The sequence below is a fragment of the Anastrepha obliqua genome, chromosome 3, assembly GCF_027943255.1.
Source record: "Anastrepha obliqua isolate idAnaObli1 chromosome 3, idAnaObli1_1.0, whole genome shotgun sequence".
NCBI lineage: Eukaryota > Metazoa > Arthropoda > Insecta > Diptera > Tephritidae > Anastrepha > Anastrepha obliqua.
The window spans coordinates 63,771,301-64,059,658 of NC_072894.1; the positions used below are offsets into that span (position 1 = coordinate 63,771,301).

Here is a 288,358-nt window from a genome sequence, read left to right on the forward strand (position 1 = left end):
TATAACACAATCCAACATATTTGCGGTTGAAAATAGTCCGGAAAAAAATTAGAAGGAATTGTCGTTATTTTGGATACAGAGAATGAAGAAAACACAAGAGGAAAATGGAATAGCAATGAAAGGAAGGTGGAATTGCAGAACAGAAAAAAAGTTGGAATGTAAAAATGAAAATTTCACCAAACGATTAGAGTGGGAGTAAAGGAAAGACACGACACAATTCGGAAAGATAGAATAAAGGGAAGCCAGAGTATTTGCAAATAGGTCATTTTAGTTATGACAAAATTTCCCAAATCATCTATTTATTATGAATATAACTTACTATTCTAAAAAAGTGTGGAAAAGATATGTACTAAGTTGTTCATTAAGTTTTGCGGCTCGATAAGAAAAACACCATTTTACGGTTTGAAATTCACTTTACTTTTCAGTATAGTCTCCCTGAACATCTTTACTTTTGTTCCAACGAGCTTCCACTTTGTGAATTCAATCAGGAACAGCTGCAAAATACGCTTCATCAGTTGTTATGACCAAGTTTGCAAGTAATCCACAATTAAATTCTTTTTGAGACCCAAACGAACTGATGCTAACAAGTTCTTGACCGATTTCTGAACATGAACTCCTTTCGGAGCCGAAGAACCAGGTTCTCACCACACTTTGACCTCTTGTTTCGATTTAGCATCATGGTGATAGTTTGGCGGTTACTGTATTGTACAAGTATGTATGTATGTATATGTATATACAGTTATATGCACCCTGCAGTCAAACGAACTAATTCTGAACTATGTGCTTTTTCTCCAATTTGCTTTGAAGCTGAAGTTGTTTGGTATTCTATATATTTTTTAATGCAGGTGATAAACTGCGGAAATTCAATAGTCAGCCAATATACATTCGCATCATACGAACATACATCCTTAACGTTTAAAACATTCACATTTATAGTAATAGAAGAATATTTGTTTTGCATATAAGTCTAGTTGGTAATTCTGCAACTGGTAGAATTCTAGTCACTTTCGAATTAGTATGACTTCTGCCATCAAATATCAGTTCATAAAGTAGAACACTTTCTGTTAGCTTGGCTGTTCACTACAAGGTATTTGTTTAGGCACGTATGTAATGTGGTATACTTGTATGCATTAATGTTATTTGACAAAACATTAAGGATATTCGAATGCGTTGGTGCCTGACAACCATTCGGTAGTCCGCTGAGGATACGAAAAAATAAAATAGCAGAAAATGTGTTTCTAATACGTCCACCACTCGACAAGCAGTAGTAAGTCTCCGAGCGTCTGCCAAGAAAACGCTATTCGTAATAAAAAATTAGCCTTTCGGAGGCGGCATAAAATTGTAGGTTCTTCCATTTGGGGAACAACATCAAGACACACGCCACAAATAGGAGGAGGAGCTCGGCCAATTATAGAAATAAATCCATTTATTTAGATTCGATTTAGTCCTGTCTGTCTATCCGCCTATGGACATACGCGATAACTCTGATGAAAGTTGAGCACTTGAAAACTGCACTTTATGCACTAAGCCCAGAATAAGTTGATAAAAAACTTGATAAATAGGGTACTAATCAGCCCATTTTTCATGCAGTGGAATTTTCAAAAAGGTGAGATATGCGATATTTCAGTGAATAGTAAAGAAAATATGTTTTATACAGGACAATATCAGATAAATTAATGAGCTGACTTGCAGATAGGAGGGGTACCGCCTACTTTCTAGGTTCTAGAATATAGTATAACAACATACATACATACAAGTGCACCTATAAAAATTCTTTACTAAACTCTACCACATTTGGTGCTCACATTGATTTCGAAAAGTATTAAAACTTCCCACTAATTCAAACTAAGTACACATAAAACATGTTATCTTACATAATTATATTACATAATATCTGAATAAATATTTGTAACTAAATGTAATATTTGTCAATGCATATCTTAATACGAAAAAAAAAAACAAAGCGGTTTATTTGAAACTAAAATGTTCGCACAAATATTTGTAAAAATGTAAGTATGTAGATACGTTGACATAAAAAAGAGAGTTGTACAGATAAAATATGAATATTTGAAGTATATATTATGATTATTATAATCCCTCTTTAAACAGGCATTTCACGTGAAACGTGATTTAGTACTATGCCTGAGTCTATACAATTAGTTGCTCCAATGGTTTCATATAACAGCTTAGAAATTTCATTAGAAATAAAAAGCCTCTTTTTCTCGCCAAGCGTTAGCAAATGGTGAAAAGATGACTCCACTAAAGGGTTTTCCAATAAGATGTGTTATTTTGATATAAGATCAATGTTTTCGTTGTTTGTCTTAAAACTGCTTGTGAGTAGCTGGTGTGAATTATTGGGCATTATTAGAAATCCTCTAAGGAAGGTGCTCTAGTTTTGGCCCATACTGTATGAATTGACAATACACATGAAGGGTGATCCTACAATATGCACCATTTACTCAGAATCAGTCTTCTCAATGTTGCTTACATATAAGGTCCCATCGTTCATATTTTGCGAAAGATTAAAGTGGTGTGACTGATAAGCATTTGTCGGCCAGTTATTCACAAACATATAAATCTGGAAACGACCTGAGAAAAAGAAAAGACACAGACAATTTGGAAACTACTTTCTCCCTTCCTTACTTTCTTGATTATTTCTTAATAGAGAAGGAAAAGATAGGTACTATAGATTTCATGCTTTTAAGTGACTTGTTTGATTTATTGATATTTAGATATTTAAAGTTGATACAGTAACCAACCACCCTGGTTGTTATTTCGGAGAAAATTTAAAAAAATTTCAGGAATTAAAAAAAAACACAATATTTAAAAAGAGTTTACCATTAACAAACAACCGGCTTAGTCGTTTTTACATTCCTCTTACAGCTATAAAACATTTACCTCTGCACGCCAATTACTTTGCGAAAAGAATAAAATAAAAAACGCTCTAAAATTAAGGAAATAATTACAAGCCAAAGTATTTTTTAATATGATTTAAGACAAAGCTTTTTATATTATTTCTAAATGGAATTTTATTTGTGTTTCTATATTATTGGTAATTATTCTCACATTTTTTTTTAATTTAATTTACCAGCTGTAATGCAATAATGTTAAGAAAATTTATAAATGGTTTTGTGAAGATTTTTTTTATTGGCTACGCACCTCATACAGCTAGATCCCAAAGTTTAAAATAATATTTTCCATTTTAATACACAACTCTAAGTTGCTAAAAGTGTGTCATAATCGAAAAAAAATGTCAACAGGAATGACCACAAACTTTTCTTTTAAGTTATAAGTCGTATAAGAAATGCATTAATGCTATTAAATCAATTAAAAATACTTTATTTAATGAAAATATGTTTTTACGTTAACGGTAAGGAGGCATAGTACATTGAAAACTTTGAAGACATTTTTCGTGATGATTTGGTTTTTCGATTATGACACTCTTTCATAAATGAGCGATATGTGTGGAAAAAAATTGAAATTGTAAAAAATTAAAAGTTTTGCATTGAAGTTAATACCAGCTAAGAAAATTATTTGATATTAGAGGTATTGTAGGTTTTATTGTAAAAATTAGTTAGCATCAAACACAATTTTTAATGTAAAATTTACTTGGCACTTAAATATTATAAATTGTTTGTATATGACATGAAATTTCTTTACATAAACACAAAACAAAAAGTAATGGCTATAGAAATAATATGGGTGTATAATAAAATAAAGTAATGCATAATATACATTAGTTGCGACTTTTATAAATAGTATATGCCTGCTCGATGTAAATGCATACTATTTAAATATGTATATAAATAAAAATGTAAATATGTTTTGTAATAATTCAAAATTCAATAAATTTAGTTCGTTAAGCAAAAAAGTGTAGATGAACTTTTTTAAATAATATTTCTTATAATGATTAATTAGTAAAGGTTGTTAATCGCTGTTGCGCGCATTTTGATAATTTTCTGATATCAGACCTGATGAGTGGGACTGTAACTAGTAGGGATCAAAGTTCTCAAATTTTTTGGAAATTGTAAAAGGATTAAAGTTTGACAAAAGTTTTGAGAAATTAGAAAGAGCAAACTTGGAAGGGTACAAAAAGCAGCGTCCATGCTTATCACAGAAGCATGCCTTCTACCCTCATTAAAGCTCTTGGTACTCTATTTTTCTTCTTCTATAGGTATCAATGAAAATTCCGGGCTAATTCGGGCAATCAGATTTAATGCATGCATACCCTGGAAGGGTATCAAAATATCTAGGAACTCTTCCGAGAACGTAAAGGGAAGAATCCCAGATCTTCATCCAGCATAAGTGGATATATTCATTAACGACTTAAGACCGAATAATACAGACTGCAGTGGCATCCACTCCGAAGTGCTGCAGTTGAACCCAAGCTGATTATTGCAGTGTCTTTCAAGCTGAGTTATTAGCTATAAAAGAGGTCGCTTTTGAATGAGAGAGTCGTCCGTTGCATCACAACTGATCACTATCTACATTGTTAGTCAGGTTGCCATGAAATCTCTAAAGTTTAATAATATTTCCTCCCAAGTTACAATTGAATGTAGAGCTAGTCTAAATGCGCTAGATAAGTGGTGCGTTGTCTGGGTTCCTGGACACAGAGACATTCTAGGAATTTGCATTGCGGAGAAGCTGGCAATGAGGGGCTGCTCTGAAAACAATCAGTCCTGCCTAGTATGTGAGCATCAAGTTATCCTCGATCAAGTTCCGTATTAAGTCGGTAAACATTGCACAGGCCAACAGTACCTGAGGACCCCACTTGTGAGGTAAATGGATAGGTATGGCCTGAAAGGAATGAACACAGTATTAGGTCCCTTATCGGTCTAGACCGGCCTACTGTAGAGTGGATGTCATCATCACACGGCACTGCAGCAGAAATTTTTCTCTGTCACTTTCCGGATCTTGCTAGAAGGTGGCATCGCTGTCTGAACTTTTACTCCTTTGGATGTTTGGCTGTAATGGAATCCGCAATGTTTCATCAATTTTCAGAGTGATAAAGTGGTTTTATCACATTGGGAGTTCGAGAAGCAGGTTTGAGCCCAATGAAGCGGTATGACAATAGGCATCTAGGCCTAAGTAGACTTCTCTAGATGCCCATGGGCAGTGTCCACCACCATTACCTATGGCAGACTAATCTACCAGAGTTTAAATTTTGGATTTTCATCAAGAAATTCGGATACCGCTAGCACTTTTTTGATCTCACGGAATGAAATGAAAAAGCAAACGGGAGCGCGCCGAAAGGGCATGAGAGAAGACTTGCAGTCAAGTCTAGTCATACCTACAAGTGCTGTTGAGCTAAAGCAGTTTCTAATAGTAGGAGGCCTACTCTATAGAGGAAAGTCATAAAATTTATTAAGGCTCTAGTAGAAATACCTTTGAGCACTAGACTAGTAAGGCGGTCAGTTTCGGAGCTTATTATACTGACTTATATTGGAGCTATCGAGATGAGAAATAGATACATTCCACTCAGTCCTTCCTGTGTCTCGTTATTTGAAGAATACTCCTCGACACTCTTCTTGACTTAAAAAACAATAGAGGTCTAAGGCCCATCTGCCCACCCATTCTTGCTAGTAGTATAAAAACATATATATTTATATACTTATAATTGGCACCCTCTGATCTCCAACAAATGGTAAATGCACTGCACAGTTATTGCTCGCAATGGGCATTAAAGTTAATCTTGCCAAGTCAAAAGTAGTCGTGGGTGGTAGAGTCTCAAACAACTTTAACTGGAAATATTGAAATACTTCAATAGAAAATTAGCTATGGTTAAATATATTATAAATCAAAGGATAAATACCTCAAAGGAACTGAAAAAAAATACTGCAAAGAAAAAAAGTTCTATCATGTCACGGAAACCAAGTTTGAGGGGTTGAAAGATTTGAGAAAATTGAGAAGTTTTTACTCTTTTTTATTAAGAAAGTAATATTTTTGGCGTCTAACATCCTAAACTTCATGACACACCGCGGATAAATCGGATTATTACCGGAATTTTTATATACCCTCCACCAACGCATATGATTTATCGCGCGGTGCTTAAGCCTACCAACACCAAGGCTTCCATGTGTCCTTGCTGAAGAAACGCTCAAATTAAGTACTTACTGAGTAAAAAAATGGAAGGAGCTAGCAAGTAGAATTTTCTTCTACTAAATAAACTGATTGAAAATGAATTTGTTTTGTACACTCAAAGACCTTCTGTTATAGTACAATCTCATACGAACTTCCGAATGGTCACGCATCACCCCATTCGACTGCAGCGATCGCCAATGCGGATTAATATATATTTATATTAGGTTGGGGAATAAGTTCGTAGCGTTTTCACGAAAGACTTTTATTTAAAAAAAAAAAAACAATAATTATATCAACAGGTTAATCAGTTTTAGACTCGCCGTTGTTGTTTACAACCTCTTCCCATCTCTAGACTAATTTTTTGATGCCGTTTCGCCAAAAATCGCCAGGTCGTGTGGCAAAGAAGTTGTCTAGTCAGTTTTTAAGTACCTCTTTGTTATCGAAGGTAACACCCTTCATATGGTGTGACAGCGAGCGCAAAAGATGGTAATCGATCGGTGCAAGGTCCGAAAAATACGGCGGATGCTAAAGGACTCCCATTTGAGCTCTTGAAGTGCGGCTTTAACGACTTGCGCAACTTGGGGCCTGGTGTTATTGTGATGAAGTATGGTTTGACCATGTCGATCAGGTTTTTTCAGTCAAATAGTCTTATTCACGGGGTGTAGCTGGGCAATGTAGAGCTCCTTGTTGAACGTGGCATTCTTTTCAAGCATTCCCAGTGCACCATGCTCTACCAGTTCCACCAAACACATATCACGATCTTCTTTGGATAAAGATCCGCCTGGACTCTCGGCTTTGGTGCATCTCCTGGAGCCACCCCTCCTCTCTTTGCTTCATATTGATGTATAAACACCATTTCTCAACGCACGTGACGATTCGGTACAAAAAGCACCGTTTCTGACCGCGTGTTGCTTGCAGACGGCCGAGAGCTGAGAAGCAATTTGAAGGCGACTTTTTTTGTTTTTTTTTCGTTGAGAAGGCCTTCCGCTGAGGGACGTGTCATCGACATCAAGGCGCCATCTTTGAACTTTGCAAACCATCTCCGTACTGTAGATTCGCCTATGACACCTTCTCCATATTCGCCACAAATGTGTCGGGCTGCTTCGATAGCTTTTTTACCTCGTTGAAAAAAAGCTAAGAAGAGGAGGTGTTGCAAAAGTTGACATTTGCCTCCTGGGTATTCCATTTCTAAGGTTCAAAACTAATAGAAAATGAAATAACTCAAAAAGACAATCAAATAGTTTTGTAGAGCAGAAAGAACTCTATCGAATGAATACTTACCATTTGCCAAACAGCAAACAAATCATTGTAAAATAAAGAAAAATATAAAAACGCTATAAACTTATTCCGCATCCGAATAGTTAAACTACTCACCGGGTCGATTTCTAGCTAATTTTTTCTATTGGAAGTTAACCATAATGTTCTCTCGCCACTATCAAGGTACTTCAGATTTCTTTTATTTAAACCATTTAAAACCTTTTGAAATCCCATACCAAGATTGTAGCTCACATTCAGCACATTTGATATGTCGGACTCTCTTTTCACGATACTATCCCCCTCCAGTAAATTATTGACGATTGACGACTGTAATTTTTATTCAACTAATGAATTTTTTGTTGAGTGATTCACAAAGTATTTATCATCTAATGGTGATTGGGATTTTCATCACTTAAGTACAATATATTAATCATTATTATTACCAGTGGCGTGTTTCGGATAGTCATCGGAGTCGTTGGAGTCGAATAACGTGAATTTTGGCTTGCTTCTAAATACGTTTTTAATATTTTGAAATATTAAAATAAATATTTCTCTTAATCGAGATCAATAAAGTATTAAGAAAATAATTGAAATATTTCATCTCTACCTAAATAAACGATAGAATAATTTCAGTTCAAAATTTCACCCTTGTGTGTATGTATTAGTATTTATACGATAGTAGAAGTACATTTTCGATGTATTGGCCTTACTATAATATGGATTCGGTTTTATAAAATTATCGCAGCAAATAATTAAAAGTAATGCTAAAATTGCTAATTTCATACATATTTTTAACTAAAAGCTTTGTCGTAAAATCTTTAAAAACATTCGTTCAAAACTTAATAGAATGAGGGATATATAGCGTTCAGAAAACAAAATAGCCCAACAATTTAAATTTCAGCAGTTAGTAATCATCAACAACAATCGTCCAAAAGATGAATGCAAATCCATACAATCAAAGCACTCATTCTTAGGCACGACTGCTGCCAACAAGCAGGCAGTGGTCGTTGAGGTTTCCGGCTAAAATTGGATAGTTTCTAGAATATAAACATATTTCCTTGCTAGCGCAAGATTTAAACAGTTTGTTCAAAATCTCGAACGTATGTAAACATAGGCGAGAAAAATATATTCTATTATGTGTATGTAAATAGAATTATTCGATTGCGTAAATGTCTCGTGTATTTTGCTGAACTTCAAGCAATGTTTATCATCAGTCCACACACTTTTCGCTATACTGTAACATTAACTGTTATAATAATTTAAAAAATCTTTATAAATATTTTCTTTTTATTATTTTTAAATTTTATTCAATTGTTGTTTTTGTTCAACTTAAATTAAGGAGCATCTGAAATATTATGTATTAAGATAATATAAAAATCACACTCCTCTTTTGCTTTATCTTCGTTTAAAGTATTGAACAAAAAAAAATTACAGCGAATAACAACAAAATAAATACATATTTTTTTCATATGGCTTCGGCAAACGAAACTGTGTGAATTTCACGCACTTTTCTTAAATTTTGCATTTTTTTAATTTTTTATAGTTTTTCATATAAAAAACATAGACCTAAAATCATAAATTAGTTTAACTTAAATAAGAAAAGAAAGTTTTAGAAGACACATTTTTGCTTGGTTGGAGTCGAAAATAGTTGACCCATATTCAACCCATATTCAAAGTTTGACGCTTGCGCGATCAGTCCCAAACAATGTAGTACGCATGTAAATGCAAGTGAAAGTGAGTATGTAGTGAAAAATTAGCAACCTAGGTTGTAGGAATTTCGTGGGCGGGTTGCATGCGAATGCGCATGTGCACCCTGTGGCGTGCAGGGCGTGCTCATTGGGCATATATTGGAGTGCTTTAAAGCTCTAACTGGCATCCGATCTGAAGAGGAAGCGACGTTTGCGTGGATCTAACTTAGCTTTTGTCAAACTGCGCGATCTCAACGCGCGATTTGATTTGGCACTATCTTCAGCTTCGCTTGTTTCAGTTTTAGCTGGCACATCGGACTCCGCAATCTCAACGGTGGCTGAACTGTCAGGTTCCCGGATATCAGTCACAGGTGCGGATTTTGTCTCAGTCTCAGTGTTTGCTGCTGTCTTGGCTACATTCGCACCAAGTTCTTCGTCATCTGTCTGCACAGCCTGGTCGATGGACTCAACTACTGGGGCGACTGCGGTCTGCACGGTTTCCGCTTGAAGCGGTAACGTTTTAAGGTCTGTCACTATGGCGTTTGACTCGTCTACAGCTACGGTTTCTTGCGCTTGGATATTGCTGCTCTCAGGCTCGGACACTCTATGATAAATGGGAAAAATGATATCCTCGGCAGGTGTTTGGTCAGCTGATTCTTCTTGCGGCGCAGACCCTTTTTGCAAACTAAATTTCAACTCCACGGGTTTGTCAGCGTTGTCTGGTTCCATAACCAATTCCATGGGTGCTCCTTTCTCATTGGCTGGTATTTGATCTAAACGTTCCTTTACAAGTTCAACAATGTCATCGATACTGATGGGTCTGAAGGCCATAGGAGCTGCGGGTTGCTCAATTTCAGGCTGACTTTCCACAGCCTCTGAAAGGTCGGGATGTGCAGCTTCCGGCTGGTTTTCTACAGCTTCCGTTTCTGCAACCTGTGCAATAGGTTCAGATTGGGCTTCCGCTGTGGAGGGATCCTCCACCTTTTGCTCCTCTGTAATTTCACTTTGAGCTAACGCAGTCTCTTCTGGAAGGAATTTCGTTTCCTCTTGCTTTTCTTCTTGAGCTGGCGCTTGTTCTTCGACCGGTGTTATTTCAGCGGATTTAATATTTTGTACTTCTTCGTATGGCGTCTGAATAACCGTTACTGGAATATGATACATATCGGAAGGGAAACTATTGGATATTGGGAACTTAAGCAATGGCGAAATGTTTGATTCTTTTTCTACAACTGGCTCATTTTCTGCCACAATTGGCTCATTTTCAGTCACAATGGGTTCATTTTCTGACACAACTGGCTCATTTTCTGACACAACTGGCTTATTTTCTGACACAGCTGGCTCATTTTCGGTCACAATTGGCTCATTTTCTGACACAACTGGCTCATTTTCTGGTTCAACTGCTGCAGGTTGCTCGGCAGCTATGGTTTTCAGGGAACTTGTATCAGCTTCGACAGCAACTTGTGTTTCTTCGTGATTAGATTGTGATTCTTCATTTTTCTCATCAGTCTGTTGCAATTCCTCAGTCTCAACTTTGACATCTTCGCTTTCGGCAGAAGTTGTGGGTGCTTCTTCTTCTATCGGTACTGGCAGACTAGGTTTGATATTAGGATGATCACTCTTAAGTGTGTTGATGAAGTCTGAGATAAGAGCTTCAGCTTCTGCGGCCAACTCGGGATCTACAGGTTTGAAACCACCCACCGTCTGCAAATGATCACCTTTTTCCTCGAATGCTTGTTGCACAATGGGGTCTTGCTGTTCCATTTCTTGTGTAGCCGGCATAGTTTCGATGGCATCAACGGGCTTTTGTGCCTCCATCTCCTCTAGTGATGGTAAAGCAGGCAATAATTCATCATTATTTTCAATGGGAGCAATCACCTCAGGTGCGGCATCCAAAGCAACAGGCTCCGATGCATAGCCTAGTTGGTCAACAATTTCCGCAGGCTCCCCGAGCAAAGATTGCTCTTCGGTTTGTGCTGGCATCTCGACACTGATTTGTGGCTTGATAATTTCTTGAAGCTTTTCCTCTTCTGGTGCACTTTCCAGAGGTTCTGAGCTTAAGGCTGGAACCTCTTCAACTACCTCAATTGGCTTGGCGGATTGTTCTTCTTTTTGTGTCTCCACAATGTGCGCTTTCTCTGCCTCCACTGGCTCCTCGATTTTTGTTACTTCTTCTGCTACAGGTTCTTCAACTTTTGAAATTTCTTCAGCAGCGAGTTCGTCATTCTTAACTGTTTCATCCAGAATTGGCGCAACATTTTCAGCCTCTTCCACTATGACTGGTACCGCTACCTCAATTGGTGCAGCGATATCATCTTTTGCATTACTTGTATCGTCTCGGTTTACAATTTGTGGTTCAACAATTGCCTTCAATGTATTTTCTGGTTCAACGATATGCTCCTCAATTTCGGAAGCTTGTGGTTCTGCATCTACTGGATCTTGAACTGGTTCCACAATGACTGGTAGTTCTTCGGCTGTCTGCGCTACAGGTTCATTGATTGCCACAGGCAGCGGAGCGGAGCCCGAGTTAGACTCCAATTTTACAGCTGGAACAACAGGTTCTACCGACACAGTTACGGGTACGGACTCGATGACAGGCACGTCCTCAGGCACTTTGTTGACTACCACATTATTTTTGTGTGCAAATGTGGGGCGTTTGCGCTTAAGCGATTCGGGATTGCTTAAGGTGTGCACCACCTCAACCTTGAATGGCGGTGCGGGCACTTCTACAACTTCCTTCTCAGTGCTATACGTCACAGCGGGACGCTTCTTATACCGGGGTGGTACTGATTTTACCTCATCTTTAATTTCATGGACGGATACTACTTCAGCTGGTATATTAACTGGTGCAATCGGACCAACATTAGGCATCTTGCGAAGGGGCATAATTGACGGCAGTTTATTTGTAGGATGAATTCCTTGGTATTGTTGCGGCTTTGGTTGTGGCTTTCTACGGTTAGGTTTCTGCACCTGCGCAGGCTTCACTTTCATAGGCTTTGCTGCTTGAGCAGGAGCTGCAGCAGTTTGTGGCTCTTCTTGAGGTGCAGCAGCTTGTTGGACTTCTTGCTGGGTGGGTTTAACTGGTTCGGGCTGTTGTGCTTCCGCTTGCTCTTCAGTGTCTGGCATGTTATTGGAATTGGCACTCTGCTCTTCGGTATTGCCAAAATTTCGGTTTAGTTCGTAATAATTAACAGAATCTTCACATGTTATGGCCATATCCTCACGACGCATGCAGGTAAATGAATCCTTCGAAACGCAAATGAATTTGTGGTTAATAACTAAATTAATAACCAAGTTATAGCAAAATGGCTTACCTGACTGAACACCGTCTCCTCGGGGCAGATAAAACTCCAACGGAATGTGTTCTCTTTGCCATCCGCGTACGTTACCGGCAAACAGACGTGGAATATCTGGCAGTCATTCTCCACGTCCGCGTAATAACCATATACTTTGTCATCGCATGAAAAGTTGTCAGTAATGTCTGTACGTATCGATGTAGCATTGCTGGGCAAGGTCAGTGTCGATGGCATTTCGGGGTACTCGGGTGCAAGAGGCTCAGGTGCCGGACGTTCCGCTTCAACTTCTTCCTCCTGCAGCACAATAGGCACATTTCGCTAAAATATAAAATAAGATAAATTGCAATGTAAATTGTTTGCTTTAACAAAATTTCAAGGGGAAAAAATGTCACCACCAATTGAACTGAACTCAACGTAGTTGCCTTTCGTCGTGAAACACTTAGACTAGACCAGATCGATCCATCAGTTTCTCCTCATTACTTCGTTAAGTATTATGCGTGAGCGCGAAATTTATGTAACCGTTGCATTGCATTACAAGTAGGCAATAAATGCTACCACGAGCGATATGGCGGAGTCAAATACGAGCATAAAGACGGACGTGACCACGGGCGCCAATCGCGCGTGTTCGAGTAATGATACTCCATCGATGTGCGATGGCCAATATCTTTGTTGTTGGTTGAAATGTACGGAATTTGAAAATTAATCAACGCTTTAACCAAATCGTCAATTTTGGTTGCAAAATGGCGCAATTGCAGTTGAAATACTTGGTATTGGTTTGGGCCAGCGGCAAAACAAGCGATAAGCGAAATTTCACCTGCTGTTCTAGTTTTCCTACGCTAGGTGCGAAGTGAAACTATATACCTTTGGATTTCATGCATTTGCTAGTGAATAGTGAATGGTTTTGAAATGTACGTTCGCCGCTAAGTAGGGTGTACACATTTGGTAGATGTTGCGCCTGGGCGTGCGCAACCGCACAGGGCTGTTTGCTTCGCATTTTGCGTGGACGGCAGTTGCACCTGTACGCTGATGAAAAACTTTCGTTCACTAACTGATCGCTTAGCTAATGCGTTTTCTTGCGACATCGCTGTTTTTTTATTTCTATTTTTATTTTTTCATTTTTTATTAATAGTATTGAATACTTTTTGGTCTCCATTTTAATCATTAATTTCTTTTTATCGCGCGCTTTCCGATATGCATAAAAGTTACAGTGATTTGTTGCATTTTAATGAGTCTCTTTAATGGCTAGCTGCGATGGTTGTAAATGATTTGGTAGGCGATGGGATTCACTCATGATTTATTATGTACTGTCGCTGGCATATTTTTTCTGGTTTATCATTGCAGGTTAGTGTAGGTATGCCGACCAACTTCACATAAGAATAATGAGTGATTATGAATAAATTACAAACAAAGGATTGTATTCTAAATACTTGCAGTTTTTAAGGAATCGAAAATGATGGGGAAACAGCACTTAGATGAATACCATTGCCGATGGTGTTACTTATCTGTGAACTTATTTGAAATATTATGAATTACAAGTTTCTTATTAAGATGGCCAAATTTATAGCTTAAAGGTCTTTCTAGCTTTGAAGTTTAAAAAATAGGAAGTTAATATACGTAAATTTATCTTCAAGTAGTTAAGCCCCAAATGGTTCCATGCCATGCAGAGAGAACTTAGGTTCCAATCTCAGTGAAAGACCAAAATAAAGAAAAAGTTTTTTCTAATAACGGTCGCCCCTTGGCAGACACTGGTAAGCCTCCAAGTGTATTTCTATTATAAAAAGCTCCTCATAAAAAAATATCCGCCGTTCGGAGTCGGCTTGAAACTGCCCCTCCATTTGGTAAACAACATCAGAACGCATACCACAAATAGGAGGACGAGCTCCTCCTCCTAGAAAGGGTGTATGAGTCAATTATATTATACATATATATATATATATATATATATATATATTTATATATATATACATATATATATATTGTATATATATACATATATATCGCTTATGGCCCAAAACCATATCGAAAGTACATTAGTGTAGTTCAATTGCAACTTTTTTGATTAAAACTAATGGAAAATTTAAATTGACCGGTTTTAAAGATAGCATATAAAGTTTCTAGCGTAATAACATAGCTTTGTTTTATGTTTGCCATAAATCGACTGTGAATCGAGATGCTTAAACTCTCCGTCAAGGACTGTTATAATATAATGTTCTGACAGAGAGTTGGCCTCGACATACGGAACATGTGTCCAATATGATATAAACTCCTCTGTGAAATCATCTAACCACTCTTTCGCTGTGGGTCGTCAACGCCGAAACAGCGTTTCCTTTCCGTATCTACCCTTAGATATCTTTATTGGAGCATCGATAGTATGACTGCTAGAATAGCGACTGAACAAATTTTAGTGCTGCATATCTATAATATAAAAATGATTCGCAAAATGTGTTGGTAAGCGCATAACTCAACAACGCATGGACCAATCCCAACAATTTTTTTTTTAAATGTTCCTTGAAGTCCAAGGATGGTTTGTACGGCGAGAAAAATTCGAATAATTTCCGGGAAACCCCTAAAACAGCGCTCTTCTTTTTCACTGAAAATACTTTTGTACGTTTTATTTCATTATTCTTTATTATATCGGTTATTAACCCTATGTTGATAATAATAAAAATAAATAATTATCTCTATGTTTTGTCATTAAAGCACCCAGTTTATAAATATTTGTCACCTTTAGGTTCCCACTATCCCTTTAGATTATTTTTCAATCAGGTTTGAACCTTAAGTTCCCTTCTTAACATCCCTGTCGGGGTTTTTAGTGGGCCCCAAAAGGGCCAAAGTTCATGGAAGCGAAGATATTTAGGTCACCCGAGCTGACCCTTTTCTTTAATTCTCCTGAACAGAACCGTCACCTCGATGACAGGGCGGTGTGTGAGGGTCAGCAGAGAAAAAACGTCTTAAGGTCGAAATGTAAACTGCCACATTCAAAATCTATTTTACAGAACGAAGTCTGTCGGGTCCGCTAGTTTCGAATAAAATAAAGACGGATTAATGCGCTAGAATGGGATTCAGTAACTGGAAAAGGGAGAAAAGTAACGAACCGTCCTGATGTATATTACATTCCGCTCAACTGACCTTTAAACCACTTTAATCACGAATTTTCTTCCATCATAAGTTTACAGTGCATGTGAGAGTCAGGTTTAAAGCTTCATATAACGGTGTGATTAAGATTAGTGGAGGTGTATCAGGAGCATAAACCTTTCACGACTTCCTATTTCAATAACTATGTAACAAGAATTTATAAGTTGCGTCAAAAACTTTGTTGAATTATATACTAAGATAAGAAGACTAAGACTAGAGAAATATTCCATGTCTTTTTTTCTGAGCATCGCACAGCAAGCCCGTTTTCAACAATTTTTATTTAATCTAGCCTTCTCGTGAGATTGCAAAAATTTAGCTGTATACGATGTGCGCCCCACCCAATCTTAAATATGACTAATCGACAATCTTAAACACGAGCGAGAATCAGTTTTTGTTTTAACACTGTTTTCTTTCTGCAATCCATAATTTTCAACCATTTATAGAACAAGTGCCCATTTTCAGCCCTAAAATGTTTGCTAAAGAGTGCTCTGCCGTAGGCCACATAAAGGAAACCCAAAAGTGGATCGGGTTACCATTTGTGTAATTCGCGCAGTCATTTTGCAACGCACTCTATTTCATATATTTATTTGTTCTTTTTGTATTCTTAAAGATTTTGGTTTGGTTTACTGTTGGCCAAATCTAGTAGCCCAATGAGTCCGGGCGAACGAAGTAAAAGAAGTAATTTAAGTGGGCAAAGTAAAACCAAAAACAAAATGGACAAAGAGCACACAACTAAGAATGAGTGTTGCACTTGACGCTCCAAAGGAAACAGAAGCAGAATCAATGGTGTGTTTGTTTGTAATGTTGGTGGTAACTTTTTTCGAATGAAATATCGAGACGTCTGGAATTTCAATGAACTCAGGCCTACATTCATTCAACCAGTAGCCGGTGCTGAGATTGGAGTGTGCAGGGCTACTCGCGTTTCTTGGCTGTATTGCGTCTCCATATATTTTGTACTTCTGATTATTACTTCCGTTTGTCATCTAGCAAATGGCACAGCACCTAACGGAAGTGCATATAAATGAGCAGAAAGCAACAAACATGCACTTATACATGCATATGTATATGCCTATAGTAGCATATGTTAATTCTTTTTCCTTCATGCGCACAAGCACATAAGGTGTTTGCTGTTTTCAATATGTTGCTTATGTGTTGCTCCTAATCATCTCGACTTTCATTTTATCCTCTCTACATACTAACATACTTGCTTACCACATTCACTCAAACCATTGTTTCATTGATTAAAACGCTTTACGATTTTCGCAAAAAATGTAATTTGATTAAACGCACCTTGACTCCATGAAGTGGTCCGGCCAAACAGCAGCCACTGAGGCACACTAACAGCAATGCGAGTTTCCACATTATTCCCACGCGCATGCGCCAACCGTTTTTCTCACCAAATAACTACCACAAAATTTTAGAATTTTTTCCTTGAAAACTGGTTGTCGACACTTTTCACACTTTTAATTTTTCGTACTACTCTAATTTTTGTTTAATTTTTTTGGTTTTAACTAGTTCGTTATACTCCAAAAGTTTTGTTGCGCTGTTTGAAAATTCACATTAATCCTTTATGGTGATTTCGTTCTGCCTGAATTTCCGCTACTCATACTATTATTGCTGGCTGGGCTATGTATGTAATTAATTTGTTTGTCTGTTTGATGCTTAAAATTTCTATTAAAGGTGCTTCAGACCAAAGCTCGCGCTCGTTTCCACTGTGAGGCACCGTTGGCTGAAAGTTACTAACTGCGACGGTTTCGGGTGCGTTACTCGCCATTTATATTCTTCACTTTGATTTATTAAGAATTCAATGAAGAGCCACCACTGACACCAATACTAACTCGAAGAAACCTATGTGTAGCACATACACAAATGCAAATGCTGGCACTTGAGTTGACATTATGCCTGGCCGCAACACCGTTTAAGTGGGCATAACCATCAACTCGGCAACTCTACGGTAATGGCATTGACAGTGAGGCAGTGTGGCAGCGAGCACACAAACTATTACAATTGCCACCGTAGTTAACAAGAACAACAATGACTGTTACCACTACAGTAGCATAAGAAATATTTATTCCGTTGAATTATTTCGCCAAGTTGTGGGTGTTCACGTTTGCGCGCATTTTCGTTTTGCGTTGCGCCTGCACTTTTGAATGGCCTCTCGGGCTCGCATGTAAGTAAGTGCTTAAGTTTAAGAGAGTGAGAGTTATGGCGCTCAAAAAATCAAGTGGTCTTTATATTATCATTTGGCGATTTTCATAAAAGAGGAATTTGTATAATCGTCGCTTAGTGAATATTTTTGTGTTGGAACTTGGTCGTGCAGTTGAAATTTTCCGAATGTGGTTCAAATATCCCTTTCTTGTTCACTCTAGAACTGAAATGACATAAAAGTGCTCTAATGAGATTTGGTTACTTCATCCTTCTCTGCCACCGAGACGTGACCGCAAATGAGCGTAATGTTGTAGTAGTTCGCTTGTAGGAAGATAGGTGCGAGTCGTGTGTCCACTGGGGTGCATAAACATCTAACAAATCCACATCGAATTTACACCTCTTCACATGCCATCTGAGGTAAACGGTGCCAAGGGATCGACAAGATTCCATGAGTTTCTTAACTTAATCCGATTATCGTATTTCTTAGATGAGTGGAAGTCAAACTTTGTTATTAATAAATCATTATTTCGCTCATATAGTGAAACGCTTACGCATAACGGCGCTTACTGGTGGCTTACACATGCTGCTGGCCCCAGTCAAAGCTATAGTAAAGTAGAAAACATAGGTGCCACCTCAGCAATATTTCCCTTCTCACTTTGTCTGAAGCTAGAAATATGCATATAACAACTTTTGATTACTTATAAGGAAGTGGATGTCAAACATTTTCCTAACCAAACCCTAGTTCTTTGCAATAGGATGTAGTGGTAACAAATGTCGCCTATACACCAATTTCTATACGGATGGTCGATAGACAAGTACTTTAAGCATAGATTAGAATACGATAAAATGCACAGGTTGAGTTTGGAAGTTATAAGAAGAAAAGGTCCCTCTGAATTAAGAGCGCAGATGGCGCTGTACTGTGTATTCACATAGGAAATTAGTATTCCTGGCATTAGTATTCCTATTCGTTTTGCTAAACTTAAGTAACTCGTCCAATTACTACTGAAGTGGTTGCAATATTTTGCAAATCTCAGCAGTCGAACTTTTTCTTTGAATGGTAAGTACATACGGCTTTCTAATAGGGAAAGATTCATATTAAAAGGTTATGTTGTTTTCTTGGAAGATCTGTGTTTTTAGGTACTGCTGCCAAACCATCATGGCAAGTTAGACGACTGAAAACCATTTAAGGGCCTGATTAACTCTCGCGAGGAAGACGCGAATCTAAAGGCCAGCCGCACTGTGGTTCTTGACTAGATTGTGTCGATAAAGCGAGATTTTGTTGTTAAAATATAGCGGTCATTACACATTTGTAAATTCAGTTGATGTTTTAAAAATTCTATTAATTTCATGGAAGTGTCCGATGCAAAATTTACATTGAAATCTCCAGTTGGGGAGGTTTCAGATCGTAGCGTTGAGGAAGAAGTTTACCACCATCACGAGTGTATCTTAATAACAAACCATGTAAAAATGCAATAATGTCATTGCTATGTGAATTCGGAGTTATGTAGACACCCACAATTACTATGTTTTGTCCATTTATCGCACAGCACACAGAAATACAAATATTACCGACATCTTCTGCTATAGCTGCATTTGATGTTGACTGTACAGCGGTAAATCGTAAGTGTGGTGTGAGGACATTCACGGTATCATTTTTGTTGTGGTAGATAGCGACTCCTCCGGTTCGAATATTACTTCTTTTACACTGGATGATGCAGTTGAAATTCGGTAAACTGATTTTCTCGTCTTCACGCAACCAAGTCTCATGAAAAACTACCACATTGTATTTTTCCATAACTGGATTCAATACGTCAGTAGCATGAGCACGTAGACTTTGACAATTGAAAGAGTATATCGACAATCCTTCTCTTTGTTGTCTAAATGGAATCATTTGTTGATCCAGAGTTTCCAAACAATTCATCGACAGTCTTCGAAACTCTGCTTGCAATGATGTCATTGTTGTTGATGGTCTCCGGCCATGGTGGAGTCTCACATCATCATTGCGTGTAATTATAAACAATGCATCAATGGAAGTAACACGTGACAGTGCGACATACAATAGCGATTGTGACTGTTTTTTATCGTATCCATAGACTATTTCAGAATATGTACCGCCCTGAGATTTGCGTGTGGCACTGGCACATGCACAAACTACAGGAAAATGTTTACGTTTTGCATTTATAGTTTTATTGTGATTTAATGGTATTGTAGCTGATCGTCTAGCTATCGGTACTGCTGTTTTACTAATATTGTTAGCTATCATATGTGCACTGCATTTCTTTCGCTGTATTAGGAAAGTCAAGCCATACAAAACTCACTTCTCCAGCGTTGTCAAAACCTATATGCTCTAGTTTACCAACGGCGCCATTTGCTAAGCCATCGGCTAGATCAATGTTCGACTACAAAGCACCGCACAAAGCGGAGAAATAGAATAGCTTGTATGCCATAGGCTTAAACGGTGACGGTTTTTCGTAACGCTAGCTCGTGTGTCGCGGCCTTGAAATAATACTCTGACGCGCGTAAAGAAGTTTGACTTCAAAAACAGTGACTAATATCACTAATAAGTCAAACGATTCGTAGAACCATTGAAAGACAACAGAATGAAAACCGAGCGTGGCTAATTTACTTCATAGAATTGTGTGAAAAACTCTATTAAATGCTTTAGAAAAGTCCGTGTAAAGACAGTTGACTTGAAATCCGTCAAAAAAGACTGAAAAACAATGAAACATGACAAATCCATGCAGATTCAGCAGAATTAAACTTTTAGTAGCGGAGTATATCTTTTCTTTTATGATTCCTTCGAGAAATTTTAATATAGAAAGCTTCGATTTCAGTCCATAATTGCACAAATCATTCTTTTCGCCACTTTTGAAATTTGAGGTAATAGTTGTGATTTCCCAATCTTCGATAGAAACTCCAGAAGTTAAAGATTTATTTGTATAAAATATTGGCTTGAGAGAAAACACAAAGGTCGGATAATTTTTGAAGAGAAATTCGTAAAGCCCATCCTTATCGGTCTGCGTAGAAGTTCCCATTGTCGTTGTCCAGAAAGGCAAGGAGGAGGAACTCTGTGAAACAATTAACAGAAGTGTACGTAAAGTGTATATACATACATAGTATGCAAATTTTTGATAGCGAAAAGTAAATGGGGTAAAAGAGAAATAAAAAAATTGTTTAGTTAATTTCTGTATCAAAATTTGTTATACGATAAAGTTTTTATTGCTCAAATATGTATTTTATTTATATTTTTTTAATAATACAATAATAAAAAAACAAGTAATGGTTTATAATATTATATATTCACCACTGTTTATTCTACAATTCGTTGGAAATTAAATTTTGGAACTATTATCCTGAATCATTTTTTCTAAAATTTAACCCGGAAATTAAAAATAAATAAAAGTTCTAAATAAATAATTATAAAAATATTATTTAGTTTTATTATAAATAAAATATTAAACTTGTTTTTCGTGTACTATTTTTTTGGTATGATTGGAGGCATAATTCACACAAATGTTTAATTATTTTTATGAAAACTAAGCTATACCTTTTGAAGAACATTATCTAGAAAAGGGCATGTTGACTTTTTATAACTCTTATTTATACACAATTTAACAGCAAAATAATTTGTTTGCAAAAATCAAGCCACCATTCACGCCTTACGACCAAAATTGCACTGATTGATTGAACGAGTCGACCCCGTTAGTCTAGCGTAAGCCTGCCATCCCAGAGGTTGTGGGTTCGAATATCATGTAAAACACAGTCCTCGCACTTTTCCAAATTTACCTACTTTCCTTCAGTTCCATTCCTCAACCCCAAAAGTCTTATCCGTTCCATCCTTACTCCAGCACAATAGTCTGCACATTATTTGCATTGTGGCTGCTAAAACAAAGAAAAGCACACAGTTACACATTGCATCAGTGGCGCCAGCAAGAGGAAGCGGGCGACCGCGGTAATAGCGCAGACACAAGAAATTTTGCGAAGTCCTCAACCATCTGAGCGACTCTTCTGCCAGAAAAATGTGAGACACAGATGGCGCTCCAACCATTAAGAAGGCGTTGTTCCTAAGCAACGACAGGTGGGAATTCCCACTACCTAGGACTAGTAGCGGTAGGCTAATCACATACCCTGTTAGAAATAAAAACAGATTAACGAAACCAACGTAAGACTGAGTCTTGTTGAGGCCCTATGCTCCCGAGACGAGTGAACAAGGGGAAAAAATTATTTATCAGGTTATAATAAAAAATACATGCCAAGAATATTTTAGTTTTGTTTTATCATTTTAAGTTCCCAAGCTCTTAAAAAATTGAAAACTGTTATCGAATTGAGTGGTGGCATTGCTCGGAAATTTTACAACCCTTTTTTTCAAGCCTACTTAGTTTTTTACCTTGAAAGTAATCCTCCTCCGAGAAAATACAAATAGTGTCAAGGCTTCTTATTTTCAATGGGCCAAAAAGGATTTCATCGGATGAGCCTCTTTGACAAATAGCCGGAAGTCCTTCGAAGCTAAGTTTTATGTAAAGTGGTCGCAAACAAGCAGAACAACGCCAAGCTGCGTTTAATCCTTGTGCAAAAAACAGTATCTGTCTCGCTTGTGAGCCTTGCATGCATTTCTCAGTGATTGTGAGATGTGAATTTTGAAATGAATAAAAATATATACATATTTTCTAAGAAACCAACACGCAACCTTTGATTTTTAGTCATAATTGCCTACTTTTACAGGCAGAAACATTTTACTCTTTTTATGTCGAGTCTACTCGTCTTCGCTGGAAAATAATTAAGAAGCCAGAAAAAAGTTTTTCGAAACAAAATTAAGCACTTAAAGGGTTAAGAATGCCATTTTTCTGAGAAAATATGGATTTTTTGTTTTGTTTTTGTTTTCAGTGAATTTTATGTTTTAAAATCAATAAAATAGTTTCACGAAAGGGTAGAAGCACCAATAGTCGGATCTAAAAAAATTACCAGCCACCTACACACATTTTCCGAATAGCCTGGATATATATAGCCCGATAATATTATAACGGTAGCACCGACCTAAAAAATATATTTTTCCTGTTCGATATTGAAAGATTTACTAACTACTGTATACAATTACCTACAATTACATTCATAAAGTCACATTGTAAAACGTTAGAGGCGCCTCATAATCAGCCATCCCATTATAACCATCAACAAATCCACCATTCAGCGAACGTTATGACCTTAAGAGTAATTTCAAATTTCATAACTATGAGTATATTTTTGTGTTCATTCATCATCTTACTAATAATCAGTAACACAAAAACCCCATCGAGTGTACCTTTTCACGCGCAATATTAGAAGGAACTTCTGAGGACAGATTAAAAAAAACGGAAACGATCTACTAATAAAATAGATAAAAATATGTGAGAAACGTATCAGTTGCCAACATAAATACTTTTAACAATGTGGCTTATTTTTTTTTGTATATACTCGGTCATTTACACAAAAACATGTATGTTTACAATTTCATTTGTTTTTGCTTTCACGCATATAATAACAATAAGAAGCATCAGAAGCACACTTTTATGGGAGTAGATTGAATGAGGATGACTTGACTGAAAAATGTCTGTGAGGCATACGCAACCTGATCCCTATTAACTGATTGGGTTGCAAGCTGTAAAAACGTGATTTTGAAATTGTCACCGCTAAAACAACACCAACAACGTTTAATACTCAGAACAATGACGCTAAAGATGTTCTGCGAAAATGATATGTATATAAATTCTCACACACTTAAACACATAAATATGCCTTTAACAATCAAATAGCAAAGACCATTGAGGCAGCTTAATTCTCCAGTAGCAATCAAAGAAAGTTAAATAAATAAATTTGTGGCAGGTGAAGAAGTTCAAGTGGCTGGAAATCAAAACATTTCAATTTTTCTCATTGTTCGTAAAGTTCATTGCCACAAGCACAAAAGGATTATGCAATGTTGAAGCGATATGCGATGACAAATGACAAATCACACTTGGCAATTGTAAAATGATACTCGTGTGTGTGTGTGTGTGCAAGTTGTTAACAACAATAGTATTTCGAGCGCGTCCACCCGAAATAGAAAGCCTAAATTCATAAATTAAAACTTCTTCGGCTTCCAACAAACCGTTTGCGACAATTGTCTAGCTTCTGTTTTGGTCTAGCGTAATATGAGTAGTATGTAGTAGTACATTCTAACATGGGTGCGCATGCGCTTATAATTCTTAGCTGTAATGTCGTGTCTAGCTGGCGTTGTTAAACATTTTTATGCCTTGTTTAATTGCAATTGCTTTGCTTACCCAGTAAACAAAAAATCCACAAGAATGTCAATCTCAAACTCCGACACCTCATCGACCGACTAATTCCATACACGAATAAAGGATGGTCAAAAGACACGATTAGATGTTGCTTCAAAATAAAACATGTAAAAATTTAGACTTTTTCTGTTTTCATAATTTAATCAAACTTCAACTCTTATAAAGGGTGGTTAAATTTCAAGGGCCGATGTTGAATATGAACCACACCTAAACGTCAACGACACCGTTGGACTTCTTTCTTTAGGGTTATTTCAAGAGCTAAAGGATGGCACATTAACGGCATAGAACCTCAATTATGCCTCAGCCTCATCGAAAATTTGGCCAATATTTTTTTTTATACGCAATTGAGCCGTACTTATATTATCACAATAAAGATAAATGATAATAATTTCCTAAAAAAATTGTATTTTATTCAAAACCAACACCGGCCCTTGAAACTTAACCACCCTTTATGTAAAAAATTAAATCATTTAAATCCAGCATGAGCGCGTCTACAAGTAAAGCCCGCCAAACAGTCGGCTCATGAAGGCTTCGTTGTTAATAACGTCGAGATATCGATGTTCAGCAACACTTTGGCTACAGCAGCAATATCTTAATGGGTTAAATGATTAAAAAAAAAATGTATGTTATTTTAATGTACAGGGTAGGCCATATAGCATTTGCTTTTTGAACCACCTATTTTTTTGAGAATGGTAACACAAACAACATGTCAAATGTGTTCATAATGTACTTAAAGGTTTGACATTTACGAAATGGAACGCTATACGCTTGAACAAAATTGGGAAATATTGAAAACCTATTTCCAAAGTGTTGAGTCTTCTTCTTCTTCCGCGGTTATGGCGAGCGTTACCGTGACATGCTCAACGAGTTTTTGTTTCCAAAAATTGAAGAGGATGACATGGACGACATTTGGTTTCAACAGGACGGTGCAACTTGTCACACTGCCAAAGTTACACTCGAACTTTTGGCTACCGTTTTTGAAAACCGAATAATCAGCCGAAATTCCGATATCAATTGGCCGCCTCGGAGCAGTGATTTAAACCCGTTGGACTATTTTTTGTGGGGAGCCGTTAAGGACAAATGCTATGCGAACCATCCAGAGACGATTGATGCTTTAAAACACGAAATCGAAGTTGCCATTCATGAAATTGGAGCCCAAACAAGCGAAAATGTGCTTAAAAATTAGGTCGATCGAATGGCCTACTGTAAAGCAAGTCATGGCAGTCATTTTAACGATATTTTTTTCAATCATAAATGACAATGTTCAATCTTCAAAATAAAAAAAAAATTAAAAAAGTATTGGTTAATTTTTTTTATAGCCTATTCAAAAAGCAAATTTTACATGGCCCACCCTATATAAATAAACTGTACTGACTTCTTCATTTTAAATAATTTTAATTATAATCAGGGAAAATATGGCCGTTTACAGGTATCTGCCCCCTTAACAGAACGTCCAGTTTTTGGTCTCGCACTATTTTTTCCATCCTTGACAGAATGACTCATTGGGATAATTATTTTTGCCAAAGAAATCATGAATGTCGCAACAAATGTCAAAGATGGCATGAAAAAGGCGCCGGCTAGGCATTACTCACTACTGACGTCACTTTTGAAATACCCTTTATTTTATAGTTGTAGTATCACCCTCTTGTTCATTACACTGTGCCAGTGAAAATTTGATCAAAGCTTTTATTAGGTAATTATATTTGTTATTATTACAGCTTCTTTCATTATATTTTGTTTTTGGAAGTTTAAATTTATGGTTTTTTTAGACCGCAACTCGTCAGCCATGGATAATGCGTAGTCACTTATTCATGATTCCATGGTTATCTTTGCAAGCAGGGAGGCTATGCGATGGTTGACAAAAGCTCCTTATGAGAACTTAAGCTTATAGTCGAATCAGTACAAACTAGGAATGTTACAACAGGACCTATGTCGACGCTAAATGACGACGGAATTCTTAGAGATTTGCTTGAGGTAGCCGCAAACTGTAGTCGCTCCTGGATTTTGTTCACCATGCATGGTCCACATGTATAATACGGCAGTGTTGATTCGATTACGCCATTGAAGAAAATGGGTCCTACGTCCCAGTATGCGTCTAATGTGTAAGTAGTACATGCGTCTTAATTCGCGAGTTTTTCTTTTGCTCGCTTAACAGGCATATATAAGTACAGTTATAGCCTGCTTAGAGCGATATCAGACGAGCTCCTTGTATATGAAAAGTGACATTGGTTAAGAATACCAACTCCGTGCCGCTCAGGGAATGTGGCTTTGGGTGTTTGGCCGACCTCCTCCTTCTATTTGTCGTGTACGTCTTGATGTTGTTCCACAAATGGAGGGATCTACAGTTTCAAGCCGACTCCGAACGGCAGATATTTTTTTATGAGGAGCTCTCTCATGGCAGAAATGCACTCCGAGGTTTGCCATTGCCTGCCGAGGGTCGACCGCTATTAGAAAAATGTTTTTCTTAATTTTGGTGTTTCACCGAGATTCGAACCAATGTTTTCTCTGTGAATTCCGAATGGTAGTCACGTACCAACCCATTCGGCTACGGCGGTCAACCAGCTTTATACTGCTCGTGAAAATTTCTATATTAGTATTGGCAATGTTGACCCCAAATCTGGGAAGCGGATAGACCATATATTTATTATGAAAACTTCGGCATGTATGATATTTGTCCATCAACAATTTTCATATACTTTTCCGAGATCATAAGAGTAGGGTTTTTGTATTAGGGACCAATCGATGTTAACTGGCTATGACACAACATGGGTCTGGAAATATTTCTCAAAGTTATTGTTTACTATTCACAGATTCAATCAACTTCGGAAGTCCACCGATCCTAAAGTAAAGTAAAAGAAAACGGCTTTTTTTTAACAGCTAACGTTCTTCGGCAGGCAATGGTAATCCTCCGAGTGTATTTCTGTATTGGAAAAGTTTGCAGTCGTCTTAAAACTGTAGGTTCCTCCATTTGTACAACAGTAAGACGCGTGCTAAAAATAGGAGGAAAAGTAATGGTTGTAAATGCCAATTATATATACTTGTGTATTCAGTCACAGGTGCTAATCCACCATGGTAATCGATAAAGCAGTGCACTTAAATTATACAACTTTATTGTGAATAAGAAGCACCGAAGCCATTCCTCAAGTTCAGCTACATCTACGCACAGACATTGTCAACTGGAACTGCCAGGCTCGTTCCACCATTGCAAACCACGATGATTACTTGAACGTTATCATATTCCATAGGCCTTTAAAAAATTATTTCTTTAATACTGTGCCCTGTTCTAAACAGGGTCCAACCAATGCCAATACTCGAAGTAAAGATATTTATGTCAACATTCCCCGGAGAGATTTTATTAAAGCAGACGTATCAATAAAATGTTCCTCTATATGTTATTAATGCAGATATAAATTTATATATTTTTAATTTAATTTTATTTAAGTTCCAGCAGAAATGATGGAAATGTGTGCGCTGGGATTTTCTTGCATGAACATTTAATATTCTATCCCACTAAACCAATAGTTTAGAATGGCTGATGTTGAATCATAACCAGCTTGGCATTTTTAACTTATAATTATGTTGTAGATGTGTATCGGGTGATTTTTAAGAGCTTGAGCACTTAAAATGAAAATAAAATACAGAAATACTGTTGGAATGATTTTTTTTATTATAATCTGTTAGATAATTTCATGGCATTTATTTTCTGAATATGATATTCGGCATATGTCCACCGTCAGTCAGTCCAATTTTCGCTATATGGCATCATTGATGGCTTCTGTAATAAATCGATTGCTAAGCTGTGTGGTAAGTTGCGTTGCCTTGTTGGAGCCAAATATCATCGATGTTTAGGGGATTAAGTTTTGGAATCAAAAATGCAGTCAGCATGGCTCGATAGCAGTCGCCATTCAAGGTAACGGCATCTCCTATCTCATTTTGAATGGCATAAGGACAAATGATGTTGCCAATGCTCTGTGAACTTCGCGAACAGATTTATTTATTTATTTATTTTTTTTTTCAAAGTAAAATTCCATAATTTACTAGCGTCGGTCTTACCTTAAACGATTCATGACGACTTGCCAAACCTTACTGAACAGAAATGTCAACACAGTTTGCCAGTCTCAGCTGTCAAACTATAGTTATCGATACCGATAGTTCTCATGCAGCTAAAAAAAATACCCTATATTGAGGCCAGTATGTGCTCGTGTGTGAGTAATGGGTGCCTAGACGATGACAATTCATAATTTCGAACTTTTTATCACCTATTGTCGTTTTGTCGAGTTTTTCGAATACGTTTGAGTTAAGTAAGCAAATCGTTGGTAGCGCCCAATTTTTCCACTATAAATTATTTATGTACGCCTTTTGTATAACATTGTGCCACTAACTACTACTCGTACGTACATGAAATTTTTTTCCTGTGGTATTTTGTTGTAATTAAAAACTCACGTAGTTCACAAAAGCGAAAGCTTAAATGTCATTGGCATCGGAAATTGGTAAAAATATGGATTAACTATTACAACACAACCATTTCTTTGCTTTCAAGCGGCAAGAAACATTAAAAAAGCATTTAATTGTCTTTATGGCGCTAGTTGACTTATTTTACTCCCTTCATCGACAAGCAGCTAAACACATACTAGTTAAGTATTTATGATATATTCGTTTTTATGAGTAATTTGGCTTTTATTTTTGGTTGCCATTGTTACTCATAACCGACAAATCTTTTGGTAAGCCTTCATGAAAATATATGCATTGCTTTAGCACTACTCAAAGGTGTGCGCGTGTGGAGTGTGTAACTATGTTTGCAATATTTTTATATACGCACATTTACATGCAGCTATGTATGCGCATATGTATGTACTTGCGTGTAAACACTTTTCTTTATCACCAACAGTACCTTTGCACAGCCATGATCTTTGCTGTCATCAATGACGCTGCACGTGCCTGATGGACTCACCATGGCTTCCTTGTTGTCCCTTTTTGTGGCTTGCTTGTATACGCTTTTAGTGCGGCAAATCAAAGCGCAATTCATTGCCAGGAGTATCTTTTTCACAAAATCGCAGATGCATATTTTTAACATAATCGCTTTTGAATATTAATAATGCATCACAAGCACACACGCAACCAAATTTACTTACAAGTACATTACGGAATTGTTTTATTTTTCATTTTTTGGAATATTAACTATTTAAATGTAAAAGGGGTACGGTGTAATACAAACATTATTCTATTTTTTTTTCTCAAATTATGTTGAATTTCTGCTCCTTAAAATTGTTATTGCCCTTAGATGGCATAGGTTATACAGGGTCCGCCATTTAACTTTACGGAATTAAAAATGCTATAAAGAAGAAACTACTCAATATTTTTCCAAACTGTTTTTTTTATTTTGAAGTACAATCCTTCCGGTTCATTCATATGGCTGCCTCGACTAGCCATGCACCATCCCATACGATCGGTCCAATTTTTCAACACATTTTCGATTGTGTGCGGCTGTATTTCAGCTATGACATCGCGAATCTAGGTCTTCAGTGCAGCAGCAATATTTTCCGGTGCACGCACGGTTTTTGGTCAGTCACGCGTTGGTTTGTCAATAAGCAACCCAGTTTCTCTTACTTTTTTTGCAAAATAACGCACATACGCTTCATTCGGTGCTTTTCTTCTTCCCATTGCCGTAGGTAATTTTCGTACACATTCTGCATCATGGTAATGATTTTCAAAGTAATGTCGCAATATTTCCCAGCGTTATTTGAGCGTATACACAACCATTTTCGTTCAGTGGAAGAATAAAACTAATTTTCTGTCAAATTCTGTCAAATTCTGTGTCTGTTAGCTGGGGTACTTGCAGCTTAAAACTTTTGATCAAAATTCATGCTTATATAGCTGTTTTAACGATGACTTATCATCTGTACCGCTTGGGCCTCGAAAATTGGTTAACCACCCTGATCAAAAAGCTACCGGTATTTATTCAGAAGATTCAAAATACAAGTTTATGGTTTTCAAAAGTGTTACTATCACCTCTAAAGTACTCGCCCTCTCGAAACATTTTTGGAACTCTATTTCCGGTATATCCATCAGAGGCGTCTTCGATTTTTCCATTACTTCCTATGGCCGTTAAATCGCGTTCCGCGTAGTGATTTTTGACTCGATCAAAGAGAACAAAATCACAGGGAGCCATATCAGATGACTTCGATTGCTGTTGAATGGTAATCGTTTCGTTCCTGGTCAAAAAATTTCGGATAATGATAGCACTGTGCGATTTTACGTTATCATGGTATAAAATCCACGAGCTGTTCTCCCGAAATCTTTTCTTTTTCGGTGAACTGTTTCATATAACCGTCTAAAAACGGCCAAATGATAGTCCTTATTAACTATCTGATCATCTGGCAAATATTCGTGGGGTACACAATACCGCTGTAATTCATAAAAACCATGAGCATGGCTTCCTTTTTTGACTAAAATGGCGTGGTTTTCTTGGTATTGGTTCATTCGGAGCGAATTGTGAATTATTGACAAACTTTTTCACTTTTTCCGTAATTCGACCATCCGTAAATAATCCGTTGAATGACTTCCTGTAGGACTTCGGTCGGTATATCATAAATAACTTTAGTAATGTTGGCTGTAGCCGAATGGGTTGGTGCGTGACTACCATTCGGAATGCAGAGGGAGAACGTCGGTTCGAATCTCGGTAAGGATAAAAATTAACAAAAAGTTTTTTCTAATAGCGGTCGCCCCTCGGCAGGCAATGACAAACCTCCGAGTGTATTTCTGCCATGAAAAAGCTCCTCATAATAATTGGGAATCGCCTTAAAGCTGTAGGTCCCTCCATTTGTGGAACAACAAGACGCACACCACAAATAGAAGGAGGAGCTCGGTTGATTGTAAGCGCCAATTATATGTACAATGATTGTTTTGGCCCTAAGTCAGTAGTAAAATAATAAATAAATATGTACATACATAAAAAAATAAAAATAAATAAAACAGAATTTCTTATCTACTTACTTTTGGTCGTCCCTCAATATAGCACATATTTCTTCAAGTGGCTCAGTCGAACTCGTACGGAAAATTCTCTAGCAACAGTATGAAAATTTATTCAATCATGCAACATGAATTTGTAAATATATTTTAAAATTTAGTTATTTATTGGTTTTGCATTCGCTTTTTTGCATTTTGGTGGCGCCAACATCCAATGCCAGGTAGTTTATCAAATGAAATCAATGTCAATAGCCGTTCATTGAATACTACAAAGGCACAGAAAATAATCGCACAGGCACCCACAGTTTATGCACGTTCACAATGGATGGCAATTAGGTGGAGAACGGACAGATATCAAACCAAGCACTTGTTGGCCAGTGTGCATAGCCACGATTTATGTAGTTGCAAGTACGTGAGTTGCCATTATGTGGAGCAAAAAAGTCTATTTTCGGAACAAAAGAAAGTTAGAATAAAAAGTAAGAACAAATAATCGCAAATTCAAGGAGCAGTTAATTTTTATTAAATTCATATTTTTTAAATTTACTAAATGAAGAAATACTCCTACGCGCTAAAAGAACCAAAAAGAAGAGCTGAGTCGACGCACAGTATTGCAATTGCATGCAGAATAGAAAAAACTGATTTTTGGATTTGAATAGAACAAATTATGATATTCTTAAATTCTAAATTTGTGTATTCCGAAATATATCTATGATTTTGTAATAATTGTATGCATTTAAAAGTGTTCAAATTGGGCGATTTAAAACACCGTGGTACAAAATTGAAACTAAATGGAACAGGTCAAATATACCTAATAGAAATAAAAAAAATAAAAAATAAAAATGTATCTGTATGTATCTGAATTACTACATTCCACTCGAGCCTCCAATTTTAATGAATGTTGTTAATCCAGCAATGTCTATGCTACATATCTCGAAGGGCGTGTCTGAATGGGAGGTTCGTTAATTAATTAATTAATACCTTTTTGTAAATTCAAGCATCCAAACTTATAATGTAGTATAAAGAAGAACTCAGTTCGGTCAGTCAATAGCTTGGCATAATTCTACTATGGGTTCCAGACCACAAGAACATCGAGGGTAATGAACAAGCAGATGAGTTTTCTAGTCTATGAACACGCCTACCAACCTGTGAAATGTCCAAGAAGACATGGCCTGACAGAAGGAAACCTCCTTTTCACAATCAATTTTTACAATTGTCCGGCTCAGTCAAGAGAAAGAGTAAAAACCTTTCAGGATTCAAATTTCTAGACACAACGAAGTGGCAGTGGGTTGTGTATTAACACGGCGACACACGCAAACTTTTTGATAAGAATTCTGATCAGTTTCGATTTTTCTTACTGCCCAATTATTATAAGTAAAAAATTCTCCAGCAAGTTAACTCGTACGTGAACACAACTTTTATTAGAAGCGCATAATGTACTTGTAAACAATTTTTTGATCTGTTAAAAATGCATAGATCGAGCGCCGATGAGTTTTTAGTAATATATTATAAAGGGTGATCAGATTGGAGGTACTTTTCCCAAAGAGTTTTAGGATAGATCGCGCGTGTCTACTATCAAATTAAATATATTACATAATTTGTTCAGTATTCATTCACATTTCACCATAGAAAAACTTAGTCATCAACAAAGTGAAAAGTATTTATGGTAGTGTTTTGTAGCGAGTTCTTTCAAATGTTTTGTTCAGCGATGAGCCCCAGTTTTGGCTTGACGGGCATGCTCATAAGCAAAATTGCCATATTTAGGCGGAAGAGCAACTCGAAGCAATTCAAGAACAGAGATTATATCCATTAAAAGCAATCGTTTGGTGCGGCCTATGGGCTGGAGAAACCATCGGCCCATATTTCTTTGAAGATGAGGCTGGCGCCAATGTAACAGTGAATGGCGAACGCTATCGCGTCATGATAAACGATTTTGTGAAAATTGAAGCTCGCAATAACCCAATATTTGGTTCCAAAAAGACGGAGTTACTTATCAAACAGCCAGTCAAACAATTGTGTGACATCACGCTTTTGGACTTTTATTTGTGAAGGTATGTAAATTCTAAATACTTTGTGGATAAACCAGCTTGAATTGAAGCACTAAAGTTATTCACGAGATACCGACCGAAGTCCTCCAGCGAGTCATTGAAAACGTCATGTCGAGAGTTGGGAAAAAGCAAAAAAAAAACAGACCCTATGTTTAATATTAAAAGCATTACTTGGATTCCTCAATGTCCTTAGATAAATGACACATTTTCAGAGTAAAACAATAGTGCATTATCCTTGCTTGCGTTGCATAGAATCTCGTTGGAAAGAGGAAATGTGTTGAATTCAGAACCAATTTTTTTTTTTGAAGTCTAGATAAAATGAAATCAAATTGTGCGTTCCAAAAACAAACGAATATATCTTCTTCTTCTTAGCCTCACAGTCCGTGGTGGACCATAGCTTCATCAACAATTTTTCTCCACTTTATTCTATCCATGGCTACATCTCTCCAGTTGTGTACGTTCATTTGCTTAAGATCTGATTCGACGTCATCTAACCATCGCTTTCGTGGGCGTCCTCTTTTTCTTCCTCCAATTGGTGTTAAAATAAAAGCTTTCCTAGCATTTCGCTCTTTCGGCATGCGCAGTACGTGCCCAATCCATCTAATTCGTTGGGCTTTGATAAAACGTATTATATTTTGTCCTTGAACGATTTCTTCGATTTCATTATTGTAGCGAATGCGGTAGCTGCCATCTATTGTTGCAACCGGACCATATATTTTCCTTATGATACGTCTTTCGAAGCACATCAGCTGATGAATATCATTTGTTAATACAAGTAATAATACAAGTAAGGAGGAACAAGTAGTACATACGGCCGAAATCTATGTTGAAGAACCTAGCTTTGACGAAGTACTATTGGCTATAAGAAAACTTAAAAACCATAAAAGCTGTGGTGAAGATGGAATACCCGCAGAACTTCTGAAATATGGCGGACATGAACTACATAAACAAATATTTACCTTAGTAAGCCAAATATGGCATTCAAATGAAATACCCACTGGATGGGCATCAAGCATAATAGTACCTATACACAAAAAAGGACATAAAACTGAATGCCAAAATTACAGAGGCATATCTTTACTTAATACAGGTTATAAAGTATTTACAAACATTCTATTTGAAAGGCTGAATATCTATGCTGAGAACATCCTAGACGATTACCAATGTGGTTTTAGAAACAACCGCTCAACGATTGATCAAGGTTTTACTGTCCACCAGATATTCGAAAAGTTTTACGAATATAAAATTGATATATTTTGCCTCTTTGTTGACTTCAAACAGGCATTTGACAGTATAAATAGAAAACGGATAAAATACTGCTTTCAGAAAATTGGAATACCTCTGAAGTTAATTAATTTGATTCTCTGTACATTGTCGAACACAACAAGTAAAGTACTGGTGCAAGGAAGCCTGTCAGACCCATTCGAAATCATATCCGGAGTAAAACAAGGAGACGCATTGTCATGTTTAGTATTCAATTTAATGCTACACACGACTGTTAAAGAAATAAACACGAATGGAACATTATTTAATAATGATTTTCAGATATGTGCCTACGCAGATGATATTCTTATTATGGCTAAAGATAGAAACACTCTTATACGCGTCTTTAAATGTATTGATAAAGATGCAAAAGCTCTGGGACTACACGTAAATACCGAGAAAACCAAATACATGATTCGGTCAGTCAACAACACGACACGCGATGACCTAAGTATTAACAACTTTGCTTTCGAAAATATCACTGAATTTAAATACTTGGGTTTTAAACTATCAGCAGATAAAGATTCGGCGATAGCTATTAACGACAGAATCCAAGCTGCAAATAACGCCTACTACGTTAACATAAAACTATTTAAATCAAAAGATTTGTCCAGAGCACAGAAAATAAGAATGTACAAACGAATATATCTATAACTGGAATTTCATCCAAAATAAAAATTTTCCCTGCCCTACAGTTACAGTTGAACGTTTTTGCAACACTCTACAAAGAGTAAAGACTTGATTAAGAGCGAAATCTTGTCTTGTGGTAAATAAAATCTCTTTTAAAGATAATACTGAGTGCCTCCGCAAAGTTGGTTGTTGCAAGTAATTATTATTTATTATTTATTATTTTATTATTTTTAACTTCTTCTTAATTGGCGCGATAACCGCTTACGCGATTTTGGCCGAGTTTAACAAAGCGCACCAGTCGTTTCTTTCTCGTGCTAACCGGCTCCAATTGGACACACCAAGTGAAGCCAATTTCTTCTCCACCTGATCTTTCCAGCGCAGAGGAGGCCTTCCTCTTCCTCTCCTACCACCAGCTGGTACCGCATCGAATACTTTCAAAGCCGGAGCGTTTGTATCCATTCGGACGACTTGACCCAGCCAACGTAGCCCCTAGATCTTTATTCGCTGCGCTATGTCTATGTCGTTATAAAGCTCATACAGCTGATCGTTCCATCGTCTGCGATATTCGCCGTTGCCAACGTGCAAAGGTCCAAAAATCTTACGCAGAATCTTTCTCTCGAACACTCCAAGCGTCGCTTCATCGGATGTTGTCATCGTCCAAGTTTCTGCGCCATACGTTAAGACGGGCATGATGAGAGTATTGTAGAGTGTTAGTTTTGTTCGTCGAGAGAGGACTTTACTGCTCAGTTGCCTACTTAGTCCAAAATAGCACTTGTTGGCAAGAGAGATTCTACGTTGGATTTCAAGGCTGACATTGTTATCGGTGTTAATGCTGGTTCCTAAATAAATGAAGGGGCTTTTTAAGTGGCAGGTCCCAAGCCCAGCGCACAACCAGCTATACTGGAATGCTTTGCCTTCTCACGTTAGCTCACTCCCCAACGGGTGTTCGGAAGCTACCCAGAGGGTACGTGGGCTAATCCCGGACGTTGTGAGCTGCTTGAACCATATGCAGAAGAATCGTCCTGGCCACTCCCAAGTGAATGTCGATCAGTAACTTTCCCCACTTGCGTGGACTTCTACACACGGAACCATCCTCCTCTGTTTATTTCTAACGCTGGAATTAAATTGAAATTTTGAGAAAAATGTTGGCTTCCTCTTTGTGTTTAGCTGACTAAGTCCGTAGGCATCTCATTTCGTTCCTCAGGGAAATCGTTCCAAGAATATTTTTACCGTACACTTTAAACTCTTCCCATTTTGTCGGACCGTATGTTAAACATTCCTCAGACCTCTTCTACCCACAATCAGACTCCATATTTTTCAGTAAGGCAGTGCAAGGTTTATGATAAACACGGAGGTAAATATGTGCCTACGAAAATGATAGAAACCGACTCTTGCATTTTCTTCATTAAAAATTCGGTTGATGTGGTTAATGTCATTATGCAATTCTCTGATGTTTTTTTGTTTTTTCCCGTTAATATTATACTTATATAAGTACATAGCCCGCCTACATGAAAAGTTTCCTACCACTTAACTACATGCAAACTTTGTGTGAAATATTAAAGCGGAATTGGGGCTATAGGAAAAATACCCAAATTCGATCGATTTATGCAAAAGAAGAACTTCATATTCGTTTGACCAAAGGTATTTTATGTATTTTCTATAGCTGATTGCTCACACAACACGCTGATTGCATTTAGACGTGCGAGTATAGAGAATTTCCAATCACTTCCCAACTTTCCACGCTCTGCCAATACAGCCCGTCTTCGCCATACGCATAATACATAAATACCCCTCTACTCTCGATTGCTGCTTTTACTCTGGCGAAAGACCCTAAAAGTTAAACTAATACTCAAAGGCGTGAATGAAAAATTAATTAAATTTAACGTTGTAACTTTGTTAATAATTGACAGAAATTCCGTTTGCGTCCATTGGCCACTGAATGTACGCCGAAGTCTGGCTCCTTTGCACTGCTCTTTCCCCATATTGATACCAATTGGAGTTTAATTAAATTCCCTTTTCATTTCTTTTGTTATTAATGCCCAGAGCAGGTGCAGATCCACAGCTGTATTGTGGCAAAAAGTCGAAAGAGTCGGCCAATGTGCAATGGATATTTAATTTCTCGATTTATTTTATTACTACTCATTTAAACAAGGTCAATATCAATGCGTTGAACGTGCAAGAATTCATGAATGTTCGCAAAACAATAACAACAACCACATTAAGTGTTTTTATATTTGGACACAATCATTGTAGGTATTAAATATATTGAGCGTGAAAGAAAGTCTTTCTTGTTAACAATTCACCACCTACCAATGGATTAACCAAATTAAGTCGTTTCTTTCGCCAATTGCATAGATGTTTGGGCGTGTCGGACATCTAAACGAAAATGTCACTTTTCTACTGGTGAGTGACACGTGTCGCCGCCATGCCAAGGTATCATCATACGTCGATGGACGATACAGTAGCCCATTGCATGTCAAGTTTGTCAGTACTGTAGTGTTGTTGTTTCTAACTATAGTAATGCAATGACAGTGATTTGAAAGGAAAGTGAGGTGTTCATTTAAAACACAAAACAGCTGTTTATTGTTGACCAGGCGTGCATACTCATAAATGCAATTCATATAATATTTTTATACTCAGTTTTGTACAATAGACGGTGATTTAAATCAGAAGAAGGCATAAGTGAAGGGGAACTCTAACGAAATGGGAAAAGTGGAAAATAGAGTCTATTGGCTTAAAGATACATTCAATATCGCTAATAATTCACATACTCAGGGAAGGTTAGAGTGTTCCGGCATAACTAATCTGCTCCGGAATTGGCTGCATCTCATTTGGAGAAAATCTTCCAGTAAAAGTATCCAGTGTAACACAAGAACAAAGAATTATAGTTCAGATTGAAGTTTTTTGAAATATTTTTTTTCTTTTTCATTTTACTTGTTTCATCATTTTAACTTCTTTGAAAGTTTCTTTTTAGGTCAAAGGTACACGAAGTTGTCTTTCGACTTCTGTGTTTGCCTAAGATTCATGGGAAACCAGTGGGGCATCAATGTTTATACAAGGCGAGAATTAATCATCCTATCGGAAGATATATACTTTTCAAATCACCAATTAATCATATTTGACATTTGTGAACCAGACAGATGCAATATACAAACAGATAAGCATCGGAGCGCGTAAAAATCAAAATAGTGATTTCCATCTCTCAAAATATTATACGAGTATTGGTTTTTAAGCCTGGTACTAATTTCACAGCCGTGAAATTTCCCCAGCAACATTTATTGTCACATGAAAAGAATAGTCAACTTTATGATGATCGCCCCAGAAGCAATTGGCAAATTTTGGCAGGAAACAATTTTATACACAAATTAATACACATACAGTGCGGTTCATTTGATTAGAGGCAGTAACTTTTATGGAATAAAATGGGATTCTTATAATAATAGAAAATGTGGACAAGCAATGGCAAACCTCCGAGGGTACTGTCATGAAAAAGCTCCTCATAAAAACTATTTGCCGTTCGGAGTACGTAACTACAGTTTTACGTGGAACAACATCAAGACGCGCACCGCAAATAGGTGGAGGAGGTCGGCCAAACACCTAGACGGCAATTATTTAATATTTTATGGAAATAGCAAATAAAGTACTCGAAGTCTCCTTTTAAATGATTTTCTCTTAGCAGCTCAAGGATAGCTGGATTGCAAGATTGTAAGCGGGGAAAGTCTCTGATCGCCACTTAACTGGGAGTGGTCTGGGCGGTTCTTCTGCTTACAGTTCAAGCTTACAACTACCGGAACTCACCCACATAACCTCTGGGTAGCTTCAGAGCAAATACAAGAAGGCGAAACAGCTCAGGATGTCTGGCTGTGCGCTGGGTTTGGAATCCGCCACGTAAAAAAATGCAAATGAGAATAGCACCGTCCCTTAGAATGTTTGAGGGAAATATTCTCCGAAAAATTTTTGGACCTTTGGACGTTGGCGACGGCAAGTATCGCGGCGATGTAACCATAAGCTGTATGAACTTTGAGAACAACATAGGTGTACGAGTAGTGCAGCGAATAAAGATCCAGCGGCGTCGTTGACTGGGTCATATCGTCCGAATGGAAACATCAGGTGCAGAAGAACTTGGCTTTACTTGGTGTGCCCAACTGGCGCCGGTTTGTGCGAAAACTCGGTGCCTTGCTAAACTCGGCGTAAATGGCTTAGGCGCCTACCGCGCCAATCAAGTAGAGAAGAACGGAATTAGACTTAAAGGCTTAGTACATTGGAGATATTAAATATTAAACAATATAAATAAATTAATAATTGGCGCGTACACTTCTGTTAAGTGTTTGGCCCAGCTCCTCCTCTCATGTTATTTCACAAATGGAGGGACCTACAGTTTTTTAAGCCGATTCTGAATGGCAAATTTTTTTTGTGAGGAGGTTTTTCATGGCAGAAATACACTCAGTGGCTTACCATTGCCTGCGAGGGGCGACCGCTATTACAAAAAAAGTTTTCAATTATTTGATGTAAATGCATGGAGATTCGATCCTATGTACTCTAGAATGGTAATCACGCACCAACCCATTCGGTTACGGTGGTCGATAAATATTAAATATTTAGTGACTAAAAAATTTAATTAAATTTACCGCGGATTTTAGGAGTCAAAGTTTTGATTTCGAAGATGGCCTTTCAATACGAATGGCTTCTAGAAACGATTGGGATGGGGATGAAATTCTAGATAGGGTAATCTATGAGTCTATGTACAGTAAGCTCTATGGAGGCAATATAGGAAGTGCGGTACACTCGCAAGAGCTCTCACCCTACCTCAGTTTTCACCTGCCCTTGCACTGCAGCATTTTTCAAGCTGAATTATTGGCATAAAATAACTCTGATGGAACGAATCGGGCTCAACCTGCAATCATGGAATACTTATTTTTATATTCTGGCTGCTATTGAATTACTCCACTACGGTAAAGCTTTATCGATATGCCATTAGATATGACCCTTACATATGTTAAATAAATATATGGATGCGAGCACTCCAGGCGACAGGGCAGTAGAGAAATTTGCAAGGAAAGAAACATCCACTCCCAATATCAATAACAGCCGAAATGCTTTAGTTAGTATTAGTATTACTATTAAATGCACAAACTGGCCGACCTTCAAACTGTTCAGATCCCCGGTACTCATATGTGCTCCCTTTATTTCTTCTCTAAATGCCTTGTTTAAACAGAGTTTGCGTGTAGGTAGAAAATAAATTGAGGAGTAAATGGTTGGTTAGGTAAAAGTTTTGTAGGTATTGCGCATTGTCGAAACTACCATTAAGGGGAAAGTGGTGTGGTGAAGACAATCACTGTAGCAAACTGCCTTTAACCGCGGCTTATAACACGGAGATATGCACTCCAGAGGAATGTGAAGTGCATTTCTCCTCAGATTCATTTTGAAGCCGGTAATTCAGAAATAGTTGCGAACCAAGGCTTAGGTTATTCTTCCTGCTTCTAGATGACGCCAGATTTCTGCTATTCCTAAATCGCTTTTTTACTGTACTGTACTGGTTCGAAGCACTACATATCTTACTGATCACCATTACCTTCTGTCATTTAGAAACTATCTACTCATCTTTTATTCATTATATGTATTTGTCTGACAGTTCACAAACTTTCTATTGCAAAAATTAGCACGAAAGTAAATTGAGACATATTCGCAAATTTGCAAAACTGCGAGTTACACTTTTTTTTGGCAAACAGCTCTAAGCCTTTGCACAGACCACAATGCTTTTGAACCAATTTCTATTCTAACCACTTGTTTTTTGTTTCTCCTCATTTTGATTTTTTTCTATAATTATACCGCCCGTTCCATAGCATAGCCACACTGGGCCGTCAGCAAATCGCCCATAGTGAACAGGGGAAGGTGTCAAATTAGAAAGTGGGCTAAATATATTTCAGGCACGTAATTCGTTCAATAGAAGTGTACTCCTGGGCTCATCACTTTTACTATTGACTAACTCAAAAAGATTAGAGTTCAAAAAAAATATATATGTATATATATACTTATATATACTTATACATATTTCGAAAATAATTGAAATAAATGTATCAATGCAAAAGGCTTTTACTAGTGTTTAATAAATGCTCTACTACTCGTAATTAAGTGAGCAAAAAGAAATGTGAACGTTTTGTGTTGGTATGCGTTTTCGTGTATGCACAACGCGTGATTTTCTTGCTCGATATTTCTTAAGTGTCATTTTTATGTAGAAAGTTTTAACAGCCGTTGCTTAGTGGCGATTAATTGCATTTTAATTTAAATCAATTTGTATTGGAATAAAAGTAAGCGTAGCGGCTGTTAAATGCAAATAAAGGCAAGTTATTGAATTTGGTGGTTTCTCACGTGCAAATTAAATGAAACTTTTTACGCAAAAATTTTGTAATATTTTATAGAGTAAAAAGCATTTTCTGTATGTACATATTTACGACAATTTTGCTTGCATAAATACAGAGTTCATTATTTTAAGAGTAATAAATAATAAGAAATTAATATATTTGTGGAGAAATGTGTGCCTACGCTGAATATCAGCTGGTACCAGATATTTAAGCTGCTGCTGTGCGTGAGTTGTAATTTGAAAAGCCGTCCGTCTGCAATGCCACGCCCAGCAGCACAACAGTGAGTAGTTATTTTCAATTCCACTATTACAATTTCTGCGGTATTCGCATTTTTACAATTTGCTTCTGTTTTAAATATGCATAATGAAAGAAATATTTGGCAGTATTTTGTGTGAAATTATATGCGAACATTTACTTGTACACTTTACATATGTACACTTACATATATTAACAATCAAAGACGGAGCTAGGGAGGGAGTTTGAATGAGTCGCTCAACCTCTACACGTTCACCTCTGCGCATATACTGAGCTCCTCCTCCTATTTATGTTGCGTGTCTTGATGTTGTTCCATAAGTGGGAAGCCCTACAGTTTTTAAGCCGACACCCAAAAGCCAATTGTTTTTTATGAGGAGCTTTTTCTTGACAGAAATCTACTTGGCGGTTTGCCATCGTCCGTGCGACCGCGTCTGGCAAAAACATCTTTCTATCATTGGGTGTTTCAAGTCTCGCGTTTTGTACCCAGGCTCTGCCGAATGGTTGCCACGCACCAACCTATTCGGCTGCAGTAGCCGCCTTGCGATCTTGCATACCATAAAGTAGGTACCCCTTCCAATGCATTTACGTGGTCCAAAGGCTTGTCGCCGAAAAGATCAGTCATTGCATTCTGCAGAAAGTTTAGGTAAGCAGCGGCTTATTGTACCTCGATTGTACCTATGTAAATGTTGAATGAAGAAGGCCATATTTTCAAAACTTTTGCAGATCCTTGCTTATTAAGATTTTTTACTTCTTTTAGTCCATACTATGTATTACCTCCTTCATATTATGCATTCTTTTTTTGGACATCTTGTGTGTATTTGACATAATCTGATTTTTAATAAGTTGTAGCTCTTGAATTTGGTTTTTTCAACTTTTTGTAGGGATATGGCAGCGGGATTCAAGAATCTCAAAAAAAAAAAACAAATTAAACTAGAATGTGATTTTTTCACTTGCATACTTACACTGCGTTATAAAACTATAGCCAGGACTTATTGACAAGTTTTGACAATATTTTTTGTTTTTCATTTAATGGGAATAATTTTTCTTATGAAAATATAGTTCATTCATTCATACATACAAATCGGCGCTATAAAATTACTTAGTAGTAAATCTTCTCGTATTGCAGCAATTCAGGCCTTAATAGTCACCAAACACAAACCATGACTCAGATATCTTGGATGTTTGGATTCACCATTCCATACTTCGGGTTGCAGAAGCGGATAAATTTTCAATTTGCTGTCACGACCCGACTTTTCAAGCTTGGCAACCAAAATTTGAGTACCCGAGATATGCGAGATGCTTTCAAAGTACAATAAATATTTACCCACTGTTGTGTACTCCACTACTATTTGTTCTAAGTAAACACTATTGCGATACAATTTTTGTTTTAATAGAGAGAATTGACAAAAAATTTCATAATGCCGCAGCAGCTCTTACAAGTTTTACAAAATTTGTTTCCGAAAATTATTCTGAGTATAAAATGTTCATAAAAGGCCCTATCCTGAAAAATTTCCTCAACTGAAGCTACATTAATCCACAGATAAGTCATCAGCGGAGGATTGAAAGTGTATTACTTAAGCTTCTGGGTGAGCTCGACGCTATTTATTTCAGCTCGATAGCTCATAAGATTTGTTAGTGCACACCAGTGCTCTTTTAATAAATTTATTGAACCTTGTAGCTCAGAGGACTGATGGAACGTGTATTTCTATTGGGAATATCTTATTGATGCGCCACGATGATGCATGCCTGTAGTTTGCAGATAGTGGTGCGTGATTTAAAATTCACCATTTCATAAGTCCTTTGATGGACATTCGTGCAGGAAATCAGCATAAATCTCTTAAACAACCAATAAAAAGCCATACTGAACGATATATAAATTTTTTTCAACACTTTTTTTAAGAGTATTTTGGAATCAACTTTTATATTTATTGAGAGAAGTGTTTGATTTTATACCATATTATTTCTCATCATTCCTGATATACCACTTTAAATGCCCGCAAAACAATTTGTGTCTACTTTTGGTGGTTCAGGGTGAGCCTTCCTTTGAAAGCAATACACTTTCTGAGACTCCTTCCAGCCAAAAGTTTCAAATCAATGTTGAGACACTGATAAGAAAAATTTGTAATATACCCTAAGATCCAAAAGTACCGGAAAGATGATGTTGACTGTTTTCTTCCATTGCGAAGATGTAGAGCACCATGAGTACCTTCCATCGGGCCAGGCAGTCAATCAAAAATATTATTTAACCATTTTGAAGCGTTTGAGAGATGCGGTACGTCGCAAACGGCCGGAAATGTGGGCAAATAATTCTTGGATTTTGCATTATGATAACGCGCCATCGCACCGAGGCCAAATTGTGTTGGATTATTTGACCAAGCACCAAGTCAATACCATCGTATTCACCTGATATGGCCCCGTACAACTTCTTTTTGTTTTCCAAGTTGAAGTTACCATTTTGTGGAAGGAGATTTCAGTCGATAGAGGAGATCAAAGAGAATGCGACGAAGAGCTGAAGGCCTTCCAGGGGTCGGCCTTCCAGGGGTGCATGGAAGATTGGGTTACACGTTGTGTCATATTTTGAAGGAAATAAAATAAATTTGCCTGAAATTTAACTCTGTTTTGTTTTATTTACTTTCTAGTCATAGGGTAGTACCCCGTGTGGACAGGTCAAGACAGCTGACGAGAGTTTAAAACAATTAATAGTTGTTAATCCAAAATGAATCTATGTCTCTTTGTCTAAATCTTTTTAACTAAAAGGAAAATTGTCTTTATTCTTAGCAGTTAAAGTTCTAGTATACCTAATAAGTAAGGAAAGCTAAATTCGGTCCGATGCAAATTTAAATACCCGCGCGCATTTTAGTAAAATTAATTTGGGAATTAAAGACTTATTATATGTATATATATAATTGGCGCGTACACCATTTTTTTCGGTGTTTGGCCAAGCTCCTCCTCCTATTTGTGGTGTGCGTCTTGATGTTGTTCCACATATGGACCTACAGTTTCAAGCCGACTCCGAACGGCAGATATTTTTATGAGGAGCTTTTTCATGGCAGAAATGCACTCGGAGGTTTGCCATTGCCTGCCAAGGGGCGACCGCTATTAGAAAAATGTTTTTCTTAATTTTGGTGTTTCACCGAGATTCGAACCAACGTAGTTACGCACCAACCCATTCGGCTACGGCGGCCGCTTCTAATTATAGACTAATAAATAATAATAAAGGGTATTTTACAAGACACGCCTATATGTTGTTTTAAAATAAAATATATATAAATGTAGACTCTTTCAGATTTCACTATTTTTATTCAAAATACGGCACGTAATAATTATATGTGACAAATTTAAGTTTCTAGAGGTAAAATCCGCCAAAAAGTCAATCCATAAATGCCTAATTTTTGAGAACGCCGAGATATCGAAGCCACCAGTATTTGAATTGTCGACTCATTCGGACGATTATTTCCACCAAAATATCACGAGTTTTGCGATATTTTGCTCTTAAAAATCGACTATTGTTATAATAAGTTTCAATAATTTTGATGCGTTGTTCCATCGTGTAAAATTGTAAATCTGTCATGGACATATGAGAAAGATGGCATACAAGTAGAAAGGTACCGTCTACGAAATACGACTGACATCTAGGCGTCACTTTTGAAGGACATGATTTACATAAGTCGAATATAAATGACGTGTGGAGCAATATGTATATTAAGTGTGGGCGTCTTATATTAAGCGTTATGGGGCCCACAAGTAGACGTAATATTGCCCATTGTTCAACATTTATACTTCATCACATTTCTTGTTTTAGGTTCATCAATTGTACCAAATATGAGTACTTTTGTTTTATTCATAGCAGAGTCTAACGTTTTTTTTTTTTGGAAATTAGCTCTATGTGGGAAGTGGGCGCGGTTATGGAACGATTGCGCCCATTTCCAATACCAAACTTCCTTGGATAAGAGGTGATATGAATACCCAGATCCATTAGAATATATTATTTTTTGCTCAAGTTATCCAGCACACGGTCAGATGGACATAGCTATATAGACTCCACTCACTACTCTAAGCCTTTGAGTGTATATATGTCAATATCTATCTAGACTTCTTAGTGATGTTACATACAACTGTTTTGTAGGCAAAATTATAATAAAATAAAAAAGAAAATGAAATTCCTTGTACATAAGTGCGCGCCGTTATAAAGCGTGATGCCAATAATGTTGCTCCAAGAGAGAGATTAATGATGAATGCGTAGTAAATCATTGACTTATCTTATTTTTGAGTAATATTTTTACGGAATAAAAGCTTATTTATAAAAACTTTTGAAAAAAATTAGGCTTGACACCTTGACTAACAACTACGGGATAACTCGTAGTATGATTTCCCTTCCAGGAAGCCAACTACGAGTTATCTCGTACTACCTAAAACTACCACTTTTTGTGTAGCTACGAGTAAAACCGTATTATAATAGTGTTAGTATCGATAAATGGCTTCTGGGAAAAGAAAAAATTTTGGGTTTGGCTTCAATATAATGCAAAAATTCATTCAATATAATGGAAAAATTAACTCAAATACAAGAAATAAAGTAATACATTATTGTTTGTGGAAGTTTTTAAAACAATTTTCCACACAAAGGGCTGGCTTCTCTGGACAGGCTGGACAAAAGTAACGCGTTTCTCGGCGTTTTTTTTTCTTGGGTACATACACGACATGAATTATAAAAATTATCCATCTAAAGCGCGTATCCTTTATCGAGATAGTCCTCAAGTAAATGTAAAACAACATCAGCAGTGTGACCTACACTATGGGTAGTTTCCTCAGATTTTCCGCTGTAAATTTTTTTCTTTATAACAAGACCGTCGGACTCACATAGTCCATATAGTTTGACACCATATTTGTGTTTTTTATTTTTTATGTATTGGCGGAAAAGCAATCTTCCCCGCCATAGCATCATGGATTCGTCAATACAAATATTTTTACTTGGTACATAGTTTTCACGCATAACATCGTTGAAATGATTTAGGATTGGTCTCACCTTGTATAATCTGTCGGTAGATGGTTGTGAGTTATCAACCAAATGAAAATAACGAAGTATCAACTGGAATCGATTGCGGCTCATATGTGTGCGCCAAAAGTTTTCAATATATAGCTTGTTTGTGTTCCAGTAATGTTCTATTGTTGGAAAAGTACAAGGTCCCATTTGCAATAAAAATGCAATAAAAACTTTCATCTCTGTAGCACTTACGTCTTGCCAATTTGATATCCTTTTAGATTTTTTTATAGCATTTTGATTCCCATTTTCCAATGTTGCAATTTCTTGCGCAGCATATAAATTAGTTTGTTCTACCAGTAATGCAAGAAACTCATCCGAAAAAAATAAATCCACCAGCGTCTGTACTGTAAAATTTGATGTATCTAATTTCACACCAACATTTTCTTCGAAAAGAAATAATTCAGGATTGTGTTGAACTTCTGTCCACAAATCATCATTCTCATTTGACGTTGTTGCTTGAAAATTATCGTCATTATTATCAGATTCGGAGACGTCTTCAGGTTCGGAGATGACTTGATCTTCACTATCACTTGTATTCTCAGAAGGCTCATAAATGTCGTTACTACCATCGCTGAAATCATCTTCTGAATCACTTAGATTTGCGTTGTACTCAATTTCATTTTGATTCAGTGACCTTTTCTTATCCATATTGGGTTCTTGATACTTATAACAGTAATTTTAGAGAATGTTTATAAATCTAGAAAGAAAGAAAATAATAATAATACGTCCTCTTAAAAAGTAATATTTCCTCAACTCAGTTTAGCTAATGTAAATCACTAAAAAAATGGCAAAAAATCAAAAATTCAACTTTAAATTACGTAATAAATTTAGAACAGTGAAGAAGTTTACGTTTTGCGACTTTTTTCATTATCCCTAAATGTCCCTTCTGTATTAAATTAATGATATGAAAATTTTTTAGTCAGACCCCATCTACCGAGTTTCTGAATACGTCAGTGCTCACAAATATTGTATATAAGAGTACAACATTTATGAATTGCAGCGCCAGCAACAAACCACCTCAAATTCTCCACTAGAAATTATACGCAAGGCACAAACATGCATACATACAAATTTGCTTAACTCGCCTACACAGTATTTACCGCCAGCCACCGAATTTGCGAATTCAAGTCACGTGCCAAAGCCAGAGCCACACAAAAGTCCATCAACACGTTGCAACATAAATACATAATGAAACAGAAGAAATTCTTCAACTTGTTGACGTTGGCCCAGACGCTTATCTATCTCTTGCCTGTTCTGCATGGCCATCTGCTGCCGGTCGAAGTGCATTTGGGCCCTGCTCAACAGGTGATTGTTGTCAAGTAATGTAAGTGTTTAAGTATGTAGATAGAAGGCATGCCAGACTGTACGGCAGTGACGCGCATATGTATTTGTTGTTGTTGTGCAGAAATACTACTTACATTATATTGCGAATGCGCAATCAAACTTCCTGCCCATTAAATATTATTTAAATATGCATTTTTATAACTGCCATACTATTGTGTTTTACTGTACCTTTGATAAGTAGCAGTGAATGAAATTTCATTCAATGTTTCTTACTATTTTGCAATTTAAGATATTATATAAGTATAGTATATTTCGGGTTTGAGAACACGTCCCATTTTTCACATGAAAAATTCAGACACATGGAATATGTATGTGAAATTATTACTCAGACCTTTAATCGTAATATAAATGCAGATGGGCTAAAAGCATTGAAAACATGGCCTATTGAGTAGATAGTACCACTGAGAAATCAAAGTTATATGCTATTTTTATAATTAATTTCCATAAAAAAAAATGTTTAATTTCTTTCCGTCAGTTCACCTCTTTTTTAAAAGCAAATATATTTGAAGTTAATTTGAAAATTTTTTTGAAAATGGAAGGAACTAAATATCGCGCAGTGATAAAATTCCTAGTTTTCAAAGATTTATCAGCATCAGAAAATTTTTTATGATTTTCTTAGAGTTAAAAAACTGTGATTCTTCATTCCCAACTACGCGTCGATGGTTTTTAGAGTTTGAATGTGGTCATATAAGCGTTGAAATCACCTTCGTTTCAGACGTCCAAGAAATACAACAACAGCACAAATCATTGTGCAAATGTAGCGTCAATGTAGGTGTCAATTCCGCATCGATTCAACTGTAGATTGAGGACTTCATGTGGTCTACCCACAGAGGTCGTTGGTCTGAGTTGAACTCGTGCAGAGTAGCCAAGTGCTTTGTGAAAGAACCAAACAGGAAAACAGCGACCTTTCTCCTAAAACTCAGCAGGAAGGACCTGAGAGTACTGGTGGGTGTAATCACAGGGTACAACGTCTATGGTCAGCATATGACTGCCATGGGGATCGTATATAGCCCGATATGCCTATCCTGTCTTGAGAATGACGACACTGCAGAGCATTTTCTCTGTAACTGTCCGGAGTTTTCCAGAATCAGACTTAGGATATTGGGTTGCGATACACCGAGTATGGATAAAGTTCATACTCTTCCTCTTCCGGATCTCTTAAAATTCATCAATGAATCCAAGAGATTTGTGGAAGAGTGACCTCAAACTAATTTATCCGTTTTCACTATCCACCTTTTATCTTTCCTATCTCTATTCTTTCTACTGTTATCTATACGGGTGCAGTACAATAGTTTACTGACTGAGTGCTTGGACTGGTCCAGCCCCCCACAAATCTAATCTGATCATATAATCTAAATGTAGTGTATTCGATATTCCTAGTTTGTGAAGATCGAAATTTGATCAAGCGTGAATGAAAAATTTGATTATGTCAAATGAATGAGCACAATAAATTTTGCATCAAGAATTACATATTGAATGCTCGAAAAGTTAGTTCACTATGCAACAAAAAGCTGTGAAAAAAGAGTGAAATTCTGAAAATCAGAACAGAGATGGTATCTATAATAATATGTCGAAGATCATGCGAATAAGATTAATTTTGCTTGCAAATTAATATTCCTTTTTTTCTTACTCTTATTCATATTCTGAATTCTCAACCAACCTTTACAACAAATTAGTGTTCACAAAGAATAACCGCCTAAATGTTATAAAGTTAATGACAAAAACATACCCGTTTTGGCTCCATCTGTTAGGCATATTTTTGCTTATACCCTCCAGAAAATTTATAATTTCGTGTGGCAATGGGAGTGGAGGGCGTAAATTTCTTTTTAGTAAAAACTTTATTCAAAAACAAAATTGTATGATTGATTATGCGCCGCTTAAAAGTTATAGTGAAAAGTTGAATAAATTGTGAACGATCATATATTAAGCTAATTATGTTTTTATGTGAGGTAATCATGGTCGTCAATCGATAGCGCCCATTTCTTATAGCAAGTTCTTAGTGTTAAAATTTGTATCCAGGAGCTACAAATTTATTTTAAGAACTTCACAGAAAGCTACTTACAACTCGGGGAATGAAACCGGTCCACCGCATGCCTCGTTATAGTGAACCTCTGAAAATTTAATGATAACTCTGAGACAAGTGTAAGAAAAGAGAAATCTGATATGGACAGGAGACACCGAATGATGTAATTAATGGATAAACGGATACTACTTCAACCTCTCAACTCAGCGAGTGCTGGGCAAGTACACAAACTTGTAAGACCGCGAAATCTTTCTGGCCACATGTGGATCGAAGGTTCTCGAGGGGCCTTATGAGTGCATTGTCGGCGAGGTACGGCATAACTTTCTTTTCTTTTTGCATCAACTGCAAAAAGGGTTAAGTGGAAGCATCTCAGCGCCTTCTCTTTGCTGTCCTGCTTTCGTAGGGCTAAAATTTAAGCATCTTGGCTTTCAGTTCTTTGCTACGTCTGCTGATATGGCAAGCCTGTAATATTGTAATATCATAAAGACCTGACGAATTTCATTAACAGTATCGTCGTCACCGAAATACACAGCCCCTGTATTTGCAAGATGTTGTATTTCCCACTCCCTACTTAGGAAGAGTAGGTCGACCTGCCGAGGAAATATCCATGCTGGTGATGAGATATATGTGATCAAGTAATTTCATTTGTATTAAGAGCCCGGCAAACACTGTTTTCGCATTTTTATGGATGGGTCCAGAACCGCTCATGGATCCGGCTCTGGGGTCTACGTGGAATCCAGCGGGACAAAACTGCACTTTGCTCTTGGAATGCATGCATCTGTGTTTCAAGCGGAGGTGTATGCAGTTCACGAAGCGATGAACTTTGTTGTGGAAAAGCGATGGAGAGGCAGATGTGTCTGCAGCGACAGTCAAGCTGCGCTTATGGCCTTAGACAGCCCTCCAACCACATCAGGGGTAGTCAAGTCCTGTAAATCCAGCAATCGAGCAAAGTTTCCATGAAACGATGAAAGTTCGACTATTTAAATATTATACATTTTGAAAATCGATAACAAAGGAGATTCGACTGCGTTCGAACGCAAATTGTTCAAGAAGAATAGTTGTGCGATATTCAGCAGTAATGTAACAGCCAATACCGTCCGATTAAAAGGCCTTAGGACTATTTTCTGTAGGGTCACCGCAAATATAGAGTTTATGTATACAAACTAGATACAATTGAAATTGCCGGGAAAAGCCACAATTATTCCTAAATGTTAACGAAAATTTCATCTGAGGTGACAAAAATTTCAATATAAATAATCTGTAGGGAAGCAGGAAGAAAACATTTGCATAGTATAATTCATCACACAAAAACCTTATACCCCATGCTACATAATTGCCATTCAAAATATGTGTTTAAGTATAATTTGAAAAGGAAACTTCTACTTAGAGATCATTTGTGCTACAAACAGAAAAGGTTAAATTCTCATAATTTTTACCACATGCATTGCCTATAGAAATATAATTCAAGTCCACAATTATTTCCTAAACTCTTCACACTGTGCGTAAGTACCACAGTGGCCAAATTCCAAAAAGATAAAATAATCAAAAAATACACAAATAAAAGTGTTTAATGGTATTTCGAATACACCCTCGGACAAATTGGCCTGTTTTCTATACTTGTCGATGATTTTGTTTTAACGTCTCATTTTTTTAGCTTTCCCCTAGAATCCCTAACAATTTCACAAACGGCATAAGCAAGTTGTGAAATGGACTATAACAACAAATAGATAACAATACAAGAAAATATTTGTGAATACCTTTTACTATGAAATTGATTGCAAATACACGCGAATAACATTCAAATTTCGAAACACCGCTGGAATATAAAAAACCAAAGAAGCACAAATAAACCACAAAACTTATTCGCGAAACGAGTCGGAAAAGGAGAACAGACAATTAAGTGCCTGCACACAGGCAAATTATGTACGCAAAGTGTATTCACCTCACAAACTATGCAAACTTGCATGCATACCTAATTATTTGCATAATAGATGTATGTAGTAGTGAGCTTCCGCTTGGGTTTGTGAATTAAAGAATTTGACAATTTCTTTTTACGGGCAGAACTGAGTTAGCAGGGGAGCTAACGGAACATCAGGAACCAAACGCTGCGTTTACACTTATTTGGTATTTTATGAATGTACTGCGCTTAAAATTGGGCCAATAGAATGTGGAATAGCTGAATAAAAATAAAAAAAATTCAGCAACAGAAAAATATTTTAATTTAGGAATGCTAGTAATATGTTTTATAATTCACTGGAGGCCATAAAACAATTACTTAAAATGTGTAAAAATACTAGGTTGTTCAATGAGATTTGCGGTTCGATAAGAAAAACACAAGTTTATGATTTGAAAACACTTAATTATTTAGTATAGTATCTATGAACACCAATACACTTGTTCCAAGGAGATTCGAATTTGTGAATTCTATCCCGGAAGTGAGAATCTGCAAGAGCTACAAAATACGCCTCAATAACTATTATGACCTCTTCTTTTGGTGAAAAACGTTCTCCACGCGTGAATTTTTTTTGGGTTGGAAACAAATGGAAATTTCTAGGGACCAAATCTGGAAAATACGATTGATGCTCCAAAAACTCGAAATTTTATCCATGAATTTTAGCCATTATCAAATGATCTTGTGACAAAGTGCATTGTTCTGATAAAAAGGAATTTTTATCTTTTGCAAATCGTATATTTTTTCTTTCAGCTGGTCAAAAGGTTACAATAATACTCAGAATTTATTGTTTCACCAGTTTGGAAGGAATTCACAAACGAGTTCCCTTCGCATCCCAAAAAACTGATACTTCACCTTCTTGGCCCTTTTTTGGACACGAACTCGTTTCGGAGTCGAAGAACTAGATTCAACCACTCTTTACCCTCTTGTTTTGATGTAAGATCATGGTGATATACCCAAGTCTCATTCATAGTGATGAATCGACGCATGGATTCATCCTTTCGAAAACGCTCTAAATGTTGCTGAGAAAGTCTAACTCGAATGCCTTTTTGCTCCATTGTAAGCGATTGTGCCACCAATTGTGCACACAGCTTTCTGAAATCCAATACTTAAGTATTTAAATTAATATTGCCGGTACTTTTTCTACGATTTCTGGAGTTCTTGTTGTTTTTGGACGTCCTGGATGCGGATAGCCTTCACGGCTTGTACGACCTCGTTTAAATTCAACAACCCATCTCTCTACCATACTAACCGAATGCGAAAAGTTCTTACACATTTTCAACATTCGATCACAAACCTTCTAAAAATAAACCTTCAATCACTGCTCGATACTTGATTTCTTTCATTGTAGAAAATACTGTGACACGTCGATACTAAATGATTTGTTAACAAAGAATGAATTGATAGATTGAAGTAAAACTTCGCATACGCTCATAAGAAGAGTGTACCAAAATAACAAAAAAAAATGTTGGCTAGTAGCAACGCCTACTTTTATCGAACCACAAAACTTATTGAACAGCCTAGTATATATCTATGCGCCTATGAACAGCTGTGAACAAGTAGAAAGGTGGCTTTCACATTGTATTGTAATGGATATGATTTTTTCTTGAAACTTTTCGTTCGAAGTATTTTTCAGTATAGATGAAATGCATTTATTTCGATTTTATTTGATATAACTCAATTTATTGGGTCAATGTGCGTAGCTAATTTCATTAAGATGGTCATAATTTCCAGTAAAGCATATTTTAACTCTTTACCTACATTTCCCATGACATTTTAAAGAATTCCTTGGGTTATCCGTTAATTTCCTAGCGAATATTGCTTTTCAGAGAGTCAAGTATTTGAGGTTTATTTTATTTATTTATTTATATGCAAGAATAATAGTTATAAATAACCAATACACTAAAATTTAACATGAGCCCTGGCTACTAAGGCCTTCGGCTCTAGATATATGTATACTCATAAGGCTGTTTAGAGATGATTTACATTAAGTATGAACAGCTTAGTGATATTAAGGGATGAAAGGTAACAATAAATTTATATATTTAGCTTAGTTATGATTTGAAATTTTAAGATAGTCTTAATATTATCTGAGTTTGCTAATTTAAGAGTGTTTGCTGTTACCAGAAACTGTTGTTCGTATCTGGCTTAGTCCAATGCATTGATAAATCTAGTCTATTTGCTGTTTGGGCATAGCGGCTTCGAGCGTGGCTTCATTTAGTAAATGCATGGAATTAAATGTTCAATTCTTAAACACACAAAGATTCTGATACATCTACAAGGAGAATCGGATGGGATAATGAATCGAAGTTTATTAGTGCTCACCTTTACCTTTAAGTAGCCCTACAGGAAAAGCTCCGGTAGCTCTCAAGTCGGGCGAGAGAAGAGGGCAGTAAAAATCGCTATTTTTTGAGTTGTCGAGCCAAGATTGTCTTAAGTGAATTTACCATCTGCCGCTTCATATAGCATGTGACGCCATTCTGCTGAAATCAGCAATCCTCCAAACGATTTTCTTCAATGAATGCTTTATCGGCCTATGACAGCTACCAATGACATTTACGTTACGGCCTACGTTACGTCGTTTATGTACGCTTCGAGAAGTTTCAGTGCCCCAGAACCAATAATTTTCTTTATTTACCTCTGCGTGAAATTTACCTCACGCTAAGTTAAGTTATTCGAAGAGTTATTTTCCAAATAAAATTTCACGGTTTCTGCACACTCTGCGGCTGTATCGTTTGCAAGTTAAAATTTTATTGTGCAAACATTTCTAAAACTCTATAGAAGAAGAAGCAACTGTCAAAGTTGTTAAAAGTTCTCATGCGTCAAGTATAGATGGAACTTCCGGTATTAAAGGGTTCCCCAAAAAACAAGCCGAGATGTTGTTTCAAAATAAAGCATGTAAAGATTTAGATTCTTTCTGGTTTCACTATTTTTATTCAAAATATGGTTCTTAACAATTATTTGCGGAAAATGACATCATTTAACTATGAGTACGTCCACAAGTAAAATCCGACAAACAGTCGATGAGAACGCCGAGATATCGATGTTGTTAGTTGTAGATTGTTCAGCAACACTTTGTACTATAGTAGCAATATTCTCAACAGAACTTCCAGAACGTCTGTCAGTCCTTTTTATATTTTTGACGGTACCAGTTTCTTGAAATTTTTTCACCAACCTTTGAATTTTCGACCCATTCGGACGGTTATTTCCATCAAAAAAGTCTTGAGTTTTGCGATATGTTGTTCTTAGAGATCGAACTTTTCCAAAATAAGTTTCAATACATTTAAAGCATTGTTCTATCTTCTCTATATGCCATAAAATGCTGGTAGCGCTAAACAAGATAGATAATTGGTGCGGATTGCATGGTCTTTAGGTGAATCCTATAAAAAGTATCTTGGTACCTTTCACTGGGGAACGCAGTATGGAAGGCCTGTTACTACCCATCTTCAAAGGAGTAACACTTCAAATGTCTTCTGAGGACAAATACTTAGAGATTGTCCCAGATTGTAAGATTACCTGGAAGACGCAGGTCGAGCAGAAAGTCTCTTGATCACTAAAAGCCTTCTGGCAGCGAAAGAGAACCTTCAACAAGACATGAGGTGTAAACCCTCTAACCAGACTATAGAAAAGTGTGTGCTTGGGTATAACAGACGCCCTCAATACCATCTTAAATTTGCAACTTTTAAATCTTCAAATCCGAAAGGAAGCCATAAAGGCGGCGTGCAGACTCAAGTCAGAGGGAGTCTAGAGAAACGAAGAAAATACTGTCAGATTTTCTCCCAGTTGTCGGAGCGGTGCACACCAACGGAAAAGCAGAGATAGAGATCAATAGTTAAGTCCTGAGAACCTATTAATGCAATTTCAGCACTCTTTCTACACCGATGGTAGCGAATCTGGATGGTACTTAGACGAAGGCACTAAGTACTCATACGCTACAGGACAGATGGCTACGGTATTCTTAACGGACGTTTATGACATCTTAAATGGAGCATACTAGCTAATTGAGAAAAAGTGGCGGGGTAGTAATAGTATTGGAATTTGTATTGACAGTCAAGCTGCACTGAGAGCCCTTCCTAACCCCCGCTGCTCTTCGAAATTAAGCGGATGTAAGACAAAACTGAATAATGTTGCAAAACACAACAAATTGTGTCTTATTTGTGTGCCTGGACACTGCGGTATTGTGTTGACTGAACTAGTTGGCTGATAAACTATCTAATGAAGGCTCTGCAAGCATACCACTGGGACTGAACGATTCCTAGGGATCAATTCTGCATCGGTTTAACTATGGATTGACTATTTCATGAGCTCTACCCACAAAGACGTTGTTCTGAGTTGGGCTACTGTAGAGTAACTAAGAGCTTTGTGAAAGAATCAAGTAGAAAATAATCGACCTTTCTCCTAAAAATTTGTAGAAGAAAGAGCCTGAGCGTACTGAAAAGTGTAATCAAAGGGGGCAACACCTGTGGTCAGCATATGGCTACCAAGGGAGTCATTGACGACCCAATATGCCTATCTTGTCGTGGAAATGACGGCACTGCAGAGCATTTACTCTGCAGCTGTCCGGCGTTCTCTAGATTCAGACTTAGGCTGTTGAGATGCGATGTTCTGAGCATGGATAAAGTTCATACTCTTCGTCTTCCGGGTCTCTTAAGATTCATCAATGAATCTGACAGATTCGCGGGAGAGTGACCTCCAACCAATTTATCCGTCTTACGGTCCATACTGTATCTAACATGTCTCTCTATTCCTTCTACTGTAATTTATCCGGGCGTAGTACAATGGTCTTCCTCACATAGTGCTTGTTCAACCCCCTACAAATCTAATCTAATCTATCTGCTCATAAAAACCATCTGTCATTTGGAAACAGTAAACCGACGATTTGTAGAAATAAATTAAGAGAAGAAATTCGTTATGAGACCTTCTCTGGGTTGGTAAGCAAAGTAGTGAAAAACTCTGATATACCAACTGACGTCAGGGCAAAAGGAAATTAATTATATGAATTGTTGATCTCAGCAAGACAAAAAATATTTTTTTTAGATTCTGTAAATAATGTACCTTTTGTCGCTTGTGTAAATTCAACAAGTTTAGAGCACAGTTATTAATAAATATTAGATTCATAAAGAGATATTTACGGAAATAACGTTTTTTTGCATATATTGTATAAATAAATATAATTTGTTGAAAGAAAATTTTAATTTTGAAAACTATGTTGGATATACAATTTTGTTCCTTTGCTGTACACAAATGCTCTTGAAAATTCGTCGTTTTTTATTCATCGAAAAATATACATAAATATGAAATGAATAAAACAAAGTTCATACAGATGAAAAGTTGACATATTTTGTAGGATAATATCTCATAATTTAATATGGAAACAAGTAATAAATAAGCTTACATAAATGGGTCGGTACACTATCATGCATCGCTTCAAGCATTTTAGGAGCAAACTCATTCGTGATGAAGAATCATACAAATCATAAATATTTTCTTAGTCCTCTTTCAATTCGCTGCGAGCACACTAAAGGTTAAAACGCGTCAATTCATTATGTACAGACCCCTTAACAAATAAATATTAAATGTAAGAATAAATACTTATAAGTATGTATAATTTTCAAACTACAATTCTAATAGCCATAAAAATAAATAAATTTTGCACTTCAAGTAAGCCGAGCTTAATAATTTTGACTAAATTTTTTAAAGCTAAATTTCCAATCTTTTTCTAAACAACTAATTTTATGATAAGTTTACAAATTCTGGCATCATTCAATTGTTTGCATTTTTGTTATCTCCTTTTTTGTTCATTGAACGTAAAATATTTTAAACAATTTACTTGTACGGTATTTCTTAAACCAATTGTTTTGGAAAATTTAGACATTTTTTACAACAAAACATTACTCAACAATCAATTATTTTACATTATGCTACAAAATATTTATTAAAATATAACTATGTCAATATAAATTAATAGCCCTTTAAGTAATAGCTGCGTTTCGCTCCGCTCATTGCCATTGTCTACGGTAGGCCATAAAGTGTGGATCTTGATTTTGCGGCACAGGCTGATAGCTATCCGTCGCAGCCTCTTCCAATGATGGATCAGTTTGTAGTGAACGCTTCCAGTAGCTGCCACCCGATTCGCCACCCCAGTCTTCGTTATGCTCATCGTAGTGGTGCTGATGGTGTGCATGTTCAACATAGACAACCTGGTATTAGAGAGATTTTTTTGTTTTGAAGTGAGAAACACCAAGGAAATACCAAAGATACCCAAAGGATTGTTGGTGTGTGTGACTGTGAGTGTGTGTCTGATATTAGTGTGAGTGTATGCATGGGTTTGTGTACGAGTATTTTTGCTTTTGCTGCCTTTTGTCTGCTTGCATGTTTTGTTATGTTGGTGTATGCAGGAACTTTTTAGCATGCGACTATTAGGCGCATACGCATTTCGTATAAAATAACAGATTTTATCTTGCAAATTTGATTTTCCTCTCTCATAATATTTAGTTTGTTAAAAAAATCGGCTATTAAATATGTATGTATAAGTATAATAGCCCTGGTTGAAAGTCTATGTCAACGTTTCATGGAATACGCCTGTTAATATTTTTGATAAAATTCATGCAACCATTAAAAATTTAGTTAGACTAAAACAAAAACAAAAAAATTGGGTGTATTTTTATCAACTTAGCTTGTATTTAGAAACATTTATTCTCAGTTTATGTCGCTTTACTAAACTAATGAAGGCAAGAAGGTGGAATACTTTGGTTAATAATACCAACTCCATGACTTTTAATAATTCTGAGCTATCTATATGAGCCGCTGAGAGTAGTCCTCAACAATATTCTACAGCACACACTGTTGCTATACAGCCCGAAATATTAAAGTGCGTTTCGCACAAAATCTTATTTACATCTTTTGCTTCCTTTTTGTTTAATTTAAATTATTGTTTTTAGCAATAATTACTGCATGATTAAAAAAAAAGGTTTATTTCAGCAAGAAATCTATAGTTATTAGTTAAAAGTTGTATTCTTTTATTTGGCACGTTCATTTGTTTACTTCTAAATAAAGAACCCCGCAACTCTGCCAAAAATGTCTTTTAGTTACCTAATGGCACTGGTAACAACTACCATTAAACATATTAAAGGGTGATCAGATAGGAGGTACTATTTCCAAGAAATCACGTGTGACTACTGTGAAACGAAATAGAGAATTTGTTTCAGTATTCTTTTGGATTTCATCATGGAAAGTCTTGCGCCTCAACAGCTTTGAGAAGAGAGTTTTGCCAAAGACCCAGAAGAATTGATTCGGTACCGACCTCAACAACTCGGTCTATCTTATGGCACTACTTGGGCGATTTTACGCAACGATCTTGGTTTGAAAGTGGTTTGGGCTGGAGAAATCATCAGTACATATTTCTTCAAAGACGAAGCTGTCGCCAATGTAACAGCGAATGGCGAATGATTTTTGATGCCGGAAATTGAAGCTCGTAATCTCCATAACATTTGTAAAGAATACAGCTGTCCATACTGGCACATCCATAGTATAAGTAGAACAGGTGATTTGCTTATCTTCCTATGAGCTGCTAGTTTGAATATCAAAGTGATTTTTTAAAATCCGAATAAAATTGTGGCTTCAAACTATCAAATTTCGAAAAAAAGCTACAAGAAAAATAAAATACACAGTCTGTCTAATAAAGGAGTAACTGCCACTTAGAAAATATTTGCCCAATTCCATTCTAACCAACTGTCTTGTATGGGCATGCAAGACATATGTTCATATGTTCCCTCACTAGGAGGCAGTACTCTGATGCTTTCTGACAAGGTGAGGTACCTAGGTATTATCCTTGACAGCAAGGCAATTGGCAAAAGATGGGGCCTTTCGCCTAGAGTTGTTTTTGGCTATATAATACTATTGTATGTACTTTCTTGTTGTATAGTGTCCTAGTGTGGTGGAACACACTAGAAAGGACGACATTGGTGAAGAAGCTGGAGAGAGTTCAGAGGTGGGCTCTCATTGGAATCAGTGGGGCGCTTCGAACGACTCGTACTCTGGCGCTCAACGTAATATTAAATGGGGTACCCGTAGACATCGCAGGCAGAATTGCCGCTACACGTCCGTAATCAGACTGCGGGACTCGGGCTATAAGCTCAACCTCACTTATGGGCACTCAAGCATCCTTAGAAACTTCGAGTTCATCCCCCTGTCAACGGATCAGTGTATGCCCTTGCTTAGTCCGACCGGAACCTTCTCCACTCATATATGTTCAATAAAATTTGTAGAGACGACCAATGTTGGCTTCACATCTACGAGTCATATTTGGTGTTAATTTTTGCGCGGACAAATTATTTGCTTTGATTCCTGTTTGCACGTCCATATTTGTTTTCCTATGAGTTACTTAACTTTTGCCCAACATTTAAATAGGGTTGGCATCAGGCGTTTGTAAAGGTCAACCGATATTTCAATCGAATTTTGTTGTTTCCACTCTGCACACCTTCGGTGTATCAAATCAGTATTTTCCTTTGGTGCAAATTTTTCAAATACGCCCTATTATCAACCTATTTCAAGGAAATATGGTAATTTATGTATTTATACCGGAATCTATTTCAATAAATTTGAATTGTGGTACAAAAAAAAATGAAATATCTTAATATTAGAATATATTTTTTGCTTGCAAATTTCCTTGTTTCAACCTCTTTTTATAAACAGTAAATATAACTACCATTGGGCTTTGATTGATTGCTATGCTTTATATTAGCAAGCTTAATATCTCTTTTGTTTTACAAAAAATAAGTTCCATTTGGTGGCCGCCGTAGCCGAATGGCTTGGTGCGTGATTACCATTCGGTTTTCTAATAGCGGTCGCCCCTCGGCAGGCAATGGCAAACCTCCGAGTGTATTTCTGCCATGAAAAAGCTCCTCATAAAAATATCTGCCGTTTAGAGTCGGCTTGAAACTGTAGGTCCCTCCATTTGTGGAACAACATCAAGACGCACACCACAAATAGGAGGAGGAGCTCGGCCAAACACCCTAAAAGGGTGTACGCGCCAATTATATATATATATTTGACTTCCCATTTTTGTGTTACATTTTTGAATAAATTATTCAAAATTATAAATTATTTATTTGATGTATTTTTAGATTTATATTTTGAATAATTTTTTCACAGAAAAAATTTAAAAATTTAAAATTTTCCAAGAACTTCCCCTTTCATTTCATACATTATAATGCGTCCTGAACTCTCCAGCAGAAACCAATTCTAACGTATCATACTAGAACATACATCTAAGAGCATAATCTTTTAAGAAGCAGCGTTATAATTTTAAATATCTAAACAATATTAAATTCATTTGAGACAAAAAAAATACTCTCCTGCGATTGAAAATAGTAGGAAATCAAATAGTTATAGAGAGTAGACAACATGCCTTAAATTACAAAAACGAGCACTGAGCTCAAACTAGCTTTTTATTGCTATAAAACTCGAAACTCTATATATTTACAGGAGTGATCAAATGCAATCAACAAACTCTAACGTCTATCGAAGCATTTACATACGTATATGGCAAGCACTGTCATTTCACACACATATGCCAACACACACATTTGTACACATACACATTCCTTGAGCTTTAAAAATTATGCATGCTCGATAGATATTGACTGTGAGAAGAAAATAATGAACAATAAATTGAAATATGTATCAATAGTGTGAGTCTAATAAAAAACATAACTTGTGCATAAGCAAGACAAACGTATTGAACAGCAAACAAAAACAAACACGCGCATTCTAAAAGCATGTTGGGGATGCAGAAATCTTCCTTCAGCTCTTTTTGCTTCTTTCAATAACGAAATACCAACCTTTTGTGGCGTACCACCACGTTTTACATCAATCCAAAATCGTGCAATATTTATCAGCAGACCAATGAGTGCAATTGCGAAGAATTTGATTTGTAAGTGGGCGCCTAAAATTTTCAGTAGCAGCTCGATTTTCGCTTTGAGAAATGACCCCAACAACACCAGTTTGGCAAGTGCCTTCTTCTTCTTCTTCTTCTTGCCACGTGTCACTATGTGAAATGAGAGAAGTGAAAAAAGAAAGAAAAAACGACGCGACACAATATTGCCTGTTAGTTTGATTCAGCCAATCGACGCAAGTGGGCCTATAACTAGATAAATTAATGAATGAATAAATAAAAAAACGGTTGGGAGGGTGGGTGTTTGTTAGTATGAAGTGCATTCGGTTGTGCATTAGATAGTTAGGGAGAAGCGTAAGCAATTATTTTAGACGACTTAATTAGACTGTACATGAATGTTTATTTATTTTACTCTTAACGAGGAAATGCAAAACTGATGAGTTTGTGTCTTAAGTCTTTCGTATATGCAAAGATAATTCATAATGAGGCATTGCCTGAAAGCGATTTTCTTATGAAATACTAAATTTTTGATATCATATTTGTTTCCGCTTCAAATGAAAACTAAATACAGAATCAAGAATTGAAAATTGAAATTTTACACAAAAAAAAATAGTTCAAAATAAATGACATAAAAAATCAATATATTTGTTTCCGCTTAAAAAGAAAATGAAATGCAGAATCAAGATTTTTTCACAAAAGTAAATAGAAAAAAAACATTACATAAAAAAACAGCCAACTTCGAATTTTGACAAGATATGCATACTATTTTATCAATGAGGGTGTAAGCCCTGCCAGCAAGTATTATTTTTCCTACAAATTAGTTTTACAATTGTACATTAAAAGTTTTGGCCAGTATCAGTAATTCTTAAAAATGTTTGATATTTTTGTGAAAAAATTACCTAAATATTGTACACCTTAGCATTAGCATTCAACCTAGGAACAGTTTTTTTAAGATATATTTCGTTTACAAGAGTTATTTATATATTTCGTCTATTGCTCTGGAAAACGTGCAATGCACGCCTGCTGAACTAACTTTAAAAAAGCAAGACAAATTCCAAATTCCAAGAAATATTCATTTTCTAAACTTCGGCTCGACATTGTGGAAGAAATTCTATAAAATGTTAATATTCCGAATACCCATCACGCGGAAGGACTTCACAAGGACAAGAAAAATTCCTCCTGCACAAAGTAAACAAAAGACTCAACGAAGATGTCAGGTATGCGCGAAACAGAATAAACGCAGTGAAAGAGCAAAATGTCTTGTTACACTGCACATTCGAGATTGTTTTGAAATATATCACACTGCATAAAATTAATATATTAATAAAATTCTTTTAAGTATTATTAATTAAAATCATCAATAAAATTATTTCAAATATTATTAATTTTGTTAATGTTCATTTAAATATTTTGCCTATATGCATTTGCTAAAAACACACTGCTAAAAGCTTTAAGGGGGTCTTCTAGTCTCGAGGCCCTGAAATGAAGGGTTTTTTGGGCATTGATTGTGACAAATCCTGTGAATATTTAAAAAAAAATTTTTTTTTATTTTAAAGGTACATGTCTTGGCTTTTAAAAAATGGTTTTGACTTTGAAAAAAATTAACACCCGCGACCTTGAAATGGCGCTGAAGACGTCCACCTCCAAACGAAACAGGTCTCCATTTTGGTCACGGTTTTTCCACCTGGGTAATCAGAAAGCAAAAATTAGATATGCGTTGTCTTCAGAGTTGCCCTGGTTAAGTTTTCCCGTGACAGATTTTGTTTTTTAAATTTTTTTCAAAAGTTATGCAACAATTTGCAAAAAAAATTTTTTTTTGCTCATTTTTTGAACTTTAAAAGGTTATAAAAATGAATGAAAAAAAATTTCAAAAGTCGTACACGGGGAAACTTAGCGGTAAGTTTTCCGAACCTTTTAAGACCAAAACTATTGAAATCGGAGTATAACTACTATGAAAAGTGTGACCAAAATGCTTAAAAAACACGATTTTCGGGGAAACGCGTTTAAAGATAAAGTTTATGATAAAACGGCCGGAAGAGGGTACACTTCGGTGCCCAGAAAAATGTGAAAAAATGCGATTTTCAAAAAATCCTTTCTGTGGCGTATTCTCGCATACACATACAACAAAATTATGCAAAAAAAAAAATCGATTTTTTTTTCGCTGGAGACCAGAAGACCCCCTTAACAGAAAATACTGCAAGCAAGAGCTGGTTATAAATTAGTTTACCGACTTTTTAAAATTAATTTCTAGCGCAGGAGCCTAATAGCGGAAATCATAGGAATGAAGAAAGTAGGATTTCGAAAAAATTCTATGTAGAACCAAATTTCAGATGTATCTCAGTAGCTACAGTATAGCTAAATGAAAACTAAAGTGGCTGTAAAAAATCGAGTTAATTTAACAAACAGTTGGATTTATTACTACGTGGGTCTAATATTATACGATTCTCCAAATACTAATATAAAATGATTTGCCCGCGGTTGCCTTTCAATTGTCAAATAGTGCAAGAAAAACTCAATATTTCAAATTAAGCAAAGAATTTGGCATTAACGGAATAAGGCTATTAAATAATTATAATTATTTATTGTAATTTTAATTAAGGTTCTTTTTAAATTAAATATGATAAGTCCGTATAAGAATAAGGTTGATCGCCCACAACTTCTAAAAACTTACAAAGACTGGATTATTTGCTATCTGTGCATATTTTGAAAGATGAAATACACATAAATATGTATGTATGTAAGCATATACTAATCTGAATATTTAGTGGCACTATTAGTGGCATATTAATATGAAAAAAAATTATGTAATAATTATATGATTTATCAGTTTTGCATTTCCGTTTTTAACAGACTAATTTGTACAATGTTATATGATTAATTTTTCGTAAGTAATATATCTAAAGATTTTGCAAAATGCACACAAAACATGAAATAAAATTATATTGATAAACAAAATCGTGAACTTGTTTTATTTGTTTTTAAATCCGGCATATGTACATATATGTATGTATGTACGTACATTTTTAAGTAAGTAATTCGCTCTAGAAGACTCAATAGCAAATTTTCAAAAGTTTTTATCTTCTTATTCTTCATACACCAAAAATATGTTTGTGTGCATTTTGCCCAAACTTACACTTATAAACTAATAAAAACCGGAACAAATCCTATATTACCAACACATAAAAAGTTTTATCTGATAACATCACCATTTATAACAGATTCGTACACTGCGTTGCCGACTTTCATACCTCCGTCGTGGTTTGTGTATGCGCTTGCTTAAGCTTTTGGGTTTATGTATTTGCTAAATAACGACTCTGGCAATGCAGGTGGCAACGCTTGCTTCACAAAATACGAAGCAGTTACTGAGAACCAGAAATACCCTACACCCAAATTATTTGTGGGTAAATATGTATTTATAAATTACTAAATTTCTTAATATTTTTAGTTATTGAATATAGAATTATTTCACTTGTTAGTTGTTGCGGGTGATTTTGATGGTAATCAAGAATTTTACAAGCAAATAGTTAATGATTGTTGCAGCTGCTTTGTCAAAAACTCTTTGCCAAGAAAATACGTTTTATAAATAGCTACTGGTTAAAACATATTTTAAAACTAAAAGCAAATAAGAAGCTATGTAGGGTAGTATTGCTGTGTAGGGCGATAGGAAATATTGAGGTGAATTCAGGAATATTTGTATTATAAATCTCGTTTTGTTGTTTCACCCGAAAAAAGGTCTTCTATTAAAAAATTGATGGGTTATTAACCCTCCGTTGGACATCTTTTTTAAGACCTTTGGCTTGGCATCTGGATCTGGCCTTTTTTCGTCCTGTTCGAGGATTATTTTCAATAGGCAATAGCGATAAATCAGTAGAAAATTAAATGTAAGGAAGCTATCTAGAACCTTAAGTCGTTAAATTAACATCCAAAGCAAAAAATGTCTGACCAGACCCGGATGCCCAACGAAGGGTTAAAAGTCAATAGAAACAATATAACAAATGCTTGATTTCGTAAGTTCTTGGCTCATAAAATATTTTACCTTTGTAATTACGCGCTAAAATATCGCACTTTAATTCACTTATTGGACATACAAATATTTCGAAATGTCTATAATTTACACATTTAACTCAATACCAAATTATAGACAGTGCTTATGCTTCTCATTAAGGGTACAGGCAATTATATTGAACATTTTAGTTAGGCCATCCGAAAAAACCCAGATTATAGGAATTGGTCTTGGTACACTACATTGTGAAGAAAAGCGCATGGGAATATTTATCAGTAGCTTAAAAATGAATTAGTAACAACATTATTATGGTTTAATCATGAGGTATCTAGGTTTCGATTGGTTCAGTTGGGATTTAGAGTACCCAGGAATTTCTGGATGTAGGGTATTTCTGCAAATTATTATCGAATCGTAGTGATAGCGGAAAATAAATTTGAAAAAGCTTCTAGAGCTCTAGAATAAGCATATACTATTACGCCAACCGACACCAGCTACTCATACATTCATATAATATTTACATATCCATGGTGACATATAAACTAAGATATAGGGAGAGAGAGAGACAGCTACTTATATCAGAAAAAAGATGAGAGGAATGCTTGTGTTAGGAAAGGGTGCGATCAGATTAATAAATCACACGCAAACACACACCTCCAACGCTTCTACCATATTTATGTGGTTTCTTATGTTTGCGCTTGTGTCCTTCATCCAAATCCACTACATCGACCGCATCCGCCAACTCCTCCAGCAGGCCCAAACCCAAATGGTCTGAAGGCTCTTGCTCGACCACAACAGATACGCTGTCGTCCGCATGCTGGTGCTTCTTCTTTTTCTTGCGCTTTTGTTTCTTTGATGGCTTACTGTGACCCTGCGTTACAGGCACCCACTCCACAACTTCATCATGTTGACCACCATGGCCATGTACATCCCAACCATGATGACCACCATGGCCATGCAATTCCAGTTCTGCCGGTTGTACTACTAACAGCGTTTCAGGTTTTTTCTTTTTCTTATTTTTTCGCTTCTTTTTACTACCACCGCCTGGTTTCTTCAACTGACCCGTTGGCGCATTCTCATTTTCTTCGATTTCGATAAATTCTACACCAGCGGATGCATCATGATTGGCTTCAGCCGGTGCTGTGCCAATTAAGAGTGGCACTTCACTGTGATGCAGTTGGCCATTCACAGCAGCAGGTCGACCCTGGAAGCTGGCTATGTGTTGGCTGGCAACCTCATCACGATCCGTGTAATCTTCCTCTCCCTGCTGCACAGTTTCTGACTCTGCATCAGTTTCATTACCTTCTTCATCATCATCCTCCTCATATTCTGTGTCACTGTCCTCCTCTTCCTCATTATTATCATCATCATCTTCATCTGTGGTGACAAAATTTTGCTTTGGATCCGTCTGCACATAGTCATATTCACGTCCAAGAAAACTAGTTTAGTGAAATGGGGGAAAGTGAATTTTTAATGGATATGTTGCGAAAATAATAATACCAGATATCACTCACCCATCCATAGTTTCAGCTAAATATTTCTTCATATAACTGGTACCGATTTCGATCTTCTTTAATATCGTGGACGGTTTTTCTCTGGTGAGTACCTCAGATGCACTATAGCCACGCTTCTCAATGGTTGCATTCAATTGACGATCGGCTTCCACTGCAGGAAAAGGAATTTGATATAAGAAATTAAAAGAGAATTTTAATAAAACAAAAGGTGTGCCTAATATGCGTATATCCGTAATCGTAGTATTCCTATATTTATTTATATGTAAAAAGTTGGTTGGTACATCACTCGATAGATATTTTAATTTCATTTCATTTATTTCAGTTTATGGCAGAAACAATATTACAGACTAGATAATATATTAAATGGTAAGTTAAATAGCGTTGAAATCGCAATATTAATTATATTAGAGATTTCATTGAACTCATTGAGAGTTCTAAACATCGGTACAAGAGCCAAACAGTTGCTTTAATTGAATGGACATGGAAAGGATGATGAAAACGCTGGACTGTGTTGGAAAGAGTGAAACAAATTTTTGTATATGTAATGGCTGCCGTAGCCAATGTGTTGGTGCATGACTACGACGAAAATGCACAGGTTCGAAACACCAATAATTGAACGTTTTTCTAATAGCGCTTGCTTCACAGCAGACAATGGCAAATTGTCGAGTGTATTCCTGCCAATAAAAAGCCCCACATAAGAAACAATTGGCCGTTCAGAGGCGGCACAAAACTGTTGGTCCCTCCATTTATGGAACAATACCAAGGCACACACCACAAATCGGAGGAGGAGCTCGCCCAAGCACCCAAGCAGCATGTAAACCCTATAGTCCGGGAGCCAGGATCATTTTGACGTCATCATTTCATGCCAACTGATTTTAATACTGAAGGCAGACGCCATCGAATGGATGACGAAACCAACCATTCTTACTTCGGCTGACGGTCTTCACACCGCTATAAACGCAGCTGACCATCATTATTATATTTTCATATCTGTCCAAAATTATGTAAAAAATTTCAATCGGCATAAAGTAGTTTTACTTTTTAATTTTTTTTACAAGTTCACCTGTTCAGCTGACGTGTTTTCCCGCCTCTACCGCGCAGCTGACTATTTTTTTCTATTCTACTAAATGTCAACAATGCATGAAAAAAATCTCAGCTGGTATTAACTGAGTTGTTAAAAATTTTTTTTCAACACGTTTCGTACCCTCCCACAATCACACCCACCGCGGGTGCGCCAGCTGACGTTCACTTTCGTTATTCATGAACGCTAAATCACAAGTATAGTCAAGAACTTAACGGTACAAAAACGCAGTCCAAAATCGACCCCTGGCTCCCCCTATACGAGGTGGGTTCAATAAGTACCTGTGTCAGACATTACTCAAAAATTTTTTTATTTTTCAACATAGTTTCCCAACGCTCCAGCCATTTTTAACCCCTCCAAAAAGTAGAATTTGTCCAACGCCTCTGTCTCAGCGATGACTTCCTCGTTTGAACTAAATTTTTTTTCTGCGAGCCATTTCTTCATACGAGTATTAGGGAACAAGAAAAAGTCAAAGGGAGCCAGATCGGAGGATGCGGCAGCAATTCATTATGCAATCCATGAAGTTTGGCGACGACAAACAGCACCTTCCTTTTCGCTAAATGCGACCGTTTCTCCTTAAATTTTCTGTGAAAACGCTCCAATAACTCACTCTAGTATTGTCCAGTTATCGTTCTTCTTTTTTCTAAAAAATACATGATTATGACTTTGTTCGCAACCCAAAAAATCGTCGCCATAACCCTTCCGGCCAATGGGACTATCATCCCCTTGTTTGGAGTAGATTCACCGGAAGAAATCCATTGTTTTGATTGTTGCTTAGTTTGTTGGTGTGTAATAATGAATCCAGTTTTTATCAACGGTGACAACTCGACGCAAAAAATTCTTCGGATCTCGTAATCTTTCGATCTTATTATGGGAACTATAAATTGGGTTCCATATCAAGTTATGAATGAATCGGAAAGTTATACATATTATATTTTCCTAGTATAAGGATTCTTAAAATATATGTCCCTTCGGAATAAAATAACAAATAGGATTACAATAGTGAACTGAAAACCAAACACAACAACAAAATTGACGAAATCTTGTACTGTAGTATATGAATAGGATTCGAAGTTTTAGAAAAAGACATAGGTGGACATATGGGGCATTTATTATTATTTATTGATAAATTATTTCTACAACTCAACATTAAGTGATATTGCAAGGCAAGTGTGTCAGATGCAGATAGTTTTAGGGACTCGAAATCAAAGAAATTATTTGGAGGGAAGCAGGCAGATGGATGAAGAGCTTCAACGTCAATAAAAAAATTAAATTTTGCAGTAATATTCAAAATAGTCAGTATGTGACAGAATTTTTCTTGTTACAGCGCATTGGGGTTTTCTTTCAACCCTAATTCACATCTTATTAAGTATATTTTATAAAGAAACTTTTCCAGAACATTATGCTTTTCAAATGTTCTTTTCAAGGCACATAACTTATATAATTTGTAGTATTTGTTTTTTATTTATTAATACTTTCAGATTTTTTGGCTGAGCCTGAATCGCCGAATATTAGTTGTGCACACATCCACTCGGCTACGGCACGTGAGTACATTTAAAATAATAAGATGGTAAATCCTGCTCGGTCAGTTGGTCATTATGAAGAAGTTACGCCGACCTACATACCATATACACATGTCCATACCCGCTACATACATTATATATACATACATATACCACAACGTAGTTGTGTGAATATAGGTCCCATTTGCGGAAATATTTTATTATTGACATAAATAAAGTAAATAAAAAATTTTACCCTTTTCACTCTTAAAAACTTACTACACCTCAGCCGATATGACACACATATGCATCTACACTATTAATACATATAATAAATATACATACATACGTATGCATGTGAGCACACATAAATGAATAGACCTGTTGCCAAGTTAATTAACTAGTAACTCCGGTTTGCCTTATCAAGCAATGAAAAACAAAATATAATATCTACTCACAATCGACTAGTTTTGAAGCTGTGTAATTATGATAAATAGGTTTGAAAGTATTATGTAACATATATTCGATTGCATTTCGAAGAGAAAAGTTAATCATTTAACTGATAAACATTTATTTAATATATATTCACCGGTGACGAAGAGAAGACGAACTTTCATCCCGTTGCTTGTGATGCCTCTTCCCAGGAATCGATGAAAAAAGCTTTCGCTTGGGTTATCGAAAATATAAGTGATGTGGATATATTGGTGAACAATGCAGGTATTTATACTGCCAGACAAATTACCACTTTGTATGAAGGGACAATGCAACAAGTATATATTGCAAACCAATTTGCTCGGTGTGATCTGCAGTACACAACAAGCCTATCAATCAATGAAAGATCTTAGCGTTGCAGGTCTTGTGATGGTCGTTAACAATGCCTTGGATCATTATCTTCCAAATAATGATGCGAAAATGTAATAGGTGGTGTATTATCAGAATCATTGAAGAATTTGAGCAGATTATATCTACTACAGCCAGAAGTGGTAGGCCAATTCTACAGCCAGAAGATGCTTCAAGCTGTGTAGTCTTCACACTTTCCATTTGCTACACCAGCACGTATCGAAGTGGAAGAGATGCTGGGCAAGTAAAATTTGCTGTAAGAAAAAACATCCTAACTGATAAAATAATTCTTTAACTTATTTACGAACATATTTATTAACATGTTTCAGTTAGTTTTTGACCTAATTTTAAGTAATTTTTTTTTATTACCATGAATATTTCATGTAATGTGAATAAGAAATATAAAATATAAATCTTATATATTATATTGGTGGAGCAACATCAAATGCACATCACACATTGGAGGAGGTGCTAGGCGAAAGACCCAGGAAAGGGTGACCCAATTGTATAAAGTTCATCATTACTGACATTAAATATCAAAGTAAGCGGCTACTACTAAGGACTGTACCGTGAATAGAAAGTGACTGTAGAAAGTGAGCACACTCTTTACTTTATTCAATTTATATTTTTATTATTTTGCCAAGTTTTTCCCATTCCCATTAAAATAATCAAACCAAAATTCCTCCATTTTTATTAAAATGGATTAAAACAAAATTTGTTTCTCAATTTTGACAAACTTTTCGTGCTTCTTCTTCACTAAATTCCGCACCTCCTGTGCTTATACCGTATGGCTCACTGTTAACCAGTCTTTATACGACTTAATCATAACCGGCAATTATGTATTTCTTTACATTTATTTAGCTATAACCATTCAATTTCATTCAGTCGGATTTGTTTGATTCGTTTATTTTCCTCCAATGCATAATTTAATTTTTTTAGGAAATCCAAAATGCATAGTAAGGCAAAAATATGATTGAAATAATTTGCTTTTTTATAGAAGGCATACATAATGGGTGATTTTTTCGCTATTATCTTTTTAAACAGTTGGTTCAAAGAACTGACGCACGTTTCGTGTTTCGTTTCACTGTAAAACATCTTCAGTTTGGTCTATAATTTAACCATGAATCGTCTTACAAAGGAGCTTAATTTCATACAAAAACGGATCCGCGTTGACAACCCCAAAGATTGATTGATGATTTCCAAGAATGAATCCAACCCAACATTCGTCATACACATCATTACTGGGTTTATGAGTACGACACGCAAAGCAGACGCAAGGTGAATGAGTGAAAATATCCGAAAGAATCAAGACCAAAAATATATGTATCTCGTTTTAATTCAAAAAAGAAAACGATGCCTACAGTTTCTATGGCTATTGTCCACCACAAATTTTTGCCAGAAAGTCAGAGAGTTAATAAGTAGACCCATGTCAGATGTTTTGGTGAAACAATCCGCCAAAAAACGAAAAGATTTGTCAAAAACAACTCATGGTTTTCGCTCCATGATATCGTAACGTCCCACAATGCCATTATTATCCGTGAATTTTTGATCAAGAATGAAACGAATACCATCCAACAGCCATCGAATTCATCTGATATGGTTTGCTGCGCTTTTTTCTGTCTGACCGAGTCAAAAACCACTACCGGGAACGTATTTTAACGACCGAAAGGAATTAATAGAAAAATCGAAGAAGGCTCTTATTGGGAGGACTTTGAAGGCGATAATATATCTTTTGGGGAGTAAACTTGTGTTTAGAATTTTCTGAATATATTCCGGAAAATTTTTTATTAAGGTGGTAAATGCTTAGTTTTGGTGTAAGAACAGTTACTGTACCCTGAAATCCATATACATCAAATGTACACTGGTCTTACTTTAGCTTCCAGGTCATGTTGAACATTTATTCAGCAGCTTGAATAAGCTTCACTTTATTGAATAAAAAAGAACTGTGCAAATAAACCCCATTTACCATTCGTTGATCTCTCCACGTAATTTAGTTATTTTTCTTCGAAATTTGACTCATTGCTTATGGTCATGGTAGCGTGAAAAATTCACCAACAAATAATAGTTGCGATGAAGGGAGATGTGTGCATTAAAACGATTTATTTATAAACTGATCTACTTGGCGCAACTGCTCTCTCTTCGTTATGCATTCAAAGTATTGGCTTTTCACTTGTTCATATTGGCTGAAAATTTGAATTCGGCTATACACACAGTCAGAATCCGTTAAGTTTTAATTACCCACTTGCTCTTAAATAATATTTTGTATAGAATAGTGGCTTTGTGTGTCTGCTATTGACAAAATTTTTGGATGTATTTAACTATAATTGGAGTTTCTACAATTTTACAACATTATCTTGATGGGTTTCAGTTATTTTTACACAGTGCGCCGCGAAATCGGTCCCATTTTAATAATTTGTTGATTTTTTATTTAATATCTCTCAAAATAGATGCCATTGAAGTGACAGCTGAAAAAATATTTCAATACCTTTTAATTTCTGCCACTGCATTTGCAAGTCATTATCCCACAAATCCAAAATCCGTGCTGATTTTTGCCGCGCACAACCCCATGGCTGTTCTCTCATTGGGCATAGCACCAAATCTATATATGGCGAGACTTCTGTAAATAGAAAAGTGAAGAAATATAAATTAAACATTTGTTTTAGATTAACTGATTTATTTTTATCGTTTCTGTTTTAATTAGTTGGAATAAAATTTTTCATATTGTAATTTTTTATAACAAAAAACGAAAAAAAACCTGTTGGTTTTTATATAAAAATATAATAATAATAATAATTGGTGCATACATTTCTGGTAGGTATTTGGCCGAGCTCCTCCTGCAATTTTGGTGTACGTCTTGGGTTTTTATATAAGAAGTAGTTTTATAATTTTAAATCACACTTTTTTGAATTATTGGTCATAAAATTATTAATGTTGAAAATGAACCCTCTTATAATATAGGGAAATTATAGATAAAAAGTTTTTATTATATATAATATTATATAACGAACGGTCAACCACTCTTACACCTACTTCTCCACTTAAAACCAGTTTGCTTTAATTTAGTCTGATTATATTTTAAGTCTAAATTAGTGGGAACACCTATTTTAACGGTTGACAAAACTTTTCCTTTCTTCTGTTGCTATTGTCACAAAGTGAAATGATACCAGCAATAAAAAATGAGCGAGTAAGTGTTAACCTCAATCTTTGTAAGTGGTGGTAAAAACATAATTTTTCAGTTATTTACTTTATTACAAACTACTTCTACCATGTGCAGCTCTGCCAGCAGATATGGTGTAGACCGGGTGCTGGTGAATTGAATTCGTTCAATGCTAGCCCAAAGAATCCTCACGGTGCGGGCGGAGGAGGATCTGCTGGTGTCATCCGGTGTTAATAGAGGCTGCCCCCAAGGTGGTGTGCTGTCTCCATTGCTCTGGTTCATGGTGATTGATCCTCTACTCACCCCCTTAAATGGTGCTGGAGTCTACACACAGGCATATGCGGACGATGTTGCCTGTTTGATAAGAGGCCTTGAAGGCCATCTGCATACTGAAATACAATGGGAACTGGTACGGCCCTTGTCTGGCAATGGAAAACAGAGAAGGCATGGACTTCGATCCAAGATTCTCTCCATGCCCCTTGACTCTATGCTATCAAGAGTCGTACTTGAAAAGAGATACAGTGTAGTGCTGCCAGAGGCTCAGTCGTGGTCAAACTCTGGAAATGATTCCGACAAAAACTGTTTTCGGGGGGTATACGTGGAATCCAGCAGGACAAAACTGCACTTTGCTCTTGTAATGCATGCATCTGTGTTTCAAGCGGAGGTGTATGCAGTTCAAGAAGTGATGAACTTTGTGAAAAACCGATGGAGAGGCACATCTGGTTGGACTGATGACGGGCCACTTTTTGTGGACGAAGCACATGGAAAGGGTGGGCATCTTACACAGTGTACTCTGCCCAGCTTGTGAAGAGGAGCATATTACTTCTTGTGCGTCTGCCCCGCCTTCGCTCGAATCAGGTTTGAGGTCTTTGACACAGATTTCATCGGAGATCGGGCAGATTTATTAATGTACTACAATGTTCTTAAATAAAAAAAAAATATGTTTCGTTAACAAAAAAGAAGAACTCGCGCATTTAAGGGTTGAGTTAGATTCTAGCCTCCTCAATGAGGCAAGAAAACCACATTCATTAAAAATGCCAGTTCTCTACGGGAATCAATCGGTATTAGTGATTTTGGAATCGAATGAAAGTAGCCAGCAACGTTGCACAAGCAAACCTAGCAGATGTTTATCAATTTTGCTACTGAACATCCCTGACAGCACCAATGGGAACGGGAAGTTTAATTCACAATTTGCCACAAATTATTTTATTTTAACCAAATTTAAAAAATGCGATCGAAAGTTATTTTTTACTATTATAAACGCTTTTGGAAAATATCTTTATCTACTTTTTATCTATTCGTCTAACTTTTTATCGATTTTCGTGTTTCATGCCAAGAATTCAAAATCAAATTTATTACGCGGGCTGTATTTTATATTTTGCGCCTTGGCAATACTGCGTGTGGCGAGCTGCAGTTTTATAGAAAAGTTTGGTATTTATTGCATAAATCCAAAAAATAAAATTTTCACTAATGAGCTTTATTTGTTGCTTCTTCAGTGAGTTGAAAAATTCATCCGGCCCAAAAAATGGAATTAATTCGTGAATATTTTTTCGGCGATTTATTGCGATTTTCGACGTGGATTATTGAGACAGGCGTACATTGACCAACTTACTTCGGCTCTTGGCGTTGAAGCAACAACTTTAGCCTATATCAAACGCTCGTGGAAGCCATACAAAAATGGTTGGTGTGCCAGAAACAATCTATGTTGTGCTTCAACTGATAACGCATGATTGCCGTATAGCATTTTGCGAGATAGAGGCATCCTTGGGCATAGATTCAATATTTCTGGAACATTTGGTAGTCAAGAAGATGTGTTCTCGTTGGATGCCGCGTAATTTGAGAATTGCACACATTAGAATAGAGCCATAAGCTGATTAAAAAAAATTTACGGAAATCGTGATCCAAACTACCTTTAATCACACCAATTAATAAATATTTATGTTCCAATTGTTTTCCATCTTCATACACTTTTTCTTTCATTCCCACAGGTTGTTAAGGGAAGAGTTGCTAGAATAGTTTATAATGGATTTCATATTGCAATTTTTTTTATACTATTGCTTTACAAATTAGTTTTTGGGTCTTCCTTTAAATTGCATATATTGCAAATAATTTGCTATCGAATTTTTAATTCCACCTGAACTTCCTCAAAATCTCCTTCTAAGTCATCACAATAAAATTTATGCATGTTCTTAGTTTTGTATATCATTATTGTCAAGATTCTAAGCACTATCGGGAAGTTGAGTTTGAAAGCCAAATAATAAGTATATATTTTTATTTTAAAAATCTGTTTTTAAAATTGCGAATAAACAAATTGAAAAATATTAGGTACTCTCTGATGCGATAATGAGCTTCAACGCTTAAAATAAATAAATAATTGGCGCGTACACTTCTGTTAGGTGTTTGGCCGAGCTCCTCCTCCTATTTGTGGTGTGCGTCTTGGTGTTGTTCCACAAATGGAGGGACCTACAGTTTCAAGCCGACTCCGAACGGCAGATATTTTTATGAGGAGCTTTTTCATGGCAGAAATACACTCGGAGGTTTGCCATTGCCTGCCGAGGGGCGACCGCTATTAGAAAAATGTTTTTATTAATTATGCTTTTACCGAGATTCGAACCAACGACTTCTCAGTGAATTCCGAATGGTGATCACGCACCAACCCATTCGGCTACGGCGGCCGCCGAGCTTCAACGCTTAGTGTTTCAGAAATCGTAAACATGGGTTTCTTTTTTTTTTTCAAATAAAGTTAGAATTTCAGCATGCTTTCCAGCATTATTGTTTAATTTTTGAAATTCAATTTGAAGCCTAAACCTCCCGCTTCCCCCTTCGTTGCGCGCTTGATGGAAGCGAAACATAAAATAATTTTCACTCTGATTAACTAACTTTAGCTATGCTAATTATTCCATTACCCATAAACTGTGTGAAACTGTGCTAAGTGTTTGGCCAAATTGGGCAGGCAACATGATTAACTACTTTTCACGGAATGTTACAACAAATTGTTGCAAGCCATGTAATGGAAGCTAATAAATTGTGTATATGTACATATGTATACCTTTATTGTGGGTAGCGGTAGAAATGCAGAATGTTTTTGTGTACCCAGCAAGAAAATTCAATGTCGTTCTAGTAAATTGGAAAGCACAACTAGATCGCATTCGTGCTCCTCTAAAAATGCATGTATGCGACTTTTATGACCTTCTTATGGCGATATTCCATAATGTATCAATTCTCAGTTTGTTTTATTTCTTTTTTTGAAATCTGGTACCACTTCCTTCAAATTATACCAAGTGCAGTAAGTTCGCATCATTTTAATTTCAATAGTTTGGGACTAGTGTTAAATTCTACCCATGAAATATTTATATAGTGAATTTTCAATAGTTCTGAGTCAACTGAGAAGATCTTTGTGGCTCTGCATTTCGTTTTAAATCATTTTTTACCAGCGTGATTGAATACGTCTGCTAACAGTTTCCTCCCACAAATATGTACGAGTATGTAGCTTCTCAGGCACAGGAAATTATAATATTTTGTACCTAAACTTTTCACATTTATTTTTATTTTTATTTTTTTAATATTATTACAAATTTTTATGTACTATTTTGTTTGAAAAGGTCCGAAATCAATACGGTTGTTTAATTTTGATTACTTTTAAACTGGTAACAATGTAACCACTGAGAGGTTACTGAAACCACTGAAATGTGGTTCGTTGATTCGGGCTATGCCCATATTAGCGCGATTTATTAGTATGTGCGTGTGTATGTGTGCGGTGGTATGGGTTGTGCCATCTGTTTAACTTAATCCATCCGAAAATGGTCAACAGTGGATGTCTATAAAAAGCAAATAGCGATATTCAAACAAAAAATAAATAAAAATTCAAAACAATAAATAAAAGGCGCAATGAGTGAAAGCCGAATAGATATGTATGTATGCACATATATCGGCTTAAAGCTTGAGTCAAGCAGAAATTTCTGTCGTGATGCTTTTCGTTTATTTATTTGTTGTTTACTGTTCAAAATAAAGAAGTTTGACTAGGAAGACGACTGAAGAGAAACAGAAGCCAGGTTCAGTGCATGCGCTGTACACAGATATCTGTAGCTTATACAATCACAGTGCTAACTCGATAATCCACACAGCTAAAATCCCAATGTCGGACCGAATACTGGATTATAGGTGATGAATGTTAGTATGAAAATTAATAACTTAGTTTAGAGAATTCAAATTTATTGAAGAAATTTAGTTTTTTACTGGTTTGAGCATTTCAAGCACATCTCATCTGCAACGCATCTTATTGAACTGCCTCTAATATTTTACTTTCTTCTTTGCATTGTTTGTGCTTTGTGACTCATTTTCCCTTTAAAGGGGACTATATTTCAAAAAGGAAAGAATATTATAACAAAATATTGGCAGAAGATTAAAAAGTCGCATTCAGCAAATTCAGCAAATACAGAGTCTTTGTAAATAGTGAGAAACCAAGAATGACAGAACTCAAAATCTCTTTAAATTTCCGAAATGCATGCGCTCAAAGAGCATTCACGACATAATTAGTCCTGAAAGCCATTCAGGGTTTAAGCTCTTAAGCATCGAAGAATAAACTGCGGAATTACTTTTTGGACACTTAAATGTCGTCTACAGTCAGCTGAAAATACCATATCTAAATAAATGCAATACAAGTATTGTCTAGTTCAGAGCACATAAAATATTAAAATAGCAGTTTTAGGGTATAAGGATCTGAGAAGTTCAACGCGATGTGGCACACAAAGCTTAAAAGTGAATACGACTTAGTCAAAAATAACAGTCGGTAGACTGAAGTGTTTTGTTCACAATAAAGTCGAGGAGGTATTTCAGACAGAAAATTTCAAAGAAATAGTACATCACTTTTCTATATTGAAAGAAAGTTGAGAATTCTGACGCCAAAGACACAACGAGTCAAAGTCTACTTGAAGCTGCTTACTTAATACGGAAAACTATTTTAAATCACAGCATAAAATGACAACTAGCACAATAATAAAATATTACTAGGAATGAATATGAACAGTCCGCATTACGGAGATACCACTGTACTAAATACGGGCGTATGCACAGCGTTGAGTATGCAATTTTACACATAGTGCAATATGTGTATGAAATGTGAGAATAGCGTGAAAATTATCGGACGGTTTGCAGTAATAAATTTTCTATCGTCATCATGACACCGGAATTAACAGGGCGATACGAATGTTACCTATTAATTTTCCTTGTATACCTTCGCGTTCTAATGTACACCATATTGTAATGATATTGTTATTTGTGTTACAAATAAATCGTCTCTGTATAATTCCTCTAAATTCGGCCACTGTCTTGCTAAATAAAAGTCGGAAACTAATAGCAACACAAATTGCTTGGCATATTAAATTCAATGCTTACTCAATTTACTTTACGTTTACGTTCCTGGAACAATCAAACACAGTATTACTGGTGACGAAACGATCCACACTTGAGACATAAGACGAGTGAGTTGAGATGTCCGAAATAACCAAGACCAAAAAAACCACGAGCTTTTCCGCCGAAAAAGAAAGCAAATTTCATGGTTTTTATGGAAAAGCGCGTGGTTTTTTTGGTCTTGGTATCTTTTTGGTTAACGGTATTGTAAACCACAAACTTTTGCTACAAGGTCAGACTAAGGACTATAATTTGGCATAACGAGACGCTCACGTGAAGCAATTCTCCTAAAAGGAAAGGATTTGTGAGGAAACAACTCGTTGATTTCGCACTATGAAAGCGGCCGCCGTAGCCGAATGGGTTGGTGCGTGATCACCATTCGGAATTCACTGAGAGGTCGTTGGTTCGAATCTCGGTGAAAGCAAAATTAATAAAAACATTTTTCTAATAGCGGTCGCCCCTCGTCAGGCAATGACAAACCTCCGAGTGTATTTCTGCCATGAAAAAGCTCCTCATAAAAATACACTGTACAACATTTTTGAAGTCATCGAATGTGCACTCCGTTTTGACTTCAGTTTCTGAGAGTACTTGTCACAACTAACAAAATTGCGCTTGGGTTTTTTTGTATTAGCTCGGATTCCAATTTTATAGTGTTTTGAATATATTTTATCTAAAACTTTATTTTGAGCACTTTCTTCAATGAAAATGTAATTTTTCTCACTTCTATATCGCTTAAACCGATTGCAATTTTATTTTCCTTTCTTCAACATAAATGTAGGTAGAGACTACAAAAAAATCTGTTAAAAAAACTACATCAAATGCCTTAAAAATGAAAACGTAGAGAGAAGTTAATGTCTATATAATAGTCTAAGCAATCAAAATTTTCTTTTTTCTTTTAAATATTGTAAAAATGATTTGTATCAACAAAAATTAGTGTATTTAAACAGTGTTAATGTGTATCCAGACTACTATTTTAGTGTGAATACTTTTAAAGAATTTCGAATTAAAAACAATATTTAAGGAATTTAGTCAAATTAAACATTTTTGACGATAGATGTTATCAAATTTTTCATTCGGTTTTACTATTACTATTACTATTAATATACTACTCAACGCTCTTTAATCATCAACAAATATTTACTCTTTAATTTTAAGGTTTATTATTTCATCTTATAATAAAAAGTTTCCATTTATTTTACTACTATTTTATATTTAAAATTTAAGATGTTACTTTGTGAAAAACACAATGTTAGTCAGCGTCCATTGAAAGCGAAGTGGACCTTCTCGATTTTTTCACTGGTCGTTCACATTGATGGTCTGAATCTGCTTCTTCATCTAAAGTTGATAAAACATTTAAGGGCATATTTCTTTCATCATGTCCTTCAAATCTAGTGTCTTCGGTACCTTTATCTTCATATTGAGATACCTTATGACTCCACCAACACACTTCAGCAAGTAATGCATCCAGTCTTTTTCCTTTGTAGCGTTTTTCCATTGGCATGGTAACTTGATGAAAACGTTCTCCTTGTTCGTCTGATTCAGTAGGCAACTGTTTTAATTTCAATGTCATGGATGCTTTGATTTCATGAAAATAATGGAGCATTGTTTTCACCAATTCCTGTGCCTTGTCTTGCTGTACACGATTTTTTCCTAAAACTTCCTCGATTACAGCTTTCAGTGCGTTCCAAGCTTTTCGGAAATTGTCTTCGATGAATTTCTTAGCAATTCCCAATTTTATATGGAGTGGTGGCAATAGTATATCTAAATTTGGTAACCAATCGGGGTCTTGAAAATTTGATGCATTTGTTAAACTGTTTGTTGTCTTCCAAGCAGACAAAGTATCCAGACTTGGAGCTTTAGGGGGTTCGAAATCAGCAGACAGTGACACTGGAAGGGAAGCAGTGAGAGCAGCAATATATTTTTTGTTTCTTAACTTTTTTTTATTATTCCCAGCAGAGAAATTGATACACGCATAGCATCTGGATTCTTCATGCCCGTTTGAGTCTTTTACCCAGATTACGGGCTTGGAAAACTGCAACTTTGCTCTTCGTCCATGTAACCAATGTTAAAGATTGCTATAGCAAACATTACATACTGTATTTGGCGTAAAATCTTCACCACTTGTATCAAATTCATCGAAATATTTCGTATAGGCCAATTTAAATTCTTGAGAAAACAAATTTTTTCGTTCTTTTCCTTCAATTTTAGGCACTATATGACCACACACATAACAGAATTCATTTATTTTCGGGCACTTGTTATTTTCCATTTTCACAATAGAATTTCTTAATAATACTAAGTACTAATACAAGTGCACTAAGTACAGAAAAAAGATGTTAAAAAAAAGACGAAAAAAATATCTTAGTCGATGAGTTGCAAATTTTTTCTCTCTTTTCACTAGAGCAGTAAACAAACCGTTCCGAAAAGCTCTTTTCGTACGTGATGAACACTGTACGTACTGTACTTTATGTAGCAACTACTTATAATAACGAACTCAACTGCTTGGTAACAAAAGCACGGGAAACATTAATGACAAAAGGTTCGAAAATTGTTAATTTCTCGATATTTGTTCAATTTTAAAGCATTAGATAAAGCTTCAGCAAACAACTTGTTCGACACTTTGCCTCTTCAAAGAGAAAACATTGTGATGGTGTCAATTTTTGATTTTCCAAAAATAGTTTGAATCAAATCCTTCTTATCTAAAAATGAAGTGTACGAAGTTTTAAGCAAATTTGTGTGTGTGTGTGTGTTTGTGTGTGACACTTTTTACTAAACCAAATATTTAGAAAACGATTTCAATGAAATTTTGTCAGAGTTATTGCCCTCAAAAAAATCTAGAAACGAAAACAGGAATTTTAAGAAATACTAAATCAACAAATTGTGAGCAGATTTTTGTCGCAAAAATAATTTTTGTCTTAAAAATAAGTTTTCTATAAATTCTTTATTTATTCTAAAAGAAATTTTAATTAGTAAGTCAAAAAATTAAATTCCTTGAATAGAAACGAATCGATTGACTTATATAAAGTGTATATTTTACCAAGAACTGTGAGAAGAATTACGTTTTCTTTAAAAGAAAGACTGCTCAAAATCAAGTTTCAGAGGAAATATTCATGACGCAATAAAATTAGAATCCGAGCTAATCTAGAAAAACCCAAATGAGATTTTGCTAGTTTCGATAAGTACTTTCAGAAACTGAAGTCAAAATGGAGTGCACATTTTATGTGTTGCACTGTGATATCTGCCGTTCGGAGTCGGCTTGAAACTGTAGGTCCCTCCATTTGTGGAACAACACCAAGACGCACACCACAAATAGGAGGAGGAGCTCGGCCAAACACCTAACAGAAGTGTACGCGCCAATTATTTATTTATTTTTTTAAACGAAAAGAATACCATTCAACAGTCATCGAATTCACCTGATATGGCTCCTTGAGATTTTTTCCGTTTGTTCGAGTCAAAAAACCATATGGTGAAGGCGTTTAACAGCCAAAAGGAAGTGATGGAAAAATTAAAGACGACTCTTAAGGCTATACTGAAAACAGAGTTCCAGAAATGCTTCGAGAGTTGGATTAAACGCTGGCATGTGTGCGTTGCCATCAACTGCAACTGAGAGCACTTTGAAAGCGACAATATCACTTTTGAGGAATAAACTTGTATTTTGATTTTTCTGAATATATTTCGGAAACGTTTTATGCTTAAAAACTATAGTAATTTTTAGATGTTCCTACTCATATTTGCTAGCAACTTCTGTCTTGTTACCTGACATTCATGTCTTTGTTTTAGTATGTCATTCGCTCGGTACTCGTATTATTCCCAGTCATTTCGCCGGGTTGCAATGGCATTCGTTTTCAGTTCGCAGCAGTTTTACAGTAATTTTTTTTTTTAAATTCTGGATAATTCTTCAAAAAATATTTAATATATGAATATGGATATATTTTAGAAATTTAAAGTTAAAAATTTTAAGCTGAAAGCACAAGATCACCGTTTTATTCATTTTGTTGTTTCATGCACGGGGATTCGAGCCTACGTACTAGGAATGGTAGTCACGCACCAAACCATTCGGCTACGGCGGCGTCTCAATTAATACAAAATAAAAGTTTAAGGACACTTCATAAAAAATGTGTTTCTTTTATTGTAATATTAAGTTTTTCAGATGTTTAGTCATTAACACAAGAATGTGTGTCTATTTGTATGGTCTTCTTCCTTTTTTATATTTAAATAAAGTATTACGAGACAACCTATAAATATTTACCTATTTTATATGGTTGAACTCAGCCTTGCGAATCACTTTTACGTTCTCCAAGATAAAATTGCTGGATTATACAAAACTATATGAGTTATCTTAAGCTTTTTGAAGTTTTTGTTTTTCGAGAAATTTGTAAATATAACATGGATTGCAAGTGCTACATGCTATTGTTTGCAATGTTTTACTATTTTTTAAATAATATACAATAACTCAGAGTCGTCTTGGCAAAACTGTCGACTTCAAATATATTGCCAGCTTCAACGTTAACAAATTTATTTAATGCCCAACATAAATTACCGCCTCAACCAGCTTGATGCCATTTGCATCTACTTATACAAGTTCGTATGTGCATATGTATATACATAAACACTTAAATATTTAAACATATATACAAACAAGCGTATATATTTCAGTTGTTCATTGCAAATAACCAGGGGGAAAAGCTGCTCTTCCCAGCTTCCTAAGTGGTTGCAGAGTCGTGAATTGTGTGACCTCAAAGCATGGCTTGAAGCCTTAGCTTGACAATGACAGTGAGTACTGATCTTAATCGGAGATTTGGTGACATCTCGTCTACACTAACACTTTCATAATAAACAGTTAGTTGGCTGAAGGAATCAGCTGCACAATAAACAGTTTACAAGCATCTTTTATGTGGGAGCCTAAACATTTCAAAGACTATTGGTACTCATAACGGTTAGGTTTATTTTTACTATCGTTTTTGGTTCAGCTTAGTTACTAATTTGGCCTCATGATAAGAAAAAATAAATACAAAAATATGTTATTTTAAAATAAGTCAATGCCTTCGAGCTCAGCATATCTATAGCTTGCTATTTGGTTATGTCATGTTAAATAAATTAAAATAAAGAAATTTACACAAGTATAAGTAAATAACTGGCGCTTATACCTGTTTTGTGTGCTTGGCCGAGCTTCTTCTCCTATTCATGGCGTGCGTCTTGATGTTTTTCCACAAATGGAGGGCCCTACAGTTTTATATCGCCTCTGAACGATTCATGGTTTTTTTAAGAGAAGCTTTCTCATGACAGAAATATACTTGGAGCTTTGCCATTGCCTGCCGAGAAGCAACCGCTATTAGTAAAACTTTTTCTATCGTCATTGGGTGTTTCCTGCCGGGGGTTTCAATCTGTGCACTTTTGAATGCTGGTCACACACCAACCGATTCGGCTACAGAGGCTGCTCAAGATAATTTGGTAACCGAATTTTTTCTTAAAAGTGCAAGCTTTTGATATATAATATTTCATAGAACAAAATTAAATACGAAAGAAATAAATTAGCGATAAATTTATGTGCTATAGTTATGAAACGGACTATTGAATAACTTGGACCACCAATAAGTTACTAACATTTCCGACGGACGTTGAAAATTTGCAGTACAATTTCGCCTTTTGTTTTATGCGATATTATGCATACTCCTGCCACAAATTCAGAAATGTTAATCCTTTACAACGCATTAAAATTATGCTATAAAATGTTGAAAATTTGGCAAGACGGTTCGAAAAACTCGACCATTTTGGGGTTATTGTCAAGCACCTTGTCTGCACCAAGCACCAATACAGAAATTGGTGAAAAAATTCGAGCTGTTGGGACAAGTTAGTGATGTGAAGAATAAAACCCGTGCACGTCGTTCAAAAACAGCCGAAAATAGTGCTTTTGTAGCCGAAAGTGTTGAAGAAAACCAAGGTTTGTCCATTTCTCGTCGTTCTTTGGAATTAGGCATTCCACAAACGTCATTACACCGTATTTTGCATAAAGATTTGGGTCTTAAGGCTCCAGTCAACACAAGAACTCAAGCCGGCCAATCATCAACAACGTCGTATCTTTGCTGATTGGGTCGTTGAAATGCATGAAAATGATCCGGAATTCCATCGAAAAATCATCTTGAGCGATGAGGCCAATTTTCACCTCGGTAGCTTCGTCAACAAGCAAAATTGTCTGATCTGGAGCTCAGAAAATCCAAGAGTTATTGTTGAAAAGCCTCTCTATCCTCAACGTGTGACTGTTTGGTGCGGTTTATGGTCCGGCGGAGTCATTGGACTTTACTTTTTCGAAACTGAAGCTGGAGCAACAGTTACGGTGAATGAATTGCGCCATCGAGAGATGATTAACGATTTTTATGGCCGGAATTGGATGGTATTGATCTGGACAGCGTTCATTTTCAACAAGCAAGACGGCGCTGCGTGCCAGACAAGTAACGAGACCATTGATCTTTTACGGGAATAACCCTCTTATTGAAAAACCATTTATAAGCTGGCGCAAAATTCTATGAATTTTGATTTTGAATAACAATTTTACTAAATAAAAAAATGATTTTAGTGACGGAAATCTAAATACCCTCCATTGCTTGTCTGTTTGTGTACTGTAGCTGTCTAGTTCACAAATGTCAAATATTATTGACGTACCACGCCATTTGCAAAAATTCTAAATTTTCCAATGGGGTGATTAATTTTGTGTCATCTTATATAAATTTTATATATTTATTTAATGATTCAATGTCAAACCTTATAGTTACCATATTAGTGCTGGTCACAATAGTTTACAATATTCGAGATAAAATTTACGGTCTTGCGGTATTTTTATTGAATTTTCAATTGTTCATAAAATTGGTTATAATAATGCGATTTAAGTCAAATATGCGTGGTTTTGTTCGATGACGAGTTCCCAACGAGATGCCAACTTCATAATGCCCCTCTTATAGAAGCTCGTTTCCCTATTGTCAAAAAACTCGGAGAGCCAATTTTCACAGGACTCTCTTGAGGACAACTTCCGACTACCAAGCTAGTTCGCCATGGACAGAAATAGGTGGTAATCACTTGGTGCGAGATCCGGACTATACGGTGGATGCAAAAGAACCTCCCATCCGAGCTTCTGGCGCGTCACCAAAGATGTGTGTGGCCTGGCGTTGTCCTGATGGAAAACAACTCGGCCTCTGTTGATCAAAGATGGCCTCTTCTGCATGAGTGCTGCCTTCAAGCGGTCCAGTTGTTGGCAGTACAGGTCCGAATTGAGCGTTTGGCCATAGGGGAGCAGCTCATAGTGGATGATTCCCTGCCAATCCCACCAAACACACAGAAGAACCTTCCTGGCCATCAATCCAGGCTTGGCCACCGTCTGGGCAGCTTCACCGCTTTTCGACCACGACCGTTTGCGCTTCACGTTGTCGTAAGTGTCCCACTTTTCATCACCAGTCACCATCCGCTTCAAAAACGGGTCGATTTTGTTGCGATTCAGAAGCGATTCGCTTGCATCCATACGGGCAAAAATGTTGTTTTGCGTCAAGTCGTGTGGCACCCATACATCGAGCTTCGTTTTGAATCCCAGCTTCTTCAAATGGTTTATAACGGTTTGATGACTCATGCCCAGCTCTTGGCCGATGCTACGGCTGCTACTATGCCGGCCTCTTTCGATCAATTCAGCGATTTTATCGCAATTTTCGACGACAGGCCTTCCGGACCGTGGCGCATCTTCGATCACCTCTGCACCAGAACGAAAACGTTGAAGCCATCGTTGTGCGGTGGAAATGGAAACTGTATCGGGTCCATAAACTGCACAAATTTTATTGGCAGCATGAGATGCATTTTTGCCTTTATCGTAGTAGTACTGTAAAATATGCCGTGTTTTCTCTTTATTTTGCTTCATGTTTGCGACGCTATTACTCACGAACGACTAAAAGCAAACAACAATTAATCAAACACGTGTTAGCACGTGAAAAGAGCTTTCCAAAAAGCTCTAGCGTGAACCGATGCAACGAATACAACTAGAACTACGCGCTTGCAAAGACAAGCTTGCGGAATTACCGCAAGACTTTTTTGACAACCTTATATTTTAAGTTACAAAGAAAGGCAAAACAAGTTAACATTTAAAGAAATGAGAAAAGGAGTTCGAATCCATTGTGCTTATTCAGTATTTATGTAACTTAACCATTAAGACTGTACTGAAAACAAAAATTATTTATTATGAGAAAATAATTTTTTTTTTTACTTAAAGATGAATGCTTACCTATGTTTAGTAAGAAATAAGGTACAAATGGATAATTTTTTTTTTCATTTTCTGTCATTTTAATGAAATTTTTAATCACACTTAGCTTGGACTTTTGCGTCTTATTTTGTCGGATAGGCGTTACACTCTGCTTTTGTCACTTTCCATGCCCAGTAAAGTTAAAGAGGTCAGTAACAGTTTAGATGTAATGGTAGTTCATAATTCATATTTTTACAAAACTACGGTTAATCTCATCACTACAAGAAATCATTAAATTGTAAGCAAATGAAGAAATAAGTAAATATATATGTGGAAGATTCCAAGGGCATAACTTTTCCTTTAATTGAAAGCTTGCAATCTCTTTATGCTGCTGAGACGCATGGTACAGTAAGGCCGTAAATTGTTGAAGTCAAAAACTATCTAAATATTATGAAAGTTTTGCGCAGGCAATGATGAGTGGCTTCATGGGTTTCACACGAAAGTAAATAAACTATTATATAGGACTTAATTATAATTCGTTATCTTGAAGATACTCAGTAGATGATTAAAAATGTACCCCATTTTAATATTTCATCTTTAAGATAATTTGGCGCCGAAGATGAGTGCCGTAACTAATTGAGCAAGCGTATAATATTGTTTGCGAAGACTCAAGATTGACTAAGCATGAAATTCGCTGTGGAAATAGAATACATGAAGAATTTCAAATGGAGTAGTAGCAGACTTTCCGCAAAATGGTGAAAACAGTGATGGTATAAATGATTGGAGCATCATTGGGAGAAGTATATTGAAACTGATCATTTTCGTATTCGAAATTCGTATTTTATCTTTATTTAATTATTTTCTTTATTTTTTCTTACTTTTCACCCAATCTCCGTATAGCTGTCTCAGATTTTGATGCATGAGAGTTTGAGGGTTAAAGACAAACTATTTAACAAAATGAGTTTTAGTCTGAAATCTATATTTACAAGTACTAGACGTCAAAGATGAATTTCAATATAAAGTCAAACTTCTTCAAATTATTATTCAACTTACAATTAACTGCCTGCCCCTATTTTATACAACGAAGATATGTAGGTAAAAAAAATGCCAAAAAACCACTAAACTCTATTAGTACAAAGGATTGAGTTTAAATTTCCACTTGAGACCACACAAATGCCTGTCACATAATTACTATCCAATTCAAATTATAGATATATAACATTTATTACAGAAAATTATACACATTTGTCAGCGCGTGGCAAGCAAGTGAAAGAAGTGAATGTGTTTTAAAGTTTTGTTTTTATTTGCATTTCCAATATCGCTGCAAATAATGACATAAAATTGTTTTACGTGTCATTTGATAACCCAGTTGCGGACAGACCGAATCCACCTACCGAACTTTAAAGCATGCACATACACATATATACATATTCAAAAAACCACTGCACTTCTCTTGATACTATGAAGCACCTGCATTGGCTAGAAGCGATTTTAGTACGCCTCGAAGTAAGGCCATGCAACATGTACTAGTAATCAACTGAGGCGGACAATGCAGCAACAAAAAAAAACAAAAACAAGTAAAATATTATTCACTGCTGCATTACTTCCACTTGGCAACATTGGCCTCACTGCTATTATGATCAATACAATAAATAATCTGCAAAATTTAATGCCGCTCAATCAAAAAGCGGTGCGCGTGTGGCATGCAAATGAAGTGAAGCAGCTGGCTGCACCAATGTTTGTCAGGTGAGTAAACAGTAGGCAAGCCAGCGAAATGGACAGAAATGGGGCAACAAATGGTACTTGGCACTAAGCAACGACGTCGGACGTTGGGCATCGAACAATAAGTAGTGGGAAGTGAGTTATATATACATACATACGCTAGTACATACGTACAAGGCTTGGTGTGTAGGTGTGCGCAAGTAAGTTAGTAAATCATTTAAATACAACCTGCGTTGACTTTCGCTATTGTTGCTGTGAAAGTTTAATTAAAAATGTACCGAGGGCGAAATTTGGCGTTTGTTGATTGACCGCATAATAAAAAATGTATACTTGCTATGTCCACCCACGCCAAAAGGGACTTAAAATTAGTATTAATAAATATTTTCTATATCCATATATAAAAATAATATTATTGTAAAAGTTATCCAGTAAAAATATACAGTGCTTGTGCTGTAATTAAGAGAAAATTATATTAAATAAAAAAACAAAAAATCAAAAAAAAAAGAAACTTTAACAGTGGTAGCCTTTGAGAAAGCAAATATTGCATATTTGCAAGTTTTTATTATGCTGTTGATGGCGTGATAAAACTGTGGACAACACTTCCTTTATAGGACAACATCAAGGCGGTCACCACATTTGCAGAATAAGCGAAAAATATGTATATATGTACAGCGTCTTCAGCCATTCGGAAGCTCCGATCGCTAAATTGTAGATATGAACCTCATCTAAATCTATTAATAAAGAGACTAACTTAATGTACAGCGCAAAATATGTTTCTTTTTCAGATATTTAGCACTTTTTGAGGGCTGATCTTCGGAAACTATATTAGTTTCCTATTAGCGAAGAAATAATTTTGCCAAAAATTAACCCAACAACATGAAAAATTTCTACGTGCCGGAAAAGAGTGATTGAAAAGGATCCTTGGGTCCAAATTTTACAGGTTCGAGCTTTCGTATAACAAAGAGACAACTTTTTAGTATAGGGTTTAATAAAAGCAATGTCGAAGAGGAGTTTTAATAGTAAGACCTATACTTGACCTCTTATTAAAATATAATAGAAAAGTATTTATATAAGGGCTGTAGTTAAAAGAGAAGGGATGTAATCCTAGAGATCAGTTGATTTCAAACTCAGACTAAAGCATCCAATATCTAATAAAACACTATCTACTACTCTCCGTGGAAAAATGCCCATAATGCGATAATGATAAAAATAAATAAGCCAAACGAAGTATATAATAATTACTGTGCGTTCAAATGTTTTAGACTTCATTGTTATTGGGTTGGAGAATAAGTTTGTTGCATTTTTGCAGAAGTCTTTTATTTAAACAAAAAACAATAATTATATCAATAAGTAAATCAATTATATATTCGCCGTTGCTATTTACAACCTCTTCCCACCTCTACCAATTTGTTAATGCCGCTCCTCCGAAAATCGCCTGGTCTGGTGCCAGGCCTACGTCGATCACGCCATTTCAGTCGAATAGCCTCACTCAGGGTAACTGGTCAATGTAGATCACCTTGTTGATCGTGGCATTCTTTTCGAGCATTTCCTAGTGCGCCATGCCCTCCCACTCCCACCAAACTCATATCATGATCTTCCCTGGATGATGATCCGGATTAACGCTCGGCTTTGGCGTGTCTACTGGAGCCACCCATTCCTCTCTTTGCTTCATATTGGAGTATAGGCAACATTTCTCTTCTTCCGTGAAGATTCGGTAGAAAAAAGCGATGTTTATGATCGCGTGTTGCTCGATGGCGGGCGAGATGCTGCCAAGCAATTTGAAGGCGATTTTCTTTATTTCTTTCGTTGAGCTCGTGAGCTACTCAAGCTCCCAATTTTTCGGTAAATCCCATTGAATGAAGGTGATTGAGAATCATTTTATGATCGTAGTTCGTTTTTCTGCCAATTCACGACCAACGATGGTACGGCGACCGTTCTCCTTCAAAAGTGATTTGAAGGCCTTCCTGAATTGGTAGCATAAGGCGGCGATACAGAATCTGTTACAAAACGCAAAAAACGAAACACGTTCTGATACTGTACGGTCTGCAGAATATATTCAACAAGTACAAACGATCATTGACGAGGACCCTTCAAAACCAGTGAGGATCCTTACGAGGGACCTAATGTTTCTGATAGCCTTATCGGTCGAGTTGCCCATGAACTTCTACGGTATAAATCCTGCATTATGCGAAGAAGACAGTTTATGTCGAAGCAAGCGCGAGAACAGCGAGTTATCCGCTCAAAACGCTTTTTAAACAAAATTAAACACCCTGAAGCACCTAAGATTGTTTGGTTTCTCTGGCAGATGACTGTATTCCAATCTTACAGATGTTCTCTTGTTACCACGGTCCCAGGGTGGAATTCAGCCGATAAGGAGGGCTGTTATAGTGTTAGTCGGAGCATGCCCCATGCGACGGCACCTTTGATGATGTTTCTGACATTTTGATTTTAACCTCCTTAAAAAAGAAAAACAAAAAAGATATTCTGTTTTTATTACATGCGAAGTTTCCATCCACTGTTATGGTTTAAGGTATTGTGAGCAACAAAGGACACGTTATGACACCACACTTCTTTGCTCAAAGATATCGAATGAATTCTGCTGTATATATCGAAGTTCTAGAAACAGTAGTGATACCGTGTATTGATAGTGTACGCCATATATCGTCCATATATCTATCAGGTAGACTCAGCTCCTTCATATAAAGGGATGATGAAACAAAAATGGACGGCTGAAAATGGCCATGACAACACCGAACTTATGGTCGCCAAACTCTCCAGACCTTAATCGCCTGGATTAGAACGTATGGTGCGAAGTTGACCGCGAAAGTATCCTCCACAATTTCTTCTCTGAGGGCTGCAATTAATACTGTTATGCTCAATATGGGTAACGGCATTTGTTTCGTATCGAAGAAGTTATGACAACTAATGGAAATTTTATGGAATAATCGAATAACTATATAATATGTTAATGTTACGAAAAAAATTCGTGAAGTTTTATTAAATTTTGTTCCACATAAAAGTTAATTATTTTTACTCTGAAGTTGTCTTCGAATACCGTACGAACCGCACGCGTATTAAAAATGTTGAAAATAACTGATGTAGCCTTTGTTTGAAGTTTTGTAGCCCCAAAAGGGGAACTAGAGACGTGAAAAACTTCCCGAACGATAATTTTAATTCGAGCCTAGTATAATTTTTATTTAACCCTATGTTACTAACTTCTCAATAAGGAAAATACAATGTTTTTATTTTTTGGTTTGTCTTCATGGTACTTTGTCTGTTTACAACAAGCATAAATCTTCCAACGAATTATTTCTAATATAAATTTTTGTCCCTTCTTTCGAGTCTAAATAATGAAGCTTGCCCTTGCGCATCTGCAGGCAAGCTACCGAACGACACTCATACGTGAATGCTTAAATATCATGAGAAAAATTTTGGCAGAAGATTCCGGCAAGCATACATACCAATGCATACGCCAACCACAGGTACCAAAATTATATTGTTTGTCCTCAACGGTTGCGTTTACTCGATTCACGATCAATTTAAGCAGCAACGTTCGAAAAGTCAGCGGCAATTGCCGCGATTTAGATCGCATGACTTTTGATACGAATCACAAACACGTACGACGGGCACACATTAACTTTCACTTGAGTTTTTTAATCGTTGAGTCAGCGGGTGCGCGTGCAAAAAATTTCATCACAACAGAAATTAAATAAAAATACTTGTACAATAAGAAAAAAGAAGAAATTATAGAAAAAAATCCATCGCCAAAAAATGTATCCATATGGGAGAGAAAATCTATGAAATTTTATCATAAGGAAAAGTTAAATTATTTTCTAAAATCAATGAAATGAAAACAAATTTCGCGGTCAATGCCAAACAAGGCTGGCAATTGTAATGCAAACAACTGGCAATGGATGCCAGTAGAATGCAGCTGGAAATCGAAAATGAAATCATATTATGCGCACAATGCTGCTACAGTTACGCTGGATTCAAAGACAACAACAAAATTTCTGTCCGATTTGTTTCGCGCCTAAACTGAAATGCTACCAAACCCGATGGACTGCTGACATTGCGGCTCCATGGCGAGCATTTACGAGTTTCAGACACACTTTGCTCATACTGACTTTTAATTGTTGTGCCACTGTTGTTGTTGCTGTAGTGGTTGCTATTACATTTAAAAGTATGTAAACAAGTTTTCGGCGCATCTCCGCATACGCGTCATACCATAATCAAATGCATTTCACTGCCGTTTTATCGTCTTGTGGCTTTATCGTATTTTTTCGCTGTTCGCTTATTAATTTCCACTGAACAAAATTTCACTACTTGAGTGTTGTTTTTTTCTTTCACATTATTCGAAAACCTTTTAACATACATATATGGGATATATATGTGCATACATATGTATATGTGTAGGAATGGAAACGTTTAATATTTCGTCACATTCAGTTTTGGTTTTTTTTTGTGTGTTTATTGTTTACCTGTTTGTCAGCTTTGTTTTTACGTTGAAAGCTTAACATTTGCATTTTATTCATTCACTTGTTTACTCTATTAAACAATTCTTACACTCAAACAATTCACTACTTATGTGCTTCAAACACTTATAGAGACGGAATCACGAGTGTTATTGTTGTTGTTGTTCTTGTGTTAATGTTAACAACCTAATTATTGTTAGGTTTAGCTTCCAACCAGTTTTAGTGACCGCCTTTGACTTACTCACTTACGCCTGCTTTATAAATGGGGATACCAAAACACCACGCGACCTCAAAATGTGCCCAATAAACCATGACTAAGTAAAAGAGTCTGTAAATTAATTATGAAGAAGGAAGGACTGAACTTCATATACCTGCGCAGATTTTACAATAATAAAATTTCGGAATTCACAGAGAGAACGTTGATTCGAATCTCGGTGAAACACCAAAATTAAGAAAAACATTTTTCTAAATAAAAAAGCTAATAGGCGTTGAGAGTTATAGCTGCGGTGACCATAAATTTGAATCGAAAATGCAGGACAGTTTTTGAAATAATATAGCACATGAGCTGAAAAGTCCGGGCCTAACGAAGAAAACACGTATTTTTTTTGTTCAAAAGTAACTTTGTTCATCAATGTAATTTCGATAAAGAACAACGCTCCAGCCGAACTCTAATATTTTAATACCACTTTTGTAGAAAGAGTTATCTTCTGCCTCAAAATAGACCTCAGTTTCTGCAATAACCTCTTTCTCCGAGCTAAGTTTCTTACTGGCGAGGATTTTTTAGGTCTGCGAACAGCCAGTAGTCGCTGGGAGCCAAATCTGGTGAATACGGTGGATATGGGAGCAATTTTAAGTTCAATTCATGTAATTTTGCCAGTGCCAAAGCGGCACCTACTTTAAATAGAGCTTTCTCGTAATCACATACTCATGCAATATAAAACCAACACGTTTTTTTGATATCTTTACGACGTCAGCTAATTCACGTAAATTCACTTTTCGATTTTTCGAAACGATTTTGTGGGTTTTTTGCAGTTTTCTGGTGTTATTACCTTACTTGGACGGCAGCGGACGTGCATCATTGGTGTCTCTACGACCACGTTTGAAGTCAGCAAACCATCGTTTTCGAGCGGAGTCCCATAACACTTTTCAAGCCATTGCTTGAATTGCATTGAATTTTTTCCCACCAAGAAGTAGTGTAAAATTAAAAGACGAATTTTTTTTTATCCATTGTTTTGAAAATAACAAAAGTCGCGTCACTCTTAGCAAAATAACTCACGAACTAATAGAATATCTTGAAACTTGACTGACTGATTTTTTTTAAGGTTAGTACTAACTGAAAAGGAGGTGAATGCAATAAAACCAGTGCCATCTATGTGTTAGGCCCAAACAGCAATAAAAGCAATAAGCTCACATTGTGTTAAGGCCAAAAATGTTCTATGGCCTCCCATGGAAAGACCAGCCGCAAGCAGTAGGCTGCATATATATTGAGATAGCAAAACGTGCTGTTAGACTACCATTTGAACAAAAGAACAACATACCAAAACCGCTAAATACAATATACAACGAAATGGGCGACTACATGAAAAGGCGAGTGGATTCTAAGTGGAATAATCTGACTGCATGCAAAACAACAAAAGTCATGTGTAGAACTAACGACAAAAACTGACTCAATTCGTACTTACGCTCTCGCGAAAAGACTGCAGAACTATCATGAGTATGCTAACAGGTCATAATCTATTGGCAGCACATGCGTACAAGATAATACGGACAAATGCAGAGAGGATGTTGAGGAAACTTTAGAGCCCCTTCTGTGCATTTACTCGGCCTTATTTAAACGCGCTTAAAATGCCTGGAAGCCTCACTGTTTCAGGGTCTGGAGGACGTCTCAAAAGTGGATCTCCCAACTCTGCCTAGATTCGCTAAAAGCATTGAAATCCTACAATATTCATAGGGGTCGGTCTCCATCTGGTACCGCTACAGACCAAACGGTCTATGCGTGATTTAATGCCTACCAGGCTAACCTATCCTAACCTAACCTATGTGTTAGGCCCGGTACTTTTTAACATATATACTGATTGTTAATAAAATAGATGCACGATATTTTGATCAGTTTTCTGTTATTTAGCTTTTATTTATAAAAATTATTTTATTGTATGGCAAAAACTATGTAAATATGTTTTTCAAACTTTGTCCAAAAATTATGAAAATCCTACAAATTTTCTACGAAGTGTCAAACTTTTTAATCAGAATTTTTAGAATCATGTTTAGTACGTAGTTTTTTAGCTAATTAATTGTTAGCAATGTATAACGTGAGTTGCAAATTACTTCAAAATACCGTTGATGTAAAAAATAAAAATTGCTGACTGTCGTCCACACAAAGTACGTTCGATAATTTTTTGTACCTATACTCTGTGAGTTTTAGGAAGAAGAGTAAGCTTACACAAATGATTGGGACGCCATTCGATCATAACCGTTGGCCTCTACATCGTCTATATCTGTGTGACTAACAAACGCTTTTGCAAAACGTAATATATCTATAGTTGGATTCAACACATGAAACAAATACTTCATTTCGCATTCATGTGAAAACGTTTAATTCATTTGGAGTTAACGAATATCTACTGTGGAGCTACAGAAAGGCCGGCCGGAAAAATTGTTGCTATTTAACGCTCAATTTCCTGTTTTACAGCATTTTTAAATCATCCGTTGACTGCTACTTTACTAGCTTTCATTCAAGTTCGGTGCGTTGTACACTCGAATGTGCGTATTAGGCCGGGGCGATTTTGTAATTCATACCGCGAACCAGAAATTGTGATTGCTCTTATCGTTACGAATAAAAAATTAATCGTAAAAGGTAAAAAATGAGTTCTGGAGTTTAAAATTTTTACTTTTACGGAACAGCCTTGGTTTATACACGTATACAATTTTGAAGGCACAATAGATGATAAAAAATAATTGCAATAATTGATTCACAAATTGCATGCAAAAGTTTACGCTTAATACAAAGATGAGATGAGAATATAAATAAAAAAGCAGAATCATTTTTGATATGCGACCAAATTTTGAAATTTGAAACAAGTGCACTCATCCAAAGGGTGGTTAAATTTTAAGGGCCGATGTTGAATGTGAACCTCACCTAAAGGTCAACGACACCATTGGACTTCTTTCTTTGGGGTTATTTGAAAGAAAAGGTGTACGTCGATAAGCCAGCAACAATTCAAGAGCTAAAGGATGAGATAATTCGGCACATTAACGGCACAGAATCTCAATTATGCCTCAGCGTCATCAAAAATTTGGACCATCGGATGGAGGTGTGCCGCCATTTGGCCAATATTTTACTCCATACATAATTGAGCTACACTAGTATTATCATAATAAAGAGAAGCGACAATAATTTCTTAAAAGAATTGTATTATATTTAAAATCAACACCGGCCCTTGAAACTTAATCACCCTTTACATTTAACTGTTAGTAATCTCAAATTTGTTAGCTAATCTCAAATTTCATTTCATGTTACTAAAGCCAGCTGACTTCCCTATAATCTATGTTGGCAACATTCTACAATCGGATTGTTGGTTTAGGAGCTATTCATGAAATTATCGACAATTTTGAATAATTTTTATCAAAATTTATTGAAATTTGTGTTAATTAAAATTTTGTTTTCTTGGCTATTTTTCTTGAGCATTAAAGTTTTTTAATATATATTTTATATTGCTAAAACCTGCTACCTATATTGCACCTTACTTACCTGAAACATTCGAGTTCAAAGGTGGAAAAATCAGAAAGGTAACCATACATGAAATTCTGACAAAAATTAAGAATATAAACAATAAAAAATCTCTGATAAAATGCTCTGATGTACTACGTGGAAACAGGTGTTCCACAAGGAAGCGTTTTGGGGCCACTCTTATACATTATCTATACACATGATATACCCTGCCCAAATGATGATAGCATGATTGCAACTTTTGCTGACACCGTTTTAATGCCATCTAACAAAAACATAAATTTGCCACAAATAAACTACAAGAGCTACTTAACCCAACGCTGGCCTGGTTCAATACATGGGGAATCTAAATTAACACTCATAAAACTATCCAAGTAATATACACAAACAGAAAGTATGATCCACAAATATTGACTATAAATAATAAAGTCATTAAATATGATACAAAAGGCAAATATTTAGGCATAATAATTAATGCAAAACTGACCTGGAAGAAGCATATACTTCAGAAGAAAAACGAAGTTAAAAACAGATTCAGACAACTCTACTACTACTAAATTGTTACTCTACAAAACTCTTATAACTCCGATCTGGAAATATGGCATCGAACTATGGGGAATAGCAAGCAAATCAAACATTAAAATAATGCAACGACTACAATCAAAAATCCTAAGGACTATCACAAACACACATACACAGGGACCTCAAAATTAAATTTAAGGAAGACGTCACGAGAATGTAGCACAAAGCATATTCACAGACTACTAACACACACAAACGAAGATGTGCTGAAAATTCCACATTCAGAACTGCAAAAACGAAGACTAAAACGAATCCGACAGCCCTAGCAGATACAGGGTGGCTGATGAATTTTGCTACATTAAGAAACTCAAATAACTTTTTTTTTAGTGTATGGAATTCATTTATTTTTTTTTTTCAAGTTGAAGGTCATTAAATTTTATTAAATATAGCTTAACTATTATAGTTTTAAAAATAATTGAATTGAAATGCCCCCCATGCTCGTTGACACAAGTGCGGCATCTTAGTAAAAAGTTGTTCATTGCTGCTTTGAGAGTTGCGACAGGAATAGCCGCAATTGTTGCCCGAATGGATTGTTTTAGTTCATCCAAATTTGTTGGCTTTGTTTTATAAACTTCTTGTTTACATAAACCCCACAAGAAAAAGTCAGGTGCAGTAAGGTCAGGCGACCTGGGGGGCCAACGAAATTCGGAGTTTCTTGAAGTTAGTTTATTGGGAAATTTTCGTCGCAACTCTGTCATAACAGTCTGGGCTATGTGAGACGTTGCCCCATCTTGTTGAAACCACACAGAGTTGAAAGGAATTCTCTTTCGGCGTAGTTCTGGATAGAAAAATTCTTTCAACATTTTCAAATAACGGTCTCCAGTAACCGTAACGGTGTGACCATTTTCTTCAAAAAAATAAGGCCCGACAATACAGCGTGAAGAAACCGCACACCACACTGTCACGCGAAGAGGATGCAATTCCGTCTCGTGGAGTATCTGTGGGTTAGAAGTACTCCATATTCGACAATTTTGTTTGTTCACATTGCCGTTTAAATCGAAATGGGCCTCATCAGACATGAAAAGGCAGTTTAACATGTTTTGGTCTTCTTCCACCATTTGCAGGATCTTCTGCCGAAATTCAAAGCGAATCGGCAAGTCTGCTGCATTCAGTTTGTTAACCATTTTAATTTTGTAGGGAAATAATTCTAAATCTTTGTGCATTATTGTTTGCAAAGACTGTCGGCTGACACCAAGTTGAGCAGATAAGCTTCTTGTTGAAACCCTTGGATTGCTTTGTATAGCTGCAGCTACAGCAGCGATCGTTTCCTCCGTCCGAACTGGTGGGTTTCGATGATAAGGCCTTCTTGCGACTGTTCCTTGCTCAGCAAAATTATTCACCAGTCTCATTATGGTCCATCTGCTCGGGGATCGCCGCCAAACATCCGCCTGTACTCTCTCTGTACCAAAACTACGGACTCCAGTGCGTGATAGCGGCGGACTATCAAAATTCTTGTTTGCGTGTCCCAGTTATCCATTTTAATAAATTTTAAAGATCAATCTGCAAATTAAAACAAAAATGGAACAGATAACTTAAAACGAAAAAAAGTTATTCAATTTTTTTTTTTGGTAGCTGTGGCTTTCATCAGCCACCCTGTACTTCATCACTAAAATAAACATCAACCTGTTCTACGTTTTATGTCATATAATTCTTATTTGCATTATCCCTGGGCGGCCGCCGTAGCCGAATGGGTTGGTGCGTGATCACCATTCGGAATTCACTGAGAGGTCGTTGGTTCGAATCTCGGTGAAAGCAAAATTAATAAAAAAAAACATTTTTCTAATAGCGGTCGCCCCTCGGCAGGCAATGGCAAACCTCCGAGTGTATTTCTGCCATGAAAAAGCTCCTCATAAAAAAAAATATCTGCCGTTCGGAGTCGGCTTGAAACTGTAGGTCCCTCCATTTGTGGAACAACACCAAGACGCACACCACAAATAGGAGGAGGAGCTCGGCCAAACACCTAACAGAAGTGTACGCGCCAATTATTTATTTTTTTTTTTATTATCCCTCTTATGTTGTAAAAAAAAATGTACTTTAAATATTAATTTAATGTTACGTTTATATTTCCATAATTGTTATAAAAATTACTAAGTGTCAAAAGGTGGCAGATGTAATAAATTTAAAAAAAAATATTGAATAATAAATGTAGTAATTGTAAGCACTAAAGAAAAAATACCTACAAAAAGTGTCCGTACAATTTGGTCATATCTCAAAAGCGATTCTACTTTTTTTATATTCTGACTTCATATTTGGATTCAGTGTAAAATTTTATAACAAACTGATGTACCAAATGTGACTATTTTTTTATTTTTGTCCTATTATGTGTGAACTAATCATGTTCCATAAAAAACAAATTTGGAACCTCAAAATTATATACATTGTAGACCTATGTATGTCGTAGAAATTTTTTTTATGTATACAGGGTAGGCCATATTCGACGGACCCATCAGTCCAAGCAGATTTTTACCATGGAACAGTACACGCCGCGCGAGCGCTCCCAAATTATTGAAATTTACATTCAACAAAAGAAGTCAAAAGAAGAAGAACAAAATGATCATGTCCAATGAGGCTCACTTCTTATTGAATGGGACGGTAAACAAGCAAAATTGCCATATTTACGCCACTGAAACTCCTCACGAAATCCAAGAGGTACCTCTTTACGACGAAAAAGTCACTGTTTGGTGCGGCGTTAGTGGGAACACGATTATTGGGCCGTTTTTCTTCGAAAATGAAGATGGCCAAGCTGTTACCGTCAATCAGGAGCGTTATCGCGAAATGATAACCACTTTTGTGATGCCAATTACTCGTCGAAAGCGTATGAGGCAGTTCTGGTTTCAACAAGACGGCGCTCCACCACACACAGCTCGCACCGCAATCGATTTTTTGAAGAAATTGTTTCCTCGTCGTTTGATGTCGAAAAATAGCGATTTTGACTGGCCACCGCGTTCGCCCGATTTAACACCACCTTACGTCTTCTTGTGGGGATATTTAAAATCAAAGGTTTATATTAATAAGCCAAAGACCATAGAAGAGCTCAAGAACAACATCCGTGAGGAAATAGCCGCTATTCCAGCCGAAATGTTAGCTAAAACTATGGAAAATGCTACAAAATGGGCACAATACGCCGTACAGGCTCAAGGCGGCCATTTGAGAGATATCATACTCAGTGATGTCAACAAATCTACTTGAATCAAATAAAATGATTATTATCGTCAACATCAAAAAAATTGTGTTTTTCTTTGATTTCAAAAAAACACATGGGTCCGTCGAATATGGGCAACCCTGTATTCGCAATAAGAAGAGGAATGTGCGAATACAAATCGTCCCGGTCTAAGTGTTCGCATGCATGTCCACGCATGGGCTGTGTCTACTTTACACAAATATATGAATAAATGCGATGCACCTACTTAGCAACAGGTTATTTCAATAAATTTGCCCCATTTAAATTTATGCATACACTACATATGTAGGTACACTTAAACAAATGTGTGTGAGTGCATGCACTGAGTATTTAAACGTACAAAGTGGAAGTGATTTCTGGCATACAGACATACATAAGTACATATATGCATATGTATGTATTTAGAACAAGAATATTAAGCTTCAAGAAGAAATATGACAATGACAACAATTATTTGTTTTTATAACCGATCAAATATAAAAACAGTGTACTGTAGAGTAACCTGTAATTTACGGTTACCTGCCCACAGTGAAACGTTAAAAAATTATACATATCTTTGCACCTCTACAAATGAAACACTTCAGCGGTGGCACCAAGATGCGCATGCAACTTTTCACTACCATGAAATCAAGTGCTTATACGCTAATGTAATTTGTGCGATTTTATTTTTGTGGCACATGATTCAGTTGCCGTAAAACAGTTGCTTTTGTTGCAAACACTTGACAATGGCAATCTTCATAGCCTACATACTCGTCGGCATCCGTAATTGCCATTAAGCATTAATGTGGCAATTGCTGCTGCACTTCTTTACAATGGTGCAACATGCTTGCTGCAGTACTTTTATTTTTGTTTGCATGCGAAATGGGTAAAGTTAATGTAATGGGAATTATCGCGGCAGCGTGATGTGTTTGGCACTCCATACGCTGATGAAATTTGATTCTTTTGGCAGAACTGAGAGAGAATGTGCAAGTCATCTAATTGGAACGAGTACGAGTATTTGTAAATTTTGTGAGTATAGTAGATTTTAAGTTAAGTCGTTTGAATGGGAAAAATATTATATAAATAATAAATATGGAAGCGATCGAACATATGACTCGAATATAAATGCATTTGTATGCTTTCTCTAATCTAATCCAGTAACCTGATCCAAAGATCGTGTGGTGGTATCTTAATAAGTGTGGAGGAATTTATTAATAGTCAAAGCATGCATGCATTCTAGAAGAACGGATCGATGCATACAACCGCTTTGTTGATTTCAATTGTAGTTCCGTCACGGACGGATCTACTTACGACAAGATGATGCCGCAAAATCTGTCTTTTTAGATTAAGCTCAAAAATTTACAAACAGTTTTAGACAAAACAATCCGACATTTAACAACACTTTTTTATTTGATGCAACTTTTAAGTGGAGTGGAAAATCCGGAAAACCGAGAATACTTTTTCTAAGCGTGTTCGTATAATGCCCACATCACAGCTCACGTTTCGAGTTATGAATATAATAAATATATTCCAGTATTAGTATTATATGAAATACAAATAAACCAGAACATGATAACAAGGTACAGGGACAGATCCCTCACCGATGTAGGGGCAGGTATATACGGACCGGGAAAATATGGTATACTCGAAAAAGTAAGTCTATAAGTCTATGCAATAAAAAAATGTGCTCACTTTAATCTTGAACGCCACTATAGCAACAGAAGCTCAGCTGTCGTTACAGATAGTGAGGTAGGTACGTATTCTATGGGCTCAAGAGCGAATAGTAATTACTGAGATCAAAATGGCATAAAAATTTGTCCAGAAAGTGGCGTCCTCCCCATTTACAGGCCTAGAAACATTTTTTGGCCTAGAAAAGTTTAACTTCCATTTTTTGAGAAGTAGAAGAGCAGAGGAAGATTGAACTGGAACAGTCTACCGGGATTATGACAATTAAAGTGATAGGCAGCTTTGATAGGCACAATTTTAGAACCAGCACAGAAATTCTAAAAGGGTATTGTAAATTTAATTATCACCTTACTAATCTGGGAATATACACCATTGGAACTCCTAGGTTCTGTAGGGAGAAGATGACACGCACAAGCGGCACAAACACCTGGTTAAACATATTTTGTCAGAGTAGAAAATAAAACTGGATAAAGCAGCAAAGCGAATGGGTCTGGTAGTGGACAAAACGCAGTACCTCCTATTATCCAGCAAACAGTCGGCGAACTTACGTATCGGCACCCAGGTCACTGTTGACAGTTATGATTTCGATGTTGTTAGAGACTTCGTTTATTAAGGAACCAGCGTTAACACCCATAACAATGTCAGCCTTGAAATTCGAGGTAGAATCTCCCTTGTCAACGAGTGCTACTTTGGATTAAGTAGGCGATTGGGTAGTAAAATCCTCTCTCGACGAACAAAGCTAACACTTTATAAGGCTCTCACAATTTAAGTCTTAACGTATGGTGCAGAAGCTTAGATGATGGCAATATCCGATGAGGTATCACTTGGAGTGTTTGAGAGAAAGATTCTGCGGAAGATTTTTGACTTTTCCACGTTGGTTACATTATTGTTAATGCAGATTAGAGTTTAGCAAATAGTTAAAAGTCACACTACCGTCAAACCAGATAGCCGGTTTACAACTGGGGTAGCTTGGCTAGACTAAAAACCGCTTGACAGACCATGTGGAATGAGATGGTGCATTGTCTTGGCTAAAGCCACTAGCGATATTTTTACAAAAGCAAGAAGTAGAAGTTGAAAGAAGAATTCACAACGGGCAGTCACTATCATTTGGCGTGTTGTTTAAAAAACGCATATTGTGCATCTCGAGCAGCCCAAGCAACCCGCCAACACAATTTTTTGGCGAATATCCAAATTATTGGTATGAGTTTTATATTTTATTTTATTTTACAAAATTTACTTAAAAGATAGAATTATTATACAAACTAAAGTGCGCAGGGCTAGCAGTATGGGCTGTCAACTTTGATGAATTTACTGCTCAGCGGAATTTGGAAAAGAAATAAGTATGTGGATGCTCCACAACTTAATATAAGATGTCAATGGGGACAATTAAAATTAATTTAAATGCCAGAAAACGAATATTGCTCTCTGTTTAACTTAAGCAAAATGGTGAAAATAGTTTAGGTCACTAAGCCTGTAATTACATACAAAATTTCTTTACCTTCATTTCATAGAAACCTCAATTTAGCCATATGAATCAAAACAAAGAATCAACTTTGTAATAAGAGGATTGAATACTTTTCTCCGGCAAACAAAACTCACTTTTTTATTTTTTTGGAAGGAAAGTGTTAGCTTACACCTCATTCGTTTTGGCATGACGTATTCAACATCTGTTTAGAAATATTGTAACAAGCAAACCTCTTTCGAAATTTCCAGTCTCAAGCACTATCATTGTCGTTAATCATACTTGTTCGCTTTTGACTAGAATGATAAATGTAAATGCTTACACTAACAAACAAAACTTGTATATAGGTATTTATGTAGTCTATGCAATTTTCACTTTCCGATAGCCGGTGTTATTTTCTAGCTTATTAATAGCTCCATTTATTTCAATTTTGCACTTTTCAAACGACTTACCATTTGTGATCTGTGCTCTTGCTGTGCTGGCACCGGTATTTCCAGCTCCTATTGCACCAGCACCAGCGCCCGCGCCAACAACATTTGCTTGACCACCAGCGCCACCCAATGTTGTTGTACTCCAACAGTGTACGAACGGTAAGAGAGTCAGCAATGCTAACGCATAACTACTCCGTGGCCAATCCATCGGGGATTTATGTCAAGCCAATAATTTTCTACAGGTACAACTGCTTTTGCTGTTGTCAATGCTCGATGACAATCGACAAAACAATCAATTTAACGTAGATTTGGACCTTTTACCCAGGCGCTTGATAACAGTATTTCGAATGGGCGCGTATTATTATTTGAATGTTTACAAGTTATTTATACACCGCACAACCTCCGTTAGTTTGAAAGAAAAGAAATCACAATTTTTCCAGTATCTTTGTGCATATTAATGAAAATACGCATAAAAGAAAGATAAATACGGCATATTTTACAATTTTATATCAAATCTGTAAGCATTTATGCCTATAAATATATATATTTGTATATCCATGTGAGTATGCATGCATATGAATTGGGTCACTTTAGCGGTATTGCTAGACTGTTTGATGTCTTGATCGCCTTGCTTGCGACCAGCGCTGCTCACTCGCCAGGCATACTCGATGCGCAGGCGCACACAAAACACACTCACACGCACGTCTTTAATTACACTTTAGCTGCTGCTGTCTTACTCGTAAAAGCATTGGCGCGCACACATGTCCAGTTATGAAATTGCTCAAAAGAAATAAGGCATCCGAAAATAAAAAAAAAACGGTAAAAATACTATAACGACTTTAATTTCACCGGCGAATACAATGATGGCTCTGTAGTATGAATATCTCGATTTTACTGGTTTTTACTTTTCAATGTTTGTATGCAATAATAAAAAATCATAACAACCGCGCATCTGTCTATAGTATTGAGCTGGGATGTCCGCTGTATCTCGTCGAAAAGATTCGTTGCAAACACGACCAAGTTCAAGGTAAGATTAAGCCATGACTGGCATACGTAAGAAGCTTTATACCACAGCCGCTGTGTCCAATGAATAAATGGCCAACGTTTTCGTTGTATTACCAGAGCGAGAGATATAGCGATAGGGAGAGAATGTAACTTCATATTTGCGAGCGCATTGAAAAGATAGAGGGTGCAGCAGGTGAAACAGAGAGTGAGAATGCCACAGTGATGTTACAGTGGTGAGAGCGTATTTCGAGTCTCGCGCTTTCTTGAGCCATGCTGGTAGCTTTAGCAATAACTTTGAAGGTGGTACCTGTAGTCGCGTTAATCGGTGCTCATATTGTATTCGCTGTCAATCATTTTTTATAGACGACTGTGGTAAAGGAATTGCCATTACAGATAAGGTTCGCTTGCCTTGAGGGAAAATTATTATTATTATTAGTTAAGAGATAAATATACAGTAGACCTTCGCCTAAGGGACTTACAAATATTATTTGCATGATTGCAATAATTGCAGTCATTTAAAAATATTTTGTAAAAGTGGTATTATCCCTAGTATTTACTGGGTATTAATGGGTTAGTTAAAATTTTCTAAAATTAAACCATCTATAAGCATCCGTAATAGCTATTTGACAAAGTTTACAATTTTATTATCAAACTTATGTCATTGTTGAGATTAGAAAATTAGCTGCTCAATTTGTGCAAACAATAATTTAATTTAATTTTTTTCAATCAGTGATGAAGCGCTTAGAACTCCCATCTACGAATTGACAGCGCTCCGATAGCAAACCTGGACATTCAACCTCAAAGAGGATTCAATTTATGGCTGATGTCAGACAATCGATAGACTGCATCTTTCCCATGCATTTCAAGTCTAGTTAGAGACGAATTTGAATTTTCTTATTTTTTTCCGAGTGTCTGCTCACGGGAAAGCCATTGCGTGCAAAATATGTTGATGAAGTATTAAACAAATTAATATTTTGCGATTTTGCGCTAGAAAATTAATACAAATTTATCTATTTATGTATATATACATATGTATCTGTATAATACTTATATTATACATATAATTGGCGCTTACACTTTGAGTGTCTGGCCGAGCTCCTTCTACTAGTTATGGGGTGCGCGATGTTTTTCCACAAATACCAAAACCTAAAGTTTTAAGCCGACGCCGAACGGTAGATAGTTTTTTATGAGGAGCTTTTGCATAGCAGAAATACACTCGGAGGATTGCCATTGCCTGCCGAGAGGCAATCGCCTTTAGAAAAAACTTTTTCTATCATTAGGTGTTTCATGCACGGAGATTCGAACCTGCGCACTTCCAAATGGTAATCACTGACCAACCCATTCAGCTAAGACAGTGGTCATCTATTTATTTACATCTTCTCCAATATTTGGGTCATCGGATAGCTTTTTATCCGGGATAATACCTTTACTACATCTGGAAGTAAGGTTGAAAACTGCCAAACGGAGAGAGTTATAGAAATTTTCGCACCAAATGAATGAGTTAAATCTTGCTAGTATTTAAATCCAGAGCATTTAGTTGTCCCAGAAAACTTAATATCCAAGCTTTAATAAATTTGCGTCAAGTCTCATATGATTCTCCAGCCGACAAGCAATGCCATTATCGGATATATGGTTTGGAAGCAGACTGATAGGAGCCTCAGGATGACTACATATGGCTGGTTTAAATAGTTTTGCACTTAAGCTTATAGTGAGTTAGCTTTTTAAATCAAAAAGTAACTTCCAGCCTCTATTGTCAGGTCAGGTACCTTCTACAACAAATAAGAAGAGAAGCTTAGTATAAACCTTGTGAGGATTTACGACCAATATTACTTGTTGTGCATAAGCTCACTTATTTTTAGCTAACTAAATTGTAATTTTATATATATATTTAGATTCATTTTATAATATATTCTATATACTTATACATACTTCAGAAGCGTTGTATCACATTTGAAGCTTAAAACAGGCAAAGTTTTTTATGACGTAATTCACATGCTGACGGATATACATATAAGACATATTGATATTTAGGAAGAAGGGAGACTATACCGAATAATAAAGTGTATTTCAAACCATAAAATTGTGTGTTTATTATCGAACCGCAAAACTTATTCAACAACCTAGTATGTGTGACTGCTGTTGGGAAGGTAATCCGCCTTCTTTTATAAATGTAGATTCTTTTTGTATTTTTTATGAATACTAGCAAACTTCTTTACAGTGGGCGTAAGATTCAAATTTTGATCTCGATCTATTTGGAACAATGCTCTAGCATATATAATATAATTTTAAAGGCGAAAGCATTCTCGATATTAAGGGGAAATGCAGGTGTGACACTTGGTCTTTCTGATGAAGTTAAATATCTAGGAGTAATCTTGGATAAGAAGCTAACTTGGGAGAAACACGTTTCACTGAAGGTGAATCGTGCATTGAAGATGCCGTAGAGCCTTTGGTAAAACCTGGGATCTGAAACCTGCTGTGGTCCTATGGATATACACAGCACTTATCAAACCAATCATCACTTACGCTTCTGTGGTCTGGTGGCGACGGAGCATGGTTGAGTCCACAATCCAGGAACTATACAGGCTGCAAAGAAGTGTATGTTTATGCATCACGGGTGCCATGATGCTCCCCCTGGATCTTAAAATACAATAGGAAGCAATAAAGGCAATGTGTAAACTCCATAAATATGGTTTCTGGCACGAAGGTGGAACTTCGGGACACAGAGAAATCTTTAAGTTGCTATCGGAGCAGTATCCATTGTTTTTGGCGCCTAAAGATAACCTAATACCCACAGTTTCCCTTAAGGTAGTAGTAGTCTGGTCAAATACTCATTTTTTATAGATATGTTTTAAGTAATTTTTTTTTTAAGAAAATAAAATGCGATCGTTTTGATTTTATAGTATGTTATTATAAACATCAAATAGTATACAAAAACGGTTTTTTTTACATATTTTTTGTAGTAGTGTGGCACCAAAGTAAGCGTTGAAAAGAAAAATATATAGGTGGCTTGTCAGTTGTAGGATTCTCATTTCTGGCAGGTGCTACAATGGGAAAACTACAATCTGATTTTCAACCGAAAAACATACCTTTTTTTCAAAAGTCCACCATTTTGTTATTTTTCAAAAGAATTTAAGCATAAAATCAAATCTTCAAATTGTATACAAAATTGGAAATACTCATACAAATTTTCATCTATATTTTAAACATTTTATACACATTTTAGAAAAATTTCGGGTACACAGTAACATTGCTCATGAAAGGTTAAAAAAAATGGAAGTTTTAAGCGGACGAAAAATTGCGTTAATTTTAATAACAATTTTTTACTGACGGGTTTATGCACTTTAGCCCATATGCAAATGTATTTCTTGTGGATGAAAATCCATAAGACCGTTGGCAAAAACAAATTAATACAAATCAACGCCAGTTTTTATTAAATGCACGTGTTATATATAAGCGCCGTCTGCGAAAAAAATTACTAAAAATCAGCACGCTTTTTTAGACGTCTAAAAATTTCACTTCTTTCTAGTACAATTTCATGAGCAATATTATTGTACCATATATCCTAAAAATTTCGGTCGCCGTTGCCGAAAGAGTAGGCGTATGACTACCATTCGGTACTGCTCAGGTTCGAAAACTCCGGCATAGAACACCAAATTATAACAAAAATTGTTCAATAGCAACGACAAGCAATGGTTTTGGCAATGACGAGTATAATACTACCATTACTACCATGAAAAGCTTCTCATTAAAAAAGCTCCACATAAAACCGTCGGTTCCTGCATTTGTGGAAAAATATAATATAAGGGCGCATACCACAAATAGTAGAAGGTGTAAGAACCCATTATATATTGTATGTAGACAGAACACAATGAAGCTTCAATTTAAAATTACTCAAATCAATCGACTAACTGGCTCTATGAAGAATTTTGCATAAAAATCGTAGCCTTAGCCAGCACGAGATGGAATTAAGTCAAAAATTTAAGTTTGTTAATCATTTAAAGTACCCAACGATTACATCCTTCAACAATTCCGCTATATTTCTGTTTAAAAGTACTCACAAATAGTAACGACCTCATGTACTTAGGAAAGATCGAGCAGAGAAGTGTTGGCCTTTGCCCCCCATTTTTCAGCTGGTGTCAGAAACGCTAAGTGCGATATTTTCCCAAATGGCTCTTCTCTCTAACCACATATGTGCTGTGCATCTTTTGATATTTACAACTGATATCTATGGAATTCGTGATATGCTAGTGTTGTTTGATCTTCAGCCCATAAGGGAAAACGCTAAATAATTGAGTAGACAATTTCCACTGCAGATAAATATTGCATAGCTTCAAACAAAAGAGGTTTCTATGCCTCTCATCCGCTAACACATATCTCACGGCTCATAACCACAAATTTAATTGGCGAGATGAACATCTTCATTTAATCGAAGATAACTACTAATGGGCAGATCAAAATACCACTAATCCCATTGGCATAAAAACCAGTACTAGTAAAAAGGGAGGGAAGGCAAGAGAATGACGGAAAATTGGAAAATAAAGAAACTCATTTCCATTCATAATTTATGTATGTATAAGTAATGACACGTGTATGGTATTGGCAAGCACGCCGTTCAGTGCGCGCAGTTAAATACAATGGTTTACGGTGGCACAAAACTTTGTTGGTTGTATTAATGATATATTGTCAACACTGCAGTCGAGCTGGTGTCCAATTACAGCGTCTCCATGGACCAGTATGCACTTAAGTTGCAGACTGTCGAAGTAATAGTTGACAAGCAATTGCCACTGGCTGATGGTTCGAAATCTCGGTTGTCAAAAGGCCAGCTGATTCTCAAAAGAGTGTTTGTATTAATAGGAGCCAGTGGCGGGGGAAGTAGTGGATGTATTGTACGGCGTTTAGTTGGACTACGGCGTTTTAGTTTGACTATTGTGGTTATGCTCTAAGTTTTATTTATTTTGACACCAAACAAGAAGTGAAACTGTGTGCCCACTTCCAGTTTATATTTTTCAATATTACTATTTGTGCAACGTTTTTTTTCGATAACTTCAGAAATCCAATAGCTGCCCGGCATACGAGTGCAAGCTGGTGGAGCTATGTGTTTTGTTGGTGGGCACATTCTTTTTTCAAATCAGTTTGGTTAGGAAGCGCGTGGTTAAGGAGAAAAACATTTGCACATTTCACTTGCGGTTGTGCCTGTTACATACATGCCCACACATACACACAGGCACACTTTGGTTGTCAAACACTTGTTATCTGCGAATTAATTGGCATACATATTTAGTGATGCCACCTGCCAAACAATCGGCATTCATTGCCTAAAGTGATTTTTTCTCGTTTTGTATTTACTGCAACACCAGTTGAAGAGCTTTTGCAATAATCTGCTTTGTCATACCTTTACCGCAATCTGCCATGTGGTCAACTTTCCATCAAAAATCGATGCGCTTGGCCATTTAAGTGAATTGCCAGATTTAAATGGTGTCGCTTTAGCGAAAATACCTATAACAGTAATTTCCAATATGTAATTTGCTCGTTTACAGGCAAGTTGTTTGCAAACATTAATTTTTAATTGCACTCCTTATCTCTTGTTTTTTTTTTTACTTCATATGGTTGATAAGCGCCACACCTAATTGACATACTTATTCATATTTAATTGATTTTGCACGTTTGGTATAGTGCATATGGAATACGGCATAGAAAACATATTAATTGAATTCATTATGGAAGAAATTATCTCTTGAATTGTAATATTTAAGTTTAGAAAATATTTGACTAATTGAGGTTAACGATATCGCACGCATGCTGAACATTTAGGTTATGTTTAGGGAAGTAAACAAATTGAAGCAACATAGGAACATAAACATCGACAGTAGCTTGTGATTTTTAAACTAATATGCGGGAGTAAACTTATAGAAATATTATCAAGTAGATATCTATATATGAAGTTATGTATGAATGTTGCGAGTTACTCAGAATTTGTCGCTGACAAAATGAATAATTCAGAATTTACAAAAATGGTGCAAACATTAGTGTTAACCAATCATCTGTTGAGTTCCTCTAAATACCACTTTTTCTGGCGCGGGACTCTACCCAAGTCAGTACCCAAGTCATTAAATTGGATTTTTTTATATAAAGTGGTGGATATAACAACGAGTCTTAAAGGCTTTAAATGCTGTCTTATGTATTCTGCCTTTAAGGCACCTTTCTATGTAATCTAGAAATTCAAAAAATCCATTTTTTTCATGTTATGATAGTTTATATTTTCACAAATATACTTGCAAATTTTTATATTGAAATTCATTTTAGTTTAAACTTTACAGTCCTTTATTTAAAACGAGACCAGTTTGGAGTACGACGCCCAGGTGTAAGCGCGTTAACCGTGTTTTTCTCCAAACTATTTTTTCCCAGTTGGCGTTGGTAATTTCTCAAAAGTAGGTACTGAACCGATTGATTTGAATTTTTAATATGTTATTGAGTAGACTTGAGGCTCTTGCGGGTAGCAGAATTATAATTTTATAATCAATTTTTCTATTTTTTTAAGAGCGAGAACGTGAAAAAATCCTTCTTCTTTTTTGTTATTCCAATAAACGGATAAAATATCTAGAAAAAAATTTTTTTTTTTTGTAAATCTGCTACCCACCATAGCGATATATCTCCTGATGAATAATCGACCGAATTTTTTTTTCAGACGCAGCTGAGCAGCCCAATTAATTACGCCAGTGGCATGTGTTACGTCAGGGGAAGCAATTTTTTTATTATTGTTATTGAAATAATATATATATATTTTTTTTGTAAATAAAGAATTCATCTAATGAATAAAAACTATTTTCAATTGATACCGATTATTTCCATTTTAATTTTCAACGCATTCAATTTTCACGCCTCTAGTCCAGAAAGATTCCTTAAAGGGTCAGCAGTGGTTGTCTGCCTGGAATAAGGCATAGATCTCAACTTCCTCACTAAAGTGCTAAATCTTTTAGCACAATTTAAATAAGCAGTGGTTTTAGATTTACGTCTAATGTCAGCCTTACAAGACTTAAATTGGTATAGCTTTCGCTAAGGTATGTTTTAGAGTGACATCCCATTGGTTTTCTGAAACCCTGAGACACTCTTGCATACTAAAAATTGTAAGCTTTTTGCTGAACACATCATATTGTTTTGCCCTTCTTATGATTTCTGAAACTAAGGTTATCAGGAGAATTCCAAACAAGAAAGGGAAGGAGTGCATTCATTTTAATAGTTCACACAAGGCTTGATGGACTTTTGTGACGCCCACGCCTAGATATGACTTTTCAGTTGTCAGATCACTGAGGTTTTAGCAATAATGGAGTCTTGTGGGAAATTCTAAAAAAAGATATCTTCAGATTTATTGAGAGTCAGTCTTTTAGTTATTAAAATGCGCTGTAGTGTCACTGAAATATACCGAAAGTTATTAAACAGAGCAGATTTCAAATCTGTTGGGCACATTTCAGGATAATAAGTAGTATGGGCCATGAGGGTTAAAGTGCTATCACCATATTTCTTGTGAAAATGAAGACAGCTGCCCTTTGCCACTTGCTAACTATATCTGGGTTTATACCTTATCGTCAAACGTAGCTGAAATAGGTTAGAAAACAATCGAAGCATCTTAGAGAAGGAAATGCAAATCTACTGACGTTGGAGCTTTAACCAGACAATCCCATCACAACTAAAAAGAAGATGCAATCCTTCTTCTCCCACATAACTAGGTTCACCTAAATGAAATTGCTGATATGTTAGAATTCTTGATGAGACTCATAAGTGGCACGAATACGACAAGCACGAACTTAAAATTTGGTATTAACCGTCCGTTGTGTGAAAGTTGTATATTCTTTCGTTGTTTAAAATGGCCTGGCCAGGCCACCTATGAGAACACGTGCTTTATTTATAGGCTGGTACGAAAATTATGTCTGTAATCAATTTAAGTGTAATACCGATTAATAAAAAAACAGATTGATTAGTGTTAAAAGAAAATTTATTTATCAAGGTTCATCCTTCTTACTGTTTTTTAATAATTATTTGAAAAATTCAATTTATAAATAAATAAATAAAAATATAAAATTTTAAAAGTTGCTTATGAAGTTGACGTAGTTACTGCAGCTAGACATATGCTGCAAGTGTAGGTTTTGGTTTCTAAACCGTGAGTTAAGTACATTGCATCTTTGCAAATGTGGCAAGTAAATCGGGTTTTTCTTTTAAACTTATCCAGTTTGGTACATAGCTTGCACAATGGCCGGTACTGTGAGCTTACGGGCTTTGATGCAGTTTTTTGGGCTGGGGCCGTCGAAATTTATGGTGGATCCGATACATTATTTAAATTAATTATATATTTCAGTACGAATTCGGATGTTTGTATAAATACTTACATAAAATACATTGAACTTTTGCATTGCTATTTTAATTCCTGGTCTACCATATACCCTGGGATTTGCTTGCGTGTAATGTTGTGTCGACAATACTAGCACATATTTGTCTACTTTGGCAACGTATGATAACATAGATACATTTTCATCCAGGAAAGCAAACAAAGTCTGATATAGAGGTCGAAACTTTTTATACGGCCTTGTCTTTTTGTTCAGCGGAAAGCATAGAGGAACAAATTTTCTATTTGGGCGCACTGTGCCTACGACAGGTAATCCCTTCTGCATAAGAGACTTGGCCAATTCGAGTGATGTGAAAAAGTTATCGCAATACACCGTTCGGCCGGAATTACGATACCTCTCTACCAAATCCAGTACCACTCTTTCACCTTGGTTAATTTCTCGTTCTTCATTTGGTCGTTTTCCTGTGTAAATCTGTCTTTTGAGAGGGTAGTTTGCCGGCTTAGACCGAATATACTGCGTAAACCTAGTTCGCCCACGGTATGGAAATAGTTGCTCATCTACTGTTATTGCTGCATTTGGAGTATATGCTTCGTGCAGATTGTGATTCATCATAGTCCAAATGTCGTCGATTGGTGCAGATTTACTCAACAGCATACGTTCAGAACGAGTATTAGCTCCATCAAAACGAACAACCCGAAGCAATATTTTGAATCAATCTAACGACATTGTTGCATTATAAATATCAAAATGCCGAGAATGCTATAGATCCTTTGCTTGCATATTATTACAGTGGAACACACCGGAAAATAATAGCAATCCAAACCAAGCATACATTTCCATTTCGTCTGTGGGCTTCCACTCTTTTGGTTTACATGTTGGATTAGCCTCGTTCCAGGCCTTGATCATTTCTCCTGCTTTCCGATTCGTCTGACGAACAATTATATCGACTATTTCAGGTGACATTATGTCACGAAAAATAGACACTGGATTTGGCAGAAATCGATGAGCAGGTCCCACTGGTCAACTTCTGAGTGAGAGAGAACCGTATTCACTATTTCTTGTTCTCTAATTAGTCAGAAGACCAAGTACGGTGCATGACCATACTAAAATTGCAGTGGTGGCCTGTGCAGGCCATTTACCCTAACATATGAAGTTTTTGTGTAAAATGTATTTTTTTTTTCATAATCACTTCGCTGGAAATGGTTATAAAATTTTCAGAAGATTCATCTAACAGACTTGTATGGTATATTTTCGCTGTTTTTTGAAAACCTAACGAAACAAATATATATACCCCTCTAAAATTCGGAATGGCCTGCGTAGGCCACATCACACAACGGACGGTTAAAGTAGACATATCCCTATCTGATAAGTAAAATCAAAATTCCTAGCTCAAATGCATAATGATTTCATTATTTCTTTATTATTTTGAGCCCACATATATGTAATATATATAATTTACGCGTACACCCTTTTCGGGTGTTTGGCCGAGCTCCTCCTCTTATTTGTGGCGCGCGTCTTGATGTTGCTCCACAAATGGAGGGATTTTCAGTTTTAAACCCAACTCTGAACGGCAGATATTTTCTATGAGGAGCTTTTTCATGGCAGAAATACACTTGGAGGTTTGTCATTGACTGCCAACATCTGTAGTACAAAGCTTTACATATTCCAAGCTAATAAAATTGTAAACATTGTGCTCATATGTTTGCAGTTACTAAAAGTGAAATTTACTCAATACTCCATTTAAAACTCATACACGCGCCGTTTTGCGGCGCATTTCTCTTCCGCACCACGCAGTGAAACCAAACGTGTCTTCCATAGGTAAACACAGTAACAGTAGCGAACGGAATCGAATAAAAATAATCAGTACAATGACAAATGTAGTGGTACAAAGAGAGTAAACAATACAATATTTGTTATAATTATTTTTATTTTTTTGAATAAAAATAATCAGTACAATGACAAATGTAGTGGTACAAAGAGAGTAAACAATACAATATTTGTTATAATTATTTTTATTTTTTTGTTTTAATAACCAAAGTAGCACTTGTGGCATGCGCAAGTTTTTCTAATCAACCTTTTTCGATTATGGTAACACTTGCTCTATCAAGCAACGAAAGCAAAAACAAAACCCACCAAAAAATATAAAAACTTCTACAAGAAAAAATTGTTGCTGGAACGTTCATGCTTTCCTTATAAGTAACTGTATATGTATGAGTACATGAAATTGCTGAAGTGGGTGAAAAATATTAATTGAATAAAAATTTCTCCAACTTTAAAGTGCATATACTTGTATAACTTCTTTGGTAGCTACACAACAAAAAGTATAGAAAATAATACTCACAATACATATCCTACTTGGATTTCTTTATAAAGCTAAAGTACGCGTCAATTTAAAAGATTTTTTATATAAAATTGTCATATTTGGGTAATAGGAAATCCATAGCATCCACAAAGATTTTACTTTGCTTTGGTATTACAGTTTTGAGGAAAAGTGGTGTTAATATTAAAGACACTTTGCGGGGATGTTTACGAGCAGAAGATCTCACATTCTGGAGCACATTGAAAAAGGGGCTTTAATGTGAATTCAGAACGGAATAGGACGAACCTAAAATTCATGGGTGAAACTTCTTTTTGGACGAATAGTTGCATACGTCAGTCCTGGTTTTCTGCTGATAATCGACAAACTCAACGAACTGTTGAGCATTCATTTAAAGCTCATTTTTTGGACTGCTTTTCCGAAAGAATATTTAGCCGTTTATTTGTGCTTACCACCAATTTTGATGAATAAAATTTACCAATGATGGCAATGCTGGTTTACCATCAGCTGTAAAGATATTTGGAAGAGCTAACCAATTTTGGCAACACGACAAAGAGCAAAAGCATCGAAGCCGAAGGAATGTAGCGTGAAAAGTACAAAATGTGATTAAAATGTTGGATTAGCCTCCGCAGTCATCTGATGCTAAGCCCACTAAAAAAGTTTGGCCAAAAATTAAGAAAAAACTCAAAGCAAAAGAAATATGAACGCTCAAAGATTTATAAAGAAAGCACTATCAATAAACCGTGCGGTGTGCCACACAGCCACAGAACCAACAATTAATTTATTGCAACCGAAATCCCCGGGCGAATAATTTCAGTATATTTTGGGACAAGTAGGCCAAGATCACACGATTTAACACTTGTTGACTATTTTTGCGGGGAATATACGTACGTTGTGCTACCATTATATATATATATAATTGGCGCGTACACCCTTTTTGGGTGTTTGGCCGAGCTCCTCCTCCTATTTGTGGTGTGCGTCTTCATGTTGCTCCACAAATGGGTCCCTCCATTGGGCAGAAATACACTTGGAGGCTTACCGTTGCCTGCCAAGGGGCAACCGCGATTAGAAAAACCTTTCTTAATTTTGGTGTTTCGCCGAGATTTGAACCTACGTTCTCTCTGAATTCCGAATGGTACTCTCGCACCAATCCATTCGGCTACGGCGACCGACCATTAGGATATGGATAAAATATAATCGGTGACTTTTTAAGAATTGCTGAAAGGAGCTAGTGTCATGGTAATGAGGAAGTTCCAGATGCGGCCGATAACGATAACTTATCGGGTTAAGGCAAGTAGTTGGAGTCCGAATGTCTAAATACTTGTCTAAGCCTAGCAGGAGCACAACATCTTAACAGCAAATACTGAGACAGTTTCACTTTATCATTCTCCATACAGCTTTCGTATATGTAAGTGGCTTGAAGCTACTTTAAGTCTCTGTGACTGCTCCACTTTTGCTTAAACATAAACTCTTACTACTTTGAACGTCCGGCAAACTTAAAATCTGAAATCATTCATAATTTTGTTTCGTTTATTAGATAGACTAAATGGTTTCACTATAAAAGGTATTACAGGGAGAAACTTATTCCCAAACAAACAGATGGTACAGGAATGTACCTTCAAGCCTCCTTCAGAATGCCAACGGACAGTGTAGGGTTAAGCATCTCGCCACCAACGACAGATATAACCCTCGAACTTTTTCCAGAATCATTAGACCAGAAGGCCTTAACAACTCTCCATGTCCAATTTTTCACCCAGTTACAATCTGTTAACGCCCACCTTTTAAGGAGCAATTCAAAGGTACGTAGTCATGGAGCCCTATCTTCGTTATGCACGAAAAACTATCTCAAGGGTGCCCGAGTGCCAGATGGTTTAATGTCTCAATGAATGTGATCAAAAGGGGAAACATGGAGCTCTAAATAAGTAAATACGACAAAGAAAATTTTACAAAAAGAAGCGCCATTTGTAAACGAGTAAACTTTGGAAAATAACATTCATCATTCATAAACTGTAAATTAAAGTTGATAATGGAATAAGTAAACTTGACAAACACACCTTTCTTTTTCTACAAAATATCTACCGATACCAGAAAGAAGTTTACTTAAAAATTAAGCGACTAATCTTTACCAGAAATTAAACACTTTCGATGATCTGTTTAGTTAGCACTAACTGAACTGTCTCTTTTCTTTTCAATTCACACCACTTCGCAAAGAAGCGTCAAATTGTGTAACATACGAGAATACAAATTTACATGCGCGCTTTTACTTGAACTTTTATAAGCCTAAAATTAGCTTGTCACGCTTTTTCAGCTGCTACGTGTATGTATGTTCGTGCATTGCTGCAATAACTTTCCTTTTCACTACCTCGCAATTCCAATAAAAAAGTGTTAATTGTAAAATGGTTTTCAATGACATGCACTAAAATTTGCAGCACCAATGTATATTTTTATATGTACAGATTTTCGTATATATTTGTTAAATGTAATTTTTATGCATCTACACCTTCGTGTGGCGCTTAATTCTCCGTGGTAATATCGTTTACGCACCTTTATTAAAATTACGCAATCGTCTACTGCACCAAGCTCCTTAACGGGCTGTATATTAATGCGCAGCAATGCAATTGCAACGATAGACTTAAGAAACAAACTCGGCGGGTGGAGAAGTCATAAAAAGTGCATAATACTTTATTTTGGGCAAAGTCGGTTAGCACTTCATTTACTCATGGTAGAGACCATTAGGCACTGGAAGCAAAATGGAAATCTAATGTTAACATATTTTATAACTGTACTTGGAGATAAACAATGATAATTTTTGGCGACCATTAGTGCTTTTGATAATTTGCTTGAATTTTTACTTTTTTAGTAATGAATATAAAAAATTTGCATTAAACATTTGCTATCTAAGTAAGTGCATACAAAATTTTAACTGGGAATATAATTAAGTTTTTACGTGCTTTGCGCTTACTACGATTAATGTAAATTTTTTCTTGACCGATTTTGCTACTTCTATGAAATTTTTAAAAACTAAAATTATTCATGCTTGTGAAAACGGTCCTAAACTCTGCAATACAATATTCTTTTGTGTAAATATTCTGGAAAACTGTGAAACAAATTCGAAATAGCCTAAATACATTTGGGCAATAAATCTGTATTTTCACAAATCTTTAAAGACAAAATTTTGTAAAATTAAACTAAAACTCTGTATACAAATTTAATTTGGTTTCAATGCGAAATAAAATAAATTGTCAATTCAATAATATTATTATTATTTGGGGAAAAATAGATTCATTAATTTCTCGGTACATGATGTAGTGAGCGATATCTCGTAAAGTATCGACAGTATTAGTGTGACATTTTACACTAAAAAATATGTATTTGCTGATTTCTGTTTTTTTTTCATTCAGTTGTGAGGTGCAGGGTGTTAACAATAGAAGTTAACAGAGGAAAAACTCGGCACTTTTGACAGCATTTCTTTGATAAAGGCGAAAATGCATGTGAGCCGGCAGAAATCGTGAATGTTGCTTATGGTGCTGATAGTATAATAGCTAATTACGTGCAATTTTGGTTTCGTCCATTCCATTCAGGCATTTATGATGTGAAATAAAATGTCTATAATGTCGAAAATATCGATAACATCACAGAAATAAACAAAGTTGACTAGCATTTTAGTAGTCGTAGCATAACCCTGGAGCTAAAGATCAACCATAAGCAATTTTTAAATCATTTGCGTAAAAAGTTTGGTCAAAAATAATAGATATCTTTTTCCCCAAACTAATAACTTAACTATAAAACATTTACTTCACCGAATCACTATTAATTCAAATCCCTACGATTTCTTCTCATGCATACCTTGCTGCAAAATTGTAAGCACACCACTATTTTGTTTATAAGAGTATATTTCACACCACAACAAAAACCATATAAACGAAAATTTCAAAGTTTGTACAAAATGTACAAAAAATCTCATCAAAACTTTAACACTTTAAACAGAATTGTTCCAAAACATATTTTTATGTGTAAGAAAAAGTCTGGCACCATCAACAAAAAACAAAAACGTGTGAAAAAATTAATTGTAGCTCCTTGAAATTAACACTTCAAACAGCATACCAAAAAAAATTCTACAAATACTGATTAAAACGTTGAAAGTTTGATAACATTTTGAACAATTTTGTACAAAGTTTGAGCAGAAATCGTAACTGGCATAGGATGCAACATAACTAAAAGAAGCATATCATCAAAATTTATTACCCAATTTTGTTTTTGAACAAATTTTTTACTAAATAAAAAAATGATTTGGATTTCCATCACATTCTCATTTTCACCTTTACGCACTCCAATGTGTGTCAGTTTCTGTACTGTAACTGTCTAGTTCTCAATGACATACGACGTCATCTGCAAAAAACATAAATCTTCTTCTTACATGCCCCCTTCTATACATCCTCTGCATGCTTTCATCGTTAAAAGTTTAAATATTCTCATACGTCTAAGCACTGTCACATATTTTGCTTTAAATTTACGCTATGCTAAGTATGACTATCGAGGCTGATGAGGGGTACCAACATTTGATTCGAATAAAGAAATATGGCATAGGAAGCAAGAGAAGTTAATATGCAATGTAATTCTTATCGATTTGAACCACTTCTGATCTGTGCGGATAATGAGAAGAAGTGCGCTTTTCGTATGATTCTGAGTATTCTAGTACAGAATTTTTAAATACATTGCTTCGCAAAATAACATTTTATTAAGTAGAATTTTCCAAACCTGAATTTTAACAGCCATAATTTTGAATACCACGAAATTGCTGTACCCAACCCCATGCGTGTTTAAGATATTTCAACTCAATGCTAAGTACTTACATAGCAAGGGCACATTGAATGTTTTCAGAGCCGGAGGTTTAATATCCATTCTGTCATATAAAAGTGGTTCACTGTAAAGCTATTAGGAGTGTTTGTGATTAGCACTCATTTATTTCAACTTCCCGCACATCTCGATGGGTGGCTTTTGGCATTTTTCGTAGCATCTGTGTTTTTTTTTTTTGGATTTCCAGTGATCCAACTTGGCCGATGGCGGTTTACAGAGATCGAATGTGATCAAATCAAATCAATGCCGGCGGAAAACTCTGCAATCTGTGCAACGCACTTGCGCTCTCAGAGTGGCTTCGTCATACAGAACAGTATCTGAAGCAGCGGTGTTAATTATCAGCGGAACCATCTCTATACATATTCCAGCACAAGAGCGCAACTGGCGATGGGAGGCAAAAAACACAGGAATCCCAGTACCACGCTTCTCCGATATTAGAGTTCAAAGGCTCACACTCTGGCAGGCAAGATAGAACTCTGAACGGTTTGGTACATGGACAGGGAGACTAATACCCGATCTAAAAAAGTGGGTAGAAAGAAAGCACGGTGAGGTTAATTATTACCTCACACAGTTTTTGTCCGGACACGGGTCCTTTCGCAAGTATCTGTGGCGAATGGGAAAAGTGAGCCAACCAAACTGCATTTATGGAGATACTGAGTATGATGATGCGGAGCACACCTTCTTTAAATGCGAGAGGTGGAACGTAGAGAGAACAGGTCTGCAACGAGCTATTGGTGGATTTACACCTGAAGAAATTATCGAGAAAATGGAATGCCGTGGCAAACTTTGCGAAGGATATTGTCCGAAAAAAGAAGCACGAAATGGAAAGTTATGCCGAAGAGCATTGAGCATAGGTTTCTCAAAACAGGCGACCCTGGACGCAGGATGAGTAAGTAAGTGTTCTTCTTAGGACGCCATCTTGGTCCTCTACCTCGAAGCAATGCGGAAGCAGTCCCGGGGTGGAGGGAAAAATCCAAGAGAAGAAGAGGGATGTTTTTACTGGAATCACCACACACGTAGTAGCGACGGTTACTCTATGGTGCGAAGGCATTTTTAACCCAACCTCACCGCCGAACAAAAATAAAATATGATCAAATCTAACCGGCAAGCAGTGATGCCAAAGGCAAGGAATTTTTCACTTTGTGATAATTTCTAATAAGAACTACCTAAACGGGAAATATAATTTTATATATCAAGTATTTTTAAGCTGCATGAGAACTATCGATATCGATAACTTTGCTTTGACAACTGATAATAGCAAACTATGTTGAAGTTTCTATTCAATAAGGTTTGGCAAGTCATTATGAAACGCTTAACGCTTAAAAAAAAATACAATCTCGCTGTCAAACAAATATCTCTTGAATACATGTAAAAGTTTTCCGTTGATAAATTTTTGACTTTTAATTTTACAATTTAAAACCTTTAATTATGAGTATGAATTTCCACATTAAAAAAGATATCCGCTTACATAAACTCTACCTCAGACACCTTTAGTAGACGTTTAACGTAAGAAAAGTCAAAGTAGTAAAAATAAGAGTCTCTGTTGCTTCGAAAAATATGAATTTTATTCATCTTGCGGTAACGAAATATCATTTCGAACTACAAAGAAAAAAGACTAAATACCAGTTGATGTAATTAAAAAAGTTTATATTCATTCAAGCTATAAATAAATATATATGTATGTACATAAACTGCATACATTTTTCTTGCTTTTGTTTTATAGGTGTGTTAAAATGTGGTAAAAAAACAACGGATTCTCTTGAAAAAAAATGGAAAAAATAAAAATTAGTATTTTTCGAGGTATTTTTTTATTTATTACATGGATTTGCTACGCGCGGGTTTTTTATTGGGCCATTATTGAGAGCTGGAATGAAAATTAAGAGGTAAATCTGCCGACTGCGCCTGCAGTTTTTCTCTGTGCTGGTAGATGCATATTTTTTATAGCGCAGAGGCAATTTTAAATTTTCATCTGCTATCAAAATACGAATGGATATTAAGTTAAAGGACCGTGCGTTAGTCTAAAGCAAAAGAACCGTGCCTTCCCTATATCACAACATGCTCGTAATAGATTTAATTTTCCAACAAGTAGCTTTATAAATTCAGTGGCTTTATTAAATAGTAAAAAACTTAGTAATCTATCATCCCTGATTTTTATGCAGCGGGTGCCAAGCCGGAGCGCATTGGCGAGCCGCTTGCTCAAAGATAAGACTAAAGTTTGCAATTGAACTTATTGGTGGACAAACACTATATACCTTAAGCTAAATACATATGTATATTGGGATGGCCTTCTTACTTTTGCCCGCGCGACTTATATTTTTTAAAATATATAATAGTTCTTTATTTTTACACAGAAGTTTTGTTTTTAACAAAAATGGTTCTTTACTATTACATAGGCAACCTTGTGGTTGTGATGAAATCTTAAGACTAAAAACTTATTTCATATTATACTCGTACTCTAAAGTTCGAATTAAATTGGTTGACCATAAAGCACAAATATGAACTAAGCAGATTTTGCCTTTGGGTGTCCAACCAAACCTGAGACCGTCTGACATGTAGAAGTGTAAACAAAGCGATACTGCTACTGCATAGGACGTCTTAATTTCCTATTTTATTTTTATAGGTGTGTTTTTTATTGTTTTATGGGATCGGGACCGTTTCCCTCAGTCATGGCTGAGATTTGGAAAGGTCACTGGCTGTACTCAGTCGCTGGACTGTCCCTTCCGGCCTCCAAGTCAACTCTGACAAAACGGAGCTGGTGCTATTCGCCAGAAAATATAAATCTCCACTCTTTCGACTTCCCAAATTAAACAACCACGTTCTCCCGCTCTCATCGGAAGTTAGGTATGTTGGAGTGATACTTGACTGTGAACTCCATTGGAAGCTACACATTGAAAATCGAGTAAATAAGGACAGTATAGCCTTCTACTCCTGCAAATCTATGTTCGGTAAAAAGTAGGGACTCACGCCACACAATTTTAACGTATGGTTGCCTAGTTTGGTGGGAAGCTCTTCAGAAGGGCTATAATACCACTAAACTGGGAAGAGTGCAAAGGACTGCATGCATTGGTATCACTGGAGCATGTAAAACTTGCCATAATGCTGCCCAGAATGTACTTCTGCATTTACTTCCCATCGAATTTTCCGTTATTTCCATCACAGCTCAAAGTGCAATCAGGTTAAAGGAGATTAGCCTCTGGAGGCAATCGCTCAAGGGACATGGTAGTATTTTCGGGCAGTTAACACCGTATTTCTCCGAACTTCGAACAGATATCTCTATACGCAAACTAGAGTTTGAGGGTCGTACTAAGGCAAGTTTCCAGATAGGCAGGATTGGATCGAGGGGAAAATCTGCACCGAAGCTTGCATCTCGGTCTTCACTGACGGAGCAGCGGTTTTCTCTAAATCATGCCGAATACTGCCTTTAAACTGCCGAATACTGCTAGTGTATTTCAGGCAGAAGTCTTGGCATCCAGATTGTTTAGGGAACGTGGGAGCGAGGGAGATATTAACACCCGATCCGATAGTGATCGGAGGATTTGACGGCGCCACGGTGAAGAACGAAATTAGTAAACTCCTGTAAAGAGGAGATCAAATCTCTTGGGTGTGCAGGTAACATTTCACTGAATAGGGTTCCATGATATATAAACATAGCAATGAAATTACTGATGAGCTTTCCAGTAAGGGGACTGAATTGATTTCAGGGCCCTCTTACCCGGTCACCGAAATACCCCCGACAGTTGTTAAAAGGAAACTGCACAAATAAAGCGCAGAAAAGAGGGAGCTCCATTTCTTCATGTGCTATTTCGAAAACCCATTGGCCCCAATACGATATACGAAGGACTAGAAAAATCCTTTGGACTCCTCGCCATTCAATGTCCAAACTCGTAGCTGTGTTTACCGGTGATTGGACGATCGGCACACACGCGGAAAAGCTAGGGTTACCTTTTAACCCCCATTGTAGAAGCTGTGGGGACCTTTCAGAGAAGGAGACTGTAGAGCACTTTCTCTGTAAATGTCCGGGTTTGGCAGCTAGACGACTAAGGTCACGGGGCGATCCTTTCTTCGACAGTCTGGGGCAGTGCGTCAACCTAAATCCAACCAATCTCCTCCATTATATCAATAGCTCTGGCTGGCTGTAGATATCTGCCTATTGGTAGTCTCATAATGGTATCAAAACGGGCTTTAGTGCTATTTGAGAAGTGCAAGACCGGCACTTAACCATTTCACCTACCATCCATCTACCTTGGTAAAAAGCAGCGAAGCCTTTCCCCCAAAAATATCACTCTTTATTTCTTTTTGACTTTTTTTGTACTGATTTATATCTATTCTCCGTATTTAAAGAGAATTAATAAAAAAAAACTTCTAATACTGTGGAAAAACAACAACTAAAGCAATAAAACAAACAACGTTCTATTTCGACACTGTTAATAAATTGCTTTTACAAACTTTATTCCTTCATTATTGCAGTTTTTAATGCAGCTGCATTCTTTGGATGTCTTTTATGGACTCTTTTCTTCAAAAAGGCTCATAAATTTTCAATCACGTTCATGTCGGAACTCTGGGCTGGTGTATTTATAACTGTACCGCAATTGTAGAGAAGCCACATCTGCACATTATGCTTTGGATAGTTGTCGTTATTAAAATTTGGTTTGTGCTCAGTGCTAAGATTTTTTTTTCAATATACAAGGTGTGCTATCTTTTATGTCGGTATGATAACATTGAATAACTTTGAAAAAAAAAAAAACAATTAATATATTAAATATTAAAATTAAAACTATTTTTTGAATACAATATCAATCAAGTGGCCACCTTTATTAGCAATCACAAAGTGAGATCTTTTTTCTGCGTTTGTCATCACCTTGTCAAACGTTTGAATGTGTCCCTTAAGCTGGTCGAAAGTCTGCGGCTTGTTCGCGTAAACCTTTTTCAGATACTCTACAAAAAGAAGTCCGAAGGGTTAAGTCAGGTGATCTGGGGGGCCAGTCGATGTCGCCTCTTTTTGACACTAGACGTCCCGCGAATTTTCGTTGCAGAAATTCAATTTTTGCAAATTTAAATTATTCTTTAAAATGCGCCGCATTGTGATTTCACTGACGCCAAAATGTTCAGCTTCAGCGCGTTGTTTCGGTGTAAAGCGATCCATGGTTAAAATTGTACTGAATTTACGCGTCGAAAACATGTTCTTATGTTGAAGTCGATCTGTTGGTAAATGACAAAGTTATTCAGCGTTTACATACCGACATAAAAGATGGCGTACCCTGTATTTAAAAATGCATTGGCGTCCATTGTACCGTAATAAGCACCACGCCTCTTACTTTTCATGGTTTAACCGTGGCAATTATATTTCGATTTTGTAAGGCTGTTAAGGACCTGCGTCATACTCTAATCGGCCAATCGTTGTAATACAGCTTTGTCTCTATCTCTTCGCAAAATATAACGTCGACCCAATAATATCCTGGTTCGGAAATGTGGTTAAAAGCGAAAGACCGAAATCGTTTCTTGCGTGCTGATCTCGATGAGATGCACTGCTTCATTAGAGACAACAATACCACACTGCTCGTTCAGTTCCTTTGCAAGTGATTTCAAGAAGAGTTTCAGGTTTTGATCCAAGTTTCGGATCATCAAGCATTCTGCACGTCCTGTAATTTTAGTTTTAGACCCACCTGCATACTTTTGCTCTAATCTACCCTCTTTTTCCGCTCGATTTATAACATTATAAACTGTCTGACGTGTTGACGTTTCAGACAATTCCTAAACGCTTTTACCCAAGTGGTAATTATAATATAATAATTGCGTAATATCAAAAGATAATTTTTTGCCAGGCATTCTAAAAGCACAGTGTTTTAATTTAAAGTCCGAATAAAAAAAAAAGCTTTCTTTGAATTGTAAAAAGAAAGCATCAAAATGATCATTGCAAAGCAGAGTTGATCGCGAAACATATTCACACATCAAACACACAAAGAAATTGAAGAATCAAAATGTAAAAGCAATTTTTTGACAGTGTCGAAATAGAATCTTATTTGCTTTTGTGGCTTTAGTTTTGTTTTTGAAAATAATTTGAAGTGTTTAATTAATTCCCTTTAAATGCTGTGAATAAATATGAGTCAGTATAAAAAGACGTCAAAGAAATGTAAACAAAAAGTGCTTTTTTTTGCTAATGAAGTCAAAAAATTCAAATTTTTTTTTTTTTTTGGAGTTTACTCCTTAAGAAACGATATGAAAAAATATGGGTAGTAAAATCATGTGAATCACTGGCGTACGCTGACGGAAGTGACGCATTGCCCTCTTTCTATATTCTAGTGAGAAAAAGCACTGCCTACCTTGTGGCGCTACTTTGTTGGTGCAAACTTGTAAGAAATATATATTTCCTTCTGGTTGCTAATTTCCAGTGAGAAATAGCACTGCCTGCCATGTGGCGCTTGGTTGTCGGTGCAAACTTTTAGGAAATATATTTTCCTTGTGGGTGCTGATTTCTGGTGAGAAAAAGCACTGCATACCTTGTGGCGCTGGTTTGTTGGTGCAAACTTCTAGGAAATAAATTTTCCTTGTGGGTGCGGATTTCTCGTGAGAAAAAACACTGCATATCTTGTGGCGCTTGGTCCTGGGTGCAAACTTGTAGGAAATAGATATTTCCTAGTGTAGAAAAAAAATTGAAGGATTGTGAGAAGCTTTCTTTCGTCAATTATAAACCAATTATATTCACACTACCAGATATATCCAGTGAAAAAGATTTAAGTACGGATCAAAAATAACTACATTTGTATTTGATATTTGTAGTGCTATTATAAGTGGACATTGCAACGACAGCTTAAAAAAGAAAAACCCCAAAAAAATTGTTCATTCCAGGTGGCTTACTATAGCGAATAGAATAAATAAATTTATATTTTTCCAGTAATATAGAAAAGGTCTTCATTTACTCCTTTTGCATATTAAATATATTTTTAAATATCACGGTAATCGTTCTTAAGGAGTAAACTCCAGTCGCGTGTCGGAGCTGACACACACACCTCTTTTTTCAAAAGTCATTCTTTACTAACTGTAACTGTAAGAATAGAAGTGCTTTTGGAAATTTCAATAAATATTTTGTGAATTGTGCATATGCTGAGAAAAAATCTTATTCAGTTCGTCTACGCTGCATGATGCTGAGGTAATTGAATTGGCATAGAATTTACGAATGATTGAAATCTATAAAAGTAAAAATTGTGAACAAATTCACCGGTATTTAGGGATATGTGAGCGATATATGCCTTCATAATTGAGTGAATAGAGATAAGCGATGTATAAAACATTGCCTACTTTTTGGCGACTAGTTTAAACAGTTGTGCTTTACTTGTGGATAGGAGTTCCAACCATATAACCAAAATGATGAGTGTACTTAGGCTTCTTTAGCTGGAGGCTTATCATAAGCCGTGTTCAGCATCACTGCTCAACAAATATCAAATCAACATTTAGTGGGGTAAATTACGAACTGAAAAATACAAGTCGTGAGAAAAGTGTTTAATTAATAGAAAAATGTGTAATGATACATATCCACATCTCAAATGTTTTCAGAATTCTCAAAATGTGTTGCACAAAAAGTTGTCTACTCTGTTATCATTTCGTTTAATCGTTTCATGTTTACGGTCGATAAAGCGGATTGCAAAAATCCGATAAAACTATAAAACGGAATTTGGAAGAACCGATGTCATCCGCATTTAAGCACAGAAGCATAGGCGAGTAAAAAAAGAATACAGCTATAAAAGTTCGTATTGTTGGAGAATAGCCTTAACGGGTGAGACACTTTTTTAAAATTTTTCCTAATTTTTTTGCGCTTACATATATACAAAAAGTCACAGAAATATTTTTAACTGAATTGTAAAACCACTGCAGGGCTATCTCCGAACACATCTATATTTCGACGGTGCCACACAATTCCACATATTTTACAATTTCCTCTATAATGTGAAGACGAATTCGATAAACGAACGGCTGCATAATTGCGCATTTAATACGCATTAGAATTTGTACGTGACAGACAATAATTTTGTGCTAAACATCAGGTTGCTAAACATTAGATTTATTTGCATTCCTTGCTGCTTTACTGTACTGCTTTAACGTCTTTGTTTAGGTTGGGTAAACATGCGGCATACAATTAGGCGCAAAACAAAATCTTGGTTAAACTGTAAGAGTCTATTTATGTAATAAAATTATCGTGAAAAGCTATAAAATAGAGAGGTGTTACTAAATTCGAATTGGCAAATTACTTATTAATAAAAATACATTTTAATTTCGTGCGTTTACAGTAAAGTCCTCATTCATAGTAACATTTTATCAAGGATGTTAGATTGCAAGCATGGTGAAAAGATGTTTACAGGTGCGTATATTGCGAATATCAGACCGTTAACCGGCTCTCAGGGAATTTGCCAAAATAAGCAGAGGGATTGTCGTAACTGGAGTTATGTATCGGTAAATCTATCATCCTTGGATTATCAAGTTTGGTCTACAGTCACGTCACCGGGGACGGTGACAGAATGCTGCCAGAACATTTTTCACCCACTCAAAAGTAACATTAGTAAATTTGTGTTTTATATTTTCGTATATGACCAGCACAATTTCAGTTTTTTCGTAAATAAACCACTATCATGAGCCCGGATACGTCAGCCAATCTTCTTTCAAATTCGCTAAGAGGTAATTAATAGTCTGATATTGGCAACATATTCTGATTTTTTCACATTGACATTTGGCATATTTATTATTCTGGCAGTAATCATAATAGGCGGGCCAGAAATTATAACCAAATATGAGTAATACACATGCACCAATTTGAAAAACAAAATTTGTAAATTAGCTAATTTTGTTTATTTTATTTTTTTTTATAAAATTTTAATTTTCTTCAATAAATGTATATCATCAAAAATACCTTTTACCGTTTAATACCACGTTCCACTAAGCAATTTGAAGATTTATCAGACTACTAAAATTTAAGGCTGCAACATTTCAATGCGATAATCAAATGTTGGAGAGGCCAAAGCAACAAAATTTTTTACCGACATTTACATCTCAAAAACGTCAAATTATTTGCCTTTATTGAATGCAAAAGTATTAACGAAATTTGTGCTTTAGGAAAAAATACCGCAATTAACTAAGGCAATAATAAATCGTTTTAAATTTGATCCAGACTTTGAAAGTTTGTGCAGAATTTGGTGACAACCTAAGACATTCCAAAAAACTCAATTTGAAAAGTGAGCAAGGATCCGAAAAACTTATCATCTAAACATGCTGCTATTAAAGCCGAAAGCACTGACAAAATTATGCATCCCAGGACTGTTCGTAGAGCGTTCATCTAAGGAGAGCTTAAGCAAAACAAATATATTTTGAAAGATGTCATGCCTTGTCTTCGACGATGGCAAATTCAGTTTGGCGACAAAGACATCTGCCCTGCAAGCAAAAAGTATTCAAACAGCAATTTAGCATGAAGAGACTGGAGTCATAAAGGATCCACTAGTCGCTTGTGGGTGGTTGGCCGGTCGTTGTTTTTTAGGTAGTAGTCTGGTAACTTACACGTTTTTTGAGGCCATGTTTGGGACATTTTTTGGAAGGGAAAATAAAATTCAATCGGTTGTATGATATGTTATTAAAGGTATCAGAAGGTGTACAAAAAACAATTTTTTTTTTTTTTTGATGTTTTGATACTATTTTTAGGCATTACTTAGGCAGCAAGCGGCAAAAAAAAGGTACAGTGGCTGGCCGGCGTGATTTCGTCACTTGTGGTCATCTGAAACAGAAAAAACAAATTGCTTATTAATGAGTGTGCTTGTCGTTCTGACGGGTAGTAAGATCAAATGATTTTGACAAAAAATAACAAAATGGCGGACTTCGTAAGAAAATTGCCTTTTTTTTAAGTGGAAATCGGACTAAAAAATGGAAAGTTAGGGACGAAATAAATTAAATCTACTACCCGCCAGAACTATTGATGTGTAGAAAAACATATCTAAATTTCAGCTCAATCCGTTAGATAGAAAATTTGTTTTCACGACGGCCATCCGGAAAAACGTTGTTTTGAGAAAAACGCGTTTAAAGTTTTAGCGGCTTAGCGCGCGCAAGTACGAGCCGCTCTCATAATTTCGTCAATATTTCGAATTTCGGTCTAAAATTTGTACAGTATATTACCAATATATCGCACTTTCAAAATACGTAAAAAACCTAAATTCGAAATTTTCAAAATAAGTTACCAGACTACTACCATGTGTGGCGACACGCTTGGTATTGCTCTGGGTTAACTCAGCCACAGTTGCCTTGCTAAATGGAAATTATTATGGTGGAGGCATACACATGGCCCTTAAAGTCTGCGTACATTTTACAAATTTTTTTAAATTGTTTAAAACTCAATATATATTTATAATTGAAAGCATATGTAATATATTTATTTTTCATTACATTCTTAAGTTACAACAGCAAACTGCTTACATAACGGTAAATATAGGCAACCAAAAAGTCTGTCATTTTTATATCAAACAAATTCCATTTCGCTTTAAATCATTTTTTGATATTTTTTTTGTAACAAAACTTCTTGACCCTTGTGAGATTTGTACCTACAAAATTTTCTCAAGGTCAAAATTACACCTGAGTCATAGGACGGTGTCTGGTTTCATTAAACTGCAGTGTCGGTTCAGTTTTTATTTTTGTTTTTGCAGGAAATGGTCGCACTATAGCGACCACAACTACGCAAAAAGGAAAATCCTTGCAATGTTTGCGGCTTCAGCATCCCTCAGATTTCATACAAAATAAGGAGGCGCCTCCTCATATAATAAACAAGATTAAAAAATATATGAATAATACAATAATGAATACCCCCCAGATATAAAAAAAATATTTTGAAGAGATTAATACACCTGGAAAACATTACTCGATTAACAAAATTTTAAACGATATATTTTTGTGATTTTCCTGTATTGTGAAAAAACATCTATTCCTCACATTCCTCAAATCATTCATACTTAACAGATCATTAGCAGCGTGCTTAAATATATTTGTAGTTAGAAAATATTTCAGTTCTCTCGTTTTTATGCTTTCTATGATGAAATTACTCAATGAAAAGATGCACTGAAAATTTCATGACTTGCATTTTCCTCAAAGTGCCACCAAGTGAATTTGCGAATAACTCTTTTCTGATTATCAAAATTAAATAGAAGAAAGGTGGGCGTATGAATTGGAGAAATGTGTTTATCACTATTTCTAAAAAAGGCGTGCGCTACATCTGAAGCTAATTGTTTACTCATGATACAAATTGTAACAACAACCTGAGTTCGCGTTTTTATTTTTCATTTCTCATTTTTTAACGCTTTTATATAATATCTGCTTTAGGCACTTTCGTGATATTACAAGATTTATAAGATAGGTAGATAACTGATTAGTATATATGTATATTGAATTTCGAATTTAAATATAATTATACATTTGTTTTTTGAATTATGTTTGGCATTTGGAAAACAAGTTTGTGTCTTAAGTCTTTAGTATACTCACTCACAGTTCTGTTTCGTCGATGGGGATAAAACACAAATCACTTAAATATTCCAATTTGTACTTTATTTAAACACTTTCTGGCTGATCTATAATTAAATAATTACATTTTCAACTACAATTACTAAAATTACGACGTTTTAAAACTATTTACAAATGAATTGCTTTAATAAATTTAATATTATTTAGAGATATTAGAAATAAATTAATAAAGCTAATTCTTAATAAAGAGAAAAACCTGACTCAGTGACTATTGTCTTATGCTCGTATCCAACTTTCAACTAGTAGAGCTGATTTGTGGGATATCTGGATGGTAACATGGGACCCCTATTGTTAAGTTCGTTATCTGCTTCACTCTCGTGCGTAGGTGCATATGTACCATAAGGATCACTGCGACTCTCCCAGCCATGTCCACCACTCACACTACCTTGCCCACCAGCACCATAACCCTGTACTTGTCCACCATGTATGTGCAAGTGTATTTCTTTTGTTGGCTGATGTTCCTGCGCATGTGAATATGTAGCCGCTGGCGCTGAGGCAGCCCACCCACCTGATGCATGTGGCGTCCAAGACTGATAGTTCCATGTGGGTGCGGAGTGTTCATGACTTACAAAGTTTGATTTCAACGTGATGAATTTCGCAAGTATGGCAGCAGCATTCATCAGTACAAGCAATTTGACCAGAAATAGTGTTTTCATGCCGAGCATTATGAGGAAAGCAACCATGGCGGTGAGTACACCAAATTTGAAAATTAATGGAATAAGAGCCATTTGTAGGCGCCGAATTTTTCCAAAAGTACGACTCTCTGAAAAGAAAAAAAGATTATCAATGTATTTGTTTGTAAATGCATGATGCAGAAATAGAAATTTTTAAAACAAGAAATTTTACAAATTTAAAAATCTAGGCTTTTTCATGGGAAAAACAAAAAACCAAATATACCTTTAGATATTTACGTATCGTTCACTTCAAACAAATTTGTGGTTTTAGGATGTCTAGATATCATATTGCGTTATACAATCTTAAGGATTTTAATACAGCAGCATTTCTACCGATCTGATGTTGCGCCATGTGATTACTGGTTGGTTGTTCAACTAGATATATGATTTCAAAACAATTTGATGCCTTGTAATTAAATATGATTTGATGGTAATTGGTATCACGTGATGTTATATGGTGTCACATGATGTGCTGAGATAATCATAAGACTTGACTTCACCCGAGATCCTTCGTTAATGTCAAGTTAATTGTTGTACAACTAATATACATCATAATTGTTCATTTTTATGTGATATGATTATATATCATATGATGTGTTTAAATTATCACATGACATTATTTAAAGTGGTACATATTCTTATATGAATGTTTATAATAATATTAAATTATTAGCAAGTTCCTTGCTATAACTTTTTTCTTTAAAGTTATAAAAATTACTTATATATTTAGGGAGCTGGCGAGTTGGAAAATATCTGCTGTACATGAAAAAAATATAATACGTACGTATGGAATTAATTGAAGCAGTCATAAGCTAAAGAGAAACACTAATCTATATGTTCCTCATGAGCGGAGCTATTGCTGTTGAGACGCAACTATTTCGGAGTCACAACAAAAGCAAAACTGGTAATAATTATATTTTATAAGAACGCCAAGGGTTAAGTCGACATGATTGCCAGAATATTGTCGCAATATTCCACAAAAAGTGTAAAATTTCGTTTACATTTGGTAATTTTCATGAATGGGGTGCTATGTTGCAAAACTTCAAATACCGCTATTCGCCGATGATCTCGGTGAGCAACTTTCTCTTCCATAAACATTGATGATAAAATGGAAATAGAATCCATTTATCATTCAATTAGTAGGAAAGTCAGTATTCGAAAATCAAGACGATAATAAATTTGAGCTACACGAAGTCGAAAGCAGCCTTGAGGATTAACATTGCAAAAACAAAGATGATGCTCATAAACGCCACTGAACCGTGAATCTTTCAGATAGACGCCATTAACATCGAAGAAATGGACGAATTCTGTTATCTTGGAAGCATCATCAATAGAACTTCGGGTCAGCAGCTGACATACATACCTATAGCATACAACCGAATAGCGAAAGGTGTGTTAGACAAAGTTTGAAGAAGTAGAGGATATTTGAGTCAATCGTGAAGTCTGTCGTTCTGTATTGATGCGTGATATGGAACACGATAATGTGCAAGATACAAAGTCTGCAAGCACTCATCCATGGCTATCTCCGCAACGTTGTGTGCTTTTTCTAGCTTAACACCATTTCCAACACTGGTCTCTAGAGTAAGGCGAACCAAGTTCTGGTTCATATAGAAATTCGGTAATGAAATTGGGAATGTATTGGGCATACACTTCGCAAGCTTCATGGGGATATGGCAAAAGCAGGAGTCGCAGGAGACCATCTAACACGTGGTGGTGATCAGTTGGAGCAAAAATACTACAAGTAGACCGTTCATGGAGACAAATAAAATATTTTGCCTTGAATAAACCCAACTTTAACTTGTTTATTGAAGCCCTTTGTTTCTCACAGGGACCACGAGAAATACGCTTATACATATATACTATACATAAACGAATTCCAGGAATGAGATTCAACTTAAAGGATTAAAATAAAGAACGAGTACACGATAAGTCTCCATAAAATCTATGTGCAAAATTAATCATCCTAGTGGAAGATTTATAATTTTTGCAAATGGCAACATTCGCCAATCATTTGACGTCATTTGTCATTTGCGAACTAGACAGCTCCAGCATACAAACAGATAGGTAATGAAACAGGCATTACTCCAATTTGTTCGCTTTATTTTATAAAAAATGTGTTCAAAAAGAAAACTGGATAATTAATTTTGCGCCAACATGCACGTGTATTGTCTGGATTATGTATTTTTCTGAGGCAGAATAGGAAATCTAACTAGCGATGAGTAGGTGTTCGAAGAGTATTTGAATATTTGAACTTCTAGAAATGCTTAAAATTGAAGAAGAATACTAAATGGTTTTCCAATGAGACGTCTTATTTTGATATTCAAAGAAAAATTATATTTTTTTTAAATAAATGATCAGATGTTTATTTCATTATAAAGAGGAAGGTATGCCGTTAATAGTGGAAAATAATATCAGGCAAATGGCCACCACGACCACGCTTACAGGACAAAATCCTTTTCATGAAATTTTCCATAACCGAACTGCAAAGTGGCTGCCCTATGTTCTCCATAGCCTCACGAATGCCATCTTTAAGGTCTTGCATCGACCATGGACTGTTGCCGTAGACTTTCTCTTTCACGTGGCCCCAAAGAAAAAAGTCACAAGGTGTTAAATCACAAGATATCGGTGGCCAATTCTGATCACCTCTTCGAGAGATAACATCGTCCGGAAACTTTTCCCGTAAAAGATCAATGATTTCGTTGCTTGTGTGGCACGCATCGCCGTCTTGTTGAAAATAAACGTTGTCCAGATCAATACCATCCAATTCCGACCATAAAAAATCCGTAATCATCTCTCGGTAGCGCAATCCATTCACCAATAACACCTGTTATTGGAAAATCCTTTATATTAGCGGTTTGATATATATTGTTGAAATAAATTTTGTGCACCATTTCCTTGATGTACACTTGTGTTCACAATAATAGTAGTGCAACGTATTGCAAAAATTTTACTATTAGATTATCTTTTTTTATTGTTTTTATGAAAATATATACATATATATTAGTTTCATATAACTTAAAGTTTCAAAGTATGTACAAAGTTTCAAAAAATTCAATAAATTTTCATCAAAATTTTAAATCTCTCTAATTCTATTTTTTAGAAAATTTCAAGTATGCAGTTTTATAGCCTATTGCATTTTTGTACAAGTTTGAAGTATTAAAAACTTGCATTGAGTTTCGTTTTTTTTGCTGGCGGACTTATGCATTTTCTCCATATAAAATACATTTCGCGAATTCGTTGTATGTCAGAAAATGGATGAAACCGTGAATGCATAAGACCAAATCAAAGCAAAGTGCTAAAGTAACCTACTATTAAATAATATTTAAAGACAAAGTATATACATTTATTAATTCATCAAAAGTAATCAACTATACTTCATCACCATATAACTGTGGTATGTGTGTATGTGTATGTACTTGCAATTGGCTTTCCATTTTATTAATTTTTACTATAAAACTTCTTCGATAGGCGTCTGTAATAAAAGCAAAAATGTTTGCTAATTCACTTTCAGCACTTTGTGCATCTTCTTTGCGCATATACAGTAAACCAGATAAAATTAAGCTTTGAATATTTTTGCATCCATGCGAAAGCTAGTAATTGCTGCGTACAAAATCGGATGAATCAGAGCTGAACATAATCGGTCGCTGGAGATTTTCGCAAAACAAACAAAATCAATTTTGTTTCTCTTAATAAACATTTCTTCACCACATTGCACTCAGAGGTTTGTCATAGCCTGCCGTGAGGTGATTGATTGCTGTTATAAAAACTTTTTCTATTATTTTAATATTTCATGACCATAGAAAATTTTACATACAAATATAATAAATGTAATAATAACAACTGACCCGTGTGATAATAAAAATGAAATCGATAACTGAAAATGAACCTCTAGAAATGAAAGTACGATGCAAGTCGTAAGTTGGATATGCCTGTACATTTCTATACCCGAGTTTAGCACGCAAAAAAATTTTTGTATATTGAAAATTGGGTGCATATAACGGTTGTGTGGAAAAATTTAAAGGAATCGAGATAGATATGGACATAAGTACACTAAAATTTTTAGAATGATAAGAGGAGGCGATTCCCCATCCGTCCGTTCGTCGAGCAAAAAATGTGTAAATTTAAATGAAACTTCGCACACATATTTCTTTTCTTATCTAGGGTAGTTTGGTGTTGAAAATTGGAAAAATCGGTCAGTAATCACACCGATAATCATATCATCTGATTGCAAAGAGAAAAATCGTGGTATAATAATATTAATTGGCGCTTACACCTTTTGTTGAGTGTTTGACTGAGTTTCCTCCTATTTGTGGGGCGCCTTGATGGAGAGGCCTACTAATGTATGCCGCCTTCGAAGATCAGATGGTTTTTTATGAGGAGTTTTTCCACGGCGAAAATATACTCCGTGATTTGTCATTTCTGTCGCTGGGCAACACCATAAGAAAAAACTTTTTATCATCCGATGTTTCGTGCATGGAGACTCGAACCCGGTCACTACCAAATGGTTGACATGCACCAAACCATTCGACTACAACGGCCGTGATATATTTGTCATATATTAACAAAATTTCCAAAATGTAATAAAACTCGATACACTTTGTCCATGTGCTACTTCCCAGCTCATTTAGAACTGACAAAAATATTACTAATATCCGGAAGAACCATGGGGGCGTTTTGTATGTAATAACCAAATTTCCGTCCGTCCGTTCATCTAATCTTACAAGCTAAACTCGAGAAAAAGTTTAGATATGTATGCGAAACTCAATAAAGACACAAAGTAAGTTTATGTGGGTGAAATCGGACAATAAACACGTGCATCTCCCATAAAAGGTTAATTTTGAAAAATTAACCTGATGTTTCATTTTTAAAGGAAAGAAATATTATTATATATGATGTTGTCTATGCCATCAGTGATTATCCAAATCTACTGAAACGAATAAGTTTCAGTATTTTTCAAAGGTTTAGCGATTTCACTTTCCCTTGCATATTCATATTTTTAAATCAAACCATTTAAATTATATGATTATTATCAGGTCTCTTAGTGAAATTAATGGAACTTTTAATAATCTCGATCTAAATTTGACCATTCCTAGATTTCTATTTTTATCGAATAGTGGAACGCACGGTGTCCACACTACTGTGTACTGTTGCCGGTCTCACATCGCTCGCGGCCCAGATGGCGGATAGGGGAACGCTCGGCAGATATGGAGGATACCAAGAGAGGTGTAGGCAGTTTTCATCAATCACCAAGCGCGCCTATCGCTAGCAACCTAATTTAAGTTAGATTAGATTTGTGGGGGATTGGACAAGTCCAAGCACTCAATCAGGAGACCATTGTACTACACCCGGAAAGAATTCAGTAGAAAGAATAGATATAGTGGGTAGTAAGACGGATAAATTAGTTTGAAGTCACTCTTCCACAAATCTCTTGGATTCATTGATGAATCTTAAGAGATCCGGAAAAAGAAGAGTATGAACTTTATCCATACTCAATATATAGCAACCCAATATCCTAAGTCGGATTCTCTGCTATGCAAAGTCGTCATTCTCAAGACAGGATAGGCATATCGGGCTGCCTACGACCCCCATGGCAGCCATACGCTGACCTCAGACATTGTGCCCTGTGATTACACCCACCAGTACACTCAGGTCCTTTCTGCTGAGTTTTAGGAGAAAGGTCGCTATTTTCCTGTTTGGTTCTTTCACAAAGCACTTGACTACTCTTCACGAGTTCAACCCAGACCAACGACCTCTGTGGTAGATGCAGAATCGACACCTCGAAAAGGTTCAGGGCCTAATGGCATACTTGCAAAGTCTTCATTAGCCAATTTATCAGCTAACTCGTTCCTTGTAATACCACAATATCCAGGCAGCCAAATAAGACTAACTGAGTTGTGTTTTGCAACACTGTTCACTTTTATCTTACTTTCACCGACTAACTTCGAAGAGCAGCATGGGTTAGCAAGGGCTTTCAGTGCAGCTTGACTGTTACTACAAATTCCAATACTGCTACCCCGCCACTTTTTTTCAATGAGCCAGTATGCCACATTGAAGATGGCAAGCAACCTACTTATTCGAATCTAAATTGCTAACAAATCGCCATTTTTATCTAAGTTAAGCCAAATTACTTTTAAATCTTATGTTTAAATATTATTTTTAAGCCATTTTGAACCCCTAGTTTGCAAGGTTTTGAAAGAGTAGACTTAATAAATGAAACGAAACAAAATGGAAATAATTTTCGGTTAATATCACTGATGCTGAAACTATAACACTCATGGTCTATAAGTTTCTTTGATTCCAAAAATTAACAGGCGGACAAATTTTAATTCTACTAAAACATGCTTGTCCTACATGCACTCGCATATTTGGTATAAATAAATTATATACCTGTAGCACTAGGACTTGTTTTGACAATTTATTTTTTCTTATTTAATTTTAAGAATTTTTGTTGGTCATTCTTCTTCAAAAACCATTTAAATCGAAGTTTGAAACTTTGTGCAAATTTAAAATAATTGAAAAAATGTTTACCAAAATGTCTTACCTTTTAATTCGAAATGAAAAAAATTCGAGTCTATAGCTTTGTGACCCATTGAATTTTATGGAAGTTTCAAGTAGTTCAATTTGTTGATTTTTGACTAATTTTTTCGTTGGCGTTTTTTGAATGCGCTATTGCTATTTAACCCAGTGTATAAACATATGGCATAGTTGCATAAACATAAATGCATGTATGTGTGAATGTAAGTGGATCTTCAGTGCTACGCAGATAATATTAACACTTTTATATTACACATCCGCCAAAGTGTGAATTAAAAAGAAAGTTACAAATTCACTTAACATTGGCGATAAGAGAAGTCTTGACTTCACTTGTTGATATGTACTGCTTAAAAAACAATGAAGGGAAGCCTTCAGTTCACTTGCACTTTAAATTGACAAAAGGTGGCGTTTGTGAAGAAGTCTTTTGTGCCCACCTTTGTATGTCTGGGCGCACTTTTGCACTTTCATACGTTTTTTATATACCGGCAGATATATGTAGACAGAAAGAAGAATGAGCAACTGCCCTTCGGCTTCGAAATACTGAATAGTAATATAATTATAAATAAATTCCTATGATCATTAATGTCAAAGTCAACAGTTTAATTGTAATGCGATTTTTCCACAAAAATTATTAAAAGTTGTATTTATTTTACTTTCTATATACAGAATGCCAACTGTTGTGCTGTTATGTTATTTTACTAGAAAACCAATTATTTCTTACTTATTTTGTTTAGTTTAACAAAAATTATTAGTAGAACTTGAAATATGTTTTTTTTCCTTTTGTTCCAATAAAAAGAGAAACTCATAGTTAATTTCGGACTTTTTATACAGAATTGTTTCATATATTGTATTATTATTATAGTACGAAAACTTTCGTGCAAACTTTATTATTAAAATGAAGCTTTTCCTTCCAAAATCAGTGCTCAGTAAGATATTCTCGCAGATTGTTTCATCCAATTTTAGTGGTTAAAGGTGAGGCTCATTTCTTGGGCAGTTAAATAAATTGTTGTAATTTTTAGATTTATTTATAAATTATTTCAGCAGTTATTAGAATCAAAGGTAACTACTATATAAATAATTCAGCAAAACTGGAGAATAATTATTACTTTCCATATAAACCTAACAATACGTAAAAACTCTGAATATTACAAAAAAGTATTTTACTGGTAGTGGTGTGGCTCTGCTATTTGCTTCATCATTATTTCATACATTATTTTTGAAAAAGGCCTTTATGCATATTGGCAAAGGTTCTATCAGCTTTCGATGAATTGTGGTAAATATTTTCCCCCATTGCTTAAACAATACAACATTAGGTCACATTTTCTCTCACTTTAACATCGGGATAGGTTAAAAGTTGTTCTACAGGGTTTATGTGAGTACTTTGAGGAGGTGCTTGCAAATGCTTTGTGTTGAAAAGTATGAATAATTTTACTGTATGTTAAAACTGCATGTTTGGCGTCGTTATCGCACTGAAATAAAAACTCCTTCCTCGACATACTCATTTTTTCGGCACTGGAATGTAAATTTTCCTTGAGAATGAACAAACAAAGATGCTTATCTATCGTGCCATCTATACAAACAAGGCTTCCGACTCACTGAGCTGACAAATAACCCCAAATCATGGCGGAACCTCCGCCGTGCTTAGCAGTGAATTTAAAGGCTTGCAGCTTCGTGCTTGTCTTACGCCATAACGTTCGGCGATCATCCAATCCGAAAACGTTACATTTGCTTTCGGTTTTCCAAAACTCAAAATTATAAAATATCGGCAATTGAAAGTCGGGTTTCTTTATTTATATTTTGATAACCGAATTTGAAATTATGCTAAGCCTCCGCGTATTTACTTACTCCTGAGGACTCAAGGTAGCAAAGGAAGATGAAGGAAGATAGAACGATCAGGTGGAGAAGGGCTTGGCTCCAATTGGTGTATCCAACTGGCGCCGGTTAGCATGAGAAAGAAACAACTGGTGTGCTTTGTTAAGCCCAAAATATGCTTAAGCGGTTATCGCGGCAATCAAGAAGAAGAGTACTCTATATGCTGCCTTATCTGTTACTTGTGGGTGAAGTGCAGGTTTTTTAATTTTTCATTAGTTTTTGTGGCTGAAATAAAGAGGTTTTCGCGATTTTCTCTTAATATTTGGAGTTCTTCTGGGACAATCAACACTTTTGGTCGATAACCACGTCTAATATTTTCTATATTACTGCATTCTTCACATGGTTTTATTACGATTTCTACCATTTAGTGAAATCAACTATACATGTAATATATATAAATTGTAAATTTCCCTTCGTTGTGAAAATATACAATAACTTTTGTTCAGCTTTAGTTAATTCATTACCCATTATAATATTCGGTGCCATGTCCTGTGCCACAAAGTACTACAGAATGTCAGTTACACTCATGTTTTTTTGTTATATTTACCAGGTAGTAAATATGGTCTATTAAAAATTTGCTACTTGGCACATGGCTATCTGATTTCTTTATGAATTGTACAACAATTGGAATACGCATTTGAATAAGTCAATTCGTCTACTTAATATCCAAAAAAAAAATTAAATTTTTATATACTATACAAAATACTACTGTCAGTCACTGTAAAATTTTTAAAGCTTATGGAATTTTGGACATTAAGAAAACATTTTTGAGCACTGAAGTCTAATAAAATATTTTGTGTTGTTCATCGGATCAGTTTCATATATCCTTATCCAAGTCTATAGGTTTTTTCTTTATCCAATTTAAAAGAGTTAAATTGAAGCTATGTCCAGTGAGCCAAGTATTTAAGACCATGTTCAAAATACTTGGTTCACTTCACATGGAATCGCTTCAATTTAACTCTTCAACCACTTCAGGGATTTTCCAGTTTGTGAAAAGGGAATAAAACAAATCAGTTTGTCTTCATTAAAATAAACTTTACAATATATTTTTTAACTAAGTTCATTTAACTGTAATAAGAAAAACTAAGCTGCATAATTAAATACAGAAGTTTTCACTTTTAAAGAAAAATTTAAATTTTTACACAAACCTTAAAAAGTAAATAAAAAAACAGCATTAACAGCGGCACGAGATGCATACACTGATAAGTGTAAATGTGCATCAAATACATACATTTCATGACAGATAAACAGTTAAAAAATCAACCAACAAGTATATGGGTTTATTTGAATTGTGCAGCAAACAACTTCCATTAGGTGACTGAAAACACTTACACTCGGAAAATGTGTAAGAAGTGTGTGAATAACCGCCGAAATGAATGAAAGTGAATATGGAATAGAAAAGTAGCCACTGCTTGTGGTTACGTCAGCGGATGGTGTTTGTTTTTATGCAATCAGTTAAATCATTTAATTGAAGGTCCAAACGAAATGTTTATGTTTATGTTTATGTTTATTTACATTACACACTTTGTTTGTCATCAGCTTAAACTCAAAAACGCAACCGAGATTGGTCACTTGAGCGTAGTATGTGAGTGACAACATTATTCCATTTGAATGCCTAACATATTAGTACCGGAAGCAAACACTAAAGGCTCACGCACATACATACATGCGACGAACGCTCAAACGCTTTTCTCAAATGCACCGCAAACTACTTATGACGCCTAAAACCGAAACCGCCGCAAATAATTAGTTGGCTGCTTGCGTTGTTATTTAGACCATCCCAATTACAAAAGCAAAGGAAGGCAAAGTGTTTTGGAATGTAAATGCATGCTAACAGCACACGTCAACTCGAAAGCATTTTCTTCTCACATTTTAAGCTTCTTTGCTTACCACTTTTACTTGTTCACTTAATTGCGCACTCACCTACTGCCGCCTTTGCTGCATCGGAGACATCGCGCACTTGCCGTACCAATGCTTTTGTCGCAGCTGCTGCCTCAGCATTCTCATCACCAAAGAGGCTTTCACTCAAATCGTCTTTTATCCAATTCCATACATTTCGCACCATTCCCCAAACGCTGAACGTTGAGGTTGTGTCGTCATCTTTCTCAGCTGGCGTTAACGCTGTTGCACTTTTCGAAGGCTTAGAAGCATCCACCTGCTCATCTGCATCATCGTCATTGTCATCATCATCGTCATCGTCATCATCATCATCGTCATCATCCTCCGTGTCCTTTGTAGCTGTTGCATCCTTATTATCTACATTGTCACTGCTATCGACTTCTGTGTCAATTTCATGGGCCGACTTTGCCTCAGCTATTGCACCAGCTGGCAATACAACAACTGTTGATGGCACTGTTGGCTTTTCAGTAGCACTGATTGGTTCCGCAATACTCGAATTTGTGTGATTCATGCTTATGTTGGCTGCCTTTGTTGTTGTTATTTTAGCGGCATCCGCTTGGCCGTGTAAGCAGAGCGCAAATGCAGTTAGCAGCAGCACTAATGGGACACTCTTCGGAAAATCTAAGCGACACTGAAAATAAAAAAGGCGAAAAATTTATAAAAAAGTGTAAAACTGTTAAAAATTTAATAATTGTAAACAAAATAAGTTCCGTTTCTTTAGCCTAACCAGTCGTGTAGCAAATTCTCAACAAAACAAAAGACTTAAGCAACAAACTTGTTACTGTTACTCGCTGTCGCGTAATTAATCTGAGTACTTTCGCACAACTGGCTATTTTACGTTCACATGGCGAACTGTGAGTTTAAAAAACATAATTGTACATGTCTAATGGCTATGGTAACATTCATACCTATACATATGCACGCATGTATGTTTGCATGTTAAATGTTTATGTTTATGTTTATTCCAGTATCGTTTAATTTTTCTCATTTCTTACTGGCACGTAAAGTCATAAATTATGTCATATGGCGGCGAAATGACTGGTAAGTTAAATCATTTAATTAAACGTTTATTCATTTGTTTATATTTACATAATAACTTGAAAAAGAGTCCACGATTACAAGTCGTAAAATGAGTAATAATGTCGTTTTCCAATATTGTAATAAAATTTAAGAAAACGTAAAAATTTGTAACCCCGTTTTCTCTCCAATCCCAAAACACGCTCCAATATTACTTATTTACGAGCATTTTATTTATCAAATATTGTGTTTGAGAACCTTAGGGGGTAATTGCGGATACCTTCCTCGATGTTTCACAGAGGTTACAAATTAGTCTAAGTGCGAAGTGAATTATTTTTTAAATTGCTTTCAGCAGACCTACAGAAATTTGTTTTCTATTCCTGAAATAAAGGTGCAAAGTACTTATATAATATTTTTGCCTCATCGTATGATAAGAAGTGCAAATGACACCATTAATTTTTGAAAACGTATTAAATTCAACCTTTGCATTTTCACTTCACAAAATTATGTAAGTCCATGTATGCATACATGTATAAATACACTAGCATCCACTTCTGCTTGTTGTGTTTCGATTGACCTTACATAAAGTGTTTTCTTGAGCCTCTAAGGTACCTTATAACGCTAATGTATTTGATGACATCAAATGACTTTCATGAACTTTTGCAATTATTAACTTTTATAAAGGCGGCAATTCATTGCAATGCCATCAAAAAAATACAAAAATGCCCATATATGTACTATCTTCTTCTTCTGCTTGATTGGCGCGGTAAATGCCTAAGCGGTTTTGGCCGAGTTCAACAAAACACGCCATTTGTTTCTTTCACGTGCTAACCAACGCCAGTTAAAATACTAAGTGAAAACAAATTCAAAAAATATTTTTTTTTTTATTTTTAGTAAATGGCTTAAACTGTTTTATGGTCGATCTTTAGCTCCTGGGGGATTCTATTACTACTACGATGACTAAATGCCGGTGAAATTGAATTATCTTTTCACTCAAATTGGGGGCCTACAGTTCTATGCCGAGTCCGAACGGCAGAATGTTTTAATACAAGAAATCATTTGTAGGTTTACCATTTTTTACGAAGAGCGAACGCTATTAAAAAAAATTTGTTTTTTCTTTCATTTTGTGTTTCGTACCTGGGCACTTTTGCTTGGTAGTCACGCATCGACCCATTCAGCTATGGTGGCTCCTGATTAAACGAAAAAATTTTTACCGAAATTCGGATCAAAAATAATTTATCGTTTTTTCTTTCGATTGTTGTACAAGTACATATTATATATGGCAACTTACATCAGTGGAATATTTTTTGTTTTTTGGTTTTAAATTGTGTTGTCAAAATTATATAAGCCTTTTAAGCCATTTGAAAACCTAAATTTTCTACTTTATGCGGTTAATTTGAAGTTTTTCAGGATTCATCTTATGCAATAGGACTTAAGTATTCTTGCCGATTGGAGTATATTAGATTATTAGCAAATGTTTCCATATGTCTATTTCTAGATCTATTGAGGGCAGAAATTCGTGACACACTGTCTTTCATCACCGATTCGTTCTTTAAATGATTATGTTGATCTTCGATAAACGTTCTACGTTCAAAAACCATATACGTTAGGTCCCACCCAATGTTTACAGTAATCTAGCATTTTTGTACTTAAAGGATTACAAAGATACGTATACCAGTACGACTCTCTACAACTCTTTATATATATACCTATAATTGGCGCGTACCCTTTTTGGGTGTTTGGCCGAGCTCCCCCTCTTATTTGTGGTGTGCGTCTTGATGTTGTTCCACAAATGGAGGGACCTACAGTTTCAAGCCGACTCGATATTTTTATGAGGAGCTTTTTCATGGCAACTCTTTAGTTCATTTAAATCTCGAGTATGCCTCCATCTAGAATCTTTTGCCTTTTATATTTCACTTTGTAGGTTAATTAGTTTAGAGTCGTTTAAAAGCAGACAATAAACCAAGTTCTTATGTTTGTTTATGACGTAATCAGTGGTTCCATTGACTGTTCTGAACTTCTTAGTTTTAATATACCGAGCAAAGTTCTTCGTATTGAAAATCCATTTTATCTCCATGTGCCAATAGCTCACTAACTTTACTATGCACCTATAAATAGAGTATAACAAATACTTAAAAATAAATACTAATTTTTCATATCCGAGGTCTGCTGTACCATTAGTTAGTTTTATTACGTGTTCATGGGAGAGGTTATTTACATATGTATATATTAGTTTTAAGAAAAACTGTGCACCTTCTAATCTGTAAGTCATGTTTTTAGAATGAGTGAATTATTTGAATTGTATGCATTTAATTCTTGTCTGTAAGTATTATCTTAATTTTATAACTCTAATCTGTAATCGGCCGCCGTAGCCGAATGGGTTGGTGCGCGACTACCATTTGGAATTCACAGAGAGAACGTCGGTTCGAATCTCGGTGGAAGCACCAAAATTAAAAAAACGATTTTTCTAATAGCGGTCGCCCCTCGGCAGGCAATGGCAGTGTATTATATATACATATATATAATCTGTAAGGCGGCCGCCGTAGCCGAATGGGTTGGTGCGTGATCACCATTCGGAATTCACTGAGAGGTCGTTGGTTCGAATCTCGGTGAAAGCAAAATTAATAAAAACATTTTTCTAATAGCGGTTGCCCCTCGGCAAGCAATGGCAAACCTCCGAGTGTATTTCTGCCATGAAAAAGCTCCTCATAAAAATATCTGCCGTTCGGAGTCGGCTTGAAACTGTAGGTCCCTCCATTTGTGGAACAACACCAAGACGCACACCACAAATAGGAGGAGGAGGTCGGCCAAACACCTAACAGAAGTGTACGCGCCAATTATTTATTTATTTTTATAATCTATAAGGTTCTGTAACCATAGATTTAAATAAATAAATGAAATGAAACTACTTCTCAGAACAGCTATAAAACTGATTATTTAGAAACCAACAAAAAGTTGAAAACAAAGTTAGAAGTCTAAATAATAATTACTTTCTATTATATATATTGTAATATATTATATTACCTTTTACACTCATAAATTGAAATTTTTGCCAAAGAAAAATTCTCAAACAAAATTATTTTCTCCGCCTCCTGAATACACGGAACAATTAGTGTGGAATTACCGCCTTATATAAAAATCCAAGTATGTCACTACTGAGCTCATGAGATAAGCCGTATCCAAATCTTAATGATATGAGAAGTAGTTTAGTGAATTTACATTATTTTTCCAATTATTATTGGGGCCATAATGCACTACGACCTCCAATGTGGTATGTATATTGTGCTCGACCACAAGTCTGTAATGGAGGCTTCTGATGAATTCGAGTGTCTCCTGAAATTTTTTGCTCCATTATTACTAATAGACTTAGAGCTGCATCACTCTCTTCACCTTTTGAGAGTTGCACACTCGCAGAGAATGTGATTTAATTATCCAGTTCACAAAAACGGCAGACGCTTTTTCTACTAAATCTATTTTCCTCAAATGATAACAAAGCCAGCAAGTGTCGTATTGTTTCCAGTGCGAGTTTGTAAACACTTTCTATCCATGTTTTGGATTAGCGTATTTGATGATTTTTTGTAGGAAGGGATAAACTATTTACCTTAACTCTGTCCTATGCTCGCCATCTAGTGTCGTGTGAAATTCCTGCTTTCAAGTCAGTCATCATTTTCTTTAATATGAATTTAGTTTTTGTATGGTAAGTCTGAACGATCCTAGTTTGGGAGCGTGCCCGAATTAAGAAACAAACAAAATTCAGACCAAAACTTCACAGCCAAAAATGTATATATCTTTGTGGCTTCTACACAGTGAAAGCAGAGCAAAACAGAATAACAGAAGTCTCTTTATATACATATATAATACATTCGAATACTATGAAATTGCTTTATATGCGAAAATGCGATATTGCATCTCGGTATACAACTTAAATGATAGTGAAATCAATTAGGTATCTGATTAACGCCTTTCAACATAGGTGCGTATAAAAATATTCAAGAGTTAAAAAAGTAAAGCAGCTCAATACGGAAGATGACTCAGATAATATACATATTTGGGTGTCCACTAGAGAATGAAATATTTATGCAAGCCTTTTGCGCAATTTCGAAGGCGTGAAATAAGGTGCAGTCACAGATGTTACAAAACGAAACAAATTGGAATAAGTAAAACAAATATCTCTGAATATTTGGTTCACTGACTACTCTAAATATGGCATTTCCTTGCTCAAATACGGACTTTCAATTGAGGAGAAATTCCAACGAAATTGGATCCAAAAAGAAAGAAATTGTTGCGATATTTGTTATGAAAATTAAGTGTGAGTATTTACGAATATCTGCATGTATTTGCATATGCTCGACATACGTACATATATATGTGTATATATCAGATTGAAAGAAAGTGAAACAGCACAACAATCGACACAGCGAATGAAAAGAGCGCCGACTTATATAATAATACAAAGTGGCTATAAATTTGCACTAACTTTAGTAATCGTCGAAAATAGACAAAACCGCAAGCAAACAAGAAAAAATATTCGCAATTTTGTGTAAAGAGTTGTTTCCGTGTCAACTCCTTGGTTATTCAAATAAGGCCAACAGAAAGTTGTGCGTCAATTGCAAAGTAGCAAAAATACAAATTTTAGTTTCATTTCGTTTGTTATAGCTTTTCTTTTTTACTTACAATGAGAAATTAATTTGATAGAAGTATGTCAGTAGTAATATCTCATTTCGATGACTGCAAGAGTATTCCCATTCATTTCATTTGCTTAATTGCCGCTCCAAAGGCTGCTGGTCATTTGTTTAGGCGCAAACGAGCAGTTATTTGTTTCGCAAAGTATTTATTTCATTGAATTGCTGTTTGTCACAAGCTTCTTACTTGCAGCTAAGAAAATAACCAATTGTGATTGTGCAAATTTATAGCACAAACTCACTATCCATTGCAAAAGTTCCCAAAAATACAATAAAATTTGTACATTTTTGGTTAGAAGTGCAAATGAAAGAAACTGTAAAAATTCTCCATAAAGACTTTGAACGCTTTCTCTTTGTTATGTATTCAACGCAGGCACCACTTAATTTCGTCCCCATATAGGCACGTCTCATTTCACCTGTCTGCTGATGTAAAGCGTCAATGGGCAGTTGCTTAAATTGGTCAACGAAAAGTGAGGGGAAGGTGAATAAGTGGTTCAAAACAAATATCACTGGTACACTGATAGTTCTCGTATGTACTCATGGTAGTAAAAGATATTCATTTCCAATACAATCTCTTATATTTAGTGTCACAATAAAGCCTAGCAAACGCACTATTTATATCACAAAATTTCGAAAATTAACTAGTAATGAAGAGTATAAAGAATCAAGAGATTCTCCATTGGATTTCAAGGCTGACATTATTATTGGCTTAAAACTGATTCCTGAATAAACAAAGTCTCTTACACTACAAGATAATCACTATCCACAGTGGCGTGTGCCGATACGCGAGTGTTTGTTTAATGACAGAAGGTACTTTGTCTTGTCCTCATTCACCATCATACCCATTGGCTTCGCCTCTTTATCCAGCTCAGAAAAGGCAGAAGAATTTAGAGCGCGATCAACTAAGAATTAAGGCCGAAGATGTCAATATCACTGTCATACGCTCGTATAATCAATTACGCCAGGATCATTAAGTTCTGCAGCTTGCACAATCTTTTCTGGCATAATTTTAAAGAAATCACACGGCAGCGACTTACTTTTTTTGAAATCTCGTTTGGTATCAAATGGCTCAGAGAGTTACTTACTAATTCTGATATTTTCCAAGATTTGGTCTATTGTGAATATTTGGTCAATTGTAGATTTTTCAGGTCTAAAGTATAAAGTCAATCAGTTGGTTGACGGTGGTCTTCATTCTACCACACAATAGAACCTTAGGCGCGATACTTAAAAGAATAAGTCCGCGCAGCTGTTAAAATTGCCAACAGGTCAGTATATGTATATATTAAAGCATAAAGCCTCAACGAAACTAATTGAAATACTGATACACAAAGAATATACCATTCAGGCTAAATAAGGACAGAACCTTGCGGTATACCGGAGCCAACAAAACCAAACGTGGAGAAGCCAACTTTGAACATTTTCCGTTACGTTCTTCCTGTGAGATAACTGATCATAAAAAATCCAAAAAAATGCTTAAGCTTTTTGCATCAAAGGTTATGATTGAAATAGAAATCCCGAAGTTAAATAAGAGATAGGCCGCCGTTGTCAAACTGTACTATAACATATTCGTAAAGCAGTTGTGCTTAAATCTAAACCCAGAATACAGCAGGAACAATGCATTATTTTTCCGAAAAAGTGCCAACTGTGACTCCCTCTGAACTTTTTTTTAATGGCAGTAGCTTTATTTCTTGCATTCTTGTATTGTGACTGCGTCAGTCAGTGTTGGTTCCATTCCTTTTTGGGTAAAATTTGTTTCGAGTTTTGAAAGTTTAACGGGTAGTCAAGTTTTTCATCTACAGTATTATATTAGGCAATAGGTATTCCAGTAACCATTTCCCAGATAAGCAACATATGATTAGCTTTTACAGACTTCAGATCACAATACATAAAAGCAACACTATCTGCAGGGCGATTTCGACACGAAACATCTAATGCACAAAATATCCGATCAGAGTCGTAAATAAAAAAACTTGTGTACAAATTTGAGAATATAGTCGAGACTTGACGTAATAAAGAGTTCTAGTAAGCTACGATTCGAATTGTTGGCGTATCTTGGCAGAAAATAATAAGCAATTTGATAAAACAACAGCCGAAAAAAAAGAAAAATTACCTGAAACGTAGGAAAATAAATAAACAAGAAAATAGGCATGAAGAAAAAGAGGAAAGCTTAAATTATATATAAGCTGGCGTAATAAATCATAAGCATAAAATGCATATACATAATTATTTTTGCGTTCTAGTGCTAATAAGAATATTGACCTCGGCTTCGGTCCTCACTAGTTTGGGCTTCCCATCTGGTATTAGTCGCAAAAAGTTTTCCCACGAATACGGAATGACACTCGAGAGTGAATGCCACGCAGCATTTTCCGTAGACTACAATTGAAAAAATTTGATTCGTAACCCGGCCACCCAATAATAGAGAAGGTAAGCGATCTCATTTTGGATTTGCAGCAAACAACAATCGATTTTAAGAGCTGATTGCGATCATGTGCAGTGAAAGGCTTAACAACAATCAGGCAATTACCGCTGTTTTATTCCCCATCGCCTTGCTCACTTTGCAGCCGAAAAGAGTCACAGAACGACACAGGTTTCTGGTGAGCTGCACAAAAAACCATATCGAAGAGTTCAAGCAAACACTCATCGACTGCTGGAGGGACTCCGTTTAATATTATATCTGTTGAAACTGTCTTGTTTGAAGATTACTGCGTGCTGACCCTGAACCGATATCAGTTCACTACGAAGAGCGAGAATTTCAGCGCACCTGTCCTCAACAGCAGTCACTCTTTCTTCAATAGCAGTTTTAAGTTTGCCGTTTCAGCAGCCAACTCGCTAATCTTCTGCCATTACCCATGGAATTTTAAGAACATAAATAAAAAAACCTTTTACTCGGCTGACAAAAGCATACAATGAATCCTTGTATTAAGAAATCCCTTTTAATGCATATAAAAAGGCAGACTGATTCCTCAAGTCAATCATTATCAAAAGGTTTCTGTTTACATAAAACTAAACTAAATACATAATTTTATTTTTTCAGTATTCATTCATTGATATTTCAACATGGAAAGATTTACGTCTCAAAAACGTTTACAAATTGTAAAATTGTATCGACCCTCTACGAAACGGTTTCTTCGTGCGCTCCGGCCAACTTATGGTGTTCAACCATAGGGCCCATTTTTGGCTTGATAGCTACATCAATAAGCATCCATTGAAAACAACCTATGGGCTGGAGGAATCTTCGGTGCAGTTGCGACCAACATTTGAAAAGAATTATCTTTAAGAAATAATTATCGATCGATTTGAATTTTTATGGTTTTGTTTCAGTTTAAAATCTGATACTTCTAAATTGATCACCCTTTATTTTCACACTATGGCATTTGTTGTAATTAACTTGATGCAGAACCAGAACAGTGCCCCATGACCCTCCCGTTGTTTCTATGTTTTTGTTATTTACGCAAATACTATTCTTCTTACTTCATTAAAATATTCCTTTCTTTTCACTTTGACTTTTCAATTTTCTTTTCAGTATATTTGCATATAATTAATGAATAGTTTTCTATACATTCTACACCATTTCTTTTTCGTATTGTTGTTTTAGCGGAAGATATTTTTGCACATTTTGGAATGTATTGTAAATTTACTAGTTTTTAGCAGTTTTAACTGTAGTTAGAAGTTTAACATAGTTAAAACTGAATGACTCAAAAACACTCTCCGCAATAACAATACTTGAAATCGGTGTCAGTTTATTGTTTTGTCTACGATTAGGCTAGTCATTTATTGTATTGCAGCCACAAATTTTGTTCAACAAAGCCAAGCAGATTTCTTTAATGACATTAACGAGCTGCTAACAGCTGTTAACAGCGCCTTAAATGAGCTTCAAGCGTGATAAAAATCCAAATTGGCTGCTGCTGAAATGCTTTCAAAACCACGATCTAGAAAGTAGTCAATAGTTAAAGCATCTTCTATCGTTATTCTATGTTGGTTGTAATTTTAACGAGTAACAAATGCTACATTCCTTGATTGTTTTAGGTTGCAGACGACGTGCTCTTGAGCTATTCAAAACACCCATGGCTTGGAAGAATTCGGTCAATATTTATGGCTTGTTTCCGTATTGTAAATTATAGTTGATGCCAATTATAACTCATTTGCATAAATAAGATGTTAAAACTTGGTGAAACGATCACAAGAGATAGCTATTGAGCACTGCGAATACGCTTGAGTCGAGTATTGAAGAAAATAAAATTCTGTTGTTAGAAACCAAAGACCTACTGCCATGTTTCATGTGTACAGACTTAAATGAATTTATGCCTTTAATAGTCCAACTTCGAGTTCTCTGAGAGAAATTAATGAGTTTATAGGCATTGATCTCTCACTACCAGAAGTAAAGTCATCAAAAATTTTCCCTTATATATTCCGTGATTCCATCCATGAATTTTTATGAAAACATAGTCATTCATAGTTATAAATCAAATTTTGAAACTTTGTAGGAAATCTATCTTTCTTTTCCTTTCATCAAAATATGAAACATTTTCATCAGAATCTTAAAAAAAATTGGTATAATAAATTTTGGTAAAATCGAACCAAATTGGAAGTGGCTCAAAATTTCAGTACATTTTTGCTAATTTTTTTGCCTGCAATGTTGCGTTTTTCTCCATATAAAACAACGAAATACATGTCACTAGGCGAAGAAGAACAAAACAAGTTCTTTTCCAGCACGACAACGTCCGGTCACATATCTGGTTGTAAAGGTTCACTCAACATAAATGAATCCTAATCGCCGTATTCGGCATACATTTCTTCTTCTGAATCATATTAATTGCATCACTTCTTATGAAAAAGGCCTAAAATTGGTCGATTATTGGGTCGCCTCGAAAGGCGTGAAATTTTTCAACGCAAAATCTATATGGTACTACGAGATACACTCAATAAGTCCTTGATAAAAGAATATTATTTTAGGTACTTATTTTCTTTCCACCATAATTTCCATTTAACTCTATACTATTGTACTTTTCATACATTTCTAGGATATTTCGGACCGCTTAATAAAAATCAGGTCTCGCAACGTCCTTTGTGCGAGTTTTTAAGTAAAAAAATGTCACTGGTAGTGAAATGAATATAGTAGAAGTAACTCACCAGACACAGAGTATTTATGAAGAACATTAAGAATAATCGGAATATCAGCTGCCAATAATACTAAGATTATCTTGCTGACATGGATCGCTAATAAAAGTTTAATACGAGTAAACAACATCTTGTATTCTATAAAAGAGGACAGAATTGTTGAGTATGGAATACCGATTTTTACACGGTGATATTCCAACTCCTCTATGGAGGAACCTATTTTATGGTATCTTCCAACATCGAATGCTTTTCGGGAGAAGCTCTCCATACTTTAAATATACGTATGTACCTAAAGTTCTTTCATTGACACCCGAACGGCTACCTTTATTGTAGAAAAAACTTTGTCAATAGGTTTTTGTTTTTATCCACTATGAACAACTTTGCTTGCGAACTTGACGTTACAGTATATTGTATAGCTGTTCCAAAGCAAAATACATATATAGGGTAAAGGCTTATTGAGCTAAAGGAAAATTTAACAGTGACATTTAAGAATCCGGGACGAGAAAATCGTGGCGGGCTACGAAGAAAGTTCTGCAGATAGTTAATATCCAACCCTAACAGCTTCAAAATATAGCAGTATTGCATATGTATATCTGAGAATAAACCTTACAAGAGGATACTTGGGGTTTTAAACAGATCTAGACACCTATCGTAGTAAGGAGTTGCAGTTCCGTAGAGGCTGGGAGGGATTTCTATTGGATAACGTTTGGTTAAGAAATCCACTATTATTGCCACTTATTTCAAATACTTTAAGACTAAGCTAGGCGCTCGAGGGAACTTCTAATGCTAACAAAGCTGCACTTCTCGAATTTGGTGGGTATCCCTCCGGATACTGTCCATTAGGTGTCCATGCGGGGAGACGTAGGTTTGCCTCAAGTCCTTTCTACAGAAGCTGTCTGGAGAACGAGGTGGGCTCACCTCAACACTTTATTCTCAGCTGCTCGTCTCTCGTCGGACAATGATTTAGACACCCGAGCTCTCACTTTTTTTCTACACCTGCGGATATTGCAGGTTTAAATATCACACATCTGGTGGAATTCATCAGTAGCTTGAAAAGGTTATACGAACGTAATTAGCCGCTGTCAGTCGTCAACCTTTAATCCAAAGTCCCTTCTTCCTTTTTCCACTTGTTTCGTTCTTTTCCATCTGTTTCTCCACCTGGCATGGTATCACAAGGAACGAGTTTTGATTATTTGTCCAAGTATGTCCTTCACAAGGGCAGCCATTTATCCTAACCTAGGTGCTGAATATTTGAAATAGGGCACAAAAACAATGGCAAAATTAGTGGGCGTGTGGCGCAAGATACAAAAATTACCTATCGCGGAGCCCAAAACAATCATTAAATATTTGTGCTCATTATACTTCGTGAAAATTGTTTCAACCAGTGGCGGATCCAGGATTTCATAAAGGGGGGGGTCCGGGGTATTTTAGAAGGGTGTTTTTATTAAAAATCAATTTCGTGAATAAAATATGGCATTATTCGCGCTGCATGTCGTGACTAGCCGATGAAAAAACTAATAGCTCTAGATATCTTGTAAAAAAAATTCTAAAAATAGTAAAGGACTTTGATTCAAAATTGCAAGAATAATTGGCGGTTTTTATACATCGTGGGACACCTTCATAAATAATTACGCCTATTTAAGATACAATATATTATAACATGTGTTGGAGCCAACTTGCAATTCAACCATGTATAGTTTAAGTACGAAAAAAATATCAACCCTGTTTGTAACTTCTTTACTTCTTCTTCTTGTATTAATGCTTACTGTGACTCAATTCACTCCAATAAAGTTCTTCAAACGAAACGGTCGTGTTTATATATAATATTATATATTTAATTGCGCTTTTCTCTAACAACGTGTGTTGCTATATAACGGCAAGAAAGTTACCATGAAAGAGCCGTTGCAGCTTTTCCTTATCGTAACGGCGACACCCTGTGTACTGTTAACTCGAAATTTTAAATAGCGCGCAAACGAAATCGCGATGACGGCTTCGAGTGATTTTTCCCTAAGTTTTTTTGGTGAATAACTAGGCTATCTTTAAACATGCATGAACATGCTTCTATTCTTTTGTTTCTTTCAACGAGCAGAATACATTGTGTTTCAAGCGAATTACATTAAATTTTCGAAAGATCGTCCGCCATATTGGATCAGCCATTTTTAATTTTAAAAAACTAACATCAGATTCGTAATCAGCGACACCAATGTCGAACATACATAGTTTTTTAAGCATCTGTTGCGCCATTAAAGAGGGCGTTAAGAAAATGAATTTGCATGTCTAAAAGTCTTAAATTCAAAATAGTATAACTTTTTTTTCATTCATCATAGAAGTCTTTTAAAAAATGGATTTTAAAGCTACAGAGTATTACTTTGCGATTCCGTTGTGGAAAATAAAAAAAAAAATTTACCTTACTCAAAAAAAATTCATAAAGATGTCCAAAATCGGCATTTCTTGACTATTTAACCACAAATTGTCAAAAGTCCTGACGTGCTGGAGCATTTTCAAGATCAAATTCGTTTTCAGCACAAAAAAAACTTCAAGAGACACTCGTAGCCGTTTTAGAAATTGGACAAAAATGAAATTACGCAGGCCTGTGTAATTATTCAAAATTTTGAATTGCGTCCGTCGTATTATAATTGTTTTTATTATAAAATAAATTAAAACTGGAAGAAAAATCTAATAAACTGCTAATGCATATAAAAAAATATTGTTTTTTTTTAACTTGACTCATACAGAATTGAAACATAAAATTGTAGAGCATGATTCCAATGGGGGGGGGGGGGGGGGTCCGGACCCGAAAACCCCCTCCGTGGATCCGCCACTGGTTTCAACCAACCGAGGTTTACCTACTTTCACAAAATCCATCTTTCAACACAAATTCCATCATCTAAATCAAAATCAATCGTTGCATAAAAACTTACCTAACGAAAACAATTCAACGAACACCAATTTAATAAAAAATAGTATCCATATTGAAAAGCTTCTTTGCAATTAAATTTGTGTCGAATGTTTCCGCAAGGCAAATATCCATATTCTTACTCGCAGATAAATAAATAGCCGGCATGTCTGTGTTTGTATGCCAAGAGCATTCAATTTCTATACTTTTACTTTGGCAATAATGTTGCATGCAAGCAGTAAATTTGAAACTGGGTAAATGTGACACAAACGTGCATTGCACGCAAAGTAAACAAAAGTTTTATTTCATTTTTGAAGTTGCACGTTGTTCTTGATTTATGACGTTCACCTTATATACTCACCATTTTTCTAAGTCCTTTCAATGCGTGAAAGTGTACTCTTTGATTGCTCACTATCTTGAATAATTTGTACTTTAAACCAATTTCCTTTCCAATTTTCTGCTATTTTTTTAATTTTTTGTTTTTAATTTTTTTTTTTTTTTGTAATTTTCGTACTCTACTTTATTTTCCAACTTCGAATTCATACAACGTGCATACGTTAGACTTTCTCGCACGCTTCACAAATCTCTATCAACACGGCAACGGCATGTGCTCGTAAAAGTTGAATTTAAGTTCTTCCTCAAAAATTACGAAAATAAGAAAAACAAAACTGGGTAATCGCCACCAACGCCACTACTCGATGCCAAACCACGTTCCGTTTCAGTCAAGTCACACTCGAAGACTGGTTCACTCATCTGCACCAAGCCACCAAGCCAGGTTGGTAGCGCAACGCTTCGCAGCTCTTGACTATTGGTGACGGTATATATCTCCAACTCCATCTCTCCAAGCGCAGCGCACATTTCTTTTTGGAATTTCTTTCGCACTTTTCTACCAAATTCATTCACTTGTGCGCACAAACACATTCATACGAGTAGGTACGTGCATGTGTGTTGGAAATACATACATGCAAAGCTAAACATATTTGCGTATTTCCATTTATTCCGCTTTTGTTTACCAACAGAGATCGGGCAAAGTTAAGACAAGCACTGATACAGCTTGCTCTGCACAAAGCTAATATCAGGTACAACAACAATGAGATCAGTGCAACCAATGACAACACTGTTTAGCGTTTTTTTTTCGATCACTTTCTTCCCGCTGGTTTTGTTAACGTTTAGCGAGATCGTTTTCAGCCAGACAGTAACAGAAGTGTAAGCTTGCGGCCAGCTCAGCAGTGTCTGATTAATTGTATGCTAAGCTCTTCATATATATGTACATATGTTTGTTTGTGCATCTACTGCATGTCACGAGCTTTCCGGTAGACTACTTGTAGCCTCACCTTACTATGATTGTTCGTGTGGAATACAAAGGTGCACAACATAAGAGATACGTACATGGCAGTGTATAAGTGTAATTTCATGTACGTATATTTTCTTAATACGTCACTAGCGCTTTTATTTGCTTTGATGATTTTCGGAGCGTTAGTCACTAGGGAATTTAGCCGGTTGTTTAAATGGCAATAGTTGCACTTATTATCACAGTGTGGTTGATTGTGATATAATAAAACCGATATGGTCGTGCACGCTCATGAGCCCTATATCAGATAAATAAAGATGGATTGGATGGATAAAATTCTTGGAATGCATGAAAAAGGCTTCTTTCTAAAGAATGGAAGCTGCTTCCATAGGGGTATTTCGTTCTGATTTTTGTGCCGCATTTTTTACACTCGTTCAGCTTTGCACTCGTTAGAAGCTCACGCTTGAAGTGGGTATATATGTTATCTAACCTCTTTGAAGTCGGACAGGGAGTGAGGAAGCGAAGCAAGTTACTTAATTCACCTTTCCTATACAATCGATTTGACGTTACCGATACTACCCGGATTTAAGTCTGACCAAGGGTTGTATATTCAAGAGCATTCCGCAACAGTATTTTGGGAATATTTATGCGGTTACAGCAGCAACAACAACACCTTCTCGCTCCATGTATCGACGGAAAAGGACTACGGCGAGGAGCATTAGTAGATTTTGCCAACATACTATTAGTAGAATGCTAGTAGAATGCTCTTTAGTGAAGACTTCAATCCAAAAACGATTGAAACCCCATTCTATCAAATTGCAAACCGCAAAAAATTAGTTGCCTATAACATGGAATCCCCGTTAATGGTATGTCTGATAGATTTCAATAAAATCATTAAGAAAATAATGGAGCTTATATGAATTGGAGAGACTATGGATGCTCTAATATTTTAGAACAATTAATTTTTTGGCTGAAGAATAGTTAAGAGTTTAAAAATATTCTGTTAGACCTGTAGAAAAATATGACGGCCGACGTACCCGAATGGACTGATGCGTGACTACCAGCCAAGATTCGGAGTACGTAGGTTCGAATCTTCGTGCAACACCAGAATGAAGAAGAAGTTGTTTCTAATAGCGGTCACCTCTTGGCAGGCAATGGCAAGCCGCCGAGTGTATTTCTGCCATGGAAAAGCTCCTCGTAAAGAAATATCTGCTGTTTGGAGTCGGCTTGAGACTGTAGGTCCCTCCATTTGTGGAACAACATCAAGACGCGCACCACAAATAGGAGGAGGAGCTCGGCCAAACACCTAACAGATGTGTACGCGCCAATTATATATATATTTTTTTTATTTTTTCCATACTCTTAACATAAAACGTCAAATTAAGGCCTGGTTTGGCGCTATGTTACTCTTTTGGCTGCACTGTTACCCTTTAAAGAGATTGATGGATTTATTTACCAAAGCTTTTTACAGATGGGTCAATATCAACCCAGATGAGACCCAGATTTCATGTGCTGTTGTGATAGAGTATGGCGAAGTTATCAATTACTGTATATTGTTTAACTTTGTCGATTCCCTCAGCAAAGGACGAAATGGAGAAACTTTTTAATTTGTTCTGATAGCACGTCGTCTTTCCAAGCAATAAAGAGATGCAACCAAACATACCACGTATTTTAAATATATTTATTTCCCACCTTCACAAATTCAAACATATGCGTACTCCTGATCTCTTAGATATACGGAACAAAACGGTTGCTGACTAAACGGCCAATGATATGGTTGTTACACCTAACATGTCTTATAACGTTCTTTTTAAAAAGAACATCTATTGTCTTATTACATATACATGAAAGGAAAATAAACTACTCTCGGAGGGATGCAGGTATAGGCATCGTTATTGCTCAGTTAATTCTACTCGAACAAAACCCTGCTTCACTGCCTTCATGCCGACAAACTACCTATGCCATATACACGCCTTTACCTTGACGTCACTATTATCACAAACTATCATACTCTTACAGCTACTTGTGCCCGTTTTGCGATTTTGTATTCAGCATTAATCATCTCCTGATACGCTGCCCGAAACTTGAAGTCCAAAGACAACATTACTTCAACGATATCAATCATTTCGAATTGTTAAAGAACTCGACGGCAACAATATCAGTAAAATATACATTAACTAAAAACTTTGACCTTCTTTGGCCCATTGGATGCCGCTCTAATCAACATGCCAGCTGAAATCCTCCGAAGCTGCTTTAATTTTAGTTTATATAATAATTTTATTAATAATAAAATAAAATATTTACCAAAACATGTGGGACTTACTTAAATTTCTCATCGAAAACAATGACAGCCTTAAAAACTAGGCAAAATAATCTTTCATCGTTATCTTGCCACATAGCGCAGAAGTCTTTAAAATATTCGACATGCCTTTAAAATAATAAAATAAAATTCGCTGGAAGATTTGTACACCAGCCGCATGCTAGCGATTGCCTAGTGTGTAGAGGGATAGCTTAATTTAGAGATAATTATTATGTATATTCAACTCAACGGTTGAATAAGTAATCCTTTATAATTTATCGAAATGGTTATGGCCGTTTTCATTGTCCGAAAGTTACAGCATCTAACGGTTTCCAAACAATTCATTCGTACATAACATAACTGCAATATCAGAAGCATTCTCAATTAACATGCATGCGTTTATGCATTTGTTATCAAATATTTCTCCATATACGCATTAAGAAACAGTTAGAATATTCTTAGAGAAATTTCTTTTAAGTATCAAATTGAATTTGTTCTCTAAACCCAATGCTTTTTTATTACATTAACCGTTACTATGCTCCACAAGAACTGCCCCATAAATATCTGTGCATTTATGAAAACTTTAAATTGCTGTTATAAAATACAACATAAATTTCACACATTTACATTGACCATGACACAACGCTTCTAATGCTTGAGGTCAACGTCGAAGTCCATTCATAAAATGTCTGCCAACTACACTATGGAGACAAACAAACAAAGAGCGTATAATATACGTACGTGGATTTATGTAAATGAGGAACTTAATGTGGCCTGTAGGAAATATATGTACATAGGAATAGAGTGTATGAAAAATTACATTCTCAAAATAAGTCCAATTTCGCTAACTTCGTATTGGTTCTTATTATCGACTAATTTTTAACCAAGTGAAATTAGAACCAGATGGGTATTTCCACGACAGAGCCCGGATTTCTATCCACTAAAGGACTACCACTTCAGAGAGTTACAAAGTTATTGGAACTTTAAGCCGTGTTTTTTTGATAAATTGTATTCAAACTCTTTTGAAACTCTCGGATCAAGTTGCACTACCGAACTATCAAAAAAGCGATGTAGAAAGTACAATTGATTCTTTCGGCATTGGACATTGCCGTATACAATTTACCAGTTCCAATTATTTAGGTGCAGTTCGGATGCTTTAAATATCTGTTCAAAATTGTTACCAATCGTCATAACTACAACGAAAACAGAGCGACAGGATACTAACAAGAGGGTAGCAAATGAATTTTTCTGTATTAGGGAATGCAATAACATTTACTATAATTCACACAATTTCACTTAATATTTTTATTTTTGTTTAATCTAAGAGATAATAAAATTTAGTATATCAAGACGTTGAGTCAATTATTCTGAAAAAATGGAAATTTTTAATTTAAAATACTTTTGCTCTTCAATTCGGAAAATACTTTTATTTCGTAGACGGACAGTGCTGAGTAAAAATGTATGTCATTATAGTTGCGTATGTGCTTTGTGAAGGAGAAAAATTAAATTTATTGGTTTTAACAATAGCTGGTTTTGTTGAGCATACAAGGTATATAAATTTCGTTCGCGCAATGAAATTTCTGCTGCCAAAACACTGAGAATATTGCAGAAGGCCCTTCAGTGACTGGGTAAATTTTTACTGGTGGTAAAAACAGTTCGAAAGATCATAGGGATTGACTATCCACTGCAATTAAAAAGCAATGCATCAAGGAAATCAACGATATGGGGTTCAAAAATTGTTGCTGTACAATATTTTGGCCAAAAATAATTTCGAACCAACAGTTTTACCGCTTCACAAACTGAAGCCGAAAATGGAACTAGTTTGGCCATGTCTTAAGAAAAGCACAAGGTGACATTGCTCGAATGGGCTTTGAATGGAATCCACAAGGTACTCGGAGAAGAGGCAGACCTGCCGTAACTTGAAACGAATTTTCAAAGCAGATTATCAGCTTTTACTTGCACGTTTTTCTTCTGCTCACCTACTCTTCTGCTCACATTTTTCTCTCAGTTTTTCTCTTACCCTCTTTCTAAAAGTTCTTGCCGAAAAGATTAATGATCAAACTTAGTATGAATTAGCTGGAATACAATTCATTAATCATGTCATGTTATCATTAACAAAAGAAATCAAATTAAGAATAAGTACCGGCAATTAAATTGGCTAATCGGACGAGCATCAAACCTATCACTTTATAATAAGGTGGCTATATATAGAGCAATTATTACTCCTATCTGGAAATACGGAATAAAAATATGGGGAACGGCAAAAAACGTAAATCGTCAGCTCATTCAGCGAACACAATCCAAAATATTACGAAATATAACAAATGCTGGTTGGTTTATTTCCAATGAAGCCTTACATGGTGACTTAAACATAGATACAATCCAAGAAACAATCACAAAATGTAGCACTAAGCATATACAGCGACTGTCAGCGCACCAAAACGAACAAATACGTAAAATAGTACCGGCAGAAAATATCAGACGAAGATTAAAGCGACTCACACCGACTGATCTAACTATAAGATTTATAGTGTAATTCCAAAAACAAAACAAAATAATAATAATAATACAGGGTGGGCCATATAGCGTTTGCTTTTTGAACCACCTATTTTTTTGAGAATGACACAAATGCCATGTCAAATGTGTTCATAATGTACTTAAAGGTTTGACATTTACGAAATGGGACGCTATACGCTTGAACAAAATTGGGAAATATTGAAAACCTATTTCCAAAGTGGTGAGTCTTCTTCTTCTTCCGCGGTTACAGTAAATGGCGAGCGTTACCGTGACATGCTCAACGAGTTTTTGTTTCCAAAAATTGAAGAGGAGGACATGGACGACATTTGGTTTCAGCAGGACGATGCAACTTGTCACACTGCCAAAGTTACACTCGAACTTTTGGCTACCGTTTTTGAAAACCGAATAATCAGCCGAAATTCCGATATCAATTGGCCGCCTCGGAGCTGTGGTTTAAGCCCGTTGGACTATTTTTTGTGGGGAGCCGTTAAGGACAAATGCTATGCGAACCATCTAGAGACAATTGATGCTTTAAAACACGAAATCGAAGTTGCCATTCATGAAATTGGAGCCCAAACAATCGAAAATGTGCTTAAAAATTGGGTTGATCGAATGGCCTATTGTAAAGCCAGTCGTGGCAGTCATTTGAACGATATTACTTTTTATTCATAAATGATATGCCGATTCAAAAAGCAAATTTTATATGGCCCACCCTATACTAATAATAATAAAAACATTTCCAATTGTGGAACAACATCAAGACGCACACCCGAAATAGGAGGAGGTGCTCGGCCAAGCAGCCAAAAAGGGTGTACGCGCCAATTATATATTATATATAATAATAATAACAGATTCTTCTTACATTGGTAAAAAAACATAATATATCCTAATTGTACAAAAAAGACATATTGTTAATATATAACAGACTGTAATAAAAAAGGATATAAAAAAAATGATGTAAATTTTTCCTAGAGGGTTTTTAAATAAATTACATTGTTGTAAACCGTTGCCACATAAGAGTTCAGTGCCCAAACAATTATTTTGTGTATCCAAATTGCCAAGCTTTCTAAGCCAATACTTATGTTGTATTTACGGTATTTTTGGTTGTCGCATATGAGTTAACTTTACGTTGGCGATTGTTGCGTAAATTCTTATGAAGACCTTTTGTACTAATTACAACTGCTGTAAAGTTGATTACAACTGCTTAAAAGTTGCTCCTGTCCATTTTTCTCGTATTAGATAACTTTCATACACTTATACATATGTGCGTACTCTTATTCCCGGGTATTATAACTTTCTGCACATAACGGATGCATGTAACAGCCTAATCAAATGGAGGCGTAACGATAAATGAAAACCCGATTTAGCCATACTCACCTGTTCATGTGTACTGGCACATGATAACTAGCGTCACTATTGGCAAAGGGCCAGTTGGTGTTGAATGTAGAGAAAATAAGAAAAGCAGTAATTTTCGAAAATGTGAAAGATGTAAAGTTTCTCTAACTATTAAAGTTTGATATAAAGGATATATAATATGAGTTAAGAAAATGTGAATGCTGCAAAATTCCAGCACACGGAAATGCTACCGCCCACCATTAAATAAATGAATATACATTCCGTCTTTCACTTTATTTCTACCAATTTCGGGATACATTTTCAATCCAGTCCAATTGAGTTTGAAAATAATGAAATTGAAATATTACATTATAGAAATTTTTAAAAGTTTTTACATTTAAACGAAAAGTGAAAAATAGCCTCATATCAGTAACTCACCAAAAAGGCAGTTACTTCCCAAATTTGATAGAGAATATGACCTCAATTAAAGATAACTATATGCTAATTTACTACATACGTATGTCTGTAAATGCCAGATATATAAAGTGTGGTTTCGTTTAAACTATAGAACGCACAACTATAACATTGATATGCTGTCAGTTGGAATAGTTTCAAATAACTTTAATATGGCACATGTTACTTCATCTTTAATTGAAAGGATTCAGGTTCAAAAGTTTTATTGTAAAAAAAATAACTAAAACTTCAGTATGCACAAAATATTATTATATAAACTCAAAAGAGTACTTATGAAAATTTATTTAAAACAATTTCCCTATATTTGAGACATCAGGATAAATATTCACAGATATTCACAGCCATTTAAGATATTTGTAACATTAGATAAATCCAAAGCCCTTTTAAATTTCATTAAATTAGACAGATGCCTATGACGAGTTCTATGTTTTCGGGGCACCCAAGTTGCAAGCTGTACCGGCGGAAGAAAGGTTCTTAAAAGATCTCGTATTTCATTTAAGAAGAGTTCATCTTGTACCAAAAACTAAGCTAATAGCGTAGGTAGAAGTAATTAATTGAATTAACCACTGAAATAATTAACATCTTTAAGTACTAAGTTAGCATACAAATCGAGTGATTGTGATTTAGCAACAGAGTCCAAAAACCCCCTTTTTATCCTTAAAATTGTCTTAAAATGTCAAATTGTCATTATGAGCGCCGAGGCATACGGTCTCCTCAGCAAGGATGTGCGGAAGCCTGTGACTTGGCAGAGTAAAATACCGCAAGACAAAGTACATGTGTGCACGCAGTGTATGTAGATATTACAGAAGCAAATCTGTTTCGGTGAGAACCATATAAGTCGGTGTATTTGGCGGCAAAAAAAACAATAATTTTTTAACAAACAAACGTAGAAGTCTCTCAACTAGACAGTATTCGTCAACACCGTAAATTTGCGCCCAATGAAACATGATCGACCTTAAGTATGTATCATAAATGTTTAGTTTATTTGAAATATAGATTCAAAGACTATTAAAATAATAAATTATAAGGGTGGTTAAATGTTGAATGTGAACCACACCTAAACGTCAACGGCATTTGGACTTCTTTCTTTGGGGTTATTTGAAAGAAAAGGTGTACATCGATAAGCCAGCAACAATTCAAGAGCTAAAGGATGAGATAATTCGGCACAGAACCCCAATTATGCCTCAGCGTCATCGAAAATTTCGACCATCGGAAGGAGGTGTGCCGCCGAGGCCACGGCGGCCATTCGACCAATATTTTAGAAGTTTGCAGGAGCTCAGAAAAGAAACCCACTGATGCAGATTTATAAAACTTATTGACAATCCGACCAATGCTAGAAGCTTTATTATTTTTTGCTTTCTTAAGTCCAAGTAACACTTCGTGCATTTCCAATTTTCTATTTCGTGCCACTCTAACTTCTTTTAACTATATACATACAAGAGAATCGACTTTTAATACAGTATATATATAATCGACTTTTAATACAGTATATATAATAGTACTCGATCGGATTCAAGATTAAATGTTCTTAAGAAATTAAGATGGTCCAGCACAAAAAAAGAAATTGCCAATAAGTCACTATGCTATAATTATTAAACACTCTGAATACTGGAACCGGAGTTGACGCCATGGGTTTCGAGGTGCACGGTTTCCGGTGGCAGAATCCGGTTTTAGATTTAAGGTTTCTCACTAAACCCTGAACGTATGATGTCGAGTGAATGTGCGTTCGCAATCGAAGCGTATTTCAAGGCTAATGATTCGCTGCTCGTTGTAGTTTTGTTTACTTTACAATATTCAACGTTTACGTGAAGCCTCAAGTGAAGATTTGATTGGTTCATGGGTACATATGTAGGTTCGGGGCAAAATGTTCAGTCGCTCGCAGCCCGCGATCTCACCACTTCAAAACTCAAATCGTGCAAGCGCTTAAGCCTAAATTTCTGCGAGACACTGTTGGAGTGATTTTGCTAGGTAAACTCAATCTTTTGGAGTGGTGAAGCCCATTTTCATATGAATCGAAGAGTAAATAAGCAGAATTACCGTTATAGGTAATTTAAATGACAGAACTCTCTACTAAAACATCAAAACCCACTTCATAGTCTCAAAGTAATGGTTTGGTGTGCATTGTCAAGCAGTGAAATAAACTAATTGGATCATATTTCTTTAAAAATCGTCGCGGGCAAGCAATCTCTATGGAGGATGTCTCTAAGTGGTGCACGCTGAAAGATATTTTGATTAAAAACTTTTTTAAAACTCCGCACTTGTCTTCTTTGAAATAATTATTGAAATAAACTTTATTATTAGTAATTTGTTTTTTAAATTAGCTTTCAATTCATAATTCTGCCACCGGATAGCCTGCAAATGGGGTGAGTTATATCAGTATATGCAAGCTTTTTATTTACATATATTGCAGAAAATCTGCTCTAACAACCAACAGAGAAGCACGCAGAGCAGTTCCTTCAAATCATGGTTTCACTCAGAATTCTCTTTCATTTTTTGTGGGCATACCAATTTTAAGCATAATAACACTGGAGTATAGCGGCCGCCGTAGCCGAATGGGTTGTTGCGTGACTACCATTCGGAATTCAGAGGGAACGTAGGTTCGAATCTCGGTGAAAAACCAAAATTAAGAAAAAGTTGTTTCTAATAGCGGTCGCCCCTCGGCAGGCAATGGCAAACCTCCGAATTTATTCCTGCCATAAAAAAGCTCCTCATAAAAATATCCGCCGTTCGGAGCCGGCTTGAAACTGTAGGTCCGTCCATTTGTGGGAAAACATCAAGACGTCCGCCACAAATACGAGGAGGAGCTCGGCCAAATATCCAGAAATGGTGTACGGGTCAAATATATATATAGCCGGGATGCTCTTCGTGCTGTGTAAGGTGATATCGACATAGAGTTAAGTTTGTATGCATTTTTCACACATCTTTTTCAAATATCTATTCACTTGCATTATTAACCAGATCTGAGATCTCAGTAATATCATTCTATCAATCTGATGGCATTAGGATTAACTCTTTAATGTAATATCCTGCATAAAATTGTATACACAGCTTTATGAAAGCTTATGTTGTTGAGTTGGGACAGATTGCAGGATCCCTCTTGTGAAAGTCCTGTCAGCAGATATGGATGCATCCATTCATCCACTTGATGCAGGTATATGTACATAGCTGACATTTAGAGCATATGACAGGTGTGTTCTAGAGCTTTTCGTCCAATTTTGGTACGTCTTGGAGGCCCACATTTACCTGCCGACCGCTCTTAGAAAATTTTTTTTCTATCGTTTCAAAATGAATTTTGTCAGTCACGCTTCATTTAGAAGAAGTAAAGTACGTGCGAAAGAATTTCACAACCTGATTTTATATACAGTCGAGTCTCGATTATTTGTAACCCGCTAAATCGAAAATCGCGATAAATCGAAAAAACTTCTATTCCCTTGAAAAAAATTCGTTAATTTGTAAAAATTCCATACATTTTGGTCCCCTCGTTAATTCGTAGTCTTTTTCACAACTCATAGAATATTAAACCTCTTATAAATTGAAATTTTATTTTCATAACCTCTTGTAATTCGTATTGCAATTTGAAACTTTTTGTCATTAAATTATTAAATTAATGTCGCTGCGCATGTTGAATTTTGCACTTCCACACTGTTTTCGTTTAGTTTGTCGAGTTTTATTCTAAGCGCAACATCATTTCTTAGAAATAGGAAATAGACGTACGCATAAGACATTATCAATCGCGCAAAAGCAAGACATTATTTCAGCCATTGATAATGGAACAAAAAAAATTGACGTGGCAAAACAATTTAATATCGCTCCATCAACAATCACGACAATTCTACATAAAAGAGAGTTTATTCTGCAAACATCATCTCATAGTAAACTGAAACTTCAGAAACATGCTGAACATCCAAATGTAGAAAAATCTGAACTCTTGTGGTTTACGCAGTGCCGTGAGAGTAATGTTCCCATAGGCGGAGAACTTATATTAAAAGAAAAGGCTTTTGCTTTTTGCCAGAGTTATGAACATAACAGTTTTTAAGGCAAGCAGTGATTAAAAACTACGAAGCTAAGGATATATTTAATGCAGATGAAACTGCGTTGTTTTATAAGTGTTTACCAGATCGAACCTACTGCTTTAAAAATGAAAAATGTCATTGGGGCAAGCACAGTAAGGAAAGAGGGACTTTGTTATTTTGCGTAAACATGGATGGCACGGAAAAGCTTAAGCCCTTGCTTATTGAGAAGTCAGCAAAACCAAGGTTCTTTAAAAACATTTCTTACTTTCTAGTGCATTATTGGCACAACAAGAAGCCCTGGATGACATTAATAATTCTTAACGAATGGCTTCAAATATTAAATGACCCCATGGCAGCTAAGAATCGAATGATATTGTTATATATAGACAACTGTACGGCGCATAGCGTAAATTCTCATCTGAGCCACGTAAAGATTGAGTTTTTGCCACCTAACACCACATCCAAGCTGCAGCCCTTTACATGGGCATTATAAAAGATTTTAAATCCTTATACCGCAAGGAAATGGTTATTAAACTAGTTAACAGCATTGATCAAAAGAAAAAGTTTAGTTGCACAATGTTAAAAAATTGCTTACAAAGCTTGGTAAAATGTAAGCATTTCGTGCATTCGAAACTGCTTCCGTGCTTGTGGTTTCAATAAAACATTAAACAATGATTATTTAGAAGATAGTCAATTAAACATAGATTATCTGTGGGAAGCTATATCTGAATACTCTGAAAATGCCGGATCTTTCGAGGAATATGTTAACGTTGACAATGGCATTGCTGTAACTGGTATGGTAACAGATAACGACATTTTGGAAGAAGTTTTGCATGTCAGTAATGAAAGTGACGAGGATGATGATGCCGCCGAAGGAGATGAAACTTTAACAACCACACAAGCCGTAGCGTTAGTTCATCGATTGAAACATTTTCTTTCAACAAATGATATTCAAGAAAGTGTCTTTAATAGCCTTATTAGTTTTGAAAATGAAATAGAAAAACTTAAAGAAAAAAGTGTCAAACAATCGAAAATAACAGACTTTTTTAAAAACTAACTTTATGTTATTAAAAAATTTATGAATTTTGTTATTATAATTTTATTTACTGTTCAATTATGATTTAATATGAAAAACGTTCAATTGAACGTACTTAAATATTTTTTTTAATTAAATTTATTAAGTATCCATGATGAAATATAAAAGCCTCGTTTATTTGAATTTTTCTTTTTTGAGCCTCATTTAATCGCGATAATTTGAATTTCTGTGTGAATAAAAAAAAATGACCCCCTTGCCATTTCGAATTATCGGGGATCGACTGTAATAAATTGCATACATATTTACTAATAGTGAATTAGAGCAAATTAAGTTAAGCCGGTAAATATGTACGAGGGTTACTCCTTAATATTTTGCGCTTTTCCAACATTAGGGGTGATGAGCTGTTAATTGATATTCTTTATGAAAAGTTTGGTACTTTTAAGCGTACACTTATATATAACGTTTTCACATACGATCTAGGTATATATGAAAAAAGTTCAGTAAGTTAAAAAATTCAGTCCGACCAAAAGAACGTCTTTCCTTCCAAGTTTTAATAGAAAGTTTGACAGTTTTCTGTTCGGACTTATCACAAAACGCTTTGCAGTTCTCCAGCGTTCTAGACTAAACCATCGCTCTTTATGTAAATTGCATACATAATCGCAGATCCAATTCATGTTCTCCAGGGCCTTCAATGCAGCCTGACTGTCACTGAAAACTTTCCCGCTCCATCTCCTCTCGATTATCACCTCCTCTCGCTCCATCTCCTCCTTTGACGTTGAAGCAATACACTTAGGCTCTATCAAAAGCAAATACAACTAGTTCCAGCGTGACCTGCAGGATGATATTCGTGACGGCCATCCAAACTCATTTGTTTTACGTGTTGGGCATTAGCGAGACCACCAAACATTCAATATTGCATAAACACTTGTTTATCGAGAAGATTTGTTTTCGTTGAATATCGCATAATTTGGCAATTATCCAGAAAAGGGCTCGTCGATTGGTATAAAGAAATGTTGAAGAAATTGAGCCTCGGTGCCTAAACGGACGTCTATGATGTGGTAACAGCTGACATATGAGTTAGAAAGAAAACCGCAATTGACATTATAAATGTTCCAAGACGAGCTTAATACGACAAAAGTTGTTTGCGAAAGAAGCACTTAGTCACAAATCTGGTCGCATTTAAACTGTACCACTAGAGAAACTGAAACCTTCAATTCTGAATAATACACAACCATTTCTTTTTTTGCCAGAAGTTTTCGGAGAATTAAAGAAAACCAAACGCCGAAGGTGAATCATTTTTCATTCAGACAATACCAGCTCTGAGGAATCGGCTCCACAAGAGAGATTTTGAGCACTCAAAAGATCGAATTAATGGGTCAATCGCCTTATAGACCAGATTTGGCACCTGATGACCTACAAGTAGAATATTCTCAAAATTAATGAAGGGATTTTCATTTTTATTTTACTGTGTTTTCATTATTGAACGCAAGATATAAAAGACAACCCTCGTAAGTATAAATTCATAGTTTAGAAAAACGTTCAATTCGCACATTATTATTTCGAATTAGTAGTTTTCCGATTATTCATCAAAATATAAACACATTGTTGGGTTCGCACAAATTACTTGCATATGTCCGAATGTATGTTTGTAGATATCTGTGCACTCGTACTTCTGTACGCAAATGTACGACAGCAAGTCAAGTTCAATGACAAATGCGACCAATTAAATCTAATTTTTACAAATAGGTGTATTTGCTTATTGGAGATATATGTGCCTGAGTAGATAGGTGGTGGAAAATAATACAATTTTCATACTCTTTTTATCAACTGAAACTGAAAATCTGTTTGTGCTATTTAAGCGACAAAAATCATTTAAATTTATGCAGATTCGATTCAACGGAGGAAGTGTAAACAACAAGTAATTAACAGTTAAGTGCCAAATAGGAAAATATAAAATCAAATTATAAAATCAGCGGAAGTCGATAGCATACAAATTATAACAATATGAGAAGTTTATTATCATACTTGTTGTGCATAAGCGCCGTTACGCTTTCGGTAAATACGTGCACTAAATATCTGCAATTTTTATAAACTTTTTCATTTTCCCTTCTATACAGACGACAGCACCTCAATATGTGGATCCCTACGCTACACTACCACCACAGTTTTCACAACTGAGCCACACGCCATATATAGGGTATGGACAAAATATTCGTATTCAGCCATGGGTCATTGGGCAATATGCTTACCCAAATTATCTGTACTACTCAAATTACTGGAATGATAATAATAATCCTTCCATAATCCTTACAATATAAATACGGATACGAATACTTATTGGAATGGATACGCATGGGTGAACAATTCATCGTCGATGGGTAGATAAAAAAACACAAGCGACCGAAAGTTTAGTCACTTTACTGACATTTGTACTTTATGAAAAAGTGTATTTAAAAAAGTGTTTGAAATGTAATTTATTCAATTTTATTAAAATATAATTTGTTAATTTAATACGTTTTTTTTTTGGGGAAAAACCCGGGCTATTGCAGGGTACATTAGACAGTGGAAGGTGCCTGCATATGTTTAAATAATTTGTTTTCGATATTTTTGAGATTTTGCGAACATATTTTCTCTATTACGTTATGCACGCATCAACTATTTTTATTTAAGACAATTTTGCTTACAATACCGACTCTTAAAGCATTTGAGGACTCATTAGCAACTCGTGCGCATGGATCACGACAGAAAAATAAGCCGCTCCACTGTAAAGTAAAAACACTTCAATATACTTTCTCAGTGTCAGATATTTCAATGCCAACAATATTTATACAGCATTGATTGCATTGGGATTTTTCTTTCATATACAAAATTCGATCATGTACTTTGTATGGAAGAAAGGCCCTCAGCGAAAAAATTGTCACACATCAACATTATTTAGTTGTCCTATTTTGTAATTCGGCCACCGTAACCGAATAGGTTCAAACGTGACTACCATTTGGAGGCACGTAGGTTCGAATTTGCGTGCAAGAAACTCCACAGCGTGACCGCTCGACTGGCAATGGCAAACGTGTATTTGTGCCAAGGAAAATCTTCTCATAAAAAACATTTTCCATGCGGAGTCGGCTTAAAAATGTAGGTCCCTCCATTCGAGGAGCAACATTAAGATGAACACCACAATTAGACGAAGGACCTCTACCAAATGCGCAAAAAGGGTGTAAGCACCAATTATACGAGGTGTGTTAAAAAAATAAGGCGAGTTTTCAAATTTTGTGGCCCATGTACATTCGACTTTCGATCACTATTTTTTTTATGTTGATACACTCGTCCCGAGGATACGTTCACGGTTTCAGCAATATACTCGTAGTAAATTTATAATAATGTAATAAATAAAAAAAGTGTTTTACGTGTTCGGCGATTTTCTGCTATCGAAAGAATGGATCAATGAAGTTGCATCATATTTTGTGTAACAAATGGAATTAAGTGCTCAAAACCACTCGGAATGTTGACAGGGCATACGCTGAGAGTACTCTGAGTTAAAAAATGTTTACAGGTAGCTTTTCACAGAAGATGAATATGATCGAGAATATGTGAATGACGACGCTCGCTCTGGACGCCCCAGCACATCAACAATCGATGGAAATGTTGAGAAAGTGAAGAAAATTGTTATTGAGAATCGTCGAGTCACAATTACAGAAGTTGCTGAGGATGACGGCATATCGGTTGGCTCATGCCATACAACCTTTTCGGAAATTTTCGGCATTCGTGTGGCAACGAAGTTCATTTCAAAATTGCTGCATTTTGACCAAAAACTACTTCGCAGGAGCATCGCTCAGGAATTGTCAAAAACCGACGAGAGCACTAAATACGATGTAACGTTCACACTGCTTGACAGCAACTAAAGCTAGCGGCAGGCGGGAAAAAATTCACACATGCGCGCGTAATTCAAATTTGACAGGTGTAAGAAATACAAAAAAAGAGGTGTGTGTGTCAGCTCCGACACGCGACTGGAGTTTACTCCTTAAGAACGATTACCGTGATATTTAAAAATATATTTAATATGCAAAAGGAGTAAATGAAGACCTTTTCTATATTACTGGAAAAAAATAAATAAAAATTAAATATAAATTAAATATATACACACACACCTCTTTTTTATTCCAAACCACATTGGTGCATAAACTTTTACAATAAAATGAACTCACATCATAAGATTTTCTCAAGAATGACCTGTTGATACATACAATCTTTAAATTCTATTCGCTATAGTAAGCCACCTGGAATGAACAATTTTTTTGGGGTTTTTCTTTTTTAAGCTGTCGTTGCAATGTCCACTTATAATAGCACTACAAATATCAAATAGGTATTTTTGATCCGTACTTAAATCTTTTTCACTGGATATATCTGGGAGTGTGAATATAATTGGTTTATAATTGACGAAAGAAAGCTTCTCACAATCCTTAAATTTTTTTCTCTATTTCACCGTTAAAGCTTTCAAACGTAGAGCCATCAATGTATTCAAACAAATGTCTAAGCGGTAGTTCAATGGGGTGTAATTGGCAGATGAACCATTGTAAGGGTTTTTGAAGACAATCTCCTCCAAAGGTTCAGACGATATCACTGGTATATGTAGGTTCTCAACGAACGCACAAGCACTAGATAGGAAACGGAAATAAGCACCAAAATGTGGGCAGTGTTATTTCTGACTAGAAATTAGCAACCACAAGGAAATATATATTTCCTACAAGTTTGCACCAACAACCAAGCGCTACATGGCAGGCAGTGCTATTTCTCACTGGAAATTAGAAACCACAAGGAAATATATATTTCTGACAAGTTTGCACCAACAACGAAGCGCTACAAGGTAGGCAGTGCCATTTCTCACTGAAAATTAGGAACCACAAGGAAAATATATTATATTTCCTACAAGTTTGCACCAACAACCAAGCGCCACATGGCAGGCAGTGCTATTTCTCACTGGAAATTAGCAACCAGAAGGAAATATATATTTCTTACAAGTTTGCACCAACAAAGTAGCGCCACAAGGTAGGCAGTGCTTTTTCTCACTAGAATATAGAAAAAGGGCAATGCGTCACTTCCGTCAGCGTACGCCAGTGATTCACACGATTTTACTACCCATATTTTTTTCATAGCGTGGACCTTATATATCGCTTCTGAGGAGTAAACTCCAAAAACAAAGTCAGATACTTTTCTAACAGACCTCGTAAACACCATAAATAATTTACAGAAAACTGTAAACGGTACTCTTTGTTGATTTCTATTATTAACACCCTGTAACTCATGCCTGAATGAAACAAACAAAAAACAGCCAAAGAATTTTTTACTGTGAAACGTCACCTTGACAACGAGCATAAAGTTCAAATTTTTTAATTGAAACTTTACGAGATATCGATTACTATAGTCATATACCGAGAAAATAATTGATTTCCTTTTGTATTGTAAACAAATTTAAAATGTATTAAAAAGAGAATTAAAAATTTTTACGCCCCAAACATCCCGAATTAGCGGGCAGACAGTGACAAACCTACGGGATTCACCAGACCAACTGTAGCATTAGTCACACAATCATTTAATTGCTATGTCATTTTCCCATTTATTTAAATATATTTTTTCGCACCTGTATTTTACTGCGGCCTATTTTCATTAATTAACTTTAAATTAAGGACTCAATGTATACAAGTTTTTATAGGTGCATTTATTTGGCTTTAAGTTTTTTGTATTTTATAATTGACCATTTTAAATGTATAAAAGCAAAGAAACAGCTGAAACAACTAGTTTTGAATATGTATGGGTGTATACATCCTTTGGGCTGTTGGTGTAAACCTTCTCTTTCACGTGGCCCCAAAGAAAAAAGTGACAAGGTGTTAAATCACAACATCAATGGTTTTGTTGCTTGTGTGGCACGTAGCGCCGTATTGTTAAAAATAAACGTTGCCCAGATCAATACCATCCAATTCCGGTCATAAAAAATCGTTAATCATATCTCGTTAATCATCTTATTGGAAAACCCTTTATGTAAATATTTACGCAAGTACTCTTACTTGCACGTGCTCTATTAGTATCGCCAAAAAGCAGATTAAGTCAGATACACAACTCAGTCACAAATATTCCAGGGATTTGCAGTGCCGCGTATTTCCTCCAATTCTAAACTCCCGTGGAGAAGACGCTTCTTTGAAATATTGAGAAATTCGAGCTTCCACTGAATTCTGCATTTTTCATAGTTCCTTAGGGGGATTAAATGATCAAGCAAACAAAGCGAAGTGAAATTACTGTAGAGTAGGAAGAGTAGGGGAAAGTAATGGAAACAACCAAACACAAGAAATTATACGCACACACTCACACTTTCTTTCCACGGCGTCTTCCGCAAAAAACTGCATTTGTGATTTCACAATTTAACGCGCGGCACTTCGTTCTCATTAAATTGTTTAGTCTAAGTCCCATAAAGCACAATATTACCAATCCATTCACTAAATTTTCACAAACATGTAATTTCATTTCCTCTTATTTGTTTTTTTCGCTAGTTTTGTATTAGTAGGGGACCTGACGTCAGACTTGTCAAAATTGCGAAAGATAAATTAAGTGTATTTGGATCACGCCACCCCCATTTAAAAAAAATAATTTTAAAAATTTTAATACTTACTACAAAACACAATTTCCGTTTTCGAAATTCATTTATGGGAAAAAATCATTTATTGGTTGTTATTTTCGTATATCACCAACACAGTCTCAATTTTTCCGTAAACACATCACAAGTGACGTCAGCTCGTCAGCTGATTCTAGCAAGAGTGTATTGCATATTCTGCATCGATATTTTTGAGTTATTTTCCATGAGTTTTACGAAATCCATGGGTAGTTTTAAATAAAATGTTATCAAAATGCGTGCCTAGTTAAGTATGGCATAATATCAACAGGCAGATGGTTATTATATGTTTCATATTTATTATTCAGTTTTTATCAAGAAGTTCAGAAAAATAATTATTTCGATGATCAGTGATCCTAATTAAGTATACAGTTATTTCAATCAAGTTACCTATAAGCGCTACTCACTAAGACCCTAGTATCAATTTACCACAATCAAAAGATCTGTATACACAACTCAATTCACAAGTCAAATAAAATATCAGTCAACCTCAAACTAATTCGTTCTTACACCTAATATATTATTAGGTGTTTCATCGAGCTCTTGATCTTAGTTTGTAGCGTGCGAGTTGATTTTTTCCTCTACAGTTTTATGCCGACTCCAAACGGCAGCTAGTTTTTTGCGGCAGAAGCTTTTTCATGGCATAAATACACTCGGAGATTTGCCATTGCCTGTTTTGAAAAGACTGCTGCTAGAAAAAACTTCTTCCATTTGTGGTATTTCGTGCGTGAGCGCTTCCGAGCGGTAGTTGCGCACCAACCCATTCTGCTAAGGCGCCCTCAAACTGAATACTTTCTCCATTAAAATAATCGCGCAAGTGGAAATATCTCCCTGCACTCTGCAGATCCGAGAAAATGTCTGATTTTGCTCTACAATTATTTAAAGACCCATCAGAGAATAAATCGCTACAGTGTAACCCTTGTAAGCGATCCTTTGATTCATCACCAATTCAGTCTTATTGCTGCTCTAATGAAATTGAATGTATTCAGAAATTAAGGATACACGGAATGAATGGAAAAAGTAGGGCTGGCGCTTTGGGTTGAACTACGAGATAAATTAGTGTCAATCCTATATTTTTTTAAGTGCAATTTAATGGGCATTTTTGGTACTGGATATCTTTGAATGCGAATAACGTCCATATATTCTAAGTGTACATTTTTGGCAGATCTATGTTCTATACTGTTTTAGAAATATGCATGAAAGCAAGTTGATGAATGCCTCAGTATTAATGAACTAGCTGCCTGGGCATGAGAACAATAAAGTTAATGACGAGTTATATACCAGTTCATTTCACGAAAATTTCAATATAAAAAGTTTAACTCTCATTGGATAGAATGTACAGATTTAAGTCAAGCCAAACGGTTCACCCATCAAACGGACAACAACTTAAGAATGCTCACTGAGTACTGCAGACGATATACTGCAATCTCTCCTCCCATCTCAGTCTCAAATGCAAGTATCTGTCGGGTAAGACAGTCCGAAGTCTGTGAAAAGTGGCACGAATTCTAACACAAGCTATCAGAAACTTAAAAACCGGAATTGATGCTTAATTGTGGGTGAATAATAAGCTTTAATTATTTGTTATTAGTAATAAATAATTTCGTCAAATTCTTCATAGAGATTGTTCACAGTACTAGTTTACATTTGAACTGATAATGAACTGTTTTGTTAATGACAGCTCTCTCCCGTAAAGCAAACCTATTCGCCTCAGACTTGAACAATACCTCAAAATATTAAAAATTTTCATCTAAAGTGCGAAAGTTTGGCCGGTAAGTTCGTACGATAAGCTAGCTAATATGCAAAACTGATATTTCCCGCCTTGGTTCGCCTTGTAGGAGAGGAATAGACACCTTTAATGCGGGTGCATGGATCTGTGTAGACGAAGGTTGAATTTGATCTGAATCGCTTTTCTAGAAAACATTGTAAATATCGTCTTCTGAATTTATCTGGATTCACGGATGTGTAGAAATTTTACACGCACTCTTCTCGAAAATTATGTGCTAATTTACTACATACGTATGTCTGTAAATGCCAGATATATAAAGTGTGGTTTCGATTAAACTATAGAATGCACAACTATAACATTGATATGCTGTCAGTTGGAATAATTTCAAATAACTTTAATATGGCACATGTTACTTCATCTTTAATCGAAAGGATACAGGTTCAAAAGTTTTATTATAAAGCGCAAAAAATAACTAAAACTTCAGTATGCACAAAATATTATTATATAAACTCAAAAGAGTACTTATGAAAATTTATTTAAAACAATTTCCCTATATTTGAGACATCAGGATAAATATTTGAACAAAGCTCTATATTCACAGCCATTTAAGATATATATATAATATAAATTAGATAAATCCAAATTCTTTTTAAATTTCATTAAATTAGACAGATGCCTATGACGAGTTGTATGTTTTCGGGGCACCCAAGTTGCAAGCTGTACCGGCGGAAGAAAGGTTCTTAAAAGATCTCGTATTTCATTTAAGAAGAGTTCATCTTGTACCAAAAACTAAGCTAATAGCGTAGGTAGAAAGAATTAATTGAATTAACCACTGAAATAATTAACATCTTTAAATGCTAAGTTAGCATACAAATCGAGTGATTGCGATTTAGCAACAGAGTCCAGAAAACCCCTTTTTTAACCTTAAAATTGTCTTAAAATGTCAAATTGTCATAAATGTTAAGTTCATTTGAAATACAGATTCAAAGATTATTAATATAATAAATTATATATAAACTAAGCTTTGAAATGCGCAATTGATTTGGTTCAAATCAATCCAAACATGAATGCGTGTTAGCAGAAGCCCAACAATATAGAGTATCCAGCAGAGAGAGTCCTTTATTTTCTGTGAGACAAAGATCACCATTTTAAATAGACAAACCATGAGGTGGGTAGATCAAATTGTTGTAGGTAGGTCAATTGTTGTAAGTTCGCAGTAGCTCAGAAAAGAAACCCACTGAGACAGATTTATAAAACTTATTGCTAATCCAACCTATGCCAGAAGCTTTATTTTGTTTTGCTTTCTTAAGTCCAAGTAACATTTCGTGCATTTCAAAAGGAGTAGAATTTGCTCACTGCTATTTTTAATTTATTCATGCATTCGATCTGGCTGCAGTGCCACTCTAACTTCTTTTAACTACAATATATACATACAAGAGGAACGACTTTTAATATATGGTACTCGATCGGATTCAAGATTAAATGTTCTTAACAGGTTAAGATGGTCCAGCACAAAAAAAGAAATTACCAATAAGTCACTATGCTCTAATTATTAAACACTCTGAATATTGGAACCGGAGTTGACGCCATGGGTTTCGAGGCGCACGGTTTCCGGTGGCAGAATTAGGTTTTGATTTAAGGTTTCTCACTAAACCGAACGTATGATATCGAGTGAATGTGCGTTCGCAATCGAAGCGTATTTCAAGGCTAATGATTTGTGTACAACTGTTCGTTGAAGTTTTGTTTACGTTACAATATTCAACGTTTACGTGAAGCCTCAAGTGAAGATTTGATTGGCTCATGGGTACATATGTAGATTCCGGGCAAAAAGTATGGTTGCTCGCAGCCCACGGCCGGTTCCCAGCCGAACATCGAGAACAATTCAAAATATTGAAGTTCGAGCTTCAAGTTGGCACGATATGTAGACCGCAACAGTCCGTACACAGGAGATCGTCTCACCTGGGACTTCCAAGAACTATTGAGCATGAAATATTGAGGAAGGATCTTAAACCCCACCACTTCAAAACTCAAATCGTGCAAGCGCTTAAGCCTAAATTTCTGCGAGACACTGTTGGAGTGATTTTGCTAGGTAAACTCAATCTTTTGGAGTGGTGAAGCCCATTTTCATATGAATCGAAGAGTAAATAAGCAGAATTACCGTTATAGGTAATTTAAATGACAGAACTCTCTACTAAAACATCAAAACCCACTTCATAGTCTCAAAGTAATGGTTTGGTGTGCATTGTCAAGCAGTGAAATAAACTAATTGGATCATATTTCTTTAAAAATCGTCGCGGGCAAGCAATCTCTATGGAGGATGTCTCTAAGTGGTGCACGCTGAAAGATATTTTGATTAAAAACTTTTTTAAAACTCCGCACTTGTCTTCTTTGAAATAATTATTGAAATAAACTTTATTATTAGTAATTTGTTTTTTAAATTAGCTTTCAATTCATAATTCTGTCACCGGATAGCCTGCAAATGGGGTGAGTTATATCAGTATACGCAAGCTTTTTATTTACATAAATTGCAGAAAATCTGCTCTAACAACCAACAGAGAAGCACGCAGAGCAGTTCCTTCAAATCATGGTTTCACTCAGAATTCTCTTTCATTTTTTGTGGGCATACCAATTTTAAGCATAATAACACTGGAGTATAGCGGCCGCCGTAGCCGAATGGGTTGTTGCGTGACTACCATTCGGAATTCAGAGGGAACGTAGGTTCGAATCTCGGTGAAAAACCAAAATTAAGAAAAAGTTGTTTCTAATAGCGGTCGCCCCTCGGCAAGCAATGGCAAACCTCCGAGTTCATTTCTGTCATGAAAAAGCTCTTCATAAAAAATATCTGCCGGTCGGAGTCGGCTTGAAACTGTAGGTGCGTCCATTTGTGGGAAAACATCAAGACGCCCACCACAAATACGAGGAGGAGCTCTGCCAAATATCCAGAAATGGTGTACGCGTCAAATATATATATATAATATATAGCCGGGATGCTCTTCGTGCTGTGTAAGGTGATATCGACACAGAGTTAAGTTTGTATGCATTTTTCGCACATCTTTTTCATATATCTATTCACTTGTATTATTAACCAGATCTGAGATCTCACTAATGTCATTCTAACAATCTGATGGCATTAGGATTAACTCTTATACACAGCTTTATGAAAGCTTATGTTGTTGCACATAGTTGGGACAGACTGCAGGATCCCTCTTGTGAAAGTCCCGTCAGCAGATATGGATGCATCCATTCATCCACTTGATGCAGGTATATGTACATAGCCGACATTTAAAGCAAACCTGTCATAGGTGTGTACTAGAGTTTTTCGTCCAATTTTGGTACGTATTTTGCCACCTTGCGCGGTAAATTTTTTTTCTTTTGTACTTAAATTGTTCTTTCTTTTTAATGAGATATACTTGGAGTCCCACATTTACCTGCCGCCCAGAAAATTATTTTCTATCGTTTCAAAATGAATTTTGTCAGTCACGCTTCATGTGAAAGAATTTCACAACCTGATTTTATACAATAAATTGCATACACATTTACTAATAGCGAATTGGAGCAAATTAAGTTAAGCCGTCAAATATGTACGAGGGTTACTCCTTAATATTTTGCGCCTTTCCAACATTTCCATGTTATTTGATATTCTTGATGAAAAGTTTGGCGTTTTTAAGCGTTAATTTATATGTATATGACGTTTTCACATACGACCTAGGTATATATGAAAAAAGTTCAGTAAGTTAAAAAAGTCAGTCCGACCAAAAGAGGGAACTGGCTCGTGAAAAGTTTTGGGCAATAATTTATTATTTGGGTTCCCAAAACACTCAGGCTAAAAAGCTCATTGTGTTTAGAGCTCTGGAAAGAGGGTAGATAGTCAAGGGGGAAAGGAGAAAAATATCAGAAGAGATAGGTAAGAATAGATACAGTGACAGAGGTAGTTAGTTCTGTGAGAATATTCCAGATTCTTTGGAAAATCTGTAAATATCCTCCAGTTTTAGAGAACGAATATTACTCATTCTAACGACATCGGAACCCAAAATTCGTAGTCTTGCTCTAGCAAAGGCAGGACACTCACAGAGAAAGTGCTCAGTGCTATCCGCCTCCACTAAGCAAGACAGGCACATTGGGTCCTCAATGATTCTAATGGTGGTCATATGTTGACCCCATGGGTTATGTCCTGTAATAATACCGACCATCAACCGAACGTCTTTCCGTCCAAGTTTTAGTAGAAAGTTTGACAGTTTTCTGTTCGGACTTGTCACAAAACGCTTTGCAGTTCTCCAGCGTTCTAGACTGGACCATCGCTCTTTATGTAAATTGCATACATAATCGCTGATCCAATTCATGATTCCTGCGGAACTGATTCCAATTATTGGCTCTGGTCCTTGTGGGGAAATCGTTGGTTGGCCAATTCATCGGCAATTAGGTTACTTGAACACCAGAGTGCACCGGAACCCATATAAGTACAAGCCTGTTCTGTCTTGCGACAGAACTAAGCTTCTTCTTACATTCTTGAACAATCTTTGAGGTTTGCTTCGCGTTCTCCAGGGCCGTCAATGCAGCCTGACTGTCAATGAAAACTTTCCCGCTCCATCTCCTCTCGATTATCATCTCCTCTCGCTCCGTCTCCTCCTTTGACGTTGAAGCAATCGGCTCCCCAAGAGAGGTTTTGAGCACTCAAGAGATCGAATTAATGGATCAATCGCCTTACAGTCCTGATTTGGCACCTGATGACCTACAAGTAGAATATTCTCAAAATTAATGAAGGGATTTTCATTTTTATTTTACTGTGTTTTCATTATTGAGCGCAAGATATAAAAGACACCCCTCGTAAGTGTAAATTCATAGTTTAGAAAAACGTTCAATTCGCACATTATTATTTCGAATTAGTAGTTTTCCGATTATTCATCAAAATATAAACACATTGTTGGGTTCGCACAAATTACTTGCATATGTCCGAATGTATGTTTGTAGATATCTGTGCACTCGTACTTCTGTACGCAAATGTACGACACCAAGTCAAGTTCAATGACAAATGCGACCAATTAAATTTAATTTTTACAAATAGGTGTATTTGCTTATTGGAGATATATGTGCCTGAGTAGATAGGTGGTGGAAAATAATACAATTTTCACACTCTTTTTATCAACTGAAACTGAAAATCTGTTTGTGCTATTTAAGCGACAAAAATCATTTAAATTTATGCAGATTCGATTCAACGGAGGAAGTGTAAACAACAAGTAATTAACAGTTAAGTGCCAAATAGGAAAATATAAAATCAAATTATAAAATCAGCGGAAGTCGATAGCATAAAAATTATAACAATATGAGAAGTTTATTATCATACTTATTGTGCATAAGCGCCGTTACGCTTTCGGTAAATACGTGCACTAAATATCTGCAATTTTTATAAACTTTTTCATTTTCCCTTCTATACAGACGACAGCACCTCAATATGTGGGTCCTTACGCTACACTATCACCACAGTTTTCACAACTGAGCTCCACGCCATATATAGGGTATGGACAAAATATTCGTATTCAGCCATGGGTCATTGGGCAATATGCTTACCCAAATTATCTGTACTACTCAAATTACTGGAATAATAATAATAATCCTTCCAGCTATCCGTATAATATGAACGTTCCTGCCTATAATGGCTATAATCTACCGAATCCGCCTAATCCACCTAATCCGTATAACCCTTACAATATGAATACGGGTACGAATACTTATTGGAATGGATACGCATGGGTGAACAATTCATCGTCGATGGGTAGATAAAAAAACACAAGTGACCGAAAGTTTAGTCACTTTACTGACACTTGTACTTTATGAAAAAGTGTATTTAAAAAGTGTTTGAAATGTAATTTATTTAATTTTATTAAAATATAATTTGTTAATTTAATGCTTTTTTTTTTTTGAGAAAACCCGGGCTATTGCAGGGTACATTAGACAGTGCATATGTTTAAATAATTTGTTTTCGATATTTTTGAGATTTTGCGATTCATTCATTTGTTTTAGAAGAAAACAGATTTTCTCTATTACGTTATGCACGCATCAACTATTTTTATTTAAGACAATTTTGCTTACAATACCGACTCTTAAGGCATTTGAGGACTCATTAGCAACTCGTGCGCACGGATCACGACAGAAAAATAAGCCGCTCCACTTTAAAGTAAAAACTCTTCAATATACTTTCTGTCAGATATTTCAATGCCAACAGCATTGATTGCATTAGGATTTTTCTTTTATATACAAAATTCGATCATGTATATTACTTTGTATGGAAGAAAGGCCCTCAGCGAATAAATTGTCACACATCAACGTTATTTAGTGGTCCTATTTTGGCCACCGTAGCCGAATAGGTTGAAACGTGACTACCATTTGGAAGCACGTAGGTTCGAATTTGCGTGCAAGAAACACCACAGCGTGACCGCTCAGCTGGCAATGGCAAACGTGTATTTGTGCCAAGCAAATTCTTCTCATAAAAAACATTTTCCATGCGGAGTCGGCTTAAAAATGTAGGTCACCCCATTCGAGGAGCAACATTAAGGTGAACATCACAATTAGACGAAGAAGCTCTGCCAAACACCCAAAAAGGGTGTAAGCACCAATTATACGAGATGTGTTCAAAAAATAAGGCGAGTTTTCAAATTTTGCGGCCCACGTACATTCGACTTTCGGTTATTATTTTCTTATGTTGATACACACGTCTCAAAGATATGTTCACGGTTTTAGCAATATACATACTCGTAGCAAGATTAGTTGGTTTGTGAGAGGCATAAATAAGAAAAGTGTTTTACGTGTTCGCCGATTTTCTGCTATCGGAAAAAATGGATCAAAGAAGTTGCATTATATTTTGTATAACAAATGGAATTAAGTGCTCAAAACCACTCAGAATGTTGACAGTGGCATACGCTGAGAGCACTCTGAGTCAAAAAAATGTTTACAAGTGGTTTTTCATAGAAGATGAATATGGCCGAGAAGACGTGAATGACGACGCTCGCTCTGGACGCCCCAGCACATCAACAATCGATGGAAATGTTGAGAAAGTGAAGAAAATTGTTATAGAAAATCGTCGAGTCACAATTATAGAAGTTGCTGAAGATGTCGGCATATCGGTTGGCTCATGCTATACGACCTTTTCGGAAATTTTGGGCATTCGTGTGGCAGCGAAGTTAGTTCCAAAATTGCTGAATTTTGACCAAAAACAACTTCGCATGAGCATTGCTCAGGAGTTGTTGAATGACGTCAAAGATGATCAAGATTAGCTTGAAAAGGTCATAACTGGTAACGGATCATGGGTATATGGTTATGAAATCGAAACCAACGCCCAACCGTTCCAATGGAAAAGTCCAGTAGTCGATAGCAGAAAATCGCCGAACATGCAAAATATTGTCTTATTTATGGCTCTCATAAACAAACTAAACATGCTAAATCCACAAAGACATCTTCGAGATGAGTGTGACAACGTAAAAATAATAATAATCCAAAGTCAAATGTACAATACGTATCCCACGAAATTTGAAAATTCGCCTTATTTTTTGAACACACCTCGTATATGGTTGGATGAGAAATAAATTCATTGTTTTTGGGCGAAATTGATGCGCAAATGGCTGAATACTGTTTTGACGATGGTGCGGGTACTAATATCAAGGTCTACTTCTATTATTTCTGTAATTTTATCGACATTATCGACAATGGGCCTGGCTGTGCGAGGTGCATCGTTAATATCAAAAATTCCTGACCGTAACCGACGAAACCGAAATTGCATGTTATTAACTGTTACAGTATCAGCACCGTACACCATTCACAATTTACGGAAAACTGTGAAATGTTCCGAATTCTATTTTCCTTAATTAACTTTAAATTAAGGACTCAATGTATACAAGTTTTTATAGGTGCATTTATTTGGCTTTAAGTTTTTTGTATTTTATAATTGACCATTTTAAATGTATAAAAGCAAAGAAACAGCTGAAACAACTAGTTTTGAATATGTATGGGTGTATACATCCTTTGGGCTGTTGGTGTAAACCTTCTCTTTCACGTGGCCCCAAAGAAAAAAGTGACAAGGTGTTAAATCACAACATCAATGGTTTTGTTGCTTGTGTGGCACGTAGCGCCGTATTGTTAAAAATAAACGTTGCCCAGATCAATACCATCCAATTCCGGTCATAAAAAATCGTTAATCATATCTCGTTAATCATCTTATTGGAAAACCCTTTATGTAAATATTTACGCAAGTACTCTTACTTGCACGTGCTCTATTAGTATCGCCAAAAAGCAGATTAAGTCAGATACACAACTCAGTCACAAATATTCCAGGGATTTGCAGTGCCGCGTATTTCCTCCAATTCTAAACTCCCGTGGAGAAGACGCTTCTTTGAAATATTGAGAAATTCGAGCTTCCACTGAATTCTGCATTTTTCATAGTTCCTTAGGGGGATTAAATGATCAAGCAAACAAAGCGAAGTGAAATTACTGTAGAGTAGGAAGAGTAGGGGAAAGTAATGGAAACAACCAAACACAAGAAATTATACGCACACACTCACACTTTCTTTCCACGGCGTCTTCCGCAAAAAACTGCATTTGTGATTTCACAATTTAACGCGCGGCACTTCGTTCTCATTAAATTGTTTAGTCTAAGTCCCATAAAGCACAATATTACCAATCCATTCACTAAATTTTCACAAACATGTAATTTCATTTCCTCTTATTTGTTTTTTTCGCTAGTTTTGTATTAGTAGGGGACCTGACGTCAGACTTGTCAAAATTGCGAAAGATAAATTAAGTGTATTTGGATCACGCCACCCCCATTTAAAAAAAATAATTTTAAAAATTTTAATACTTACTACAAAACACAATTTCCGTTTTCGAAATTCATTTATGGGAAAAAATCATTTATTGGTTGTTATTTTCGTATATCACCAACACAGTCTCAATTTTTCCGTAAACACATCACAAGTGACGTCAGCTCGTCAGCTGATTCTAGCAAGAGTGTATTGCATATTCTGCATCGATATTTTTGAGTTATTTTCCATGAGTTTTACGAAATCCATGGGTAGTTTTAAATAAAATGTTATCAAAATGCGTGCCTAGTTAAGTATGGCATAATATCAACAGGCAGATGGTTATTATATGTTTCATATTTATTATTCAGTTTTTATCAAGAAGTTCAGAAAAATAATTATTTCGATGATCAGTGATCCTAATTAAGTATACAGTTATTTCAATCAAGTTACCTATAAGCGCTACTCACTAAGACCCTAGTATCAATTTACCACAATCAAAAGATCTGTATACACAACTCAATTCACAAGTCAAATAAAATATCAGTCAACCTCAAACTAATTCGTTCTTACACCTAATATATTATTAGGTGTTTCATCGAGCTCTTGATCTTAGTTTGTAGCGTGCGAGTTGATTTTTTCCTCTACAGTTTTATGCCGACTCCAAACGGCAGCTAGTTTTTTGCGGCAGAAGCTTTTTCATGGCATAAATACACTCGGAGATTTGCCATTGCCTGTTTTGAAAAGACTGCTGCTAGAAAAAACTTCTTCCATTTGTGGTATTTCGTGCGTGAGCGCTTCCGAGCGGTAGTTGCGCACCAACCCATTCTGCTAAGGCGCCCTCAAACTGAATACTTTCTCCATTAAAATAATCGCGCAAGTGGAAATATCTCCCTGCACTCTGCAGATCCGAGAAAATGTCTGATTTTGCTCTACAATTATTTAAAGACCCATCAGAGAATAAATCGCTACAGTGTAACCCTTGTAAGCGATCCTTTGATTCATCACCAATTCAGTCTTATTGCTGCTCTAATGAAATTGAATGTATTCAGAAATTAAGGATACACGGAATGAATGGAAAAAGTAGGGCTGGCGCTTTGGGTTGAACTACGAGATAAATTAGTGTCAATCCTATAATTTTTTAAGCGCAATTTAATTTAGTGGACATTTTTGGTACTGGATATCTTCGAATGCGAATAACGTCCATATATTCTAAGTGTATATTTAAGGCAAGTCTATGTTCTATGCTGTTTTAGAAATATGCATGAAAGCAAGTTGATGAATGCCTCAGTATTAATGAACTAGCTGCCTGGACATGAGAACAATAAAATTAATAACGAGTTATATACCAGTTCATTTCACGAAAATTTCAATATGAAAAGTTTAACTCTCATTGGATAGAATGTACAGTACAGAAGTCAAGCCACCCATCAAACGGACAACAACTTAAGAATGCTCACTGAGTACTGCAGACGATATACTGCACTCTCTCCTTCCATCTCAGTCTCAAATGCAAGTATCTGTCGGGTAGGACAGTCCGAAGTCTATGAAAAGTGGCACGAATTCTAACACAAGCTATCAGAAACTTAAAAACCGGATCAAAAATCAATTGTGGGTGAATAATAAGCTTTAATTATTTGTTATTAGTAATAAATAATTTCGTCGAATTCTTCATAGAGATTGTTCACAGTACTAGTTTACATTTGAACTGATAATGAACTGTTTTGTTAATGACAGCTCTCTTCCGTAAAACAAACCTATTCGCCTCAGACTTGAACAATACCTCAAAATATTAAAAATTTTCATCTAAAGTGCGAAAGTTTGGCCGGTAAGTTCGTACGATAAGCTAGCTAATATGCAAAACTGATATTTCCCGCCTTGGTTCGCCTTGTAGAAGAGGAATAGACACCTTTAATGCGGGTGCATGGATCTGTGTAGACGAAGGTTGAATTTGATCTGAATCGCTTTTCTAGACAACATTTTAAATATCGTCTTCTGAATTTATCTGGAATCACGGATGTGTAGAAATTTTACACGCACTCTTCTCGAAAATTTTCTGAACGATTCACGCCGTCGCGACGGTGTGGGTGATGGTCAAAGAATATATTTAAATGGCTTTTTTTTTGTTTTTGCTTTTTTTATTCAAAGAGAGTATTATCATATTATTATTAGTTTATGCACCGGAGAATTCTCAATTTCTAGGATGAAAATGAATATATTAGGCACACGCCATTTGGTCAAAAGATTTGATAAAATCTAATTGGGAAATATTAGGAAATATTGCAAATTTGCAAAATAACTTTATTTGGACCTCTAGCAACTCGGGCGTAGTTTGGTTATTTTCCAGTATTTTTGCATAAAGGAAAATAAAGTAACCTCTTAAAAATGTATATTTTTTGAACTTTGAAATACTCACTAATAGTTCAGCCATTTTCGCAAAAATATGGTTGATGATAAAAATTAATACATTTAACTATGAACTTTTTATTTATAAATATTTTCCAAAAAACTCTTTTAAAATTTTCATTGCTTTTATCATCACAAATTTTTGTAGTTAATGAAGTTACAAATATGGTATACTTACTTTGAAAATGGTGCAAATCCAATATCCTTAAAGACAGTACTATTTAGTTCAAAATTGTTTTACATAATGTCTTTACTGCATTTTTATATAATTGACAATATTGTAAATGAAAGAAATATTTTTATACTTTCCCGGAATAGCGGTTTTTTTATAGAATATAAAGTCATCCAGGGGTGCCACAGAAATTCCTTCTCGCTGATTGAAGCGTTTAGAAAATGTAAACACAATCAAACAGGTAAAGCCTAAAGCGATATATGCGCTGGACAAAATATAAATTTCATTTTGGCTATAATGTGGCTTAAAGCTGTTCAGTCCCCCAAGAACGGCGTAGAAATGATAAAACATAAACTTTTATATTCTGGACACTCTTATCTCTATCAAATGATACCGTTTTTGGAATTATGGAGGGTACTATAAGAAAAGTTCTTAAAGACTATTATACAATCACAAAACAATTTCGAATACATAAAAAGTTTATTTTGCATGAAATGAAACAAGCTCATTTTGTTTCTAGAAAGCCCTTGTTTTGGTATCATATACTTTTGGTTTTGTGAAAATGTCTGATTTTGTGCAGAATAATCGTCATTTGCGGGAAGCGAGAGCTACAAAAAGTTTATTGAGATGGTTCCGTCGCTTCAAAAACGGTGATTTTAATGTTGACGACCGGCCGCGTGAAGGCCAAAAACCTTCGAAAACGCTGAATTGGACGCATTGCTCAATGAGGATTCGTGTCAAACGCAAGAAGAGCTTGTTTCAGTATTAGGAGTTACCAGCCAATCCATTTCCAAGTGATTGCATGCTTTGGGAGTGATTTAGAAACAGGGGACTTGGGTTCCTTATGAGTTAAAACCAAGGGATGTTGCGTTTTTTCGCCTGGGAACGACTGTTCCAGCGGCAAAAGAGGAAAGGTTTTCTTCTTCGCATCGTGACGGGTGATGAAAAATGGATTCATTACAGCAATCCAAAGAAAAGGAAGTCATGGGGACTGCCCGGTTATGCTTCTATGTCGTCGCCTCGGCCGAATATTCACGCTGCGAAGGTTATGCTATGTATTTGGTGGGACCAAGTTGCTGTTATTTATTATGAACTGTTAAAACCAAGCGAAACCATCACTGGGGATCACCATCGACTTCAATTGATGCGATTGAGCCGAGCACTGCGCGAGAAGCGGCCGGAATATGCGGGGAGGCATGCAAAAGTGATTCTACAGCATGACAACGCTCGGGCTCACTTTGCCAAACCCGTTAAAACCTACCTGAAAACACTAAAATGGGAAATTCTACCCGACCCGCCATATTCTCCAGATATTGCGCCGTCCGATTATCACCTGTTCCGATCGATTGCACATGGTTTAGCTGACCAACAGTTCCATTCATATGAAGATGTAAAAAAATGTCTTGATCCGTTGATAGCCTCAAAAGATGAACAGTTTTATCGCGATTGTATACGAGATCTACTAGAAAGGTGAGAAAGAGTAGTAGTCAGCAATGGACAATACTTTTAATGATTCACTTGTAACCATTTTTACAGAATAAGGTTGTATTTTCATCAAAAAACAGTGAGAATTTAGTTGCGAACCTAATATAAAACCTCATTTAGTGAGAATGAGCAGTTTAAGTCACTAAATTTATTGCTCTCTCGGGGAGAAAGACAGAACTTTAGAAATATAGTACACCACGTTTACATCATGATTCCAGACCCTTCACATTAGGAAGATTTACAGATATAATTGATTCATTACATCCCTCCAATTCATGTTTATTTCCGAAAATTTCATTATAATAAAAAAAGTTACAATATATTAATAATTAGAATACAAATAATTTTGGTTGAATGGTAAATGTTGAAATAAATCCTTTTTATTTTATTATTTCTTTTTTTTTATTGTTGAAAATTCACTAAAAAAATGGAAATATTTTTTTTAGATATTTATTAAAGAAAGGTTTTTACTTTTTGCTCTCTTTGAAATTGGTTTAAGTCCTTTTGAAGTCATTAAAATCATACATTTTTGTTAATCCCATTAAAGCAATTATAAATTATAAATTTAAATCAATTTAATATTGAAAAAATACAAAACAACACGTATCCATATTTTTCAAAATATTCAAATGCAAATCCTCAAATATCTCCATATAAAATAAATTACACTTACACAAACGGCTCAATCAATCAAAACCGTCATCACAAAAACAAAAAAAATGAAGTAAGCGTTTTTAGATATTTCAAGTGAACCCCTCCGCCAACTCTTCCAGATATTTGATGTAGCCACTTGAAAGAAATAATTGATATGTTTACTATTTCTAATAGTCCCAATTAATTCAACTGTTTACAATATTTTATTATTCGCTTCTATCTTTTTTGATTGACACATTTTAAATATAACATAAAAACTCCGTATACAAATATTTACAATTGAATAACAACATCGTCACTAAATCAACTACATAAATTATTGTACAATTATTGCCACGCCTTTTACGTGTGCATTTACAGGCAATTACATACATACATATGTTAATATGCATACATAGGTATGTATATGAATATTCATATTTGCGTACATAACAAATATACAAACATACATACATATAAGTGAAAAAAAAACACGTTAGCGCTAGCATTTCAGTAATTTACAAATTTACTAAATTTGTTTAAATGAAATCGACTGATTTCGAATCTCATTAATTAAGTTTATATATTTAGAAATATTTTAGGATATTTACGCTATAGCAAATTATAACTAATTACAATAACATAAATACGATTGCACTTAACTAATTACTTGTCAGTAAGGTCACTTAGCGTGAACTTGAGACGCGCAGATGTTTAGGGCGCTTCGAAGTGGATAGGTTGCGTTTCAATAATCTTCATCCTCGTCAGGTGGTTCTGTGGCATACGTCAGCTCGTTCAGATAAAACCATTTCTGGAATATATGTAAATGTTAATAAAAATGATCTCGAAAATTTTTACACTCATTGGCAGTGTTGATATTTCTATTCATTACCGGTGACTCTGTACAATTAAAATTGTAATCCCAATCACAGATGCGATACTCCTGATTGAAAGAAGTCTCGTTGGCGCATAAATGCGGTATGCGATTACCCTCTTCATCGCACATGTGGAAGATCTAAGCATTTTAATGAGAAAATGGTCAAGTTAATGAAATTGTGTGCATACTTTTAGGCTGTTAACAATTATTAAAAGTGGTACTCGAAAGCTACTTAAATTAAAAATTCCACAACTTTGAATAAATGTGAGCAATACCAACTTCGCTCTTCTCTCTCTAACACACACACATACGCAATTGAAGCAAAACTAAGCTTTTCTTATGTTTACGTCTTTTTTTAGCATAATTTTTTTTTTCATTTTATTTCTTATCTACTATTCACCTGACAATTGTACTCCATGTCGGCGTAGAAGCCAACCGGTCGATGCGTGCAATCAAAAGAGAATGTGATATTATCTAAATTCGTCCACTCTTTCGTTTTGTGATTTTGAAATACTGGACTGGCGGCATCTTGTAACGTCAAGGCTGCAAGTAGAATTGGACCTGTATACATGCAGCAGATTTTGCCACAGATACGATACGAATAATTTTTGTTAATAATCAGTCAACGATATTTACAAGTTTGTACAAGATGATTTTTTATGGACATGGTGTTAGTTTTTCTATTTCCTTCTTTGCTGTTGTTGCACTTATAGATATTTGGGGTTAATTAGTGTTTATAGAAATGGCAAAAGCAATATTTTTAAATGTAGGATATTACAAAATATAGTATGGCTAAAATATTCAGCAAATGAACAGTGACTGTGAATAATGGTGGGACGGCTATTTTTTGTATAAAGCTTGCAATATTTGTAGCGTTCACTATTTTTGTTAATATATTGCAATATAAAGACTACAAAAGCAGCAATAAAAGCCCAAACCTTTTGAAAAATCTTAAAACTAATGAGACCAGATATTTCGACAAAACTGACAGGAAACATGAAAAAAATGCGCATGACTCTTGGCGAAAATCTCCTAACTTCTCATAATAGTGAATTCTGGTTTAAAATATCAGAATAGAGTGAATAAAAATAATGGATAATTGACAAAATTTTCAAAATATTATTTGAATTTTCGAAATTTGCAAACATCAAATTTTTTCCATTCTTTAAGCTTTTAAGAAGTTTGAAGCTTTTATTTAGGTGTTTTCATTAGAATATAAGCTGTGCTTTTATATTAAATCCAAATTTTACACTTAAAAAACATAAATTTCGAAGTGTAAAATTTGGTTCGCATCGAACTTTAAACACTCGCGTACAATTTAGCAAAATTTATTATAATTTCAGCTGGTCGTAAGTTCTGGAATAAAAAAACAAACTTAAAGACAATGAGAGCTAAGCCTTCTAGCTTCAAATAGACAGATGGAAATTGAGTTTTACTATATAATATAGTTTTTTAATAGCGGCCGCCACTCGGCAGACAATTGCAAACCACCGAGTTTTTTGTCATGAAAAAGCTCCTGATAAAAAATATCTTAAAACTGAAGGTCCCTCCATTTGTGGAATAACATCAAGATGCACGCCACAAATAGCAGGAGGAGCTTGGCCAAACACCCAAAAAGGACATAGACGCCAATTATAATATATATGCATGTATATATAAAGTGGGTATGGTCTTATGAAATCTCAGTAATATTTATCTTAAGTATCTAAATAAAGTGGGAAGTAGTACCTGCACAAAGTTTAGGTGAGTTTTATTAAGTCACAATCAAGATATACTAAGACACACAATCAAGATATACTCAAGATTTATTAAGACACAATTAAGATATATATTTGTAAATTTTTTTGGGCTCGTCACTTTCACCAAAAATAAGTAATCTTGCATCATTTACAACAGATATCTTTTTTTTATTTTTCAAAATATCCATTATATAATATAAGAAGTGGGTGTGGCTATTACCCAATTTCACTCATTTTAAATGCCAAATTACCTTCGTAGAAGCGTAAAATATGCACGAAATTTTATTCAAAAATATATTAAATTTTACTTTGGTTATACATACTTAAATCGATTCCTCTCTTCATTCTGAGCATTTTGGTGTACAAATATACAAAGTTGGTTCAATAAGTCCTCGTGTTTGATGACAGAGGGCATTCCTGAGAGAAGGTGCTGTAAGCATCGTGTGGTGCCATCTATCAAATGACGGTAAACAAATTTAAGACTGATTGATAGGTTAGTTTGGATTTGGCAACTATTCGAGTAAGACGTGTTTCCCGATTTTCGCTAAAATGGAAAAAGAGCAGTAACGTTCGGTAATTGGCCTTTTGTTTTTGGATGAGAAAAATGCGAGGAGATAAAAGCAAAGTTGGGTGCTGGATATGGAGACACTTCGCCATCTATGACCACAGTAAGAAATTGGTTCAACGAATTTAAGCGTGGGTGAATATCTGTTTTAGATGAGGAGCGACCACGACGCCCGGCAGGCGTGCTTACCGAGGAGCGAACGAAAGTGCGCGAAGTAACAGAGGCCATAAGTGTGTCGGCCGGAACGGCAATTAAGATTTTACATGATAAGTTGGCGATGATAAAATTGTTAATTAATTTAATTTACTTCATTAATATTTATGATAAGTTGGCGATGAAAATTTTGTCGGCCCGATAGGTGCCCTAATTGCTCATCGTGGACAACAAGCGGATGTGGCTGTTAACTTCGAAGCAGTGTTGGGAGCAATTTCCGCGAGGTCCGAAGGAATTTTCGCGTCGCGTTGTAAGAATCAAAACAATGGGTTTCTCCCGGTTAGTCTGCTCCAAAGAAAGCCAAGACAGTCCCATCAGCCGAAAAGGTCATGACGACGATTTTTTGGTATGCGAACAGCGTCATCCTCATGGAATTAAAAAAAAGGAACGATAACTGGACAATACTAGAGTGAGTTATTGGACCGCTTTCACAAAAAATTGAAGGAGGCACTGTCGCATTTGGGGAAAAAGAACGTGCTGTTTCACCACGATAACGTGCCAGCACTTTCATATGGAGTTGTCACCGCCAAACTGCATGAATTACCGCCGAACTCCCGATATGGTTCCCTGCGACTTTTTCTTTTTCCCTAATATAAAGATATGATTTGCGGGGAAAAAATTATTATAGTTGAAGCGAAGAAGCCATCGTCGAGACAGAGGTGAGAGCTCGAGAAATTCTATTTTTGGAGGGGTTAAAATAACAATTTGTTTTTCATTTCTAACGCGGGTACTTATTGAAAACCCCTTTTTTTATGTATGTATGTCGATACATATCTATGCTTTTATGCTGTTACATATAACCGTTATATGACCAAAATTAGACTACACTTTAGCACAAGTGCATATGGTTATAAAAAACGGTGCGATAACTGTTAACAGTGACTGTAAGCTTGAGCAATTTGCAAGGTTTAGTTAAGGTGTGTCGGTTGCTAAAATTTTAATAATGAGTGCAATGAATAAATCAATTTTTACGTAGTGCCAGATAAAGAGACGTATGTAAACAGAGTAGCTGAAGTACAGGTTTCTTTTATAACCATAAATTGCTTGATAGAAACAGTTTCTCACTTTGGAACAATTTACTTTCAGTGAGTAATTGAGTAGTTGGGGCCTCATTTTTCTCTTTATTTTAAATAAGTTACTAAAAGCATTATTTCGATGAAGCACTATTTCGGTTATGAACGATTGTTTGCGAGCTCACTAGCAGACATGGCCTGCGATTTCAGCAGCACGACATGTCATGCCACACATCTCGTTAAATAATCGATCTTTTGGTGCACTAAACCCAGACGTCATATTATTAGCCGTCGGGTGGTTCCGTAGCTACATTTTGACCCTTTCAACATTTTTTGTAGTGTGGTCAGAAAGATGAATATTATGTGAATAATGTAGAAAAGATTTAGGCCGTTCAGAGGCACTGTTACGCCTCAAGGGTTCGTCAAATAATGTCAGTCACGATCAAAAGCCTTGACCATTTTGTGTATGCTGTATTATGTTATTTAAATGTCTAGAAGATTGGAAATTTTTAATAAAGTTACTATATCAAATACCAAAAAAAAAAGGATTTCAGTATATTTTATTTTTAAAAATAAATTTGTATGTGGACCTTTTTTGGCATTGGATGGAACCGCTTGTTAGGAAATATGGTATATAAAATTGAAGAATTTTGTATCTATTAAGTATAAGCGAAAGAATACGAATTTAAGCGGATCCGAGCGAGACTCTGTATTCATTTTGAAAGTTGATGAGGGCAAATGCGATGATTTAAGTAAAAAAATAAAGTTTTAGCTCAAAATTCAAGAAATATTTATCTACAGAATTATAGGGCGAATGATGGATGTAAATTATTTATATGAAATAAGCAGCAATGCGAATGCATGTCGAACTATTAGCAATTTGACTGGGCCACCATGTAAGTGGAAATACGGCTTAGTAAAATGCCAAAAACGGTAAAATTTCTGAATGAATTTCTAATCATTTTGATGATATTATAATACAAATACATTATATACATTTGTTATATTTATAAATCAACCGGCAACAAGAAATACTAGAAATTACAGCAAAAATATTTCATACATTCAACATACATACAAAAGTACTTGTTTCTGTGATAACGGTACATGCATATAGGAAAGTTGCAGCCGTTGTAGCCGATGGAATGGTCCGTGACTATTATTCGGAAGTGCGCAGGTGCGAATTTCCGTGCATGAAACACCAAACAATAGAAAAAGTTTCTTCTAAGAGCGGTCGCCCCTCGACAGGCAATGACAAGCCTCCGAGTTTGTTTGTGCATTGTAAAATTTCCTCATAAAAAAACCACTTGGCGTTTGCAGTCGACTTAAAACTGTAGATCCCTCCATTTGTGGAACAACAACAAGAAGCTCAGTCACATACGCAATATAGAAACCAGCTCAATTTTCTGTATCAAACGCGTTGTCCAATGAATTATTAACGATCCAATTACCCTTTTCCGTCTTACTTCGCACTTCATATTTGATAAAGTTCTCTACTTAAAAATCAAAAATTTTCATTTTCCTTTTGTACTTAAATTCCAAAATATCAAATCATTAACACACCCATTTGGACTTGACCTACTTATTTGTTAAAACTTACTTGAAATAAAATTTTGGCCGCAAATATATAAGTACTTTCCAAATGCTTTCACATTACCTTCATAAATACCCATCTACCGAAAAACAAACACCAATTAAACTAACAACAAAAAAGCGTTTCAAGTTCATGCAGAAAATAATAATTTTTCAAACTTGTTTATCAATGTAAAAACTCAACCCAATTAATTAAAACAAGGAAACATCGAGGCCGTGGCGAAAACCCAAAAGCAAGTCATTAGCCATTTACCCATTTGTCATTAAACCATACTCAAAAACAAAAAAAAACAAAAATGAATCAACAATTACCAATCACCAATCAGTACTCAAGTTGACCACGGAGTAATTAATATATCAAAATATTTACCGTTACTCATCGCTAAAGTAGGTATAAAACATTGAGAAAAAATTGATTTCTACGATATATAAAATTATTATTATTAGTTGCTACCGTACTGAAGCTATGTAAAATACATACATGCATATACATGTAGATATACATATGCCATATATATGTATATATATATATATATATATATTTATATATATGTATACAGGGTGTTTCATATGTGGTTTTTTAATCCTGTGCTATTTTGACAATGATAGTTCTTTCCCACTAGAAGTTTTGACCAAAAGTCAGTGTTAAATCGCCGGAGAATAAAATTAATTGAAAATCAATTAAATATCTTATCAAAAACTTATTTCCAAAGTCAATGTTATGTTGAATGCCATTGCATTTCATAAAAAGGTATCAAAATCATATTTTCTGACTAAGCAAATATTCCTCTGGGCGTCTATGTAAATAAACAGAACTGTCGCATATCGGCATCGGAAAATCGGCACATCAGTGTCGAGGAGCCATTGCATCCTGAGAGAATGAATGGTAAATACACATACAAGATACACGTATTTTTGTGGCTGTAAATGGAAAACATAGACTTGCACGATCTTTGGTATCAGCAAAATGGCGTGTCCAACCATATAGTACACGCCACAATTGATATTTTGTGCGACAAATTCGGCAATTGTATTACTAACCGTTGACTCCGTTCAATTTTTTTGCGAGGTGCGCGAAGAACCGACTGACCGATATCGAGCAAGCCATTAATGGGAGACTCAATTGTGAGGGTCACTATGAAAATGAGCCCGGCAAACACTGTTTTCGCATTTTTACTGATAGCTCCAGAACCGAGCCCGGTCCGGCTTTGGTGTCTACGTAGAATACAGAGGGATTAAACTACACTTAGCTTTTGGAATGTACACATCTGTGTTTCAAGCGGAGGTGTTTGCTGTTCAGGAAGCAATGAACTTTGTTCTGGAAAACAGATGGAGGGGCTGATCTGTTTGTGTCTGCAGCGACAGCAAAGCTCCAACCCTCCAACCACTTCAAGGGTAGTTGAGTCCAGTAAATCGAGGGAGAACTATGTCGTTAGACTTAATATTCTGATGCTAACATGGATCCCGGCACACGTGGGTATCGCGGGTAACGAGATCTCTGACTCTTTAGCTGGGAGGGGCTTTGACGCCAACTTTTTTGACCCGGAGCACGTTCTGTCATTCGGGTTACTCTAATCCATAAGCGAGCTTGGCAGGCTGAGAGAAGCTGCAGATGGACAAAACTGATATTTACTGTCCGACGGACTGTCGCAGCTGCTCCTGTCACGAGATTAAAATCGTATTGTATAAATAATGTGGCTGTCTGCGCGTTCAAGTAAGACAATAAGTGAAGACATTTTTTGATTGATGTTATGTTATGCGTTGTAGTACGGGTTAAATAAGAGGATAAAGCAAACGTTAAAACATAATTTACAGTATATGTTAAGGATTGTATAAGTTGAAGTTCTCGTATGCTTAAAATTTATTTATGTTAAAAATTGGTAAAAGTATATGTGACAATAAAGGCCAAAGAATAGTACGAACTATCGGTTTTCGAGACTTTGATAATGAAAACAATATCCGTGCCTAAAAAATTGAGTTTACGTTTAAATATTTACTAAATGTGTCCCTAATGCTTAAAAAAGTTAAAAACATTTTAACTGCATGTTTCCAGTATGAAGATAAGCATTTTCAACAAGCAGCAAAAAATCAAATTTTCAATTTTGAAATTTTAAATAAACAGTCATCGTGGCAGGCCCATGCATTTACAATAAGTAACAATTTGGTACAGATTTTATTCGTAGCTCAATTAAATTTCAAGCGCTAAATGGACCACCCTGTACGTATGTAGATGCATATGTATACTTGTTGTTTACTCACCCAATAAAATGCCGGAAAGCCATAAAAAACGTTTAGTGTAATCCATTTTCGTCCATAGAAGTATTCCCCTTATGCGCAAATATTTCTACCTGAGTTTTGTCCATACGCTCTAAAATGCGCACTGCTCAAAGTTAGTCGCTTGCTCAGTGTTAGCTGCAGACCGATGGAAGCCAAAAGAAAGCGACAGGCTAGTGGTTAACTTCAATTGAAATTGTGTATGAGTGTTAGTGCAAGGTTTTAACTGAGTTTGTATAATAAGTGCGTGTCTTCACTTGAGTCCACATTCAAACGTGTAACTTGCTATTGTGGTTTGGCAGATTTAAGGTGCGCGGCCATAATGCGTAGAACAAGAAAAAAAATACGCAAAAGCAATTGGCATTGACAGACGTGTTCAATTTGCCAAGCACAAGCCACTCTCACACTCGTTGCATTTTTCTGGCCCAAATACAAAATCGCTGGATTTAGTTGGACTTGTGGTTACGGCTTCGGTCAGTCGGTTAGTTGGCGTAAAAAATTCGGCGAGTATTGTTAATTAACAAATTCACTGCAACAAGAAAAGAAAAAAATATATGAATGTTTTATGTATGTAAAGGAATGTTAAATTCCTGTTAAAAGTCTGCTCTCTCAACGCAATTTCGTTTTTAGACCAACTGTTATACGCATTTCGTCGAGAAATGTTAACCCCACATCTACATCTTCTATAAATTATGTTAAAAATGTTCTGTTAAAACAGAAATGTTAGGTGGAGAGCGCGAATTTCAGTGTTAAAACATATTTGTCTTACCGAATTTCTTGCCGTCACTGTCTTAACATCAGCTGTCATTGCGTAGTTTGACAACTCAATTTTAACTTTATGGCCTCATTTGCATGCGCGCATGCGGCGATCCGATTTGCTTGATACCAGTTTGGAATGTTAAGACAGCAAGGTGCCCACATGAGAAAACGGGACAAAGTCAAAACAGAAATTTGACAGATGTTTAGACACATTTAGTAGAAGGTGGAGGTGTACGGCAACATAAACCAATTAGCATTTTAGGCTACCACAAAGTAATCTATTTGTAAACAGCAGATTGATAAGCTAAAATTTGTTTATTTTGCCGGTATTTTATTCAACGAGTTTAGATGGAACTTCTTTTTGTGTGTCAACTATGTCGATCATAAAAAAGTAGGGTTCAAGCCCCCTTTTCCTTTCCTTTAATTTTAATTATTTTTTATTCATAGATTCGTTTGTTTTATTTGTTTAGCGAAATTTATTCAAATTTAGGATAATATCAATATAAGCTGGAAACGAAGCGCCAATCCGGGCATTAGAAGAACTCAACTTTACCGAAAAAGTAAATTAGAGTGAGGAGCTCAAAATTTAAAGTTCTTTTCTAGAGAAAAAGTAAATCACATATTTTAACATAAGTGAACAATTCAAAATTTTCCATGAAATAAGCCACGGAGGAAGACATTGGATGGTCAGGATAAATAAGGCAGACCCTTTCTCGACCTCGACCTATTGATTAAAAACAAAAAAAAAAAAAAATCCGGTTTGTAATTTCGCCTTTGTCAAACAAAATTTGAATACACGGCCTAATTTTTGATATTAATTGTTTGGAGCGATAAGTCTAAATTTAATGTGTTTGGAAATAATGGAAAATGGTACGTGAAACAGCCACTACTGCAGGTATTGAGTCTCCAATAAACTAAAAAAAGATTAAAAATAATGATTTGTCGGTTATAATGTGGGAGTATTTTACATGCTCACGTGATGGTCCAATTGTACAAGGTAAAATGACTGGAATTATGAACAAAGATATCTTGCAACAACACTTGGTAGGAAATTACTCTGTTAATTCTCCTCTTACTTGAGTTTTACCGCAAGACAACCACTCCACACATTTTTCTCGGTTAGTAAAAGAGTAGATTAGCATCAATTTTATAAAAGCTCTTGAGTAACCGGCGAAAAGCGCCAACTTAAACCTAATAGAAAATTTGTGTTGAATCATAAAAAAAACAGTATCTGCAAAAAAGCCAGCAAATAAGGCTTCTTTAGGGCAGATCATTCAAGACTTCATTAGGTCAGATCATCCAGCACAATATTACTTAACGTCAATGCCAAAATTAGGTATACTCGATGAGTAAACGATATGCGGAGGTTATACGGCATAAGTGGGTTCCAACAAAATATTAGCAATGCAAGGTATTTTTTTGTTTTTTGTATTTGCGAATGAGGAGCTTTAAAATGTTTTAATATATTTTTCATTTCATTTTACTTCTATGCTTGTGTGCCTGTGTCCTGGTGCTGCTTTTTCATCCAGCGATTTTTTTCCGCGAAACCAGTGATAGAGTCAATTCACACAATTTAGTAGTAACATCCATTTATTTTCAGATTACTTATAATAATTACATGAGCACAAAATCGGTGGTGGAAAACACTGTTTTGCTCTTAAAATTTTATTGATCCACTAATTTAAATTTAAAAAATGCATAGCAATAAGAGGTATAAAAACCTTTTTTAATTAAATTTTTAAATTTTTTCCTCGTTTTGTTTTTATACAATCCTTGTTTTTGTCAGATTTATTGCTATGCTATATTATAACGTCACTACTACAGCACAATTTAATTTTGTGAGCACCAGTGTATGTAGAAACAAATTCCAAGTATGACAGCTTTCAATTTCTGGGCTTGCTTTATTGAGCTTTTCACATTTTTTGTAGTTTAGTAAATAACTACCTCTAATGTTCTTCACCCATTTTCTTGTGGTTTTTATAGCAGACCCAACCTACGTTTTCCGCAATTATAAGCCAATGATATGCGTAAATTGACAGGTGGGTGCACAATATTCATACATGAATATTAAATTAGCAGGGAAAAGTTGTGGGTGTTTAATTACAGTAAATAGAAGTGTTAGTAGGCATGGCTTAAAGTAATAGATTACTATTCATTTTGCACTCAACTCACCTTAAATGGTAGACGAGTATAAATATTTAATTGCACGCATTTTTACAATTTCATGCAGGTTAGGGAAAAAAAGGAGCCAATATTATAATATATACATTTAATAAACTGCAATATGTTGTACTATATTTTTTATTTTTTGCATACTGCCAGAGAACTACTGTTCGTTTCCGAGGCGAGTGGTACTGCGGACTTTATGATAATCGAATTGAAATAATTTTAAGGCTCATGAAATATGTGTCAGTGTTGCTGTTTTTGTAACAATATAAACACTCCGCTTAAATGTTCGGGGAATGTTGCTGAAGTGGCAAGCCTTGGTCGGATATACAAGGTGACACAAAGTTATGTTCCATTTTCAATCATTCAATCATTTCAAAGAAGAATTTCGTTCTTGAATAATTTTTTTACCGAATACAAAAAAATTGTTTAAGTAGTGAAAGTCTTTACATGGACCTTTCCAATTTTTTCTGTAAAGTGGAAAGATCTTAATACACATTTTTTACCATTTCGTCTCATTTTCTATTACTCTCCGCAAGATTTACAATGATAACTGTTTGCATTCCTTTTGAATATTCTCCTTAAAGGCTGTGGTCATCTGATGATTGTTGACATAAGCTCGCAACTTCAAGTAACCTCAGAGAAAGATATCTGAGTTGTTTAAATCGGGCGATGAACCGTAAAGAGTACCAGCCCAGAGTTGGACAAATATTTGAAGGCCTTGCCATCGAAATCCTACAGTGCTTGTGCTGAAAATCGTTAATGCTGTAGGTGCTCTCATACAGATCACCTCAGAAGTGTCGACAAAAAATTTCTTTGTTAAGATGGGTATTAGCAGATAATCCCTACAGTTAATATCGCCCACAGTTTTCAATTTGTTTTCTTATATGAATGAAATTAAAAGTAAATTAAATCGTGCAGTATTTTTGGAATGGCGGATTAGGACGATTTCAGGCACAACTCCAATCAAATCCCATTCCGGACAAAATCACAATATAAATAAGAAAAAAAAATGTAGACGATAGAGTGAGTTCAACACAAATATTTTCTATGTGACGGAGTCTGAGAGCAGCATTGTCATTCCTTACTTCCTTTGAAGAAGGCGGCTGTAGATATCACTGGGGAGCGTTACTTAGAAAGTGGAAAAAATGTTTGCAGAGCTTCGCCAAAAGAGAATCTTTCCTACTCTGGCTGGTTTCAACTTATTCTTGTTCACTTATTCTAAGTTCACACATATCCAGGCTTATTATGACAGAGTTGTAATAAAATTTTCATAATGAAATTATTATATTGCTGTTGCTACAGTTATTCTTTCAATCTTTCATTCATAGCCTATTCGCATAGACTACTTGCCACGTTGAGCTTGATAGCAGAATTTTCATAATTCAAACTATATTTACTAAAACTGTGAAAAGAATATTGGCATGCACTTGAAATACAAAAATTAGCATAAAACACGAAAAAGAAATCACAGAAACAACAAACCTCCACTTAAGGTTTATCTAAGGGGTTTTCCAATAACAGGTCTTATTTTGATATTCAAAGGAAAATGTTTTTTTTTAATATAAATTATCGGGTGCCTATTTCATTATAAAGAGGAAGGCATGTCGTTAATAGTAGAAAATAATATCAGGAAAATGACCACCACGACCACGCTTACAGGACAATGTCCTTTGCATAAAAATTTCCATAACCGAATTGCAAAGTGGCTGCCCTATGTCCTCGATAGCCTCACGAATTCCATCTTTGAGGTCTTGAATTGACCCTGGGCTGTTGGCGTAGACCTTCTCTTTCATGTGGTCCCAAACAAAAAAGTCACAAGGTGTTAAATCACAAGATCTCGGTGGCCAATTTCGAGAGAAACAACGGTCCGGAAACGTTTCCCTTAAAAGATCAATGGTTTCGTTGCTTGTGTGGCACGTAGCGCCGTCTTGTTCAAAATAAACGTTGTCCAGATCAATACCATCCAATTTCGGCCATAAAAAATCATTTATCATCTCTCGATAGCGCAATCCATTCACCAATAACACCTGTTATTGGAAAACCCTTTATATTCAAATGTTCTTTAAATTTGATACTTTTCCACTCTGAATGCCTCTCACTCAAAGTTACTCAATACTCGTAATGCACTTCATGAAGCAGAGCGCTGTGACTCGGCTATATGGTATATTTGCCAGTGTAGGCAAAAACAAAAGAACAAAAATTCGTTTGTACTTAGTTCCTATTTATATACATACATACATACACAAGTACAATAATACTTAAGTATACAAATAAATGCTGATTCATGTTGAAATATTATCTGGTTGAAAAACCTTTAAAATATCTTAAGCAAAAATAAATTCTTTAAATTTTTCGATAATGACGATGAAACTACGTGGGATAGGTATAATATTTGTAATCAAGCTTGTCTTCAATTTGGATTATGCGGAAACAGAAGCGCATACAAATCAAAAATATACATTTATATGTATGTTCGTATATGCAAAGAAGCGTAAGTAGTTGCCCACTCAAAAGCGAAAATAATCTAAACAAGTATTTTTCTAACCATATGAATCATCAAAATGTCTCGCCTTAAATCGTGGGCATAAGAAGTACACCACTTTACTGTGAGAAAATTTTATGTTACCTAATTTTTTCTAAATTTCTATTATCTACAACTTAAACTGCGTAAATATATGAATTCATAAGCTAACTAATTTTGCCCTTCTCATTGGCTCGATCTACATATACTCCGTGAATCTCCAAAAATGAATTTTAAAAATACTGACTGTACACTGGTTTGTGCAAACGGCAGATTGTCATTTATTGAAAATCAGGCATGCAATATTAAAATTCCATCCAGCCCATCAGCTTTATTGGCCGTCCTTTTATAAGACACAGAAATTTTTCAATTCATTCCGATAGGCATTTTGGGCTAGTAACTGCTTTCTGAGCTGCACGTAGGAGGTATTTTTGAAAGGTAGCCAGTGTCATTATATAATTCGAACGAAGATTTGAGAGAAATTACTTTGTCAATAACAGACTACACTCCAATACTACTCTGATACAATTGCATTCAATTTCCAAATACTGGCAAAATTTTACTCCGAATAGAAAAAATATTTTATATTTTTTATCATTCAAAGTGAGCTTCAAATCCAGAATAAGCCGAACGGTAGCCACTCGCACCCAAGTATGAACGATGACAAAATCCGAAGAAATGAATAACTCATTTTTGATGAAACATGTAACCGCACATATTTGATATTAGGATGGCAGAATTCGTGTACCAATTTTGAGCGAGTTCTATTAAGGGGTGAAAAATTCTGGACGTATCAGAATTTTCAAAACATCGATTTGTTTTGTTTTTGATATTTCGAAAGTATAGTATCTTAAGATTATACTGTCAAATTTTCATGCAGAAATGCCTAATAGTATAGCTTCTACAGCCCATTAACTAGGTAGAGAGCGGTCGGCGCGCTCCTGTACCTCAAACTCTAAACTCGTTTTTTCCCGAAACTACTTTTTCCGGCACGGTCTGCATGATACCTCATACAGTTTTTAATATTTTTTGATGCGGTCTTTTTTAAAATATCCGAAAGTTGTAATATAGTTTAATAGATTTGATTTTTGATATTTTTATTAAAAAATTTTATAAATATAATTAATGACATTTATGACGTAAAACGCACAAAATGCCGTAAAAGGTGGTTATGGTTGTTATTCGCCGATTTCGCCTATCTTCAATACCATAGAAATTTCATTTCATTGAAAAATATTGATTTTTGCTTGAGTTATCGGTGTCCACAGACGGACAGGCTGACGGACATGGCTAAATACACTTCTGCTCACATAATTAAGTCACTTTTTTCTTTTACAATGTTTGCAATATTTTTCATGGTAAATTTGTTTCATTAATTTTTTATAAAAATATAGTTCGTTGTGTGAGAAAATCCCTATAAAATAAACTTTCAATATTTCTACAGAATTCAAAAAAATTTAACAAAGTTCAAAAAACTGTCATCAAAACTTTTAACCTTTGTAATCAGAATCTTTAGAAAGTTTTGGGTACGCAGTTTCGTAGCCCACTAAATTTTAGTACAGTAACAATCGTTCAAAAACTACGTTAATTTTTGCCAATTGTTTTGAACACAAAGGTGATAATTTTCGTTCTCATGAAGCACTTGATCGGAAGTTTTTTATGTGGCAAAATGCTTAACATCGTATGGAAAAAAAATTTCAGCAATCAACAATAAACTTACACTTTATTATATCAAAATTCAAAGAGCTATAAATCTGCATATCCAGAAGTTTTCTAAAAATTCTGATTAAGAGCTGAAAATTTTATTTATAGGGTTTTCCTTATACAATACATTTTTTGATTTAAAAATAAGGAAAAAAATTAAGTTGAAAAATATTGCGACTATGGAAAAAAAGAAAAAAGGATTTAATTGTGGGTTCGAATGTATGTATTAGTGTGTACATATGTCTATATATATCGCAATTTCTTTCAGCTGCTTCATACAAACAGTTATATTATATGAGCAAAATTATAATTCCCTTAGGCACAAGTGTGCGTGTATAGTAAAGCAAAATTAATCAAATTTGCTAAAAAAGTATTGCTACCCACCTCCTTCATATCCAACATAATCGTTACTCAGATTGGATGCAGTCCACGCCCACTTTTTATATATAATAAGCCTAAATTTTCGACCGTTCGTCTGTTATTACAAGCTATATACCATATAACTCTCATCGCCTGTAAGCTTACATGATTCCAAAAATTAACAGCCAGCCCAAATTAATTTCACGCAGGTATATAAAATTCGATACGGACCGAATTTAGAGCCGCCTTACTTGTTTAATTTTTGCTTTATTATTCTTATTTTTATAATTATTTATTATTATAATTCTTTTAAGTTTTCTGCTTTTTATTGTACTTGCGCGTTGAAAAATCGCAGCGATTAATTTTTCGCTATTTTCAATTATGTTTGCGATTAAAGTTGTGTCAATTATGTCGTCGATGAGTCGCATTTATTTACCTACGGCAAATTACATGTATGTATAGTATACAGACAGATATTTAAGCTAGCGTAGATGTGGATACATACACATACGTGCATTTATTTCCCACAAGTATCGTTCATGATGACATCTGAAATTGCCTGATACCAGTCAACAACCTGCTCTACGGGTATTTGCCTTTGGATTTCTTTGCTCAGCTGTTTTTTATGGCATGGCAGAGGTATTTCGTGTGAATATTTGTATATGTTTCATTGTATATTGTTAAGTCGATGTCAATATAGTTGAACTCTTGACATTTCTTGGAAAATTTATGACTTCTTGTTTATTTTAATTCTCGTTTTTCATCACTTTAATTGGTACGCATTCTTTGATGCTACAGTATTATGTTTTTCATTTGTTATATTCAGTGGAGCTGAATTCAGAATGCCGTTGGCATTGGAAAATACTTTCATTTTATACGGAATCTTGTTGAAAAGTCATCTACTTTACTAGCTATACTAGTTACACGTTTCTAGTAGTCAGCTCCCTTTCAACAGAGAACGGGGAACCACAATATAAAATTTTAAATCAATTCGCTCTTGCAGAAATAAACATGAGTATAAAAATGCCTATGCAATCAGAAAAACATCAAGATTGAAGACAAAACTTCCACTAGAAAGAACCAAAGTGTGTTAGTGAAGTTATATTTGGCATTTTTTAGGTTTGCATGAAGATCTAGTGCCGTTAGTTTGACACTTACAGCTTTTTCCTGCATGAAATATTAATTGTCATTCAATGTTATACCGAGCTGAGCGAGATTAAACTAGTCGTCTAACGCTTTAACTATGATGAAAAGTATGACAAATTTAGTGTTGACCTGGTTTTGTGGATTGCGCTGAAAGATCGATTTTATGAGAAAATACATATCGTCCGTTTCTGAGATAGAGTCAGAAACCATAAACACGGAATTTGAAAATCGAATTGGGAAATGCGCTACTGAAATGCACTGTAGCCAAGGAGGTCACATGAAGGAAAACGTGCTTCATAAATATTGGATATATTTGAAGTCTTACTACTCCCCTGCCTTTGAATATGAAGCTCGTTTTTTATAAAAATACGTCTTTTATTTTGCGACTATACAAATTAAATTTATTCAGTTTCAGTGAAATAGTATATTAAACCACTCCCAAATATCTCTTTGATTTAGTGCATAGGTCAAGAATAAAAGTCTTCAGAATTGTAGCAACTATCGTTTGTCCCGGCAACTAAAAACTTATGCAACAAGAATTTGGCTTTCCCTGAGTACAAATATAGAACTTGTTTTAAGTGTCGAGCTTTCAAGTCCAATAGGCATTGAATACTAAGGGGATATGCGATGAAGCAATTACTAGGTATAAGTAAAATAGACAAAGTCTCACAGCTTTTTTAGAGAGACAAATAGATTCGAATAATTGGCGGCATGGAAACTCGAAAAGTACATCAAAATATCGCTGCTAGAGAAAATAGTCTCTATAGTAATTCAACTTATTCGAACTATTTCTTTCTTTCTCATTGCTATCTGTCCCAATATCAACTTTTTTGAATTAACTTAAGAAGCAATTCAAAATTTCAAGTTGAAAAGCTTTTTCTACTCTACTCTCGGTCACTTACAGGCATATGTATTTTTATTTGCACAATTGAAATAAAATATCCTTATGATGGTAAGCTAATATAAAAATATTTAACCCTCTGCTAAAAAAAATCAGTTATATATATATATGTGTATATACAAATGGAGGGACCTACAGTTTCAAATCGACTCCGAGCGGCAGATATTTTTATGAGGAGCTTTTTTATGGCAGAAATACACTCGGAGGGTTGCCATTGCATGCCGAAGGGCGACCGCTATTAGGAAATACTTTTTCTTAATTTTGATCTTTCACCGAGATTCGAACCGACGTTCTGTCTCTGAATTGCGAATGGTAGTCACGCACCAACTCATTCGGCTACGGCGGCCGCAGTTATATAGATCGGTTAATAGAAATATGGCTGGCATAAGTGATACCTTCGCAATTCAAAAGTGAAAGCTTCACAGTAAACACCTGGCGGTAGTTGGCGTTTGGCGCATGCAAACCTTTTCTGCAGAAACGTCAGTCTATTTGTTTAATAGCCACACCTCGTTTGACAGTCCAATCTAGTACATATTTCATGAAGGCTCACATACATTACTTATATTAATGATGCAATTGCCTAATTTTGACAGCTACCTTTACTGTTTATCACTATTGTTATACATTTATATATCTTGCCTCTCTTCTAGAGCTGGTCTAATATTTCCCTTCCAACATTTCAATTTATAATTCAAACGGTAACGCAGTTACCATTGGCAACACCGAAAGTGATTCGATGCGTCAGAAAATAAATGAATGTGCCAAAATGCGTTACAAGGTCAAGTCAACAGACAAGTCAGACAAAGGTAAGTTTTGTGAGCATTCGATTGATATGAAGTCTGATATAAATATCTTTCATCTACATATATATACGAGTATATTTGTGCATAGGTATGTTCTCCTCGACTGAAAGCGAGCACTGGAATTGCTTGTGATTGAAATGATTGGTAAATTTATTAATTTTTTTCCGCTTATTCACACAACGTCTACTAACTGGCCAAGACAATGCTGCTGGTAAGTAATTCCACACCTCAAACAGCAAGCCAAAGAAATATAAATATTTCAAATGCACAAAGGAAGATGAAGAAGAATATGCGAAAAGGAACAACAAATATGTAAAAAAGTGGTTTTTATTTAAATTAACCAAATATTAGCAAATCTGCACAACGACGATCATTCACCGTGAAGAAAAGTAGAAAAAAAAACACAAATTTAGGTTGTTAGATGGCGTCGATAGAGGAAGCGCCTTAATTTTTCAACAAAAATGTATAATTGCATGAATTTTGCTCAGCATATTTCAGTAATAATGTCAAAAACGTGTGGCTATATTTATGACACTGGGTGGAACGCTCTGACGTTAGTGCTTACTTTTGTACCTTGAATATACTTATATACTATATGTATGTAGATATGTATTGTTTCCATAATCACGACGCACAGTCAGTGATTTTTATTGGTATTTTGCAAAAAGCGTCTTAAAAGAAGCAAAGGTGGTAGGTGCACATCTCTACATCTAATAAATAAAGATACAAAATGTGTATATGTATGTATGTATGTATATGTATGTACCCTACATACATGCATATGTATGTACCCTTATAACTATGTACAGAATGGTCTGATTTGCACTAGACTTTTTGTAATTTGAAACAAGTCTTTCCTGAGATGTTCTTTCTATAAAAGTTGTATAAATTTACAAAAGGGGCGTGTTTAACCCGTAATCCATTAAAAACTTGTCAACAAAACAAACTTACATATGACTCCACTGAGTGGATTTTTTTTTATTATACAACTTCAAATACAGGACAAACGGCAAGAACACAAAAGCAAAATGCTCAAAAATATTTACAACGCCCTTCATCATAGTATAAGAACTCCGATTATTATCTTTGGAAAGCCACAGCGAAGCCACATAAAGAAATCAATTAGCCACAATCCTCTAATTAAACAAGGAAATAACTCTCAAATTTGAGCAAAAAGCGATATGACCTTGAAAGGATATTTTACCACATCAAATATTGATAGCTTCATACCACCTACTTCTGCCTAAGAATCCTGCGAAATGGAACTATTAACCCCCATAGAAATAATTTCTCAAATCTCAAAGCTTAAAACGATGAAGAGCCCCAGTTTTGACCCGATAACACATAAAACACATAGGTACCATTCCATTGTTGGGAACACTTCACTATTTGCTACCCGCTTAAAAGAAATAATCGCGCTGGAAGAAACCAAGACTACTCACCAATTTGGGTTTAGAAAAAATCATTAACTATGGACTAGATCATAGACTAGTCCATACAATAGAAGAAGCTCTGGAGAAAAAATGCATTTGCTCCGCCATTCTCTTCGATGTCGTACGGTCGTTCAAAAAAAACCTTGCACGAGGGACTATTCTAAAAACTTAAAGCAATATTTCCGATGTAGTTTACAGATCTACTAGAAGCCTACAATTATATACAGGGTTGGGCTTTTGCATTACCATTAAATTGCACTATCACTATTTTTTTAGTGATAGTTAAAATAGGGGTTTCATTATCACTATTTTTCCGTGTTTTAACAATCCACTTATTGCATTAATTATTTAATGCACTATGCCCATCGCTGCCTATATCGATTATAGATATTTTCGAATAAGGCATGAACAGACACGGTCAAACATAAAGAAAATTATTGCAGGCGTCTCTCAAGGCAGCATACTCGGACCTATTTGGTACTTGTTATACACTTCAAATAGTCCCGTTCCTGAATCCAGTAAAATCACAACATTTGTAGACAATACGTGCGTACTCTTCATTGGTGAATACGAACGTTTATCAGCTGAAAAACTACAACGATTGATGAAATTATGGAATGGACTATAATGTGTAACATAAAACTAAATGAAACAAAATCAGTACAGTGCTAAGTACTTCCACATAACGCTAGACGTCAAGCTGAAATGGAAGGAGCATGTTAAAATTAAAAGAGCTGAGTGTCGTCACAAACTGAGTATCGAAATCAAACTCTTAATCTAAAATTGGATTCTTAAACCAGCATGGTCACATGGAGTCCAGCTGTGGAAACGTACAGCAAAAAGTAATTCTGAGATGACGCTTTCAAAATAAGATGCTCCGAATTATCGTTAAGGCACCTTGGTTTGTTCGGATGGGCGACATATACAGAAATCTGCTCTGAACACATTGAATGACTCAATAAACTCTTTCGCTGCTAAGATGCTAAAAGAAAACAACAGCACAATGTTGAAGCTAAAACTCTTTGTAACGAAGCAATATATAAGTACACAATAAGGTTGAAATGGAACAAACCATTGGACCTTGTGGTTAACTGATTATTATAAAATGTCCATATTTTGAAAAAAAAAATTATCTGTAAAATTTGTCAACTAGATTATTGCGAAAATTTGCTACGGCAACCCATCGCGTTCTGCTATTTTCTCATTCATCCCACATTCGCAAATTACAAATCATCATTTTTCTGGTTGTTCAAGAGCGCATAGGCGCCGCAAGTAAAACAAAATATATGTAAGTTCTTTTATAATAATATTTTCTACACATTGAATATTTAAAATTGCCGGGACAATATAGGGGTAATTAATTTTTTAATGTTTTAATAAAAAAAAAAACAACTTCAAATGTACAAATATTTCTAATTATCATATTAAAAGATGGTAGACAAATGGAACATTTTTGCAAAAAAAATACTGTTTTTGTACAAACAGATCCATATCGCTGAGCGAACTTCATCACACGAAACTTCGTTGCCAAAGTTAAAATGCACTGGAGTATATGGTATGAGATTGCACACAATGAAATCGACGGTTGCTACCAGCAGCGAATCAGCTCTCAGTGAAAACTGTAAACAAATAATTTTTGCAAACGCTGTCTCACTTACAGAAATCTCTTTTTAATTAGTAGAAAAAATTGGAGATTCCTCTTTTCGCTTTTCATATTTAACTGGGCGAAATGTTGCGAAGGCCATCACCCGCTCGACCTTCGCATGTTTCTTCAGCGATTTGGTTCCGTTTGTGGGGTGTCTTCGAATCACACTAACCATGCCTTAACGGGAGGCATATAGATGAACAACTTACATTAATAAGCATAAATAAGCATTATTGCATCTACAAATATTGACTCTTGGGGACGGTTTATGGCATAGAGACATCATCGGACCTTATTTCTTTCGAAATGATGAAGAATTCACCGTTACCGTACCAATGGTTCTCGACATTAACCCACTTTCTGTGGCCAGAGCTCGGCAAATACATCTGAGCTGTAGTGTACCTACAGATAGGTAGGCGAACAAATAAACAGATTTGTCTAAGTTGATTTCTACTAAATTGAGATCTCAATATAAGGAGTATTGATAAAATAAATTAAAAAAACTGGAAATAATAAAATTTTTGATGCAGTCCCTGAAAAAATCTTGTTTTTAGGAAATTATCTATACAAAAATAATCCAAAGATATAATAAAGAAGTTTTGAGCACGAATATCTCTCGACTATATATCACGGAATATTTTAATAGTTAATGTCAAAAGACTCTGCATTTCGAATTATGAATCTGCTGGCGGTTATAGAACCTTTATCAAAATCCTTTACACAACAAAGTGTAATGAATTGATGCACATTGTCAGTCTTGATTTGGCCAAAACAAGTTACGCAGTGAATGTCATTTGCCGTGCAGCACATATAAGAATGGGATTTAGATCTTTTGTACAGGTTCTATACTACACGAAAAGATATGGACAGCAGTAAGTATAGTATGTAAGTTACCCAGTAAAACGCAAGTCATATTACCAACGCGATAAAGCTACTGTAATCTTTATATATAAAAATGAATGTTTGTCTGTATGTCCTCGATAAACTTAAAAACTACTGGATCGATTATTGTAAAAATTGTTATATACAGGGTGGCTGATGAAAGCCGCTACCAAAAAAAAATTGAATAACTTTTTTTCTTTTTAAGTTATCTGTTCCATTTTTGTTTTAATTTGCAGATTGATCTTTAAAATTTATTAAAATGGATAACTGGGACACGCAAACAAGAATTTGGATAGTCCGCCGCTATCACGCACTGGAGTCCGTAGTTTTGGTACAGAGAGAGTACAGGCGGATGTTTGGCGGCGATCCCCGAGCAGATGGACCATAATGAGACTGGTGAATAATTTTGCTGAGCAAGGAACAGTCGCAAGAAGGCCTTATCATCGTAACCCACCAGTTCGGACGGAGGAAACGATCGCTGCTGTAGCTGCTGCTATACAAAGCAATCCAAGGGTTTCAACAAGAAGCTTATCTGCTCAACTTGGTGTCAGCCGACAGTCTTTGCAAACAATAATGCACAAAGATTTAGACTTATTTCCCTACAAAATTCAAATGGTTAACAAACTGAATGCAGCAGACTTGCCGATTCGCTTGGAATTTTGCCAGAAGATTCTGCAAATGGTGGAAGAAGACCAAAACATGTTAAATGCTGAAAGAATTTTTCTATCCAGAACTACGCCGAAAGAGAATTCCTTTCAACTCTGTGTGGTTTCAACAAGATGGGGCAACGTCTCACATAGCCCAGACTGTTATGACAGAGTTGCGACGAAAATTTCCCAATAAACTGATTTCAAGAAACTCCGAATTTCGTTGGCCCCCCAGGTCGCCTGACCTTACTGCACCTGACTTTTTCTTGTGGGGTTTATGTAAACAAGAAGTTTATAAAACAAAGCCAACAAATTTGGATGAACTAAAACAATCCATTCGGGCAACAATTGCGGCTATTCCTGTCGCAACTCTCAAAGCAGCAATGAACAACTTTTTACTAAGACGCCGCACTTGTGTCAACGAGCATGGGGGGCATTTAAATTCAATTATTTTTAAAACTAGTTAAGCTAAATTTAATAAAATTTAATGACCTTCAACTTTAAAAAAAAATAAATGAATTCCATACACTAAAAAAAAAGGTTATTTGAGTTTCTTAATGTAGCAAAATTCATCACCCACCCTGTATATGTATTTTTCCACGGAAAAGGTTTGCAGAATATGCTCATTGCCGCCACTCGCCACCAGGTGGCGCTGCAGAGTAGCAACCTCTGCCCCGTTCAACCGATTTTTTGGAAATAAACAAAATCAATAAAATGGGTTAGAATGAATTGAATATTTGTGTACTGATTTTTCTTTAAAGTTATTTTTCTTACATTTATTTTAATTGTTGGCGTAGCAACGCGCGCCGGGTACAGCTAGTTGATAATAAAAACTGAAAACAGTACAAATTTTTATTTACTGGTTAATTGGAAACAAAAACGAAACTATACGTAATTATTTTTCTTTAACGTAGTATTTCTCGTTATATTGAGGTTTTGATATTCTGTAGCTATAATGAATAGCCTGTCCAACCCTTTCAAATCTGTCACACTGATGTTTCACTGTAATATGAATAGAAATCACTAATTCGAAATTCCGAATCAGCATCATATATTTATCTCGATTAAGCTATCGAAAGCCGTTATTAAATGAACAAAATTATAATGCTTTATAAAAAAAAAGAAAAATTATAATAAATGATCGTTAAATTAATTCGATTAAACCAGTCTATAAGTAAATATCGTACGAACTCTTCTTTTGAATTGAAAAAACCTACCGAAAATTCTTTTTGCTGAAGATGTTGAAATAATAAAAAGTTGTAATTCATTTACTTTATTAATATTTTTCAATAGCCTAAAAGAGATATGTTGAAAGTAGGAAGGAATGAATATCTGGTATTCCTTAACTTTATCTGTAATAAGATTGTAACAAGAAGTTATCATGCTTCGTTAATAGGACAGCTGTGGGAGCGATATTCCTGCTTCTTCCACTTTCAGAAAGGCATTTAAAATGAGCAACAATTCCTATTAAAACTAAACTTACCTGTGCAAAAAAATGGCAGCAATTTTATGCATCTTTACACGGAAAATTACCTCTTTTATCTTCTAAAATTATCGAGTTGGCATAGTCAACATATAAATTATATCTTATTCCTATCCTTTACTATGCTAGGATCTACAGCCGAGTTTCATCATGAAAAACTATGCTTCCAAACAGTAAAGCTCACTTTTTTTTCTGTATAAACAAGATTAAATTATATATTCGATACATGGCAAGGAAAAAATATAGGATTTCTTCAACAGCATGCACTTCATTTCCAGATCCAGGCAATGCCTTGTCTGTACATACCTCTCCTGAGTAGCTTAGAATAACTCAGTCAGAAACACTTTAGCTTATTTAGCATTTTGCTTCTTCAGTCTTTTCGACTCCTTTCCCAATTTATGTGAAGATGTCACTTGAATCAATCTTTTATTTGAATCTTCAAACCTTTTAAGGCTGCTGAACTTACTAGTAGAATCGGAGGGATCAAAATGGTATGCATCTTAAACCAATGTCATTGCCTCGCTCACCTATGCAAGTAGGTTTATCCTTTCTCTTCTACAATAAAAAAGTACATATTTTCAACAAATTTCGGTTATGTGAAACAAAAGTACGCTATTTCTACTTAATTGCAAATCGAGTTTTATTGTAATTAAATCCGAAAACTTTCAAACTCTGACTCTCAAATGGTTGCTAAATTTTGAGGGGGTTTTACTCAAGTGGCGCAATCTGCCCACACTCATGCAATACTAATGTTGTAAAAGAAGTATTTTCAATAACTATACCAACGCGGCTTACTATCATAATAATTATTAATTACTTCTTCATGGTAATTTTTTAAATTTTTGTTGTTGGCCCGTATGCATTTTGTCTGCTCATATTAAGTTAAGGTCTTCTGATTGTGCATACACCGTATTAAGTACCTACTTTTTCGCCCTAAACTATACGCATATCTTGTGAAGTGTCATCGAACAAAGCGGCGCGTCGGCTTGTGACCGTGCAGCCGGCACTTGTTTAGTTGAACTTGCATGACTTCTTGCTGGCTACTTGCCAACTGACCAGCACCCTGAGCCGGCAATCAATTGATGCCATCGGCAAACCTTCACGTTGAATTTCCTATAATTCAAGTTAAGACAGTTCAAATCAAATTCAATTCGTTTCGGCTGAGTGCAGTTGCACTTACCTGCTTGCATTTACGGCTCATACGAACTCTACTTGGAGGTTTACGATGAGCTTAAGTTATAATTTCTCACTTGATTGTGCTTTTTGTTTTTTGATCTTTTGTCCTTGTAACGTATTTTGTAAATTGCCCCGAGCAGGTTTTGATGCTGACTAATTGATGCTGCGAAGTTGTATTAATGCACTTCTTTAATTATATATTTTTTTATTTGTTTCCCACTTTTGTGTTAATTATTTCTCCGAATTCAAAACTTTTAAACATTTTCTTTTAAAACTCTGCCACATTTCACATTTGTCAACACTACACTTTCGATTTGTTTACCTGAGTTTTTAATTTTTGCAACTTAATTGCTTCAATTTCTTCTGATATTTGTTTGTAGTGTACATATAACCACTTAAGAACCGTTCTGCATACTCATTTTTTGATGTACGAGTATATGTATTATCTGCAGCATTCCGTTTCTTAATGGGGCGCATACAGTCCGCAACAAATGCTAGCAATGCAACTTCGCCCTTTTATAAGTCTTGCGATAAGTACTGTTACAAGTTAAGTCCATTGTAGGTATGAAGCTAGAATACTTTTTAATGAAGTTAATTTACTATTTTAGTTATTTAGTTAGTTATTTAATCATGTAAGTATTGAAAAAAATTAGTTTTCATTCGCTACAAAGTCCGTTTGCTTTCGCTGCTCGAACCAAAGATTGTTTCAAATGTCTATGAGGCCACGTTCTCCAATTCTGATCACAAACTGTAGTCCAAGGGATTCAAATCTGGACTTCCAGACGTCCAATCTTCTGCAGCTATGAACACAGGATTTTTGGTATTTTAGCCACTTCTGGGTGATTTTTACCTTATGGGCTGAAGCGGAATCTTGCTGGAAGATACAACCCTCTCCATTGAAGAAACTACTACCCAACTGCTTCACCACGCATTCTAAGACATACTCCTTGTACTTTTGCATATGTCGAGTCTAATTTTCTTCAAGCTGGTTGTCAAAAGATGGTCAGCTCAGATACGGAAGGCTTTCATGCGAAGATGATCTTTTATTAGTCTTGACTTGGATTAGGTCGATACATTAATTTCCCTGGACATGATTTTCTGCTTTCTAAAGAGATTTCTGCGAATTCTTCCTCGAACGGCTTTTATGGCTGCATTAGTTCTAACCACGCAAGATCGACCACTTCTTTTTCTGTCTGTTACTTCAAACGTTTGGGAACAACGATTGATAGTGCGGTAAGTAAACACTCGGAAAATTAAGCCTTTTCAGCAATGTAACTTGCACTTTTACCACACTTTTCTAATGCAATCACTTCAATGCGATTTATCTTAGCTCCCCACTCTATTGTTAGCAAGTGAAATTTGCCACGAAACTGAGTATAATTTATGAGGAGACAATGCATTAAAAAGCAAAAATAACGGAGCTCTTTCTGCGAATTCGCTCTCGCCGTATGCATTGTGAAGTTTGTCCTACAATTTATGGCAAGACTAAGTATATGATTTTACTTATAAATTAATATACAGCCTACATAATAAATTGGCGGCCGCCGTAGCCAAATGGATTGGTGCGTGACTACCATTCGGAATTCAGAGAGAACGTAGGTTCGAAACGCGATGAAAAACCAAAATGACGAAAAAGTTTATCTAATAGCGGTCGCGCCTCGGCAGGCAATGGCAAACCTTGGAGTGTATTTCTGCCATGAAATAGCTTCTCATAAAAAATATCTGCCGGTCGGAATCGTTTTAAAATTGTAGGTCCCTCCATTTGTGAAAGGACATCAAGACGTACACCACAAATAGGAGGAGGCGCTCGGCCAAACATCCAGAAAAGGAGTACGCGCCAATTATATATATTATATATAATAAAAGCTTAACCGCCATAACTTCGAAACTATGTAGCCGATTCGATTTATTTATTTATTTATTTAAGAAATGAGGCTGTATCTTTATTTTGGGACTTTTTATTCAACAAACCTGCGTTCAAATTGGTGGCAAATACAAAAAACGGTTAAATTCTTTTCGAAGAAGCAGCTACAAGCAGGAATCTTAGATGAATGCTTAACTGTTCGACGTACGCAAGTATTCGCCCTATATGAAGATTCCTCTGTGAATATTACGTTTGCCTAATGTTGCTTACCCCGTACAACTCTTTTTTCAATTTGAGGTCTTCTAGGTAGGTAAACATGCTCGAAATGGGGATGAAGTCAACCTTTTTTTAGCAAATTGTGATACTTACTTGAAGGGTTGAGATTCGTACGACCAGGTTGAGGTTCTTGAATATGATATTATTTTTTAATTTATATTACTATTTAATGTGCCAATGTGGGAATCACATTTGTCAACATTTTTACAATTCTGACCTGTTTGCAATGTAAATTTTTTAATTTTTAGGCCAGAAATATAGCGAGCAACCCTCGCACGAATGCTGCAGTCGATTGTCTAATTAGTGAAATAAATACAGCTACACTATTTATATATTTAAACCGGAATTTATTAATCGATATGAAGATAACATGCTTCAGTAATAATTGAATAGGCATCAAAGTTAGTTGTATTAAAAACATATTAATGAAGATGGCCAGCACAGACCTAGGCTTGGTCTAAACCGGTTTAACGACGCGCATCGCTACTAACTATCGTATGCATTTTATCATTGCTTTTGTTTCTTTTTTTTTTTTGTATTAATATCATCATAATCTCGCTATTGAATGCATTGCGTTTTACAAAATTTTATTGTTGTATTCAGATGTGCGTGCATATCTTTAGTGCTTATTTTTCGATTTTCTCTTTACTTGTTTTTCTTTTCAAAGCGGCATTTTCAAGTTCACCTCAAGCATTACAAAACAACCAGGAGCAATTTCAACTAAAGAAAAAAAAATAAAAAGAAAATAAAACACTACGAAACCAAATGGCTTGTTGTTTGTCGTTGGCTGGGTCGATTCATTGATGGCAACTGCCGGCTAGCTAACAGTTGGAAGTTGCTAGTTGGCGCTGGATGACAACAGGTTTCAGATCTCTGTCCAAAAATGCACTGTAGCCAATGTCGCGTAATACGTAGACAAAAACAGTGTGGTAGGAAAACGACGCGCCAGTCGAGGTAATCAGCATCGACGGAAAGGAAGTAGTGGTTTATTTTGTTATCAACAACAATAAATATATTACACATACGTTTTGTGGTTAAAATGTTTACTAGCGGGGATAAATAATAGCATCACTCAGTGTTAATAATGCAAATAATTACAAAAATAAAAAATAATAAAAATTAAATTACAAAAAACATGAGATTGGGAAAACCTTCATATAGTTTCAGTATCTCTCAATCGTTGTGCACCCACCAACCATGGCATATGACGTGCCATGTTAAAAAATAGTTTGCTATTGCCTGCCAGATCGCTTCTGGAGACAAAATTATGTGCTTTATTTTCCGAATGTAAAAGTGGCGAATCAATTGATTGACTGTAGCTCCTACGCTAATAGTTAAGGTTTCTACGCAGGCGTCTGGAAGATTAGAAAAACATGCAGAAGTGTTATTAATAGGCCTGTCACAATGAGTCCAGCATTGCGGCATCGAATTTGACAGAGCGCAAAATACTTGTATTTGAGTCGAAGGCGCCACATACGTGTCGCACATGGAGTAACACACAGTCGTTGAGAAAGCCACCAGATAATATAGTATCACTGAAATGACCCTGAACTGACGACCAAAAAACACTTGGAGTAGGTGAAAACAAAAAACAACGGCACAGTACCGTGTACGCTGGAAGAGTCTTGTCGAGGCCCTATGCTCTCGAGAGGAGCGAACAAGGAAAAAAAATCGATTTTGCTCTCAATCACATTCGTAGCCACAACGTTCGCAGGCCTATAAATTAGGAAGCATTGGCATCCAAATCGTAAAAAGAAGCGTACGAAAAGAAGATTTAGTACCGCAATTTCTCTTCTTCCTCCTGTTGTGAATGATTGAAAATGGAGAAGATAATAATTTTCGTTAGGTCCATTTGGTGATGTCTTTCGCATGAAAAATGAAATTAATTTACTTTTGTCAGTCGGAGTAGCAGGAAAGGGAGAGTAGCTACTTCCACTATGAAAAAAAGAAGCTCACTCGGTAGTTCAAACAGGCGTGATTTTTCCCTTTCATGCAATACTTCTCCTGAAACTGAGTTCATCCGAAGGCCCTTATAATTCCAGCAGACCTAATAATAAAAATTATTATTTTTTTTTTGTTAAGTAGTTTTAGATGAGGAAGTACTGGCGAAAAACTAATTTTTAAAAACAAAATCATCTAGCCAAACCACGAGCTCAATTTCTTTATAAAATAATACTCGTATTGAGATATTTAACAAGTATGAATTTCGAAGCCAATTTTTCCGCAATGTTATTCTAGGAAACTAAAGGAATTAGAGTAAACTGTCAGTCAGTAGCCAAGCCGTTTTGGCTACAGCAGCCGCTTTTTTTTACTTATGCACATACATGTTGTTATATACATACATATATTTTCATTAGAATTCTATAGTAGACATATGTAAAATATTATTCTTTCTTTATTCTCTTCTTTGAATATTTATTATTTTCTTATATGATTGTGTATGACTTTTTCGACCTGCCTTAGTGCTTGCATTAAAATTGTAATAAACTAAATTAATAACAAAAAATGTTAACAACTGCTTTTTTTATTCAGTAAACATTGAAAAACATTAAATATTTCAATTTGCGTTTTAACATATGTTTGCATGTACTTATGTTTTACTAAGTTTTATTTTTAATTTTTTCTTCTTTTTCCCCGCTTTTCCACATTTCTTTGATTTATTCACTAGCAATCGATAAATTGCCACGCCAAGCATAACAACAATAACTCAATCAGCAGTTCCGTGAATTACCATCGCCGACAACACTTCACTTAACAACAACACCATAAAACATCTTCCTGTCTATCATCCATTGTCCATACTTTGCATTTTTCAACGATTGCTTTTCGCTGCTTACGCCCAGCTTTTCAATTGTTTTGCATTAGCCATTTTTTTCCTTATAAACACATAAAAGTGTATGCTTGTGTGTTCGCATATTTTCAATTAACCGCACTTCTGCACAAGGGTATAACATTAGTTTGGGGAAAAAGAAATTCATTATTTTTGCGTAACATTTTGGGTAAATGGTTTAAAACTGTTTTGTGGTCGATCTTTAGCTCTTGGGCAATGCTCCGACTACGACATACCGGTCAACTTCGATTATTTCTGCGGTTTTATAGACATTTTAGATGACGGGCCTGCCTAGGTGCAACTTTAACATCAAAAATGCTTGCATAGAATCGATGAAACCAAAATTGCACGAAATTAGTTGTTACGTTATTGGCACCATAAAGAACATTTACAATTTCATAGGCCTGGTTTGCATTTTTGCCTTTATTGAAGAAAAACCGTAAAATGTACAGAATATTCTCTTTCCTGACTTCTATTGTTAAAATCCTGGAACTCTGAACTGAATGGAACAAACAAAAAACAACAAACGAGCTTTATTAGGGTGAAATATCACCATGACCTAGGCGGCCACCGTAGCCGAATAGGTTGGTGCATGATTACCATTCGGAATTCACAGAGAGAACGTAGGTTCAAATCTCAGTGAAACACCAAAATTAAGAAAAACATTATTTCTAATAGCGGTCGCCCCTCAGCAGGCAACGGCAAGCCTTCTAGTGTATTTCTGCCAAGAAAAAGCTCCTCATAAAAATATCTGCCGTTTGGAGTCGGCTTGAAACAGTAGGTCCCTCCATTTGTGGAACAACCTCAAGACGCACACCACAAATAGGAGGAATAGCTCGGCCAAACACTCAAAAAGAGTATAGGCGCCAATTATATATTGACAACGAGCATATACTTTAAATTATTTGATTAATACTTCCTGTATGTCCGTTGGTCGAGCAAAAAAATTAAACATTTAAATGATTTTTCGGACACATATTACTTTTCTTCAACAAACTTAATTTTGTGTTAAAAGTGAGCGAAATTGGACTATAATCATACCCACATCCCATGTAAGATTCATTTGCAGAAAGGAAAAAACCGAGATAACTCTATTATAAATTAAACAAAATTATTAAAATTTACTACAGAGAAAGAATCAAAAAAGGTATAAAACCAAACAAAAAAAAATGGGCTTATGAGTTCGTTTGCACCCAAAATTACAAGCCAATCCATATTCAATTTTATTAAAATTTACGCAGATATATAAAATTCGATCCAGAGCGAATATTGCACTTCCTTACCTATTTACGTTTTCTTTATTTAACAATTGTCGTTTTTCACGTTGTCTTCGAGTTTCCCGTGTGAAATTGGCTTGTCAAGCAGAAAAAAATACAACAACTCGCAGATCATAAATAAAGTAATACTCCACAAATACAACGATATCACTACTTTCAATACTAACAAACACATTTTTATGATAGCCAATTAATAGAAAAAAACTTTTGTTTGCATTTTACAGCTACTGGTGTTGTTGGAGGTAGTAAGACGTTATATGTATGTGTGTGTATTCGTTTGAATGTCGTTTACTCTTAATAATTGATTTGCTCTGGTTTTGTAATGTCGTCACAGCCTCAGCACCAGAAAACAGCATAACATTGCGTAATCATCAAATGGCAGAAATGCGAAATGTACCACAGTTGAGGTGAAAAATTGTGAAACAGATGTTCAGGAATGGGATTACTGAAAAGGTTTTGTTAATCATGGCATCATAAGAAATAAAAAAAGTTTACATACATGCTGGATAAAAACAACCGTTACTTTTTGTGTAACGAGCTATCATATTGTCCATTCGGTAGTGCTTTCTTTACATCTTCGTTGTACAAACGGTTGCGTGAGAAATCGGATGTCGGTCAGTTGTTTGCTTAAATCATAATCACAATAAAAGTCTGTGCGTAAATTTTACGTGATATTCTTAATAACGTAGAAAAACATTTACGTCTGTTTTTTCTAGTGTTATTATTTTATTATGATTCAGGTGTGAAATTTTTAGAGAAAAAAATGGAAAATTCAAGACGTGTCCTTGCGGATGAAGAAACAGAAGAACTATTGATTATAATTTCTAGAGGTATGAGTGATACTGATTATGACATCGAGGTGGAAGAAGACTTCGATAACGATGAGAGCTTTGGCGATTGTGACTAGGCTCCTGAAACATTCGTCGAACGACTTTTTGAAGACTAGTAAGTCGAAACATTGGGAATGAAGCGGAAAGAGCCTTTGGGAAAAAGAAATGATCATTCCCCAACAAGTAACTTAAGTACAAAATTTCGGTAAGAGATGTGATTTTATTATTTTACCCTTCGCACAAAGTTCACAACAAAGCATGAGCAGAAAAATTACACTTCTCTTACGTCACGTTAAGAAACCTTTGTCTGCATCACTTCTGACTATGTGAAAAGGAAAGTCAATTTTTTTTTTCGAAGCCCTGTGACTAATTTATTAATAATAAATAATTAATCAGTAAGTAATATACGATTACCCATATTAAAATAATAATTGAAAATGAGTTCGTTAAGGCAGACTATGCACTTGACAGATAACTAAGTAATAGAGCATGTATTAAAAAAAAACATAAAAATTAAAAACCAAAATTTAAATTTCTTCACACTCGTCCCAATAAAGCCAATAAATTTTTCCTTTTTCTCAGACTCGTTGAAACAGCCTCACGCTATGTAAAAGATTGTCCAAGAATTAAACGAATACTTCTCAATAATTTATAAAGAAAACGCGAATTTTATCTTTGTCGAAATCATTGCAAAAATAGTACTCGATTTTTTAAAACAATCAAAATTTTCTGTTATTAACAAATTCATTGACTTCACTAGGTTCTTAAATTACAATCAATAGTTCTTACTGAACTTCGTGAAATAGTAAGGAAAACCCTTTCGAATTATGGCAGCAAAAACTATGGATTCGGCGCTAGGGTAGGGGTTAGTCCGAAGATAGTTAGCACTCAAAATGCCCACTTCTTCACTTCATAGAAATGCATCAACTCGCAGGATTTCTTTTAAAGTTGTACACTTTTTTTTTACTCTTCCAATTTGCTTTTTTATTTTGGTTTTGATAAAATAGATAAGAGTATGGAACTAAAGAGTCGCATGTGCACTAGGGCAATTCGCCGAGTCTTTCTAGGTAAGTCATCAAATTAATATTCCGTCGCCTTATTGACCGGATCATCTAGTGCTGCGCGATTTCTATTTGTTATTGTTTTTTTTTTATTCTTGTGGTGAAATCAGCATTTCCAGGAACCGGTTTTGAACCCGCCAGGCTATGAAATGCTAATCCAGTAGGAATTGATAGAAGAAGTCTTACAACAGTGTTTTGATGGGTTGTAAGTAAGACGACTGTTATAATATGTACCTAAATAACTACGAAATCAAAATAATATGTTGCTCAGTGATATTTCCGTGGAATTTAGTATTTATGCGTCCTATACTCCACCGCTTAGTGCTGATAGTCTATACAAAGCACATAACGTCGCCGTGATTACCCATTCTAGTAGCAACTTTTGAATTCTTGGTGCCTTTAATTTACCAATTGAAAATAGCTTTGCGAATTCCAACTTAGTTGATAACTTTCTAAGTTTAGATCTAATCCAAATCAATAGTCTCAAAAACATCATTTGTAGATTTTTGGACCTCATCTTCATAAATGATAACATGAACTTTTCAACCTGTGAGTGCTTCGCTCCCTCATGGAGTTCTAATACTCGTAAACATCGTTTACCTCTTACTATTTTCAAATTTCAAAAACGAGTTGATAATCAGATTAATCTTTTTTTTCTAAATGTTGTAATTTTTACATTGCGAATAACGAACTTTCTCCTCTTGACTTTTTGTAACTTTTAAAGCAAAGATGTATGAAATCCGTATCAAATGTAAGCTAGATGTGTTATAAGATTTCATGATAAATTATGAAAAAACTAAAAAATCTAAAAAAGTTTGAGGAATAAATAAGATTTTTAAATTAAAACTAGCAAATACCCAGAGCTTATGGCTCTGTTCCAAAAAATTGTGTTCGGTATTCAAAGATATTTAAAAATTTAAGTTCTCCAGCAAAACAATTTTCGAAAATTTAAGGCTGCAATTAAGTCCACCCAAGGAATTCCTTGTGTTACATTAAGTCCAAAAAATATGCTCTGCTATTCCTTTCCAAGTATTCGAGAATGGAAACTGTGCTCCCCCACTTGGGAGACTGTTGATCTCTTTTCGGACTTTTTTAGTTTTAATTTTGATCCATCGTCACTGTTTCGCTAACTACCGATGAAATTTGTGATGGAATTCAGGATTTTTAAAGCTCTTCGCTTATGCATAATGATGGATATTAATGTTATTTCTACAAGAAATGTACTGCTCTTGCATACACTCTTTTATTTAGTCACAATTTGAGAAACTATCTACAACACCAAAGTTGTTTGAATATATTACCAAACAAAAGTACCATTTTGCCGAATTCCTTTACATATTTAATAGACATCATGGTGTCATGGCTGACAGGTCAACCGTCACTAATCTCACGGTATTTACAAAATTTTGTCTGATTTCAAAGACAGGCTCAAAGTCCATACAGTCTATACGGACTTCCCTAAGGTCAACTACTTAATCTTAATTTTTCGATTGTGTAGTTTTGGGTTTCGCTCCACTTTTTTCAATTGATAAAGTCGTACTTTTTTGTAGTAATTGTGTCGTTATCGTTAAAAATGTTTCTTCTCATTCTTTTACGACCTCTTCTGGTGCCCCTCAAAGCTGTATTCTGTCAGTACTCTTAATTAAGCATATACTTGATTCTTTCCAATTTTTTAAATTTATTTTATAGGCAGATGGCTTAAAAAGGTGAGAGGTTTTCACCGCATTCATCTAAATTTGAAGCAATGTTTTCAGATATTGTTTTCTAAGTCTATTCAGAAATTTTCTACCTCATATTTAATTCAGAAACCACGTCTTACCATTTTGAATGCAGTTTCGGATCGGAGGCCGCTTCACTTTGGCCATATTAATATTCTTGAACGAATTCTAACGAATTTCCCTTCTTCTAACCTGAGATCGCTTAATTTTGCTAGTCCAATTCCTTTCTATGATGCAAAATGTGTCTTAATAAACTTGAAGTATTTACAAAATAGAAGGAGTATTCTTTTACTCTGCTGTATCTCTGATACTCGTATCAGCATAGTCTTTGGCTTTTGATTTTTCGTCTTCTTAGCAAACTTTTAAATTGTCACTAAATTAATTGCATAAACAAGTACTAACTAGTATCGTTAAGAATCGTTGTACCCGCAATTGATCACATCTTCACAAAGTAGAAGATTTGCTCTGAATACTTAACAAGCTCGATTCATTTAATCGCATATTAAAATTCAGTTCACCTTGGGTAAATGTGCCACGCATTGAAATCATCAAATTCGCCATTATCAAGTAGCTTTATATACCTGCGCGAAATGTTCCAAATAAGCTAATTTCGAGAAAAAACAAAATCACAATCCAAATTAAATCTGATACACTGACACGCCCGGGTACCTGTAGGTATGTATGTTTGAACACATACTCTCAAACATATTCTATCTGGCTAACGAATGATAAAAAAAAGCTTTAAATCCGTACCAGTTCGGTCACAATTTCACCGCTCTTGAGTGGCATATTTGCATGCCTTACGTCAGCGACTCACTTAGCATTGTAGAACGTGTGTTATTTAACAGTTACAATTTGTACTTATATACACGCACATACATATATATACATACAGATGTGCATACATTTTAAACAGTCTCTGCCAATGAGCAACTGCACGTATACGTAACATTAGATTAAACTACAATCGCTTTATGTAGTTCATAAAATAATAAAAATGTGAAAAAATTAGAAACTAGTGAATGGTCCGCAAACTGCAGCACTGAGCTAGGATTTTTTTGAAAAGAACACGTTCCACTTGCATATATTATGCACCGATCGCAATAAAATTTAAAACGTTTTATGTATGTATGTATGTATGTAGGTATGTACTAGAAAAACTCGTTTGACGCTTATAATCTTTATTTAGGAGCTCATATCTGCATACCTGTGTCTATACTTAAGTATTAAACAACATGAATAAATAATACGTGTCCCCATACATACATATACACATATGCATGTATATATGCAAATGTGCAAGTCACTGCAGAGAGGAGAATGCAAGCAAACATGGAAAGATATTTGTAAACAATTGCAAACAAATATGCATTAACGTCGGCTGATGCTATGCAACACATTTATACAAACTTATGTATACGGACTTATGCCGTTTGCATCATTAGGATGAGTCGAATTTTTTATGACCGATCGTATAGATTCAATTAAGTTAACTTGGCTGATCAACACTGTTCTGAAGTGGAGCAGAACTGGTCCCTGGGTCACCGGTCCGCAATATTCCTCGCGGAGTGCAATCATGTAAAGTACAAGGCATTTCATATAAAATCATCTCCTTTCTCTCGAAGCGTTAAGTGAAAGCGTGGGTACTAGCCTAAATTTTTTTTGCAGCAGCGCTAATAATTTTTATTCCATTCGAAAGCGACTTTCTCAGCAACATTTAGAGCATTTTCATCACTATGGATGGAATTTGGGTCTATCATCATGATCCTAAACCGAAACAAAGGCTAAAGAGTAGTGTGAACCTGGTTCTTCCGCTCCGAAACGAGTTCGTGGCCAGAAATTAGCAGAAATGGAAAGTGTGAGCATCAGTTTTTTGGGATGCGAAAGAAATTTTGTTTGTGGCTTACTTGCAAACAAGTAAAACAATAAATTCGGAATATTATTGGAACCTTTTATACCAGCTGAAGGAAAACATTTGTGACAAAAGATCCAGTGTGCAAAAGAAAAACAGAACGTTTTGACAATTCAAATTATGGGTCATAGAAGCTGTGGAAGCGTATTTTACAGCGCTTCCAGATTCTCACTTAAGGGATGGAGTTCATAAATTGGAATCTCGTTGGAACAAGTGTTTTTAAGTTCAGGGAGACTATACTGAATAACACAGTAAATCAGCAAACCATACATTTGTATTTTTCTTATCGAACTTCAAGACTGATTGAACAACCTAGTACCAAGAAATGTTTTCACATTATGTTCGCTAAAACGCATAATATTCAATTATCCAGTAGTGTTGCTTAAATTTCACTTCGATCTGTTCATAAATTTAAATGTCTAGTAGTGATCTTTGAATGCCATTTTTCATTCGACAGCCATATTGACTGTTGTATCTTTTTCTTACTCTATTTTAGGTGTTATACTTCGTAACAGCTCGAAGTTAACGGACCCTTATATTATATTTTCAATGCTGTTCAATTGCTGTTCACTTCCTATGTCCGCCCTCGATTAGAATATGCAACATTTTTCAGAAAGTCTGGCCCTCAATTTACAATTAAGCAATTTGAAAGTAGATGTCATTCTCTTCTCGTTTGATTTAAATTTATTTAAATACTCTAGAGAGTAGAAGGTTTATGCTCTTACAGCCTTTGGTTTCAGATGTAATCAAAAGATGAATTGATTGCTCATCTCTATTTTGGGGTATTCACTTTCACATCACGGTAACACTTTTTATGAATGTTTAAACTCTTTTCTTAATTTATTTAATTGTCTTCAGAATTTAAGCTCACATTAGCTTCAAGGGGTCTTTAAAAAATATTATTATTATGTGTTAGACTTGAAATAAAAGCCAATCTGGACGCTTCTTGAAACGCCATTATTGAAAATTTGTATTATTATATGTTTGGCGGCCGCCGTAGCCGAATGGAGTGCTATTTGACTACCATTCGGAAATGGTTCAGGTTCGAAACCCTGTCCACGAAACATCAGCTGATAGAAAAAGTCTAATAGTGATCGCTCCTTTGCAGATAATGAGAAACCTCCGAGTGAGATTTTTTTTTCTTTTACCAATTCTCCCTTCTTCTTCTTCTTCTTCTTCTTCTTCTTAGCGTCACAGTCCTTGGCTTCCTTCACAGCTTCTTGCCATCGTTCCCGACTTACAGCCGCTTCCCTCCAACATTGCACGCACATTTCCCTAAGATCAGCTTCCACATCTTCTAGCCATCTTTTCCTCGGGCGTCCCCTTTTTCTTTCTCCAATTGGGCGACGATCTAGTGCCTTTCTCGTTCATCGCTACATGTTCCAGCCATCTAAGTCGTTTTAGACTTAATAAATCTTATTATACTTTGTTTATCAACTATGTCTTGAAGTTCGGCATTGTGCCTAATGCGATAAGTGCCATCTCTTTCCCAGTATCTTCTTTAGTAATTCAGCATTTTAGCATTCACTTCACTTTCAAAAGTACTGATCACAAATAATACGTCACATATATATGTAAACCAAGTGTTTTAAAATTTTCTTCGAATTAATTTTTGACTTATCGTTTCTTTCTCACCTTTTCTTATAATAAACCCGCACTAATTTACCCAAGTGCCTTTCTATTCTTCTCAGTCCTAGTTATTTGTGCTTAGCGCTCAGAACTAAGCAAACACAAATTCCAGCTAAACCACTTTGCGAAGGCACAAATATGATTAAGTATTAAGTACTGTGTATAAAAAGAGATGCAAATATAGGGTGTTTTTTTTAGAGGTTAGGTTTTCAAGATGAAATAAAACGTATATAATTTAATGTTATGGCCAAGAATTTAGCTTTATTATAAAGATAAGGGTTTGCCATTATGTTTTAAAAATGATTTCGGACAAGTGGCCGCCGCGGCTGGCTCGAATAAATTCCAGCCGAGAGGCCCAATTTTCGACCACTTTTTGCAGCAATTGGGGCCGTATGTCAACAATAACGCGCCGAATATTCTCTTCCAAGACGTCAATCGTCTCGGGCTTATCTGCGTAGACAAGCGACTTCACATAGCCCCACAAGAAATAGTCCAGCGGTGTTATATCGCACGATCTCCACGGCGCGAGATTATGCGCTCGCCAAAAGTTTCCTTCAATAAATCGATTGTTGCGTTGGCTGTATGGCATGTAGCGCCATCTTGTTGGAACCAAAGATCGTCCACATCAACATCGTCCAATTCAGGCACGAAAAAGTCATTAATCATGGCTCTATAGCGCCCTCCATTGACTGTAACATTATGGCCGGCTTCATTTTTAAAGAAATATGGACCAATGATTCCCTCTGCCCATAGAGCACACCAAACAGTGACTTTTGGAGGATGTAACAGCGTCTCAGCAATGGCTTGTGGATTATGTTCACTCCAAATGCGACAATTTTGCTTATTGACATACCCATTCAACCAAAAGTGAGCTTCATCGCTGAACAAAATTTTCTTCGATGCGTCGCGCGAACCGAACCATTATTTTCGTAATAAATCTGCACGATTTGCAAACGTTGTTCAGGTGTAAGTCTATTCATTATGAAATGGTAAACCAAACTGAGCATAAATCAAGTGACAGCTGTCAAAAAGACCATCTACGAAAAAAGTAGTGCCAACTTGAAAACCTAACCTCTAAAAAAAACACCCTTTACTTCTGGAGAATGCACTTTATAATAGGGTGCTTAATATAGTCTGCCTTATAATAGTTAAATGCATTTTATTTTAGTACCCGATGCATTAAACTGCTCTTACAGTGTTCTAGTTCGTCTATTCTCCAGACAATCTTCAGTGGATATGCATAGAAGAGTCAGCCGAGAGAGATTTAATATTGTATTTTGAACAAATATAAAAATATTGAATTTAACTAAGCCAATTCTATCCGGACTGGTATTACCTTGAAACGTGCAGGATTTAAAGGCGTTCTTCTTCACGCAAACTCTTTCAGTACTCAATAGTTCAATAAAAACTTCAGGAGCTAAATTTTTAATAAATCTAAAATAGAAAATATTTCTAATAAAAACGACGATAGTTTTCATGCCAACTTTAAATTGGAATAGGCGTGTGCTGCACGATAGTTTGCTCAGCAATTCTTGGTGCAATTTATGAGTCTACATGCGCACACAACTTTTATTTCTATTGTTTGGATGAAGGCACATGGCTGCCACGGTAACTCGCCATACAGGCAGTGGCTTGAGAGTGACAACCAAGGCAAATCTATTAAAGGTGGTATCGGTAAATCAGCTGATTTGTTTTTTTTTTCTTTTGACGTGTTCATGTGGCTATCAGCCCAGAATGAAACAGAGCGTATTCATTCTTTGTTTTCTACTTTGCCAATACTTTGCCTTGACAATCAAACGCACAAAACATTGTTGGTAGTCCAGTGGCACCACCTTTAATGAATGCTTTGATGGCTATCAAACCTTGTTACTATGACCGTCTAATATCAAAAAGTAGTTTCTTATACCAGTCGTCCCTCGGTAATTGGCCTCAACCTAAAAATTATTAGTATAGTGCAGTACCTGCGCTCATTAAAAAGTTAAAATTACAGGTAAAGTTATGATATTGAGAAAGGTATATCATTTTATTAGCATAACGCTAGTATGATGTTATTTAAATGAATCGACTTAGATATAAACATTTACACTTGTGCTTACATAATAAAGTCACTTCATCTTTTTACAACATTCGCAATATTTTTCAAGCTAATTTGTTGTATAAAAAACTAAAGTTCATTGCATATATACATAAATAACTCAAACTACCAAACTTTGAATAAAATTTTATTATTTGGAATTTTTTCATTTGGAAGAAAATACTCAACATCAAATAAAAAAAATTTGTACAAAATCATCGCAATTTTTGAGCGACTTCAAATCTACACTTTTTTATTCCAAAAGTTAAAGGGCTACAAAAGTGCATACCTAGTGGTGTTCAAACGGTTCTGATTAAAAAGTTGAAACTTTTGAATACAATTTTTTGAAATTTGTTAAATTTTTGTAAATTTTATACAAAGCTTTGATTTGTAGGGTTTTTGTTGTACAATGAACATTTTTATAAAAAATTAACACAAACAATTTAGTTCAGACAATTTTGCTACCATTGCAAAAAGATGAAGTGAGTTAATTCTGTGTACTCATATATACCAATATATAGGGTTGTTCAATAGGTGCGCTTCAACTTTTTTCCGATAGGGAGGGCGAACGACGCAATATTTTTTATTTTTCGCTTGTCATTTGTAAACTTCATTAGTATACATTTGGTCATGGAACGCTACACACTTGAGCAACGATTGTAAATCGTGCAGCTCAGAGCTCAGAGCCAATATTGAACGCGAAATTGCTGGAATTTCGGCCGATTTATGCAAAAGAGTGGTCGAAAATTGGGTTCAACGATTGGACTTCGTAAAACATACACGCGATGGTCATGCAAAAGAAATCGAATTTCATACTTAAATGTATATGTTCAAACTCGATAATAAAAAAAAATTAGTTAAAAAAGTCAAACCGTTTGTGTTTTATTCAAAAAAGTTCAAAAGTTGAAGCGCTCTTACTGAAAAGCCCTATACTACCAATAATCAGAAGACTTAGCCATGTCTGTCCGTCCGTGCTCCTGCCCGTCTATGCCCACGATAACTGAAGCAAAATTAATATATTTTAATGAAATTTGGCTCTTCATCCAAGACAATTTTGTATTCTAAGTCGACGGAATCGGCCATTAACCACGCCCATCTCTCATTCAACGTGAATTTTCAAGGAAGGAAAATAAAGGAAGGTGATATCTCTCTTAGAAACCAAGCAAAATTGCTCAAATTTAGTAAAAATGATGCGCTCAAGAAAAAATAGGCGACGCCAGTAATGTAAAAAATGGGCAGTTCTACAATCACTTTTTAATGTACTTGTCTATCTCGATAACGACGACAGAACTCTTACTGCTTTCTAAATATCCATTTCTTAATATCCATTAAGCAACTCTTTTGCGAAATAACAATAATTTGCGATTATTTCCACTAATTATTTTTTGGTGCAACGGCAGCTAATACCCGTATTTGTTGTTTGCGATCCATCATTTACTGACAAACCGATCCAATAAATATATGAGCTGTTCATTAATTCGCGTAACAATTACAATTTTAATCAGAATTAACTGCATCGGTAGGCAAAAGTTCGCAATTTAGATTTGCTTAAAGATGCCGTCAGATGCGGTATTACCGATGTGATACACTGTGATTAAAAACTACTCCGCAGCAAGCAAAACTGACCATACTACCCGGACAGATTGTTTTTTCATGCTACAGTTGCATTAGCTTACAGAAAATTTTGTCCATTCGTTATCTGAGCTTGAGGAGTCCTTCACAAAACTTTTAATTAAAATATATATTGATTTACAGGATAATTTGAACTTGTAAGAGACTTTTTGCTACTTTTAAAAAATGCTATTTGTATTTTAAAAATGTTTACCTACCAATAACAATCTTTTTTTGCAAACCTGCAACTTTTTTGCTCGTCCCGTATCCTACCGCACCAGCTTGAGGGCCTCTGCTTTTTATCGTTGCCAGATCAAACGTAATCTTACACCGTACCAGTAGTACCGCATCTGTTTGAGGACACCTTAACAAAAGCTACAACTCGTGCACTCAGCCATGCCAGAATATTCGTGGACATGTACATACTTAGGTATATTAACATGCACGGTTTACAATTTGCAAAGTTTTTCACGTCGCCATGTGTTATTGTAATTATTTTTATGTATTTCAATTACTTCGTCGGCAACGTCACAGAATCGTTTAAATATGTGCAAATACTTAGTAGTTGAATGTTTGTTGTGAATTTTATTGTGCTGCAGCATTTTTCACATTCCTCGGTAAGTGTCAAGTGGTTAATGCGCATGCAGTGCTGTATGCAAGTATGTATGAGTACATATTGTTGAGCGTGCCTGCCTGCATATAAATTACACTTAGGAAATAATTTGATTGTGAACGTATTCAAAAATTCTTGTGAGCTTCAATGAAGTATTGAGCCATGCGCAGTATGGATTAATATTCGTATTTGAGAGGAAGTTCTATTGTTCAGTATTAATATAAATTCATTTTTATATACCCGAACGCCCATAAGAGCCAAGAATGCTCAAAATGTTGTAAGAAGTTAGGGTTCAACCATATCTCTCCGCTCATCTGTGCGCACGATAGGTGGACCAAAAATTAATAGTATAAAAAAGTATTACTCCTTACCCAAAGTAGTAATAAGCAAAATAATCATTAACTATGCCCACTTTTCATATAACGTTAATTTTCAAAAAAGTGAAAAATCTTTGTTATAAATAAAGACAATTAATGACACTAAAAAAACTAAATACGACTAAAATAAAATTTCGTCCTTTTTTTACCACATTCACTTTTGGTAATATGTTTGTGCCTCGATGACGTGTTAACCCTAATTCCATGTCAATTTTTTATAAAACTACTACACGGTGCATGTTTCATACCATTTGTTTGTGATTAAATATTATTAAAATAAAAATTTTTGAAAAAATCTCTTCGGATATGTTTAGTTGAAGTTTAGAAGATACCTTACGATTTTTTTTTTAATTTTCTGTTGGCGTTATTTAGTAGAAATAAGCGTTGGACGTGAAAGACCTATCTATGGAATGGAATGGAACTACGCCCTTTGATATTTTAAGACTAAATATCCGTCCTCCCACCCGTCTGGTGCTACAAGCTATAACTCTTAATGTCTATTCCGAACGTTATATTCCGATTATCAACAGTTATCAGAATTAAGTTTTACTATATTTTAATTAAATTTGGTTTTATACCCTGCACACTCCCGTCATAGTGTTTTTTGTCTTCATATAATAAAGAAGATACACGGGGGCAGATCGAATTAGTGGGACTATTCTGGAATGTTGTCCGAATGCAACGAGATGGCACTACTTAAAATGCTATGTAGACTATCTTTCACTTGGCAATTTTCTTTCCATTTTGATAAAGTGATCATCCCTCAAGATTGATTTCTGATGCGTTTGAATTGGTTTCTCTTCTTGGTTACACTTGTCCCTTCCATAATCTACTTACCAAATTCCACTTTTTCACTTACTTCTATAATATTTAAATTTTTATGCTATTGTACTAAACTTTTGATTTTCTCACCTGCGATAATTTTATATAAAATCAATCGGTATAATTTTGCCTTTCCACTTTTGGAATCGCAAAAGGAAACATTTAAAATGTTTCATGTTTTACGTATTTGTAGTGCAAAAGTGTAGCCTACTATTAGAATCTTATACCATTAATGAAAACTCACTTTTTATCCGTGTTTTTATATTCGCAAATGCATAAAACGGGTATTTGAAAACAAGCGCCTAGTTGTTGTTTTAAAATACATTATGCCAAAATTAAGATTCTTTCAGGTTTCATTATTTTTATTCAAAATACGGCTCTTATTTATGTGTGAAAAAATACATAATTTAAATGTCGACCATGAACACGTCTTCAACATATTTAAAACTAAAGTGATGCGTACGATGATAACCAGCTAGAGGAAGTACAATCTTTTTGCTATCTCGGTGTCAGGTGACCTAGACCGAAGGCATCAAAAACCGCATTAGGAAAGCTCTAGCAACATTTGCCTACCTATGTCCAGTCGCGAAAGCATTACACATTTCGAAACACACCAAACTGAGGGTCTTTGATCCCAACGTCAAATCACCTTTATTCTATGCCTGTGAAACGTGGAATGCAACAGAGGTATATCGGCCGCAAAGCACTGCAAGTTTTAACTAAATGCCTTCGCGAAATGCTGAAAATCTTCTGGCCAAACACAATCTTGAACGCTGTTCTGTGTAGATCAACTCAGCAAATACTCCTTCAAATTTACAGAAGCAAACGAGGTTGGATTGGCCACGTCCTTCGTAGGTAATATGACGACTTAACAAGAGCCGCCACTGAGTGGAATCCCTGTTGGATTTGGTAACCTGCAATAAAGCTAAGAGACTGGTGCAGAATGGAAGTAATTTTTTGTGGCTTTTTGTTTCTCCCTGGAACCGTAGGAAATAAGAATAATAAATATTGAGCTCGCCTACAGGTAAAATCCGCCAAACAGTCAATTCATTAATGCTTCGTTGTTAAGATCGTCGAGATATCGATGTTGTTGGGTGTTACGTTGTTTAGCAACACTTTGCGCTACAGCAGCAATATTTTCAACAGAGCGTCCAGTTTTTGGACTGCCAGTATTTTTTTATCCTGAACAGAACCAGTTTATTGAAATTCTTTCACCAATGTTTGAACTATCGATTTATTGGGATGATTATTTCTACCAAAAAAATCATGAATTTCGCGATATGTTGTTCGTATAGATCGACCTTTTTCATTATAATTTTAACGCGTTGTTCAATCGTGTAAGTATTTATGTTCGAAATTGTATATCTGCCTATTTGACAAATGTTAAAGATGGCATAAAAAATGTGCCATCTAGGAATTATTCACTACTAGCATCTCACTTTTGTCGTCACTTTTGAAATATACTTTATGACTCATTCCTCCTATCAAAAGTATACGACCATAAGAGGGGCATTTTTTTCAATTCCGGTTGAAGGTAACTTAATCAGAAAAAAGTTGTACACAGAGAAAAAATTCTTTTAAATTAATTTTCTATTTCTGGCTTTATGAGCAATTTTTTCTTCAACATTAGCAACAATTTCTCTAAATTTGAAGCCTTTCGAGAGGAAGTTGTCATTTTTAGCATAAAGATATCCCCTACCCCACTTCAGTACTCTTATTTTTCTTTAATGACTGGCACTCTAAACCCAAATATTCTCGATTGGCACAACTATGGCATTCTCAGATAGACTTACAGAGTCATTGACAAACAATTCCTTAGGCGCGTGAATTAAAAGCGAATTGTGAGTAAACAGGCCGATGCCTAGTGATGATGTTGGATATTTAGGCATATCACATGAATTATTCGTTACAAAACGAAAAAAAGTTATTTCTCCCAATCTCAGCGAGACCAATTATTTGGTGCTCAATAGTTATTAATGTTGATGGAAATTTTATGAACTACCAAAAATAACTTCACATGAAATTATTACAAAGCACAATCATTAACTTTCAGTTTCGTTTCCGTTAATGTTATTGTGAATATGTACGAATACAAAAAAAAAAAACAAGAACAACAACATAGTCCCAGCAACCATTTCTGGGAATCGAAGATAACAAATAATGTAGCAATAAATGCAACAATTTTTGTGGCGGCAAATTCGCACCGCGGCCAACCACATTTAAGCGCCGATTTACAATATTACATAATTTTGTTTCTTTACCAGTCATTTCAAGTGTACATATTGTACACCAAATCATACGAGGCGCTCCAATTTCAAGCCGCCAACTACTACAGCTCAGAGGCAGTAAAATGGCAATAAAGATAGTAGTTAAGGCATAGCAGAGCCATAGTGCCCTCAATTGTGTGGCCACAAAGCCACATATACTTGCATGTGTGCAGACTATATACTTATATCTGAATGTGTATATCCATGATTGTTTTAGGTATTGGCTTATATACTGATATGTAATTTTATGCAGATACAGTAAAACCCGATTGAAACTGCATTTCCATTAAAGTGCCCTAGCATAGTAATGCTGCAACGTATTTGTAAATATATAAAAACAGGAGATAGGAAAAGTAAATAAGTAATTAAAGCCTATGATTGTTCATATTTTTTTAAAGTAGATCAACTGAATTCTCTGAAGCTTTTAAAACCTTCACTGGTCAGCGCTTTTCTCCATCGTAGCTTTAAATTAACAGCATCGTTGGTAATACATACCTATAAAGGGTTTTCCAATAACAGGTGTTATTGGTGAATGGATTGCGCTATGGAGAGATCATTCACGATTTTTATGGCCGGAATTGGATGGTATTGATCTGGACAACGTTTATTTTTAACAAGACGGCGCTACGTGCCACACAAGCAACGAAACCATTGATCTTTTACGGGAAAAGTTTCCGGACGGAGTTAGCTCTCGAAGAGGTAAACACAATTGGCCACCGAGATCTTTTGATTTAACAATTTGTGACTTTTTTCTTTGGGGCCACATGAAAGAGAAGGTCTACGCCAACAGCCCAGGGTCGATTCAAGGTCTTAAAGATGGAATTCGTGAGACTATCGAGGACATAGGGCAGCCACTTTGCAATTCGGTATGGATCTTACAAAGTTTTCGCCCTGGGATGCAGATAGCGAAAATCCATTTTTCAAAATCACCTACATCCATTATAAAAAGAATTGGCCAAGATCAGACCGTTAACCGGCATTCATTCCAAGGTATCAGCTGATAAGCTAATGTTACCGAGGTCATGACAGCCGTTTATTTACGAAAAAACTGAGATTATGTTGGGCGAGTGTATGAATCCGTGGGAAATGAGTGCGCAAACTTCGGCTGCCGAGCACCCGGTGACGGCGAGAGTTGCTCGCACCATTTGATTTTTATCATACCAGATTGCCCAAGCCTGGTAATCTATTATCCTTGACCTATACGCTGTTATTCTGTTATTAGCAAACGCGACTCTGATAAACGAGCAAAGGCGGTATAACTTAACCATCCGCGAATGAGCTTGCAGCCAAAAGTCTCCAGTTGTCTACATGCTAAGCCGGCAATCCGGCACTAGAATCGAAAAGGTAGGCTGATGACCTCCTAATCTTAGCTTGAGAACTTAAAATGATAATAAAAAAAGAAGCATTGTTGGAATGAATTTTTATTTATTATTTTTTGCTAGATAATTTCTTGATGTTGACCGTAATGTGGACGAGTGCTCTATGAACTTCGCCAATAAATTTATTTTTTCCACGTAAATTTTCACAATTTGCAAGCGTTGTTCTGGCAATACGCGATTCATGATGACTTTCCAAACCTTACTGAACAGAAATGCTAACACAGCTTGTCATTCACACTTTTGTGCAATTTTTTTTCATTGAAAATTTTTACTTAAAAATATCAAATATTTTTAAATCTCATTCGCTTATACGTTTTTCTTTATTAAATATTTCATGATTTCTTGTTTTTTAACTCTTGGAATATTTCTACAAAAAAATTAGCTATGAATTCATTGAGGTACCTAATCTATTATGCATATCCTTTATCTTTTTTTTTAAATACTCAGTGGATAGGTCGTACGGATAGCTACTTTAAAGTGGAAAGTGCTCTAAAAGCATTTGAAAATACTTGCACATCTTCAAAAACAATCCAAAAATTCTAGTTGAGCGTGAGTTCCACCGCGAGAAGCAACAAACTTGAAATTATGTGGGTATCAAGATTCTGTTTTATTCAGGGTAACCAAATAATTAACTAAACCATCTTTGAATCTGCGGCTCAGTCAATTTAAGTAAAGTCTTTCACGAGCAGTTAGGTGCAGCTAGAATCTCGTGTCGAAAGACACACACACTTCTTGATAAAGCCGGACAACGCGATAATTGAATTATTTACCAAGCGAAAAAAGAGGGAGTTACGATTATTGGTTGGGTTTATCACTTGAAATAAACAAAGTGGCTACCATACACCTAACAAAGGCTTTTCTCTTCCTTTGTCCAACTATAACTAATTGTAAAAACGGCTTTCTGAGTCAGAGAATGAATCCATAGATGATAGAAAACCAGCTTTGGCCATCCGAAGCAAAATTCTGAGAGTAATTTCGGCTGCCATTCGCGACTCGGCAGCTGAATTCAGCACACTCATTTCACACGTACTCACAAAATCGTGAAGTCAGTTATTGTTCAGACAATAACAAAGTAAACATTTTCGTATATGACCAACGTCACCTCAGCTCTTTCGTAAACCAACCGCTGTTCTGACCCGAACTACGTAATAAATCAGCTGATTCCTTCGAAATCAATGACAGCCGGCATTTTGTACATCGTAGAATCAATCAACTATATTCTCCATCTCTCAACAATAATAGACATACTACTTACATATGTTCTTTTAGATTCAGTTTTAATCGATTTTCAATTTTGATCTCACGGCGTTCTCAAATCCATCCAACTTTAATGGATAGAGTATTCGAAAGACACACGAAGTTACTTGATTTTATTTTTGTATATAAATGTCTTTTTCAAGTGATCATTACAAAGAGGGTTAATAAAACGTGGTTTTACTGTTTTGTAGACAATTTAGATACTCGTTGTCTAAATTTTATTTGCTCGTTCAAATCTCATTCGCTGCGCTTGCGCAGCATTGTGGCTGTCTAATGAAATATTGGTATGCGATGCATAAAGGGTTTGATTGTAAAAAACACTAAACATGTACAGATAAAATACCCTTTATGTAGAAAAATTCGAATAAAATACAAAGTGAGACATACAATATGCAGTCGTTCCTACGGTAAATGTAAACAACTGTAAATATGCCGACACAATGGATAGTAACAGTAACACTGCGCACAATGAAGGCCTAAAAATCAATGTTTTATAATAAATAAATAAAGTTCATACTTTAAACAACTAATAGGGGGAAAATTGTGTACGTCATAATAATTGAAAATTCGTATGCTTCTGAAGCTTGTGATAATATTATTAAATTTTATCCATTGTACAAAATCAAAGCCACTACTCGGACGAAAAGTCGGGCAGATTGCCAAAAAAAGTCTGCTATTTAAGGATCCAGTACGTGATCGAATATAGTATTAAAGCGACTCGCCATGGTATACCAATCGTCCAAAGTGTCGATAAAATCTTGGAAATCAAGGAGTCGGATGAACATGTGACCACACTGACAGGAACTGAAAATTAGTAAAAACAGAAAAAACTAAGTAAATCGGGTACTAATAATCCTACTGTTAATTTGAGTATCTAAATAAAGCACATATTTTTTGAACTTTTTACTTCCCCATAAAATGTTTAACAAGTTTTAGAAGAAGGTCTTACAATTTCATGCAACCACCAAGTAACAGCAACACATGGTTTTTATGAGAAGATTTTCGCTGCCGAAGTCCTCTCGGGAGTATACATCGTTTGATATGGATTACTAAGTATCTAGCGGGCAACTTCTAGTCAGAACTTCTTACTTCATCTAATATGGCCAATCCTGTTGCAACATCTCAAATATCGCAATTGAAAATGACTACTAATTTTGGGTTTTATTTTGCAAGTTTACCTAATTGGCAAAGGTTTGTATTGGTATTATATGCGTCCTAGTTTTATAATAATTTTCAAACAAAGTCAAACCCTGGGCTTGCAAGTTTTGGGTTTGTATACTATTTCCACTGCGTGTTTGATTGAAGTTGTGTTTAAACTGTAATAGGTTTGTTTCATTCTTGTGTGATCAATTATATAAATTTAAGAAGCCGACGTCTAATCAACTTATCTCGTTATTGACAAGCTGCAAAACATTGTTGCCATGTTTCGATAAGAATGCAATAACAAAAGTTGAAACTAATGTAAATAAACATTTTTGCGACCATTTTATATTAAAAGGTTGTCGGCAGCAAACTCAAAAGTTTTTTAATTTTTATAAATCTAGAGTAAATTCTTTCATTATATGAACTTAATTTGTTGACTAAAATTGAAAATTACAACCTTAAAAACTACCTTTTGATCATACATATCCAAAACGAGTCAACACCTAGAGGAATTTATTTTTGAAATATTAGATGTTACCCTCGGCTTTGTCAGCAAAACATTTTGGAGCTCTCAAATTTTATGTGTAACTAAATTTTCTCTTATCCAAAATAACGTGAACTCAATCCTTTTTCTGTGAGCCTATGTAAACTTGTTTTCTTAATAAAGCTCATCTATCAACGCACTAAGAATTTATTATTTCGGTATCTGATTACGCATTTCGATGTCCATGTTTTTTGTGCTATACCCACAAAAACTGGAAATTGTTTATTATGGAAGCTAATTTACAGCTGCTATAGCTGAATGGTTTTATACACAATTACCATTGGAAGAGCCCGGTTCAAAATCCACTGTGGGCATGAAACACCAAAAATGGCAGAGAAAATTGTTTCTAACAGCGGTCGTCTCTCTATAGGCAAATTTCGGAGTGTATTTCTGTCATGAAAAAGATCATCATAAAAAGAAAATTAACTACCATTCGGAGGCGATACAGGACATCATGAAACAGCATCAAGACGAATGTACTTGTCAAAATTTCACTAACAATACACACGAAAACCCCTTCATATGTCTACGTCCTTGTAAAAAATTAATTACACTTTTCTTGGGCTGAGCTGGGCACTTTCATCAAGATTTAATGGAATTTGAAATTTTGTAACGGTGGGCGTTATAATTTAAACTGTGCCCCAAATAGTTTTATTGGGCTAATACGGAGTATCACGTCCCATCATTGAGTCGGCCTGATATATATTTTAGATAGAATTACCACAATCGCTCTCTTGTGAGTACGAAAATATATGATTCCAGGTACATAATATTCAATAATTCTGCTAAAAAAGGAAAGTAGATAAATGTTTTTATACTTTTGTGAGGTGAACAAAGCCGCCTGTGATGCCTAAATTTTATTAGTTTGGCAACTCGATTATTAGGAATGGTAATACTAACAAGTAAATTGTATACAATTAAATTATGTATATTTAACTGATTTTCCCTTAGTTTATAAAGAGTAAATATTTAGCAGCTCAAAATAGTTGTAATTTATATTTTTAATTGCAGGTTTTGATATCTGTTTCAGAATTTTCAACTTTTTTTTCAATTAGCGTGTCTTAGTAAAAAACAGCCGGGCAGATCCGCTATCGAGCTCACTTGATATTTTCGAAAATATATGTGTCTTATTATCATATTTATTACTAAATTAAAAAAAGAGAAGTAAGAAAGTAGAGGAAGTGAACTTTCTGAAAATTCTCTTAAAAAATTGTTTAATAACTTCTAACTTTACTAAATGGGCTAATAAATCTTTACAGTTGTTTTCTCTAACAACTTAGAGTGTATCAAAGATGGAAAAAATTACCGCTTCAGAGTAAATTTATATCATTAACCTTTGGAGTCTCAATTTTTTTAGGCCATATGCCATAGGCGTATACAAGCGTATCTTTGAAAATAAAAATCAAAAGTATTTTATCAACTATTTTATATTAAAATTCATAGAAGACTATGTAATTAGCACTTCAATTAAATCCAAATTTTAATTAAATTCGATGAAAAAAGTTTAACGTTTAAATATATATTTTTATTTATATATATACCTATATATATATATATATAAATATTGGCGAGGTGTGCGTCTTGATGTTGTTCCACAAATGGAGGGATCTACAGTTTCAAGCCGACTCCGAACAGCAAATATTTCTATGAGGAGCTTTTCCATGGCAGAAATAAACTCGGGGGCTTGCCATTGCCTGCCAAGGGCGACTGCTATTAGAAAAACCTTTTTCTGCATTTGCTCCGAATACCGAATGGTACTCACGCACCAGTCCATTCGACTACGGCAGGAAATATTTATATAAATAAATAAATGTTGTGGTTTTTTTCAATTACCTCCAAGCCCGTATTTTCTTTTCAAGCTTTGCTAAAACTCTTTGAAAGTATTCCGTTTTTTTTGGCATGAAATAGTGCAAAATTTGCGCCAAATCTTAGTCCGTCGCGCAGAAAATATTTTGAACAAAAATTATTTATTTACAAAATGGTGATGATAAATCTCATAATTTTTTAATCACGTTTTATTATATTACAATATATTTTAGCCTTAAGAATTATTTAACAAAAAATCGTCTGCGCTACCCTCTGTTAATAGTCATACGTATTTGGACTATGTGAGGCCACTACTTGACCTGTGAATTCAATTTTCACTTAAGTAATTCTCTCTTTTTTGCATTAAAGAGATGAACAGAGTTACTGAATGTGAATAAAATCAGTAGGTATTAGTTGCTTTACGAATATTGATTTAAGCAAATAACCATAGGTTTATTTTAAGTATACACGCTTCTAATTAAAAAATATTTACTTTTAAGCAAAAAGTGTAAACGTACCTTCTTATGATAGTAAGATGCATACAATACAAATAGCGATGCCGGAAGCTGCAGTCGGAGCCCCCCGTCTACTGCTTGCCTTCAGCAAGCCAACTGTTTATGTCTCAATATTGTTGAAGGTGTCATCTACTCTTGTTGTAATGTTGCGGCAGCAAAGGTTTATCCAATACACTCTTAAATTAAGTATAAGTGACAACAACTGGTACGTGGATACTTTTTAAATTAGCCGTAATTTTTAAGCTGACATTAACAAAACTGCATTGGGTATTTCCAAATATCAAAAAATATGAAATTTTGGATTTTTTAAACACATAAATTACAATCGCTACTTTTCTTTCATGTAATTTATAATATTTTCTGAATTTCTTAATACGTTAGATAATTTTTATGCTTCAAACATTTTTCATTAAATTTAAACAATTAACTTGTAAACATTCGCTATTCAAGCTGAAGTATAAAATATCTTTATATACGAAATAGTACACAAGCACCCAAAAATTGATAAACCGTAAAACGACATTTGACGCGATCAGCAACTAAACACTGATACAAAAGTCTTCGAAACAAGCAGGAAAAATTATTTGCCAAAAGCGACACGAGCGCGCACACGACCGTTCACCGTAAAACACGTTCACTGAGTAAACTCAACAGCGAACCAAAGACAGCAAAATTGGTTGGCAATGAGGCCAACAAACCACCATCAAACCAAAGCAATTGCAGAGAGTGCAGACTATAGACAACAATAACAAAAAAGGAGCACAAAACAATAATCAAGCAGCCAGACAAAATTATATTCAAGGCAATCGTTAGCAAGAGAGCCTCCACTGCTAGAGAAATAACGATTGAACTCTTTGATTTCAGCAAAATCATTTTCGTCCAATTTTTCGTGCAGCCGCCAATGCATTCGAAGCTGGCGAAACTTAAGTTCGAACTGAGCAAGTGAGCAAATGAGAGTTCAATCAAACCGAAAATTGTGCATAACTTGACTTAAACTATTTACTAGTAATAAAAGCCGAACGCCATAGTTCAGTGAGTTTATACGTCATTAATATTCGATGGATCCCCGGTTTGTTTCCTACTGTGTGCGTCGAACATAAAATGATAAAAGCAACGTTTTTAATAGAACAAAAAAAGAAAGTATAGCACAAGGTGGAGGAGAAGCTCAGCCAAACACAAACATTTGGGCATTTACATTTGTAGAGGCGTTTGAACGACGTCATTAATTAGAAATTGAAAAATTTAGCTGTTGATTTCTCAAGTGGAACTGGAAGAAACTAGCAATCGCTATGTGAGCACTAATTTTTTTAATTAAAATTTTTTATTTATTTGCATACAAATATATTTTACAAACTAATGTTTGGCCAAACTTTAACGGGAGCTTGCATCCCGTACTTAAGCTAGCGCCTGTGTGATACAACGCTAAAAGTTAGATATCGGTCAACTAACCTTAGGAAAGCTTGGGCTCTGCAGAAGAGAAGTAATTTTAAGCATAAAATAACCGCCTTTCAAATTAATACAATGTATTTTAAAAATGAACCAAATAAAATATTAAAATTCATTCGAGCAAATCAAAAATTCTTTATACTTTTACGATACTCATTTTGTCGAATATCTTAAATTCCATTCATTCTCAATTCAACGTAGCACAATGTAGCGTTAGTTGCCAAACCTAGTAAACAGTAATACAGTTAAATTCCAAATGCTTTAATTAACCCAGATACACCTAAAGTACCGCATGTAGTACACCTGTTTTTTCAGAGAACGCGTTAACAGTGCTTAACATTGTTAATTGATTTGTTGTTGTGTTACAATACATTGTAGTCCGAATGAATAAATAAAGCTTTTTTAAGCTTTCTTCATTTTTGTTAAAACATTTATGAAAATTAAAATAGTCCTTGCCCTATTAAACTCATTGGCATATCAGGGTTAAGAAAGATTAAAATATGTTTTGCGAAAAAATTATTTTTTAAAAGTTATGAGGCATCAAAATCAGGCTTTGCATTTCACTTAAATATGTTGTAGAGAAGTGTCAAATTTGTTTTCACACTTCAATACATGAAATTTATAATTAGCGTCAGCTTTTTTGTAAAATTTAACCAGTTTTTTATCCACGCTTTTATGCCCAAAGGTATTATAATTTTGCACAGCTAACGACTCTAAGAAGGCTGTATCTAACGAGGGTGGTTCAATAAGTACCCGTGTTTGATGACAGGGAGCGTTCCTGAGAGAAGTTGGTATTGACATCGTGTACTATCATCTATCAAGCGATGGCAAAACAAATCTAAGACTAATTGATTTGGCAGCTATTCTAGTAAGACGTGTTTCGTGATTTTCGCTAAGATGTAAAAAGAGCAGTATCGTTCAGCAATTCGCCTTTTGTTTTTGAATGGGAATAAATGCAAGGAAATAAAAGCTGTCTATGGGGACGCTTCGCCATCTATGAATATATCATTCGCCAATAACATTGGTTCAACGAATTTAAACGTGGTCAAACATCTATTTTTGATGAGGGGCGGTATATCAATCCTTCTTTAAAGCCAGTATAAATATTATTGAGACCAACTAAAAACCAGGTCGACTTCTTATGTTTATGTTGAAATTAAATTTCCATCCGTTTCTCTGATATTACAAGCCATAGCTCTCACTGTCTGCAAATTTGTTGGATTAAAAAAACCAGCCCAAATTACTTTTTACGAAAATGTGCGCGAAAATATATAGAGCGAATGCAGATTAGTTTACTTATTTTCGATAAAGTTTGATCATTTCGAACGCGTTCTCATGACTGTACATAGGTACTCGACTCCTGAATGAATGTATTTTTTTTGTTGGCTCATAAAACATAAAGTTGGCATTTAAGGGTAAAAGATTGTCAAAATCCACAAAAATTATATTGCCGTGAAATATGCGTGAAATTTCATATGTATCTCAGGGCAAAGTAGTAATCAGTGAAAACACCGCGCAACATACCAGCAACATGATGCCAACAACATTTTTTCACAACTTTTTAAAATTCACATCCCATTTAAAGGACAATTGATTTGCGAGTGAAGTGCCTCAGTTCAAATACTCCAAAGATATATTATGACATTTTTAAGCGAAATGCTTTCGCAAAGTGTATAACTAAATCTTCTATATATATTTTTGTGTCAATATATAAAGTACGTATTTGTTTAAAAACACTTTTCTTACCAAAATTCACAATTGTTTTTAAGGCGATAATCATACATTTTACATTTCTTCCCATTTGACAATTAATGTTGCTAGCAACATGTTACGACAAGCCAGAGGCATGTTGCTGGCGAAATTTTTCGGCTGAATAGTTGCTGCTACCCTTAAGGTTTGTTAGTGCACCCCAGTGTGGTGACACGATACACCTTTGGATAAATTTATAGAGCCTGGTACCTCAGTAGCTCGTCGAATCGCTCTTATTGGAAGAGCTTGATGTGACGTGCTGGTGTGTCCGGTATGCTTTATTTGAGCTGCAGAATGAGCTCTTCATCGAATGTATTCATTGAGCTTTTGTTACTCCGCGTTAATAAAGTGATGTAGTGCATTTAGTGGAGGGCCTTGTATTGAGCTTTGTTCCTATTCGATGCGATGAGGCGGAAGGCTTCATTTAAGCTTTGCGATGAGCTCCTTGACGGGTTTATTTAAGCGCTTGATGTCAGGTCTGGCATACACACACCAGAAACCACTGAGGGCCATTCCTCCACTAGAATTATTTTTATTGCTAGTGGTCATAAATACGCTATTTTCACATACATAGAAATATTTTCAGAATGAAACTATAAAATGGGCAGGAGAAACAGTTGCAAAATACTGCTTAGTGATATTGGTTTATTGAGGTCCATTTGCAACTTATACAAAATTGTGCAAATTCTAACATTTTCCTTTTGTACCGATTGATACAAGAAAATACATAATTAAAATAAATATCTCTCAGAAAATTAATTTCGAGAGCAGTCCCAAATTCACGAGGAACGTAGACTTCAAGAATGGCATTCAGAAATTATTCAAAAATGTATTTGAAATCAAGATTTTGCAATGTCTGAAATGAAAGGTATATCCAAGACTGTCTTTTGGATAAAAAAGTGGCGGCCACCGTTTGAAAAAGAGCAAATAATGGGCTGTTATCGCTGGTCAAAAGCATTACGTTTGTAAAAGGTGATCAATTAAGAGGTATCGGATTTTAATAAGTTTAATTAAAATAACGAAAATTCAACTTGATTGGGCAGTCGTTATTATTTTTGTGTAGAGCCACTCATGACATTTATTTTTCAAAGATAATCCCTTTCAAATGTTGACGCAACTGCGCCGTAATTTGGCCATACATTGAATGACTGGCTGGAGGACTTCGGTCGGTATCGTGAAAAACTTTAGTAATGTTGGCTTACAATGCCTCAGTCGGAGTTGGTATATCCGCAAATCATTTAAACTGTATATAACCCCACAAATAAAAACCCACACGATCTTGGTGGTCAATCCACTCGTCCGAGACGACAGATAAATTACTTACCGAAACGACGATGCAGTAAATCCATTGTTTCAAGGGCTGCATGGCAAGTGGCGCAGTTAGGCTGATATAAGCCGATAATTCCTCTAGTCCATAGGCCACACCAAATGGTTTTTTGAATATGGCCTGTTCTTGAATGGCTTCGGCTGTAACCATTAAGCCAAAAATAGGGCTCATCAGCATACACCATAAGTTGGTCTCAGTGCGCGAGGAACTCTTTTCGCAGAGCGTCGATTTTTTTAACATAATGAAACGCCAATAAATACTGAAAAAATGATCTATTTAGTTTGACAGTAGTCACGCACGATTTATCAAAAACTCCCATTGGGAGAAGTACCTTCAATCTGATCACCCTTTACAAGCATAACTCTCTTCCAGGTAACCGTTTATTACTTACATACTTGTATATACAGGGTGGGCCATATAGCGTTTGGTTTTTAAACCACCTATTTTTTTTAAGAATGGTAACACAAATGAGATGTCAAATGTGTTCATAATTTACTTAATGGTTTGACATTTATTATATGGCACGCTATACGCTTGAACGAAATTGGGAAATATTGAAAACCTATTTCCAAAGTGGTGAGTCTTCTTCTTCTTTTCTGATTTTCACATCGGTGGCTACGTCATTAAGCAAAATTGTCGGATTTGGGGCTCAGAAAATCCACACGTTACTGTAGAGAAGCAAATGCATCCACAACGAGTCACTGTTTGGTGCGGTTTTTGGTCTGGCGTCATCATCGGGCCATTTTTTTCGAAAATGAGCGAGGAGCCACGGTTACAGTAAATGGCGAGTGTTACCGTAACATGCTCAACGAGTTGTTTCCAAAAATTGAAGAGGAAGACATGGATGACATTTGGTTTCAACAGAACGATGCAACTTGTCACACTGCCTAAGTTATACTGGAACTTTTGGCTACCGTTTTTGAAAACCGAATAATCAGCAGAAATTCCGATATCAATTGGCCGCCTCGGAGCTGTGATTTATGCCCGTTGGACTATTTTTTGTGGGGAGCCGTTAAGGACAAATGATATGCGAACCATCCAGAGACGATTGATGCTTTAAAACACGAAATCGAAGTTGCCATTCATGAAATTGGAGCCCAAACAATCGAAAATGTGCTTAAAAATTGGGTTGATCGAATGGCCTACTGTAAAGCCAGTCGTGGCAGTCATTTGAACGATATTATTTTTCATTCATAAATGACAATGTTCAATCTTCAAAATAAAAAAAAGATTGAAAAAATATTTATTAGTTGTTTTTTATAGCCGATACAAACAGCAAATTTTATATGGCCCACCCTGTATTACATGAATTTTATTACCAGCTTTATTTTTTCTATATTTCTTTCCATGATGGGAGATTGAACGACAGGAGTATTTTTGTAATAAATAATATGGTCGATTTTTTCGGTTCCCACTCTGACCCATTATGTTATTAATAACAATAACAAAACAAAACAAGGAAAGAAAAAATAAAAATAAAAATGTTAAATAATTGCGGACAATAATAATTCATATCAAAGTTGGCATAGATGTACATAATTTGCCATTTTAAAAACATGAACATAAAATTGCTCGATTTACGTGTATCGATATTTGAAAAAAAAATAATGTAGTTTTTACATTCCCTCGTTAAAGTGTTGATGAATATAGTATTGTATTCAAAGTGACATCCATCAAATTTAAATGCATGTCCAGATGAAGAAACTGGCAGCTGTCGCCAAAAGCAGACATCAAAAGTAAATTTTATAGCGTAAAATAGTTTCATTATTCTTTATTTATTTCACACATAACGCAAAGGCTAAAAGCACATCGCATACTTTGAAGGAAAGATGCTCATAAACACATATATAACAAATGAAAACTTTTGCTTTTAATTAAGATAAAACCCCCAAGAGATATACTCGTATAATATTTAAGTGTTCATTTAATACTTAGTCCGTACCGAGAATTTTTTATTAACAAATTTAATGCATTTTATAGTACTGAATTAACGGCAATTGAGGTGAAGAAACATAACCGGACTGAAGCCAAATCAAGTCACAAAATTGTTATTTATTATGTATTAATTTTATTTCAATATTCCACTTTAAACAGCTCAGTGCAAAATTTGCCAATAATTCGAACCTGTTCTTATTTTTTGTCATCACACACAGCCACACGGCTTGATTAGCGACATTTTGACGCAAATGTTGAACTGCTTAGCAACAATAATTCTTTTTGATAATTACGAAAGTAAAATTCTGCCACGAATCTGCATTTATATTTATTCATACCTCGCATGGCTATCCTTTTTATTGAAGATAATGAAATGAATAGACAACAGAATGGAAATTAACATCACATTACTCAACAATATTTCCACATACATTTTACAGGGAGCAGGTACCAACTACACAAGCATGAAGTAAGCACCGATTGAATGATAATCGAACAATTTTGTTAATTTTGACCATAAAGATTTTATATCTTGCACTCAGCATCGCTTATTGTTTCAAACTCGGCTGTGCCTTACAATTATTTATAGTTAAAATCCGCAAGAGTCCAACAATAAATTAAATAATAAAGGGAGAAGTTAAATTTGAGTGATTACACACCAGCTAGTGAAACTGGGGAAATATTGGGTCAACATTAACATCGCCTATTTGAAATTTAGCAACACTTTTTTTGCCTATCGTTCAGTATGATTCATAAGTGAGATTAGATAATGAAAAATTGAACGGACACACGCGTATAGATTGAATTTTTTTGAAATTTACTATCGAAATTCCGAAATCTTTTTCGGAGTCAAAATTTCATTATGTGAGTTGGGCATCAAGATCAACTCACTGCTAAGTTATTTTGTTTTCTTTATGTCTTTGTGGAGGAAAAGTGTATACCAATAACAAAGAGATTTCACAAGCCATTGATGAGAAAGAAACACTCCTATGACAAAAATGTCTCCAAAAGTCGTTGATGTTCTCCACAAGTTCTTTACTTTCTTTACACACGTTCTTTCACAAGTTGGCCGCTCATCGGGTAGTGTTTCTTCTATGATCCCAAAATGGTGATATCATACCAAAGATGGTAGTTTTTGAGTGTTTTATTCCATATGCACTAGCACTTATTTAAAATATATCATATAAATGGATAGCCTATGGATGGCTTGTCCCCAAATTGTCTCCCCTAATGCGTCTTCATTTTGTTCCACAAATTTAAGAATTAAAAGTTGTATGCCGCTTTTGAACAGCAGAAGGTTTCATGAGGAGTTTTCTCCTGGCAGTTATACATTTGGAGATTTTTCCATTGCCTGCTTCTTCTATCATTTGGTATTTGATGCCCATAGTGGGTTTCAAACCTGGGCTTTGCCGAATGCTAATCACGCACAAACATAACTTTGACGGCCGCATATGCAAGATGGTGTAAAATTAATTATCCAATTTTGTTTCTGAATAACTTTTTTATTAAATACAAAAATGCTTTTAACTGATAGAAATCCTTGTTTTGACCTTTACGTACTTCACTACTTATCTGTATACTGTAGCTGTCTAGTTCACAAGTGTCAAATATGCATGATTGACAACAAACAGACAAACATAATCAGCTGAAGAAATAAGCCAAATAATGTATTTTATTTTATCAAAAATCAAATTTTTACGATATAATTTCGAAAGGTTTTTGAGGAGAATGGGTAGCATAAGATTTTTAAATCTAAATCTGCATCCAAATCGAAAACTAGCAACAGAGCCAACTTCATTATTGTATCATGATTTGTTCAGTACATATCTACAATATTTATTAGAATAAAAACGTCGGAACTTTTCAAGGAAGTCTGGAATTATTAGTTTTTTTTTAATTTTAAAATGTGCAGGTTCTTAGTATTTTTGACAAAGAATAAAGCAAGTGAATCTATAGCACAGATTGCAGCAAGTCTATAAATATAATCGTGTATTGGCAAAGTTCACTGTAGAATGTAAATGCACTACATCTAAAACCGAGCAGGGGCGCCTCTAATGAATTTAGAATGAGGCAGGGCGGAGTGCTTCTTTTTCCATTGAAACCAATTTTTATACGACGGTGTCCAAAAAAGTGTTAGTTACTATTCTCTGCATGTATTTCCACATACAAGTATGCTAGTTCGGAAGTAGTACCTACTTAATTCGAAGGTGATATTAGTAATAGTATATTTTATTTTTATATCACTTTTTTAATAGTTCTGCATCACTTTTAAATAAAAACCTAATTTATATTGAAAAAGAAAGTAAAACCTTTACCTAGCATTGGCGTAATATTTATAGGTTCGACGTTCAACGACTCGAAAAGGTAAGGTTAGATTAAGAAGAACTGGAGGAGCAAGAGATCGAGTCACGTAGATCATATTATTACCAGAAGCACTTATAATCGGGCGGCCGCCGTAGCCGAGTGGGCTGGTGCGGGGCTACTTTCAATCGCCTTAATATTTATAGGGTGGCGCAGAAGCTTGGACGATGACAACATTCCATGAAGTGACGCTTGGAGTGTTTGAGAGAAAGATTCTGTGTAAGATTTTTGGACCTTTGCTCGTTGGCAACGGCGAATATCGCAGGTCATCGAACGATGAGCGGTATGAGCTTTACGACGACGTAGACATACCGCAGCGAATAAAGATCCAGCGGCTTCGTTGGCTGGGTCATATCGTCCGAATGGATACAAACGCTCTGGCTTTGAAAGTATTCGATGCGGTACCAGCTGGTGGTAGCAGAGGAAGAGGAAGGCCGCCTCTGCGTTGGAAAGATCAGGTGGAGAAGGACTTGGCTTCAGTTGGTGTATCCAATTGGCGCCTGTTGGCACGAGAAAGAAACGATTGGAGCGCTTTGTTGAACTCGGCCAAAATCGCGTAAGCGGTTATCGCACCAATTAAGAGAAGAAGAGAGAATATTTATAGGGTTGCGTGTTCTTTTCTCAAACACTTTTCCCACACTTTGACCAGGCAAATGTGTATCATTTTCTATCCTGTACTCGGACTTAGTGACAACATTATTTGGTCTAAGCCATGCGTGAAGTACCTAGAAATATTGGTGCATCATTGACAGTAGTACTTAATTCGTTATCACTTAGAGAGCGCTAGCAACAAAAGCCGCGATTGCAACGCTAGCCCTGGCTAGAATAATGACAAATATCGCTGGACGAAGGCAGCAAACAAGACAGGTTCTGGGTGGAGTGGCGAAGTCTATCCTCACTATGGCGCGATAGTCTGGAGTAATGCGGTCAAACACACTGCTAACGCACGAAATATTAACTCCATGTTCCGCAATCGCGCTTTTGGAGTAATCACTTGACCTTGAGCTTAGGAGACATATGCAGCAAGAATCATGAAATTCAACCAAAATCAAAGTGATCCCAGAGATCTCAGCAAAATGCTATATCAGCGCAGCATAGCCTGATGGCAAGCACGATGAGAGAGTCTAACAAGAAGCGGGTGGACCCAGAGTTGCAGCATAGCTCGAGAGAAAGCACGTGGTAATGTTTTAATACCTTATCCAAATCCTTAGTGGTCATGTATGTTTTTAGGAGTACTTTCATCGTTTTGGGCATGAGGAGAATTCATCCTGAGAGCAATACGAATCGGCAATCAACACAAATGCGGAACATGTGCTCTGAGTATGTCCCGTTTCAGAAGGTTTCAAGAAACACTAGACTGTAGCGTCACACCCAAGAATATAGTGTCACTGATGCTGAAGAGCAACGACGCACGGAATAAGGTACCGCATATGGCTGCCGAAGTGATGTAAGAACTCCGGTGCACGCAAACGCCAAGAAAGTGTGTAAACCAGAAAATCGGTGTGGAGGCAAAAATGCAGGTAAACTGACGACAGCAGACTTAGAAGCTAACCTTCCTATGATATACGACAGGGATGGCTCCTTTCTAAACTAATTTTAACAGTGGATAGTAAGAAGTAGATGCTACTTTTGATGTATTGCAGAACAATAACAGACGTTGAGTCTAGCGCTCAAAATGCCTCCCAACCAAATACTTGTCTACCACTATTAGTGGCGGCGAGAATTTTAGTTCGAGTTAAAATCCCACACCGACAGGGTTAGGTTTTTGATGTTTCCTCCTCTAAAAAAGCACCCCTCTACAAAAAGTGAGAGTGACGTTTTTCAGCTGATTTTTGTTTAGCTGCGTACGCAAGCCCATCCAAACAGCTACTCTAAGACTTTAATTGTTCCAAGAATATATATATTTCTATATATATTTATATATTCGTTATATTTCATTATATCCAATGTATTATAAATAATATAAATATTTTATTATATTAATAATATTTTATTATATTAACCTGGTGAAATCTTTTCGAAAAAAAAACCACTGCTAGTCAACTCTGCAAGGCGCGAGAAATGTGATTTCACGCCTTTACTCTTTTACAATTGGCGAACCAGAAAATTATTTCAACGGTTCAGGTTTTCTCTGTAGGGCATGTTTTTATTATATTCCTTTCACGCTACCAATTTTATATGCTACACCTTCTTTGCTTACACGCAGTCTCCACTTGGTATGCATTGTACTACAGCAAACATTCGATTCGCATAGCGCAGGAATGAGCATTTGATAAATGAGCAATTGCGTGCACACGGGCGTATACGTAATTGTAATTTTATTACCTACTGTTTTGTGCAAAATAACAACAAAGCATACAAACAAACAGCTAAACAAAAACGTTAAGACCCAAAAATAACAAAAACGACAAACACTCTAAACAATACAAAAAATAAATTCGCATTCTCTTCACGCCTGCAGCTTACATTAATCTTAAGAAATGCTTGCGCGTTTGCTAACTACTACAATACTTCAGCGGAGTAGCGTTGAAAGCTGCAGGAAAAACTGTAATAATATTAAAAATACATTAGCTCACCGGCACTTATTTTACACGGGTTAAAAGATAAAGCCAACAAGTTAAGTACGTCTACAGTTAAGCGCTGTATTGTTGTGCCCTGTTTGAGTATTTGTCCGTTTAGTTCATCTGTAACGTATAAGAGAGGCCTCACCTGAATATGCCTGGTTGGTAACACTAACAGTCAATTTTAAGGAAATAATCATTTTAAAGACTATATTTTGTTAGAAGTTTGTCTTTCGACTTGTGAATAATAAATTTTTTGCTTTTCTGGAGGCAGAGATTTTGTGGATTATATCTAATTTGTGCTAAGGTGTTATTATGATTTTATAATTTGTCTTGTAAGTCATTATGTATAGCGAAGAGCATACATCGGAGTTTTATGAAATTTGACTATGCAAATAAGACGCAATTAATACCTATGTGATCAAGGATTAGAATGAAGGGGACAGATACCTGTAAAATTTCAGAAAAAAATTTAAGAATATGTCAAAAAAATTCTATAACTAAAATTAAAGTATTTCTTATATTATAGATCGTCAACCGTGACGACTCTATTCTTTGCGTTCGAGCGCTGGGAGAGGTATATTCAAACTTTATTCGCGTTTTTCTCAATACTATATTTTTCGAATTGGCGTACACGATAAATTAAAAAGTGAATGACCGATCTCCCTGAAATTTTGCACACATCTTTTTTATGATATTACTTTCTATGATAATTTACAATTTCGAAAAAATAATTTTTTCGAAGCAAAAATAGGAGGAAGATTCGCCCCAAAATTCATTTTATTCCCCGATTTTTTTTTAATTATGACATTAATAAAAAAAAATTGTTTGGTTTTTTGTATGCAGGCGTGAGTGTACATCTGCCATTTTGAACGATTTAAGAAAACTGTATATTATTATAAACTGTATGCCAGTTTTAAAAAAAATATATTGACTTCTTCATTTTAAATAATTTGATTGAAAATCAGGGAAAATATGTCCGTTTACAGGTATCTGTCCTCTTAAAATCTTTTTTATAAAGGCTCAAAAGTGACGTATAGATACCAGATACCATCAATAAACCACCAAATTACCTAGATACTTCACGTACGGCTTACTCTAAATTATATTGTCACCAACTCTGAATAGAGGATTGAAAATGATACCCATTTGCGTGATCAGAGTGCAACAGTTTGAGAAAAAAATACGCAAAGCTATAAATAATATTAAAAATATTTGGCACTTACACGCTTTTTTCGGTGTTTGGCCAAACTCCTCCTCCAATTTATGTTGAGCGTCTTGATATTGATTGAAAAAACCTTTTCCGTCCAATTTGCTCTTTCATACCCCTGCATGAAAACAAAAACAAACCCCGATTTAAAATTAAAATAATAATAAATATCTCAATTTTCTTGTACGTCTCATTTTCACAAACAACCAAATAATCACTCAACTGACAAAAAATGTGAATAACAGTTCTTTAACCATAAAAGCAATATACCTATGTAGCAAGTCAAAGAAATGCTTAATCGGTTCATACAGGTCACACTTGCCTACGTTACATATAAATTAACATACAACAGTTTCCACCAACCCACACAAGTATGATAGTTTTTAATTAATTGATCTTACTCCGTTGACAAATCGAATTGTAGCAGTTTTTGTATATATTTCTGTCAAAATGTACTGAATATAGATAAGCATTCCAAGCTTTATTTAATTTATACTTGTTTTAACACAATCATTATCTGCTAATACCCAATCGCTTGTAATCAAAATTAAAAAAAATTTCTGACCACTAACGAAAATCCGATGATAATATATAAGTGTACTTTTGTATAAGTTACAAGTTTTCAATTTTGTTATTGTTGTACATTTTTAATGTACAATTTCCTCTTTGCCTTCCCTCTTTCAACATGCGAGTACTCTTCCGTTCGCTATTATGCTTTGTTTGCTTCAGCAAAAGTTAACTAACAGCCACGTTAAGTGTCCACACACATGCTCACATACAAATCTTTCTCACATGAGTGTTTGTAATTGGCTCTCCGCTGGCTGATCGATTAGTTGGCTGATAGATTGGCTTTTGGCTACTGCAACATGGCTACATTAGCTGCCGTTGGCTTTGCGTTGGTCAGCCTGAATGAAAAGGAAAGGAGTTAACCTTGTGCACGCTAGCCCCAATACAAGATAGCAAGCATACTTTACATTCATAAATGCATATATTTTTCATTCACTCATACATATGTACGTACATACATGCATTAATACATATATACATATGAAGAACTAACATTCGTATAATTTTATGAGTATTACGCACATGTGCACATGCTTCACTGGGCGAATAGCAAAAGTTTGCAAAACAAATACAGGCGATTATTTTTATTTTTATCTCCTCTTCAAATTTATCATTAATGTTCATAATATCTGCAACTTTGAGATAGCACCACTTTACGAATTAAAATCCTTTCACTTCAAGTCTAATTTATTTCCGGAAATAATCTGCTACCGTACAGCGCTATAGCAGGCAGAGGGTTCTGGACTGATTCTGTTTAATTATTTTTTATTTTTTGTTTAGTAAGCAGTATTCATTTAATAACCCCCAAATCGCTGCGCTTCATCTTAATTTTAAAAGAAAAAATTAAGTAAAACTTACTAGGAAACTTCGGAAATAGCTTTTTTTCCTAGCAACTTTTCCATGACTTTTCTTAAGACTTTTCTGGCAATTTTTATTTATTCTTATTTTATTTGTTTAATGGTTCGATCCTAACACAGCAAGGATAAGCCATATAATTATTACCCCTAGTCACAATAGGTTAACATTTTCAAGGTAAAATTTCCCCAGAAATTGTAAGTTACGAAGGAAAATAAATCAAGTTAACAGAGTGTGCGAAGCATTCCATGCAACTTACCTACGACTAAATTTACGTGACTATCCCAAGTTTATCTTTGATTGAAAATGATTCTGAGATTTTATCTTTGGTTGAAAATGATTCTTTAGTGACATACATTTTGGTTGATTTGTGTCCTTCTAAGTTATTGAGTATCAATAAATCTGGGCATCATGTGCATACAAGTGAGAAAAAGAAAGGAGAAAATTGGACCAATAATAAATCCTTGCGGAACTTCCCTGTGAAATGCTAAATGCCATGATATCAGTGGCCCACTACAGACAGCTTGGGACCTAATTTTTTAGAGAAGAGGTCATTAGCTGTATAGAAGTAGGGGAAAACCCAATGAAACACTAGTATAGTTTTGAAACTCATTCCTTATTCAACCTTTGATTTCGAAGCATTTATCTTTGCATCTTTCTTCAAAAACTCTCTATAATACTACGCTTTTCCTTTTCTGTTAATTAATAAGGATGCTTTGCTCTTGGCTTTGAAGTTATAAGTCCCACATTCTCGTAGTTTTGAATTACTGTCCGAGCTGATATTCATAGCCTGGCAGTTGTTCTTCCTATTTGTCAATAGTTTTGGTCTTCTTTCGCCAATATCAAATTATTTTCTTTTTACTTCCATTGTCAGGCTCCGCACAAAATTCTATTGAAAACCAATCAACTAAAAGCTTATTAAAAAAAATTATAATTTTCATTACAAAAAAATCGCCTTAACACCACAAAAATCGAAGCCACAAATGAACTGCGTACACTTTTGATACTCGCTTTTCTACGTATTCCCGGAAGTGAATATCAAATCGAACTTACACACAATATTTTGCAATGTTTTTCAAGTTAAATTTTGTTAAAGCACATCTTGATAAATATATTATATGGATGAAAATGCTTCACATCGTATGCAAAAAAATGTTTGGCAAATCAACACGTCTTTTGACTGACTCCAAGTTCATACTTTATTATACTAAAATTTGAATACTCAAAAGTTTTCTAAAGATTCTGACTAAAAAGCTAAATTTTTGTATAACAATTTTTTTAACAAAGTTTGGAACTTTGATTTGTAAGGTTCTTGTTAATAGATTTAATATTTAAAATAACAAAATCTCAGAGAAAATGTAACAAGTAAAATATTGCGAAATTATTAAAAAATAAAGTGCCTTAATTATATGAGCACAAGTGTACTTATTAGAAAATATTTAACTTTGTTTGTATGACAAATTTTTCCGTTGCCGTTGCTGCTGCTGCTACGATAACAATTTCATTAGCCAGCAATGGGCGTTGCGTGTTATCCACAAAGAACACGAATAGCGTAAGACAGCAAAAAGCCAACAACTTAGTTAGCACATGTTTTTAGTGCATTTTATTTTTAATATTTATTAGTAAAAAATATATGGCTTGCGTGTCATGCATACCATTTTCGGAGCGCACGGACTATTTTAGGTAGCAAATGCGCTACTTTTCGTACCAATTATGTGTGCGTGTATGTAAAGTCGTTTTAAATTGAATTTCAAATTCGATTTCATTGCAATTATATATTTAAGTATGAACGTACACGTATGCTTAGATACATAAGCAGGTAGAATTATAAATTTTTTTAGACAAATTGCTTATAAAGTAAAAGTGAAAATTCTTGGGCACTCTATTGTAACCATAATTCAAACTCCAATAAACAAGTAGTCACAATGAACCAAATCCGCTCATATTTATATACTTATATGTACTTATATATACGCTTATATATATACATAGTTAATCGACGATTTTTTTTTCTTTTTTAAGTAAGTATTTATGACCCTCCCTCCAGTAGCAGAATATGGAATTAAGACGCTAAAAACCCAGTAAAATGAAAAGTATTTCAATATTGCATAAACTGAATGAGCCTCTTCTATTATAACCATGATATACCACCTTGATCAAAAAGTTCACGGAATATATTCAGTATATTTTTCAACTAGCTCATTCCTCAAAAGTGATATTATTGCCTTTAAAAAGTACTCCTCCCCATTAACTGCAACGCACTTATGTCAGCATTCAATCTAGCTTTAAGAATACGTCTGGAACTCTATTCTCGGTATAACCACCAGAGCCGTCACCGATTTTTCCTTTACTTCTTTTCGACTCTTAAAACGCGTTCCTGTAGTGGTGTTTTGATTATATCAAATAGAAAAAAATCACAAGGAGCCATACTTGTTGAATTTGATGGCTATTTTATGGTATTCGTTTCATTCTTGGTCGAATTTTCGATCAACCTATCATTCTGCAAAATCTAAGAGCTGTTTTCCCATAAGTCTTTTCTTTTGGCGACCTGATTTAGGTAAACGTCCCATAATGCCCAAAAAATGGTTCTTCTGGTGTACAAAAATTCTTGGTGTACAATACCGTTGCAATCCATTAAAGGCATGAGCATCGCTTTCTTTTTTGGCTGAAAACGAGTGGTTTTTTTGATCTTTGTTTATTCGAAGCTGTTCACACTCGTCTCTGTAATGAAGCGTTTAATGAATGTTGGGTGGGATTCAACCTTGGAAATCGTGTTGTTGGAAGCAATTTTGCAACAACACGGCGCAAACTCAAATCATTAACTACATTGTCATGAATGGATTCACAAGCAATACTTAAGTCCTCTGTCAGCTTTCTGGTGATTATTGATTAACTTTTCATTCACTTTATTCATGTTTTCATCAGTTTTCGATGTCGTTCTTTATTTTCGATAGACTCACGACCTCTTCTGGAGCGTTCAACCCCCTCATAAATGGCTGGTTTCTTTAGAGTATCATTACCGAAACAGTTTACCAATAATTCTAAAGCTGTCACACCATTGAATCCATTAACGCAAAATTAAATTAAAAAAGTCGTTAATGCAAATTCAACTCCATTTTTAAAGATTTAATTAAGACGGCGTAATTTTTATAAATGTCAAGCAATGGCGATAAAATTATGATAGGAATGTTAATCACAGATGTGAAAGCCTTAGGAAAACAAAAAAAAGAGTAAAATCAGTTGCCTTTGAGAGTCACCACGCTGTTGTTCTCGACAAAGGTGGCGTTCTTTATTTTTGACATTTTCCGCCTGAAAACCCATATTACATTATAATTTATTAGTTTAGAACATCGCCTTGAACTAACTTTAATATTTACCTTCCTTGTTTTTATTTTTCTCTCTAATTTAAATATAACGTAAAAAAAGCTCTATTCGTCGGTTATTTTTGGCGCCTTATTCGTGGCAGCGCTGCCAAACATGATGGCGCCTATCGTGGTACCGTTACTTTGCTCTCAGCAAATTTGACAAAGAGTGACGTCATATTAGCACCAGTATGGCCAAATTACAATTTTCGTAACTTGATTTAGCATTTTTTTTTGTTATTTAGTCTCGGAGTTTTAGTTCTTTTTTCATGACATTTTTCTAGCCTGTTCTAATTAAAAGTAATGTTTATGATTTTTTAAAATATACATTTTTTAATTAGTTCAATTAATCACTCAGTTTTATTTACCTTTACTTTTTTAACATCTGGTCGCTTTGCCCGCGACTGCTGTTATTGTTGGTGTTCTTCTCCTTTCAGCAGTGAAATCTCTTTCTCGCTACTGCAGTGTTGCCTAGATTTGTATATAAAACATCCTAAAATGCCCATTTAAAGGAAATAAAGTACCAAATTTTTATTGAATTACTTAAATAATTTTGTATGCGTTACAAATTGTCTTTAAAATATGCGTTTTTTTTTTGTATGTATAATTTTATTTATGAGTTTTTTGTCAAGAGAACGACTGTTTTGCTATATTTCAGGTTATGTAACAAGATAAGGTACTCTTTTCGTGAAAATGTCATTATGGTTTCTTCAGTATTCACCAGAAGTGTTTTGTTGTGTGTGTTTATTTTTTTACCATGAATACACCTCTTGATGCCCTATGTCCCACTAAGGATTGAGGACCGGAAGAAACGATTACACCTCTTGATGCCCTATGCCCCACTAAGGATTGAGGACCGGAAGAAACGATTTCCTCGACACCTCTATGGTTTTCATTCGCATTCAGACAATTCAAACTCTTTTTAGAATGTGTATAAAAGTTTTCAATGTTTAGAAGAGTTGAGAGAAGAAGATATAATATTCTTGCATAACCTTAAAAAGAGCAAAAAATTAAATTTGCGCTTTGAAAACATCAAATTCTATAGGAATCAACAAATTTTCTTTAGAATCTTCTCAGAGTGACCTTCTTCAACCTTTTTATGTTTACTAATACAGTTTTTTTTTAACTTACAGTTTCGGTAGCTTTAAATTAAAAATAAGAATCAAACACCAGACTTAAAAATTTTCACATTTTGATATATAAAAAGGCACTAAATTTTTTGCGAAGACCAAATGGTTGGCAACACTGCACAACTCGGCCAATGTGACGTCATTCTTGGCTGCCAAGTACCCAAACAAGTTCCTGGCCGCGCTCTAACATAAAGTGAGAGAGTATCGCTACTAATCATCTATGCCCGTGTCTTAAGAAGTACCGCTTCACAGTTTTTGCATGACATCCATTTGGCGACGGCTGCCATACCATTCGTTTATCAAAGATAATTGCAATTTTTATAACGAACGTTTATGTTGAACATTATCAGGAATCAAGTAAAGACAATTATAGTTATACTTAAACTATATTTAAAAGTATGCCACTTGTTTTCCTGCAGTCGAACATGCAACCAAAAAAGAGCGTTACAATTATATTTCTTGTTCTTCAGGCTTTCAGTCACTGACAGTGGTCAATGCGGAATTTAGGTTTTTTTAGCCAAATTCAAATATTATATATAAATATACGTATATATGAATGTCTTTTAGTTGTTCATTCATTCAATAATTATTATCAGGCATTATTATTTACATATTTACATATATTTATATGTATGTGGCATATTCTTTCCGACTCAATAAAACATCTGAAAAAACTTTACCACTTATACTATGGGTGCTAGTGAGGTCTACTTGGTCTACCCACCTTCTAAGCTTAGATAATTCATGCACCTCCTGACACACACAAACTTTTGTTCCTAATTCTCTGCTGGTTTCATTTATTTTTTTCTCTTAGTTTAAAGCCACCACAAATTTTATATATTACTCAAATGCATGTGTGTGTGTATATAATAGTATTTCCCTATTGCAGTGCAGTAGTTTTGTTTTAATGCTGTTAGTGTTTTATTACTCGTGCATACTATACTCAAACAGTATTGTTTTTCTGTTGCCACCACAAAAATACTTGCCGTTTACTGTTTGCTGCTAGGTGCACATTGCTCTTCGTCGGCAGTCTGATTGCTGGCTTAAATTGCAAATTCGAAAGTAGGTCACTTTTTTAATGCGAGATTGTAGTTTTATTTGCATCAACATTTTTTGTATCGTTTTCTTTGTTTTTCTGAAGAATTAATTCCACTTAAATTTTCACTATTAAAATCAACTATTTTAACCCACATTAAGATAAAGATGGTGTTAATGCGTAAAGCTCAAATGTATCAAATATCATCTTCATAATATCATGTGGTTGTTCCGTTTTTTTTTTCTTTTAACTAGAATGAGCATTCTTGGTTAGGTGTGTTTGATTGAGTTTCTCCACCAACTTGAGGTGTGAGCGCGTGATGATATTGTCTTACAATTGAAGAGAAGTGTCCTCCAAACGGCAGATGGTTTTTATGAGAAGTCTTTTCATGACAGAAGTGCACTTATGAATTTACCATAGCGTACCGAGCGACGAGCTGTTAAAGAAACTTTGTCCTATTATTTGGTCCATAAGTCCATAAGTTCGTGCGTTTTTTAAAGGTGGTTTTAAAATTAATAAAAAAGATGTTTAAAGTATTTATTAATCAATAATATATTTTCCTTCATTATTTACACTATCTTCTCAACTTTTAGGCAAATTTTTAATTCCTTGTTCAAAAAATTGTTTGTCCTTCGAGCCAAAATACGCTTCGATATCCCTTTTTATAGCTTCTTTTGAGGAGTAGTTCTTGTTACTCATTTGGGATTGAAGTCCACGGAAAGTAATCACAAAGTGCAATATCCGAAGTATATGGTGGATGCGGCATTAGCTCCCATCCGAGCTCGTTCAGCTTGCCTAATGTTTTGCCTTGCGGTATGAGGTCTTGCGTTGTCGTGGTGAAACAAAACTTTGCGTCTATTTACTAAAGACCGTCTATTTTTTTAAGTGCCTCATTCGGGTTTGATAGCTGATGGGAATAATAATTAGCAGTTATCGTCTGGTTTGGTTCTAGAAGTTTATATCCCACCAAATAAACAGGGGAACCTTCTTGGGGTGAAGCCATATCTAGGGGTCGGTTCTGGTATTTCATCTTTATCTAACCATTGGCGTTTGCGAACAGGATTATTGTAAAGGACCCATTTTTCATCACCAGTAACGATACGGTTCAAAAAACTTTCATTTTCAAGTCGTTACAGCAGCTGAGAACACACATTCACTCTCTGCTGAAGATTGGCGACGGAAAGTCTATGCGGAACCCATTTTCCCAGCTTTGAAACCTTTCCCAACTGCACCAAGTGCCTGTGAACTGTTCCATGCGATGAATTTAAACTCTGAGCTATCATATCGACTCTCAAATTTGGCTCTGCTTCCACGAGTTCGAGCAAGGCGTCGGAGTTAAAGACTTCAAGACGACCAGCGCGTGGGGCATCCTCCACGTCGCAGTTACCACTTCGGAATTTTGAAAACCACTTTTGCGCAGTTCTTACACTCACGGTATCCCCTCCGTGAATAGTGTTTATTTCTGCAGCAGCAGTTGTTGAATTTTTTTTATAAAAGAATACAAAATATGCCTCTTATACGCGTTCGAAGATTCCATTTTATTTTTTAACAACATTTTACATCATTTTATTTTTTTACATCATTACAACATTACACAATATATAGTTCCGTTATATTCCGCGAATAATTTTTGTATGCAAAAATCGTACAAAAGTGACCCCAGAACTTTCTTAGTCCGCCGTCCATTGTGCCTGGGCCAGAGGGTTTTCGAAATGGCCCATGAAGAAATGGAGCTCCATCTTTTCTGCGCTTTCCTGAGAAATAATTTCTGCAATTCTCCTTTAACAACTGTCAGGGGGATGCCGATGACCGGGTAGAAGGTATCTGAGATCAATTCAGTGGCTTTCCTGGCAAGCACATCAGCAATTTCATTTCCCTCTATGTTCCTATGTCCAGGAACCCAGATCACCGGGACACCCAAGAGATTTGGTCTCCTCCTTACAGAAGTTGACTAGTCTGTATCTATACCATGGCGGCGTCAGAGTCTTGACGCAGCGTGACTATCGGAAATAATGTTAATATCTCCCTCGCCCCTACATTCGCTAAGCATTCTGCATGCCTGCAAGATTGCAAAGGCTTCTGCCTGAAAAACACTAGCAGTATTCGGCAATTTTAAGAAAATACATAAATTAGCTGATTTAGATTTCAAATTCCAATTTGCGGATAGAAAGATATATCGGAAGTTCAGAGAAATATGGTAACTCTCCAAAAATGATACGATGTCTGCCGAGGGATTACCTCTAGAGGCCCACCTCTTTAACTTTATTGAACTTCGAGCAGCTCGAAAATACCGTGAAAGTCAATATGAAGTAAAAGCAAAACAGCTGGGGCAAGTTTTACATGCCAAAGTTTTACATGCCAAAGCATGCAATCCTTTGCACTCTTTCCATTTTAGTGATATTATAGCCCTTCCGAAGAGCTTCCCACCAAACCAGGCAACCGTACGTTAAAACTGTCAATTGGTCGTGCTACATTGTACATTCAAAGCGCGACCCGTGGCTTGAGTCACCATATTTTTACCGAACATAGGTTTGCAGGCCTTCTAATGCCGTTTGGAGTCAAGTATCACTCCACTTTTTTATATAGAAAGTGTACAGTGTGAAGTTGTATATTTTCTGCATATCAGCAGCTTAAATAGCATCACCTCCATTTTGTCAGTGATGAGATCGCAACTCGCAGCCCAGCGACTGAGTACAGCAACTGATCTTTTCCAAATCTCAGCCATGGCTGTGTGAAATGCTCCAGATACCATTAGGAAACACACCATTCGATCACACAACTTTATAGTTCTTATTGGGTTTGTAGCATCCCTGATATATTCGATTTACACTTAACGATTCTTCAGTAGCTGATCCTTCAGCTCTATCCTCTGTGACGTACCATGTGGGGCTAGTTTTTAGATTTTTTATTCATTTACCCTATCTTAGAAAAAGTTCTTGACGTTTTTTCAATTGTGTGCTATCAATTCTTAGCAATTTTTCTAATACATTTTTTTTACTAATAATTGGTTTTTTATTGACGCTATCAAAAGGGAAATTACATTCCGGCACGTTTTGATCAAGATATCCTTCTGTTATGAGTATTTTTGGTCTTTGCACGCATAAGAGGCATAATATATTCATCTATTGAGGAGTGAGATGATCAAAATGTTACTCAAAATTGTTATATGGTTTACATGTATGGCTCATAAAGTTTCCTAAGCCGATTGAACCAAAATTATGTGCAAAAGGTAGAAAACTTTGGCGAACCCAAAAAAAATCAGACGTTAAATTTTAAATAGCCGATACAAAGGCTCGGCCCTTTCTGTCAAGAAAAGGTGACGCAGTCCGGGGAATACTATGCGAAAGGTATCATGAGGAAATGGTGTTTGAGGAACTTTGTTTTTCTGATACTAAAAATTCGCGTTGCACCCCAAAACTCGTCTAATCTATATATCTGTAAAAACGAAACAATAAATAGAAAATGGCTCAAACTTCGTAAATCGAATGTGCATAATTTCCGTAATTTGACAAGTCAACTTTTTGCTAAGCAAACCTCATGCATATATAATATAATTCGTAGGTTGTGTGAGAAAAATCACGCAAACAAGATCCATTAAATATTAAAACGCCCGCAAAGTTAATAAAATGTATTTTTATTATAAAAAAAGGTTTCATGTAGACAATTTTTAAACCAAAAAGTTCATTAAAGCTCATAGCACCATATACTTTTCCCACCCATTTTGCAATTCGAAAAATAACACTAAATCATAGTTTATTATATACACAAAAATGTATATTATCGTTTTGTGAAAGCTACAAAACAATCTCGACTGCATGACCTTTTTGGCCATCCCGTATCTGAAAAGTCGATTAACCATTGCATGGCAATGCTCGCAGCAAGCGCATATAGCACAAATTTGTACATATATATTTCCAATAAAAATATAAACCAAACTGCACCGTTGACACACTGACACAGAGAGTAACCAGCTGCAACTCGTCAGCGTGTAATCCTCCCGCATTAACGCTGCCGAACGGAGTCTAGGTAAACTTGCTGATGCTGCCAAAATGTACAACAATAACAATTACTATCGCAGCTGCAGCTCATTCGAAATGAAGACTGCATTGCTTGTGTGGTACATCTTCGAGACGGCTGCATTTGTTGAAGATTACATAAAGCAGTCAGCATAGCTCAGCCATTTGTTGCTGCCAATCGAATTGATATCCGTTTCTGAGAAACCGAAATTCACTCCACAAATTTCGCTTGGGCAATTCAAATACAATATACGCATTTTTTATTTTGCTCATCACCGGCACTTTCGCACACAAATCAGTAGACTTTTGCGTTTGTATTTGCCAATTTGGCGGTTTTATGATCAAGCATAAATTTTGAAATGAGCCCCTAACAATTGCAAGTAAACTTCTATGGATATAAATGTAAGTACACACAATGATTTTTGTTGTCGTTGTTGTTTTTTCTTTTCAATTCGATAAAGTCTACAAATGTGAAACAAAGAGTCATTGAATTAACTACAAACAACGCATGCATACCGATACACTCGCCCGCCTCCACTTCAACAGCTCTGTCAGTCACTCACTCACTGGATGGCTGGTTCGGTATGAAACAATTCATTTAATTTAGTCTACATCCATCTCGTCGTTTAACTTCCTCATAGTAGATTTTTATGGTTGACACCTGACATAAATTTTCAATGCAGCGCGATGCGTCGTCGTCGTCGTTTACGGCATTTGGCGGCAAATGCACATTGAGTTCGTTACTTAAGTCTTTTGTTTCTAATATCGTTTTATGAATTGGTCTACTTGGATGATTTGAAGTTTGTGTGAATTTGAATTTTTGCCAAATTATCTTGTGATGAAAGAGCTCACTTGTTTATTTAGCAAATGCGATTTATGGCGAGAGCTGTAAATAATTGAATGTGAAGGGAATGTTTAATTCGAAGACAACGGATATGCAGTTAGTTATAGTGGATGGACTAAGACTTTCTAAAATAACTATATCTGAATATTGCGCATCTTTTTTATACAATATTGCTAGAAATTAATTCCTATTGGCAACAAGTAATAGTGTTCGGGCGAACACTGCATATTAAGTTTATGGATATAAACATTTCGTGATTATTGGAAAGGGAATCAAGTTATATTTTTGGATTAACACCATCCAATAAAAAGCAAATAATTGCAAGTAATCATAAAACGTTATTGCCTACTTAAGCTTATTTGATAGCAAAATTGCCCACAAGCAATACATTTGCATATTTTTTATTTTATTTCTCTATAGCCATATAAAACTAAAAACGAAGGAGAAAGGGAGAAATCTCATCCCAAATATCGAAAAAATTAAATTAATATAATGCGGCGTTTATGCTGAGCCTTAAATGCAGTTTTAACGCTTTCCAACATTGCTTTTCGAAATATATTCATCGTGCCTCATTTACTAAATGTGCATGTCAGAAGCAGGTGTTTGATCTAGCTGTAGAATATATCGCTCATTTACGTCAATAGTGGCATAATCAAAACAATTTTTTTCTTAATAAGTATGCAGAAATGGCCAAAGGCTCTTCTTTTATGCTGTGTTTTAAAAGTTCTTAGCTATAGGGTGGGCCATGTAAAATTTGCTTTTTGAATCGGCTATAAAAAAAAACTAATCAATATTTTTTCAAACTTTTTTTGTTATTTTGAAGATCGAACATTGCCATTTATGAATAAAAAATAATATCGTTCAAATGACTGCCACGACTGGCTTTACAGTAGGCCATTCGATCAACCCAATTTTTAAGCACATTTTCGATTGTTTGGACTCCAATTTCATGAATGGCAACTTCGATTTCGTGTTGTAAAGCATCAATCGTCCCTGGATGGTTCGCATAGCATTTGTCCTTAACGGTTCCCCACAAAAAATAGTCCAACGGGCTTAAATCGCAGCTCCGAGGCGGCCAATTGATATCGGAATTCAAAAGCGGTAGCCAAAAGTTCGAGTGTAACTTTGGCAGTGTGACAAGTTGCACCGTCCTGTTGAAACCAAATGTCGTCCATGCCATCCTCTACAATTTTTGGAAACAAAAACTCGTTGAGCATGTCACGGTAACGCTCGCTATTTACTTTAACCGCAGAAGAAGAAGACTCACCACTTTGGAAATAGGTTTTCAATATTTTCCAATTTTGTTCAAGCGTATAGCATCCCATTTCGTAAATTTCAAACCTTTAAGTAAATTATGAACACATTTGACTTGTCATTTGTGTTACCATTCTCAAAACAATAGGTGGTTCAAAAAGCAAACGCTATATAGCCCACCCTGCAGTATCTCATTAAATGAAAATTTAACTTTACTTTTACTTAGTGAGACGTAGTACAATACATTGTAAACTTTGAAACCGTTTTTCTCGATATTGTGGGTTTTTGAGTTATTGCACTATTGAAGTAAATGATAGGATAGGTTTGATAGGTCTGTTAAATTATTTAACGCATACTTTTAGGCGCGAGTCTTTAACACTTTGAGCCCCACTTGCCCACCCGTGCTCATTTTTTTCTGCACCGGTGGACCGCGTGCTGACGAAGGGTTGTGCTTTACGAGTAGTTGACGAGCTGGGACCAAAATTTATTTACTTAGTTGTATTGATTTTTTTGGAATTGGGGTGACTTTGTAATATTTATTTTTGATAAACCAAATGTATTTTTGTTGTTTCTTTCCTGTTTTTTTTTGTCCACGTTGGTCACGTTGTCCCAGAATGTCAAAATACATATTGGGCCCAAGTGGCCACCAGTGTGCATACTCAATTTTATATTTTTATGTATTTATCTTTTTTATTTTTACATTTTTTTTTAATTTATTTGTTTTACAGATTTAATTTAAGATGTCTAGAAAACTTCCAACACGTGATGACATTGCTGCCGAGCTCGAAAAATCGAGTGTAGACGAAGTTACAGGATTTTCAGATGATTAATTTGTTGATATGATTACTTTGAACCAGATTCTGAAAGCTCTGATTCAGAATCTTATGACGAAGATTTCAACGTAGTGATGAAGATATAGCAATCGACTTGGATGAAGATCCTGACGAAGAAGTTCCTCTTGCAAACTTGTTAAATAGCCGATCAGGGGGGCCTGTGGGTGGAGATCGATTGTGGTTTGTTGAGTTTTCGACGTGTACAGGCGTGAGTCCTTTTGTTGCTGCCGCTTTAACTGGAAATACCCTTGCAAATTTTTTCAACTATTTTATATCCGAAGACATGATAAATCTTTTTGTTACATAAACTAACAGGTTTGCTGTGCAACATATTATTGCAGCCGAAAACTCTCCCATCGATCGCAGATAAAAAGGCTAGCAAAATGGGTAGATACCGATCCTTTATAAATGCGTAAATTTCTTGGAATTATTATTTGGATGGACCTACTTCAAGTACCACAACAAAGGGATTATTGGCCCAGGAGCATACTGTATAAAAATCAAATTCCTACATTTATGAGCAAAAACAGATGTAACATTTATTAAACATATTTCATACTTCTGATAACGAAAGCCAAGCACATCTGAATTATCGTCTTCGCAAAATATCTGACGTTCTAAATATGTTCCAGTCATGTGTTTTGACGAAAGTAACGTTCCATTAGTGGAAGGATCCATTTCCGACAATACATACCTAATAATACCGGCAAAGATACGGCATTAAAGTTTTTAAGCTTTGTGTAGCAGGAGGTTACACCTGATCATTCAATGTCTATACAGACAAAGTGAAACAGGACGATACATCAGTTTCAGAGACAGTTGTAACTGAGCTAATGGATGGACTCTTAAATTCAGGAAGATCTCTCTTCACTGACAATTGGTATACCAGTGTTTCGTTAGCAGACAAGATGATTCAAAATAAGACCCATCTCGTTGAAACTCTAAGAGCCAATCGAAAACAGAATCCTCCTAAAATCATAAAAGTAATTTAAAAAAAGGGCGAAGTAATTTCCCGACAGAAGGAAAAAAAATAGTAGTAGGTACTAAAGAGGAAAGACAAACGCGATGTATTAATGCTTACTGCAAAACATGACGATTCGCTTACACCTTTTTGCACAAAGGAAGATAATGCATCAAACCAGCTGTGTTAGACTAAAACAGAGGTAAAACATTTATCGACTTATCAGATCAGATAGCAGCGTATGCTCCCTACTGTCACCGCACAGTAAAATGGTATAAACGTTTACTGTTCCACAATTGTAAACGCCTACATCTATTTAAGACATTGAATGGCAGAGGATGAATATAACGCGATTTAAGGAATTAATTGTTTCAGGCCTTTTAAATTCAGATGCGTATACGATGCGACCATCGACATCTAGAGATCCCCAAAGACACATTAAAAGAATTGGAGGGTCGAAAGAGAGTGACCAGAAAGAGATGTTTTACATGATATAAAACAATGTCAAAGAAACACAACGCGGCGTATGCGCGAAAAAATGCCAAAAGGTTGAACATTATTTGTGAGCAGTGTGACGGAGCAATGTGTTTAGTGTGTTTTCAAAGCCACTGATAAATCATTATTAAATTAATTTTTTTTCTGAATAGTTTTGGAATAGTTTTATTCATCTGTTTTTTTTATATAATATATATCTTACTTTTTAAATCCTACAATAAAATGAATTTTTCTTACCTAAATTTAATTCACTATTTTTTAGGCTTTTGCAGACCAAATTAAAAAGGCGAAGTCAGAAAGGTTTACATCCTGAGATCGAACTAATTTTATTTCAATGGTAAATGTATGCAGAACGTTTCCACCGGTGATCACAATGTCGGTAAATGAAACACGACGTGGTGATCACGATGTCCCATAATGTAAATCCACCAATGCCCACGGGTGGTCACATTGCCCCAAATCGTCAAAACATAAAAGTCCACCGGTCAAGCACGCGGGGCACAAAGTGATAAAAGCAATGAAATTACAGGCCTCTTCTTTTCGCCAAGCGTTAGCAAGTGGCGCATAGATGATGCAACTGGCATACGTTGGCAACGCGATTATAGAGCTACCTTAAGTTACATGGTAAGGCAGTGAGTTATACTAGTCTAGTGAGCTATAGCCATACTCACTAGCGGCGAATCTTGCTCGATAGCTTAGTTGTTGCTTTCGCATGCAAATTTTTTGTTAAGTTCATCGATCATAGAGATAGCGAGCGGGAAAATGGCGAATAGAAGAGGCCTTACATAACATTTTGAGTAATGTGTGATGAGGAGCAGGGATCTTGCCATTTATGTGTATTGAAATGTTGCCACATTTTGAAATCAGTCTGAAATACTTGAAATAGATTTTATCTCATTTATGGCAAAGTTATATACAGTTCTATATATATGTAGCATTTGCCTTTACATCCTTTATTGGATGTTTGGCCGAGCGCTTTCTTCTATTTGTGGTGAACGTCTTGATGTTGTTCCCCAACTTTAATTATAATTGAGAAAATAAACACCTCTATTTGCGAAGTTAACGAAAATTCATGCAAAAATTTTGGAAACCATGTATTGTGACAAAGAAGTTCAAATCATGTTCGAATTAAGCAATGTTTCGAAGATTTCCAAACTGCTTTCGGCATTTAGGTTCTAATTCCAAAAATATTTAGCATTTAGTTATAGAGTTTGCCTAGTTGCATTAAGAGCTAAATGCGCTAAATGTATGAACGTCCTGTAAAGAAATTTTTACTTTAAAATAATATAGCATTTACTGTTATTATTATTGATCAAAAATATCGCGAATATCACAGGCGATGGAATAATGGGCTGTATGAGCCTTACGACGACATAGGCATAGCGCAGCGAATAAAGTTCCAGCGGCTACGTTGGCTGGGAGTTAGCACGAAAAAGAAAGGACTTTGTTACACTCGGCCAAAATCGTATAAGTGGTTATCCCGCCAATCAAAGAGAAGAGAAAAGAATTATTATTAACCTATTTTAATTTTTTATTTTCCTTGAGACTAATGAATTTTAATATAATAGTTCATTCAGTAAAGTCAAAGTTCAGCTACTTTTTTGAACACATTTCCTGCAGGGTTTCTCGTCTTTCTTTCCCAATAGTTGGTTGGTAGGATAAGAAATGCAACGATAATTCTAAAGCTGCTTTAAAAGACAGTTGCTATCAGATAAGCTAGAAGTTACATAAATAAATAGTTCTTTGTGTCAAAATGCACACCTAAGTTCAATATTATCTCAAATTCTGTGATAAACAACCTGGCATAGACGACGCGTATCTTTCTCTAATTCTTCAAAATATTTCAGTACGCAAAATATTTGCATGTAGGACGTAAGGAATGAGTAATGAGATGGCGAGACCACCCTTATCTAATAAATTATTAAAAAAATAAAAATAATAATAATAAAATATATACAATTTCTTTTATTTCTCAGTAACTACTTTTTGACAAGATATGAAGCATGGATGCATGAGAATTAATGAAATGCAAACTGACTTAGAAAGCAAGTAGAGAAGAAGAAGAACATATATATACCATAATATGTATATGATTTCAACGTTACTTCATCAAAAGAATCCTCAAACTACTCGAGCTCCCTCCGAATTATACAATAACACTGGAAACTAATTTGGAAGATAGCCACATTTATTCTATAGAACTACACATGAAATATATCATATCTGAAAAAACCATTTATAAATACAATTGCAACAGACTCATACGCAAACTTACACAAGACATCTTAAGTAAAAATGTGTTTTGGGTAAAGCATCTGAACGACATTGGAATGGAGTTCGGTCTCAGGTTTGAAGAAAACATCACCGCTACGGACTGGCAAGATCGCTGTGTGCAACTTCTTACCATGATGAAAATAAAAGATCTCAACAAGGCAAGGCAAAAAGCGCAGTCAATCGCGACGCGAATTTATAAACATTTAGATTACTCAAAAGGGAAGTCATATATTAAAGAAGATTTGCGACTAGCTGACATTACAATGCGACTAGTTGACATTTCAACAACAACATTACATTGCAACAGAGCATGAAGTAGTTTACTAAGGCTGATTACAACCACGTATGGAAATTCCCAGAAAATTTGCATCATCTGCAATTTAATCGAGGAAGAAGATATGCAGCCGTTCTTAGGAAGCATTGCATACGGGTGATGATTGCCGATCAGAAAGTCTAGCTCCAGTTTGTCTTCTGAAGTATGCTGACTTCTCATATTATTATTTACACTGAATATTTTAAATAAAAAAGGTTAGAAAAATCCACCAGGCTGGAATTAAAAATCTGACACTAGAGAACAAAATAAGTTCTCAATCTAGCCTCGAAGAAACTAATCTGGTCAAACTGCTTATAACGAAACAAATATAAATCTTTATGCAGATTTTTTTGAATTAGATATCAACCGATCACCATTTGGGATGGTAAATTCCTTGTCGAAACATGTGAAATGACCTATATGACAGGACTAGCACGGGTTATCTCACATTCGGCCATACAGTTTACCAGCTTCACTGTAGTCCATCTGCTCAGAAGCGTCACACCAAAGGTGCGACGAAACTTCTTTTTAACAACGAATGTCCTTTCGGAAGAAAACTTGTTGCAATACTTACAATTTTGTTTGGTTTTTCCTTTCGCCGGCTGCACTGTATTTTAATGAAATATATGGATACTCGATGTAACCATAAACTGGAATGGAAAAGCCGAAGTTATTTATAGAATTTTGCAACATTTGCTGAACATCATCATGGGGCATGTCCATTTACAAAAATATCCATTTATCAAGCATTACAAAATGTAGTACGCCATAAGATTACTGACACTTAGTGTCGGGCTCAAAATATTGTGTTACCAATGTGACCTTTAACCAGCCAATAAGTTGTGCAGTGAGACGACGGCGTGTAAAGTTACAAGTCATTGTACATACACACATACATATGTACATGTACCGGTATGTGTTTATATGTAATATCTGCCACTACATAAATACAAGCACATAAAAGATGTTAGTGAGCTGGTTATATTGTTGGGCGAACACGATCAGCAGGAGATTTCAATGCCCATCTGCATACTCGTCTGCATGAATATAAACACCAACCTAACGGACAGACATGAGGCTCTTTACAGCGGCAATATCAACAACATCAATATCATTATTACAGCCAACATTGCAACGAGTGCTGTTGCTGACAGTCATGACTTTATAGGAAAAAAGAAACAAAATTTATGAAAATAAGTAAACCGTAAAAAAAAGTGATTATTTCAAAAATAAACTCAAATCACGCAATATAAATACATTGACCATAAAAGATGAAGATGCACTGGACGATGCTGCAACTCAACGGGATACAATGCACACACACACACACTTGCACAAGCGCATACAGAAGTTTTCATGCACATGGCTGCATAGTTGTTGTGCTGGGCTGGTTCGTACTTATTTCAATGGCCAACTGATGGTGACTTGTAAATTTTCAATAGCGTAACTGTTGCCTCCTTTCAGCTGTAGCGTTTTTTTTTTATATTTAAATATTTTTTCTTCATACCTATTGTTGCTGCGGATTTAGTTAAGTGCATCAACACTACTGTAAATCTATTCGCTTAAAACTTTGTGCTAATGGGAATTTTCTGATTACTTTTGCCTGCTGGCGAAATTTTGCAAGAGCTTCATACAATGTTAATTTATTATTGCTTAGCGCGCACGTATCATCACCGACATGAATGGCTACTAAGGCGCTAAGTAAATAAATACTAAGGAAGAAGTTCAAATGTAAGTGAAATGTACAGCGTTAGATGTGAGTAGGCGTATCGGTATGGACTGTAGAACGAATGCAATTAAGTATGTGCATATGTACCAGACGTCCCCTCCCCCATCATATCGCAACAACCTTTATCTTGTAGGCTGTTTATGTTCAAAACCTAGTACCTTTACCAATCTACTAAAGGGTGATCAGATTGGAGGTACTTTTTCCAAAAGGATTCTTTTGGCAGATCACGCGTGACTATTGTTAAACTAAATAAATAACCTTTTTCAGAATGCATTGTCGTTTCATCGTGAAAAGCCTTTGTGCTAATAACGTTTAGAACTCTTTAATTTGTATTACGCAAATCGACGCTCTGTGAAAAGTGTTTATCGCGTGCTCAGGTCAGCTTACAGTGTATAGCCATGAGGCCCATTTTTGACTTAACGGCTACGTCAATATGCAAAGTTACCATAATTAAGTTGAAGAGCAATCCGTCCGAAGCCATTTAAGAACAGCCATTACATCCATTGAAAAGAACCGTTTGGTGCGGCCTATGGACTGGAGGAATCATCGACCTATATTCCTTCAAAGCCGAGATTGGTGTCAATGTAACAGTAAATGGCGAACGCTATCGCGCCATGATAAACGACTTTTAATGCCCTTTTTTTGAAATTGAAATTTGTATAGGTCGAGCCAAGGAGCACCAAGAGATTTGGTGGCTAATTTCAGGCTAAAAAGCCTATTGTACTTACAGCTCTGAAAAGAGGGTAGATAGTCAAGAGGGAAAAGAGAAAAGTATCAGAGAAAGAGATAGGAAAGAATAGGGACAGAGACAGACAGAGACTGAGGTAGTTAGTTCTGTGAGAATTTTCCAGATTCTTTGGCAAATCTGTAAATATCCTCCAGTTTTAGAGAACGAATATTACTCATTCTTACGACATCGGAACCCAAAACTCGTAGCCTTGCTCTAGCAAAGGCAGGTCACTCACAGAGAAAGTGCTCAGTGCTATCCGCCTCCACCAAGAAGACAGGCACATTGGGTCCTCAATGATTCTAATGGTGGTCATATGTTGACCCCGTGGGTTATGTCCTGTAATAATACCGACCATCAACCGAACGCCTTTCCTTCCAAGTTTTAGTAGAAAGTTTGACAGTTTTCTGTTCGGAGTTGTCACAAAACACTTTACAATTCTGCAGCGTTCTAGACCGGACCATCGCTCTTTATGTAGATTGCATACATAATCGCTGACCCGATTCATGATTTCTGCAGAACTGATTCCGATTTTCCACAAAAATAATAAAGTTTGTCCTATTAATTGAATTTTCGTTGTTTTATTTCAATTTAAAATCCGAATCCTCAAAATTATTCATCCTATATAAATTTGCACTACATTTTAAACAATACCAATTGATTAACTCCAGTAAAAAAATTATCGCATGCCACAACTACAGTGCAGGCAAAATATTGCTCGCAATATTGTCACGAAGCGAAAATAGAATGTGCCTGAAAGTATGCTACACTGCGTATACTTGAGTGTTTGGTAAAAGAACAACGCAGTAAGGTTTTCAGTGTGAAGCATATTTTGCGGCTTCTACTACACTACTTGACTTGAACGACACTTCTTTGCTTAATTTCTTCTCCCTTGTCGATACTGTCTTTTAATTGTACTGCTACTATTTATAGTTGTATTACTAGTAAAAAAATCAAATAAACTTCTTTGCTATAAAATCTCATGAATATTTTTGTTCACAAATAGCTATAACGTAAAAAAATTCCACAAACTTTTCATATTCATTTTACGGCTTATTATTTATTATATGGAGAAAAAAAGACCCAGCATCGTCAAGGAAAAAAATACAAAACATAAAAAAAAACACAATTTTCAAACTTACACTTTATTATAATAAAATTTAATAAGTTATAAAGCTAAATACCAAAAATTTCTATAGAAATTCTAGTTAAAAACCGTTAAATATGGAAAACTTCTAGAATTGAAAAATTTTGTGTATAAAATTAAAAATTGGATTTATATGGTGTTCGTTATACAATGAGTTTTCCTTTTATGCGAGGTTTGTTAAACAAATAAAGTGAATTTTCAAATTTCGCGGGCTACGTACATTTGACCTTCGATTATAATTTTTTTCATGTTGGTACACTCGTGTCTAAAACCGTGGTTTTAGCAATATAGCCTGTTTAGTTTGTTTGTGAGAGGCATAAATAAGACAATGTTTTGGGTGTTAGACAATTTTCTGTTATAGAATCTTGGCTCCTCTGCACTCATCCATTGAGACGATTGGGCTTTGGTTTCGATTTCATAACCATATACCCATGATTCGTCACCCTTTCAGTTATGACCCTTTTAAGCAAATCTGGGCCATCGTTGACGTCATTCAACAATTCCAGAACAAGGCTCATGCGACGTTGTTTTTGATCAAAATTCAGGAATTTTGGAACGCACTTCGCTGCCACACACTTCATGGCCAAAATTTCCGAAACGATTGCGTGGCATGAGCCAACCGATATGCCAATATGCCGACATCCTCAGCAAACTCTGTAATTGTGATTCGACGATTCGCCATAACAATTTTCTTCACTCTCTCAACATTTTCATCGGTTGTTGAAGTACTGGGGCATCCAAAGCGAGCGTCGTCATCCACATCTTCGTGACCATCTTCACCTTTTGTGAAAAGCCACTTGTAAACATTTTTTTGACTTAGAGTACTCTCACCGTAATCTTTTTTTCATTCATTTCGTATATTAAAATTTATTAGCATAAAGCACTGAACTTGCATTAACTTTAGTATTTAGTACAGGGTGGCTGATGAAAGCCGCTACCAAAAAAAAATTGAATAACTTTTTTTCTTTTTCAGTTATCTGTTCCATTTTTGTTTTAATTTGCAGATTGATCTTTAAAATTTATTAAAATGGATAACTGGGACACGCAAACAAGAATTTGGATAATCCGCCGCTATCACGCACTGGAGTCCGTAGTTTTGGTACAGAGAGAGTACAGGCGGATGTTTGGCGGCGATCCCCCGAGCAGATGGACCATAATGAGACTGGTGAATAATTTTGCTGAGCAAGGAACAGTCGCAAGAAGGCCTTATCATCGAAACCCACCAGTTCGGACGGAGGAAACGATCGCTGCTGTAGCTGCAGCTATACAAAGCAATCCAAGGGTTTCAACAAGAAGCTTATCTGCTCAACTTGGTGTCAGCCGCCAGTCTTTGCAAACAATAATGCACAAAGATTTAGACTTATTTCCCTACAAAATTCAAATGGTTAACAAACTGAATGCAACAGACTTGCCGATTCGCTTGGAATTTTGCCAGAAGATCCTGCAAATGGTGGAAGAAGACCAAAACATGTTAAACTGCCTTTTCATGTCTGATGAGGCCCATTTCGATTTAAACGGCAATGTGAACAAACAAAATTGTCGAATATGGAGTACTTCTAACCCACAGATACTCCACGAGACGGAATTGCATCCTCTTCGCGTGACAGTGTGGTGTGCGGTTTCTTCACGCTGTATTGTCGGGCCTTATTTTTTTGAAGAAAATGGTCACACCGTTACGGTTACTGGAGACCGTTATTTGAAAATGCTGAAAGAATTTTTCTATCCAGAACTACGCCGAAAGAGAATTCCTTTCAACTCTGTGTGGTTTCAACAAGATGGGGCAACGTCTCACATAGCCCAGACTGTTATGACAGAGTTGCGACAAAAATTTCCCAATAAACTGATTTCAAGAAACTCCGAATTTCGTTGGCCCCCCAGGTCGCCTGAGCTTACTGCACCTGACTTTTTCTTGTGGGGTTTATGTAAACAAGAAGTTTATAAAACAAAGCCAACAAATTTGGATGAACTAAAACAATCCATTCGGGCAACAATTGCGGCTATTCCTGTCGCAACTCTCAAAGCAGCAATGAACAACTTTTTACTAAGATGCCGCACTTGTGTCAACGAGCATGGGGGGCATTTAAATTCAATTATTTTTAAAACTAGTTAAGCTACATTTAATAAAATTTAATGACCTTCAACTTGAAAAAAAAATAAATGAATTCCATACACTAAAAAAAAAGTTATTTGAGTTTCTTAATGTAGCAAAATTCATCAGCCACCCTGTATTTATTCTTGATAATGAGTGAGTTTCGTATCTACCTATAGTTGTTCATACCGGAACTCCTCAATATTCCCCATTGATCTCCTTTCGTCAGCATGTGATCTCAGCTGCATATGTGTTGCTAGCTTTTTTAAAAGGTTTCAAAACCAATTCTAGCAAAATCAAGACGCCCGCCACAAGTAGGAGGAGGAGCTCGGCGATAGACACAAAAAGGGTGTAAGGTGTATATATGTATGTATGTATATGTAAACACAAATAAATAGCGGAAAGGGTAATCAAAAATGTTAGAAAAAGTAACGGTAATCCATGATGGATGTGTAGACACAGAAACACTTTAAGGGGTTGCATACGTCCAGAATTTTCAACATCAATTTTTTTACAGATTATTCTTCTTTATTGGTTTATGCGTATTTCTTGTAAAAATTCCCCGTAGATGCAAAGTTATGGTAGAAAATGTAACTACCCGATGAGAGTTTAATGCGCACAGGTCGCTTTTTATTAATATTTTTTGATGCAGTTTTTTTTTAATATTCGAAAGTGTTTTCTATATAGACTTGATTTTTGATATTTTTTTTTAATTTTATCAACATAATTAAAGTGTGACATTTATGACGCAAAACGCATACTTTTTTTTTAAATGCCGTAAATTGCAAAATTTTTCGAAATGCAAAAATCCGTCTCGGTAGCCTACAATTTTATTTTACAAAATTGTTTTTTTAATTTTTTACCGATCCATCAACATTTCAAAGAGAAATGATGCAGACCGTGGAGCAGCTTTTTTTTCATTGTATCATACTTTGGGACACCTGATTTTTTATATACTAATTTTTGTATAGAAAAATAAAAATAATTTTTTTTATACAGTTTAAGTACTTACTAATAAACAATGTATAAATTTTTTTATATTTATTTCTATTGTTATGCCTTCTAAAAATTGTTTTTCTTTAGCGCATTTTTTGCGCTGCTGGACGTATGTATGTAACCCCTTAAATGTCCACCACGGGCACGTCTACAGGTAAAATCCGCCAAACAGTTAATTTATGAATGCCTAATTATTGAGAACGTCGAGATATCGATGTTGTTGGGTTTACTTTGTTCAGCAACACTTTGCGCTACAGCAGCAATATTTTCAACAGAACATCCAGTTTTTGGTTTTTGTGTAATTTTTCTATCCACGATAGAACAATTTTTTTAACATTTTTTTACCAACCTTTTAATTGTCGACTCGTGCGAGCGATTATTTTCACCAAACAATATTTGCGATATGTTGTTCTCAAAGACCACCTATTTCCATAATAAATTTCAATAATTTTAACGCATTGTTCTATCGTGTAAAACACACAAAATCTTACTGTTTAGGAATTATTCACTAGTGGCATCTAGGCACCACTTTTGAAAGACGCCTTATTTCTTTATCAGGCATGCATAGTGAAAGAAAGGTGTCACGAATCGATTGAAGCCACTTCGAGCACCGTCCTTGGCACCATTCCAAAAAGCGACATATTTACATATATAGCTGGTTTGATAACTGAGAAAAGCATGTTAATTGTGTTAACGGAATATCCGTTGAAAAAATGTTTAAGCCATTTAATATAGGGGCTTTTTAAGCTATAGAAAAAACAAATTCACCTTAATCAAATTATTTTTACAGTAAATAAAAATGTAGTACAATTTAATAAATATAAAAATTTCCGTTCAAACAAGTAAATCACACTCAAAAATTACATAAGCTACTACCTAATCTGCATGAACGTGCTGCCTACACTATTTTCGTAACTTGTTGGCTGCAAGCGATTTCCGTTGTCGTACGACATAAATTGTAAACAGAGCACAGTCATCGTTTATAAATTGGAATTAATGTTTTTTCCAAGAAAATTCGCAACAATTATTCAAGAGCGTATCAAAGCTCAGAAACTCGCATTGTCAAATAACTTAGTGAATAAATTTCCTCCAAATAATTTTACTCACACATATTTACATATTATGACAAATTAGCGAAAATGCAAAACAAAAAAAACAAAAAAAAAAACAAAAACGAAAACGAAAACATAAAAAACATAAAAAGCAAAGCTAAATAAGAAAATAAAAAATATGAATATAAATTTGAAAAAATTATTAATAATAATTGATTGCACTCCATAAGCTGAGTTGTCCGTCGTTTTGAGGGCTCTCGATTGTAGAAGGGGCGTACGAGTATAAGCCGCCGCCCAAAACAGCAAAAAAGTTATTGATTGTGAATTTATTGCAAACTAGTAAGGTTAGCGGCAGCTCATATTTTGTATTTGAACGTACATTATATCTGCATATATTCACACACACACACACTTACTTTCATACAAAAGTAATTTGTTTTTAGCTCGCATTCAACAAAATTTTGCTTGCGTAGCTTTGGTGCATTTGTTTGTATGTTTGGATATATACATATTTACGCATGTATATGTACGTGCATTTCCTTTTCTATTTATATGCACATAAAACACTGAAAAATATAGCCAATGTTTGCAAATAAAATAAATTATTTAACTTGTTAGCTTATAAAACGCGTTTTGCATTTCAAATTTTGATATCAAATACCTTCAAAGTCGGCAGTACGCCAAAATGCGGGAACGAATCGCTCTTGAAATGGGATGCAATCATTTTTAATTTTGTATTTTTGTGCATACATATTTATATACATAGATATGGAGTGATAATTTTACAATTAGAGCGATTAATTGCATTCGGAGTGCAAAAATATGATCAAAAAGGCGCCACAACTGTCATAAGCAGCTAGCAGTTGGCAATAAAAAGTAAGTAATTGCATAAAAAATAGGGTAAAACGACAGAATTATAAAAAACAAAAATCGTGATGTATTCAAAATTTTAATGAGGAAATGTATAAAACAAAATGTGTTATGTATGTAAGTACAGGGTGTCCGGTGGCGGAATTATGTTTCAAATTTAAAGTTTCTCCCTAAACGCTGAATGATTACAATTTGCGTAAATTTATGCAATACAATATTGGAGCGATTTCATACGGTAAACACTTAAACTACCTTGAGGAGGGATGAAGCTCATTTTCAGTTAAATGGAAGTGTAAATAAGTAAAATTGCCGTTATTGGTCAACTAATGGACAGAACAAACTATTTAAACATCAAAAGCCAATTAGCAAATCCAAAACGTCTGTGAACGGTTTGGTCTGCATTGTCAAGCAGTGGAATAATTAAACCTTTTTTTTTTTAAATCGTCGAAGGCAAGCAATTTCTGTGAACGGATGCTGTGTGGTTTCTTCCCTAACAAACTGATAAGACGGTTCGGTGACATATCCTACTTACCCAAGTCGCCCGATCTTACCACTATGAGCTTTTTTCTGTGGAAGTACCTCAAAGGTTAAGTCTATGAAGCAAATCAATCGACCATCCACGAGTGGTATGAAGTACGGAGGCCAGATTCCAAGAGTGTATCCGAAGTAACTGTAAACATTTAGAGGAAATAATAACAAAAAAATTGTCTTCATTGTAATAGTTATTGAAATAAACTTTTATTATTAATAATTAATTTTTAATCTTACTTTTAATTGTTTATTCTGCCACCGAACACCCTGTATTTGTATGTGCATATAAACATAATTGACTCATACATCATTTCTTAGGTGTTAACTCCAGCTTCTATTCCAATTTATTGGTTTGCGCCTTGCTGTTGTCCACCTCCAAACAAATTGTTTTCTACTTTTTACCAGAAATGCATCCGGAAATTTGTCATTGTTGGGTGATCACTATTAGAAAAAATGTTTTCGATCAGTATCAGTCGACGTTTCATCTCCATTATTTGTGGGCATCGTACTCAACAACAACTGTAAAGTAATCACGCAAAAATCCGGTCGGTCGAATTACCCTGAATTGAATTTCCTAACAAAAATTTTATTTTTTCAAATTCTTTCAATGCTTACCTAAATGTATTTGTTTTACAAATTATCTTAACTCTATTTTTGCTCTACACCTTTTTCCTATTTTCATTCGACTTATCAACTTTTTTATAATTTGGTTAGCAACAACTGAAATTAAGTTGCTATTTTTACTGTTTGCTTCTCAATTTGACAGCTGTTGCGGAGACTCGTCGTCGACTCATTGCCAATCGAGGTCATTTAAATACTTAGACTTAATATACATGCATATGTATGTACATATATACATATATATACACATATACTTGTACATATGGTCACTGGAATGGGTAAGGTAAATTTACTTTTTCTACAAGTAGTTTTTGTTTAATTAAATCACCTATGGTAGAGTTTTGCATATTTTTTCTATTATTTTTAAATAATCAAAATATATTATACAGTTACGGTTAAATAATTGGCAACGAAGTGCAGATGGTCACTTTTGTTAGCTAGACCAAGTCAAGTTTTACAATTAATTAGTACTCCAGTTCAAAGTAATCCATTTAGGTACATACTGATTTGGATACCAACTATTTGGCAATAGTAGTAGTAGTAATTTTATCTATTTATAAATATTGCATCTTACATTTGAATAATTTATACAATAATTCATTTAAATATATAAATACATAAAGAAAGAAATAATAAGTTTGTGGCAATAATAATGTTGTCTGTCACAGCTCAAAAATTAATCAAAAATTTAACTCTGCAATAAGAAAATTTCTAAGTTAGTCTTTTCCAATTATGGCCATTAAGTATTTACTATATATTACTTCTGCCCCATTTAGCTTCGCTGCGTTTAGGTATCTTGTTCTGATCTCCTTCAGTACCGAACATCTTCTAAGAACGGCTGCATATCTTCTTCCTCGTTTAAATTGCAGAGGATGCAAATTTTCTGGGTATTTCCATACGTGGTTGCATTTAGCCTTAGTAAACTACATCTTGCTCTGTTGTAATGTAATGTTGTTGTTGTAATGTCAACTAGTCGCATTGTAATGTCTGCTAGTCGCAAATATTCTTTAATATATGACTCCCCTTTTGAGTAATCTAAATGTTTATAAATTCGCGTCGCGATTGACTGCGCTTTTTGCCTTGCCTTGTTGACATCTTTTATTTTCATTTTGGTAAGAAGTTGCACACAGCGTTCTTGCCAGTCCGTAGCGATGTTTTCTTCAAACCTGAGACCGAACTCCATTCCCATGTCGTTCAGATGCTTTAGCTAAAACACATTTTTACTTAAGATGTCTTGTGTAAGTTTGTGTGGGAGTCTGTTGCAATTGTATTTATAAATGGTTTTCCAGATATGATATATTTCATGTGTAGTTCTAAACAATAAATGTGGGTATCTTCTAAATTAGTTTCTAGTGTTATCGCATAATTTGGAGTGAACTCGGATAGTCTGAGGATTCTTTTAATGAAGTAACGTTGAAGTTTATTTACTTCATCGAATAAGGCTACCCCCAAACTTGCGCTGCGTAGGCTTGTATCGCTCTGCATACCGCTTGGAACAGCTTCCATTTTGATTTTAATGAAATGAAGGGCTTCGCTAAAAAATCGTTACATGTGCAATTAATACCTACTAGTTTTTTCTGAAGTATTCCTGGCTTCTAAGTGCTTGCCGAATGTCATTTTGGGTGTGAGAATGACACCAAGATATTTATAACCCGCCACCAATTTAATTTCTTCACCTGGGTACCACCATTTTTCAGCTTGGGAAAGTCGTTTACCTTTTCTAAAGACCATCATCTCCGATTTATTTGGGTTTACTTCCATTTCCGTTCAGCGCAGTATTTCTCCAGGTTATTAATCATGGATTGCATGACTTTAGGGTTATCCGCCAGGAGAATAATATCATCGGCATAAAGGAGAAGACGAATATTCATGCCCTCAACCAATAGTCCACCTTCCAAATTATCGTGCAAATCATTTAAGTATAAAGTGAACAATAATGGCGACAACAGGCATCCTTGTTTCACACCAGTGCAGGTTTTAAAATAGTTGGATACTTCTTTTCCCGTCCAAGCCGCAGATCTGGTATTCTCGTAGATATTTTCTATCAGGTTCGTTATTTTACTAGATATTCCCATCTGTCGAAGTTTATAAATCAACGTACTCTCGGCACCCTGTCAAAGGCCGCCTTG

The 288,358-nt window shown here is 35.5% G+C and overlaps 6 protein-coding genes and 1 pseudogene across 8 annotated transcripts in view; 3 read left to right on the forward strand and 4 right to left on the reverse strand.

Moving 5' to 3' along the window:
• LOC129241561 (uncharacterized) overlaps positions 1-837 on the forward strand; it is an 11,787-nt gene extending 10,950 nt beyond the window's left edge. For both annotated transcript variants that reach the window (XM_054877957.1, XM_054877958.1), the window contains exon 3: positions 1-837. This exon is cut by the window's left edge and continues 357 nt beyond it. The gene's annotated coding sequence lies outside the window, so the exon portion shown is untranslated.
• Positions 838-8,821: 7,984 nt separating this feature from the next.
• Positions 8,822-16,816, reverse strand: LOC129242939 (cytadherence high molecular weight protein 1-like). Its single transcript, XM_054879890.1, has 4 exons — positions 16,745-16,816; positions 12,338-12,637; positions 10,380-12,269; positions 8,822-10,259 (listed from the first exon to the last, which is right to left on the reverse strand). The coding sequence occupies exons 1-4, from the start codon at positions 16,814-16,816 to the stop codon at positions 9,204-9,206; spliced, it is 3,318 nt and encodes a 1,105-aa protein (XP_054735865.1). The 3' UTR covers positions 8,822-9,203.
• Positions 16,817-57,136: 40,320 nt separating this feature from the next.
• On the reverse strand, positions 57,137-104,856 carry LOC129242035 (uncharacterized). The gene is made up of 7 exons (XM_054878595.1): positions 104,670-104,856; positions 80,596-81,078; positions 73,111-73,242; positions 67,203-67,353; positions 66,343-67,127; positions 61,636-61,841; positions 57,137-57,993 (listed from the first exon to the last, which is right to left on the reverse strand). Exons 1-7 carry the CDS (start codon positions 104,854-104,856, stop codon positions 57,793-57,795), a joined length of 2,145 nt encoding a protein of 714 aa, XP_054734570.1. The 3' UTR covers positions 57,137-57,792.
• A 28,090-nt stretch (positions 104,857-132,946) lies between these two features.
• On the reverse strand, positions 132,947-157,844 carry LOC129242602 (uncharacterized). The gene is made up of 3 exons (XM_054879346.1): positions 157,761-157,844; positions 143,711-144,317; positions 132,947-133,470 (listed from the first exon to the last, which is right to left on the reverse strand). Exons 1-3 carry the CDS (start codon positions 157,761-157,763, stop codon positions 132,947-132,949), a joined length of 1,134 nt encoding a protein of 377 aa, XP_054735321.1. The 5' UTR covers positions 157,764-157,844.
• A 14,418-nt stretch (positions 157,845-172,262) lies between these two features.
• Positions 172,263-172,801, forward strand: LOC129242897 (uncharacterized; annotated as a pseudogene).
• An 11,166-nt stretch (positions 172,802-183,967) lies between these two features.
• LOC129242913 (uncharacterized) lies at positions 183,968-184,555 on the forward strand. 2 transcript variants are annotated; one of them, XM_054879841.1, is made up of 3 exons: positions 183,968-184,119; positions 184,182-184,261; positions 184,367-184,555. In XM_054879841.1, the coding sequence occupies exons 1-3, from the start codon at positions 184,069-184,071 to the stop codon at positions 184,524-184,526; spliced, it is 291 nt and encodes a 96-aa protein (XP_054735816.1). In that variant the 5' UTR covers positions 183,968-184,068; the 3' UTR covers positions 184,527-184,555. The 2 variants fall into 2 exon arrangements, with proteins under 2 accessions (XP_054735816.1, XP_054735814.1); XM_054879839.1 differs by having other exon boundaries at positions 184,182-184,555.
• Positions 184,556-192,203: 7,648 nt separating this feature from the next.
• LOC129242907 (uncharacterized) lies at positions 192,204-200,705 on the reverse strand. The gene is made up of 4 exons (XM_054879831.1): positions 200,490-200,705; positions 193,508-193,668; positions 193,123-193,245; positions 192,204-193,041 (listed from the first exon to the last, which is right to left on the reverse strand). The coding sequence occupies exons 1-4, from the start codon at positions 200,533-200,535 to the stop codon at positions 192,976-192,978; spliced, it is 396 nt and encodes a 131-aa protein (XP_054735806.1). The 5' UTR covers positions 200,536-200,705; the 3' UTR covers positions 192,204-192,975.
• Between the last annotated feature and the right edge of the window lie 87,653 nt (positions 200,706-288,358).

What these genes read in the sequence shown, in the direction of transcription:
- LOC129242939 (XM_054879890.1), bottom strand. Translation starts at nt 16,816, where the DNA reads ATGTGGAAACTCGCATTGCTGTTAGTGTGCCTCAGTGGCTGCTGTTTG. An exon ending in AGGAGACGGTGTTCAGTCAG is followed by an intron (nt 12,270 to 12,337) that starts GTAAGCCATTTT and finishes TGCGTTTCGAAG; the next exon opens with GATTCATTTACCTGCATGCG. An exon ending in TGTCAGAAAATGAGCCAATT is followed by an intron (nt 10,260 to 10,379) that starts GTGACCGAAAAT and finishes GCAGAAAATGAG; the next exon opens with CCAGTTGTAGAAAAAGAATC.
- LOC129242035 (XM_054878595.1), bottom strand. Translation starts at nt 104,856, where the DNA reads ATGGATTGGCCACGGAGTAGTTATGCGTTAGCATTGCTGACTCTCTTA. An exon ending in ATCTCAATATGAAGATAAAG is followed by an intron (nt 73,243 to 80,595) that starts GTACCGAAGACA and finishes TTCTATTTACAG; the next exon opens with AAGTCTCGCCATATATAGAT. An exon ending in ATATGGTAGAAGCGTTGGAG is followed by an intron (nt 61,842 to 66,342) that starts GTGTGTGTTTGC and finishes CATTTCACATAG; the next exon opens with TGACACGTGGCAAGAAGAAG.
- LOC129242602 (XM_054879346.1), bottom strand. An exon ending in TGCAGCAAAGGCGGCAGTAG is followed by an intron (nt 133,471 to 143,710) that starts GTGAGTGCGCAA and finishes TTTTCTTTTCAG; the next exon opens with AGAGTCGTACTTTTGGAAAA.
- LOC129242913 (XM_054879839.1), top strand. Translation starts at nt 184,069, where the DNA reads ATGAGAAGTTTATTATCATACTTATTGTGCATAAGCGCCGTTACGCTT. An exon ending in TAAGCGCCGTTACGCTTTCG is followed by an intron (nt 184,120 to 184,181) that starts GTAAATACGTGC and finishes CCTTCTATACAG; the next exon opens with ACGACAGCACCTCAATATGT.
- LOC129242907 (XM_054879831.1), bottom strand. Translation starts at nt 200,535, where the DNA reads ATGGATTACACTAAACGTTTTTTATGGCTTTCCGGCATTTTATTGG. An exon ending in GCTTTCCGGCATTTTATTGG is followed by an intron (nt 193,669 to 200,489) that starts GTGAGTAAACAA and finishes GCATGTATACAG; the next exon opens with GTCCAATTCTACTTGCAGCC. An exon ending in TTAATTGTACAGAGTCACCG is followed by an intron (nt 193,042 to 193,122) that starts GTAATGAATAGA and finishes CATATATTCCAG; the next exon opens with AAATGGTTTTATCTGAACGA.